At 39.4% G+C, this 252,752-nt stretch overlaps 8 protein-coding genes, 2 long non-coding RNA genes, 1 other non-coding gene and 1 pseudogene across 11 annotated transcripts; 7 read left to right on the forward strand and 5 right to left on the reverse strand.

The window, feature by feature from the left end:
- Nucleotides 1-23,916: 23,916 nt before the first annotated feature.
- Nucleotides 23,917-49,815, reverse strand: sf3b3 (splicing factor 3b, subunit 3). The gene is made up of 27 exons (XM_018703529.2): nucleotides 49,676-49,815; nucleotides 48,844-48,977; nucleotides 48,073-48,228; nucleotides 47,603-47,773; nucleotides 47,111-47,283; nucleotides 46,659-46,800; nucleotides 46,114-46,226; nucleotides 45,602-45,739; nucleotides 45,271-45,374; nucleotides 44,929-45,094; nucleotides 44,684-44,779; nucleotides 43,346-43,418; nucleotides 41,311-41,462; nucleotides 40,648-40,803; nucleotides 39,921-40,076; nucleotides 38,753-38,896; nucleotides 38,225-38,347; nucleotides 37,774-37,928; nucleotides 37,379-37,553; nucleotides 35,727-35,932; nucleotides 34,846-35,002; nucleotides 32,805-32,930; nucleotides 30,886-31,098; nucleotides 30,483-30,581; nucleotides 25,719-25,862; nucleotides 25,420-25,524; nucleotides 23,917-25,328 (listed from the first exon to the last, which is right to left on the reverse strand). The coding sequence occupies exons 3-27, from the start codon at nucleotides 48,218-48,220 to the stop codon at nucleotides 25,188-25,190; spliced, it is 3,576 nt and encodes a 1,191-aa protein (XP_018559045.1). The 5' UTR covers nucleotides 48,221-48,228; nucleotides 48,844-48,977; nucleotides 49,676-49,815; the 3' UTR covers nucleotides 23,917-25,187.
- Nucleotides 49,816-75,412: 25,597 nt separating this feature from the next.
- Nucleotides 75,413-80,728, reverse strand: LOC127142892 (uncharacterized). The gene is made up of 3 exons (XR_007814000.1): nucleotides 80,630-80,728; nucleotides 79,830-79,887; nucleotides 75,413-75,968 (listed from the first exon to the last, which is right to left on the reverse strand). It is a non-coding gene; the product is annotated as an uncharacterized LOC127142892 (long non-coding RNA).
- Nucleotides 80,729-81,769: 1,041 nt separating this feature from the next.
- On the forward strand, nucleotides 81,770-104,148 carry st3gal2 (ST3 beta-galactoside alpha-2,3-sialyltransferase 2). Its single transcript, XM_018703498.1, has 9 exons — nucleotides 81,770-81,808; nucleotides 81,961-82,011; nucleotides 84,050-84,730; nucleotides 91,245-91,304; nucleotides 91,756-91,889; nucleotides 94,892-95,071; nucleotides 95,454-95,499; nucleotides 96,338-96,457; nucleotides 96,569-104,148. Exons 1-9 carry the CDS (start codon nucleotides 81,770-81,772, stop codon nucleotides 96,740-96,742), a joined length of 1,485 nt encoding a protein of 494 aa, XP_018559014.1. The 3' UTR covers nucleotides 96,743-104,148.
- A 1,240-nt stretch (nucleotides 104,149-105,388) lies between these two features.
- Nucleotides 105,389-124,554, reverse strand: aars1 (alanyl-tRNA synthetase 1). The gene is made up of 20 exons (XM_018703562.2): nucleotides 124,400-124,554; nucleotides 120,456-120,611; nucleotides 120,099-120,287; nucleotides 119,515-119,660; nucleotides 118,532-118,723; nucleotides 116,795-116,939; nucleotides 115,748-115,893; nucleotides 115,259-115,367; nucleotides 114,256-114,406; nucleotides 113,310-113,434; nucleotides 112,497-112,641; nucleotides 112,214-112,392; nucleotides 111,420-111,533; nucleotides 111,128-111,334; nucleotides 110,668-110,852; nucleotides 108,243-108,351; nucleotides 107,600-107,713; nucleotides 107,289-107,495; nucleotides 106,790-106,903; nucleotides 105,389-106,683 (listed from the first exon to the last, which is right to left on the reverse strand). Exons 2-20 carry the CDS (start codon nucleotides 120,597-120,599, stop codon nucleotides 106,504-106,506), a joined length of 2,901 nt encoding a protein of 966 aa, XP_018559078.1. The 5' UTR covers nucleotides 120,600-120,611; nucleotides 124,400-124,554; the 3' UTR covers nucleotides 105,389-106,503.
- A 91-nt stretch (nucleotides 124,555-124,645) lies between these two features.
- Nucleotides 124,646-126,871, forward strand: exosc6 (exosome component 6). The gene is given in 3 exon segments (XM_018703564.2): nucleotides 124,646-125,159; nucleotides 125,161-125,343; nucleotides 125,976-126,871. Coding segments are annotated over 3 exon segments (825 nt in total). The 5' UTR covers nucleotides 124,646-125,064; the 3' UTR covers nucleotides 126,523-126,871.
- A 1,587-nt stretch (nucleotides 126,872-128,458) lies between these two features.
- Nucleotides 128,459-128,530, forward strand: trnap-agg (transfer RNA proline (anticodon AGG)). The gene has a single exon. It is a non-coding gene; the product is annotated as a tRNA-Pro (tRNA).
- Nucleotides 128,531-130,058: 1,528 nt separating this feature from the next.
- On the forward strand, nucleotides 130,059-140,046 carry psme3ip1 (proteasome activator subunit 3 interacting protein 1). Its single transcript, XM_018703608.2, has 7 exons — nucleotides 130,059-130,128; nucleotides 131,647-131,778; nucleotides 131,875-131,973; nucleotides 133,766-133,887; nucleotides 136,620-136,759; nucleotides 137,265-137,341; nucleotides 138,859-140,046. The coding sequence occupies exons 2-7, from the start codon at nucleotides 131,652-131,654 to the stop codon at nucleotides 139,119-139,121; spliced, it is 828 nt and encodes a 275-aa protein (XP_018559124.1). The 5' UTR covers nucleotides 130,059-130,128; nucleotides 131,647-131,651; the 3' UTR covers nucleotides 139,122-140,046.
- A 3,403-nt stretch (nucleotides 140,047-143,449) lies between these two features.
- Nucleotides 143,450-187,239, reverse strand: cpne2 (copine II). Its single transcript, XM_051073574.1, has 16 exons — nucleotides 186,966-187,239; nucleotides 183,515-183,715; nucleotides 176,533-176,712; nucleotides 176,171-176,245; nucleotides 175,794-175,865; nucleotides 173,548-173,631; nucleotides 173,257-173,346; nucleotides 172,732-172,830; nucleotides 170,991-171,077; nucleotides 169,255-169,316; nucleotides 160,953-161,084; nucleotides 160,128-160,182; nucleotides 159,604-159,655; nucleotides 156,685-156,818; nucleotides 148,960-149,196; nucleotides 143,450-144,849 (listed from the first exon to the last, which is right to left on the reverse strand). The coding sequence occupies exons 2-16, from the start codon at nucleotides 183,689-183,691 to the stop codon at nucleotides 144,742-144,744; spliced, it is 1,644 nt and encodes a 547-aa protein (XP_050929531.1). The 5' UTR covers nucleotides 183,692-183,715; nucleotides 186,966-187,239; the 3' UTR covers nucleotides 143,450-144,741.
- A 1,402-nt stretch (nucleotides 187,240-188,641) lies between these two features.
- nlrc5 (NLR family, CARD domain containing 5) lies at nucleotides 188,642-218,445 on the reverse strand. Its single transcript, XM_018703509.2, is given in 56 exon segments — nucleotides 188,642-190,335; nucleotides 190,473-190,556; nucleotides 190,859-190,942; nucleotides 191,292-191,369; nucleotides 191,465-191,548; nucleotides 191,645-191,728; nucleotides 192,099-192,182; nucleotides 192,955-193,038; nucleotides 193,148-193,246; nucleotides 193,939-194,022; nucleotides 194,166-194,252; nucleotides 194,404-194,478; nucleotides 195,031-195,114; nucleotides 195,199-195,282; nucleotides 195,408-195,491; nucleotides 195,979-196,038; nucleotides 196,169-196,255; nucleotides 196,574-196,657; nucleotides 197,006-197,089; nucleotides 197,631-197,680; nucleotides 197,682-197,697; nucleotides 197,800-197,889; nucleotides 198,413-198,496; nucleotides 198,628-198,711; nucleotides 199,321-199,380; nucleotides 199,564-199,653; nucleotides 200,182-200,265; nucleotides 200,346-200,429; nucleotides 200,699-200,728; nucleotides 200,835-200,882; nucleotides 201,119-201,208; nucleotides 201,374-201,457; nucleotides 201,903-201,986; nucleotides 202,398-202,487; nucleotides 202,810-202,899; nucleotides 203,069-203,152; nucleotides 203,355-203,438; nucleotides 203,759-203,788; nucleotides 203,894-203,944; nucleotides 204,166-204,255; nucleotides 204,390-204,473; nucleotides 204,601-204,684; nucleotides 204,797-204,880; nucleotides 205,618-205,859; nucleotides 205,966-206,197; nucleotides 207,597-207,727; nucleotides 208,284-208,446; nucleotides 208,752-209,178; nucleotides 209,440-209,755; nucleotides 210,472-210,603; nucleotides 211,454-211,608; nucleotides 211,835-212,020; nucleotides 213,338-213,386; nucleotides 214,573-214,601; nucleotides 216,465-216,814; nucleotides 218,312-218,445. Coding segments are annotated over 55 exon segments (5,721 nt in total). The 5' UTR covers nucleotides 216,799-216,814; nucleotides 218,312-218,445; the 3' UTR covers nucleotides 188,642-190,253.
- LOC127142893 (uncharacterized) lies at nucleotides 201,433-202,053 on the forward strand. The gene is made up of 3 exons (XR_007814001.1): nucleotides 201,433-201,530; nucleotides 201,620-201,672; nucleotides 201,908-202,053. It is a non-coding gene; the product is annotated as an uncharacterized LOC127142893 (long non-coding RNA).
- Nucleotides 218,446-222,302: 3,857 nt separating the features above from the next.
- On the forward strand, nucleotides 222,303-233,951 carry LOC108901852 (myosin heavy chain, fast skeletal muscle). Its single transcript, XM_018703505.2, has 41 exons — nucleotides 222,303-222,404; nucleotides 222,687-222,730; nucleotides 223,009-223,230; nucleotides 223,306-223,449; nucleotides 223,548-223,704; nucleotides 223,799-223,826; nucleotides 223,907-224,018; nucleotides 224,110-224,202; nucleotides 224,287-224,350; nucleotides 224,432-224,530; nucleotides 224,631-224,734; nucleotides 224,837-224,975; nucleotides 225,125-225,243; nucleotides 226,119-226,268; nucleotides 226,351-226,521; nucleotides 226,618-226,921; nucleotides 227,027-227,097; nucleotides 227,201-227,288; nucleotides 227,425-227,542; nucleotides 227,633-227,756; nucleotides 228,024-228,160; nucleotides 228,251-228,506; nucleotides 228,597-228,839; nucleotides 228,923-229,099; nucleotides 229,180-229,325; nucleotides 229,431-229,521; nucleotides 229,625-230,014; nucleotides 230,121-230,247; nucleotides 230,341-230,459; nucleotides 230,552-230,748; nucleotides 231,058-231,241; nucleotides 231,375-231,540; nucleotides 231,677-231,801; nucleotides 231,905-232,213; nucleotides 232,307-232,510; nucleotides 232,640-232,765; nucleotides 232,867-233,037; nucleotides 233,122-233,226; nucleotides 233,320-233,415; nucleotides 233,533-233,664; nucleotides 233,845-233,951. Exons 3-41 carry the CDS (start codon nucleotides 223,024-223,026, stop codon nucleotides 233,863-233,865), a joined length of 5,814 nt encoding a protein of 1,937 aa, XP_018559021.1. The 5' UTR covers nucleotides 222,303-222,404; nucleotides 222,687-222,730; nucleotides 223,009-223,023; the 3' UTR covers nucleotides 233,866-233,951.
- Nucleotides 233,952-237,222: 3,271 nt separating this feature from the next.
- Nucleotides 237,223-249,749, forward strand: LOC108901854 (myosin heavy chain, fast skeletal muscle-like; annotated as a pseudogene).
- Nucleotides 249,750-252,752: the final 3,003 nt, after the last annotated feature.

Raw genomic sequence — 252,752 nt, forward strand, 5'->3', positions numbered from 1 at the left:
TTTAGTATATAGTAACATGTGTGTCATATGTATCTTTTCAAAGTGCATCCTGTACATTCATTATGAGGAAATCACCATGCAGGTCTTATTACCTTTTAAAATTCAGGTCGTGCAGCAGCTTCAGCTCAGCCTTGTGAGTTGGTGAGTTTTCCCCAACAAAACATCCAGGTGTTTACAGTGAGCATTTTGATAAAGTAATGAACTAATAAACCAAGCAAGCAAATTTGGTTGTATCTTGTTTGATATACCTATTAATTCAAATAAGTGTTTGGACTTGAGATCTTTTCATTTTCTATTCTATACTATTAGTATTTTAGTGGTAAATGGTAAATAACATTATGTTAATTCCTTGAAATAAAGAGGTGATTACTGCAGACATCTGCACAGCAGCAGCAGACATGCAACTATCGCAGCACTAAAAAGAGTGTTCATGTGCGCCGGACATGATCTACCTATGATGGATCCACTGACATTTATTTTTATTTTATTTTGTTTTATTTTATTTTATTTTGGAGGGGGGAGGGATGTTTGTTTATTTGTTTGTTTGTTTTTTTATGTTAGTATCTATAAATAACATTTCACTTTCGTGATCATTCCACCCACCTCAAAGAACAAGATATTTGTTTAATTTACCATCTGCTTAACTTACCATATCATACAGTTAATTATTATGTGTCATATTCGTAACTTTTTTAAACAAATAATATGAAATGAGAGGGAGAGAAATTCAGCTCAGACATCTACGTGTAGGAGCTACCAGTTGTAAACATATTTCACAAGTGTGACAATGTGCCATAAAATGGACATAAAAAGGCTACTTCTAGTTGCAAGTAACAGCAATCAGTAACGTCCGTGACACTCACGCTGGTCAGGATTTCTTAAGTGATGGTGTCGTTTAGACAAAGATCCCTGCTCACTAAATACAGGCGTGTTGGAGGGGTTAGCGTTAAGATTGTATAATGATAACATGATGACAATAATGCAATATTTGTTTATTGAGGCAATTTTGGCCTGGGACGTCCCACCAGTATCAAGGAAATAATAATGATAATGTCTGCCACAATTTTTGTAATATTTTAGTGAAGTTACAATCCAGACTATAAAATGTGGACCATTACACATTTTTCTTCTTCTTCCTCCTCTGCTCCTCAGCTCATTCAATTAACGTGTCAACTTTAATTAGAGTAGGTTTACATCAATGATGAAATAACTATGAGTGCAATATAGCTCTTTTAATACACATTGCCAAAATTACAGGGGTTCATCATCTGTCAAACATGGTGCTGGTTCAGTTTTGGCTTGGGCATGTATGGCTGCCATTGGAACTTAGATTTATTGATAATTGTACTGTTGATAGAAGCATGCAAGTATCCAAGCATTCTGTGTGTTCAATCAAATGCATCATAACATTTCATCATTCAGCAGGACAACCATCCTAAACAAACTGCCAAAGCAACTAACAAGCTTTTCAGAGTCAAGGGGTGGAATATCCTTCCCTGGCAAAGTCAGTTAATGGGTCTCAATCCAATTGAACTGCTGGAGACCCAATTAAAGGCAGATAGGTCCCACAACAATCAAGAAGCTGTAGTAAAGGTGTGGGAGAGTATCAGCAGGGAAGATACTAAGTATCCGGGGATGCCTACGAATTAGAGAATTCAGGCAGTCATTGACAAAGATTTTTTAATGATGATTTTGTTCGCTTCATGTGCATCTGTCCAATTACTTTTGAATCGCTAAACTGTGGTAAATAGGTTATATCTCCCACACATTTCATTCATTATTAATGTACCTGCTCAAATTAAAGCTTAGACTAGGCACTCGATGTAAAGTAAGTAAAACTTTATTTATTGTTTAAATAAAATACAACAATTTTACAATAATACAACAAATACAATACAAAAATAATTGAAATTGTTACTAAGAGTATACTCAGTTTAACAAGGTAGCATTTTATTGACTGAATTCATTCATAAGAATCTGTTCATATTATACAAAATACATAGTCATTCTTTAAAGCAACTTTTTAACAAATGACTATATCTATTTATTTATTTTTATTTCAAAAAATGACGTAATGTGCATCATATAATGTAATGTGGCTTTAATATGAGTACAGCTACAGTACATTTCCTCACAGAGCTGCAGTGCCTTTTTGGACAGTTTGGTCATAATACATAATATGCACTTGTTCTTTAGGACTAGCGCCAAAATTAGTTACCAATTTACATATTACATATTAAGTGACCAACGTTTCACACTGCTGCATCTTCGAAAGCATCATAAAAATAAATAAATGACAACTAGAGCTGTGACAAAAACAATCTTAAGATATTTCTGTTCACAAATGGACTGAAATGAAGTCAGGCAGTGAGCTCATGTGTGGAACTGAATGAAGGCAACTTATTGAATCACTGCATCATAAAGCTTTCAAAGCTAAGAGGAAAATCCAATGAGGAACCTAAATGTAACGGGAATTTCCTCTGAGAAAGTGCTCCAATGACGAGAGGTAAGAGTTCCTCGTGTCTTTAACTGTCCTCTCTTCAGAGTGTTAAGAAGACATGATAAGAGAATAAGAGAGCTAGAAAAAAAATGTTTGCCTGAACTGTTGTAATAAAACAATTTACAGATGAGCATATGAGGTGTTTAATTATGTCAACCTGTTTGGATTTTAGTCCATAAAACAGAATGGGACCTCCCAAATTTAGATTGTCCTCTTTAATGGGCATCCATTAAGTTTTATAGCTGTCCACTTAACTTTAATGAGGGAACACAACGGCATGCAGTTTTCTGTCAGTGTGAACCCATTCCTGATTTGAAAACTGGGTGATTGCTTGAATGAAAATCCTGCTCTACTGATGAAACATGTGTTTCGGGGGTTGAGTTTCTGGGACTCTCATGTGTGAAATTAAGTTTATGGCATCTTAGGAGGTATGGTAACTTCAAAGCTGAGATGGAACATATTTGAGATGCCAGTCTCATTTGTTTTCTCCGTGATACTTTGTGTCTCACCATTTGGGATTATTCTGTGTGAACAGTGTGCCAGAACTAAAGGTGATTCTGCAGGATACATACTGATATACATTCTGACTTTCCCTCAAGTTTTTGTGTAAGAAGTTTCCTTTGTTTTATTTTCCAATGACAGAGCAAGAGAATCCTTAATTACCATTAAAAGTATATTTTCCTCACAGAGCTGCTGTGACTTTTTGGACATTTTGGTCACCTTAAGAAAAGATAAGAAAAGATAATCCTTTGTTAGTCCCACAGTGGGGAAATATACACTTCTTCAGTAGGATTGGCACCTAAATGAGTTACCAATTCACATATTAAATGATCAGCTGCTCTCACAGCTACATCTTTGTATGCACTGAAAAATAAATGACTGCCAGAGCTGTGATAAAAATGATTGTAAGATATTTCTGTTTACACATGGACTATAATTAAGTCAGGCAGTGAGAAAGAAGAACTGAATGAAAGCAACTTATTGAATCACACCATCATAAAACCTTTGAAGCTAAGAGAAAAAATCCAATGAGGAACTTAGAGGGAGGGAGGGAGAGATTTTTAAAAACTGATGTTAAAATTGAAGATGAAACGGCTGAGATGTAATGACTTTTTTTTGCATTTTAATTATACCCCTCTAAAGACCCCATACCTCCAGTTTGTAAAGCAACCATCATTTTTGCGGGTCTGAAAAGACATTATATAGCTGTTTTCACTGGGTAACTTGCAAACCTTTTGACAAATAAACCCTTTAATAAAGAAATGGGTTCAAAGTGACCTTTTCGAGAGCATTTTTGGTGTGCTTATTTGCTTCACATGGTCAGGGTTCATCTTCAGTTAAGTGTTGGGGTTTGAGGCAAACAGCTATGGCTGGGTCTGTAACTGTCAGTCCTCTGTGCTGTATCGCTGCCATCATATTAGAAACTCCAATTCACAGATGGTCTATTTAATATTCTGGCTTGCAGTTAACGTCTACAGAGCCCTCCTTTTTCTTTGCTGTCATCACAGTATAGTTTTGCATTCCGCAGCTCTGAAGCAGAGCCAAAACTCACAGCAAGTTTGAAACCTGCCCGTCTATAATTTTGTATTTTGCTCTTATTGTTATTTTATATTCACTGGCACAGTGAGGAGGAAACAAAGCTTGTCTGCAGAGCAGCTGGGCTCACTGTCAGTGATAAATTCAGAAGTTTGGTGATTCTAGGAGCTGAAACTCTGCTCCCCTGCTCTGAAAAGAAACATGCCACCTAGCAGGAGGCTGTGTGTAGAGCCTGAACTCTCTGGAAAGGCTACCCATCCACTTCACCCCACACATTGGACCTAACCCAGACTCATCTGGGTTAGGTTTTTGTTTTTTTCCTGGGCCCCTGCTTTAAATGTGGTCTATGCCCCCCTACTTCTTTGTCTAAATATCTCAAGGCCAATACTTTTTAAAAAATCTATGATTTCTTCATTAAATGAAGACTCAACAAATCAGATGGGTTTTCTTAGCAATGGTTTCTTCCCGGTTTTTATTTAGTAATTTATTACCCAGTAATTCAATATTTTTGTTTTTCCTCATGTTAGGCAAATTTAGGTCAGTTAGTCCAGAGTCACTTGAGTCTTTTGTATTGGTACAATAACAAACTTGATTGTCATTTGAAGAACTTAAAGCTGATAATCTTTAATCTTTAATATATTTATTTGAATAATTCATCAGTTCATCATCATTGTTTTCGTAGGCAGCTGTTTCCAATGAAAAAGTTCTGATAAATCCACTGAACAGTACCTGCCTGGCACCAGACTGCAGACAGACACAGTTAACTACACAGTTAACATAGTGGAGAATTTAGCAGCTCAAGGGTCAGATATTCTTCTCAGGATTGGTGGAGACCAAAAGTGAGCTACAAGGAGAGCCAATTTTGGACTTAAATTTGTCAGATTACATGAAACACCAAATGAATGCTAAAACAGAGCTGCAGTGTAAAACGAGTGGGCATTTGTCCATTTCGAAATATGTACACTAAAGTGCACATACTGTGTGTACAGACACGGTTAAATAAGGCTCCTACTCTCTGATATAAAGGTTTACAAAAATATAAAGGTTTATCTCTTACAGCATAATAACAATCTGAGCCTGTTAGTGGCAAAAACAAGCACTTTATTTAGTGGATGCATTCTAACATGGGCCAATGCCTACAACAGTTGCAGATTTTTGTCCCTATCAATCATTTACATCCAAATATATGGGAAAATAAGGCAGAGGAGTTATCCTTTAATTCTGTGGAACTTTTGCACCCATGAAACTTAAGTTAAGCTGCAGGATGAACTGAACAACTAATGTGGTGAATACATAAGAAAAGTTGCTATGTCTAGCGCTCAGTCACTGACTATCTCAGTGACTGAGTGCTAAGTTGAAATTCAGGGTACCTCAGTGTTTTTTGTCTGTTGCCTATAAGTCAGTGTTCACTCTGTACAGACATCCTACTGATACTGAAGACATAGTCTGAATCTGTTAATTATCTGATTATCTGTATCTATTATCTGTACATGTCCCTATAATGTGTTATACATCTGTATATACATCTCTAGTTTCTACATATTTGTTAGATGTGTAAATAGGTAACTGTGTACTAATATATTCACTGTAACAACCTAATAAGATAATAAATATGTCAATGTTGTGTTTACAGCTTGTCCAGCTGTGCCAACTTTTTATTTTTATTGTGAGAATGTTTTATGTGGAAAAAATGTGGTTCTATTTATGAACTGATGAGGACACAACAGGCTTTGATAGGAAGTGAATCACTCCTGTTTTTCTGGAATATTCCAGTGTCGTCATTAAGTGCATTACAGTTAATGTTCACCACAACCACAGTGACATGAGCGTGATTCATTCATTTTATAAGGCAATACCCCCAGACATGCCCATAGTGATCAACCACATTGTCCTGAGAGACTTCCTGGATCACTGCTTGACGTAGAGGTAAGCAGGGCACTAACGGCAAGAAGGGGAGAGGTGGGACAGATAGAGCAGCATCTGCACATAATTAGCAGTGTTCATAACCCACACTGATGTAGCAATGTAGTCTCCAACCAAGTGATCAATTACAGGAACCTGTTTGGAAATGACCTCTGATTTTTTTTTTTTTTTTTTTTGTGACTTTTGTGACTTTTGTGTCAAAATCTGTTGTGCATCAAGTGCTCCACCAGGGAGGCTGAGAGACAGTCCAGAGATGCAGAGTTGGGCTGTGGGCGAGCAGAGGTGAAGAAATGGATGGGAACCAGTAGTAAAGCTCACAGCTCAAAAATATACAGGCAGCCTGTAAAGATCTCTCCCAGCTCTACAACAGCTGCTGTTGATAAAGTCAGAATAGTTGAAAAACACCATTTGAGGTGTCATCATACTGTATAATGTGAAACATGATAGGGTTTGTCTTCTAGCAGGCATTTTCTCTTCATTCTTTATCCTCCAATCCTCATCTTGTTGGCTCTCCACTTTGTTTTTCACTCATCTCGTCTTTCTTTTTTTTTTCTGCTCCCTCTACACTTCTTTCACTCTCCTGCCCTTTCATCTCACCTCCTCCTCTGGGTAACTATACATCACTGCCCTGTAGGGATGTATCATAATGTAGTTCACTTGTCTGTGTTACCTTGAAAAGAAGAAAAATAAAAGTTTGCCACTTGCCAAAGATGCACTTAGGAAGAAGATAGGTTCCTGATTGTTCAGGTCAGTCATCTTCATCATCTGCACCTGTCACCTGTCTGTTTGTCCCAACAACAGTCAGGCTTTGACTTCTGCTGCCTCTGGGTCAGTGACATCACAGAATCATCTCTTTGTTGATCCTTTTTGCCAACTAAAAGTACTAAAGCTTATCTTGCAATGGCAATGGCTTTTATGACAGGAGAAAGTGTTCCTGCTTGTAAACACCATTTTCATTCAGTTCATCAGTAAATCTTCAAGAACACCAGGAATTTGCAGATTCTTACTAACCAGATTAGAAACAGCAGTTGTGTGTGTGTGTTCATTTGATAGTACTTTGTGTGATAGCGATCAGTGGTTTAAAAATGTAGCCATCCTATAAACCATGTACATAATGGAGAAATCACGCCACACAGTGCAAGTCCAGGTGGTGTTGGTTCAGAACCACAAATTTCAACCTCATGGTAGCACTAGAGGAGAATCCAGGGCAACACCAAATTGAAAAGGGATGTAGTCTCTGGTAAATATGAGGGATTTCATGCTTTGGTTGAAAATGGGCAATATCATACACTGTATGCCATGTCTCATTTATGCATGGATGTATCCTTGCATCGTAGTGTTTTAGGCATCAGATTATTTATTTACGCTTTAGTGTGGAGGTTGGACAATGGGCCTTAGTCAGTCCCACTTCACCACTGATTCATTCCATGTAGGAGCAGTCACCTCAGACAGTTACTGCCACATGTGACTCAACTGTTTTCAGTGTCAGCGGGAGCTAGACTAGTGACAAATCAGCCAAGCCAAGCACAGTTTGCTTTATCCTCTACTGCTGCAGTTGTGTTAACTCTAAATCTCCATGTAATGTGTCACTGGATCTTAATTGTTCTGGCCCTTGACTTATAGTATCCATGCTCACACATACCTCCCCTGAGACATCTGGGGGGCATTTTTTCTTTATACTTCAGTAATCAAACAATTAAAAAGACATAAAACTCTACACTGGAGGGAAAGTGCTGACCGGAGTCTGGAACTTTGCCAAGAGCAATAGAGTTAGAGTTTCTGCAGAAGTGTTACATATTCAGATGATCTGCCCTTCAGTAGATCAAAGAATTTTATAGAAAACAGATTCTGAAACCCTATGATGTGTTTTCACTAATTTTCACTAATTTCTGTGATAAGATCACCAAACATTTTTGAGGAAAAGGAGACAGGTGATGTCCTGTTGGAGTCAAGGGAAAACTAAATACAAGAAGAGAAATGTCACAAAAAAAAATCTCAGGATGCTGAATAATCCTGAGACAGACAGACAGAAAGCTGCAGGAATCCCCAGCACACGAAGTAGCAGTCTAATCACTGCCTGAGTCAAGCTGTGGTCGTGAGGAAGCGTTAAGTGTAATCTAGTGAAATGGATATTTCCTCTGGAGAGTCATTGTTTTCAAATCCCTTCAGCAGCTGGGGAAAATCTGGCCTTGTCAGTGTCGTAACAACGATTGAAAGAAAACGAAAGAACGTCAACCACATAAAAGCAAAGCCCAGACTCAGACCAGGCTCTTCCTGAGTCAAGCTGTGCCTGCAGGGAGTCCCAGGCTTCACTGTCACCACATTTTCAGGCAGTATAGATGACAGACAGATTTAAAGCATCCTTATATGTCATTACGGGTGAGGCTGCTTTTCCCTGTACCCAATGCCAGTCCAGTGTCTGTGAGTTCATACTTTTTATTATAACATTTTATCTCAGTTGTCTCTGCATAAAAATGGATTTGCAAATACACATGTATCTAGTCAAACTGCAGCACATGCTCACTTGCATTTCTCAGAAAAGAACAAACTAATTCACTTCTGGAAAAAAAGACTAAAAAAAACTAAAAACATTTCATGCATCAACAAGTTTGATTTTTAGACTTTGGTTTAGAAAAAAAGTCGGTGCCCACAAGTCCATGCAGATCAGCAAATACTGGTGGTCAACGTTTCATTCCTTCAACCAAAGCAAGTGAACAAAATATTGTGCCATTCTTTCTTCAAAGGATGATCTGTTTCAGACCACTAATTACCTGGTTAGTAGTTACTGCTGAAGCACACTGAATTATTTAAAAAAAAAAATCAGATTCTTTTGCAGCTATTTTGGGTAACTCTCCAGAATGAAGTTAAAAATAAATTTTATTAGCCAGTCCATGCAATTAGATGCAGTCAGAGCATATTTCAAGGAACTAAAGAACCCACACACGCAGTACATCACCTAATTTCCTTGCATGTACATGTGCTCGTGACCCTGAGCACACAGGTCCATGCGCAACACATTAGAGAGGTCCAAAACACAAGGATGATTGATTTCTGTAGGCTGCAGCCATCTGTGAAAATATGATTTGTCAAACAGCAATGGCTCTGCCTGCCTTGGATCCGTCCAGGAGCTTTTGATCTGAGCGATGCATGGACAATTTCCAGTGACAGTCTGAAAATCAAAAAAAGTCTGGGAAGTGCTGCACTGTGACTGGAAACTGTAATGATGAAAATGGATTTAATTTTGGGTTCCCTCAGCTCTTGTTTTTCCACTTCAGCAGTTACCGCTCTGTAGTTTCTCAGCACGAAAACCAACACGTTTTTTAAAATTTACACATTCCTGCAGACTTTGTCCGAGTTTAAGTTATCACCATCATCCGCAGACTGTACGCATCACTTCTAGATTGTTTTGTTTTTTTTTATCATGCTGAAATATTTTATCATGGTTTTGTTTTCAGTCGCTACTGGTTTTTAAAAAGAGTAAATAAATGTGTTTTTGGCCATCAGTACAATGTCCCTGGTAGCTATGGAAGCTCAGTGCAAGTGGCAAAAAAAAAAAAAAAAAAAAGCAAAAGCAGAGACTTATCTAAACCCATAAATGATTGCACAAAAAGGAAAACATGGAAAAATTTAACTGAATAAAAGACATCAAAATGTTCTTTGTAATGTGTTGTACGACAATCATGTTCAAGCTCTTCCTCAGACTTTTTGCCCTCTCCACACACCCTGCACGGACATTAAGTTGTGCCAGAAATCCAAACCTCAAAGATACCCACCATCTTTCAAATTCTTTAATCTAATTGGATATTGATGATGTCACTATCAGATAGGGAGGTAAAGGGTTAAGCCGTGCTTGTTTTCATGTGTGTGGATCTCTGTCAGTTTCTTTCGATGCAAATTCTTCTCTCTAATCTCTGTCTTAGTGTGCCTTGTCTATGTCTGAGCAGGGTTCAGTCAACTGTGGACACAGCTCCCTCTTAATCTGTTTGTTATCAGATTGCCAGTTCTAGGTTTGCAGTGGTTTGTTTTTCCTATTTTCTTTCTTAAGGTGAGGTAATAAAATTCCAGATGAAATTTGACCCATGTGACCCAAACACACGTTCCAGACTCAGATCTTATCACTTATCTCCCTTTTTTACTGATCAAGTTCCACTGCCTTACCCCTTGGCCCCACAGTTGACTGCAGGAAAATAAACATTTAAAAAGTAATTGCTGTGAAATTTCCTTTGTTTTGAATTGAAATTGAATATTTGCTTTTGATTAGGAATAGCTAGATGAAGGGTGTGGCAGTCTGTAAACCCAGAACAGCTGCTAGAAACTCCTTCATTTATGCTGAATGAGGAGTGCTACTGTTGGAGCTGACAGTGACCTGGTTTTGTATTTCCAACACTGTAACATCATAGGATTGTATGGTGATAGTTCTTGTCTAATGTCACTGTTTGTTTTTCCTTGTGGCAGCTCAATAAAGACACATCTTTCTCTCTTTCTCTAGGAAAAACTGCAAAAAAGCTGAAACACATGAAAGGACAATGCTTTGTCTTTTTCCATGCTGAGATCCTGGGGTTGTGGTGATTTTTCCGATGACGTGCATGTTAAAAATAAGTTGCAAGTGAACTCTCTTTGTTGCTAAGTGTGTTGGTATGATGATTGCCAATCCCTCTACTAGTTAGCTGTCCCTTTTCTTTACATCTGTGCTCAACAAGCATTTTAATTTGGTCACAATAACATCTTTCATCTAATACAGAAGGTGGAACCTCTGTGGATTCTTTGGAGTTGTCTAAAGTATCCTTTGATGGAACAGGACTGAGTGATGAAAGTGGAGTGATGTAACTTATCACTTTTGTTGCTCCAAATTAGTAAAATAATGTGATTACATTTTAATAACTAATTGACAATCTTAAAAAAAATACTGTATCAAGGAGACTGCCAAAACAATTAGATAACATATGGAGAGAGAATTAACATAAAACATAGTCATTGACTGAAAACCACCACACTGCACCCTGCTGCCTGTTTCCTGTGGCTTACTTGAAGTGAGGTCAACCACATCCTCTCAAAATGGAGGGAACCCAAATGAACCTCAAATAAACACAATCAGGTTTGAGGTCTGTCATTTAACACGAGAGTATCCTCAGAAAAACAAATAGATGCAATCAAAATAAATGGTTTGAGTCCACTGACAGCCCTCTAAAATGTGTTAAACAGCTCTCCAGGCGAGCAGGAGGAGGAGGGGATGGTATTAGGAGGTAAAACCATGGCAGCTCTCGTGTCTTACCCAGTCTCATCCATGGCATCTCAGGAGCCTCTGCTAAATATACATGACTTTTGTTTTTGCAAATAGACATATTCCATACTATAAAGCTTGTACTGAAGGAAGACTGGACCATGTCGTCTTGTGCCTACGCTGACCCTTGTCCACTGCCGAAAGCACCTACAATGGGCACATGGGCATCAGAACTGAACCATGGAGCAATAGAAGGATGTGGCCTGGTCTAGTTTCTTTTACATCATGAGGATGGCCAGGTGTGTGCATCATTTACCTGGGGAAGAGATGGCACCAGGGTGCACTATGGGAAGAAGGCAAGCCGGCAGAAGCAGTGTGATACTCTGAGCAATGCTCTGCTGGAAAACTTGGGTTCTGGCATTCTTGATTCTATTTTGACACGTACCACCCACCTAAACTTTGTTGCAGACCATGTGCAACCCTTCATTGTCCAGGAGTGGTTTGAGGAGCATAAGTTCAAGATGTTACCTTGGCCAGGATCTCCATCTGATCAAGAAGAAATAAGTCCTATGACTCATATGCCTGCTGCTAATGTCTCACAGCCTGATATCAGAGGACATCATCAGAGGTCTTGCAGTGTCCATGCCTTTGATGGGTCAGAGCTGTTTTGGCAGCATGGGGATGACCTACGCACTATTAGGCAGGTGGTTTTAACGTTGTGGCTGATTAATCAGAAATAAGAAAAAATTGGCACAAATACATTAATTAATGGTTCACTCAAGCCCATCAAGCCCACTACTAGCCTTCTAACAAACAGATTAAAAGAAATTGAATTACTCTCCAGAGGAGCAGTACAATGTTACAGTCATGAGGAGTAACAATCATTGCAGCTCTCTCTCAGCCAGACAGCTGCAGCATCTCAAGAGCTTTTTTCATCACTGAAAAGTTTATCAGGAAGTAAAGAATGAAGAAATGTGCACTAATTTGCCATGTGTCTGTTTTCTGGCCCATTTAGACTAGTGAAGCAAGACCAGGGCCACCTGTTATATCAAAATTCATTTCACCAGTGGTTTGATATGGTGTGGAGAAATAGCTGTAAGGCAGCCAAGTTAGAAAGTTCTGCTAAAATAATATGACATATATACATTATATGCCCTATGTTGTTACACTGGAATGTAACAAACCATGGAAGAATCAATTATAAGTAACCACAGGACGACACATAAGCAACAGATTTACATACAATTCAATTCAAAATGAAACAGAACACATATGGTCAGTACATGACTTAGACTTTGCTACAGTATAAAAATAAACCTCAGACTGAAACTTGCTTGAGAGATCATCCTAAAAATATTATGATGGATTACATGTTACAAACAAGTTTCACGCTCTGCAAGTTGATTTTCATGGCTGCCCACAACATATTAGACATCTGAAACACTATAGTACGCTTTGCAGAATGGTTGTCAGCAATGTAATTTATATACTGTATGTGTGAACATTGGTAAATTAGCTGAGGGACACAAAAGCAATGTTCTCAACAGGCAGACTCACATGTGCTTATCTAAAGGAGAAATAATTGTTTGGATGTCATCTTTAAAATCTGGTGCTGCACCTCTGCATCTCATTGTAAATTGTAGAGAGGTAAATGGCTGCAGCTATGATTGCTTTGGTGAACCTTGAGCTGTGCAAATTTGTGGTCTGTCTTTGCCATCTGGCATCTGCTCATGTAATTAAGATCCTACAGGATTTACAGAGGTGCTTGTTGAACTTTGCATTTCTACAATGCCTGCACAGGAAAGCCAGATCACCTCTGGAATGTATAGTTGAAGAAAAATTGGTGTTTTTAAAGTGCAACCTTTAAGTATTTTGATTGGGGTATATTTCCACTCTGTATTTCAGCACAGTGAATTTGAAATGACAGATGATAATAACTAGGAGGTTAAAGTGTTTGACTTTTGACATGAATGATGGTGTTTACATCCACATTCACTGAGCTGTGTGGGAACTCTAGCACTTTACATACAAACGTCTCTTGAGGTTTAAAAGAGCTGTGAACTTTACACTGTTAATATTCATGGGAACACACTTATAACTGAGAATGATTTAATTGCTGAAGAGCACTTAACCTCACAGTCTCTGTTTCTGTTTGCTGAGGTAGAGCAAAAACAATGAAAAATATATGACTGTCTTTTTTTCTTGTGTTATTGAGATATTTGAAAAGAATCACTGATTATAATGGGGCTTGTTTTATTCTCACTGAGCACTATAGTAAGTCCAGTTGGCTCAGCAAATCTGATGACAGTCAATGGAGATGTGAGCTAAAATGTCTGCAGATAATTAGAAAAACAGCACAAGTTTTCATATATTTTTGAGTGCAAACATGCTGCACATGGGTGGCATTAATGTGTAACGTGGGGTTGCAACCTTGCAACCAGCTGTGAATGATAAATCTGTCCTGAGAAGAGGAACATGAGCCGAGGTAGCTCATCGCTTGAGACAGACGGAGACAGAGACACATAGACCTAGAGCCTGAGAGAGGCGTAACAGAATGCACAGGCGTACTGAGAAAAGGTCTTAGAAAATTTGTTCTAGATTTAAACCCTTTAGTTTAAATTCAATTTGACCACCTGCATGACACAAAATCTAATTTTTTCATTGCCATTTCAACATGGAAATGTCTCACATCGAGCTGCCTTCAGTGTTTTGTAGGACTTAGGTGTTGTATGTGTGACTGTATCTGCTTGTATAACTAGAGGCAAATCCCGAAGAGCTACTTGAAGTTTAACTCAGAATCATTGCTATTTTTCTATCTGGCACTAATGTGAAAAAGATCCTCTTCCACATGCTGTGTGTCATGTGGGTGGAAGAGAGTGTTTTAGGCCCCATGTGCCTGCTATGTATTGAAACAGAGTCGTTCATCATACTCATCAGTGGCATGGTGGGAAACAAGAAAGAATCAAGAAGAGGGACTGAACAAACTTTGGTGTGTTTGCTTAAATGTGCTATGAGCTGTTTGGTTATTTTCTATTCAACACTTTAGTAGCTAGTTCAAAGTATGGAGGTGACATAAAATACAGCTAACAACTAAAGTTACATTGTATTTATATAGGTGAGGTGTATATGGTTAAACTTCTCCATATCAAAAACATAGTTTACAGAGTGCACAGCTGCAAGCTTTCTGTAAATTCATTATGAACATTATTTAATAAAGAAAAGGATGACCCAAAATTAGTATTGATGTGTTGTGTATTACCTTGCACTGGTCTGAAAACTGTAAATAAGAAAGTATAATGAAATATGATGAAAGTGAGCCTGTGACAGCAGCAGGTTTATGAGTTAATTCTTTGACTTATAGGAAGTCAGAAAATTAATCCAACGTTGCAAATCAACGAATCCCTACCAGACCTAACAACTCAAAGTTTTTCTGAACTGTGGCAATTTGGCCTCCTGGATCTGTTATATTTTCTTACCTCTTATTAAACAGATGTTTGGTTTAGCTAGGGGAAACTCTACCCAACTCTAGCGTTTATTAAAAAGATACAAGGTGAGCACCCTGGTGGCTCAGTTGGCTATTGTACATGGTATGTGTCTTTGATGTCCTGAGTTTGAAGAGTTTGTGGTTCTTTGTTACATGTTGAATGTCTCTCTACTGGTCGTTGTTACACAGGGAAGCTATCCAAAAAGTACAAAAAGCTAAAAGCAATAAGATAAGCTTGATAAGGATACAAGGAAAAGTGTGAAGATGCTTCACAGAAAGGTCGAACCAGGACAGGGTGTAATTTCTTGTAGAAAAATTCACCTTAAAGCATTTTGTTTTCTTTGGATGAGGGTTGGAGCCATTCCCAGCATGCACAGGGCAGAGGGCAAGGCAACATCCCTGGCAGTTTACCAGTCTATTCCAGTCAGCTTTGATATGAGTTGTTAAGAGTATCCAATTCACCTGACTCGAAAGTCCCTAGGTCTGTGGGAGAACGACCCAGCAGGCAAACATGAGGAGATCATGAAAATTCCTCACAGGAAGGGTCTATGGACATCTTTCAGAGACAGATTCTAACAGGGGAAGCTGTTTAAAGCATCTTGGTACAGTGGCCCATCATGTTCAAATGAGATGCTCAAATAAATAAATAAAGGGATAATGAAATAAATAATCATATGAATAAAATGGATTTTATTTTGATTTCACTGCCGGAGGTGACGCATTTGAAGCACTGCGCAATTTACTGACGTGTTTGTAGTTCTTTTCACCAAGTAGGAGATTTTGTTGAAATTAATGGTGTCAATTAAATCAAATGAACTAGTGAGTGGTATGCATCAAGATACTTAGTGTTAGAAGAAACACAAGAGACCAGTGACAAGTAATTATATATAAAGATGGACGACATATCCACGCTTCCTTTATCTGTCCAAAAATGAAGCCAAAATATTCTGGGCACTGCCATCCTGCACTGGTGACATCATGTGAAGCCAGAGTCTGTACAGTAGTTATTGAGGAGTGGAGTCACAACCTCATACACCTGGTTGACCAATTGCAAGTCAATTACAGCTGTCAATAATGATGTTACACCCCCTTTTTATAGCATCAAATACCTAATCAGGGCCAAACTTATCAGAAAAATGAACACTTGAACACACATCAGTGTGATAACAACTACCCAACCACCTCTGTTTGGCCTTCCTCATACTTCCATCATTGGCAAAAATGGTCAAATTCTCCTTGGTCTGGCTTCTCTTGATGCCCTGTAAGGCTTTTCAACCTCCTGCAGAGCTCCGTCTTACCTCAGATGCCACTCCCTCTGTCAGAAGACTACATGAACATGAATACCCTGTGAGCAGCCAAAAATGGAAAAATTCCCACATGACAACAACTGTCCGTGTGATATGCCAACTCAGCAGCACGCACATTATTTCATGCTGGATTGTATTGGCAGATTTTCTCAGATAGGTGTAGCATGGCAGGACTTCATGTGGAGTCCATCTGGAAGAGTTTATGATGGAATGTCAACAAGCTCTTCTGAAAATGAAGAGTACCACTGAGACATTTGGTTAGAGTAATAAAAACATGAAAATAAGAAGATGTAAACTATTCATATTCTGATTTCCAAAGCTCACTTGCTTTTATCACCCCTTACATGTAACAGCAACATGTCTTTGTTTATATACATTTATAGTGTGTCAAAGTTTCTCATTTTTCTTTATAGAACTATTTAAAAAGAAAATAGCATAAAGCTTCACACAGTGTCATGTATCTCTAAAATTCATATTGTCAAAATATTAGGAAATCCCCTCAGGTCATTTTTCTGCCAAAATTTATTTTCAAGGTTACTACTACACTGTGAATTTTGGCAGGCGTCCAGTGAACAACAAAAGGATTCTGTGCTGTCCTTTACTACCAGTTTACCACTAATCAACATGCTGATGACTTTACCACACTCCTGGCGATTTGAAATTTAAGTAATTTGAAAACAACTGCACCCTTTAAGAGATATTAAATTCAAAAACCATTAGACTCAGAGTGGCCCCTAACTCAGTTTGCAAATTTTCATTGGCAGAGATGTGGGCCGAATAAATAAATACAGTAACTGGATTTCTCCTGACTGAAACTTTAATAAAGCCAAATTTAATAGCATATCAGTGTGAAGACAGTTAACTGTTCTTAACTGTGATAGTGTCATTTAAATACAATCACTGGGCACAAATTTAAGTAAAATTTTCCAACCACAACCACAGAGTCCAAATAAATGTCAAAATAAGGCTGATTTTATTTTTTGTAAAATGGTACAAATGCTGTTTCCTTCCCCAGGTAACATAAGTCCAGTGCTGAACCTCCTCCCTCCAGGCTGTCTTGTCGTTGTTTGATACCAGTCCTACTACAGTGGTATCATCAGCAGATTTGACAAAGGTTTTGGTGGGTTGAAAGGAAGAGCAGTCATTGGTAAAGAATGAGTAGAGGAGGGAGCTGAGGACACACCCCTGTGGTGTGCCAGTGTTCAGAATGAGGGTGGATGAGGTGTGATGTCCCAACCTGATGTTCTGGGGTCTGTAGCTCAGGAATTCCAGTACCCATGTGAACAATGACCTGCCTAAGCCCAGGTTGCTCAGTTTCTGAACCAGTCTACGGGGGGTAGTTGTATTAAAAGCTAAGCTGAGGTCCACAAACAGCATCCTTACATAGGTGTTTTCCTGGTCCAGGTGTGTAAGGGTCTGTGTGGAGCACTGTGATGACTGCATCTTCTGTCGATCTGTTTTCTCAGTGTGCAAACTGGTGTTGGTCCAGGTCGGCAGGGATAGCAGAGTAACGAGATAGTAACGAGAGGTTAAATATGGTGGTGAATACTTCTGTTAGCTGATCTACACACTCTTTTATGATTCTTCGTGTGAGTCCATCTGGACCAGCTGCTTTCCTCATGTTGACTCTGCACAGGGTGGATCTGACCTGGTGTTGATGCAGCTGTATGGGGTCGTCCTTCCCTGGTAGTGCAGGGAGAAGCGAGAAAATAAGTGGTTCAGACTGTCTGGCAGTGTGCTGTTTGTGGAGTTTGTGGTTGTGTTGCTGTCCTTGTAGCCAGTGAGAGTCTTTTGCCATGTCTGTGTTGCTGTGTTAAAGTGTTCATCTATACGCTGCTTGTACCTGCGCTTGGCTTCTCTGATGCCCCTTCTCAGCCATCTTTGTGCCTCTTTGTAGGCCTGCAGGTCCCCAGATCTGAACGCAACGTCCCGTGTTCTGAGGAGGGACCTGACCTTGCTGGTGAACCAAGATTTTGTATCAGACTTACTAGAGCTCAGTTACTGTTACCTTCTTCAGTATAAATGTAGTTGATGGGAACACACACTGATTCATCCATCCATCCATCATCTGTTATCTATACCGTTTATCTATTAAGGGTTGCAGGGGGGCTGGAGCCTATCTCAGCTATCATTGGGCGAGAGGCGGGGTACACCCTGTACAGTTTGCCAGTGCATCGCAGGGCCAACACATATAGACAAACAACCATTCACACTCACATTCACATCTACAGACAATTTAGAGTCACCAATTAACCTAACGTGCATGTCTTTGGACTCTGGGAAGAAGAGAAGTCCTGGGCAAACCAGGGCTTAAACCCAAAACCTGCTTACTGTGAGGCAACAGTGCTAACCACTGCAACACTGTGCCGCCCACACTGATTCATTGCACATTATATTTCGCAGAAATTTCAGTAGTGCAATGAAAATCGTATCTATTCACTCCCTCGCTATGGCGTCCAAACCCAACACTGGCTCCATCTCATTCTGTTCACATGTGGTCTTGAGCTTTCCAACTGTTGGACAGAGTAAACTTGATCATATAATGTGACACTTTCATGCATATTGAAGCCTATGGGCTGTCATTTGTTGAATTATAATTACCTTGAAAGTCAGTGATATAAAAAAGCAGCACATGATGAGGTCACTTGGCAAAGAGTGTGTGAATTAAAGCCAAACCAGGAAAAGACAAATGGGAGATGCTGTCCCAACACAGAGTGTCACTGTAAAGTTTTAGGTGAGGTAAATTTATGGTCAAGGGTCATGTCCTGAAAGCATGAGTCACAACCTGGGCATGTAGAGGTCCAGACATAGCAGGGAGTCTCTGTGGGAGATGTGCAAAAGTGCTGGGTAGTATAAAAAATGCAAGTGCTCCCTTAAAGCAGATTCATCAAGTTGTATCAGAGTGAAAATGTCTTGCTGAATGATTTGGTGAGTTGTAACCGTGTCATTTTAAAACTGACTTAACAAAACCTTGAATACCAGTGCCTGTATAGATCTAATGTTATTTCTTGCATCATGTGTCAGCACTCCATTTCATCACTTTCTTTCTAACCAAACAGCTGTTAGTTTCTTTTTCAACTTCATATGAGACACTTACTGCTCATGTAAATGGTTTCTGTTAATGCTTACAGAAACAGATGAATATGAAAGGGCCAATATAAATAAAAGCCGATAAAAGACATGATGAAAAGATACTGATTAAATTGTGGATTTTGAATGCCTGAGAACTTAATACTTTGTGTTTTTTTAAACTTAGCTTCTACGTGTAGGTATAATGTATACCATGTTTACCATCTTAGTTTAGCATATCAACATGCTAAAATTTGCTAATTACCAAGCTGAGGCTGATAGGAATGCCATTAGTTTTGCATTAGTTTGATCATAAAAAAAGACAAATATGCTGCTAGCATGGCTAAAAAAATGCTTACATAAATAAATACAACAGCCCAATTTGTGATATTTGTAATGTGAGCAACAATACTGGCCACTTTAACTGATATTTTGGTGCATCTTGGTGTATCTTGATGCTATTGGTGACCAATGAAAATCATGTGTCTTTACAGATTCAGACTTGTTTTAATCTTGAATTTGACAATATTTTTTTTAGATTTTAAATTGGTTTCTGTGGGGATTTCAGCATAAGATACGAGAGAATTTCCTTGACCAAAAATTTGCATTTAATTTAAACTTAAAATGAGCAGACACACACTGCAATTTAGGAACCACAAAAACCTGCAACATGCAGTGCAACTAAAACAGAGACCAAAGTCAAATCAAGCTTTCACAAGGACTGTGAGAAAGTGTCGACAAGAAGTACAAAGTTCAGACACTGTCTCAACTTTAAAGCCACAGTGAACCTTACATGCTTTGAGCATCTTTAAAGAAGAGTCATGTCAAAGTGGCAGTGGAATGCAGCGTGATAAATGAACCACTATTTTCCTAGTCGTGACCCCCCAAGCATCACCCAGAAACACCTTTCTCAGACTGGTATATACTGTACCAATGCCTGGCAGAGCATGCCTTTGCTGAGGCAACAGCTGCACTTTTACTCTTCAACGAGCTAATGAGTTTTGTTTAGCACAGTTGCCAGACTGGGATTACCAGTTAGCTAGCATTAGCCACTATAAACTCATGGTCATACCAGACCAAGTAAGCCTCTGTATCGATGAAACCCCAGTGTATTTCATTTAGCAAAGATTCATTTTCAAAAAACTTGATTGTGTTACTTCTTCTTTAAAATATTAAAATAATAAATGCTAAAGGGTCTTAGGCAGATTAATTAGTAAAGATACTGGCTAATTAGCTTTACAAGACATGAGCTAAACAACTTTGCTCCGTGTTTATCATTAAGTCATTTACACCTGTATTGCACCAATATTTGGCATTTTTATGCATTTTGGGATCAGCCTTTTTTTTTAATCCGACAGCCAATAAGAGATCAATTTAAAACTGGGTTATTTTGGCTCTGATGCAGCCACACCTCTCTGTCTGCAGTCACTACTCTGTCTCCAGCATTGTCCCACCCACAGCACCATCTGATTGGTTACACACAGAGCCACGGCACAGGTAACAGCCAATCAGCAGTGAAAGCTGTGCATGCACAGTGCTCACACACAGGACGGAGAGGAGAAAAAGTTTTGCTGGGTGGAGAAGCTCCAAGCTAAGAGATGCTGCTGACCCTGGGAACTCTCTGCACTTTTTTGTTTTTGTTTGAACTTAAAACAAAGATAAGTGAAAGATAAAATAACATTTCAGTTATTTTGAAATTTTGGAAAAAAAAATTTTTTTGGAGCTATTTATTTGTTTAAGTTTTCATTAAACTTTATAAGACATGCTTCTGAGCCTGGGAGCTCCCGGCACTTTTTGTTTTAAAAACAAAGATGTCTATTGTCTAAGATAAAAAACCTTTAACATGTTGTGAATCTGAAATAGCTGTTAAAAAAAACATATGCTTAAAGGCATTTAAACAAAGTTAAATGTTGGAGTTTGTATTATTCAAAATTTTGACTCCAATATTTTCACTTTTACTGCAAATGAATATCGGCTCCAAATATCGGTAATCAGCCTCTTTGACTACTAATAATCGGTATTTGTATTGGCCCTGAAAAAACCATATCGGTCTATCTCTAATATATATAACATTCTTTTAGCTGCCTAGAAAAACATCAATAAACTGTGTTTCATAAAGCATGTACAGGGTCTAGTAGTGGCCAAATGCAGACCAAAAGAGAAGTGGGAGCTGTGTTACTGAACTGTGCCATCTGGTAAGCTGAAGGTTTCTAACAGTACTGACATCTATAATATTCCCCTAGAAATATAGAAATTAACTGTCAGCCACTGTGTCATGAAACGTGCTCTTAGCACACATGTATCATCTATTGACATTATCCCTTTTACGTGGTGTTAAAACATAAAAGCTGGCTGTGTTGCTGTGGTTATCAGGCTCTCTCCACTGTCTGCCACTGACAAATGCTGACCGGGTCAGCAAGCAGACGGTGTTTGTTATTCTTCAGTGTGACGAAACTGTTAATCACTGAAGTGTTACTTAACTCTGCTCAGAGGCCAAACAGAGGCTGCAGAAAGGAAGTAACACCATTAACTCAGAGTGTAATCAGTTTAGTGACAGGGCAATAATGCTATTTCTTATCACTACTGGTGTATATATATGGCATTTTTGGTTAATTAGCTGAGTTTTAAATTGTTGCATTTGTGGTTTCATTCATATCATATCTAATAATTTAATATGCAATGATGTTTATTATTAAAATTGGCTGTTATTTTAAATGTACCACTACTGTCTTGTCTACTAAAGTTTACTTTTCAAAATATCCTGTCTTATTAAATATGTTGCACATTAATGACCAGATTTGAAAGGATCATGTCCAAAAGTGTTTACATAAGTTTTGTTAGGTTTGTTGTTATCATATGTTTTTTTTTTACCATTAGCTGGGTCGATTCAGGACACAGGTTATGTTTAATTTTTCATGCATATATGTTTTCAAGCATAGTGTTAGCTGGCTTAGTTTTGCAATGGAAAAAATAACATGGAATAAAAGTAAATATAAGCTAGACAACAATTCACATCATATCAAGTACTTGTGACAGAAACATGCACAGTGAAAAGTACAGCTTAATGAAATCAAATCACTGAGCAGCTAAACATGCAGAGGAGAGTTGAAGCACTGAAATGCAATGTCTTGTTTCTTCTTATTTTAGCGAGAAAGTGTTTTTATCACTAACATCAGCAGTGTACATCATAAGGATGTATGTACATCATAAGGATGTACACTGCTGCCATTTTAAAGGCTATCATACTGTCCAGAATAAAGTCATTTTGAAATCAAGTGGTAAAGGATCTTCTGAAACCAGTGATTTGCATTAAGATGGGCAATCTCATAGATTCAGAAGTTTCTTTACTGTGCCAGTGCACTTTTCTCCTCTAATTAGGAGTGCATGTTTTCTGGATGAAATTCACCACAGGGCACAACTTTTTTGTCCTTTACATATTTTTAAAAAACCTGCCTGTGTGGTTATACTTCCACGAAACTCTGCAATGCCATTGTTCTGAGTGGGAAAGTTTAGTCTGGCCAAGTTCTTAGCTTTTCTCCCACAGAGGCCAATCTACATCACATGTGCAGAAGCACTGGACCAGATGTGAGGAGTTGTTGTGTTTGTTATTCTTCTGTGTGACAAATCATTATTGTCTTGTTGTTACGCAAGTTAAACAGGCCGATCGCCAACAACGGACCAGCGAGGCCACCACATGTAAAACACTACAGATGGAGGTTAAGAGCTGACATGTGGAACTATACTGTGTATGGATGAGGGGGGGGCATACATGTGTTTATTGTGTAAGAGGCTAAGTTTATCTGCTCTTAATAAATGAATTCACATGTAAGTTATCATTTCACAAGACACGTGTGAGGTGATGGATTTCAGAGCCCAGAAATTACTATTGTCAAATGAGAAGATAATTATGTCACTGAATTTGTGTAACAAGAACTGCTGACTAAGTGAAGTGCCCTCTGACCAACACTGCACATCAGTGACAGAAGACGTTTACCTAACTTCTAACTAAGCACATTTTAATCAAATATGAGAGAAGTTTAAATCTTAAATAAAAAAGTATTAAAAGGTCTTGAAGTATTGATTGTGAATAATGTATAGTAAAATCCTGCTTACTCAGCACTATTTTTAAAGGGTTTGCCTCCAGTCCTGGTGCTAAAAACCTGGCTGTAGTGTTAGATTTATTGTGCAGATATCAGTGTTACCGATCTTATGATATAAACCAAAAATGTTGAACTGTTGGGTGTCTTTAATTAAAATCACAGAGGTAAAAAAGTTGCCACTGTAACAAGGGTGTACAGCATACTTAGGTCCTGAAGGACAGTTCCTGTCAGTTGTAGTACATTAAGATCCCACTATAGTTCACAAGGAGAAGGACACTATTAACATTCCCCCAAGCTAAAAAAAAAAAAAAAAAAAGCTAAAATATATCCCTTTATTGTTTATAGCAAACAGCTATCCAAGCTCTGTCAAAAGATAAACTCTGCCTACTGGCACCTCTAAAGGTCTTTGACACATTATATTCGTTTGCCACATTAACTCAAATGAGTGCATGATAATTGAACTTGACTGGCTCACCTGCTGTAAATTAAATGTTTCCCACATTTAAACTGTTGATCTTGTGCTCAACTGATTTAACACCAGAAGCTGGTGTCAGCCAGTCAGAGCACACATCTGTTCTGCCTGCAGTCGAAATCAAATTCATTACATGAAAAACACACACATATTAATCTAATCCTGACACGTGAAAATTAAAAAAAAAAAAATCAAAATCAAAATACTGGACCTCGAATGTGTTAATGTAGTCATGAAGCCTTTGGCTGAGTGACAGTCCTCCACACACATACAGTGGCATGAAATGATACACAAACACATTGCATTATAAAGTACAAAAAAACATCTTTATTTACAAAACAGACCACTGCCCCTGTCCCACAAACCCCTAAATTCAGTGACTACTGTGGAATGCTATGTCTGTGCCTGTGGCTGAGGTTGGGAATTTACAGGACTGAGAAGAACAACACCCAGTGCAAACCTTCAGTATTCTTCCACCCACTTATTTAGTCTGGGTTCACCCGTCGTCTAATGCCACAGTATGGCAACATGTCCTCCGTGGCCTGAGACTTAGACTTTGTTAGGTCGGCTTCTGTTGGGTTCTCAGTTATGGGCAACCAATATGCTTTAATCAGCATGGTGACAACGTGTTTCTGACCAGACACTGGTAGGGTCAGGGGCGGAGACAGATTAAATAATACCGTTTGGTACTATGGTAAATGCATCATAACAGATTATTCAAATCAATACACATTAATAACCACACCATACAAAAACAGGTTTTGCTGAAATCAAAGATGGAGGACATAAAATGATAATCACCTTCTTGCTAAATAACCTGTTACAGACACTAAATTCTTCTGTGCAAGCAGTGTAAAATCCAATCACTACACTGCGTCCGTAGGGAATAACTTTTCTACTTGGCGTGAGCTAAAACACCTTTAAATAAAACAGATTCACTTGCTCACACATGATGACAGATGATCTGGGTTCAGTATGTATGTACTCAAAATGTGCAGATGACAGTGAAGGTTGCTCATGCAATCGTGTGAACTCGTGTTCACACAGCTGTGTGTGCATGTGTTTGACGTTCACGGCTGAGTATGTGAAGTCTGTTCACATAGCTATATGTGTGAATAGAGGTAACTGTATTCTATTAATGTTGAGAGAGCTACTGACCGAGGCTTCCTGTCATGTTTCCATGTAACTTTGTGTTGCGGCATGTTGTGTAGTTTGTGTTAACAACAGCACAGGGGAGGTGAGAAAAACTGACATAAAATTTTCAGTAACTGGGTCTGAATGACGGAAATTCACTGCTCACACTGCTGTGTGGGTGACTGTTAATGTGTTTTTAGTTGTGAATGCAAGTACTTGCGCTGGCAAGGAAAAGGTGCATGTGACTTGCATCATAATTGAGCAATGTACAGGAATTGTTACATCTTGTATGAGATGTGTGTGAACCATAGCGCAATCTGTAAGTCTATCAATCTGTGTCCTTAAGGGGGAATTCTGTGGCACGGCTGCAGGTGTAATGGTCAGAAAAACAAAGGTGTATTCGTCCATCCCTTCTGGGCGAAGGTGAGACAGTGTGTGCGATTAGAAGGCGTAGCGAGTGCGAATATCCTCCAGTTTTTTAGAGACCTCTGGTGGCGTTCTGTCCAGCTCCTCTGCCACACTCTTCTGCTTGTGAGGGTCCATACTGTTAAACTGCTCGCACAGATCTCCATCAATCACATTCTGCAGAAAAGAAAGACCATATTTGTTTCTCATGGTCCATTATGTGCAAATGCATATGACACTGTTAAAAACAGTACCAACAGATACAAACCTTGACTGGGAAGTAATAGGATCTGAAGCTGAGATGGTCTCTACCGCACAGTGGAGGGAACTCAGAGCGCATATGCATCTCTAAATGTTGGAAAAAGTCATGATCCTAGGGAAAAAGAGCAACAGAAGAGGTATAATAAAAACAAGAGTAAGAGAAGTGGAACAAAATTAGAATATCAAGGTAATTAGATAAATCATCCATTGTCTTTTGAGGGCCAAAACAATGCTTTAGTGCCATGTATGTGTGTGTAAGAAATGAATCCATACTAGATGTGTATACAGTGTGTGTGCGGTTTTTACCTCATGTGAGGTGAATGGGACAAGTATGCCGATGCCTCCAGACAGCGTGGTGTAGACCAGGGACTCTGAACCTCCGGGAATCAGAGTGGTTTTCTGGAGAGATAACACCGTCTCTCCTACGTGGTAGTTCACTATCACCTCAGCCTGCAGAGAGACGGCAGGGGGAGAAAAAACAGTCATGTGTTTTTGTCATTGGGGAGGATTTAGCCCCATTTCATTCCCTGAGCCCTTGTGGCTCTTCACTAAATGATGCGTCTGAAATGTATTGTTAAATTTAAAAAAAAAAAAAAAAAAAAAAGACTCTTCAAATTTGCACCTGTACAACTCATGAATCGACCCAGCTTTTGATTCCCCAGTGCACTTAAGATTTAAATGTACTGAGCAGAGTGAGTCAGACAAAACCAGGATGTGTGGAGCAGGACAGGACCGTGAACTGAAAAGCACTGGCACTCATTCACTGACATATGGTTTGAGTGACATGCAGGTCTTGCATAAGATGGTTACGTGTTATTTATGTGCTCCTGACATGAAGCCAATTCCCAACACATGATCAGTCTGCATATGTGACTGCAAACAGTACCTATAAAAATGATTTGCCTGCACCCTTTTAAAGGTTTTACTGTCTACCACAGTGACTCACAGGGGATGTAATGGGGATTTTTTGACATTGACTTAAAAAACTGCAGAAAAGTACAGGGTTTGCTCAGTTAAGACATGACAAATCAGATCATATCATTACATACGTCAGATGTGTCACTTGAAGCCATTTCAGGTCCCAAGATCACACATCCTGACAGCTGCACATACATATGAAATACACAAATAGTTGACTTTGTGCCACAGTCAGAAGGAAGACACACACTGTCATCCTCTGCTAAGAGGAAATTGGTTTGGATGGTCAGGTCTAATCCATAACATAGCATTGGTGCATTAACCTCAGTCCATGAACTGCATGAACATACTGTACAGACACTGTACATGAACAAAACACAGTTAGGTTAATCTAATCATTTCAGACAGTTGAGAACACAGCTGTCGTGGACAGAGCAGCTCCAGATAAGATCCATAACCACATAAGATAAGCCATGACACAGAAGTCAGAGGATTCATCTCTGGCTGCATGTAGCTGATTCAAACATCAATGTGAGTTATTTCAGAATGAAGTGTGACAGCATCCATCATGAGCATCAAAGTCATCTTGCTCATGTAGCTAAATAATACTATCATTACAAAAATGTTCTTTTGGTGTGCAGCCTAACCCTCTCTTACCCTTTGATTCTTTTCTATGGCCCATGATCAGAACTCCATTGGATTGTACTGCTGTGTGGGGTCTCTGATTTATCCATTTCAGAACAATCAAGCACAAGAAAAACCCTTCCCCCTTTACTGGCTACAGTAAAAAAAAAAAAAACTGCAGTGGTGTTGTGTCTGACTGAAACTGCCCTAATGTTATTTCCCCCGCTGGTCACAAACAGCAGCCGCTTGCCATCATGTTGAGAATACATGAGGCATATCTCACTTACACGCTGTTCTGGGGGATTCCAACGCAGTGGAAATGTTACATCTGGCCAACAAGGGCTGAGCAGTTCAACGCAAGATTCACACAATGTTTTTGTTTCTTACATGTTGAAGAGCTCAGGAAAGGAGTGAGCACAGATCATTGCAGCCTTAGGGAAGGGAAGGACTCCCAAGGTGTTGGTCAAACACTTAGGCCTGGCAGCCGTGTAACCAAAGAGCACCAAAATAGTAATTTGGTCTCAGCGACCAGTGATTATGTCTACAGGGGAGAAGGGTCAGGAATGCAACCTTAAGAAGACTGTAACTGCTGTCTAATATGACAGCAGTAGTCATTCTTTAGCCTTTGTTTTGTGCTAGTGGAAACTGGTTATTACAGAACATGGGACAGTTAATAAAAATACTAAGTGTGAAAAATGTAAATATTAGCCAACAGGTTTACTCCTGTTTTCTGAAAACATGCATTCAACTTTTAAGAGAGGCCAAATTGGTAAGTATTTTTTGTGAAGTATTTTCTCTTCCTACAGTCACAGAAAAAAACCTGCAGTAATTAAAATTTAATTTAAATCCAAATCCTGCCCCGTGTGTGTATCCTTGTGTATCCTCGTGTGGTTCATGTAAATGTTTGGCCTCTAGTGAACATGTTTTAATTGCAAATTTTATGAATACAATAATTGTATGTGTTCTGATAATTAGTGCGGGAATTTTGACATGCCGATGAAATTTCTACACTGAATGAAACTGAAAGAGACCTCACACACTACATGACATTTGGACAATCAGTTCTTTCATTTTGCAGAACTGGCAGCTGTGCCTCCCTGACCTTGATCTTTTGAGATACATTAATCAAATAAAAGTGGAATGCATCTAATTTAATGTAAGACAGCATTAGCCATGTATGGGTAATTAAGTTCAACCAGTCAGATGTGAACACAAGCCCACACACACACACACAGTCTCATCTCCATGACTTCAGAGGACATTACTTTGACTTATTTAACCATAGTTACTACTTTCGTAACCCTAACTCTTAACCTGGACTTAACCTAAGTGTAAACTTACCCTAACCTTAAAACATTTTGTCTCCATAATTTGACTGCATGAACAGATTTAGGTCCCCACAACATGAGTAATAACTGGTGCACACACACACACACACACACACACACACACACACACACACACACACACACACACACACACACACACACACACACACCCTGGATAAGGACAAATCCAGGCATCCACACCCACATCTAAAAACAGACACAGAACATTTCAACATTCAAACGAAATTGTCTATCAATGTGCACTAAGGCAGAAATAGCGGACAAACACTGTGTGACAAAGACAACCGGGACCAACTCATAATGTCTAAATTGGAGGGACTTTCCCAGTCTATCTGCTACCTAAACAGTTTTTGACCAGAATTTAAATGTGGGATGAGTGATGCTGTGTGAGCGAGTTGTGTTACATTTGTGAGTAGGGTAAACTTGTGGTTGACAGTGTTGTGGAGTTTGTGTGAGTGTGTGTGTGTGTGTGTGTGTGTGTGTGTGTGTGTGTGTGTGTGTGTGTGTGTGTTGGCAGTTGGAGGTTTAAGCAGCGGAGGAGGCAGATTAGTGTATCAGGCCAGAGTCTTGCACCGGATTGACATTTCAGCTGTAGCAGAGGCCAGACTCTGACATTTAATATGCCGACCCTGGGCTCAACAGCAAATTAAGTGTTTCCTCCTGATATGTCTCCAAGCCTGAGGTGGTCTCTTTATATACAGTTGCTTCAGAGCATATTCAGATACGATCACTATGCATTGTAGATTTAATTTTAAAATAGATTAAATTGTCATTTTTACCCATAAATCTACACTCAATCTTTTTGTGGTCAGGTACATCCTATCTGCTTTAATTATTCTTGAGATATGTGGTCCACCTATGGCAAACTGGTCAGACATAGTTCAGAAACTCACACACCTGTATATATTAAGTTCCACATTTCACACTACATGTCAGAGCAATAGATAAACCATCACGTTGAAGGAACTCTCTCCAGACTCCCCCAGTGAAAATGTGGTGAGGCATAGATGAATATGAGGATATAAAAGCATTTCTAAAGCTCTGAGTATTTCCCAGGAGCATGGTGGTCTCAATCATTATGAAAAAGGTGACTGGGCGAGAAGAAAGATTGACCAGGAGCCCAACAATCACTATGACAGAACCTAAGAACTCCTCTGCAGAGATGGGACAACCTGTCTGAAGGACAACTGTCTCAGCAACGCTTCATCAATCATGCCTTTGTGGTGAAGTGGCTACATTGGAACTACTTTGAGTAAAAGGTTCTCTGGTCTGATCAGACAATAATTTAATCTTTTGAGTAGAACTCAAAGCACAAGGCAAACAACAGCCACTGGTCATCACCTGGCTAATACCAACCTTACAGTGAAGCATAGTAGTGGCAGCATCATGCGATGGTGGGTGCTTTTCAGTGGCAAGGACATGGAGGCTAATCAGAATTGACAGGATGAATGCTACCAAATCCAGAGATCTATGAAGAAAACCTGCACCAAAGTATAGGCAACCTGAGACTGGGGGAGTGGTTCACCTTTGGCACTGACTTTAAATCCTGTTATTGCTGACTGCCTTTAGCAAATGCCCAAAACCGGGTCAGTTTCTACAAAATCAAAGGGTTGCAGAAACTTACCCAAGAAGACTAGAAGCTATAATTGCTGCAAATATGGACTTCCGCAAAGCACACGACTTCACTTCGCTATTATGGATGTATCACAAACAGGCTATTGAGTGCAGACTGATACTGAGGCAAAAAAATTCAGATACTGGACAATTTTAATCAATTTAAAATCAAATCAACAACAACAAAGTGTATAAAACTGAGGGTTTTGTATAATTTCTGAAGCTACTGTAAAAGACTGCTTTGACTCTACAGAATGCACACATTAAAGTTCAGCTGCGTTATAAAGACTGATGGCCTAGTCTGATACTTTACAGGCTTTTCAATCATGTTTAGGTGCAGAATTGCAACACTGCAACTACATCTGCTGGCATGACCATTGAAATCAAGAACGAAAAACTTGCATATACATTTCATTCAGGGCACACACTTGTATCTACAACACATGCCAGCGATTGAATACACTGAAAAAATGAAAGGCAAACAAAAAATGCGACAAATGGGAGAGTAACCTCACAGTTAACATTCACAGGACCTGTACAAGAAGGATGGTTTAGTGAGTTTTACCTTCTGTGATGCTCCATTAAGGAGGCCTCTGTCCCATAAAGCTTTGTTCCCTGTGGGGTCTTCATCCACATCATCACTGGTGTTGGGGGGAAGACGTACCTGGGTAAACCAAACACAAAATGAAGAGATGTGTTTTCCTCTCATCTTGTCGGTCCCACAGGACTCCATGAGTTTTAGAATAAAGTATCCCTCAGTCACATGCGAGTGTCACATGAAGGATACTTTTGTTTTGGACTTATGTTTTCAATGTCTTTGGCAAAAAGAGAAGTGTTACTTATTCTGCTGCCACCATTAAATTTTCCATATTGTGTTTTGCATCTCAATTAAAGATGGTATTTTTAAATTATTCTACCAATACAAGTTAAATACACATACACCCAACCCCCCTCATCCCTGTACTTACAATGCTGATGTTGCCAAACTTGTCGGCGGAGGCCATGGTGTCATAGTCAAGGAGACAGGCTGTCGTCACCCAGCGGGGATATGTGTCGTCAGCAAAGATGATAAGCTGGTTCTCGTTTCGTCGATAACGAACCCAGAACAGACTCTCTTGGACGTCTGTCACGATAACACGCTGGCCAATGGTATGGATGCCAGTCACCAGGTTGGGCACATGCTAGAAAGGAGGAAGTAGTGAAATACAAGTAGTAACGTTGACTTTAAAGACACCACACATGTACACCGTGCAGGAAAGCTCCTCTTTTGCACTAGGGAAATATGTAGCCCTGTTCTACAAGCTGCCTGATGTGCAGCAATGGCAATCGTGACTTTGTTCAACATTTATTGTTTTAGTCTGTTCTTCATGTGTATTTAGTCTTTTTTCAAATGTGAACCACAAATCTTGTCTGAAATTGGCAAACAAACACCAACTGTGCATCAACGTTGGCCTTTAGTGCAGTTTTCACTGTAAACGATAGCCGTGTTGTTTGTATCATCAAGGCCTCACAAAGCATGGCAAGTGCTTTTCTTGCCTCATAAAATTTTTGCAAATTTGCAATTTAAAAAAAAAAAAGAACTATGGACTATAAACAGGCCCTAAAACCAGCAGTCTTAAGATATCACACCAGCCACTTAGTCACATTGACATTTGGACAAATGAAAGTGGTTTATTCTTTGCGAAAAGATGAAAAGAAAGAACTTTGACAGATAAGTAATTGCTGTCCTTAGAAAACTGTGCATCTTTGCTGTCATTAATTTAAAGTTAATGCTTCAGAATTATATTTAATCTACAAAGGAAGAGGTGGAAGAGCAGCAGACTATCGATTATTGAATTTAACAATTCAACTCATTTGAACTGAGGCTGTCACGCACTGAAAAAAAAACATCTTTGTCTTCATGGAGAAAAAAAAAACCAACAACACAGTTACAAGTTCATTTCTAATTAAGTCAAGCAAGTAAAGTCAAGTTACCCTCAGACACTAGTTCAATCGTTTATTTAGTTTATAAAAGGTGAAGATAGTAGACCTTTAATCTTATAAACTGCATTTTAAGTTATTAAGAAAAAAATGTAAATAGGCAGATTTGCAATTGACAGTTTATTATTTCACCATAATGACCTTTAACTAGGTTTCTTAAACTTTTTCTTCCTGAAGTATGTGGTTTTATGTAACAAGCACAGAAGTATCACTGTGGTAGTAGTATGTTCTGGGGAGCGGCGTAGAAAACCCATGTGTAATTTGGAGTCAGACTATTAAGACCATGTAAATGTTATTGAATTTCTTGCTAAAACTTGATTTGTCTGGATGCTAGTGTGCATGTGAATTTATTTCTACAATGACCAATCTCGTAAACGTGTGTAGTTTTTATCAAATTATGCCTGAGATGTGACAGAAATAAAGATTGCCTGGGCTATGTGGTCCATTATTATTAGCTTACTCATCTTGCACTACATGGCTTTAAAAGTTGTAGATAATAGTGAAAATATTTTGTTATAGACATGAATTACTCACACTTTAATGCATGCTTTAATAATAGCAAGACTGTTTCTTTAGCTGCTGTGGTGCCAATTTAAAGGACAGACTGAGGCTAAGCTCATTATATAGTAGGATATGAACATTTTCCTTGACCAATCAATTAGTCAGGGGTCAGATCAAAGATGAACTGTGTCTCTAATGACAGACAGCCTTTTTGAAAGGCTCCACTCATATTTAACATTATTAATGAGCTAAAATCAAAACAAAGTGAGAAAGATCTGCATTATTGTGGATGAAGCTGAATGTGGATGAATGCCAAATACAGTTCTTAAAAAACTATAAGTAGTAGAAATATCAAAATTTGTTGCCAGAATTATTAGTAACCATTACTGAATTGCCTTGGCCTTACTTTGTTTTCACACTTGCGAAGCAGCTTCTTTTTGCCCAGGTCATAGATTCTTAGCAGTTTCCCAACTCCAACCAGGACTCGTCCCTGGAATGGTGCAATGGCCAAAGGGACGTCCTCTACTGGGGTCTGCAAATCAAAATCAAATAATCACAAAGAATTAGCAAGCCACAGCTAATCCGATTTCAGCTCATATTTCTTAAGAAACAGAAAAGCCCCTTTTTGAAGAAGGGTCCAGTGTCTCACTAAACACAGCTTTAGACATAAGCTCCAGATCCCCCTTGGGTTGTAACAGTGATACAAGAAGGTGTGAAGGAAAAGAATGGCCAAGGTTCTCTGTAGTAGGATTTGCATACTAATAAGTGTTTCCCCTAGGATTTTTCTCAGCAGCAGTGATAGTAATTAAAGTGAAATGTGCAGGTATTACGGCAGCATACAGAACAGGCTGCACACAGTGTTAATGCATAACAGTATTAACTAGAATTTAGTCTTTTGCTCCGATACCTGTTAAAAAGATTAGATATCATGACTTTAAAATGACTACAAACTTCAGCACATTCAGCAATTTTTAACGTATGACTCGCTTAAAATACAGTGGTTCTAAAAAAAAAAAAAAAAAAAAAAAAAAAAAAAAAAAAATCAAAAAGTCATTACTTACCGAAAACACTGGGAAATTGTTTGGCAAATTATATTTGTCAAACAAGATTACACTGGTCACAAGTCAAACATTTTCAATACTTTCCATGTGCAAGATGTGCTTTAGTCACAGCTACAACACAATCTGAGAATTCAAATTATTCCATTGCCTTTCTGAGAATCACAAGTGTCTTGTGATGTTACAGTGCATTTTGTCTTTTTCCTGATACTTTCCAGTGTTTGACAGATGATGAGGTCTGGTGAGCAGAGAAAACACTCTTTCCTTTTTCAGCTGCCTTCAACAGGCCAGTCATTGCTTTGATGCATGTTTAATATTAATTGCCCTGCTGAAACATAAATGTTACCACTCATGCTGAAGGATGGCATGTCTACATACACTGTATATACAGAGCTTCATTATCACTCATACACTCATTTACACACAATTTTGTGCTCTATTTGGGTATCCACATGCATGTGTATGTGCATGAGTGAAAAATGTCTGTTTACAACAGATAGACTCATCTAAAATATCAGATCTGGTTAAGTGGTTGGGAAATTCCTCTAATGTGAAAAGAAGTGGCTGACACCACTATGCAGTACAACACTTATGACTCACTTCCCAGTTAATCCACATCAGGTAACAAAGGCATGCGGCTGATTCACCCTGATGGCCTCCACCCTGCTTGAATTTCTGGGGAATTGCCCAGGGAGAAGTGAACGGCGCCAGGAGCAGTAACATCTGTGTTTGGTGTCATTTAAACTTAACCCAAGGCTGTCTTGCCCTAATGCACTCTGGACACCATTCTCTCCTGTCAAGCACCTATCTCAAATGGTAACCTGGTAATACACATTTGAGAAATAGAACAATTCTACACCCTCTGCCTTAAATTGAATGGTCATAGTTTGTGACCACTTCCTACAAGGAAAAATGCATGTACAGGTTGCTAACATCAGTGTGACACCAGTAATATTGGCCACATTTTATTTTCATCCCCTTGCATTGTGATATATATATATTTTTTGCTTAGTCAGACCATCATCATATAACTGTAACTTCAGCCAAAATCTGCAGATCTGTAGTCTCTGAATTTGCAGGTCCAGGCCAAAATAAGAAATTGCAGCAGTTTAGACATGCACAATATGTAAACAAGGTAGAGGTTGCCACCTACAGGCAAGGCAAAAACAGCTGCATTTTTGGGACTTGCACCATCTGCAGTCAATAACTGTCAGTTCTTTCTTTTCAGTTGCCTGCTTTAAGTGAATGAATGAGTTTGTGAATAACTTTGTGACTAAGTTGCAATCCAGTACATTGCATTTAAAAATAAATATTAAAAGAGAAAGAAAGAAAATTCAGCAAAAAAGATTTATCTCTCAGCAGGAAGGCTGGATCAGTTAGTCAACCCACCTTGTGCACAAACTCCAGCTTCTCCCCTCCACCAATGAGCCTGTAGGTGTAGATAAAGCCACCGGCCACTGATCTGGGGTTAAGAATCATGTCTCTTGCAACACCAACCAGAACATACCAATCATCTCCTGTGTTGGTGAAACGACACACTGCAACACTGAAAAATATCACATGGAAATGGGAGTAAGGAGGAGTGAGAAATGGGCTTGTGCAACATTTTTCATCCAAGAATTTAACAAAACAGAGAATTAGTAACAAATGATAAACAATGGCTATGATAAAACACAGCAACATTTCCTAAGAACATCACCACTAAACATTATTACTGTGTATTTGAGGGTAAGCAAATCCTACAGGGTAAGCAAAAGTATATGCCACCATAATATATCTACATGTAATCTGCTTACTAACTATGCATAGACCACAATGAGACTGCAATACTAAAAAAACAGTCTGATGAAATTTTAAAAACTGGCAACTGCATTTGTGTCATTTTTGAGTTTGCTGTTGACCATAAATGTATCTGTGGAAGAGTTTGACTTCCACTTACCCTCTCTGATCTCTCCTCATTCCTCCACCCACTTCAATTCCCTTCCTTCCCGTTTAAGAATAATTTCCCAACACTTGCAGCTTCACTACATCCTTCCATAAACAAACATCCCCACCTATAACAGAAGACTGAACTGTGACTCAGTGTGACCAGCTCTCTTCTTTTTCCTCCCATCGTGATCACAAATGTTCCGCTTGATTAATCATGACCTTGTATTCTCTACACACTATGGCACTGAACCTTGTTTTTGTTTTGATTCCCACCCTGTTCATCCTCTTCAAATGAATCAACTTATCCACTTGTGTCAAGCTGTGGCTTGGACCTAGCTCACCTGAATGCAGCTTCGTTCTGTTCCAGCTGCACTTGGTCCAATGTTGAACCCTGTATGGGGTTGACCAGTCGCACAAGTGAGGCCCACTGCCCAGCTCCAGCTTTAGGCGCACCAAAGATGGCTTCTGGGAGATTCTCATTGAGGAAGGCAGCAGCCATCTCAGCAGCCAGTTCTCTTTCATCCTCGCCAGCAGCCTCCACCATCTCCTGCGGGGGTGACACAGAACAAGAGAGGTCAGCTGAAAGGAGGATACTACTGACATTTTTAAAATGACTGAGCTACCTCCTCTCCATTACTAGGTGACAGTAGGATATATCAAACCAAAGCCCACTGCCACCTCCACAGCCACCTCACTACAAAGAGTGGTTTCAGAGCTCCATGGAGTTAATCATTTTGTCAATGTATGTTTAATGTTTTTATCAACATAAGATACACAAATTATCACTTGATTCCACCTCATTCACACCATTTCATTTGGAAGAATATGGAGAGAGTGGAAAGAGTAGATTTTTCGCTATTATATATAATTTTAAAATTTAGAATATCTTTGGGTTTTTGACTGTCGGTTGAAGATGACATGCAGGACTGTGAGAAACTGTAATGGGCATTAGATTAATTCATTATTTTAGATATACAAAGATGACCTGCTGCTGTGATGTCAATTAAATAAATGGATGTTGCTTCTGAAAAGATCATGTTTGGCTTGTTTTTGTTTTTTTATATAGGGGTGGGTGGTGCAAAAAGTTACAAATGATGGAAAGAGGAAGTGCTAGGGGGCGGGGAGAGCAAGAAGTAGAGAAACAGATGCCGGCAATAAAACAAATTAACTCCAGCTCCCAAAGCTGGAGTTAATTTTTCTATACACAACATTATTACAGATTGTTTTCTTTAATTTACCAATAAATAAGAAAATATATAATTCACTCCCCTATGCAGTCAGCATCGTGTTGCACTGCCTCATGCTGCTTAGCGTGATGTTGCTCCATGTTTTGGTCACCGGTCTCTACTTCCATCTGTTATCCATGAGTTATTCAGTCATTTTGAGACACAGCTTCATTAAGTTTACAGTCTGCTGTGTTGTTGCTCCTGCAACACGTATTTCAAGCATAAAATTATGCAGCTTAAAACTCAACGGACGAAAGGCAAGTCAGCCAGACACCTTCTCAACTGATGACTGACGTCTTACAACTTTCAGGTGGAAGCCCTATTTATTTTTCATACAAATCAAAGACCCAAAACAAATCAAAACATGATTCACATCTTCACTGCTTCTGTGAACTTGTGTTAACACTGCAATAACCAGTATTGAAAAAAAATTGAGAACTGATCTTTGGCCATACCTAACTGCCGACCCCCACACAATCAATCTCCATAACGGAGACACGAAGCTACATTTAGGTCGTGGCTTAAAATGTATGATCTGTCAAAAAAGATGCTCAACGTGGGTGGTGTCTAAATGGCAGGAAACATCATAGCTCTAGAAAATTACATCATGCCAGAGACATCATTTCATATTTATACCTATTATACTGACTGTTACAGGAGTGTTTTCGGGCACAAGGTCAGTGTGAGCTCCTACACAGGAAGGAGCCAATTTTAGCATTGCCTGTGGGATCATGGGACCATCATCTCATTGATAATGCACTTCATACCTCAGCCATCTGTTGCTTTCGCTGGGCTTTGGTTGCCTCGGTGTAGGCATTATGATCCGTCTCAATCAAAATGAGGTTGTTGGTCTCCGGGTGGATTACAAATTTCCTAGGAGTGCACTGCAGAGGAAAGGCCACCTGGTTGAAGACAGCTCCTAACTTCTCCAAAGCCAAGATTCTGTCAGACAGATAATTAGAGGAGAAACAAGGAGGAGGGTTGAACAGACATTCACAAATAATTTTTAACTGAGGGGCAGAGCAAATATCTGAAATAGACTGAGGTTTCTCCACTGAGCTGCTCTCTGTCCTGCCACAGACACTTCAGACATTCAAATTAACAATGCAGGGCTGCCTAAGTTATATACATACATGTCAACTGCTTAAGTGTCTAGCCATACCTCAGTGTGTTAGTGGAGATGGCCACTATACCTTCTGGGCATTGCTCGGAGGCAAAGCCAGAGGCGTACTCCAGAGTCTCGTAAGACAGAGGGGTAAGGTGGAAGCGAGACTGGTAGGAATAGCTGAGCCAGGAGCGACTGGACATTGCCAGCACCTGTTATTAAGAGGAAAGAGCTTATGCATTACGGCTGCAACAAATAATTATTTTCGCAACAATTCATCTACTGGTTTCATTTCTGATCACATGGTTACTTGGTCTTTCAAATGACAAAAACTGTAAATTCCTGCAGGTTCTTAGAGCTAAATGTGTTATGTTAAGACCACTTGGTGTGATCAGAAGACAAAACAATGAGAGCAAAAAATCTACAGTTTTGTAATTAAGTTGAAGTTCAATGAGCATGCAGCCTTTTTTCTGTGTGCTGATTATATATAAATGTCTGATTCACATACAGCTTCCTGTCCCTGCATCCGGACTCTGAAGAGTTTGACAGGTCGTGACCCCAGGTAACGTGTTCTGGTATCCGACAGGTCACCGGTTACTGGGTCCAAAACAGTCCTCAGCAGCACACCATTCTAAGAAAGGGTATAAAACACGCACACACAGATGAAATGAAATGATGTAAAACCTACACCACAAGAAAATGTCACAAATTGTCACTTGAATGATACATGTAAGTAACTGCTTGGCTGAGCTTCTGGTCAGACGACATAGGCTGTTGGAGATGTTCTTAGATTCAGAATATTGTCCGGTCATAATGTTCTTCCTGGATGACCCACAAGACGCATGTGCTTCTGCACTGACGTGACCGAGTGTGGCTGTGTTATACATGCCTACATGAAGTGTGCAAAATGTGTCACTCTGAGTTCAAATGAGTTCAATCTGAGCCATTGCTAATAATAACACTGTAAACATTACTGTCTTATGGGGTGGGGTGTAATTTAATAGCTACATTTCTAGAATGAAGTGAGAAACAATACCTGAAGCCCTATGTTGAGGTAGAGGAATCCAATGGTTCCCTTTTCTCCAAGTTCATCCTGTTTCTCAACCCCTCCCATCTCTACGATACACAGACTCTCTGGCTGGGCTGGTAGGGCCTGCATACTCAGCGGCTGCAGGCAGTCCTGAACATGATAAAGTTTAGAGGGTTAAAATTATAGCAACATACAGAAGGTTCCCTAGAATCAGAATCAGACTTTATTGCCAAGTAAGTTTGCACATACAAGGAATTTGTCTTGGTATATCAGTGCTAAAAAACAGGGATAGTAAACAAAGACAGATAGAAAGTAGAAGTAAGAGTAAGGAGTAAAGAGCAAAAAGTAAATACTATACTTACAAGGAACATAAATATATTATATAATTTAACTGTAAAGTGTTAAGTGCAAAAGTGTGAGGGTGGCAGTGAATGTCCGGAGAGATGTGCGTTAATGTAACACATTTCATCATTCAGAAGGTTTTCACTGGGAGTCAACTATCAAAAGAGGTCTCCTCTCCAAAACAAAAAGAACAAGTAATTAAAATCTGTTAAACACTGAATAAAGCTGTTTAACGTTAGAAATCAGTTTTTCTCTGACACTGTTGGGTGGACAGGATGACGAGAGGAGTAATTTTCTTGTAGGGATTTGGATTTCTCATTTAAAAAATAAATAAATGAGGAAAAAAAGAAACAAGGAAAAAACAGTGCATTTGGAGGTTAGAGTTTGTTTTGCTTGATATGTTAATATATATCAGTATAATTCACTTAAAGTTATTATTTTGGCTGTGCCTCAGCCTTAAGTAGTGCTCTCAGTGAACCTAAAAATAAATATTTTAAGGTCCAAGGTCCCTCACTGGTCATCGCTGACAGCAGTAAAAGCAAGGAGTCAAATTTCATGTTGCATCAAGTTTTCCCCACGGCATGGCAGGGTGTAACTGTTATTTAAGGGTGGATATTACTTGTTACTGCACTGAGAAGAAACTTAACAACTTAGCTTTGGCTGTGGTTTCAAACCAGTTCTTGGAGTGTTAAGATAACATTTATTTAGGTGCTAAATCTGAGGAAATAGTGCAACATAACAATACTCACAATTGCATTTTTTTCTGAATACTAGGTGTTGTTCTTTGTGCTAAGGAACTATTTCATTTAAAAAGTCATGTTTCTGTTCATACCGAAGGGTCGAGGGAGATGATTCGGACAGTGTTGTCAACCAGTCCAACAGCCAGGAATCGAGAACGTTGCTCACCAGGTGGGACGTTAGCCAGGCTCATGCAAACCACATCTGCAGACATTTCTTTCCGCTCTGTGTACTCATTCAGCTGGCCAGACTAGACAAAGGAGGTGGAGGGGGACAAAGAGAGCAATTCTGTTACTACACATTATAGTCATTTCACTTCTCTGCTGTGTTTATTATGGTACCTATACACACAGTATTATTAATATTTAAGCTACATTTAAGTGATCTGGTTGTCACATTCTCTTTACAAAAATGAATTATTATATTAACTTAGCGCAGGTAATGATCTTTGATTTTTGCAGAGCCTGACCTGTCTGTCATGTCAACATTCTGTTGAGGTCAATTTGGTAAAAAATTATTAATGTTCAAAACCTAAGATATGAACTACGAAATTCTGAACATATCTGCATGAGAAAAATAAACTGCATACGTAGTCATCTACTTATACACACACTAGTTCTCCATTGTTTGCATTACATTACCTCCAAAAAACTGAATTTTTACTTTACTTAAATGTGATGCGGTTCCTGCAGCAATATTGAATTTGAGCATTAAAAAAGGGCCAAGTAGTCTTTGCCATTCTGACTATGTGAGTCTATCAAGTATATAAAGTATGTAAGTGCAAAAAAATAAATAAATAAATAAAACATGTACTTTCTTACCGGGTCCATCTCAAAGTACACCAGCTCCCCTCCAGTGAGGGCAATAACCACCTGCCGCTGGTTCACAGCACAACGGACAATGGTTTTTTTACCAGGAGTCTTCCACTCATTCACACGCTTGTCTGCTCGGATGTGACGGATGCCGTCTGGGTATACCTGTGTGGAGAAACAGAGCACGAGAAAAAAGATTTAAAAAAAAACAAAATAATATTCTTATTCCAACATTAATTCCTGTATCTAACAGTTAAAAATACATCAAGACAATAATCTGATGTTAGATGACAGTCATCTGTGTCCAATTCTAAATAATCTGCATGAAATTACCAAATATTTATGAGTTTCCAGGTGTTAACATTCCTTGTCAAACATCTTACAAATTAATATCTGCCTCATAAGACAAATACATATTTTTTATTTGAACAAACTCTCTCAGCTCTAGTACCCAAAACCTATTGAATATTAAGTGATGACCAAATCAGTCAGACATCAAAATTTTTTTAGAACTCATTCTTGTGAGGGAAGTTTTTAACTGTTAATTGTGAAATTTGTGAAGTAGCAATAAAATAAAATGGTCACAACAGCTTGTTATGAAAAAGTGTTACCTGCTGCAATCTTCAGGTGGATCAGCACACGTAAAAAATGTTAAAGGTAAAGCTTGCTCACCTGCACCAAGGCATCTTCACCCAGCAGTGAGCAGGAGAGAGTGGGCGTTGTTCCCAGAAATCCAGAATCTGTCACTTCTTCTACAGTCTCCCCAATAGATAGAACCAGAGTAGCGTTGACGAAAGATACAATGATATAGGCATCAAACTCGTCTAATGATAAAAGGAAAAAAGAAAAACCAAAGACAAATGAGTAACGATTAGAAAAATAATGCTGAAGGCGCTGTGCTGAGGCTACACACCATGAATAAATGACAGAAAGCGGACACAAGAAAGAAATGGCAGCATAGAAAGATGTTGCTGGGTAATTAAAGCTGGCCATTACAAGCATGTTTCATATTAATTATTAATAAAGACCTGTAATATGCATCTACTTTGAGTGACATTTATAAAAAAAAATTCAAACGTTTCTTCTAATGCATTTCCCTCAGGCAGTTGAGACGGATGGGGCCTTTCACATCTGCTTAAGACCTTGCATGTGTTTCAGTGTATTCGTAAGGTGCAGTGGGTCAAGGCTGGGATTGACCTGCCTCATTTAGAGCTACAGAAACCCCCCAAAGTCCATGGCTGAAACAACCCCCTCATTTCCTTTACTTTGAGGTGTGGGTGGGTCAAATTGCAAGTTAGAAAACAAACTGAGAATGTTTTCACACCAGAGGAGAGTTAAGCCGCACTGTTTAATTACAAATCTTGGTACTACATTTCATTTTACAGTTTAAATTGACACCTCTCTACACTCATTCATATGCCTGTTCTTTATCACTTCTGATAATGTGCCAGTGCTGCACACTTGATAGGCCAGAAGGTAGTCAGTGAAGGTGCTACTAAAAACAGAAAGAGTAAGTCACGCACGTGAAAAGCGACCACCCGGTATAAAGAGCTACATATGTAACTACTGTTCTATGCATTATCAATGACCATTAGATGTGTAGTCATTTAAAAGGCTGAAACATGCCAGTTTAGACAGGGGAGAAATGGGTGTGGGGGCAACCCTTACAATTTGATGACAACCTGTTTGCATAAAACAAAGCAAACCCATATACCTGACATTTGACATTTTTCAATGAACAATCACATTTAGACAGAATAAAGTCACACACGGATGTGAAGGTTTTTGTTCAAGAGAGCCTCCAGACAAACTGTCAAGGTCATGAACGTCATCCTGAAATTACACATATGCACTCTCTCTCACTCACAAACACACGCACACCTAATGATTTCTACCAGCTGTTGTGAAACATTGTGTCAGACTGTAAGAACCATGTGACTTCTGGGAAATGCACTGTGCAAAATAATTTCAACTCAAAAGAAAGCACAAGAGAAAACACAAACATGCAGGCAAACACCCAACATCTGCACTCACATATCCAGGCTTTTCATTTCTATGTACAAATCAAAGTGCTAGATCAAAACAGTAATGTGCATGTAAAATGCTCTTCAAGAAGGAACTTGCTGTAAAACCAAAGAATAAGGAAACAGGGAACTGTTATTCACATCAAAAGAAATTTGTCCTATTGAAGAGAAAATGTCAAACATTTTGAGGGAGTTACGAATTACCTTACTGGATGCACACTATATAATCCAAATGTAAACAGAAGGGCTAACCCACCAACAAAATAAAACGCATTGTCACAAACCTATGTTGATTGACAGATAAATACACAGAATAACTTTATTAGCTAACTTAATTAGCCTTAAGATTTAGGATGAAGTCAAAACTTGTCACTTTAATCCCATTGCTGTGTCTTCGCATGGAATGAAAAAATAACTAAAATGGTATGCAATGACTGGCAGCTGTAAAGCAACCAAGCAACACAGAATACAACATGACAATTATGTAAGAAATCGACAGTTTACATTAGTAGTAGTTTGTAAATAGAACAGTAAAAAAAAAGGTTAAAATAAAAAAGATGGTGACAAGTGAACTGAATCAGAAAGCCAATAAGACTCAACAACCATGTCAGTCAAATTCAGGAAAAAACTGGCACAAATTTGGTTTGTTGGGGAAAGAAATACCCAAAAAGGAATGTCATTACCTTCCACATGTCTGCGTACCGTCCACACAGCGTTAGGGTTACCGGGCAGCTCAGACACAGCCATCTCTGAGACCTAATAGAGAAGGAACAGGAGAGGACAACTTTATCAGTATTTTAACATGATACAGCAACTACTTGATCCAAGGATGTTATTAACCTCTCATCTTTGTTTATAAGACAATTTCAAAAGTCATGTTGAGTTTGAATCAAAACTCAACTGCTTTATGCAAACTTCAACAATATGGATAATGTTATCTGTCATATACAGTGCAGTATCCACTTTGTCACAAAAGTGGTTTGGCTGTTCATGTACCACTGGAAGAATACAGCCACAGAAAAAATATGGGTACCTTCACTCTACAGCTGAATATTATTCATTTCACATTTACTGTCCTGAGAATTATAATAGAGACAAACAACTACAGCGCCAACTATCAAATTCAAGTGTGGATGCAGTTTACTGACACAAAACACAGCAAAATCATTATGAACTACTTATAAACAGATATATACATTTAACGCTCCTTGGGTCTTATTCCTTCCCTCATAAAATGTAGTGACATATTGACAACAGCAATGATTCATCCTCTCTGAAGGCCTGCAGCAGGAACTTGTGTGAATACTCACAGGAATGATCTGGGCTCCCCATGAGACTAACTATGTTAACACATACAGAAGCAGAAAGGCCTGCCAACGACGTACAACCAGTGAATGTTTTGGGCTATATTTACAAGTAGCAAGTGACAAAATCTTGGAGTGGTAATGCAGTATATTGTTGATTTAACAAGACTAGGTCAAAACCTAGTATATAGCTAGATTTCCCTTTATCTGTTTGCTTGTCTCCTACTCTCTGTGCTCACATATAGTATATTAAGTCGAATCTTGCGCTTGTGGGGCAATACTGGTGACTCTCTTCTACAGAAAGTAGCAGACGTTTGGCCAAGAGGTTGCTAGATTTGTCACTACGGTGCCTCTTTGAAAAACCGTTGCTAAAGGGGTTTGAAAAGTTCAAAATGTAGCGACAGAAACGCTAAGATAGCAGCCCTGCCTGAAAATGCCCCCCGTTCACACCAGTTTGTTTTGAAAGAACAACAGTCTATGGTGTAACTTCATCACTCGCTCAGTCAGTCAGTCAGTCAGTCAATCACGGACAGTCATGTTTCTAGGCAGTTTCTGTGTTAGTGCTGAGATCAGAGAGATTTACAGACTCTTCAGTTTTTACTCAGAGAAGAGACATGAAAAAACTCATCACTTGCACAGCCAGTAGTGTGTGTGTGTGTGCCAGTCCTTGCACCTGCATGTATGTTACAAACTGTGTGTGTGTGTGTGTGTGTATACCTCCAGTCCGTGCCGAAGGACCCTTAGAGTGGACCTGGGTCCACGTCCACAGGCCACATACAGCTGTGGTGTGTCTTCATTGGCCAAATCAGCAATCTGTCAAAAAACAGAAGAGAGCAGACAGAGAGTCAGTAAACAACTACACCTTTCAACTCAAAATAAAATGAGAGCTGCCAGCCAGCTGTTCCTGCTTTTCTCTATCTTTCTTTCCTGTTGCTAAATACGTATTCTAATGATCCACTCACCTGACAGGACATGATGGGTGATAAGTTCTCCTGTTCGTCCACCAGCACTAGGTTTTTGAGGGGGCGAGGCTGGAAGAAGAAGGTGTCTCCTTCTTCCAATGGCATTGCAGATGAGAACTCAGGTTCCTCATCATCGTCACCCAAATGAGCGATTTGGTAAAGATAACTAAAGGAAACACAGGAAGAACAAAATGAGCAAAAGAGGTCTGAGAAAAAGACATCAGAAATGTTTAACCTGTGGAAAAGAAACGTAAAAAAGGGTAAAAGGAATCACATTCTTTCAGAGGCAAGGAGAACAAGGCAATAAATAATGCCACAGTTGATGTACAGCCTGAGACTTACTGGTTCCCAAACTCTGAAGCCACAAACAGGAAGCCAGTCTTCAGAACACACATGGCTGCTGCCACAGGGATCGTGTCAAAGTACTTCAGCCTGATCTCTGTGACCTACAAAACAACACAGACTTATTCATAATATATTTTTTCAGCTAGAACTTGAAAAGGAAATGTACTTTGAAATGGCTTATACCAACTGAAACACAGATGAACTGTGAGGCCCAGTTTAATTTATTAAATAGTTGACAGATAAAAATTCTAACTCTAGTGGTCCAGAAGAATGTGATAGAAATGTTGTAGGTCAACATTTCAATCATTTCAATTCCATTTATGCTCACCATTTCCTCATCTGTTTCCAGAGTAACCTTAAAGATGTCTCCCTGCTCAGTCTGCGCCAGAAAGAAGAACATGGACTTGGTCTTGTGGGTGGCTGAGCAGACAAATATCATGCCACGCTCTGGGTCGTCCAGGTCATTCTGTAGGATGGGAAAGATGAGAAACAGAGGAAGGGGAAAAAATAGCAGAATGAAAATAAATATGCATACAGAGACCAAAAACAACCTGACACATTTTTAAAGTGGAGGGGGGTGTAATTACATTACTCAAAACACAACTTCCACATAAATGGGGGAAAAAACATCCTTCCAACTGAAATCATTGTAGAGGCTTACAACATTACTACTCATTACTAAGTTATAGTTTAAATCCTTTAAGTCAAGAAAAGTGTCACATTTTGATGTCATGCTCGTAGAAAAGAAAAAAGAGCATAGGAAATGTGTGGTAGAGCTGACTGTATTCATTAAGTATAAAGCTTTGTTTTCCATTATGTATTTCTGTAGTAAGGACTCACCCTGCGTCGTGGGATGGGACAGCGAATGTCGGGCTGGTCTCCAAAATTCTTGTAAGTGATGTAGTTTTCGGAGCAGATTAGAACTCCACTGGGCCCATCTGAACCACCAGGGACTGGACAAAGAGAAGCATTTAGTGGGGTGTGCTTCTTTTTAAAATCATGATAATTGTAAAAACAGCTGGAATCCAAAAGCAGTATGAGCTGTTTCATTCAGAGGTATTCCCTTGCTACTCTATGCTGCACTTTAATGTGTTACTGTCTCGGTAAACTTGTGCTGAGATCAGAGATGTTGAATCTTTCCCCACTGTTGATCAGAGAAGAGACATGACAAACTCATCATATCTACATCACTTTGATTTGCATAATAGTACACAGGTTCTCAGTGTATTTTGACAGACTTGTCTCTTTTTTGCTCCACTTTTGACAATCTCCAACAGCTGTGTGTATGCTGTTTTTGTTTTTGGCCAGATATTGCAGCAGCTGACAAGTGATGCAACTATTGTTTCTGCTCTAATGTGTGGATCCACTAGTGCCCAAATGCTTACCTGTGATGAGGAAATTTCCATGCTCTTCCAGAGCCTCGCTGTACTTGCGGACCACATGATTCAGGCCGAGGTCCAGCTCATAAAAGGTGAGCGTCTGTTGTGTGTTGGCAGCAGCTTCTCCTGTTGGGTCATTGTCAGCCTCCTGGAAACATCAAATAAATATCAGGACAGGATCAGAGACTGGCAAAGTGTCCCCATTACTAGGCTCATAAATAGAGGAAGACACAGTAGGGATGGCATCAACTTTGAGTTGCTAGAAAATCCTTAAAAAGTTTAAAAAATTCTTTACTTAAATTAACTCATGCTGAGATCAGAGGTGTTAAATCTTTCTCCAGTGATAGTCAGAGAAGAGACATGACAAACTCATCACATCTAGAGCAGTGTCATATGGGTAATAATACTCTGTAATCTTACAGGTCTCTGAATGTTTTCTTGACTTTTCATGATCTCACCTCATAGTCCATTTCTAAGCAGGCAAACATGGGATTTTCAAAGCCAACATCGACTCCGACTACATGGTAGACCAGTGTGTTGGCTTTATGGGCTTCCAGTGGAGAGGAGATGGTCAGTCTCGCAGCTGCATCTCTGTTCAGAATATAAACCAGCTTCTGTTTCTCAATGGCTCCTAGACAGGGGAAGGAAAACACATGTCCAAAATGCTTACTTTCATTTAACTTGCAGTAATGTAATTCTCTCCTTTAGTATTAAGACAGCACAACTTCGGCATACAAAATAGATAATATTTTAGTATTACGCTTTGAAAACTGCACAGTCCAAGGTTTTGTACTACATACATATAGGAATTGATTTGAATTCATTCAAGTTTGATTGTACTGCTTTAAATTGTTATGCAAACAATATAAACATTTGTGCGCTGTCTGCCATGAGGATTGTCATCTGCTCATTACATACAAATATCCAATCTCTTTGATATTTGTTCATACCTATCATAACAGCTCTGCCCTTTGGGTCGACAGCCAGGAACTGTCCGGGAACAATGCGCCGACAGCCGCTCTTCCCAAATGTTTCCTGGTGGATCTTCTCAAACATGTTTTTCGATGGATGATATTCCAGGATGACAATTCGACCACTGTCACTTCCCACAACTATATAATCTACAAATAAACACATAAATACAAATGTAAAACTTGCAAAGATGGTAGTAAGAGATACTTTTCCCTTAAAATTCTGCAGTTGAGCAGTAATTTTTGTGAGGTCACAAAATCAGTTAAATCTTCCCTCTTAAAAAAGTACATTTCAAAAACAGAGACTAACTATAGATGTGCATCAGTCTTTGTCATGAAAATTAATAATCTAGGGAAAACCTATACTTTTGATGAATGGCTTTTAAATATGTGGTCTATGTTTATAATTAAACACATGCATATATGTGTGTGTAACCTTGGTTACATACCTTTGGTTCCTCCAGTGAGTCTGAATGCCATTAGGGACCTTATGATGCCAAACACCTCCACTGTGAGCAAAGTGTGCACCTTTCCTGTGTTGGCATCTGGTCGCAATAATTCCAAGATCTTTCCCCTGGAAACAACAATCTCCTGCATCTTGGTTCCTACAAAAACACACACAACTCATTTCAGTATTCAGAATATCTTTGGTGTCAGATAGGGGGGTAGTTTTCTTACTAAACTCCACTTTCTATCGCATGCTGATGGCTACTTGTGTAATGAAATAAAGCCACGCTCTCTAAACTGCACAAGCTCCAAACCACAAACATCATAAATAATACAACCTTGCAATGCAATATTAAAAATTTCTCAATCTAACAACATGTAGCGGTTTCTTCCATAAAATCTAACAAATGCTGTATCAAAATCTAAAGCTTCCAAAGAACAGAGGTGATTTTTCCAGCAAAAATCATTTTGAAGCCAAGAGAGAATTGTAGTATACGTGTGTTTTGGTACTACAATAAAGAGTGTTGCAACTCTTTCTATTAACATGCAATCAGAGAAAAGCCATGGCAAAGTGGAAACTTATATCATTACTTAAGAGGAACAAGCCTGTGCAACAAACAACAACACTGGCCAAAAACCTGCAAAGTGAACACAAAAACATACATTGGGAAAGCAAATAAACATAAGGATAGTCAGACAAACAACAAACCTTAACAAACCAGAAAAGAGAATGTGCACCAAAGGGAAGACAGTGGTATCTTGCACTAACTCACCGGAGAAGTTTCCATGGATGGCGTGGGTGATGCCAGTGGCACGCTGCAGGGTGAGGTTGTAAGAGAAACATGGCTCCCTTTCAGTGGCTTCCCCACAGGGTTCTTTGGGGGCAGCAACTTAGCCGAGCTCAAAACTGTAGTGAAAGAAAGGGAATCCAATAGTGTGTGGATAAAAAAAAACCGAATCAAAGCAAATGTTGACTTGCAGTGAAAGCACACAATTCAAAATGCTGTGAGCAGGTTCACCGGTGGCAAACTTTTCATGGTCTCACTGTTGACAAATGAGGCGCTTACAAAGGAGGGATAATCAAACTGAGCTAAGTTACACTACAAAGGAAGTAGTACTGTGGAACAGACAACGGCTTACCAAACTACAGCAAAGCCATAATAAGTATGGGGTAGGGGGTTAAAATCCGTGCCGGACACGACACAAAACGTTAGTGTTTACATGCCAGCAAATGCTCTGCATCGCTACGTTAGCTAGTTGGCATTACTAAACGTTAGCTTAGCAAGTAGTAAACGAACTTTTCATCGGTGACCTCTGTTACGTTAAATGTCTGGTTATAAGTCTAGCGGGATAGCGCCGTCCATTTCTTTCAACCTGAAAACACTGGTTAGGATAAAAGTACGCACACATTTAGCCTGTACGGCTAGAATGTTAACTTGTATTCAGCGGGCTTAGAGGAGCCCATTCATACAAAGCGCCACTTTTGCCGGATGCATCCTCCGTTTTCTGTCTTGCTATATTACTTAAGAGCGTGCACACTTTAAATGAATACAGTGTCCATTTAATTGCAGTTAAGCTGTAGATTTGCTAAAATAAAATATTTACCGGCGTGTTATATGAGATGATTCTGATTTCAGATGGATAAAGTTTCATTTACATGAACAGTCTCTGCAACTTCGGGAAACCAACGTCAAGCTGCCGTTTGTGGGTCCTTCGTCAACCAAACCGCCGTCATGAGAGGCGGCTCACGCAGTGCCTGACCGAAATCACAGATACGCTGCAATAGCGAAGTCTGTCCAGCAGATGTCGACAAATAGTAATGAATTAAAGTACAGGGAGACACAAGGAATCCGCATATCTTCCGTTCTTTATCAGAAATCGGATAACGAAAAACAACTTTGTTTTCTAATTTTCATTTTAGAATAAATAATTGTCTTTTTGACTTTATTTAACCATGGCACTTGACAAATATGTTTATCCTTTTTAAAAACTATAATCAATGAGAGTTTACATGATGTAACACTGCAGTGGGCAGCATTACACTGATATGCCTTTTATCTTACCTCTTGCCTAAGGTCATGCTTCCCAGTGCCTGCTGTGTCACCGCTGGGCAGTAACAGCGTTTCAACATACATGTTACCACCACTGTATAGATTCCAGCTCTGTCAGCGGGGACAAAGGTGTGCCACCTACAGCAGACATCATTTGATCTGACAGAGGCATGAGGAAGAGGTATAGAACATACATTGATTTAACAAGGGTTATCAGCAGTCTCTCAATGAATAGTGGGCTTATGGTTTCCCACCAGTGCATCACATCACCCAAAGTCCGAGTGAGGTACAGGTCCTGTGACAGAGGGTGTCTGACAGGAAGTGTCTTTCAAAATACAAATACAGCAACATCCAGGAGGTATGTATGAGGAGGTGGGATGCCTTGAGGAGACAGCAGTTACAAGGTGTAAACCTCCAGCATCCATACTGTCATCTGTCAGCACACCTGGCCCAGCAAGTCAAGTCAGTTTTACTGATATAGTGCCAAATCACAACAGAAGAATACTCTTTATAATATTATTTACAGAGTATATTTACTATACCTGTCTTGGAGAAAGTAAATTCTAAAACTTCTTCAAATGCTCCTTGAAAAGCTTCTTTACATACAATGAATCACCACACGGATGGGTGGGATCAGCTGTACGTGCTGTGCTTCGAAGATCATGTTAAATTTATATGATCTGCTAAATTGCTTTAATTAGATGTTTTCACTGTAGCCCGTGGCTTTTTCAAAGTTCTGTACACAACAAGAATATTTTGGTGCAGTACATCAATCAGCAAATTAAATATTTTTGACTTGATGTGCTGGATTGGTTCTCTCACATATAAACAAAATGACATAACAAAAGTGGTAAGCATGGGGTACCACTTTACTATAAGTCCCCCTATTTAGCATGTATAATCAGTAGATAAACATTTATATTCTTAATTTATCACAGTACAGTACCTTATATTGCACCAGCAGCTGACCATCTCAACAACATTTTTTGTCTTGGAACTAAATTCCTGCATGTTATAAGGAGGGCTTGTCTTCCTTGAAGCAAATGGTACCTGCAGAGTGTAAAGTCAAATTAGAAAATAGAGCTGTTTTTTTTTTTTTTTTTAAATCTGGACAGATACAGAGGGCACATGGATTCACAAGGAGAGGCTGGAGGGTAGGTCATGTCTTTGAAAGTGATTTATTATTAAAGTATTTTTTTTTGATATTGTTTTTTTTTATTCTATACATGTTATCAATTTGCAATATAGTGAGCCGTTCTTTTTTATTATCAGTAGCTTTTATTGTTTTACCTTTTAAACAGGGCAGAACAATACATCAGACAGATCACATGGCAGTGTATCAGCCTGAGTTTGTGGTTTGTGCTTATATGACAAAAGAAAATTCAAATTAATGGAAAATAATAACTAAGTTACAAACCATGAAGAGGCTGCTGTTGAGAGAGGCTGAAGCGCTGTACTACAGATGTGAATGATTTCAGTGTGCTGCCATCATATAAATGGCAGCACACTTAGTAGAATGTTTTTATATCTGCTAACAAGTGGGGATTGAATTTAAGCTTGATTGAAATTCTTTTCCAAATCCATTGTATGTTTGTGAGTGTAAGGTGTGTCTGAGCCTCTTTTGACAGCACTGCTGCAATAAAATCAAGGGGAGGGAGAGAATCACAGACTGTGCTTTCAGTGCAGAACCAGGGGGTTAGAAGGCATAGGTGTGTAGGTGTGTGTGTGTGTGTGTGTGTGTGTGTGTGTGTCTGTCTGCTGGTCTATGATCCAACTGAAAAGTGGACTCCTTTTAGTTTTTATTTCTATTCTGGCCTTGGTTATGTTTGGTACTTTAAGAAGGCCACCAGTCTTTTTGACAATGTTCAATATCATCCTGATGGATTCTCAGTTTCACAGTCCATTTAATGTGCTGAGTGAACTAGAAAATGAAAACTGAGCAGAATTGTTTTTGCAGGAAACCTGGTGAGTGATAGTGTTTCACAGTTCAGTTCAAAACATTACACTGAAAAATCACCAAAGCACAATCTGCTCTTTTCAGTAAATGTTTGGGTGAAAAACTCTGATATTTGATGAGCTTTTTAAGATATCATAGATGATGCAGCAACCTAGGTGTAAACACCTATTTTCCCAAACACTTTGCATGCATCAGGAATACAGAGAGTTTGGTGAACTCTGTCATGAAAATACAGTGAGGATAATGTGAGCTCATATGGGTTCAGCATTGCTTTTTCAGCCTTGTCAGTGCGAATCACAATTAAATAGAGCTCACCTGTGTATGGGAAAACAATAAATAGAAATGTTTTTAATCAATGGTGAGTTTGCAGCCACTTTGCGAAGCCATGACCGTCATATTAAAGGACAGATTTGTAGGATTTAGTGAAATTGCAGATGGAACCAACTGAAAACCCCTAATCCCGCCCTTTCCAAGTAGGAGAGGCAGCTCTGGCCTTCAGGTAATGTAAAAACACAAAAATCCCTCTCTAGAGCCAGTGTTTGATTTGTCCGCTCTTGGCCATTGTAGAAACATAGTGGTGCAACATAGCGGACTCTGTGGAAGAGGACCTGCTCTCTATGGAAATATGAAGGGGTCATTCTAAGCTGATGAAAAAAAATATAATTACAGGTGATTAATGAATTCTACTTTCCATTTATGAAAACAAATTCCCCTAAATCCTACACACTGGCCCTTTAAACGACCATCACCCAAGAGCTCTGTAACAGTAGTGGTTTTTCATCTCTGAATACTGTATCTTCCCCCATTGTTCATTTAAAGCTCGTGAGTGAACTTTTTTTAGAGGGCTGCTTCTGAGTAAAGCAGCAAAACTGTGGGAAAAAAGGGTAATCATGACATGATAACAGATTATGCTACATTAGATTAGAATATAAGATTACATTAGATTATTAGCTAGACTAACTCGATTGAGTTTAAGATTCTAAATCTAAATCCCATATTGTGGCAAAATGTGGATGCAGATTGTTTGAAATGTCACTCCGTGTGTGTGTATTATTTTTATTTTGTCTGTGTATGGTCTGTATGATTTGCACATCAGAGAACGTTCGTACTGGTTTATTTAGAAAAACGGATCCAATGTGAAAATTTAAAGTAAAGGTAAAAGAGACCAAAAAAAAAAGTAACACACCAAAAAACACACTGACAAAATGTCATTCTCCACAGGTCTATATGGCTCTTACTTTCATAACTGACATTATTTTGTAATTTCAACATGCACAAAGTATTTTTAATTGTGAAAAGGTATAACAGGAAGTTGTAGATTTATGCTAGTTAGCATGACAGCGGTGGTCGCCGGGGTCTGCGAGGAACGTCCCTCCCAGGAAGACACCAGCCGACGCCGCCTCTTGCTCCTCCTGCCTCGTTGTTGAGGGCCGTCCCGGGGAACAGTCCACGGTTTTCTTCTCGTATTGGACATTGCCTCATCACTCATTTTTTTTTTTCGGCGAGCGGGTTAGCTGGTTTTAGCCCCTCAACATCTGGTACCCATTGCTTTTGCTAGGCTGAAACCGCTAACGTTTTTCTTCGGATTTCTTTTTCCCCTTTTTTTTTCCTTTTTTATGCAGTCGAGGTTCATTTAAATTCCGTTGCTCGCTTGGCTTCGTATCCAGAAAGAGTAGGGGAAAACACACACACACATTTAGATTCAGACAACGTGACTACATGCCATGAGCGACTAGATCCGCTAGATGCCTGAAATAAGAAGCAGCAGTGAGCAAGCCTGAAAAGGACCGGTTGTCTAAACCAACGCTGATTTGGGATTTCATCCAGAAATACAAGTGGCGAGGTAAGCCTTTGAAGACACGATATTTATGCAGCTAAATTATCTGTACTGGGTGAGCTTTGGGGTGCACATAAACACAGATTGGTTACACAGTACTGTTGTTGATGGTGATGATGTAGAGGCAGGCATCATTCTCCTCCTCCACTGTCTGCTGCTGGTGTCGGAGGCCATCGGCTCTTTGCATCTCCTTCTGTCCGACAAGAGATCCATTGTAGTCATTGACCTGCCTGACAATGTCCGCGTTCTGTGATGTCTTTCCCTATGGGCATCAGTTGAGTAGAGCAAAGTGTGTGTACTTGACCAAAGTGCTTAGCACTTGTCTTTTTTAAGCCTTAATTTATTTCCACATTAACCTGGCATGTTTTTCATAATTTCGAGGAAGTCAGATCTTGTTGGGGGAGCAACTGAAGTTTCTGTATATTGTGTAACAAAGTTATAATGAAATGTTCCCCTAGAAATGTAGCCAGTGTACAGACAACATGTGCCAGTACCCCTCAAAATTAAGTCTATTTTGTCACTTTGACATTTTGATCCCAAATGACAGCGACTTAGCAAGAGCTTGACATTTAAACATCCCCTCCCTGGTTTCTTTCCCGCTGTTTCCTCCTCTTTCTCCTTCCTCTGTTCCCCGTCTCTCTTTTCTTTCCCCTATCTTCTTCGAGTCACCTTCCTCCCTCTCCTCCCTCCCTATGTCTCCCTTTCACCCCCCTACACTCCACACCCATCTTCTCCTTTTCTCTATTCTACTCACTAGACACCCATCTGCTCTTCTCCCCACTTCTCTCCACTTCTTCCCTCCCTTTTGTCCTCTCACCCCCCTCATTCATCTCTCCGTCTCTCTCTTTTCCCCTCCATCGATTTGCCTGCTGGCGTTGCTAAGAGACAACAGCAGTCGGAGTGCTGTGAAGGATAGAGTAGATGGAAGGGTAGGTTTGCCTGCTCAGGGAAAGAGGTGAAGATTTTAAGGGAAGATTCTTCTCTTCTCTTCTCTTCTCTTCTCTTCTCTTCTCTTCTCTTCTCTTCTCTTCTCTGTGTTTTGATTATAAACACTAGATAAGATCAGTGGTCCCCAAACATTTTAATGTCAGTCGTAATAGATGCAATTTAGTTTACATTAGGGGTGTAATGATACATTGATGTACATCGATACATCAATTCAATAATCAACGATCCTATAGCATCGGTTGAAGATGAAAAAAACAAAATACGAGTGGTGATTAGATGAGGAAAAATGTAGCCTATATCTGAAGGTGTAGTGTGTAGCTATGACACAGAAAGACTGTACTACCTTGGTTATTATTACTAAGTTAAAGTTTACACAATATCCCGCTTTAATGTCTACAAACCTGAGAATGTAGCACTTTATAGTGAGTAGGATGTCTGTTTTTTAAAAATGTTTTTCATTCAAATGTTAAATGTAATATCGTATATGATGAAACTTGTGATTCACACCCCTAGTTTACATCTTGCCATCTGATTTGGTAGAGAAGTCAGAAATTGTCTTTACTAGACTGTGGACAGGCACTGTTGGAACATCATTCTTCAAAACACACACAGATGACTTTGGTATGCATGTATGCAGTGATGGGGTTTCTTGGTAACTGTAGCTCATAAATAACTTGTTGCACATGTCCCCAGAATGTTGTGCCCATGCCTGGTCCTATATGTCAAGCAATACTGTTTGGCTGTGCATAGAAGTTGGACCGATACCAATATAAACCCAATACGATTATGATATGGTTTAAGTCTACTTTTCTGTATTGTTAAATATGGCTGCAAATGACATAATTAATCATAACCGATTAATCTGATATTGATTAGTTATGAATAACTGTTAACCTTTTTAGTATGGAAAAGTGAGTCTAAGCTGTCATCTTCAGATGTGTTGTTTTTGTCTGAAAAACAGTACAAAACCCAAAAATATGCAATTTCCAATGAGATAGAACAGAGAAAGGCAAGAAAGTGCAAATATGAAATATTGTCCTTGAAAAATTACTTTAAATTGTTAATCCATTATCACAATTATTGTCCATTTATTTTCTGTTGATTAACAACAGCCCCATTGTTAAGCCACAGCATGGAAGATGCAGATCTCATGCACTTACTGTAGATATAGTAATCAGACACTGAACATTAATGCTAAGCCATTTGTGCCAAGTACAAAGGTATATCTTTAACACAATATGTCCTGAACTGCTATTAAAGCCATCAATTATTTTGACCATCAAACAATTTTATGATTTCAGTTTCTTTGTAAGAGGCTAAAACATAAACACATAAAAAAAGTCTTTTATTCAGATAACCTGATGAGAAACAGTGACAGTGAATTAGAATGGTCATGTGCACATTCAAAAAACCTCAGTGGCATAGGTGTTGAAATCAGCTTCAATAAAAGTTACAAAAACAAAAAACAAAAAAAACACTGTGTGCACTTTGATGACTTAACAAAACCACCAGCTGCCTTCAGATTCTGATTCAAATTTTGCTTAACCCTGATTAGTGGATGGAAAAATGCAGCATCAGGTTTCTCTAAATGAAGCCATGTCCATTTTCAACTTGTGAGAGAAGCACAGAGAAAAATACAGCAACGTATCACGTCAAATACACAAAACCCTGCAAACTTAATTTTAAAAAGCCACCTTACATCACATGTCAGTACTGATATTAGCAAACTTTCCTCTCTCAACTTCCCCTCTCTCTCACCCTGTGTGAACATATTTTTCAGAGAGCATAACAACACTTTATCTCCTACGAAAACCCAGGGGCTTAAATGTAAGCAGGGACATTCTCACACTAGCTTAGCAATCCAAGGTGAGAAGTGTCATAACCTTCAACCTGGCCTCCTGGTGTAATCATCTAACTGTTAAAAATAAACAGAAACGTCAGCAGACTGCCACCCAAGTCAAATCAAGGACAAGAACAACCATCAGTATCTCTACACTTCAGTATGTTACTGTGGTTTGTCACAGGTTTTAAGTCCCACAAACTAAAACTGCTTGTATGTTGTGGTATATGATTACATTTTTAGGACCCAGCTTTTAAAGGTGTTTTATTAAACCGTATATTTTTGAATAAGTCCTGTGGTAATGAATGTGTAAGTTGCCACACACCATGTGTATCCAACACATTGAGCACAGTACACAAATTCCCATTCTGGATTTTTTCAGGCTTTAAAAGAGGCTCAACAAAGCGGGCCTGGCTTTGTAATCATGGCCAGTTAAACACCTAAACCCCCCTCTATTCTAATTTTATGCTTGTATTGACACTGTATTTTGGCATAGGCTCACATAACACTGTCCTAGTTGAGGCAGTCTTCAATTTACAAATCCAGTTTATGTTACAATTTTTGTTATTAAGAGTATGGGAGCAGACCTGTCAATTTGTCAGAATTAATCACTAGAAATCAATTCTTTCTAAATTTCAAACAGCCCAAAATCTCCCCTTCAATCTGCCTGTAATGTGCCTGAAGCACTTTATCGACCTCTAACTTCTCTTTTTCTCCCTGCTCATTTTAATATTCTCATCAGTAAACCCAGAAAGCAGGGTTTAATTTGTTTAGTTACACACTATTTACAGCTACCTAGTAGCTATGGGACCAGTAAAAAAGGCGTTCCCCTCTGTCCATTCAACTTAAATTCTTCCCAAGCATTAAATCTCTGCAGATGAGGTATACAGAATTGTATAAATCAGCAAAATATGATATGCAAACAATTAAAAAATAAAAATACAAAATCAGACTGTAAACAACTGATGTGCCAAGTAGACTCATTTAGAATTCTTTATGTTTAATATTTAATGTTAAAGAAAACATATTGCCAACCACAAACACAGTAAGAATTTGTGCCCACAAATGTGTATGTGTGAAATTCCTGTTTGAGCATAAAAATGCAGAAAAAAGAAACCACAAGTAAAATAAATGAGAAATTCTGGATACATTTGTCCTCCAGACTCTGCTATTCCAAAAGGTGCAGTATATGATCATTACATTTTTGCATTTGCAACACCTTTTTCATTCGTCTTATGATCTGACTTACACCTGTTTAATATATGAAATAAAATGTCAAATGTTATTTATGAGCTACAGTTACCAAGAAACCCCATCACTGCATACATGCATACCAAAGTCATCTGTGTGTGTTTTGAAGAATGATGTTCCAACAGTGCCTGTCCACAGTCTAGTAAAGACAATTTCTGACTTCTCTACCAAATCAGATGGCAAGATGTAAACTAGGGGTGTGAATCACAAGTTACATCATATACGATATTATAAAACACAAAAAAAGCAGCAATAACCTTGGACACCTGAGAAAGTGACATTTAATGAAACATGTATGAGACAAAAACCACTTCATGAGCTTCAGACATGTTGCATGTCCTTTCTGACTAAGCTTCAAAAAGAGTTCTGTTCAGACTTTGCAATTTAGCGTCACACCATATGATTATCAGACAAAATCTATTTTATCTGAGCAAACCCTGGTGCAGAATTATGCAAGCACTTTAGTCTACTCCATATTAAATAAAAAAGGATTTGAGTTAAAACAAGTGGTGGTCAAATAATATTTGAGGAGTAAATATATAAATGTTCTTAATGTAGCCAGACTAACAGGTATTTTTTTATTTAACAAATGGATCACTGCCTATATGTGTACAATGTAATCTAAAACATTAATATATACTTGTTCAGCAGTTTAAAACAAGCCTGCAAATCTGTACATACCGCAGGAACATTAGATGTCAGTGGACAAACAAAGCACAAGGCCAAGAGGTTGCTAATAAGATTCTTACCTTTAAACCATGTGTATACACACACACACACACACACACACACACACACACACTCCCCTCATTATACTCCTCCTACATCCTGAGAATACTGAGAACAGATTTGAAATGTAAATCCCTTCTGTCGAATGCCACAAGTCGTCTCAGGGTCTGTGACCAGCCAACCACAGCAATGCCCACAGAGTTAGAACACAACAAACAAACTGTTAATGTGTTGACTATTAACATAAATGTTTCACTACTGATCGCAAATTCACACATCTATGGTGCAGTGTCTTTCAAAATAAAGATTTTTTTTGCAGTGAAAAACCAGTCACATTCCCATGTTGCAAGAAATGTGTCATTAACATTCTCTGCAAATACTTTGGTTGCGATGAAGTTTGATTCGGTAGCGAAACACTGTGGCTGGCCATCCAAGTGTTAAGTCCTCAGCTCAGCACAACAATCTACAATCATGGTTAGAAGTTTAAAATCAGAAACAGGTTTTCAAATTTACAAACTTCATGAAAGCTTTCTCAGGTCAAAGTGTGTCTGGCTGTGACAGCAAATTTAGTGCTTAATGAGCTGAAGAAATTGCATGATGTGCATCCAGTTTAAACACTGCCTTGAGGTAAAAGGCCCTCAGTGAAGTTACATTTAATGGGTCTTCATGAAAGGCTTGTGATACCAAAAGGCACCAGGCCCTCCAGCAAACCCCTCCAGCCTGGAAAACCATATGCAGTAAAACAGAAAGAATGGATGTGATGCTGCTGAATGGTGAAAGAAAAAAATATTTTTCTCCTGCCACATTAGCTCACATACATGCATAAGGACACACTCACATAATCCTATCATTTTAAACTCCTTACAGTAACTGCATTTTTCCTCTCTCACACACACATATGAGTACACACTCAATCCTGTCATTGTAAACCACTTAACTTTCTCGCACATATTTATCTCCTGTTTTCACACAGGTATTTGGATCAATGCTAGAAGATCACTTAGTGTAAAACCAAAGAAAACCTTGTACTTTGCAGTGTACTGTACCATTGTTTGTATAAATTACTGGGAATCAATTCAGTCTGACTTTTGTTTGTATTAATCTTCATTTGTTTGCCACATCATTGATGGTTATCTGGTATTGCTGTTTATCTCTAATTATTTCTCCAATAGAAATCACGTAGCTATTCAAACCATCAGATGCTAACAAAACCACTGTCAGTACATTTATTTCCACTCTGTCTAGCTACTAATCGATGGCTTCTGTAAAAGCACACACAATCATCTGATGGATGTAAGGGAAATTTTGTATCAGTTTGTACTCATGGAGCAGAAAGCAGAAAATTGAATAATTACTGTTATTGTGTTAATTCAAACAAACCCATTGTTTCATACAAATACAGTTTTCAGTGCTTCAGTGCTCTTGAGCTGAATAAAGCTCAAGCTAATACCTTCCAGCAGAGTTAGATGAGAAAATTGATACCACTCACATCCATTCAATTTGAAACTGGAGCTAAGAGACAGTTAGTTTAGCGTAGCATAAAGGCTTGAAAGAGGGGTAAACAGTGACCCTTCTTTTTTTGAAGATAGAAGAGATCTGCCTACCAGCACCTCCAAAGCTCACTAGTTTTCATTTCATATCCCGTTTGTTTAAACCGGATTTTGCTAGATGTTACCCCTTGCTTCAGTCATTAAACTAAGCTTAGCTAACCACTTGATGTAGCCTTATGTTTAATGGACAGATATGCGAGTGGTATTGATTTTCTCATCTCAATCTCAGCAAGGAAGCATTTCCCAATATGGCAAACTTCCTCTAATCCAAAAAAGTAATGATCATTCATTTTAGAGTATTTTTATCCTGCATGTTACAACATGTACTGTGATTCAACTAGAGAAAGTAGGCAAGAGTAAACAAGCCACCATAACCACAACTGACATGTCATGTTGTGCTTCAAGTCAACAATGACTTTTTAAATATTTTAACAAGACCACAATCTAGCCCTAACCATAACCTTGAACAAGTGGTATAGTTGCCTCACATTAACCAACCATTCCTAAGCTATGCTGTACTTAACCAAAACGATCAGTGCTTTGTGTTTCCCACACTCGTTAAAATATCAATCAAGCTTTAGTTGACAGTTGGTGTTGTGGGGAATTGTAGTTTTTTGACTGTCTGTTTTCATCTTCTGTTTCTTTTTCTGTGCTTTTTAAAAACAGATTGGAGCCAAGTGAAATAATGGTTATGCTCTTATGTATGATGTGAAGGCGTCAAGGAAGTTAGTTATTGGCTGTCCACCAAGACTAAACAACACTGAAACACTCAGCAAAACTCAATGAGCATTCCAGCATTTCCGCCTGATGAAATCAATACCCAAATCCAAATATTAGATCAAATTTCCCAGCAGTCACAGTCTGCTCTGCAGAGAAAACTGAGCCAGATAACATAATTATAGATCACCATCGTGCTCATGCGCCCAGTTCTGAAGGTGGAGCTGTTGATGTTCATCTTATCATTAAAAATCTGCAGTGGCAGGACTCAGAAGCTCTTACCAATCTTGTCTAATTAACTTATCAGGAAAAGCCTCAACTAGGTTAATCTGATACCTAGGGACAGAGTTTTAATAGATCCACACAAATCTAACTAGGTTAGCGTCTTTGCTCTTCTCTTCTCTTCTCTTTTCTGTACTTTTCTTCTCTCTCTTTTTTGTTTTGTTTTGATGACACCAGTCAGTTTTGGTCCAGAAGGACTTCAAACTGGGTGAACAACCTATTGATACACCCCCAAAAGGGTTACTTTCTCTCTTGACTGCCTCTCTTCACATGCATTACTCACAATGGGAGGTAACTCAATTGCACAGTTGCACACTCACAAGCAACATTCACAGAATAAATAAGCAGACACACAGTGTCGAGGTGTCAAACTGATGTTCTTTTTACTGAAAGGAGAGCTTTGGTGACAGACATACTGAGTGTAAGACAGATGGGCTTGGTAACAGATGCACTTGCTTCCGATCCAGAGAACAGTGTGTTCACGGATGGGAATAGATGCACAAAACATTGAATTTGTGGAGGAATAAACAGGTGTGGCCTGCCAGGTGTATTGTGACCTGTGTGAACAGAAACATCTGGACAGATGGATCCAAAAAGTACACAATGTGAGACTGTCTCAACATTTGCTTTGTCCACATGCAGGTGTCATTTGTATTTTATGCAAATATGTACACCACTCAATCATTATGACATTAATGTCATAATATGACATTATGTTAAGTTTGTGCCATGTATTTGTAATTGAATCAGACAGAATCTATACTAGAATCATACGTATGTTGTCTTTGTCAGTATGATTGTTACTGATCCTTATCAGCCAAAAAACACATCAGGTAACTACAGAGGCAAAATTATGTTTTTTATATGTGATTATAATGTAGATATAGCACTTCAGATGTATCTTATTTTCTGTCGAGGTGAAGAGTTTTAAGCATCATTAAATTTATATGTGCACCATTTTCTGTGAATCCCATAAATTGTATCAAAAATGCAATCTAAAATAATGAAAATCTTAAAGATTATAACTTTCAGGTATTTCAACAATAAAGGGACTTGTAGCATGACCATGTATGCAGTCTTTTTCTGTAGCGATGTCATGGGTCTCAGATAATGAAGAACTTGGTTGACTTGTCACAGCCACAAATTCATGATGGCATTTGTACGCTGACGTGTCATGTATTTTTTTGTCTCTCTCTGATCATACCTCTGTAGAGTTTGAGCAGCTGGTGTGGCATCATAGAAAGAGGAAAATTCCTCTTGTCAGCATGATTAGGAGGACTGTCTGCAGGTAGCTGTTTAAATCACTTGTGGTGACAATCCCAGGTTCCCCCAAGTAACCCCTAAGCAAGAGCAACTACCCATTGTGTACCAATTGTGCACCTGCTACAAAGAATCTTTTTTTTTATGTAATACAGTGCAATATCAGACAGGCACCTGCAATATGTCACCGTTGTTGTGTAAGAAGGGAATTCTGGCATTAGTCTGAGAGATGATGTGTGACAGGGACCACTCTGTCTGTCCAGTGTGAGAGGTAGTGCCAGCAGTAAAATATGACTTGCTTGGAAATGGTACATCTTTGTGACACATTTTGAGAGTTCTTTGCTTTCTAAGTAGTGTTTGTGTGTGTGTGTGTTATATCACATAATACACAGTAGTAGCATTTACATGTATTTTAGTACCTGTCTCCAATTTGAAGTCAGCCCATGTGTGTCTGTATGTTGCACCTGTTATAGCCTCCTGTTTGACAGAACCATCCATCACATCAGCATACTGCTCATCTGAGGGCTTTGTTCTCTCAGGATTATCTGTCTTTAAATGGCCTGCCCTCACCTGGGAACACATGTATAGACCACCATCATTCACTTCACTGATGATCAGCTCTGAAAGCACCCCATTCTGGAGCTCTAGATAGTGAGCAGTTGACGTAGCCATTGCTATTTTGGTAACAGCTCTGAAGTTGCAATCATTACTGGTACCTTGAAACTGACTGATCTGAGTCTTATGACCAGATGACTTATGACTATATTCTCCTCAGAAATGCTCATGTCACCGATTTTCACAGCTTCCTCTACAGTATTTCCCAGTTAATCCAGCTCATGAAGAATAAGCTGCCGGCTCTGTTCCTAAAGTTTAAAAAAGTGAGTTTCTTTTCTTTCTGTCTGTCTCTCTGTTGTATGGGAACACAGACAGGAGCAGCTCCCAAGGCTGCTGTCTGTCAAATGTTCACTTCATCTCATCTGTCTCCCAGAAAACTTCTCATCCCTTTGTCTCTTCACACCAACTCATCTCTCTTTGGAGCACGAAAGAGCACCCAAGGGAGAGCAGGGGGAAGAGCAAAAGATCCATGCCTGCTCTCTTTTCAAGAAATGTGTAGGGTCGAAGCCCAGTTCATCAACTTCCTCCTAAAATCAGAGAGACTCGACTTGCTCTGAACTGCCACCTGACTTGAATTTAAGATGTTCACATTAGTTTAATTTGGTTGAATATGCGTGACATGAAAGATGTGAGAATTCAGCCATGTTCTGTGTAAATGAAACAGTTGGTTTTACAGTTACAACCTCTACTTCACATAACTGGATGTGTCCACCAATGATAACACTCTTAACACTCTAGTGTCAGTATAACTGCTGAACACTTTGAATCTTGCAGCATTGCTTCAACCAGGTTGCCTCCTCTAAAAGTGTGCAACACTGACAAATTCTGACTAGAAAAATTTAATATATTTGAATTTAACACAAGAAATATCCAAAGCGACTCAGTTATTTCAGCTCAGAAGAGGTGTTAAATTAAAGCAGCACTTTGTTATACAGTAAAAACTAATGCTGATAGCAAAGTATTTTATTGTATCTATTGGGAATATACAGCTTTCATATGTTAAACCTCTATAATGTACTAACTGGGAGTTACTTTCTGTGCTCCTAATTGTTAATCCAAACACAATTGTCAATAGAAATCTTTTGCCCTTTGGGACATAATGGTCTCTTTTCTTTGACTTATGGTATACTACTGCACTTGTCATGGCTAAAGTTACTTTAGCTCCGTTCACTGGCCTTTGAAAACTCCTCTATTGTTCAGTCTCTCTGTCCACACCACAAAATATCAACTATTCTCCCTCAACTTCCGTTGAAGTACATTATCTCACTACCTGACAGTGCTTCTGGCTCACAGAGCTTATACTAGGTAATTACAGCTGTTAATCTAAAGCTGTTTTCTCTTCCTCTATCAGTTTACTTTAGATTGAACTGATACAGCAGTTTTCTGTTAACAGGTGCAGCTTCTCTGTTGTGGCAGATAGAAAAGCTGATTGATGACAGATGGCTCATAAAATAAAAGAATGTCAGATATGCACTATTTCATTGTTGTTTGATCAAGATTTGCTATGTTGTCTCTGTTGTAGACACATTTTTGCACATTTAGAGGAGATGTGTTGCTGACTCAATTGTATTGTTGTAGCAGAGTGACAAGAATTACTGTGGACTCCTAATATAGTGCTGAACAAAATGTTTTGTGGCTGCCTACATGGAAGCATGTTATACTGAGAACAGCATCAGCTAAAAGCAGGGGCCTGAGTCAATTCTGAATATGAATGTTACAAAGTTGGACCAGGTCTCTTCTTGTTTGGGTCAGCTGGTGCTGACATTTGGCAAATAAAATCCTATTGTGTGTGAAATGTTAAATTTTCAGATTAAGTCAAGGTCAGGTAGGGTCAAGTGTGTGTATTCTTTGTGTGTATGGTCCTTCCTGATAGTCAAAGACTAAAAAGATCTGTGTTTTATTTGTGATTTGGCCAGTCTTTGCAGGTTTCAGCTAGTCTTCAGTTTTGTTCCTATCTTAAGACTAGGTTTGGAGACTACAAAATTATAACAATACCCCTGTGTTACAGACTGGAGGTATGAAATTTGAAAGATGTGGATCTATACCAGACAAAAATACACTGTATGAACCAGCTTTTTTGGAGCTTGACTCATATGAGGAATTAAAAATATGGATATCTTGTATCCAAGAATAACATTGTGTGAGGTAAGCACAGGTTTTAAATTTGATCTGCTATATTCTAGCTTATTCTTATTTTAACTGACTTGGAAGAGTAATGACATCATTATAAAATATATCAGTTACTGTAGAAATGACACCAATAAACTCATTCACCCTGAACTTTTTGGAATTGCTCATTTTCCACAACAGGTTTGACGACCTCCATCATCTTTATGGGTATCCCTTGTGTGTTTTTGCTTTTCTTTCATCTTCTATTGTCATTTTGCATATAGCTTACAGTCCATAGTAATTTGTCATTAAATGAATGGTATTTGTTGTTGGTATATGTGTGTTATGTCTTAGAGGATCTGTGTACGTGACAGATAAGGGATGGGTACACTTGTAATGATAACCTTGTGTACACAGTGTAGACTTGGATGACTTATGTTATCACCATTAGGGTGTCACATAATACCGAGACAGCCCAGGGATCCATGGAGGAAGAGTTACTCACGGAGTTTGCATCAAGAGCTGAATTCCTAAGCAGTGTCATTCCTGTCTGCCTGTGTTTGGATGGATAGTCTCTGCAGCAGTAGCAGCTGGCACTGGGGCTCAGAACGAATGACTCTCCTCCTGGTCTTCCCTTTTGTATGCCTCTCGTCTCTCTCTCTCTTTAAGACTGAAGACTAATGGAAAGAAAACGAAGGGAGGGGAGCGGAGGAAAAGCCCAGAGACACTAGCAGGGTTAGCAGGGAAAACGAGAGGGAAGAGAGACAAGTGGTTGGTTCATGCTCACTGTGTGGCTAAAAATGAAGGAGCACTGGATGAATGCAGACATGCCATCTGTCCACTATTGCAGTCGTTTTTCTTGCACCTCCCACGATGATTGGGTACCTGAAACGTTGAGTGCATAGGTTGCTTTAAAAAGCAATCCCGTTTGCCTGCTTAGATTACATGTTCAGTGGCCATTGAATTAACTATACCTTTGCAGTCGTATAGTAGTTCAGTCCAACAAGTTTAGAATGTTTAGTTTTTGTTCACATTGTCAGAAATGTGTTCAGTTATACTTTAATTTTTGAAGTCATACTTTAAAGGATATGTTGTACTGCAATGCATTATAATATGAGGTGTTTCAAATTTTTTGACCTCCCTGTTTCAGTGTAGTTCAGTACAACAGTAACTCAGTGCTACAACATAGAATTAGATATAAAATAATAATAATAATAATTTCATATCAAAAAAGTAGCTCAGCAGTTGTTTTGGATTGTGTTTGATTGTAGATTTTATTGAAGATTGTACACAGTGGACAGTGGACAGGGATTTTTTTTTTCCCCCCACAAACATGCACACTGCTTCAGTATGCTGAAATCCAGTCCTAAGCTGCTTTCACACATGCACTGCCAACCCGAAATTTTCTAGACGTCACCCCTTGGAGCTGTCTGTGTGAACACAAATGTCCCAGTCAGTTAGACACGACATTGAATGGACTTTATCCTGCCGGCTTCCTAGCATAAAATCTGTAATGTTTGAGGGAGCCCACATGTAAATAACGCAGGTAATTGTCTGGATAATTCACAGCAGAGGAGTGGGTGTGTTGATGCCGTTCTCTCCTGTAGCGCTGATCTCCATGCATTCTGTACCTGCAGGCACCACCTCTCGCCTAAACCAAACAGAATATTTACAGTAGGTGAGAATGCATCTCACATGGACATTCTCCAACTGTGTCTGACTGCGTGCCGACAGCGGAGAATGCCTGGACCCAATACTCTGGACATTGTCTTGATTTCATATGTGAAGAGGACGCTAGACCTGTGATTGGACAGTTGGGGAGGACAGTTGTGACTGGTGATTACAGGTTCAGACAATACTCTACTGTTACACCTCACAAGATGACAACAATGATGTGTTTTCCTTCTAAACAGAAATTTCTGTTGGGCATCAGGGATGTTAAGCACTAAATGTCCCAGTTGCTTAACAGTCACATAATATCACCTCAGGGATTTTACACTCACTGTGAAATATAGATTCTGCCAGTGTAGCAGAACCGGTCCTTGACAGTATGAAAGTTGGGGAACAGGTCCGTTTGAAAGCAATAGAAATGATCAGTCTTGTAGTAAGGTGCATATAGGTCACACAGCACTCACCTAAATGCAAATGACAGAGAGAAATACAGCACGGAGCAGGCAGGGAATGTGAGAGAATCTGTGTGTGACTGCAGGGATGCGAACGATAAGCGTCTCAAAGAAAAAATCTGAGGTAAAAAATGAAGTGGAGGCATTGAGATGTAGGGAGTAATACAAGGCTTAAATGTAAGGCAGTATGGCAGAAACGATGAACAGACACATGACAGAGAGTGATAGCAGGGTGTGAATGTAAGCAGTGCAGTTTGCAAATAATTGACATCTGAAGAAACTTGTGACAGACGTGAAAGAGAGGTGCCAGCATGAATCCCTTCTAAAACTGAAGAGAAGAAAGGGAGGAGGAGAAAGGTATAATTAAGTATAGATTTTTTTGTGATTGATACTGTTAATTTGTGTACTTTACAAAAATAATGCATTTTAAAGTTGCATGTGTCAGTATAAAGTGATGCCTGGCTGAGTGGGATTTCAATACAATTCATGTGAATTCCTTTTTTTTTTAACAAATCTTTATATAAAACACTTGCACATGGGGTATCTGTAAAATGAAAGACAATAAAAGAGATTATGAGAAAACAGAAAGAGGGCAAAAGGGCAAAGTAGGGAACGATGATAAAGGGTGGATGAAGAAAAAGACGAGGGATAAAAAATGGTGCAGGGATACGAAAGCGGGAGACAGGGGTGATTGTTTCCAGTGATAGGCCACTTCACCGGTGCCTTTATTCAGCTTTCAGGGGAAGAAATACTGTAAGTACTCTTTAAGTGCGCCCATTTTTTTTAGTCATTGGACAAATGCGATACTATCCAATTCAGATACAGGCTGTAACGACTCATAAATCCAAAAAAAAAGAAAGTTGAGTGAACAACTGAGATGAGAAAGCCATGTCCTTTTACTTTAGAGTAATGACTCGATGGTCGAGTGTATACTGAATCTGTCCAATCAGATTTAAGACTGCAAAGAAGCATTGAGAGGGAGGAAGGAAGGATAAAAATGAATCAAAGGACAAATACAGGATGATGATTGATTAAATTGTATGACTGTTATCCCATGGAAAGGAATTAACAAATAATAGGATTTCCATTCATTTGGCTGTGGCTGAATTCTGTCTCTGTCACATTTCTCTGTTTCCCCTCTTTGTTTCATTAGCAGCTCTGCCTTACACTCCCATTATTCAGAGGTTGGAGTAGTTTTACAAGGAGAGCACACAGATTTGCAGTGGATTAATCAGTTAGCCGGTGAACTCTGCTTAATACCAAAAGTTGAAGGCTGCAGATCAGATGCTGTCAGAGAATGGACAACAACCTTTTTAACCTTTCAACCGTTTTATGCACAAACAAACACACAACAAATGAAGTTGTTTCTCCTTCGTTGTGCTTTGTATTTGTTGTTGTGCTTGACTGTAGATTCACTGCTTGGTTTTTAATTTCTACAAATGGACACCTCACATTTTAGCAACATTGCTTGGTAAAGTCAGTTAAATAAAATTTGATACGTCTAATTTGATAATTAGATATGATGCATTCACATTAGCAGATAAAGGTGTTAATCTAGCTTTCAAGTCATTTCTAGTTTTGACTAGGAAGACAGGAATAGTCATGCAGTCCTTTTTATGGTTTAAAGGTACCTTGTGGGGTTTTTGACCAACAGTAGCATTTAATGTTTTTTCAAGATAGCCCCCATTTTGATTGCACTGTGCACAAGAGCAAGAGTGTTTGAGTTACATGACACATTCCTGCCACTAGTCTCAGGCTGTGCTGCGTTTTGGCAATAATAGCAGTAAAGCTTGAAGAACAACAACAACAATGCAGGATTTGAAATATCCCACCACTGTGGTACATGTGAGGGACATCATGACGTCATGGTGTGGTCTGTGACTCTTGTGAACATGATAACACAAGAATGATACATAGTAGAGATTCATACTGACACAAGAGGTGCTTCACTTAGAGTAGCTAGTCTGAGTAGATTTGGTAGCACCTTTCAAACATTTGCATTTTAATCATGATAATTCATGATAATAACAGATACTTAGCATGCAATATACTGGTGTGAAAACCTTGGTAATTTATAAGCTATTTGGCTTAATTAAGAGTAAACTGATCTGTAATCAGTAATCTGATCAGACTTGGTGTGTCTTTCTGCATATATTTGCATATTAATGAGGTAAAACTACTAGTGCTGTGAGTGCACATGTTGTTTTCTCATGAAGGTCACGGTGGGACATAAGCCAGTCCAAGTTCCTCTTGTTTAAATTAACATTATCCTCCCTTCATGCTTAAATGCGATGGTTTGTCTATTGCTTAATGTACTATGCTTTGTAAGGTTTTAGATTCACTGTTTTCTATGCCTTTTCTCCTCTTTGTTTGAAGTGAGCACTGTTTCAAAGCAAAGGTTTGACAACTGTTGAAACAGCAGTCCTCCATAGTCCTGCTCTGACACAAACATCTAGTAACCATTTTCAAAAAGAAGGCAAAAAGGCTTTTTGCCTGCTAATCAGCAGAAAAATTCCCACTGGGTTCAGAGGAAATTGCCATACAAACGAGGGGGTTATGGAATATAAAGACACGGTTAAGCCTGTTTACGCCTGCTCCCAGTGTCACTACCCTTCAGTTATACAGCAGAGCAATGCATCATGTGTCAAGTAAGGAACATGGAACCGCAAATTCTTACATGGAATTTCTCACTGGTTCACACTCAACTTCAACTGCATCTACTGCACATGACTGATGGGTTATACTCTTTGTACTGTAAGTGTTTATTTGCCACCAAGTTGCTGCTTTGTTTGATCACACAGACTTTGTAATGGGTTGACAAATCACTGACGACAGGGTACTTGCTGTGAGTTGTTGGAATTACTTTCAGTAGTGTGAAATTTTTCTAAAAGTACACAATAGCCAATTACGGAGCAAAATTATTGATTAACACACAGATGCATGAATTTACACCATGTACTGTATATTATAACATTCTGCCAGTGTTGGGAAGTTGGCCAACGCTACATCTCATCACTGTTTTGCATAAAGTCGAAAGCTTGCATGTATTGCAGCTTTAATCCACCTTCAAAATGGGCTATTAAACCCATGTTTTCAAGCATTTAGCATACCACCTGCGAAATAAGCTGGTAATACACTTATATACAAACAGAAAGAGAGAGATGATGAAGGCAGGGTGTGTAGACCTTTTAAACATTATATACTCTGTTTTCTTTCCTGTGTAGAGATGCCCCAGTAGTTACGTTAGTCATTCACTATTATTTTAATAATGGTGTAATTCAACTGTATAATATGTCCTGGGTTGCAAAAACAAGGAGAAGGCCATTAGTGGCTTGTTTGGTTCTCATTAGGTTAATTTATTGTTTGCTGTTTTGTTACCTTTGATGAGTCATAATGCAACCATTTATAACACCCCAACAACAAACATTTTTAAAGCAGTACCTCACTCTGTAAAGCATCAGTATCGTTATGTTATTGTTCTTTAATCAGTAGTCTATTTAAACCTATTCAATTGAATAAAAGTTGTAAAAGACATGAAGCCGCTGTGGGACATACACAAATCACCACTGCTGGCTTAGTGCATGTGTCCGTTCACAGAGAGGAGTTGTGGCGTGACAGGGTCCTGGGGTGCAGTATGATGTGGTGGTATGTTGTTTTGTATGCACTGTAAAATTAGAGAGGCCTGAAGCAAAACATTCATGTTTTTCGAATGAAAATGTTTACCTGCAAACAAAGTGCATCTTCAAATGTGTTATCCTGTGATATGAACTAATTTTACAGTGTTCCCACTGTTCTTGCATCAAGGTGTAAATTATGTTTGCTAAATGAAACGTGGCCTCAGACAAAACATCTCTCTGTCAGTGTGAGGCATTATTGTGGTCTAAATTAAAGCTTTGTGAGTAAATGGCCTATGTTTTTCAGTATTTTCAGTGTAGGTGGGTGTGTGTGTCTGTGAACTGGCTTCAGGCAGGCAGCCACCAGCTAATTTCTGCATAACATATTTCCTTGCTGAAACAATAGTGCAGATGCATAAAAGAACATTAGGTTGATAGTTTAGTCATGGTCCTACATTTGACCTGTGCAAAGAGGTGCCTTAAGCAACAGTAACGACCTTTTTGTCACTGGGGGGGCAGCCTAAGAAACTGTAACAACACTGTCATCACATTGATATTAATATTAGCAGTCATTTTAAGTCGTTTTTCACACACTCGACACATCAATAGTGTAAGTTTAATATTTACTCTCATTTTAGCTCTGTTTTGGTCTCCATCAAGACTAGCTACTTTGGCTGCTAAATTCTCCACTATGTTCACTAGCTAGTTTAGCTTTGTCTGCTGTTTGATGCTGGGCATGGGTGTATTTTGCCACTGCAAATGTGTTTAATGAGAGTAGGGAGACTGAAACAAAATGTAAAGTTGTGGGCTGTAAATCCAAAACAATGAGCTGAAAAACGCTAAAACACACTGCAGAGCTGTGAGAACTGAGAGGATCTCCTGCTGTGTGTTCATTACAATACACAAAGTCAGTTGACCCATTGTATAGAAATATTGATCAGTGCAGATTTAAAGAATGCAGTAATGAACACATTTATTGGCTGCAACTTGCACATCACCCTTAACACTCAGCATACACACACTCACACTACCTATATAGTCACTATAGTCTATATCGTCAGTGCGGAAGCAGTGGTTTAAGTTGACTAATGTGGTGACAGACTAGTAGCACGAAAATATTAATTTAAAAAGTCAACATTATATTTTGACAGTAATGACAGTGGCCTATTAATGTTACCCAGATCACATTATATGAATATGACTATTTAGACAACACAGCTAGGACTTGCTCATCCTGAATTCTGTGTACTGATCTAGATGCTTTCTTTGAGATGCTTAGGTAAGTCCGCTGTGTTTCCTCCTTATGTTTGAAATTCTTTGTGACCCTGTCTGAGTGGTGGACGTGCTGCTGCACCTGCTCTTGCCGCTGCCATTCCTCATGTCATTGTTATTGTGTATACCTTCCTCCTTCTTCTTCTTCTTCTTACCTTTTCATTTCACATCAGACTAGAACACTTGTAGGGTTATTATGCTGCACTCATCAGTCCTGGAAGAAGCACATCTAAAGTACCCACAGCATTTATAGTACCTTTGGTGCCCTCAGCACTGTAGAAAAACTAATAGTCATGTTCTCAGAATTTTGGCACTGAAGAATGGGTTCCCACAACATCCCTACTTGTGAGTTGATTTGCCTGACCTAGTGCTGAGTGAGCAAGACAAAATCCACCTTGTTCTTATTAGCACTAACACTTTGAGAATGTACTTTTTTAGCAGTCTATCATCTTCTTATATTGATATTCAACTTGTTAATGATTTATTTCATTATTTTGCTCAGTCTGGCTATAATCCCTATCCTAACATCTCCCCAGCATTAATGTCACAGATTCCTATGTATAATGAAATAATGGCAGAGGAAAGCTGAGTCTTGTAGCAGTAAAGATGCACAGACCAGATCATGGTTTGATTGAAGAATCTGTTGCCATTTGAAAAAACATATTTGTGACTTCTCTGGCACCTCCTAGCAGCACAGTAGGGGGGGTGAATGTTCATCACTTCATATAGTCTCTTCAACAGTTAGATCACACATTTATTCTCACTTTCTCGTCTCCTCTGTCTGTCTCACTCTGGCAAAATTACAGCTGAAGCGTGCTTACAGTATATGGCACACAAACACCCTCACACATATTAGAAACTCATGCACACAAACAGTCAAGTATTACTCATTTGAATTCCTCTAGCAGAAAGATGTCTGATGTGTTTAATTGGCCACTCGGGAGCTATTGGATGGATCTTTCTTTTCCTCTCCCTCTCTCTCTCTCTCTCTTTCTCTCTCCCTCCATCTTTTTTCTGTCTATCCCTCTGTTTGTTTCATACTTTTCTTCTCTCTGCCTCTGACACTTGCTTGCCTGTGGGCGTGACATGCCCTTTTTTGTGATGCTTCCAGAAACCATATGGATAATAATAAGCAAATAATACTTCTCAGCCAAATAATAACAGCCATTAATTGATGTCAACAGTTTAAAGGGCAGCCCAATTTTAGCTGTTGACTTAAAACTTGGAGAACAAACTGATGAACCATAGTGAATGTCCCCTTGACCCCTGTTAGAGGATGTCATTGATGATGTTACTGAATGTGCTTGCTACTTTTTAATTTCCCATGCTGGGTACACGCTGCTCTTATGGACCTTCCGAGTTATTCCTCAGTATGCAAATTCCCATCTGGTGTGATTATCTGTGACTCTTTGTCATTGTCTGAGACCTCTGGGAAAATTAGCGTTTCATCCCCAATGCAAAAAAAAAGTTTCCTCCTACCTTGTTAACCTCTAAAAACCTGAGTGTCCATAACTGCAAGTGCATTATGTGTCACTAAACTTAATTATAAATTTTAATTATAGAAAGTATCCCCAAAGCTCTCAGTCTCAGGAAATGTGCATAAAGTGATGCAAAAGACATGCAGAATATTCATTAAATTTAATGTACTAGCATAGCCATAAAAAACACTGTGTCTAGTGTTTCAGTAATGTAAGCATCGTATACAGCAGCCTCATTAAAGTGTTTAGATATGTGATATTATCATACAGTGTGGGGAGAAATTAAAAATTAAAAGAATAATCAAGGTTCAAGAGGTTTCTGGGCAATTTAGCATTTAAAATTAAAAAGCTACAGAAAATATACAGTATCAGTTGACCACTTTATTAGGTATTTATTAGGTATAGGCCATAACATCAATTTTTATGAAGCTTGTAATGATCAGTTTTTATTACATTCAGTTATATGTTTTTTGTTGAAGTCATGGTTACAGGTAGTGTTTTGCTGGATCACATTATATTGAGAGGTTTTCTATTTTTTTGGCTACCATATTTATATACATGAGGTAGGCAAAATATTAAAAACGCCTTTCAGTAAAATGCAAAATGCAATCTATGACCTCCGTGCTAAAACATAAAATTGAATTAACACCTTAATGTACTGCATGAACAAAATCTGAACATTAAAGGGATATTAAAGTACACTTTATGGGGTTTTGTTGTATTGGCTTGTATTACATTGTGCAGCTGTACAAACATTAACAGAACATATGACATTGTTGTCTGCATGGTGTGCATTCAGTCTTACAGCAGCGCTGTGTCCTTTTTTCAGGTCAGGACTTTATTCTGAAGTGATCTTTTGCCATAGGACCTAGGCTCTTCTAATTATAGTCATGCTGACAGTACTAAACCAGGAACTTGCAGAGTTTCGAATTATTCAAAATGCTGCTGCCAGGGTCTTGGGCAAAGATAGAAATGAGGGACCACATAACACACATCCTATTTATACCCCTACTTATAGTGGCTTCTTTTGTCAGCTAGAATTTATGTGAAAGCTCTTTGAGTTATCCGTAAAGATTTTAATGGATTAGTTTGCTCAAAGATGATGCCTGTGATTTTACACCACAGCTCTCCTTCTGATTGTACTTCACGCTAAGAATAACACATGCAATCATCTCTGTTTTAGGTATTATGGCACAAAACTAAGAAACACAGTTTGTATTTTTAACAGGAAATTAAAGAGGGACCCTGCCCCGTTATTTTACTTGGATTCCAGATGTTATTTATCTGTTTCTTTCCTTTTTATTTTTCACCGTTTCTACTTATTATTACAACATTAAGTGCAATCGGTGCCATTTTGCATGGTTAAGAAATTTCCCCCTAAACAAACAAACTGTTAAATAGCCTTGATATTTTTAGATTCCATCATGTGCTATTGAACCCCAAACATATTTGAGCTATACATATAGCTGATCCATAATTGTGGTCTTTTTTACAAAAAGCTGTTAAATTCCATGCCAAAAATCCTTTGACTCTTTGTATGAGGAATAGTTACCATCAACTGTGCAATAAAATGCTATATAACTGCCTTTGCAAAAGTCAACATGCAAAATTTCCTTTATTTTCATTGCACATTGTGTCACATATGAGCGCATCAGTTCTAAGTAAAAACACTGCTAGAGTGGGATCAGTATGATGAAGTCACAATAAGTCATTGCCCTTTAATGAAAATGTTGTACTCACAGAACACTTGGAGACATATGGATAGACACATAGAAAGAATGTGCGTGGTGAAATTGTATTATACAGCTGTTAATGCTAATTAAACTTTAATGACTAGATTTCTACAGCAATTTTGTGTAATCAGAATGGCTGTATGACACAATTAACTGAAGGCAAAAATGAAAGAATAATCTCTTTCCATAGGATACAGATAGTGGGTTTCCATGGCTACAGCCCAGTTGCAGAGCAAGGCTTTCTGCTTGCAATTTATAAAAATGGAGACACTTGAATTTGGTGATAAATAACCTATTATCTTCTTTTCAAACTGGCTGCTCATTGTGTCTGGTATTACTTCCTCATCTTTTCTACATTTCATTCCACGTTTTCATTTTTTGCCTTTACTGTGTCACTTGAGGCTGGTCATGGCTTTCTGTTTGTGTCTTGAGATGGTGAGTGCCATCAAAGTCAAGGATGTTTGTCTCAAATACATCGAAGCACAGACACGTGACTCAAGTCGCTGTGGAAGTTGTTTCTTGAAGTGGTTCTCTATAAAACGAAAGAGGAGACTTCTTGAAGGCAAAGCTCAGTCATCAGCTGTGCACCTTCCATTTGAAATATCCCCACAACACCTTTAAAAAAAGCATTAGCAAATGATGTGTGATCTCAAACACCACCATGTTGTAATTAGTCTTTATGTGTCATGAAATATTTCCTTTTTCTCTGAGGTAAGTTTGTGTTTTGTAATGAACTTGATGACTAACTTAGACTAACTCAGGCCAGGTAGAATGAGAGAATGTGGTTTGCATAAGTGCAGGCAGGGTGAAGAAGGGAGGATTGCATCAGAAAAAAAATACACTGCATTAAACTAAGACTGTCCATTGATGCCTACATCTATAATTTATGCTGATGGAGATCGTGGCCTCTCTGGTTTGAAATTGCAGTGAAGCATTGCTATTGCCAAATGCCATTAGGTACATGAAAACCAAAGACAAATGACAGTGAGCTAAGGAGAATGAATTCAAAGAAAGCAAGGAGGCGAGAAATGAAAGAAAATTATTAAAACCTGTTTGAACCTTTAGAAAGTCAATAATAAACAGCTACTGAAAGATGCATCTGCTGTGAATGACACCAGAGAGGAAACAAGATAGGAATCATGCAGATGATGTGTGTGGAGGGCGATGTGTCACACACACACGGGCGTTATGCACCTGTAGTTACGGCAACAATCTTTCATCTTTCATCTTTCATCTTTCATCGTCATAAACACAACTCTTGTTCTAGTGAGTGGTGGGTGAATGGGTGAATGAGGGGACTTGGAAATAATCAGAAACAAATATGTAAAAAAAAAAAATGTAAAAAGTGAGTGGTGGAGGAATAGATTATGAGAGGGTGATTGCAAAAACTAATTGAAAATGGTCAGTATTATAATAGCAGCTGATAATAACAGAGGTTTCTACAGCAGGATTCTGCTGATGCCATGTTTAAAACTATGATGGTGAGAGAAAGTGGGGGAAAAGAAGATAGGTACAACAGGTTAATGGCAGGTTGGCGGCAATGTGCTCACTGATGCAGTATATACATGCAGATCTATAGGCTGACTAAAGCATGTAATTGATCCAGTGACATAGTGACTGTAATGTCAGTGCCAGTTGTCATTTACCTAGTTATACCTACTCAGGGTCATGGTGGAGTGGAACCTATCCCAGCATGTATTGAGTGGAAGGCAGGGAAATACACACCAGCCCAGTGCAGATAAAACAATGTTTCCCTGCTTCATATGAAAGCTCCACAGTCACTCACACTCTGTTTCATTTCTTAAGAATCAACAGTTCACATTTTGTTGCCTGAAGCTTAGTTGGCTGCTGTGTGGCTCAGCAAATACTTCACAGTATTTTGCTGATGGTATTTGTTAGTTAACAGCTTCATGCATCATGTATAAGGCTATGTATCTTTGGATATTCTGGGGAGAGTTCAACAAAGTACAAATAAGAGATGAGTTGATCAGGTAATAATAAAAGACAGTAAAATCAAATTTAAAGAGTAGTGAAGCTGATTTTCTATACTTTCCCATTAAGAAGATAAGAAAAAAAAAACACCCAAAACTGACAATGCGTATACTTTTTGATTTCCCTGCTGTGTCAGTGGCACTCTGCCCTAAGCCCATTTACTTCCACTGAAAAATGTTTCCTTTTTCCTCCCTTATTTTCCTTTTTAAAAACTGCCTCATAATTTTCTAAAATGATAATTTGTCAGTATTTGTAGGTGACTATTTTCATAATGATACCCATTTGGTGTTAAGTGAGTATTTATGGAAGCAGGACGCTGTATGTGGGACCACAGTGCCCATGATTATCTTGTCATGATCAAAAAAGGATCCTGTCACCCAGTGATCCAACAGTAGGGTTCACTGATTAGTCAGCTCAACATCTTTTGGATGGATTGCTATGAAATTTCATACAGACATTTATGGTTCACAGAGGATGGATCCTACAGACATTTATGATCCTCCTGACTTTTTTATCTAGTGCTAGCAGTGCCAGTATGAGGTTGACATTTGTGGTTTTCATTGAAATGTCTTTACAGCAGTTTATCCCTCAGTCAGAGCTTTATTTTTGGTGGCTAATCAGCAAATGTTAGCATTATATTATGATATGGTGAACATGGTAAACACGTTAGCATTGTCACTGTGAGCATGATAACATGCATTTAACCCAAGTGCAGCCTAGCATAGACTTTCAGGTACCAAAACACTGCACAGAAATTTCTAATACATAGAGACAGGATTTCATAAAGTAATCACAGCGGCAGCTATTTTATCAATTGCTAGGCAAACTAACTATTTTTTTTCTCTTTTCACATTACAAAGTAATCAACCAGAAATTTGCAGTTTTTTGGCTGGTCAACACAGTGCCAGATGACACTGCATTGTGCTGCAGCAAAAGTTGAGCCTGGTTCAACTTTTTTTGCCACAGCCCCCTGCATTGGCACCCCCTCTGTGCTACTGGACTGGCCTCATTCAAATGAATGAGAGGCCTGCATTTTTTCCTGCAGGGCTAAAGTTGATCTGAACAAGTCCTTTGTCTTGTCAGACAACAATGGAGCTTTATGGCACAGAGAAATAATCTGTATCAAGTAGGACATACTCTACATTGATATATACACAATTTGAGGATGCTGCATCCCTCTTTAAAATGATTGTTATTACATCCACAATTAGGATAAAACTGCTGCCAAGACTGCCAGAACTATCTACCACATCTGTAATCTGTGGAGCATGTGGCCTGGGCTTTGGACCAGTGAGTGCATGAAGGCCGCTTGCATGGGGATAGATTTGCACTTCACTTAGTCATTGTTTTGTTCAGTCATTGGACACCCTCACCCACAGAACAGAGAGAGGAGGTAAGACTGAGTAGACTGAGGGCGTCATAGACCAGAATACTCAACGGGAGACAGAGTGAGTGAAAAGACTGAAATTTTCCAGCACCCGTTAAGAGCCATTGTTACAGAAAGGAGCCTGGCAGGAAGGGTACTGGGTTATAATTGCTAGTTGCTAAAATGTGATTGCATCAAACTTGTAGGAATATGACAAAATGACAATAGGTATGCCTAAAGCAGAAAGTGGAGTCAGCGAAGGTAGGAAATGTGGGGGAAGTGACTGACAGTTTAAAGTGGTATGATCTGGTTAAAGTTGGACTGAAATCAATTCAAGGGAAATGTTACCATTCAGAAGGCAGAGCAGTGTACAAAAACTGGACAGAATACAAACCTCACATACTGAAAGCTGCTCTCAAGGCGTATAAATGTATCAGCACCTAGACAAGTGATGTCTCTGGGGTGATGAAAAACATGTTGTATTTGAGCTGCAGTATGTGTAGGACTCTGCTAACATCAGTGCTTTATAGAATAACTGTGCAGAAATAAGCTTTTCCTCAGTGAAAACATGATAAGATGAATCATTTAACCAAAAGATTCCCTTGACAGCTGTGTGAACTGGGAAATACAGTGGAAAATACTAACAGCCGTTTCCATTAACAGCTGCCATCGTCAACAATCATCTGCATTTGTCCCTTGCTTTCTCAAAAAATGAATAATGAACACAATAAAGAATGCCCTCAGTTGTATTGGGAGTATTTCTTATTAAACCAAAGGGGCAGAGGCGAGCTTCATGCTCAAATTAATTGTTTGTCTTGGCTTCAGTGACAAATGGAAGGAATGCTAACAAGCCATTATACAGAATCTGAAAAATGAACAGTTTTCCTCAAGTGTAACTGGTGTAGAAACCTGCAGTGCTTTAACACTTGGAAGACAGCAGTAGTAACGTCACCAGCTCTCTTTATATTTGTGTTTGTGTCCATCTTGGTGAGCAAAAGGATATCTAGTGACAATGGTAAAGTTATGAAAACCCACCTGGACAGGTAGGACATTGGTTCCAGGTGTAAATATGCACAACTCGTGTCATGGAAATCTTGATATAAAAAGCAAACATAGAAACAGAACATTAAAAAGAAAGAAATATGTCAACTGCAGGAAAGCAAAGTTTGTCCCAGTTCTCTAGCATTGATTAGATGGGTCAAGGTTGGGGACTCTAGTTTGTGTTGCCGTAACAACCCTGCTTCACTTGCTGGCTGCCATGGCAATGCATCAGAAATAGAGTGGTGGAAAATAATCGTTCATTGCTGGGTGGATGGGTAGGTTGGTAGTGAGAAAGGGAGGGAGATTGTCTTTGCAGTGTAATTAGTCATTACATCCTGGGGGCAAAGAGCAGGACATTCTTGTATACAACAAAATAATAGGATATTTACTATTTTGGGCAAATTAGTTTGTCCTTATTTACCACAGGACTGCACCAGTGTTTTTACTGTTAAAATGAAGGAAAGGTGGATATGGTGGTACAATGCTGTAAAAGTAGGGTTGCATCTAACAGTTATTTTTAGTAGCAATTAACCTGCTGATTATTTTATTTTGATTAACTAACAACTCAGTCTGTTAAATCTTAGAAAATACCACGGAAGTGTTCTTTCCTAAAATTTCCTAAAATTTATTTTTTTCTCAGGTTATAGCACAAAAACCAATAAAAATATAAATTTACTACCAGATAAGACAAAGAAATCGGCATATGCACACAATTAAGACATTTGAATTAGGATTTATTTGGCAATTTAGAGCAGCACTGCATTGCTGGTTATTTTAATCGTGATTTTGAGTACCTTTCTGTTTTCTTCAGTTGCTCCCTCTTCAAATTGGAATTTTTCCTGACTGATGAGTCACATGTGGGTCCTGTCCAGTGTGCAATGATTGGATCAGCTAGTAGTGAGTAAATAAATAAAGATTTTAAGTCAGGCCCTGGGAACATCCAAAAGGCAGTGGTCAGCTGATTGAAGAGACAGGAGGTTCTATTATGGACACAACAATTCAGAGATGTACTCAAAGGCCACCATGTAGAGCCTGATAGGTAATAACTAAGGTTTTATATTTGACTCTAAATTCTACTGGCAGCCAATGGAGAGAGGCCAACACTGGAGGAATATACTCCCTGTGCTTTGTCTTAGTAAAAAGTCAGGCTACAGCATTTTGAAACATCTGCAGATGGGCTATAGCTCTTTGACTGAAGAATTTAGAATCAAAAGTGACATTTACATTTTTACTGTTGTTTGATATTTGTGGTCAAAGGTCCCAGGGTTTGTTGTAAGGTCTTTGGAGTGCTCTTAGGGCCTACAGTGAGGATCTCTGTTTAATCCCCTGTTCAATTTTTTAAAATGATGAGACATCCAGCATCTCAGCTCTTGGGCAGTCATTTTGGTTGGTTAAATTACTGAGAGTAGAACTGAGTATCATCTGCATAAAAATCTAAAAACGGTAAAAACGGTAAGAACCCAGTGGTAACATCTAGGTAGAAAATAAAATTGACCCTTGTGGCACTCCAAAGTCCAAAGCAGCAGTGTCAGACATCTCACTACTACTGAAAAAAATAGGTAGATAGAATCTGAACCAACAAAGTGCTGGTCCAGATTAATAGCTCTGTTCTACCATCTCTATCTATCTTCTTGTGTGCTGAATACACACATTTTTTTTCTTCAAACAATATTCCAAGTTCTTTTTAAAAAAAAAAAAAATCTGACATGTTTCTTGCTTATACATCATATACGCAGGACTCATTTACATTTGTAGCCTCTAACCCCTCTAAACTGAAGCATTTCAATGACACAAAATTAAGCAACTTGATACTGATACTGATGTTGTTCCTGCCTCTGTTCCTCATGATTTACAGTCTGAAAGACAAACTTAACAAATGAGGATGAAAAGATGTGAAATGTTTCAAATGAACTGATGCAAAGTGAAGGGCTGAAATGAAAACAGGAAAAGAGAGTCAGTTTGTGGTGAGCTGGGTAAGACTTATGAAAGCGGAAATGCAAATTAAAAAGGGAAGAGGATCAAAGTGGAAAAGGAGAAGTGGATTAAAGTGATCAATGTAGTCAATGAGGCTAATGGCAGCAAATGACAATCTGTCTTTTATCTCTTTCTCTCTGTTTCTCTGCAGGTTTTCTACAGAAGCCAGACCTCAGGCAAGACAAAGCAATCAGAAATCCCTGTGGGACACAAAAACGCAGACATGGACTTTTGATGATGACATAATCAATTTCCTAACTTTACTGGGAGCAGTGGTTTGTGCTTTAGAGCTCGAGAAACACATACAAAACAAAAACTAGTTGTTATTGCAGTAGAGAGACAGCAGTATAACTTGGATCAGTGTGTGTGCAGGTGAGTTAAGCAGGTGTTTATGGGGCATCAGATGAACATGGGCAAGGCAGACAGCTGGCATAAAGTGGGCACTGCAGGGGTCCTACCCTCAGATTATAGTTTAGCAGATTAGAGCTAAGCAGCAGTCACCTCAAGCTCACCAGCCCTATGAAACTTACACTGCCAGTCAATAGGTCATTCACAAACACACACACACACACACACACTGGCACAGCTGTAGGAAACAATTAAATTAGTGCAACTGGCAGATGTGTACAACCCTAGTTTAACTCACTACACACATTACATCAGAGACATAAAGACGTGCACGTACACACACACACACACACTCACACACACACACTCTGGGCAGCAGGACAGATGCTGCCCCCACCCTTCCTCCCATCATCCCCTCAAAGCCAGCTGGTAAGAAGATGAGATTTGGGGTTGATTGGTTTTGTCTTTTTTTCCATTGCACCCTCTGCACATCACTCCATCCACTACTCTCAACTTTCCTTGGTGCAGACTCAACCCTGGATTATCCATCTTCATAAAAATCTTTCCATAAGAGGAATATCAACCAATCCGCTTGTGATGCTTTGATTACTTCTCCCCAACATTTTTTTTTTACATGTATCTTTGTCCTCTGTTTATTTTTTCATTTCTATGGGCACACAGCTGAACCTGTTGATTAGTCGTTGGACTTGTGGACATCGTATCAGTCAGAACATCTCAACTGCAGCACTGACATCAAGAAGGTGATGCGGGAAATCCTGTATTTTCATTGAGAAACCATAATGAAACTGCTGCAATCTTAGCAGGAGATTTTCATTTTCATTAAGATTTCATGATTCACCACAAAGAACTAAAACTTTTTATCACAACTTTTAAAATCTTGTGTTGGAAGAAAGCATGAAGAGGAGCAACAGAGGAGTGTTTTAAACTCAACACACCAAATAACTCACGAGACTCAGTGAAACAGACAGACTCAGACAATGGACTGAGAGGGGTGAAGGAGGAAAGGCGAGACCATAAGACAGAGAAGGACGAGGCAAGGTGAACCTCGAGGGAAAGGTAAGAAGAGGAGTACAAAAGAATACTGAGAAAACAACAGATAACAGAGGAACCAAGCAGAGAGGAAAGTAAACCAAACGAAAAGGGAAAAGGAAAGAGAGGGTTTTTTTTTTTTTTTTTTTTTGAGGATGGCTAGAGACGTGATGGAACATCCTTCAGGCCAAACCTCCTCCCTTGTTCTGCTCCTCCTCCCTCTCCTCCTCCTCCCTTCTTCCCTCCCTCTCTCCGCTGCTCTCAACTAGTCTGCCAGCTTTCTTTGGCTACGTCGCTTCAGTGCAACGAGAGCGACAGAAAAGAGAGAAAGCAGAGCGCTGGAGCCAAGCTTCCCATTCACACAGATGGCAAAGAGAACGAGAGGGACCTGCTGCATCCATCCACTGGATTTCTCTGAAGATGGATACTGCAGTTAATGAAAAACCAGAGGGAGGAAAAAGAGAGAGGTGGACATAAAAACAGTAAAAGCCAGGGAAAGTTAGAAAGTGAAAAAGGGAGGGAATTAACAAATGATACAAAGGCAGTAAAAGCTGAGAGTGTGCTCGAAGCTGAAGGAGAGATCACCTCACATTGAAAGCAGAGGACTTCCAAAGCAGTCAGGCTACAGCTGTGTGTTGTTCAGCTGCGACTACTGTGTGTGTGTGTGTCAAGACATTGCTGTGTGTGAGACGAGCACATAGCTGTGGAGGAGAGGGAGGGAGAGGATCCAGCGGGAGACAGAGAGAAGGCGTTGGAGCATCGCTGAGTGCACAGCTTGACTGTGAGACAAATTGACTCTGACACATTGTCTTCCGTCAGTGTGCGAGTGTGTGTTTCACTAGTCTGATATAGTGGGTGATCTTGTGGTTCAGAGTCATAGTCAGGGGGTTGTCCCAGTCACGCTGACCAAGCCTTTGTGGTCGTCGCACAGAGGCGGAGGAGGTGGTGGGCTGGGGACAGTGGCAGGCCCAGGGGTGGGGGCATGGCCATGGGGGGGCCGCATCCCGTCCTCCACCCTACACCGGGACAGGCGCTGGGGCTGGGGGTCCTGGGGCGGGGGTTCATCCAGGGGAGCTTCCAGACTCTCCGAGCTCAGGCCCTGGTTGAGCGGAGGGGTGGCTGGGGCAACCAGAGGTGGAGGTAGTACAGGTGGAGGAGGTGGAGCGGAGAAAGGAGGCAGGGTGAGATGTTCCCGCAGGATCTGGGTTCTCCTCGGGTCGCTGGTTCTCGTCTTTCTCACCTCACTCTTCTTCTCCGTCTCACTCCGCGGAGGCGTCAGCTTCAACTACCTGGAGCCGCCTGGGTGGGAGGAGTCAAGGCGAGTGAAACTAGTGCCCAGCTACGTGGGTGCACACCGCCTGTCACCGCCTGACACACAGCAGCAGAAGACATGTGCCTGCCCACGCTGTGTCGGGGACCCTGGTGTTTCCGATTGGTTCGATGAGAACTATGACCCAGATATCTCACCTGTTTGGACCAGAGAAAACATCCAGCTGCCCTCTGATGTCTACTACTGGTGGGTGGTAAGTAACAAAATGATATACCTTTACCTGCAGCCAATACAAATGTGTAGTGAGAGAAGCTGTGTTTTTCCCTATTTAAATTTTTTCGTTGAATGTAATCCTCAGTGTTACTGAACACAGAGACACAGGACTCTCCTACAGGTTTATGTTATTTACAACAGTTGTAATTATCTCATCTTTGTCTGAGAAATCATGTTTTGTTCGTCCCTTATACCCATGAGCCTTGGTTACTGTTGCTATAGAGAAGAAGCCAGTCAGAGGCACGAATCAGAGCTGGAGTGAAATCAAAATGTTTTGTTGTTAAATTTGTGAACTAAACATAGTACCAGGGTAGCTGAATTCATCCAAAATGGATTTGAACTGATTTTAAGCTACAAATTGTGTTTCCTTAACATCATAATATTCAGCTCCGGTCCACTGTTATTGGTGAAAAATAAAAGAATTTTAAAACAACCCTCTGAAAGAGAGGAAATGCATGCGTTTTCCAAAATGTCGACCTGTTCCTCAAAGGATAGTGTGATCTGTCTGAATTTACTGTTCCAGTGTCACAAACACAAAGTGTACAAGCCAAAAGTTTGATTCCAAGCACTTTGTCCATGAATGTTTGAGAAAATGTATTGTTATATTGTCATTGACATGTGTGTAAGTAGTTCTAGGAGGATAAAAGTGTGTTCACTCCGTCAACTCAGGGCCTTTCAGTGTGAGTATTTAAATCAATTAAATTCACTATGTCTGGAATCTGAAAGCATTCTGATGACATACGTTTTTATTTGTAGAAAAATCCTGGAAACCAGCGCAGTGATTTGATATTGCTACAGTCAATGTGACTGTTCTGATTCTTTGATTGGAGGGGGGGTCAGTGTGCACTGCTGTTTGCCACAGTGTTTTTTTGATACTACAACTAGGTGTCACCATAATCAGATATTTACTGATAGGGGCTTTAATTTAAGATTTTTTAATAAGTCACTTAATTACTCTTTATTATGCTAATGTTCCAAAGCTGAAAATTATTACAAACCTGCAGACAATGTTTTTCTGATTTAATACCCCTACTAAAATCAACTCAATAAAACAACCCTGGATTGAACACAGTCTCCTATGTACCTGAACAGATCTATGGAAACACATTTTTAGCATTTTTTAACCGTGTCTGCAGCACCATCAAACTCTTTCCACTTGTGTGTATGGCACAGTGGGGGACAGTCGGTTACATGGAAGATGTAAGTTTACTAGGGCACCAGCGTCGTGGAAGTAATACATCATAATCACATATCTCTCACCACCCTCCCCATCTTCCCTCATCGTTGAGCCAACCAATCCCTTCTTACAAGTACTACATGCTCCTCATGTATCCCTGCCAGTCATATGTCATGGTGTTAGTGGAGAAGTGGAACATTACAGGGTTGGCCACTGGGCTTTTCTTAAACCACAAACTGAATAATGATTAAAAACTGAAATTAATACATGTCTCACAGTTCACTTGAAAGTATAAATGTGTTTGTGTGTGTTTCCAGTATTTTCTCATGTGTTGCATGGCGTCCCTCAGTGGATGGTTTAGAGTCCTGTTTCGGAGCAGTATCCTCAACCCAGCTCTGAAATGGCAGAAAACTGCAAACACAGGCCAACAGCTGCCAAGTCATTAGGTCACACTGCAACAGGGAGGTGATGAACTGGGAGAGAGGGAAGAGAGAAAGAAGGAGAAATAAACGAGATGAAAAGAAGGTGAATGGATAGGGAAGGAATAGGGGTGATCAAGTATAGAAAACTATAGAACAAAGACAAAAAAGTACAAGGCTATGCCAACCATGATTAACCTGCCAGTCTCTGCAGACCTATTAGATCAGTCTCTCTCTCTCTGTGGACCTTTCAGGGGTGTCCTTTTGATCACATTATAATAAATTGCATTACTTACCTGCAAATATAATGTACACAAATCTTTCTGTTCTGTTCCTCCATAGAAATGCTGGCCATGAATACGTGTGTCACTCCAGAGTTTCTAGTGACGTAAACCCAAGGATTTTAACAACTTTTGGTCCCACTAGTGTGATGACTTAAAGTTTTCATGGCTTTCAACCGGAAATTTGGAAAAAAAATCTGGGAAAGGTCTTGAACAAATGGACAACCCTTCTGCAACCTGCATTTGTGAAAGAACATCAAGAGAACTCTAGAAATGCCTGTTTTTAGGAAGACCAATAAGCCATTAGGGATGGTACCTGTTGACTTTAAAATGAAACTTAACTGACCTTAGTAGCAGAGAGATCCAGGCCTTTATTTCTAATGTCCCTTATTCTCAATTTAATACAAATGCCATCTTCCCCATGTTTATCTGTTGTTTGATCAATTCAGTATAATTTGATTTTCACAAGACTAATGCCATCAGCACAAGGCCTCTATATGTGTTTCTAGCCACAGTTTGCTTTTTGGGCTCCATAATGGAAAGGTGAGGGGAAGTTCAAGCTTTTGTTGTTGGGAATAAGAAGCCAGAATAAGTGGTTAGAACAAGTGGTTGTTGGTAACGCTGATGCACTGTGAGAGGTATCTGTGTAAGTACTCCCCAGTCAATTATTCACTTTTCTTTCTAGCTTCTCTGCTTTGTCTTTCTTTATCCCCCATCCCAATGACTTGCTTTTAGTACTGAGTCCAATCAACCAATGTTAGCAAAGAATGAAAACAAATGATGTGTATGCATGATTGAGCATATGCTCTTCAATCAAACCTAATGTGTTATTGTGCACTCCTGCCTCAGGAGAGGAAGGAATCAAGCATTAAATGAAAGAAACATGTGATGAATGAGTTGCTTATTCCAGCACATAATTTGGTGTTTGGTGAAACATTTTCACACTCAAGATTTTAAACCACCAATTTTCATTGATTAAGGGACCCAGTCATTTTACTGATCACTGTAGGTAATTTTCAGTTTTTCATGTTTGTAATTCGCATGATTTTGAGAGTTGAGACATTAAAAAATGCTTGAATTGAGGTTTTGGCATTTGCCTCCAAAGATAGCTGATGTTAGAGCTGTTGCGCCAGCTATTTTTGAGTCCTTTACCAAGTTTGTGTGTTAGATCCTTTAAGTAACTATTAGCTATTTTCAAAACCAGTTAATTTACTAAATCAGGTTGTACCATTAAAAACATAAAGATTTTCTCAGCTAATAAATACTGAAAAATACTCAATAGTAATATTTAAATCAGTTTATTCAATTTATTCAGTTTTAAGGGTCCAAAGGATATATTAAATATACCAGGCAATCCTATGTAAATGTGTATGAATCATTTCTGAAGGGAAACAAATCCATACTAGCCTCTGTTCCACTAGCTTCTGTAACTCAGAGCTATTAGCCATCCTGGATTTTTTAGTAGGTCTTTCTGAAAAAATGAATCATTTTTAAAGGCAGCTAAAATACATAAGTAAATATTGAATAAACCAAACCAACAATATGAGATTGTTTTCCATATAACTTCCATCCTTATTTAGACATATGAAGTGAGCCACTTGACATACTGTTCAGAAATAAGGCTTAATGTGGCTTAAAATGGTTTTATTTATTGTGGAACAGAACCCATAATGTCTGGTTTCACTTCAGCTCTCTAAATGCACACATGTTGAAATGTGTCTGTTAGTTGGTTCGTGTATTTTTTAATGACAAGTGAAATATCTGATTTAGCTAACATTAACCCAACAAACACTATTTGGTCAGTTAATGCTATTTTGTACCTTGAGGTATATTGTATCACTTTTGTTAAATGGTATTATACGAAACTTGCATCATTGTTAAACAGCATTTTGATCATCAGGTCAGGTACGTGGACCATATTATTCGCTTTACTCTTTACTCTAAAGGCCTCATATATTAAGTGGCACCTAAGTGCCAGCTGTAAATGGGTGACATAACAGTTACTGAGTGTTAATATTTAGTAACAACTAATCTCAACACAAGAAATATTTATGTGGTGCAATGCTTTTTAATTTAGTGTTGCGTAAATCTCCACTCAGTGAACACTTTATAACTAGGCTAAATTTAAGGTCACGAAAAGCTGGTGCAGCCGGCTCCTGAAATAGCAGTGTTCTGTGTGAAATATTGGTTTAAATGAAAAAGGAGAGTTGTATTTACTTGAAAGTAGGTGTCAGAAAGTTTATACTTTAAGAGCCAGAGGACAGCTGAGAGGAAGGAAGCAAGACGGCATTGGCATGGCTGCCAGAAAACATCTGCCAAAAATTAGTAGCCCCTGAACAACAGTGGGACAGCATGCCAAGCTGGCTCTGGCATCATGCAGGGAGTCAGAGACAGAAGGAGGCAAAGGATGGAGGGAGAAAGATGGAAAAACAGAGAGAATGGGGAAAAAAAAGGAGAGAGGTGACGGCATGAGAAACAAAGGTAGAGAGAGAGTGAAGGGAAGTAATAGAAAGATATAGTGGTCTCAAATCAGCGCTGATGAGCTGCGTGGTGCACGGGTGTTCCAGAGAGACGAAGAGATGAAGAAAGACAAGACAAGGAGAAACAAAGAGGGGAGCAAGGGAAATTAAAGAGGAGGAATTAGACATGAGAGCAAGGAGACTGCTGGAGAGGACGTGTGAACGAAAATGCAAGCAAATGAGATCTGTGTTGGGAAAAGCGAATTAAGGCCGATGGTGGGTGAAAAGGAAGTGGTTATAAAGGAGTGCGCAAATGAAGATTGCTGTGTGGGAGAGAGGGAGAACGACAGAAAGGAAAATATGGTTATAGAGAGGGACAGCTGTGTAGTGGCTGCCAATATCCTGGTGAAACTTTTGTGTGTGTGCATTTTTGTTTTGGGGGATTTTTTTTTTTAAATGTGTGTGTAGGTGCTGTTTTTCTCTTTAAATGCACATTCGCCTGTGTGGTTTGGCAGATTCTCAAATTGGAACAATTTTTTTTTTTTTTTTTTTTTTTTTTTGGTTAAAATTGGACTACTTTTTACTTTGTCAGCCACCACTGGTATGTGTCACTATTCTCTTTACATCCCACAATGAGGCAGTTCAAAACCATAAACCAAAAAAAAAAAAAAAGAAAAGCACTCACTAGATGAAGCAGAAATGTGTTTTTACTCAATCACTCTGTCAGCCTAAAGTGACTCACCCAAGTCTGTCTTTAAAAAAGACAAGAGAGAAACCTGGTTTATGGCTGGACCATATATGGGTGTGCAAAATTAGGAAATCCTACTGTGGAGTGTCTCTCCTGCCGGGCTGCTGACAGCGTTGTCAGCCAGTGTTAACTACACTGGTACAACACCAGTAGTTTCTGCCTTAGCAGTACACATTCCAGCAAAGGGCATACAGTTCTTGGCAGGAAGGCAGAACTCAGCAAACACCTGACACAGGAGCTGAGTGTATTGCAGTGGGAAAACAGAAACAAGCACTCCCTTATGATGCAATAGAAACTGTTGGTGCCAAGTTATTTTGTGAGCGAGATGGACAGTGTTTTCCTGTTGATCAACAACTGGCCAATCAATGGTGAAATTTCATCACGGCTGATTTACCAGTGGTGTAACTTTAAATTTTCCTAAAGAATCGTCTACAATTTTGTTTTATTTAGACACCTCAGGCAGATTTTTTTCTTTATTTTCTTTCATAAATGTGTTAATGAAGTGACCTTTCAAGTTAAAACAGTTAAATAGTTTTTAATGTTTTCATACAAGATTTTCAGCAGGGCATTAAAGCCATTTTTACAGCTGTCAAAGAGAAAATCTGAATCTGAAGATATCTTGAGCAGAACATTAATAGCTGCACATTCATGGTGTTATGTATCCATTAAACCTTTCTCAGTCGGGTACCCACAGTATTGTCTTCCTCCTCTCTTTGTTCTTTCAACTTCATTTACATCTTCTGTTCTTTCATATTTCCTACTTTATTTTCAACACATAGCTTTTTCTTTTGTTGTCCACCCTCTATTTATTCTGGTCGTTTTCGACTCATTCAGACAGGAGAGCCTTGTTGTCATTTCTGCCGTCACTTTTGTTTATCCCTCCCAGTAGAACAGAAGGTCCTTTGGACATCTCACTGTTTTTGTTGATGGACGGTGTAAAGGAAAACCTGAAAAGACACAAAAAAACCGTAAGCACTCTTTTTTCAGGCATAATTTGAAGAGTTTATGTGCAGACAACCAAGTAGTCATGTGGTCTGAAAAAAGCATAAACAAGCACCTCTTGCTTTACTTTTGACATTTTTTCATCCTTTCTTTCACTATCATCCTTTTTTTTTTTTTAAATTCAGCTTGTTTTTGACAAGTGGACAGAAATGCCTCTGCTCCTCTGACCACAGCTCACCCAGTCTGACTGCATCCTGTCAGTCTGACACATGGCTGTTACCTAAACACACAGATGCACACACACACACACAGGCTCAAGCACCTGCTTATTTGCACATGAATGCAGGCAAATGCATGCATACACACGTACATGGGCACACAGAAAGTAACTAAATTTAAAGTCTGTTGTCAGATCCAATTTGTCTGCAGAGGATCTTAACCATACTTTCTCTCTCTCTCTCTGTCTAGATGTTACAGCCCCAGTTTAAGCCCCACAGCATCCAGCAGGTGCTGCTGAGGTTGTTCCAGGTATTTTATATTGTTAATTCATCTTTCCATTACCATGGTACTTTCAAATCAGCCGAGTCATTACTTCACACTCCTGGGCAAAGGCAGAGGGGAACAGATTGTCTTTATTAGACATCAGGTTTATCAGTGACCCAGCTCATTCCTTTTTAATTAATCTGTATATCTCTTTTTCCATTCTGACTCTCAGCACAGCACCATGTTTTCACATTAGGCCGTATGTTTAAATATCTCAGTCTGGCTCCCATAGGACAGAAGGGGCTTATGTATTTTTCATGCAGGGTCTCATGAAGAATTCACCCCAATATTGAGAGCAGGATGTATTTTCACAATCAGAGTCTGAGCTGCAGGTTAGGTGATTTTATGTCTTTTGCTGCCAGTGCCAGTGTCCTATTTCATTTCCTGTGTAGCTTAAATCTAGTTTGCTTTACTCCATCATGGCTGTCTACTGCAGGTGATTCCCGGAAGGTCGCCGTACGGCTCGTGGGATCCGGGGCGCTGCCTGCGCTGTGCTGTGGTGGGGAACTCCGGAAACCTCCGCGGGGCCGGATATGGGGCTACCATTGATGGACACAACTACATTATGAGGTGAGAGGGATAGCTGTAATGGATAGATGAGCAAAATGATAGAAGGCAAAGTGCATGCATTAGATAAAGCATGATGAGATGCGAGGACAAAGTCTGAAACTGAGAGACAAAGAGAAGGATGAGGAGGAGGAAGGAGAAAAGGAGGGAGGAAATTTCATGTGAGGAGAGCAGTGTCACTGCACGGTATGTGCTATTAAAGTTACATCATCATCATCATCAAGTCTGTGTGTATGCGAGGGGGAGATGGACTTATAAGATAGACGGTAGATAGAGTACTCTATTAATCTGAAAGGGAAATTGCAGAATAAAGAAGCAGGCAGCTGATGTGTGTGTCTTTACTATATTTAATCTCTGTAAGTCAGCTCTCCTATTGGCTAACAGAGAGGTCACCTGACTCGAGTGAGCTCACCACAGAGAGCTTTATGTCCAAGGAAGCCGACACATATAGATTGTGTCTCCCACATACACACCCATGCACACACAAAGGCATATAAATCCTTTCAGTCTCTTCCCTCTGGCAGCAGTGATGGATCACAGAGTGTGATTGTTGCCAGTTGGCACTAACATACAGCTATACTGTGTTGTTTCCTGCAGTGTTTGTATGTGTATGTTTAGGGCACGTGCTTGTGCTATGAAAGCCACAGCAGCGATGACTAGTATTTTGTGTGCTAAAGACGTTAGCATTCATTAGCGTTGCACCCTCAGCACACCCGCGTGGGCAGTCTCCAACTTTCAATCTCCTGTGATGCTTACTCATTGCTATGGTTTTAAAATCAGCTTGATCCACTGAACAGTCCCACTCACCACCACCACCCACACCCTGTCTGTGTCTGCCTTTTCACTCCCGCTATCTGAACAAACATCTGTTTTGTTCACCGACATATGGGTAGGCGCACTCAGCGGCCATTTTTTCAGGTGCACCTTCCTGTTTACATAAACAACTCACTCCTCCAGACAGTGAATCACATCCACTGTACATACAGCAAAAGTCAAAAGCGCACAAAGAGCTGAGTGGTTTGGTTACTGTCTGTTTGGTTACATTGGACAAAATATTCTTATTGTATTATATGATAATATCTGCTGCTGGAAAGCCCTTTTTATGAGACCTGTTAAAACTATGGTTTGAACTACAAGTATACACACAAAGACTTAGAGTAATATCATGTACGTATGAATATACTTCACCAACCCTGAAGCAGAGAGTTTAAACGGCACAAGAAGAAGAAAGTAAAGAGGAAACTTGACCATCTGGATAACTGTTTTCTCTTTTTTTTTCTTTAATAACATGTAGAAAGCAATTACTCATCCTCTTAGCCTTCTATCCTAAAGCTCAAAGGGCAGAGAAAAACAGCTAGAAACACGTTCATCATGTCTTTATGCTAAGCTAAGCTGCACCAGCTTCGTACTTAAAGCTGCAGTAATACTGTATTTTTACATTAATGATTACTCAAATGTCTATGTGGAGTGTGAAGGATATTGTTTGTAGTGACCCACATAATGTTTAGTTAAAGAGCCAGATATTTCCCCCAGAGACCAAAAACAGCTGCAAGAAGAGTCAGAAACACTAATACATATCTGCAAGATGTTTGAATAGGCAACTTTTTGCTAACAAGTTTGCCTTACCAACTCAAGAGGTAATGCTATATAAGTATTGATCAAGATTTTTTCTATCAGGAGTACAGAGCTACAAGGAGAATGGACATTGGGCTCATATTCATCAAGTGGCCAGAAATGAAATGAATTCAAATAAATGTTACTTACGTACTGTAAGCTTTTTGGTATATCAACTGTATAAGGTGATAATGTCAGTTTTGTGTTCATAGCTTGCTGTATTGTTTCCAAATGATTGAAAAATCAGTAAATGCAGGTTCTCATCCTGCAGAATGTAACGTACTCTTAAAAGCCTGCGTGATAAAGGCACAAGTCGGTTCCACAAACATTACAGGAACTACTTTTTTTTTCATATTGATCAGTATGAGTAATTATCAATATATACATTTAATACCATTAAGTGCATTAGGTACATTCAGTTTCAGGAGTGAGTCTTAAATAATTCTAATAAAGGTTTATTATGCTCTTAAACTATAATTTTAATTTTAATTTTAATTTTCGATAATTGGTTTAACATTTGTGCCTTTAAAAGGCAACAGCAACCAAATAAACATCACACAAAGATTAACATGTTATGCTACACATATTCAGTATTGCACACTGGTACAGGTTTTATTTTAGAGCCACATAATAATAAAAATGAAAATATTTAAATTAGATACATGCAACTTACAAAGTGACAAACAGCTACTGGTCTGGTTCCTGTCACAGAAGAGACAAATGACTGCTGTCGGGGTTTGAACTAACATTAACACATGAGGCTAATGCACGAGCTAGCTACTGCCAGCAGTTTGGAAGCGCAGACTTTGGCTTTTACCAGACCTGGTGGGATGGCACTTGATGGAGAGGGTTGGTTGTGTGTCCTGCCTTCGTCAACACAGGTCGCCTCTATATCTTGCAAAAGATATGGCTCTGCTGTTTATCCAGCTTAAAAAATACAAACCATTTCTGAATCACTGATGTTGTGTAACCTCTCTTTGAAGCAGTTCCCTGTTTTGTGCCAATGCCTGGCTCTCAACGCAGTCATTCATTTTTATGTTTCTAACATGTTTTTTTTCTCCTGTGTTTTGACCCTACATGTGTCAGTTATGTGAGTCCCTTGCTCAGATATTGTGCAGATGAGGGTTGACCCAAATGCAGATGCATTTAGCAAAAGTTACTCATTACTCATATCACCATTATTTCGACTTCTTTTCGTGATAATTATCAAGATCATGTTGTGCCTAGTCCACAGGCATCACACTTCGACAGATAACAATGTGTGACCTGAGGACGTACTGTACATGCATTAGAGTTAGTCTCATGCTGTTTTCTCTCACTTTCTTTGTCTAGGATAATCTGCATTAGAGTTAGTCTCATGCTGTTTTCTCTCACTCTTCTCTTTGTCCTAGGATAAATCTGGCCCCCACAGTGGGCTATGAGGAAGACGCAGGCAGCCACACCACTCACCACTTCATGTACCCGGAAAGTGCCAAAAACCTGGCGGCCAATGTTAGCTTCGTCCTGGTTCCCTTTAAAACACTGGATCTCGTTTGGATTACCAGTGCTCTGTCCACGGGCCAGATTCGATTGTAAGAAGATGTACACACACACACACACACACACACACACACACACAAATATGCATAAGCATGGATTAACACATATGTGAATGAACATGCGTGTGCACAAAAACATATAAACTCCGGGCATAAAATGTTATTGTCGTAAAAAAATGTTGGCATCCACCATTTGACTTCAGGGCACATAGACACACATAAGTGTGGTTTGAGGGTATAAATACATTTTGCTTTATATACACACACACACACACACACACATACACAGCCAGAGAGTCACTGGGTTGGAACAATGTGTCAGCCGTCAATCATCCAGAATTCATAGCTGCAGCAATCACTTAAAGTGCTGATTGAATGTGTTTAATCAATTTCTCCCTCTCTCCCTCTCTCTCAGTACCTACGCTCCAGTGAAGCAGTTCCTCCGTGTAGATAAAGACAAGGTGTGAATTTTCAACATTCACCACAATTACTTTTGGCCATTCTCACACACTCTCACAGTAATCTGCAAACACACACACACACACACACACACACACACACACACTGACCCCCACTTTGCTGCAATTACACCATCCCCTCCCCATTGTTGATGAAGGATTACAGTTAGATTATAAACCTTCCCTTTGTTTTAAATAATCTTCTGCTTGCTCTTTAATCCATGAAAATAAATAAACTCAAACTAATCCCTGCCCTGTGAAGACTTTGTGAATATCTTCGCCTGGTCAGAGACGCAGTTTTTACAGTGTGTTTGGAGCCGACCCAAAAATATAGATTTACAAGATTTCCTCCTCCACTGCAGAGCTCTAAGCAGCCTAAAGCCCTGTTTGTTGGGACTGAACATCACCTGGAGGTAGATGATAAATTTGTAATTACTATTCATTTGGTTAACAGTGCTTTTGATCTTTCACAGCAAACAAAACCTCAGAGAGTATTAAAATTTAACCTGGCAAAATCTTTTCATCTTCTTTTGAAAATGCAGCAGATACATTGCATAAGGTTATTTCCCTTAATTACTGTATAAATCATCTGGGTTTTAAATCTGAATTCAGAGCAACTTTGAGTAACTTTTCATAAAGAAGGAATATTTATAAAAACAAATCTGCATTTTGTAGCTATGTCATGTATATCCTTCTGAATATGAGGCTGTGGGACAATGTTTCCCTTTAGGAAAATACACTGTTCTCTCCTCCTTCTTTCCATGCAGGAGTTAAGGTTTGTCAGCAAGTAAACAGCATTTTACAGTATTTTCTTTTCTCTGGGTCTCTGTCCACCACTCAGGTCCAGATCTTTAACCCAGCATTCTTTAAATACATCCACGACCACTGGACCCGACATCATGGGCGCTACCCCTCCACTGGCATGCTTGTGCTTTTCTTTGCCCTTCACGTCTGTGATGAGGTCAGTGTTTCTCTTACTGTCTCTCTACTTTCACAGTTATTACCACGTATTGTAAATCCTTGCGCACGTGTAAGCTCGCTTTCCAATACTCTATTGTTGACTCTGCTCCAGGTGAATGTGTTTGGCTTCGGGGCGGACAGCCGGGGAAACTGGCACCACTACTGGGAGCAGAACCGCTACTCTGGAGAGTTCAGGAAGACTGGCGTTCACGATGCCGACTACGAAGCCCAGATCATTCAGCGGCTGGCTAAGGCGGGCAAGATCACTGTATTCCCTGGGAAATAACCAACAGTTCACCCTGTGTATATCTAAGGTTTCATGTTAGAAAACTGGTTCTGCAACAGACACTAGAGAGGCTTCTTGGAATGTGTTATATATTCTCGCTTTAACCTACCTGCACCAGTTTGGGTTTCCAGTTGAAGTAAACCAAATGCTTACTGAGGGCAAGAGGAAATGGTCATAGATGTGACTCATCACATCAAGTGAACTGGCACCAAAAAGTGCTAATTTACTTAATAACCTTTCACTTTCCCTCATATGTGGGAAATAACCCACCAGTCTTGGCTCTAAGTGGAGAACATGGTGTAGACTCGTAGGAGCCAGGAACAGGGAACATGTAGATCCACATGTAGTTCTTCTCACTTAAGTCTGAAGTGGGATTTGAGCCTTAAATTAGACTGTGAAGCAACTGGTTCAAAATTTCACCTCTAATGGCCAGCGTTAGAAGCGAAAGACAAAAATCACTGATCTCTTTGCCAGTGCAGCTTTACCACAAATACCGACTTTGACTGTGTAGAGCGCCAAGGCAGCTGGGGAAGGGAAGGATCTCACATACATTATGTCCCACTTCTGGACTCAATCCAGTGGAAATGTTCAGCTTGGATGAGTATTTAATCATTTCTTAACAAAAATGAAGTATACTACATACAGAAAACACACACACAGAAACAGCAGCATCAGCATTTAAGGGGCCATGTGGTGTCTGATAGCAAACTTAAAGTTCATCTTCTCCTTATAATCTGTGGATGTTGACAAACGTCAGGACCTGCAGGCCCTCAGAGAAGATTGAAGATACGGGCACAAACCGTGGCGCCATCAGAAGTCATTGCACTGTCAAACGTTTTTTGGGCACCGGGACTGCTTTTGCAGCTACAACGGAAACCCTGGGCCATGCTTTGATTTGCCCTCACTCGAGAAAGAATTGTTCCTCGCAAGTCATAAATGAGGCAAAACACCTCTTTCCACTTTTCACTGTCATAACTCTACTTTATGTTGAGTTCTGCATCAGAAGACAGGGTTACAAGGATTGTGTCTGGCTGTGATGGGCTGTAAAACAGACGATAGGTGACTCCTGTGGGTTTATAGTGTATTACTGTCCTCTAAACCCCCCCCAAGTCCTTATCAGGCTTAGCAAGGCTTCAGCATCTTGCAGTAGATCCACAGAAACACAGTCTTTTGCCTTTCAGCCATTCTGACTCTGAAAGATCACTGCAGCACTAGCATGAGCTTCAGCTTCTGTAGCCCGATTTTAAATGTCACAGCAACCACAGGCCCAGCTACAGTCTTTACTCACATCCAGACACAAGGAGAAATGTTCTGGGAGAATGTTTGGTTTGACTGTGTGAGACTCTAATGAGGCCAAAAGTCCATCTCCTGGGATTTCATGTTTGGATGGAGGCATGCTGGTTTCTGGACCTGGAGTTTAATCCCCATGTGGTCTGCCGGGGTCTAATTTGGGAGAAGAGGACTAGAGACAGAGAGCTGGGGTATGGAGAACCAGTCTGACAAAGCCAGCCTGAGAAACACATCATTTTTGTTCCAGTGTTTTAAAGGATGAAAATAAAAAGACTTTGGTTAGGTGTTGTTTATCTGCACCAACTTCACACAACAACTGCACTGGGTTCACCACTTTAGTTTTGAAATTACTGAGACAAAAAAAAAAAAAAAAAACTTTTCACCTTTTCCCTTTCACAAACTTAACACTCCACCCTGACTCCTGTAACCCAGTGAAGTTAGAGACTGTCTGGAGCATTTCGTTCCAGATTAAGGCCCATATGAGGTAAAAGGAAACCCCACAGGATCTGGGAACTGCTTAACTTGTCAGCAGCTCGGCTTCATTAACCACTGGCTCTGGTCCCTGCTCAGCCAATTAAAACTTCAGCTATGTCTGGAGGGGGTGTAGCCACCAGACGCCTTAGACTTCACCTCCATACAGCATAAACTGCACTTCCAGTTCTGATTTTCATGATGATGGCAAATCCTTCTGCAGACTGCAGATTTCATTTGTTAGTTTTGTACTGTTTAGTGTTGAGTTTACACTGTGGCTGGATTTATGCTATTGGCTCAGATTAGATTTTCTTTCCCATTCAGGTGGCACATTTAGTGGTTTCTATTATCATTTGGCATCATCAACTAATACTCATTTACACATTTATAGCCTCCATGATTAGTAATTTACATCTTTAACGAGGAGACGTAAACAGATATTAGTTAAGAAAGTGTTGCTAGACAGTAATGAAAATCAGACATAAATGGAAAAAGAGACTGTCCCCCACAGAGTTAGGAAAATGAAAGTAATTGGTTTGAGCTGAGACTGTAAATCTATCTAAAGATGGCATGACAGAGATGTATTTATCAAGGAACAGCTGCTGCCTGCCAAGGAAAAGTACTCAGGGTTCCTATACAGGTCCTATTTAGGTTTGGAAAAGAATCATTGTCTTTCAAGGTGTAATGAGTAATGTTTTTACTGCCACTTTACAGTAAAGATATGTATCCGTTTGAATGATTGTTGGTCAGTATTAATGATTTAGCTGTTACATCATGTTGTGCTTAGAACTCTGGCTTTTATTTATCTGGCTTCCTTTATTTCAGTTACTTTATAAGAGCTATTTGTAAGCTTTATTATCGCCACATAACCAACGTTAGCATTATCAGCTTTTTCCTTACCAGTCTAGAAGAAACTTTGCAAGTTAAGCAACAAACATTTTCCCTTTACTTGCCAAGAGCTGTCTCCAGTTGTGAAAGCAACGGCAGTGTTTTGCTTCTAGTTCTATCACTTCTTCTCCTCTGCTGGAGTTATCGTGCTAACCAGCTATCCCTGTCTGGCCTGTCTCATCACTTTCCGATAGCGACTCACTGTAGGGCCCAGACTGAACAAATAGTGCTGCTTAGAGGCTGTATTCTAACCTCTTGTATTGTAAATGCAACAATGGCTGAAGCTCTTGGCAAGTAACTGTCACCACCACCCACTCCCAGCAAGAATCCACAGCCACAGCTGCAGAGAAAACTTACAAATAGCCCCTTAAAGTCAGTCAAGGTTTACGTAAAGCCCCAGAAAACCTGGATTCAAATAATATAAGATAATATAATATGACAGTTTTAACTATTTATGATTAAATAAGAACCATTAAAAGTGGGTGTGACTTGACTGACAGTGGCCTGGTTACACAATAAAACAACTCACCAAATGTTACCAGATTTTGATTAGAATATTGCACAACTCTCATTGGTGCATGGAAATAATTACCCACATCTAACCAGTGCAAAAGACAATGACAAAATAAATAAATAAAACGAAAAATTAGAAATCTCTTAACTGGAATACCCAAAACTGTTGAAAACTGACCAACAATAGAAAGCCTTTAAGACTATTTCATACAATTGATTTACCAGAATTTCACCAATATTTTTATCATTGCTTGGACTCAGTGTTTTGCTGTAATGACACATAATACGAGCTAAGAAGAAAACAAGTCTGCCACCTGCAAAATGCTCAGAAAAATAGTTAAATCTGTGAATAGAAGCTGTGTAGGAACACAGAGTTTCAACCACTGTAGCAGATGGTACATCGTGAAATAACACCTGTGTATGTGTGAGAGCAGAGCACATAGTTGAGTCTGTTGTTAAAAGTTAATGGATATAACTATGTGACATTATTCTTCTCTTCTTATTCTTATTAAGTGTTTTAAGTTTTACGTCACTTTTGCTGAGAAAGTTTTAAGTTAGAAGAGCGCAGACACATGCTCAGTCATACTGCCCCCAGCAGGCGATGGGAAGGACTGTGCCTCCTATGCTTGTATCAGTTCTGTTGCTGTATTACTGTATTATCTTTGATGATGACATTGTGTAACTACATAATGACTCTCACGTATCACCATTGTATTTTCTGCTTACAGTGTTTTTATCCTACTTTGCACAGAACAGAGATTCTAGGATGCTTTAGTGTTGAGCTGGGCTCATTTTAAGAGTCAGTGTGGCTGAATCTGGACGTTATTGTTTGTTGTGTTCTCTCTCTGTGTCTCACACATGCTCACGCACACACACACATATTCATGCTTCTGTGCCTTGTCCTGCTGCTGGACGTCACTCGCCTACAGCTGCTCTATTGGCAACAGACACCTGCTACCTTTGCTTGTTTTTTTTGTTGTTGTTTTTGTTTCATACACACACACACACACACACACACACATCTTCTGGCTGAGAGCTGTGCCTTCTGAGCTGTATACACACATACATGCGCACACACACCTATATGAAAACACACGCTGCCTTCTGCTCGGGGTACAGGCACCTCCCGCTCTTCACTTGTTACTGCTTTGTACACTAACATTGTTTTTTAAAGACCACTGTAGGCTAAAGGATAGGATGTGCTGTGAATTCATATTAGGTCATTTGCTACTTTTCTGAACATATAATGGATGCTTTTGAGGCATTTCTGCTTTTCTAGACACAGACACAGACACAGAGGGTCATCTGCTAGATTAAAGCCCAAAATAGTGTAGATACCTTTCCTGTCTTTCCATATCTGTTTTATAGAACTACTCAGTGACTGTAGAACAACAGATGGTAAAGATGACAACACATCTAAAGGTTTAGACATATCAGTGTACCCACTGCTGTCATGAACTTGCACCTAGTTCAATGTTTTCTTGGAGTTGTCAGCCATCATGGTCCTGTGTTTTCGATGTTTGTTTCCCAAGATGCTCCTTCCAGCTTCAGTATGAATGTGTAAATTGCTTTGGAGATAGCATGGTTGACGTCTGGACATTTTCGGGGCTCTCTGGCAGACGAGTAACACATTCCTATCACATTCGCTGCCTGCAGTGGGTAGAAAAGTCTTAATAGTCGACTCTGCCCCCAAACAAGGCGAGACCCTGCGATGGCATCGGAACTGTTATCAGCTTCTTCAATTTGTCACAGTTGTAGGCCAGAACATTGTGATCAGATAGACGGGGGGTGGGTGGGAGCAGGGTGATCCCTCTCTGCTGTGCTAGCCTAAATTAGAGTGGTTTTTTTTTTCCATCTACAGCACATGACACAGATTTGAGAGTGTTCCCTGTAGCATTTATAACCTAAAGTAGGTCTTTTCCTCTGCCGCTGACCTAATACACTGATTTTTTTTTCTCCTCCACAGTTGATTCTTAAAATAATTTCTGAAAAAGTGTGGAGCACCACTTTTCCAGGTTAAGTTTTTGTGTTGTAGCTGTGTAAGGGACAACAATCCAGAAATATAGAGCTGCAGAGGTTGAGAGCATTTTGGGAAATGTGGACCGTGATTGTGATCTTTTCATTTTTTTTGATTTTCTCCAAACAGGTGACTGTCACATGTCCAGGGAGCAGCATGTTTTCTCAGGTGAAATCAGAATGTGTGGTTCAGTCCTCTGATAACAGTGACAGAAGTGTAGCTGACTTAGTCACAACTTAAACTGGACTGATTTTCCTTTAAAAAGATGCATTGTTATTTTTATTTTCTAATTTCAGGCCTAAAACATCTCCACACTGGAATCATCCTTGTTCTACTTCACTATCAGTGGAATCCACATTCCTTTTGCATCTATTACTATTTATTACACTGTCATGTCTCAGACATTATGTGCTGAGGCACATTTCAGCAAAGCCACAAACATCACCCAATTACTTACCGCCTGAAAGTATGTTATCAAGTTTTGCACAGCTGCACATAACAACTGGAATACACCACAATTTCAGTTTTCCTGGAATAAAGAAAAGCTCATTAAACTAATTAAATGTATTTTTATGGGGTAATTAAACAGAATGAGTATGGAAATGAGCACAGTCTGAAAGCACACCTGTTCAGCTCGGAGAAAGTGGATGCTTTTATGTCAAAGGGAGAATGTGCGTGTATAGCATCTAAATCCTTACATGCATCTGCTTGTAAGAGAATGGTTTGACATTTTGGAAAAGACATTTAGCCCATTGCTTTTTGTAAGAAAGATGAACACAATTCTCACCTCTGGCCATTTAGTATTGTGTAAGGCAGAGTCATTGGTTAAATGTATTGAAATATTTGAATTTAAAATGGCTCAAATTTGACCCAAATACATAGGAGGGATAATGTATGTGAACTAGGGAGCTTAGGACCCTGGGAACAGAGAGAGCTCCCATGTAAGGCTACAGCCAGTTAGCTTAGCTTAGCATAAAGACTGGGGTACGGGTCTGTCCGACAGTAAATGCTCCTCGCCATGAAATAGTCTGGCACATACCACAAATTGTCATGTTTAAACTTTGATTTTTGTACAGATTAAATAAACTGTGTGTTTATCAGTGAGCTGTAGAGGCACTAGCAGATGGATTCTGTTACCTCTGTCAGTCAGGCTAGCTAAGCTAACCTTCTCCTGGTGGTAGCTTCATATTCAGCACACAGGCAGAGGAGTAGTATCAGTCTAGATCTCTGCAAGAAAGTGAATAAGCATATTTTCCAAAATGGCAAACTATATCCTGTAGCTACAATGCTGAGAGCAAATTGGGTAGTTTTTTCTTGATGTTCTTTAGTATTCTAAACTATTTGCCAGAGTCTCATTACTGTGTTCAAGTTAACAAGAAATCAGAAAGGTTGTCTGGCAGGGGAGAAACAACCAAGGCAAAGTCTGCGACAAAATAGAATCCACACCAGAGAAAAGGAAATCACGGCTCTTGTGTCTTGAAAAGTACTTTAATAGCACTCCCATCTCCTCAGCCCGTGTCTCTCCAGCTCTCTGAGGTAATGGAGAATAGCTGTCTGCAGCAGGGACAGAAATTTCACTGACTGTTAGAGCAAGAGCTTAAAGGAACAAATACATCATGATCAAAACACTGCTGGGCCAGGCTGTTGGTGGTATGACATCGCATGCGACTGTTGCCAACATGCTGTGGTGTTTGAGGCTGAGGTGAGAACAGCCACAAGCAGCTCTTTCCTCATCAGTTCACTGGTCTGCATTGAACAGAAACACCTCTTTAGCAGCAGTCAGTGTGCTGCAGACCGCACATGTCAGACTGTCTCTGTGGATTTTAACACTCATACCTGTCTGTCTGTCGGCTATTGTGCTAGTCCCCTACAATCACTAGGACAAAATACTGGACTTACCAAGTAGGATAAAAAAGCTGCTTAGTGAACAACAAATTTACAAGCAGCTCTGATGAATCAGACTGTGGAGGAAAAAAAAAAAAAAAGAATTCAAGGAATTTAGAGAGTTTATTGGCTCAGTTTGTGTAGGTGAAATCTTTTCATGTGGGTGGTTTCCTGCTGTCTGGATCTGTCATTGTCTAGTCCTGGCTTTAATGTCTCATTATTCAGTAGGACTACCTTTTGGACAAGGCAGCACATGTATTTACTACATTGTAACATCTGTATGATACGTGATCAGACTCTTTGTATCTTATGCTACTGTAAATAAAAGCTTCATGAAACGTGAGGTTAAAGTCTGGTGTTGTCTTCCATTAACACTGAGCTGCTGAAATAGTTTTAATTTACTGCAAAGAAAAATCTACATAAAAATCATTAAACTAGATTCAAGTTGCCACTAGTGTTAAAATATTGCACTTCAGTGTAATTTTTAGGTAATGGAGTATTCCAATTTTATGTGATTTAATATTTCTAATACACTCTCTCTTTCATATAGAAATATTGTTCTTTTTACTCTAGTACAGTACTAGTTTCAGTGTTACTTTTCCTATTAATACTTTATACATGTCATTCTTTAACATATGTATAAACTACCCAACAGTATATTTTGTCATTAAAATTAAAAAATCCTGAATCATTATTATATATCCAAAAATATACTGCATATAAATGTTAACACTGATGAGCACTTTTACCTCTGAGGGCAGGGCTTGTACTTACAGTGCACTCTGAAAGTATTCAGACCTGAAAAAATGAATTGAATACTTTCTGGCTGCTCTGTATAATGGTGTATTTTTTGTGGCACACCTATTTTTGGGACATTTACTTGTTCTCCTCCAATACTTCCACCACAGCTTTAATCTACACACACACACACACACACACACACATATATATATATATATAAAATATATTTAACAATTAGCAATGGATTACCTGTGTGACTGGGGTCAGTCATAGGGATGAACCCAGCAATCATTACTTAACTGCACCTCAGTTCCACGAGGCTTTGAGGCTTGTCTCTGCTCCTGTTTTGGATTTTTGGCCCACAGCTCTACTGCTTCACTCTCTGGGCTCTCATTAGCATAGTTTTCAAAGCAAAAAGCTAGAAAATCCCCACCATATGCTTCCTGCTCAGCACCAAATGGCTGATAAATGAACTGGTGAACATAATAAAGCATTTAAGCCAGATATTCATCAAATTCATCAGGTGACTCCAAACCAGTGATAATGTTACTTTTGTGTGTGCTGGATGTGCAAAGAAGCAAAAGGTTGTAATGTGAGCTAATGAACCATTACTGTCAGGTCTGAGCAAAGTACACAATATTTCCTCATTAAACTTGGGATTTAGAGCTTTCCAGTGAATATACTGTATATCTCAGTGAACCAGATCTTCTCAGCTCAGTCCAGAGATCTGAACTGACACTGACATCTGACACTTGATGTTTGGCTGTAGTCTATACACCTGCCTCCCTGACATTAATCACAGACACAAATACATCACACGTCTGCAAAGATCGATACAGGCATTAGCCATTTACCAGTTGCATTTATTCCATTCCTATAACATGACATTTCTCTGACATGAAACAGCTACAATGATAACATTCTGCATTGAATCAATATTAAATGTCAGGGAAATTAAGTTACACAGATTCATTATTGGACACATTTATGATCAGTTTATACAGACAATGAATTATTAATAAACTAAATGAAACCTGTTATTACACATGTCAGATAATGGCTTGTTATTTGAAAAGCAAGACTATGATACAGCTACTGCCGGTAAAAGTCCAACCAATCACAAGAGAGAACTCAGGGTTTTGCTCACACAGATGGACGGAGACACTGTCCAGAGATCAGATCAAAAGGCTTCAGTTAACAAAGGACATACTGCGAATACAGTACATAAACCATTTAAGACCTGGGCTGACTTTTCACTTTTCTTCCCGAGGCTGAGCTTTAGTGGTACAGGAAGCCAAAAGTTACTGCAGCCCTGAGCAAGCGGGAAAGAAAAAAGTGCTTTGGGGGTTGTTTCTAAATGAACAGAGCTCCGCTGAGATGAAACACAAACGCAGAGGCAGGATCAAAGTTCTAGAGTTTATCACGAGCCGACTTCGTGCTCACAGGTCTGAGTTTTTGTTGCTTCATCTGAGCTGCACAGTACTCACAGGAGGCTAAACTGATATCAGGTATGTCCCTTTTCTTTTCCTCTGTACACAGGCATGCAATGTGGACAGGCTCAAATCAGTTTCTCTAATCATCCACCACCCTTTCATTTAACTGCATGAAAAGTCCTTCTGATATACTCAAGCAAATTCCACAGAGATTAAATTTTCTTTTTTTCGGGGGGGGGGGGGGCAGTCAGCAAGTCATACTACCAATAAATCTACAAGTGGCTCATTTACTGCTGGCTGAGTGTCAGTGGTCATATGTCAAATGGCCAGAGCGAAAAGCCCAGAGGTTGTTTGTTTTCTAAATCTTTTCTAAGCCAAAAGGAGAAGAGGAGAGGAAGACGGAGGAAAGAAAGACGTATGTTTGATGACTTCAAACTCAGTTAAGACCCAGGATTTCCACTTCATTCCTCAACCACCATCATTTTCTCCTCTCTCCACCTCCTACACCGGTTCCCTCTCTTAACTTAGTTCTCTCCCAGTTTGAGTCGTGCAAATTCATTGGCCATCTGTAGAGCCTCCTGCAGGCACTGTGTGTTCCTTCCTGTGGCCTGGGCAGACATGTCTTTGCCGCCTCCTTTGCCGTCCAGCAGGGGGCACAATTCCTGAACCCACTCGCTGGCCTTCAGACCACGGTTGGCCAGGTCCTGGGGGGGGGGGGGGGGGGGATACAGGAGGTTAAAGACACGGCTGCTGAGAGAAGGCAAGGCTTCCTGCGCACTGTGCGGCTGGAGGAATGAGTGGGTGTGTTACCTGAGGGACTTGACACAGACAGGTGATCTTGCCAGCGTCGGGGTCTACGGTGAAGAGCATCGCAGCGGTCTGAGGGGACTGCGACTTCAGCAGCTTCAGTGACTCATTCAGAGCCTGACCGGGGGTGGATGTAAAGGACCAAAAAAAAATGGAGGGAGAAGGAGGGAAACAGTAGAAACAAGGAGGGAAGAAAGAAAAACAAGTCTCCTAATCAGCACTATTGATGTCTCAAGGTCAGAACTAATGAGCCGCAGAGCTGACTTGGTCCCGTGGCAATAACACAGTGAGATAAGCTATGAGACTGCCTGAGAAAATGTACAATACTGCAAAGATAAAGTGAATTTTAATTCTGTTTGCACTTTGCATTTGTGGTTTTTACAGGAAGCTAATGAAGTCTTAAGAGTTTGTATTATGGATTTACTCTGTGTCTATTTAGGATCCTCTTCCTTTTCAATACATTTAAATACACTAGATAGAACAACCCTGTCCCGACTCTCACCTTAGCTGAGGCTCCTGTCTCCATCTCCATGATGAGCAGGGTTTGGTTGGGGCTGCTTTCGATCACCTCCTTAGTCTTTTCCAGGACTCTCTTCTGGATATCAGCCTTGTAGTTGCGGTCCAGGTCGTCCATGGTCTTCTTCAGGCCCTTCAGAGTTTCCCTCATCTCGTCCTTCTGCCACTGGGAGATCACTGCTGTGCCTATCGACTGCAGAGGGGACAGACGTGTTGATACCACAGCACACTGCTGTTCTGCTATCAAGTTTTACTGGAACAAAAAAATAAATTTAAAAAAAAAAAAAAGTCTTTTACCTCAGTCATGTCAGCGATCTCTTTCTGTATGTCCTTGTTTGGGGCTGTCTGCTGCTTCACCTTGTCTCCTAGTGCAGCCAGAGACTGGAGCAGGGCATCTGCTTTCCTCTGGGCCTGGTGAGTATAACCGACAGGAGTGTGAGGGAGAAGAGAAAAAGAAAATAAAAATGCAGGGATAGATGAAGATAGATGAAGAAAGAAAAAGAAGAAGAAGAAGAGTGGTGGGAGTGAGAAGGAAGAGGAAAAGGCAAAAAGACAAAGAGGAGGATCAAACGGCAATTGTTGTCTAAAAATAGTGAAGATTAATTTGTCCTCGGGGCCTGGAGAGAGAGGAGAGAAATGCAAAAATGCTCCTCTCTGGATCCAAGTTCACCACAAGTCAAAAACAAGCTTAATTAAAGTTTCATCACTGGGTTTCTTTTTTGCACCAGGGACCAAAATAAGGCACACAGTCCCTCAGTCTAGGACTCATTTTCATTAAGTTAGTCGGTTATAGCACACCGTAACAAGCAATAATTTCATATTAGATCAACAAATACATGGTGGGAAAATAAATAAGTCTACTAAATATTAGCTTATCTCTTTTGTAGTGTAGGTGGATGTGTGTGAATGAGCATAATGCTGGAAGCGCGTGTGTCCTAACCTTCTGGGCTTCTGTTCCTGTCACAGCAACAATGCGGCGGATGCCCTTAGCGATGGCCTCCTCCGAGACGATGACAAATGGCGCAGCGTGACCTGAGTTCTGCAGATGGCTGTAGATAACAGAAACCAACAGCACAATACCAACAGTGTTACACAAGTGTGGGAGGCAGATGAGAAGGAGAGCGGAGAGGAGGAGAGGAAGAAGAGGAGGAGGAGGAGGAGCGGCAGAGAAAACATTACAAAAACAACAGCAGCAGGAACTCGGGATTCTTTGAAGTGGCTGCTGCATTAAAAACAACATCAAAGACAACATCAGGAAGCACAACAACAGTTTACTGAAATCTGAAGTGGCAAAAAAATGGCGGCGATGGTGGGACTTGCAATTAAAAAACAAACTTCATGCAAATGTCTCCTCCAGTGCTTAAATCCAAACCAGCTCTACTCTTACATATACAAAATACAGCCTGGAAATCATTTGAACTCCCTCAGTGACAAATGAAAGTCTTGCTATAATCTATGTCAGAGCGGGGGACGTCTAGGCATTCAGGTGGATTTTACAGCCAGGAGCAGAAACTGTTAAAGTCAGCAGAGCAAGTCTAATCGCTAGATTGAGCTCTACAAAATATTCAAGGCCTCATCTGCACAGAGACACGATCGTCTCACTGCCACAAATCCAATTAATGGGTTCCACTTTACACACCACCACTGGGCAGGTCTGACGCTTCTGGAAGCTGTTGGCTTCATGCAGATGCAGACATTTACTCAGAGACTACTCATATTCTTCATGTTCATCTGAGTTATGTGGCACACTTGACTCCAGTCAGAACATACACAGTAACTACCTGTAGGACATGAGATGTAATGGTGAACACACGCTTAAATCAAAGCGAGAGCTCAGGTGAGGAAAGTGTTTACTTGTACACAAGCACACTTTTGACTGACTGCAACACACACGGTCATTATGTGTAATGACAGGCGGTTATGGAGCACGGTCTGAGATTTCTGGGTATAAAATAATGAATATAAAATGATTTGAAGCTAGGTTAGCCAAGAATTACACTTGAGTCAACAGCTGAGATGGCAGTTAGCACTAATGTTCTACGCTAGTTATGTTACCTTTAGCAACAGTTTTGCTATGTTTTTTCTGGAGGATTTAGCTATGGCATCATGTACTTATGACTTACACTGGAATAACACACCAGGTTACAAAGATGTCGGTGCATCAAAATGGCTGTTTTTCAGTTTAAGATAACAGCAAAGTAAGAATCAGTTTGACAGTTTGCTTTCACTTTAGTGAAGGCTAACTATAGCTGTCTCACCAGCTAGCTTTCAAATGATAATTAGCTCTCTGTATGAAAAATTAAATAATCACAGAAATTAAACAGTCATCATTTCCACAGGGTTTATTCAATTTCAGTTCAATTCAGTTTTATTTATATAGCACTGAGTCACAGCAAAAGTCATCTCAAGGCACTTTTCATATAGAGCAGGTCTAGACCGTACTCTTTGGATTATTGTAATTAGGGGAGAGACCCAACAAATCCCACCATGAGCAAGCACTAGGCAATGTGTGATTTATTTATTTTATGGTTTTTAATCTAATCTTATTGTATTTTCAAAAGGTCAGGCTCCATTCTAAACTTAATTTGACTAAGTTATTTCACTTTCTGCCTGTAAGGCACTACAAGTCTGCTACTGTATTTTGTTATAGCTGCATCAAAAACCCCACAGAAAGGATGCATGTGTAACAGTGCAAGGAATGCAACCCAAGGCAAATAAGATCTAGTTTATAATTCTCTAATTTCTATTTTACTTTACCCATGATGCACCAACCATGGTCGGTGGAATACATTTGCAGAACAGTATGGTTATGAGGCTCAGTTTACCGTCAGTAGCACTTTGAAACAACATGAAAAGAAAAAAAAAAAATCAGGCTAAGGTTAAATATCACACAACTAAACATCAATGGCCAAACAGTGATATACTCACACTATACTGTTTTTTAGTCATTCTATAGTCTTTTATCAAGTATGGATCATCTGCACTTTTGACTGATACATAACCTGGAAACAGGAAATAGGAATTTCACAGTTGTGTTTCTACTTCCCTTTGTTGTCTCTGCGTTTGTGAACATATACACAACATGTATTTGACAATTTATGATCTAAATTTCTAGGGGAAAAACAGAGAGGTGAGAAACTAAATTTGGGATGAAAAATCTGACATTTATAAACCAGAGGGACTTGAGAACAAGCCGCAGACATCTTATCCACATGAGTTATGCTGTCATGCTTGTTTTTCAGTACTAACGTAGTGAAGTAAAGTGAACTAAGATGCTGACTGTATTTGCACTGACAGGTTGGTTAACATCCCCTGTCATGAATGAGCAGGAATGAATGAGAAAAGAAATAAAGCATTATACTCACGTTCCACCACAAAACTCAATGGAGGTGAGGGAGCCAGCAGCACTGCTGGGGTCATCCAGCAGGTCCTGAACGGGGATGCCAATAGATACGACTCGGACAGGGTCGGGGTAGGTCTCATCAAACACGGCGCGCAGACCCTGAATGGCCTTGGCTTCTGCTAGGGGGGCTTCCATGGCGTACACGGGCTGGACATGAAACATGAAACTAATCAAGATTGAAGGTTGGTACAAACACTTCATTGTCTCCTAAAGAGACAACCATTTACCTTCTTTACTTTCCCTTTACTTACTAAATTTCAGGAGGGTTTTTTAGCACCAATGTTAACAGTTGAGCTAGATCTGTCAAGTACATCAACATTATTCAGAGTAAAGAGATGTGTAAATCTTTTATTTGCAAGTTCAGTTAAGCTTAAATTCTGCTATCTGACAAGTGATTATTTTGTATGTATTCCCAAACTGACCTTAGCATCTCTTATCATGGCACAAGCGATCTCTTCAGTTCGGCGGATCTCCCCAGTGCTAAGGGCACCTTTAGCAGTAAAGTCAAAGCGAAGGCGGTCGGGAGCGACCAGGGAACCCCTCTGGTCCGCCTCTCCCAAAACTCCTCGCAGGGCAAAGTTCAAGATGTGCGTGGCAGTGTGGTTGCTCATGATAGGCCTACGCCGAGCCTGGAAAGAGAACGTGGATGGTTATTTGTCAGATAAAGAGCTCTATAAAACAGTAAGAGATGTCAAATCCTGTGTATGCTCTCACCTCATCTACATGTAAGGTAACACGGTCTCCAACCTTCAGCGTTCCGTAGACAGTCCCCACATGGAGAACATAACCTCCTCGAACCTGTGTATTCTTCACCGTGAACTCCATCCGCTGCAAACAGAAATACAGACAGAGAGACAGCATGGTAAGACATTTTTATGTCTGGCAGAAAAAAAGGAAAACATGCAATAAATGTAAAATCCTGTCAGTTTAGTTAGAAAGCTGGCTGATGCTTTGTAAATGTTCTGTTCCAACATTTGGAGATTAAATATACAATATTTAAAACTAACACCCGAGGGTTTTTGAAAAGTTGTAAGAACTTGTGTCAGATGTGGAGAACAAAGACTTATCAAGTTAGACAAGGTCTAGCAAGTCTTCACATCCACAGAATTGTTCGAAGAAAATATTGAGACGCAGAAAAGAAACAAAGTACTGATATTTGAATGGATTTGTTTTTTTGACAGACAGCCTTCTGCAAACTGCGATATGAATGTGTTCTCACACCATTCAAGCTCTCACTCATGGGACGAAGACAAGAACAATTTATCATCTTTTACCTTTTTCTTCTGTCAAAACTGTGATATTGTATTTGGCAGCCTTTGTTGCCTTGAAGAGGGTCTATTTGCCTGCAGGCATGTTTTCCACCAGCTATCAGACCCAGCAGGCCTATATAACCAAATGTTCAACACCAACTAAGTGTCAGCTCTGTAGATGAGATAGTGTGATTATCTTTTCTCCCCAATTTCCTTATTGGGGAGAAAAGATATTTTCTTTATTTCTGCTGCGCTTACATCCTCCGTGGTGTCATCCTCTCGAAGCATGTAGCCCTCGTCAAACGTCTGTCCACCCTGCTCAGCATAGAAGGAAGTCTGGTCAAGTAGCACCCCGCACTCCTGACCTGTGGTCACTTCATCGCAGAAGGCGCGGTCACGGCGCAGGGCCAGCACTGTAGCCGAGGCCTGCTGAAACTCTACACACACACACAGACAGGATGAGGCTCAGTATATTAATGTCCTGAATATACAGACATCCCACTGAACTGAGGTCTGTGGGTGAAAATGCCTTATCACTAACCATAGTTGCCGTTTTCTTCCGAGGTGTATTTGTATTTGGGAGAGTCATCTGTGGCAGGTATCTGCTTGTTTCTCAGCTCCTCGATGGCATAGATGTCCAACATGATGTGGTCCTCATCGCCTGCGCCCTTACCCTGGGACTTCAACTATAAACACAAACTTGTATAACTTATCCAGAGAAATTACTGCAACATTAATTGAAAAAGTGACATAATTAGAGCATTTCTGGTAACTGGTACTAAACTTAAACTAAACTTAGACTTGAATCCATGTCTCTCTGACAATGCTGACAAAAAACAGACACTACAAGCTTCACAAAGTTAGGATTTACGTAAGTTATTAGTATTTAATGCCCTTATATTATATAGGTGGACTTCATATGCTGGTAAATCAGTCTACTTGACAGGAGAAAAAAATCAGTGCTTAGTTTATCAAACTCCCCATCTGGCAGGGAGCAGAACTGCAGTGCCAGTATGCAGAGTACACACACTGGTTCACTGGGATGTGTTGGAAGGCAGTATGAGGCTGCAGTATTACAGAAAAGAAATCAATCTTTCTGCTAAATCAAACAACAAGGGATTATAGCTGGGCTGTAAAGTAAATGAGGGTTTATTTAAACAGCAGGTGCATGGCCTCTGATTCTGACTTACAGTGCAATACTGAAGAACGCTGAGACACAGCAAAATAGTTTACCCATGGGAATGGACACAAAACACTGCGCAGTGGAGTTTCCCCTCACACGGCATTCAAGGCCAAATTCAAACAATCAGTGGATATCAGAAGGTTTCCTTCATCGCTCTCCACCCTTCCTCACCTGTGCTGCCTTTTTCTCCTCCTCAAAGGCAGCCATGTCCACCCCCATGCCTTTCTCCTCGGCGATGAGGGAGGTCAGGTCCAGAGGGAAGCCGTATGTGTCATACAACAGCCATGCTGTGTCACCTGGACACACAGAGAGAAACATGCTGTTTGAAATGCAGGAGAGGTGTCAGTCTGAAGCAACAATGCTTGAAGACTCAAGCAAACAGTAAACATATTACTGATACAAAACAATGCAGGCATCATCTCTGTCAATCAGTGAGAAGTTACATGTGAAAATCACAAAGTTTCAGGTGTGTGCTATTATTGTATTTCCAACAATGAAAATGCATTCTGCAAGGGCACAGTCTGTCAGGCTTGTATTTTGGCATCTGTAGTGTTTCATTTTGGCTGAGCGCACAAACGATGCCATCACCCCTTAGGAACACAGAAGAAATTAATTAGAGGTAGGTGACAGTCTGTCAGAGAAATCCAGTACAGTGTACACCCACAACCCTGGAGAACATTTTCAAGAGAAGTTGGATGTACAGCAATTTTTTATGTCGTGAATTTATGGTGGGGGGAAAAAAAAAATCAACTATTAGGATTTTAGCTTTTCTAATTGCAGTCTACAGAGTATTTTTAAGTACTGAATGAGAAACATTTGAGATATCAAGCATGACGGTCAGACAGATGGATGAAGGAAGAGACCGATCCATGTTGTCAACAAAAAGAAAAAAAGAGAAATGACAATAGGAGGAGGGAAGGAGTGATAGAGAGAAGTGCAGAGAGAAAGTAATGTGGGTGGTCAGTTGAGATCAAAGGCAGAGAGAGGAGGGAGAAGATATTTTTTTTGAAGCAGATTCAAAAAACATGACGATGTTAAAATAAACCTAAGCTCTTGCCACTAATATCAGGTAGGACATGTCATGCGTACACATACAAGCAATAACACTGTGTCTTACCAGGGATGGTCTTGCTGTCTCCTAGACTCATGATCTTCCTATCAAGGATACGGCGTCCCCTGCTGAGTGTTTTGAGGAACTGCGTCTCCTCCTCATTAATAATGTCCTTCACCATTTCTGGGTCTTTCTTCAGCTCTGGGAAAGCATCACCCTGAAGAAGAGTGACGCCATATGGGGATTGATGGCATGATGGAGGAGGATTGGAGAGGGAGAAGCAGAGAGATGAGATGGAAGAACAGAAATATGCACCTTTTACAGTGACTGAAAGAGAGTACAGGGCGTCTGCACAGTTTATGAGGTTCTTTTTAAAGATCTTAACAAAGAAATTTGAATACAGAGTCTGTTCCAATACCCACACTTGAGGGCTTGAGCACTCAAGTGCACATTCATGCAATGCCAGGTAGTGGGCAAAAGCGTCCAGTGCTGGCAAAAGCCAATTCGCAGTACACGCAACCCACACTGGATACATAATGCTACACTAATACCACTCTAAAGTGGTATCAGAGCCAAGTGTATCCTACAATTTAATTCCATCTGCTGTGCTATTTCTATGCAGTTGTTGGCAGTAATGTGGCTGTAGGCTGATTTTGGGACAGTAGGACAGACCATAATCAATAGACATAAGGAAAGTGAAGTGCTGAAATGCTGGATTCAGCAGTTCTCTGGTTCCTCCCACAGTTCAAAGACATGCAGGTTAGATTAATTTGTGACTATAAATTTCTAGGTGGGAGTGGTTGTCTGTCTATGTCAGCCCTGTGACAGACTGGCCATCTGTCCAGGGTATAAGGGATGGATGGATAATAATGTAATACAACATTACTGCCCAGCAATTCCCACTGCAGTCTAAGACACTAAGCACAGCACACAGGACTTTTTGAACATGACATAATTTTAAAAATCACCTGAGACAGAAAAAGAAAAAATATTTGGCTCGGTCAAGACCAAAATAAAACAGGAGATACAGTGAAATAAAAACAAGGAAGGTGGAAAAAGAAAATCTCACCAGGGAATCCACCACCACATCCACCAGGGAGGCAAAAAAGCCTCTCTGAGCTCCCAGCTTCTCATGGGAATAACGGACTGCACGACGCAGGATCCTCCTCAACACGTACCTAACATGATGAAAACAACAAAAGACTAGTGAAGTAGTACTAGTGAAGCAGTGACATATTAAAAATTATCTATAAAACTTTGTATTCACTGCCACTCTGTCTGAAACCTAGTGCAGTTTTACAATATTCTTCAAACTCTGTGGTGTGTTTGTCAGTACTGAAACATCAAATCACAGCAGAAATTTGTAAATATAATACCTATAGTACCTCAAGGACTAGCACACTAGTTTATGCCAGCATGTAAAGACATTTGTTGTTGTTGTCCATTAACAAACTACAGTATACTGTGCTTGACTTTCTACAGATGCTGTATATGCTTAAGATATTTCTTAAGTGTTCCAATTCCCTCCATTTTTTGCTTGGAAATGTTCATGTCTCACCCTCTTCCTGTGTTGTCAGGCCGGCCACCGTCAGACAAGGCGATGGTGATGGTGCGGGCGTGGTCAGCCAGGACACGGTAGGCCATGTCGATACCATCAGCATCCTCAGCACCTACTTTACCAGTGTAAGGTCGAGCACCTGTACCCTGAAACAAACACAAATTATGTTTTGACTGTGTACTAGATCAGTGGTTTCCAACTTTTTCCAACTTCCAATATTTTTTTTGCAGTTTCCTTTTTTCCAGTAGTTTTGGTGAGGTATGCAGTCATACTACCACTTAAACTATGTATCCATTATTTTGACATCTCTGCTCAACAGTTTGCTGCAAACACTGTTACTGTATACTAGAGATCAGTCTCACAAATCTATTTTTGTGTTTATATTAAATCTGAATACAAATAGTTGGATATATTTCTTTTATTGATCATATTATTTATTTCTTCACATCTTTTTACACAGAATCTGGTTAGGAATCACTGTATTAGATTACTGTGTTTTTTTACATCACCTCAGGTAGGGAGGATTTGGGGCACACTGCATGCCAAATTTAACTCTGGTACGAATATTGCTTTTGTCAACGTAGCAGTTTACAAGTGTGCCACGTGTGCTCTGTGCTGGTACTTGTACTTGTGTATACCTTGAACCATGCAATAAAACAGCAAATGAATGAAATATTGTTATGCAGCGGACTGTGTTCAATTTCTCCATGACTATGTGAACACTGCAAAATAATTACAGCTAAAACAATGTTAACTGTTTTAATGGCATAAATGAGAGATTAGCCAAAATCAACACCAAATGTATTTTTCAGGTTCTTGGGCAAGATCAAATTTCATGTAACATTGATGTTTAAGGTGGCATTTGCAGTTGCTAAGATCCCATGCTGAGGAACCAGCAGCCTTGAGGTTTAGATAGAGTAGACAGATGTGACCATTAATTCTGTATTAAAAAGTATACCAGCAGATTTTCCTAACACATGTATACTTCTATTCATTTACACAAATTTGTAAATGAATAGAAGTATTTGTATTTGGGCATTTCAGTACCTTCTGAATGGCTTCAAAGTATGGGATGAAGAGATCAGTGTCGTAATTGGACATTTTGTTCTGCAGTACAGACACCAGGCGCTCCAGACCCATCCCTGTGTCAATGCTCTTCTTGGGCAGCGGCTTCAGCTCTGTCTCTGACTCTCTAAAGGGGGTGGAGAGGGAAACAAATTAATGACACTCACTCACTGATCAGTAAATTAGTATATGACAAAGCAATCTTGTAATGGGACACATGTTTTTCCTGTTGTGAGCATGTGTAAGAATTTTACCAACCCACTGTTCTACAGTGGAATCTGATTTATTTGGAAGTTCTACTTTCCAGTTTGTTAAAAGGAGGATCATACAGTTCTGTTCAGTTTACGTCAAACTTTGTATTATTTGTAATACAAGCGATTATTCACCTTTTCAATACCCACAACATTTCTGTTATGAGTCTTCTCTATCAGAAACCAGATGAATAGTCTTAATTCCCTGACATGAAATAGGTCTACTGTTGAGATGGACACTTATAGAATCAGATTACTTGTAAATACCAGGTAAACAACTACAATTGTCTTTGGACTGCTCAAACAATAGAATGAACTTGTATGGAAAAAGGGTGTGTACATTTGATTCAGTATCTGCACTGCATACTGTACAAAACAGATGATGATAAAGGTGTGTCCAAATTCCAACTTCCATCACTTGATGTTAATGGAGTTTGGTTTATGTTAAGGTGTGTTACTGTCACAAAGCTTGTGATCGTTTTAATGTTCTTTACACAACCCACTGAACTGGTTACAGGGCTAAACTGAGTTGAGAGCCACAGTCATATACAGAGTTTTGCAGATCTGTTGTAGGTTTTGTTTTGTTCACCCTATCACCAGACTAGTTTGTTGGAAATATACAAAAAAAAATCAGATGCATGACAATCAGCTGAAAAAATCTTAATAATCATCTGCCTGGAGACTGATATCAACACTGCACTCACTGTACTCTCTGACACAGAAGTGAAAATTAGCTTGGCTAGCTAGCTTAGCAGATATCAGTAAAAGCCATCTCATTTTTTTTTGACTGATGAATTTCTGTTGACTTTGTGGTTTGGTGGTCTTTAAATCACATACTTAAATGTATTAAATTATAAACTAATGTATTATACTGATTTCAATATAAATATAAATGTAAATAAAATAAAGCTAATTTTCTTAAACAAACTAGTTCAAATGGACGAGACAGCTGAGAGTACACATTTTGTTGATAGATACTGCAGTTTCTCTCTGCTTAACAGTTTACCTCTGAAAACTAACTTTTAAGGATAGTAATGGTGTGAAAGTGATCAGGGAACAACAGATGACAAAGCAACACTCAGGATTAGTGCAGTCACACGGCCATGACTACACTAATCCTGACATGAAGCAAGAATATGTAAACAAATGCAATGAGCCAGAAAGATTTAACATTTATTCCAAATGCATTGCCAACAATGTTTTATTTTAGAATACCTGTAAGTAAGCGCCAGTGTGTGAATAATTGCGCCAGTTTGACCAGAAAGTCTTAAAACAATGGGAACTGAAAAATGAATGAGCTGCTTTTTTATTCTGCAAAAGCATAACTGTGGTTCATAAATCATTAGAAATGAAGGGGCTGTCCTACAGTATATGACTGAACTGACATTTGATTTGTGAGGTAAATATACCGCCCGTTAAGACCTTTTAATGTAATCTCATCAGTCACCTCTGTGTGTGAGACTGTTACCTGTTGAACTGGATGAACACCAGGTTCCAGATCTCCAGGACGTTGGGGTCATCCATGTTCACCAGATGAGCGGCGTCTCTCCCTCCGATGCGGTCGAAGTGGATCTCACTGCAGGGCCCGCAGGGACCAGTGTCTCCCATCTCCCAGAAGTTATCTTTCATGCTGCCAGGCAGGATGCGAGCCTCATCCATCCTGAGATAAACAAAGCAAACACAGACAGAGATTTCATTGTATCAGTATCAGTATCAGTATTATTAAAAATGAAGTTGTTCGTTGTGATGTGTGAATATTAGTATAATAATTAGTGTAATTTATTTGATTCATATGTAACTATTTACCTTATATCTATATGATTGTTTTATAATTGCCTGATTATTTAAAGAGAGATTGAGAGAAGATTTGAGAATAAAGAGAAGACATCTGTGTGACTGTGAAGACACGTCTGAGGACCAATATTCACAACATAATCTTAGAAATCAGAACAACAGACACATGGTTAACAAAAGAACAGTAGTCTATTACTTAAATAAATAGTAAATAACTGCACCAAGGTTGACTCACCAGGGGGAAAATGCTTCATGTAAAGATAAAATGATGAGACAGGGAGTTAAAGAAATGGATTGAGAGAATCTTCTAGGCTATTGTTGTGAGAAGTATGGTGGTTCACTGGGACTTGGAGAGGGGAAGAAAGACAGTTCCCCAGGGAAAGATCACAGATTATGCAATTACTTTAAATAGAGGAAGATACATGGTAGCTGTTGTGAGGCACTCATGCGCTACTCATTCGAGTACAATACATGATTTGTAAAAAGAGTTGGAAATTATTCGTAGGGGGGCCATCAGGTACTCCCAGGCGATAATGCAGAGCATGAAAAATAAGTCACAGTGGGCCGTGATTTTAAACAGTAACTCAAATAAGCCCAACAGCAAATGCCTTTATCTGACACATTTACAAATACATCTCATTAACAAGCTAGTCTTACCCTAAGTCGATCCAGATCTGTTTGCACTCCAGGTCAGGCTCCAGGCCTGCGTCAGCATTACCCCCAAAGTAGGTGACATACAGACGGTCTATGGAAATACCAAACTCCTCGGTCAGCAGCTCCAAGGCCATCTTACAGGCCAGTTGCTGCAGAGGAAGGTGGGAAGATGCAGAATGAGCAGAGAAAAGAATGAGAGGAGACAGGAGACAATGAGACAGAAGCATCAAGCACAAACACTCACACACACATAAAAACTGATTCACATAGGAATATAATAATAATAATAATAATAATAATAATACTTTATTGATCCTTGACAGGAAATTGCTTTGTTACAGGAGCAGCACACCACCATCACCAAATATAAGTTAAGATCAAATTAAAAGAGACAAGTGTAATCACGAAGGAAGAAAAACAAAGAAAAACAAGAGCAAAACAAGAGCCATACAAAATATACAGAAAATTACACTATTAACATTGTATTGCAGTGTCTAGCAATACACAGCATATTGCACGTAAATGGATATTTAAAGTTGTTACTGTTTAGGCTTTTAAATTAATTCACAAATTTGGTGACATAATACCTTAAAGTAGTCCCCAAAGGACCAGGACCCCAGCATCTCGAAGAAGGTGTGATGGTAGACATCTTTACCCACATCATCCAAGTCATTGTGTTTGCCTCCTGCACGGATACACTTTTGGGTGTTGGCAGCACGACGCAGCCTGGCCATAGGGTGGGATGGATCAATGGTGTTGAGGAAGATGGGCTTAAACTATGAGAAAAGGGTACAAAAAGAAATTTTTTGAGTTGTGTTCTATTTAAAGTTTGCTACAAGAACCTTAGAAATCAAATAATTGTAAATCAGTATAGAAAAATGAGAAAGCATGAAAAAGAGAGGGACAGATATTTGGGAAAGACGTGGAGCCATAGAATAGTGTACCTGGTTCATGCCAGCATTGGCGAAAAGCAGCGTGGGGTCGTCCAGTGGGATGGTGGATGATGAGTGGACGTACTGGTGCTCATGGCGACGGAAGAAGTCAATGAACTTCTCACGGATTTGAGCTGCACTCAAAGAGGAGTCCATTCTGAATCAACTCTGTATAAAAATACACAAAAAAGGAAATAAATACTGTAGCCTTCAAGCATGTTTAAATGGATGGTTCTCAAGGACATTAGCAATTTTTAATTTAGCTCCATGTCCAAATTAAATTGTTCTAGGTCCCTGACTGTGTTTCACAACATGAAGATTTAATTATGTATTATGCGTTACTAGAACAGCTAACAGCATGGTGCAAAAACAGAAACTGGTTTGAATATGACACTCCAAGGAGCTGGACCTAGTTAAATGGAAACAAAGGAAGATAAATCATTTGGTCTCATGAAAACCAACATTTGTTGTTTAATTGAATAAAAAGTCAAAATGTTACAGTTCAGTTCCCTGTGAATTACAACAGGAAAAGGCAAAAGGTCTGCAGGCAGCAGTCATCAAAGGTGGGCTCTCACTACTCCTGCAACCACTCTGGACTGGACTGCCAACTTGGCAGTTAACACTGACCCTGTGTCTGCAGAGTGCAGACTAGCAACTGGCCATAACTAACAACAGCTCTTACTGTATATGTGGACAAACATGGATGAACTCTTCCAGTGTGATACTGGCAACAATAATAACATGGACAGGAACTGAGTTGGTGAGATGGGGCTGATAAACACTGCATACCATGGCATCTGGACATTGCAAGACGTGACTGTTCATTGTCAACACTAGAAATAAATTTATGTGGAGAGGGTTTTTTGTAAAATATGTGATTCATCCCCTAGGCTCTCAAACAGGGATAACAGAGACACTACCACATTGCTACACTCCCATTTCGGTCAAACATTTTTTCTGTTAATTTTTGTGAAGGGCGTTTGGCTTAAAGGCACCAAAGAACCTTAAAGCAATTACACCAGTTACAAACCAGTTTAACCAGCTTGGCCTTTACTGCAAATCAGCCATTTGCCCCCAGGTCTTAGTTGTCTCAACACATATTATTTAAGATATGGGAAGGATTTTTATTTAGGCCTGTAATAACATGGGTGATATGATAGTACATAATTTGATAGAATATAAATTTGCCAACTGTCAGAGATTTTGCCCTACTGTTTATCATAGTAGCCATAGCCTCAATATCTGTGGCTGTATTAAAACATTTTGGACAATGTTGCCAATTACTGAGCAGGACTGCTTTATTGTAATGCTGACTTTTTTTTATAGGAATTTCTGCATTAATGTCATGAAGATACTTGATAAGCCAGGTATTTAATTTTCCAGATAAGGCACAAACATACCATCGATACATCAAACAAGTGGTTTTTAACACCCTATCATGTAGACCATTTAATAAATGTATACTTCTTATACTGCATAAGTGCTAAACAGAGGGTAAAGCATGAATAATTTATCACATCACACCATATACAGGAATGTGAATTTTTGTTAATTACATATTTTGACCCATAGCCTATCATCAAGACAGTTTTACGCTATGTGTCCTGACAGGCTGTCTTAACAGAGATATTCTACTCTACATTTTCCTCCAACCTTTCTCTCCTCCTCTCATAAACCAACTGCAGCTAAGGAATCCTGTGAGGTAGGTGAGGCTTTTCATGCTGCAGTGCACTGTAATCAAACTGACAATATGTTTGTACCAGTCAGTTTTAGATCTGAATGTGTGACAGCATAGCGTTGTCATATTACTGCAGTATTGCATCACTCAATTGCTCATCTTACTGATGATTTGGCTTTTCTAAGGTTCTTTGAGCTTTTTAAAATCTAAATTCCATACAGACAACAGCCTCAAGGCTTGAATGCATTCATGGTAAACTTTGCAACCATGGGTGCTCACAAAGGATATAGTTTGGTGAGATAAAACTTTTGTAGTGTTTAGGATTTGCAGCTGCCATGAAGTACCTAGGAAGGCCTATGGGAGCAGCCATGAGGGAAGGCAGGAAAAAATGTATAAGCGGTTGAGAGGTTTTGATGGTATTGCTAACAATAACATAACAATTGTGATAGTCAATTAATAATTCAACTCATTTATCATTTAAAATGCCAAACATTGCTGGATCCAGGTTACCAAGTGTGGGGATTTGCTGCTTTCCTGTTGACATTATAGTAAATTTGACACCTTTTCAATTTGAAGACACACCTATTTTTAATATATTTTCTAATGTTTTATAGGTCCTATTAATAATATCTTTATCTAAAAGGTTGACAGAGATCATCATTAGGTATAGCCACACTCCTCATTCAGTAATATATTGTGTTGTGAAAGCAATATATAAATATCACTCCTATAAAAAAAATAAATAAAATAAATATCCATAACGCTTGTGAAGGACAATGCATTATTTTGATAGGTCACAACTAAGTCAAAACTAACTAACTCAAAACTTGCTTTTCCCTCTTGCCTGTGATTCCATTACTGGCCACAAATTCCACTTTTTAGCTCCTCAAATAGTTACTTCAGTGAAGACACCGGATCGTGTCGTGTCTTTGATTGTTCTGTGTTTCTTTCATTTTTCTTGTGTGTCATAAGTTAGGGATGTTTTTCCACATCTCCTCAGAGACCTAAGTCTGGACGAAAAGCTCACTGAGCCACTGCATATGATACTGGTGTGCAAATATTGACTAGATTATTGAAACATCATTTTATGACAGTTTGTTATACTAAGTGTTAAGTTAGAGAAAGATACAAAATTTTGTAGCGTAACATGAATCTGCAATCACACAAGAAAAGACAATTTCTGTAAGACACTAGCTAGCTAAATCCAAGCCTTGAAATACATCTGTAGGATTTGAACTCAGTTCAAATGTTTCTCTTATAACCAAGCACCACAACCACAATATCACAATGATCAGTATGGTGCCTATAATTAACAGCAGAATTTAATTCCCCTTGGTGGACCCAATTGTAAACTAGCTGGCAAAGGAAATCACACAGCTGGTGCATTCTGCTCCCTAGGGTCAGCAAGTGACAAGTAAACAACTACCGTCCCCATCCTGACTACAAAACCACCTTGCTGGCAACCAGACAAAGTTGACACATTGGAGTGATGGGATGGAAATTTCAGCCTCTATGAAGAACAGACTGCTTGAAAGTAGTGTGTTGTAAAAGGGCTTATTGCAAGGCAGATGAGACTCAGGGATGCAGGAAATAAGATCCAATAACTGATAATAGAAGATTACATTAATAAGAGCGAAAATTGTGCAGTTTTAAACAAGCAAAATGCAAATTAGGACCAATAACAATTCGTGTTTGTATTTGCAGTCACCGCTCTGACAGAGACCTAAATACTGAAACTAATATCATTGTGTCCACAGAGTCAAAATCCAGATTAGTCAGTGGAGCAGCCCTGTGCTGACCACCTCAAACATACCAGAATTTATCTTAATGACATCCACCAAGGCTGGTGGAGGGCTACAAAAAATGACTAAAACGAGTTATATCTATTATGAAGCAGAAGGTTACATTCTCTTTCTCTTGCTGACTAAAAGCAGTTCACTTAAGCTACCTTTGCAACTCTGTTATAAATAACCGCGCTGGTGTCACTGAATATAAAATAATGCCTGTCGTGTGAGACAACATCATTACTCTCAGGCTACTTCTAAAGACCAAAATGCTGCATTATAAGATCAGCTGATTGCAAACTGCTGTGTTGGACAGAGGAAGAAGCTTGACAAGCTGTCGTTAGCAAGCTAAATGTTAGCCAGACAAGCTACCCCTTTACATTTAGCCTTTGAGAGAGATTTCAACACAAAACTGTAACAGAACCCCCACTTTACTGAATGGTAAGGTGGATTTTATCTATTTCAACGGCGCTTTAGCAAAGAACAATACTCACAGAAGTCGCTATTCTCGCAGAATGAATCCGGTACAGTTCCCAAACACACTGCTTTAGCCCACGCTGCTCGACCAGAAGGAAAGGACCGAGTCAGTGAACACGCCCAAGGCAGCCGTCTATTGGTCCGGCGCACCGGCACCTCGGAATACTTCAATCTCTATTGGACCAGTACACTGTCAATCTTAGCCGAGCCCGCCACATCAGTGGTACGAACTTCCCTGCTTTGGCTGATGCAATGTAAAGTCACCTGTGTCAATAGACATTTAGGATCTCTTTGGTAAAGAGAGGTGGCTGTGCACATATTCGTGACTACAAAGTTCAGTTATAAAGTTTTGTCAGTGTTCATTTTTAATTGTTACAGTTATTCGTGTAGGTGTTTGTGTTTTGGCTTTGTCATCACGAAATGTGTCGCCAATTTTCTAATAATTTGTGATTTTGTGACATAATAATGTTAAAGATTAGTGCTCATTACTCCAGTCGTACATGCTTAAGAGTTATTTTTAATTATTTTAAGTTATTTTTGAGACTGATGTAGTTTCATTCAATTTCCACGGATTGGCGGAATCAGTTCTCTGTCTGCAGTGTTTCCGGGGGGACAAATTTCGTGCAGGACCTGGTCACACGCTGCTATTGCCGCCGTCAGGCTTCTTTCGTTAAACAGGACCATGCCGACTGACACCAAACGTGTTCGCGGGCCAGAGGTATCCCAAAGTCCATCTCTGTTTTTGTGCAAAGCTGCGGCCGCTCTCCCGTCGCGCGGCCCCCAGACCGGACGGTCGGCAGCGGGATCAAGTGGACGTCCGGCCCGTTTTTGTCCGGTGCGGGCTGGTTAGCCAGGCTAAAGGGTCCGCGTACATCGAAGCTGGCAACACCAAGTTGATGTGCTGCGTGTATGGCCCCAAAGAGACCGAGCGGAAAGATGAGACCGACATGAAATGTGGAAGGTCTGTGGTGATTTATTTATTATATCTTATTTATCGGTCTGTAACACAGGGGACACACATTTAAAGACACTGAATTCATAAGCAGTAAAACGCAGTCTTCGTTTTGTATTCATGTCAGACTAAAGTGTAGCATAAAACTAAACAACAGGAGCTTTAAGGTCAAATGGTATCATTGCAAACTGGACCAAGTAAAAGTTATCAGCATCAATATCTCTAAATGCAACAAAGTTCTAATCATGTGTGTATCATTGTGATCTGAGAAACGAATGTTTATGAACATGCCCACTGATGATAAATGTGCACCAGTGGCCATATCACTGTGATTAAGAGGTGGTGCAGTATTAATATGCCATGCTGTACTGTTAAAAATGAAACACTAGATAGAGTCAACTCTACTAAGAAAATTTGTTTTGAAAATATATATTAAAAATTAAAAATCCTTGTAACTTGTATCATATTTTCTGTTTTTAATATCACTTTGAAACATGTTAGTCAGCTGAGCTTAGCTGGGTTTGCCTCCCAGCATCCCCATTAATTTTAATATTAATATGTATTTGCTTGTGTGCCTGTGGTATCCACTGTAGGAAGAGTTTATCAAGACAACAAAACCCTCTCTTTCTCTCTGTATCTAGATTGACAACTGACATGCGTTTCGCCCCGTTTTCCTGCCCGGAGAGGGGCTCCTGGATCCAAGGGAGTCAGGACAAGGACTTCTCCCTAATGCTACAGGAGAGCCTACAGCCAGCAGTGTGCCTCCACAAATACCCCCGCTCTCAGATTGAGGTCAATGTGATGGTTCTTGAGAACAGCGGTTCAGTTCTGGCCCATGCAGTCACATGCGCTTCTCTTGCTCTTGCAGATGCAGGGATTGAAATGTATGATCTGGTGCTTGGTTGTTCCATACGCCAGGATGGCGCCTCTTACGTGGTTGATCCTACTTACACAGAGCAAAACAGCTGCAGCTCAGTCAGCAGCGAGAACCAGGGAGGTCTGACTGTTGCTTTCCTCCCCAGCCTGAACCAGATTTCTGGGCTGCAATCAGATGGAGAAATGACTGAAGAGACTCTGACAGCCGGGGTTCGGACCTGCATTGAGGGATGCTATAAACTGTACCCAGTCGTCCAACAAGCTCTCACCAAAGCTGTGCGCAGGGCTGCTCTCCCGCCACCAGAGAGCTGAGAGACTCATTAACCAGTAGCTGCCTTATTCGTAGTTTTTCTAATTTACAATATCAGCAAAAGGGCTCCAACACAGTAGGGCTGTTGCTCTGTCATTAGGTTGGCAGAGCCATGTGGCTGTGTCCTGAAGCATTGCGATTGTGTTTTCACCTGAACTCAGTTCCTGTGTCACCCTATCTAAGTTTTTATTTAAAGCTTTTATGAGTTTCTGCTGAAAATACTCTAAATAAAAGTGTCCCAGTCTTAAACTATGTGTGAAATTAAATATTCTTGTATTATATTTTTAAGACATTGCTTTGTCAGTCAGTTCTAAAATGTAACAATTAAATAAAACATTTTTGTGTTCAGTATGTCATCTTTTAATTTGTGTCCATCAAAAACCTACTGAAAAAAAAAACTCCCTGCATAAGTGAAACAATTACTAAAAGATACAATGTTGTTTTCTAGTGTCATCACTTGATGGCACTGTTGACTTTTTTTTTATTGCATTATTCCAGCAATAACATTTACTTAAAAACAAAAACTCTGAGTGCGGAGCTTGTCCATGTTTCAGATAGCTGGGCCACTAAATGCTGATTCCTTGTAAATCTGCTGGTAAAATGCCAATAATTAAAAAATTAAAAACTTCTCATAATAAGAAAAACTCATAATGAATAGCATTTACTTAGCTGGAGATTTTACCCTGAACTGCTCCTTTAAAATAAATTTTTTGAAAAAAAAAATCAATGTTACCTAAAACTTAAACTTAGAACTTAATTCCAAGTTAAATATTTTAAGTGGTCCTCCTTATTTGTTTACATCCAACTACAATATTGAGAAAGTATTATTATGACTAGAAACACATTAGCTTGCTCTGTTATTACCAAGCACAGTTTCCCTCATCTCATCTGGAATAACTGTGACATATTTACAAAAATAAATCTATATTTTCTTGAAATAGTTCAGCCATAATATTTTTGTCAAACCTGTATTTAATTCTGACAGTTGTCTATTATTAGGGTTTTTTTTTTGTTGTTGTTGTTTTGTCTTTTTTTGCCTGTCATCCCAATAGAATTTATTATTGTAATGGATGCCATTACTCTGTTACTTAAGGTGTGATGATGTTATTTTACACTGAACCACCTCTTTTTGCTTTATCTTTGAATAACACTATAGCTATATTTTTATCCTCAACTCTTTAACACAGAACAGAAGGATCAGATCAGGTTTGGCTCAAATATCCAGTGGAAAAAAAATTGGGCCCCATCTTCAAGATCACAAATAAACCTAGAGATGTCTGTGCCTAATTTTTCCATCAGTGTCAAGTAAATAAGAAATAACACAACATAACTTATATTGATAGCTGTTTCTGTGGATTTGATTATGAAACAAACTTATTTTGGAGTTTTCCTAATACTGTTTTTATCTGTTGTGAATTTTTTTCATCTTTCTGCAGTTCAGCAGAAAATCATTTTCATAAATGCACTGCAGCAGTGCATATAGGGTGCTTATTACCAGCACTCTACTAACCCTGAAGCCCTAAAGAAATTCAGTGTATTTAATTTATTTAACACGTTGTCCTCCTCTATACTGTTCGCATCTTAATACATTACCAAAATAGGTTTAGTTTTAACCTTTGTTGATTTTTAATAGCAAAATTTTATATAGTTCATGTATCCCCAGCAAAATATCCTTCCATTTCAAAATCCAGTCATTATCGGTATTATATAATTAATCTACGCTAATGCCTATCATTCTCAAATTAAATCCTGGTGTACTGGCCTGTGGGACATGCCGGTCATGCACAGTAAGAAAAAAAACATAAATAAGACCAGCAGGGGGCGCTGTTGGATCAGACGAAATAATTTCGACCCCCAAGCTGCCACATCAACAGTCTGAAGAGTTCAATTACAGGTCTCAGCAGCAAAGAAACACAGATGTGATCAGCTGTACATGTCGGCTCGTTGGTCTAGGGGTATGATTCTCGCTTAGGGTGCGAGAGGTCCCGGGTTCAAATCCCGGACGAGCCCTACTTTTGACCCTTGGGAGTCACACACAGCTGAGAAATAATTGTACAGTTTATCTCTAAGGCAAAAGAGAAAAAAAAAAACAAGACTTCAGCCTATGACTTTCAAGTTCAGTCAATGTTGTGTACATACAGCTGAATATATGCAGATGAAAGAAGTGCACAAACAAACAGAAATTATCACTACCTGGAAAGTACTGGTACTCCAAATCTCTACATGAGTAAAGTGTTCATTCGATTATGAGGAATTTTATCCAGTCCTTCCATGATAGAAGAACCTCCAGATTCTTGAGTAATCCTGCCACTATAACTACATGACAGTGAATCATGTTGTGGGTTGCTGTTAAAATCTATGAGATGACTGCCTTGAGAAAACTGGCTCGTTGGTCTAGGGATATGATTCTTGCTTTGGGCGGAAAGAGGTCTTGGATTCAAATCCTGAATGAGCCCTGCAGAAACTGAATAGCCTCTAAGAAAACACAATGATGAAGTCTGTCAGTTTAACCTTCAGCCTGACGTGTTTGCACTGATACTGTAAATGAAAACAGAAGGAAAACACGAGGAGGATGAGAAATAACCCAGAGAGTGGAGAAAATAATATTATTGATAAAAAGGATGCAAATTAAGAGATGAGAGTTTCTCTTATTGTACTTACCCCCCTTCATGTTAAAATCGAGTGCTCTGGCCTCATGTACTGAACCTCCACTGTCTATGATAAACAAGATTTTTAAAAAGCACATGTACAAATAATTAGCATGTAAGCAAGAAATAATGCAGACAGCAAGTAACTGACAAAAAGCTGAGAAAGCTGGGAATTCCTTTCCCTTCTCTCTTTCACTCTCTCTCTCTGCCTTTCTCTTATATGTTACTTTCTGGTTATAATAATCAAACCACTGATCAGTTTTGAGTTGGTAAGGTCAAAACAAAAAACATACATACACTCTCAAATACATACAGTTAGGATGATACAACAGCTTCATGTGTTGTGAGTTAATTATCCCTGTCTCTTATTGGCCACTGGTGCTACAGATAGTGACACAGTTGAACTTGAGCTTAACAGTCAGCTGTTTTTCTTTACACACCTATAGTCCAGTATACATATAAACTTAAATTGGCTAAACTTCGGACTTACTTAAGACCCTGTATGATTATATGTATGTTAATTACCAGGACTGTTCTTTGCACGTTGTTTAGACTAGAGATTAATACAGCAGACAGCGGGAATAGACTGGATTATGAAAAGTTCATTCACCAATTTGTAAAAGATTAAAAATAATGTTCAGTCATTGGCCAAGGACTCAATCTTCAGACTAACATTTCCATAGTTTTCTATATTTTGCTAAATAAATAATATACATACGGTATACATAGGCAGTTTCTTTCTTTTTTTCAAAACAAGTGCACAAACATGAATAATATGTGTAAAGAGAACTGGTCATAACAGGTATGTTTAATAAGTGTTTGGTACCGCGCTCTTTTCTCATGAAGAAAAAAAGAAATAAAGGCGAGTCGGAACTAAGTCGCACGTCGAAATTTCTGACGAACCACTTTTACAGTGACTCAAAACGTCATTGATTTGGAGCAGTAAACCAACATTGACTGGTAAGTTTACGGGGTTACTGACATAATTCGACGTGATATAAAACAACTCTAAACCGAAACCCAAGTATGTGCGGTTGTGCATCTGAAAATACGGATTTCCCAACATGACACTATGTTCTTTTACTTACAATGGTGACAACAGTTTGCTTGAATGCTAATGAAGCTAACATTAGCTGGGGTTGCAGACAGCACACAAGGCATCTGCGTGTTCACAGAATTACCGCTCGACCATCTAAACCACAGCGACAGACAGACAGTCTGGCTGTTGTACACCAGATTGGCAGCAGTATTGGTTAACTGCTGTATCGTGGGACAAATGTGCTGCGTGGCTTGAAAGGCTAACCACTAGTGTCTAACGTTGTTACCGCTGCCCTGGGTAACGTTGAGTGAATGAGCAGGGCCGAATAAACGAGAGGCTTAGGTCCATTAAGCAGACCGCGTATTTAACTCAGTCACCTCGTCGTGCAGCGGTTGCACTATCCTATCGTTAAAGACAAGTTCGTCAGATTGCTAGAATGTTAATGTAATCGTACTTGTGACGATTGAAGATGACCACAAGGGAGAGCCAAAACCTCACAGGTTGAGTAGAGTTTAGTCCTCAGCTTTTAAAATAACTTTATTACAACATCAGTTTACATACAAACAAACAAATAACTTCACACAGCTAGTTGATTTGGTTTGCACTTGTTGGCTCTTTGGTTATCTCACTGAAGTGATAAAACATAAACAATAACATCATACGGTGTGCTGCATCTGCTGTAACAGTGACTTGCATTTCATTGCGAACATCATTCCACCAAAGATATGTTAAAGTGAATCTCGCCGACCTATTTGACACATTTGTGTGTCATCTTAGGGATGTGACTTTTTGAGTGTGACTTTAGTTCAACTTTTGCCATTGATCTCAGCCAGCAGATATGGAGGAATATGATGAAAATACATGCATCTGGATTAATCAAGGATGTGTTTTGCAGTAATGTGGAAAAAGCTCTTAACTGTGGGAGCATTAAAAGATGTACAGTATATGTATTCTGATATCATAGCATCAATGTAATTTTTTTTGAGGCACTGTTATTTATTTTTTGTGCTCTGATGATGCCATAATGTTCACATACAAACAGATTCATACATTATTGGTTGCATGAGAAGTAGTTAATGTTGCATTTATTAAACAGGTGCATCTATGCATTGTAGTCTCAGGTTGTTTTGATCAGTTAACACTGACAGCTAAGTAATGGTTTTGGGCAGTAGTTGTCAGAAGTGGTTGTACAGGCTTTTGCTCAGGAGACAAAAGCTGAGTTTTAATGGATTAGGTTTATTGATGATTATCATTTGCTTGGATTACACAGAAAAAGAATAGGTCAATTGGATCCACACATTTTCTGCACGGGGTCCCAGAGGAAACCCATTGACAACCAATGTTACAGACCTCTTCACCTCTTAGTCTATAAGGGTCCAGCAGAAATAGACTTTGCCCAGCTTTGGATAAAAATAACATGTTGGTTGTGTGTTTGGCAGTTGTAATGGCAGGGGGAGGGGCAGCAGGTGTGGACCTCAGCAGGAAGTTTGTGTCGGAGGCAGAACTCGATGAGAAGAGAAAGAAGAGACAGGAGGAGTGGGAGAAAGTCAGGAAACCTGATGACCCAGAGGGTAAGCACACATACATTTGTTCACAGATCCAAAATGCACCAAACCTCTAACATACATACAACTGTGCAATCATCCATTTGTTTGTGTGCTTTTCAGAGGCCCCAGAAGAGGAGTACGACCCACGTTCCCTTTTTGAGCGACTGCAGGAGCAGAAAGACAAGAAGCAAGAGGAATATGAGGAGCAATTCAAATTCAGTGGGTTCTTGTCTCTCTGTTTCTCTGCTGTTACTAAGACTTTTACCTTCATTCATTCCTCCCTGCCAGTCATCTAGGTTTAAACACTTTTCCTTGAATACTGTACCAAGACACAGACCCAGTAGCTGTGTGTTATAAACAGGCATGGCAAACAGTTCACTCTAACACTCAATTTCTAAATTGTAGTTTTCACAGTTTTAATGTGTACGTACCTAGACGATGTAAGTTGACATTGTGTGCAAATGAGTGGGAAAAATAATTCAACCGCACGCTTTCTTTAAATGCTGTTGCACTGATCAAATTCAGGGGGTGACTGATTAAATGAGGGGTGATACTCAAAAAATGTGCTTATGTATTCTTTAAGCTTGAGCAATACTGGGGAGTAAAACTCAGGATATCTCGGCCTGTGTTGCATCAATCTTTTTTAATCTGTCTCTCACAAGTCCCCCAACATCATGGAAGTGACAAATCACTGTAGCACCTCTTTAATTGTGTTATTGGTAACAGCTGAGATGTTATAACGGCTTGCAACAGGCAGACCTCATGATTTCACTCTTACTGCCTAATCTCTTTGAAATGTTATTAGGGATGCACCAATAACGATACCAGCATCGGGTATCTGTCCGATACCCTGTTCCTGTACTCGTACTCGTATTCATAAAAGTGCCACAAAAAGTGCCAGTACCACAGCACCTGACACCACTTTATGGCAGTGTGACGTTCAGTTGGGTGGTCAGGTGCTAATTGAGAGCAAGGAGGAGCAATGTCGGCGGTGTGGAGGTATTTCAAAGTGGATGATGGTGACAAAAATAAAGCGGACTGCAAATTATGCTCTGCAAAGTTGTCAAGAGGAGGGACGAAGGCGAGTACTTTCAACACAAGCAATCTGATAAAACATCTAAAAAACCAACACGAAGTGTTCAAAGAGGGTTAGGGTCAGTCACAGCAATTTCTTACAGCCAAAGAATGAAGCAATATTTGATGAAAATAAAACACGTTTTAAAGTAAATGTATGAAGTGTAATGGCATTAATAAATACTCATATTGATACTCGGTATCGGCAAGTACTCAAAAGTAAGTACTTGTACTTGTAATTGGATTGAAAAAAATGTGATATTGGTGCATCCCTAATTGTTATGCCAAAGCACTATGTTAACAAGTTGTCTGTCCATACATTCAGCACTGTTTTGTGAATGTGATATCTCAGGAATTCCTTGAGGGAATTTCTTCAGATTTGGTACAAATGTTCTCTTGGACTGAACGAACGAAACGAACTGAAAAGATCTTGGTGGTCAAAGGTCAAGGTCACTGTGACCTCACAAAACACATTTTTGACCACAGCTCAAAGATTGATATGCTAATTAGGACTAAATACACACTTCATGATAGTCTGGACAGACATGGATGTAAAGTGGAACTTGACTGGTTGGCAGAGATATACAACTGTGAGGCGGTGATTTTAGTTTTCTAGATGTAAAGCATTTAAATGTCAGTTTACTAATCTCTTCACTGTATTTAGAGCAATATTAGATGGAGCGTTTTGTCATGTTTAAAAGTGTTTCATATGAAGATATTTTTAGTGAAGAGATTTCATTTTGACAGATCACACAGTTGAAAACATTTGACAGTGTCAGTCATTCAAGATCCACAGTAAATGTCACACATCTTCCCAACGTTGCGCTTTTACATGAAGGTCACTTGTGTATGGATTTAAAGCAGTCTATTAGTTTGTTTTCTGAAAAATTCACTCTCCTGCCATGTGCTGAGAGCATGTTTGTTTCCATGGTGACAGGGAACATGGTGAGGGGATTGGATGAGGATGAGACCAGCTTCCTGGACGAGGTCTCCCGGCAACAGAGCCTGGTAGAGAAGCAACGCAGGGACGAGGAGAAGCAGGAACTGTTGGAATACAGAATATCCTTTACAAAGTGTTTGTTTATATAAAAAATGTCATTAACCAGTGTCATTCCGAGCTTATTTGCTTAAATATTTTAATCTGTTATTCCCCATTTTAGTCAGCTACAACAGATTTAGTGCATTTTAAATAAACACTGAGATGTAGGTGATCCCACAGCAGTTGCAGAAAATAATTTGTCTTGATTATTTAGATGTTTATGAAATGACAAGTGGAAGAGAGTAGTCATGGAATTCACCATGGAAACCTGAAGTTGTGGATTAAGGCTACAGCCTTAGAGCCTTAATATATCAAGCCCATTTCAGATTCAGGACAGTGTCCACACATTAACACATTTCAGTACAAATCTAAATGAAAATAGACTTACCAATTCATGTAAACCTCTGTGTGACGAGCACCAGTGGACTTCACTGCCTCCAGAACAGAATAATCTAAGATACTTTTCTCTGACTTTATCCCTTTAAAAATTAAGCAAACCCTTTCACTAACCTAATCCACACATCATAAATCTAATGCAAAAAAGAACCTGCTGAGGCAAGATGTGTAATTTGTCAGGCAAATAACAAGAAATATCCATAATATGCATGCAGACCAGACAGCAATTTCTTTGCCATGTGCTGAAAGGTTTTTTTTTTTTTTCAAAACTCAAAACTTTTTTTTATACTCAAGCTGACAAAGCAGTATTATTATTATTATTAGTGTTTTGCATTGTGGTATAGTACCTCTTTAGTAGACGTTCCCGTTTGCTTCATTTTTCCGGCTCACTTGATATCAGATGTGAAAATGTGACTTTATTGTTTGTGTCAGTCACAGGCTCCTGTGTGTGTAAGGGTGGGCGGTATCAGCTGTGCCAGAAATCTGTTAGTGTTAATGCACTTACTACTTCCTACTGATAGAGGTTGATAGAAGTCATAAGTCGATAGAAGTCATAGGTGTCATAAGTTGCAGTCTTGCAGTCTCTTGAAGAAAGTGCCATTTCAATGGATAATTGCGCATTAATGCATCCAAGATTATTTATTTTAAAGTATTACAGCAGGAGTTAAGAGTTAAACTGTTACTTGTGACAAGTGTGATTGTGATGTTCTCTCAGTTCTCAGAGTTTCTTATTTAGTGTTTCAGTCTGCCTTAGTTAAAGCTGTGAGGCTGTTTTCAGGTAATTCTGTGTGCTTTGTGCTGCTTTCAACAGTTGAAAGGCATGCATGCTGTTGATATGGGAGTCTCTTAGTTCATGTATGATAAGCAGCTTGTGTGTTGGCAGCATCAGGCAATTCACCACAGTCAAGCTCCTGCTGGGACTGCATCATGCTAACATTACACACACACACCTTCTAAACTATAATCCATGCTTATGTATGAGAGCAGCATTATGCTGTACACACATTGTTCTGTCTATAAACAGTAAAGGTATCTCTGTGTGTTGTCTGAAGTGATTTAGGTTTTTTTTCTTGTTGTAGTTTAATGATCAGATTGAAAGTTTTGTTTGACGTCATACATGTAGCTAGACATTGTGTTCATGTTGTGGTGTTTTTTTTTTTTTTTTTTGGTTAAGTTTTGCACTAACCAGTCAGTAGCAGGTAACTGTATCTGTCCTGCTGACATCTGTGGTAAGAGTTGCTAGAAACAGCCAGGAAACTAAACTATTTTTCACACAGATCAAAGATATATGTCAATATATTTGTGGGGTCTTTAAAAAGATCCAGTAGGAATATGTCAATCATCAGACCCAGACTGTGCTCTCTGGTTCTGTTCTACGTTATAGACATGTTTTATAGACATAATCGATACATTTATAATTCAGGTGAAAGACACTTTGTCTTTCACTGGTCTGTCTCCATGATTTCTGTTGTTTCTGTTTCTTCTATTTCTGTTGTCAGCTGCCTCTCAGCTCTTATTTGGAATTTGCCTCCATGAAAATGAAATGTGAATTAGATTAGAAGAATTCATGCATTAAGGGAAAATGACCAACTCATAAACAGTTGTAATATGTAATTCATACAGTACATACAGCTACTGGTCGTTAGATCAAAGCATATATATTGCACCCTATGAAATCCCTGCATGTTCACTCTGCACATTTCACTCTATGTCCAGTAGTTCTGCTTGTGCTTTTCCTCTGTTCTCCTCTGTCATTTTGTCTTTGCAGACAGGTTTCTAACAGACAGGTTTGTCTGCAGATGAAGAGAATGGGTTGTCGTGGAAACTGTATCATAGCCTGGTAACTACGGTGACGATTTAAAGCAGTCATTTGCTGCTGTGAACACAAAGTTCATGCACACACACAGGTGTAGACCTCAGTTAATACGTAAAAACATTAGGACTGCTTATCTTGTGTCTGCTGGTCCCCATCCATCTTTCCCTTTTGTCTTCCACCTTGTGTGTTTTGTCTTCTCACGTGTCTATGCTCCTCTGTCTCTAGATCTCAACCCTATTTCATGTCTCCTGAGCTCTGTCTATCTCCTTGTTTTAGCCTCTTTATCTGTGTCACTCGTCCCTCTTCCCTTCGCTCTGCCTCTTTGCCTGACCGCTTTTCTTAGCCTCTCAGAACTGTGTCAATCTTTCCAGCGCACCGATGGAGAGATGTAGTGGCTCCCCCCTGAAGGGAGGACAGAATGTTACTTGCTGAATTGACTGTGGCTGAATGGGTTGTATGTGTCTACCTGCCCCTGAGCCCCCCACTCTGTCCCCTTTCCGAGGCTCCATTAGTCTATTAATCTTAACTCCATACTGTCACAGCGCTCTAGTGAAGCAAGCATCCACTGAAAGCCGCAAAGAGCCTGAAAAGAAGACAGCACCTAAACATTCAGGGTCAGAGCAAAGGACCAGCCACCTGTCCCAGGCCCATTTATTGGCTGGGGCTGTAAAGAGACGCAGGTAGGCACACAGAAAACCTGCATACATTTTTTTTGGTACTTAAGGGAAGCAGAACAAGCTATAGATGCAACACAAGGTTGATATGGCAATTTTGTTAGCATTTACATATCCATTAGATATGAAGCAACATCAGTATTCATCTGGAGAGTTTTTTTTCCACCTGATGAAATGTGAATCCAATTTTCACTCACCTTTTTAGCTCTACTTTGGTCTCCACCAACTGCTCAGGGAAGTTAGCTGCTCAGTGCTTCACTGTTTTCACCAGCTAGTTGCTAGTCCCAATATTAAAGTTGTCGGCCTTAAAACAAAAACTGTGAGCTCAAAGACACTAAAACACTCCATAGGGCTGAGGGTAATTGCAGAGTTGAGTGGTGATTCTCTGTGGGTTTGTTACTTAGAGCAACCCATGTGACATTAGACCTAATCTTTCGAGCTATTGTCAAAATGAGACCTTGATTAAAAGGGCTTTAAAATGTTTTCAGAATCTCTTTGTTCTCTCACCCAGTTCCTCCCAGTCATCAGACAGCAGTAAGAAACAGAAGGTGGAAATCACAACGACAGGAAATGGAGACAGACACACAGGTGGGCTGCAGCCTGAGGCCTATAAGGAGGAATATCTACTTGAAGCAGACAGAAACTGAGTTGTACACCTCTTTTACAATGTGCAATCATTTACACAAACTCCTATACAGCTCAGTGCTCTGCTGAATGATGATGCATAGATGGAGTCTGTGCTCTCTTCCATACGCAGAGCTAAAACTGCCCTAAACTAGAAATGGCAACTGACCCTCTTTGATGTAGATTCGATCTGACCCTGTTTACTCAGATTTTAGGCAGGCGTGACTCACAGTGAAAATACAAGAAAAACTCACACAAAGGCCAACCTAAACCTGAGGGGGCTAGTTTGACCTTAGCTCACACTTGAGGTAATTACTGAGTGCTACCAGTGGGCGCTGCATCAAGAATTCACTGTTGAGCAATAGAATCCAGAGCAGCTCCTTTTTTACTCTCTGACAACACTGGGTGCTAGTTCATTAGCTAGTAGCTATCTTTGTTTGATGGCAGTTTGGAGCTGATCAGGTAAAGCTGTTTCACTGAAAACAACTGCCTTTTGCCTACTGGAAACCAGGCTGATTACAGCAGAGAGTGAATCAAAGCAATAAAGTTTTGAGCTGTAAAATGAAAACAATGAGCTCTGTAAAGCTCTGGTGATAATTATCTGGGTTTTGGCACTATGAAATACACCTTTCATATTATACATAATTATTTAACCCATTGTTAATAAAAAAAAATGTAATAGTACAGCTTTACATTAAGAGGTGTATTATTTTAATGTATCTTTAAGTGGCCTTTTAGTCATTGTCTAAATTGCATGCAAAGTGGTTTTGGGAAATTTGGTTATATAGCTCAGTTTGTATTATTTAGAGTGTACAGGCACACTTACTTTTTTTAATAGGGGCTACTTGACTTGGCATTATCACAACATTAGCACAACACTGAAAACACAGTGCTGACATTACTACAAAAACCTATTCCCCAGCTACACTGGTATTTTTTTTTTTTTAAACATAGCTTTTCTGTGCATTTTTCCCCAACTGTGTTTTACGTCACTGAAAATGGACCTATTGCAGAACCATTCTAGTATAAACATTTTCAGAAATTCAGTGTTTAGTGTTGATGTGTAGACAAACTGAGGTTTTAGCTTTGTTGCCCCATTGTTATTAACCTATTTGAACTGGTGCTACCCTTTTTCAGGCTTCTGATTGGCCCACATGGTTCTCTGTTATATAGTTATATCACCAGCTGTCTGTAATACTCTTGGCAGTGTGTTTTTGCATGTTCATGTAGACTGGGATAGTGTTATAAGAGGGAAGGAGGAAAATCCCATGATAATAAATACCTGTGGACTAGGCAAAAGTTGGCATAGCACGTGTATTGGCAGCTTACCTTCTCACACATCCAGCAGAGCACAGAGTAACCTTAGCATTCACTTGTCCAACATTCACTCTCCATTTGGCTCATTTTTTTGCTCATTTTTTCTATCATCTGCCTGTGTGAATGTATAGTCTCTGAATCTGACAGTGTGTTGTGCTGTTCAGAACAGGAGGGAGGAGCAGGAGGAGGAGCAGGGGGAGCTGAAGATCAACAGACAGTCCCCGGCCTGACGGCAAAGAGCCCCTCAGCTCCCCTGAGCTCCAGTCAAGGTGTGTTACACCTGCCGTCGGCAGCCGTGTGCGTCGGCGTTTTACCGGGACTGTGGGTTTATTCTGGCAGCAGCGACTCTGACAGCAGCTCGGACAGCGAAGGTAGCGTGGATACAATCATGTTGCCGTACCCCCGGCACAGCAGGGCTTACAGATAGACACACAACAGCACCCACACATATACACACACACGTCTTCAGCATGTTTGCCTGCCTTTAGAATGGTTTGCAAACAGTCAGAAAAGGTAAACTCACAAAAGACATGCACTCACACAGACAGATTAAAGGTCATAAAGACACACACACACACACACCACACACACACACACATACACACAAAACAGAGCTTACAGAAATGGACCTACAGGCCACACAAGTACATATCATGTCCATACACTGACAACACAAGCAAACATTTTCAGTATTCCTGTTGATTTCACAGCTGTGAGTTGAACTGTTGCTCTTTGTCACCAGACAAAGATCAGCCCAGTAATATAATCCTAGCAGTAACATTCAAACCAATTTAAACTCTATTCTGAACTAAATCTGTGTATCTATTTGTGATTTTTTTTTTTGCTATTGTGGCACTTAAACATGACACCTCCACCCTTCCTTCCCTTAATCACATCTCACGCAGTTTAAGCCGAGCCACCAATCCCGCAATGCCTACCCTGATGACATCCTGCCCCCCCCCCCCCCTCACACCCCACTCCCAACCCAAGCCACAGCGACTGCAAGCTGTGCTATTGGCTGAGGGAACAGTGATTGACAGCTGTGGAGCAAGGAAGAGACTGCTTTAGACTGTGTCACATGACTCACACCTTTTTAGCTATCAGCAGCAGAGGAGAGAGAGAGTACCGGGGCAGGACACGCTTCTTTCTCTCTTTGGGTTCAATGCAAAGTTTGAGTGGTTTGAAAAATAATGTTTTTAATTTGTGTGACGTAATGTGTTTTCTCATCAGTAGTTTGTTTCAAAGTGACATCATGCTGGAAAGATGCTGGACTGTTTGCTGCTGTCTCAGGCGTTGGAGCTTTATTTTGTTGGTGAAAGTCTGAGCAGAGAAATAAAGAGCTTTCCCTTGTACTGCATGTTTACTCTGTGTGTGTGTGTGTGTGTGTGTGTGTGCTTGTTTGTTTTCTAGAGATTTTGGGGAAAAATTACGTGGGAGGACTGTGTGTCACACCTTCAACAGGATAATGTGATCACTCCTTTGCCTTAAACTAGTAGCAGGTGGGAGGACAACCTGAAGAGGTAGCCTCAGATAACACACAGTGGCATATTTAGTCACTTTCTTGATCACATGTGATGAAAAATTAGAAAAGCTCTCAGGCATCACTTACATGTGGTTATTTTTTTATTAAAGTACATGGAACAGAATCTTGTCCAAGTCAGCTGAGCTAACGTCATTTGTCACTATCCTTTGCTGTCACACTTAAAGCTCAGATTCCTCTGTTACTCTGGATCATCTTTGATATGTTTCTACAGCTTGATTGGCTTTTGAAGTAACTGCCTACAGAGCGGAGAGACAAGATTGTGTCGAGGTACAGATCTGGGCAAGGCTACAAAAACCTTTCTGCTACATTGAAGGTTCCCAAGAGCACAGTGGGCTGGAAGAAACCTGGAACAATCAGGACTCTTCCTGAAGCTGGCTGCCCAGCATATCTGAGTAATCAGGGTAGAATGGCCTTGGTAAGAGATGTGACCAGAACTATCCTATGTGGAGAGGGGAGAAGGTTCTTCCATTCTTGAAGAGGCCTACGAAAGTAAAAGTATCGTGTATCTGACGAGGTTAGAGATCCATCCATCCATTATCTTTATCGCTTATCCGTTAAGGGTCACATGGGGCTGGAGCCTATTATAGCTGATATTGGGTGAGAGGCAGGTTACACCCTTGACAGATCATCGCAGGGCCAACATAGACAAACAGCCATTCACACCCACATTCACACCTACGGGCAATTTAGAGTCACCAATTAACCTAAACTGCATGTGTTTGGGAGGAAGCTGGAGTACCTGGAGAGAACCCACACAGGCGATAAGAACATGCAAACTCCACACGCAAAAGGGGCTTGAACCTGGAACCTTGTTGGCGTAAGGCAACAGTGCTAACGACTGCACCTTCATGCTGCCCAGTTAAAGAATAATAAGAAATCTAAATCCCACTCATGCTTCTCTAGGGACTTATTATAGGGTCCCAACCCCCAGATCGGAGCCAGTAGATTTTTTTTTCATTTTCAGACTTGTAGTCATCAGCCCCAAACAGCGCTAACTGCGACATTCCTTGAGGCCATTGATCAGGCTTCATACTGCTCCCTTTGGAGCCATAAAAGGGTTTATACAACTTAATCCCCAAGACACGTTAGCACACTTGTATATGTATAAAATCGGTGGAGTGAGTGCATAATGACGGCATCACTGGTTCTGCAACAAGCCCTCTTCTGACCTTTGACCTCTGAAGACAAATTATTCTTAATGTTTTCCCTCTAGAGGCCTATTTTCCAAACACAACCTACACACAAAAAAGGACCTTAAAGCAACAATCAATGTTAATGCAGTGTTGTTTTTTTTTTTTTTTTTTTTTTTTTACAAGACAAAAGACTCTACAGCCATGCTAGCAGCTCTGTGAGACTGTACTTCGGCAGGGGCTTAGAGCTAAATGCTACCATCAGCATGCTAACACTGTCACAATGACAATATACTGAGGAATGAACACTGAGGGTATGTTTACTACTCTGGGTTTAGCGTGTTATAATGCTAAAACGCACCAATTAGCACTAAACAGAGGACTATATGAGATTGATGGGAATGTCATTAGTTTTGTATGTTTTTGCTAATAGACCCAAAAGTAATGACCTTGTTAAGATTTTGGACTCTGGACTGAAGTGACGGTCTGACTTTTCATTGCCATACCTGGAGTGCCTCTGATATGGCTAAAAGTTATATGACTTGTACCTCTGGACGCGCAATTGGGCACTGATTAATGCAAATGAACATTTGAATTTGCAAAGCAAGTCACAATATAAACATTCTTTTCATAGCACCATCATCTTGTTCTGTATAATTTTCCTGCCTGTGCATAGATGGATATCTAAGACCTACACAAACAATGAAGAAGAAACCAAGCAAAAATAATATTCCAGCCCAGCTGGCTTACTCTACTGAAGTATAAAATACATCATACAAAGTCTTTCTTTAAAAGTTGTTTTAATGGGTTTGAAAGATTGGATGATGAATGATCAGTACTGTAAAAACAATAAACACAAAAAATACTGTCACTCTTCATAAAGACTCAACCAGTTTGTTAGGGGTTAAAAGATCTGAGACGTGGCTCAGAGCCAGACCTACACGGGCCATAAAATTAATGTGTAAAATTGTGCTAGATCAAAATTAATTTGGGTAATTGGATTCTAGGATGTGTATTCAGTCCTCATTAAAACCTTGGCAGGAGCCTTGTGCATGTGGAGCTGAGCTCAGCTTGCTGACTAAAACTGGGTGGCAGTCAAAGTGAGATAATTTCAAAATATAAAAACTCTCAGTGGCATCAAACAGACCCAACAGTCCAATGTTTGTATTTGGTGGATAAAATGTCTCAAGTTATGTGCATCGCCATATGAGTGTATGAGAGGAAGCAAACACAGGGCGATGATGAAGATGATGACTGAAGTTAATTTTATCTTGCGTCCACGGCCAGTAACAAGCATTTCAGTTTGTCTGAGGACAGTTCACTGACATCATTAAGGCAGCCGTGGGTTTCTCGGTTGAACCTACAGATGAAGCTCAGTACCTCTAGTGTAGCTGTGAAAGGAGTTGCTATGACAACAAATAATAAAACCAACATACACAACAAAAATATCAGCTCAGGATTTGAGCTTTGAGTTGTACCAAACACAAGCCATCTAGATGAAAAGAAATCGCTAGCAACCACGTTCTTCCATGTGGCAATTATTACAGTTTGTTCAAGGTGGTTTGTGCTAAATGCAGCAGCACCAAACCACACAACAAACAAAACCACATACTGCCTTAAAAGGTTGTGGGATAAAAGTGCTATTTTGATGAGAATTATTATACATGTTTCTCTGATGCCACATTTTGTTTACTGAATCCACTCTGTTCAGTCTGTTTAACTGGTACAATCAGTCTGTAAGTCACTATGTGTTCAGTCCAAGAAAACCAACAGAAAAAAATCATGGCTGAGTCATGTGGAGTTAAACACAGATCTAGTGTGAGTGATTTTTGTCACACCTGTTAGTAACGGGGCGTGGGGTGGGGGTGTCTCTGTGGTTGATTTGCACCTATTAGTAGTTTTTTTAAAAAAAAATATCATTTTGTGGTTGTTCTTTCTTTGTAATCATTTCACAGCAATTCCAGGTCATTTCATATCTGTGGTTGCCCTACATGTCTTTGCAGTTGTTTTGCCTCTCTTTGTTTTGTGTCTCTGTCATCATTTTGTGTTCTTCCATGTGTGCTTTATCCACCGAAACACAGAGAACATGCACCATTTTCTTCAGTTTATTAACCTGAGTGTGGACATAGACACAACTTTATAAAATGAATATCACATTTAGTACAAAGATGCACAGTAATACACATAGTAGCAGTTTACACAATTCAGCACTGCATAAAAAGTACATTAAAAACATGTCAGAAACATTGGCTTATCAGAACGTAAACAGCATCATATAAATATACATTCAAATATATATATATATATATATATATATATGCATATCAGAAAGTTCTCATCTGCTTCCACTCATGAAAACTCTGACAGTAACAGCCTTCTCACATCGTTCTTTGCCATGTAACACCTTCGCTTTCAACATAATCTCATTAAAATATTTACAAAATCTGGTAAATACAAACTGAAAAAAAAAAAAAAAATCATGCATTTCTGATCATCAGTATCATTTTGTAAACAGTGAGTAGATATTGGCAACATGCAGAATGAATCAAAGTCATAAGAAATACAAGAATTTTGCAAAAGCCCCATATTTAACAGCCAAATGAGTTTGCACAGTATCCCACACCTATCCTGTGTTTGTGCTACAGCTACCACTACAGCTTCATTCTCTGATTCTGTCCTCTTGAATCGAATAAACACAGTGGAGCGTTAAACCTGCCTCTCAGACAACAGGTGATCAAAACTTCTAAATGGAGCAGGGGTTAAGACATCGTGTTCTGTTCAGGCTCAGTCTGCGAGTCCACATCATGTGAGCATAAAAGCAGCCTTCATCTGATCTGCTACCTGAAAATCATCCGTACGACAACAGGAGAGGATTCAATCACTGGTATAGTTCAGCTTTAGAAGGGACTTTACACCAAGGAGTTGTATGTATCACATGGTATAAGTCACAAGACACACATGCAAAAAGAAAAAAACCCACATCCTGATGAATCAAGATATTTTTCATTCCTCTAAAAACGGCCAATGTTTTACCTGAATATTCATAAACTCACTTGGAGACACCTGCCATCACATCCTTTACATGTTATCATCATAGACCTGTGTGCTGGAAAGCTTTAACAGAGCAGAGAATATCACTTCTGATGGATTCACACTGGACCAAACTTTCTTTAACCAGTACAACTTTGCAAATATAATGGCAGGGATGTCTTCAATATTTTATTTTTTATTTTTTATTTATTTTTTGTCCACAACTCATTTTTGTTCACAGCTAATATACACACTTTCATTCTGTATTGTTTGCCGTTGATGAGAAGAGAGGTTTTGTTGGGCTATTGTACAAAGTGTGAGCTCTCGTCTTCGGTGGGGGTGTCTCACTCCGGTGCTGGGTTGATGGGGGGGAGATTCCGCTGTTTAAAATACTGGGTGACCTGCTGAGGCAGCTCGGCCAGGACCGACTTGGCAAGAGTCTCCTTAGGTGCCTGAAAGAGAGAGGGAGAGGAAAAAAAAAAGAGCATGACGCACATTAAAGGATAATTCCAGGCTTATTTTCCCATGTTTTTGTGCATTAACGATCACCAAGGACAAAAATCTTTGGAATTGCTGGTGTTGTTGAGCAAGAACTGTGAACCAGACCACTGCAAACAGCTGCTGCAATGCAATCTAATGGGCAACTGTCCATGTCAAAGTACGTCCACTAAACTTCTTGTTTTAGCCACTGATAGGCTCAGATTGTTATTCAACATTATTGATGGGAGTCCTACTGAGACAGACCTTCTCTTTAGAGAGTTTTTGTTTAACCAGAAACTTTGGGCTAAATATCACAATCAGACTCCAGTGACAAAAACAATACTTTTACCTCACAGACCATGGGAATTTCTGGAATACCGCTGCCTCAATCAGTTAGTTTATTTGTGTTATTATGTGGCACTTGTAAAGGATCTGAATACTTGTTCCCCCACTGAAAGTCACACAGGATGCTTTAAAAAGCACTGGTAGCTGCAGATCAGATGTATCAACATTCAGGAGGAATTTTGGACCATTCTTCTGACAGAAATGCTTCAGCACAGACATATTCTTAGGATGTCTGGTGTGTGGTGTCTCTTAAAGTCATTCCACAGGATTTCTATTGGACTCATGCTCTTTGGTTGGAAATCATTCTGTAGCAGATTTACTTCCAGTGTTTAAGGTCATTATCCTGCCACATCAACCAGCTTCTCTTGAGCTTCAGCTGGTGGAAAGCCATCCTGACATTATCCTGCAAGATACCTTGATAAACTTGGGAATTAATTTTCCCTCCATTATAGCAAGCTGTCTAGAGCCAGAGGCAGCAAAGCAGCCCCAACTCATGACTGTGCTTCACCAAAGGGGTTGTTTTCATGTTGGTATGCAGTTTTTTTTAAACAATACATAGCGCTGCATGTTCTTCCCAAACAATTCAACCTTAGCTTCACCAGTCCATAAAACATTTTCACAGTAGCGTTGTGGGGGTCTTTGCCAAACTTCAGGCATATGATGATGTTTCTTTTGGAGAGCAGAAGCATTCTCTGTGGTATCCTACCATGGACTCCATGCAGCCATGCACCATGATTTGCATATGGACTCGTGAACAGAGATGTTAACCATTTCCAATGATTTCTTTAAGTTGTTTTTTGTTTGCTTTGTTTTGTTTTGTCTTTTTTTTTTCCACCTCATTGAGCATTCAGCATTGCGCCTTTCAAGTCATCTTAGCTAGGCACCCACTTTTAGAGAACGCGCCTCCTTCAATTCCAATGACTTGTGTATTTTTTAGTTAAAATAGATTGTGCTTTTTTATAATTGTATCTTAGATTAATATCTGACCAGATTTTAAGACAAAAATATACATAAATGCAAATAATTACAAAGGGCTTACTTACTTACTTTTTCTTGCTACTGTAAATTGTTTTACCGTGCTTGGTCTTGTTAATTAGATTTTGAAGCAGATTCTGACTACAGTAGATACAGAATAACACAACACATAAATTCTATTACTACAATAGCTGCTAACTTCCAACTTCATAAGGATAATTTCTTGTAAAAGTTGGTCTGCCAACACAGCTCATCATTTCAGGTCACTCTCATTAATGTTTCCTCTGTCTCAGCTTCGTTTCTCCCTCTTTCTCTGTATCCTGTCTGTTGCTGTCTCTCACCCTCCCACCAACAAACTGGAATGAAGCCAGCAAACACTGTCTGTTCCTCCCACAACAAAGGAAGTCAGCTCACCCACTACCAGCCTACACACACACACACACACACACACACACACACACACACAAAAAAAAACATACAAAAATGACAAAAACAAAAATGCACTAAATTAGGCCTCCTGTGTACAGCCTGTAAATGTGCACACAGTAATTAACCCGTGTGCTAGCCAATATCACACATGTATGAGCACTCATAAACATTAACGCTTTCCAGTGTATGTGCGCTCATCAACAGAACACATAACTCACTCATACACACACACACACACACACACACACACACACACACACACACACACACACTGACAGTGTCTCTGTTGAGTATGAGATAACCAGGCAGCTACCCTCATCTAGCAGACTCTGTGTGTGAGCAGCTACAATCTGAGTAGCAACAGGCTGCCATTTGGTAACACATCCACACTCAGACAGCATGACATCATGTCATTAGGTAAAGCCTCTACTGCAGCACTAAAATGGAGTCAAAGTGACACTGCAAAACACATCAGTGAGTCAAAACAGCTACAACTCTGCTAGAAGATGCCAAACTTCACTGAGACCAGTTTAGTTGTTAAACTTTGTGGATGATTCACCAGAAACTATTTTCTATATAAACAGGTGGTTGTATGTGTCCTAAATATTCATGTTCCACACAGTTCCACCGAGGACATTGTAGCGCCTAGTCCATTTAATCGTGTATTTGGGGGGAAATAAATAAATAAATAAAAATACCCATTCTTTACTTACACACCCTGCAGATACAGACAGGTTTAAGAAGAGCATAAAATGTCAGGCATTTTGATGGTCGAGGGCTTCTTAGGCAATTTCCTGGGAGCAATTGTGTTTGTTTGAGATTTGTTTGACACTGCCTTTGCTTGACTTTACACCTATAACTACTCAGAAACTACTTTCCAATGTAGATTTATCGTCATTCATATCTCATGAACGCTTTTAATCTTTTAATGAACATACTTTTCTGTTTGCTCACACTGGATGAATTTCTTTGTTGGATTGCTATGATTTTAACAATGTAATCTGGTGGCAGACATTTAATGTGATATTTTACCTTTTCTTATTGCATTCTAATTGATTTGAGATTGCTTTCCAAACCAATGTAAAAACACTGACTGCTATCTTGATTATTTCTTTGATTATTTTTCACTTGTCATTTGAAGCGTTTTTACTATTCTTATAGTTCATTTAGGCTTCAGTTGATTGCTTTGGTTTTTTAATCTGAGTATGATTGAATGCTTTGAATTATTTAGCCTCATCATGACTGATTGATGATTGTTCATTTTGATGAATGATGATAATTCCTCAATGATCGACTGGTTGTTGTTTGTTGGTGATTTTAACTTCCTCAGCTGGTTATTCAGCCCATGGATGACGAATTATGTCTGAATCAGAATCTCATGACAGTTGTTGGTTTTTCAAGTTTTCAACTGTCAATCAAATCTGATCAAACAACACCCACAATCCTGATAAAGCAGACTGGCCTTTCGTTCACAAAGGGCCTTTCGTTCTGAACAAACAAACTTTTGAAATCGGGTTCCAGACTGTAACCTTTTGAAAGCGCCACCATTTCTGTCGCTGTGTAAACTGGAAATATGCAGTTCTTGTGAAAACTGTGGCAACACTGCCGCTTCTCAGGCATGGCTATTATGTTTTCAGCCTAGTAGCCATGCACAAATAAGAGGACAACAACAACAATAGACTGATGCAAGGATGACATATTTTTGTAGGCCCATTATGACATAGTCATGACCTCTGTAGTCTCATTTAGCCACTTGTTATCAACCATCTTTTTTAGGACGCGTAAAAACTTTAAAAATCACAAGTGGGATATTTTCTGATGTTTTTTTATGTTGTAGAACAAAATGTGAAAATGTCCTGAGCATGTGCTAACTATATACCTTTTTTCAAGCATTTAACCAAAAAACCCATTGAATTTTGGGAGACGGAATCAATAACTTATTTCCAGGTTTTAGGACTCATTCCTGCACCACTACTGAGTTGCATTTCTGTCGCAAGCTCATCAGGTTACATCGCCATCTACTGGCCTGACATGCATGCATCTGTGTTTTCAATCGTTTTTGCAGATCAGTGTGCATGAAGATTGTTTTCGCAACGTTGTTGTGTGAATGCAGAATTCTTTATAACGCAAAGGAAAAACGTTTCCATTTTAAGTAAAACTGTTGTCATGTAAACAGGGCCTTTATGACACTTTAAGATGTTTTTTTTAAACTTATACTTTGTTTAAAAAGTTATTTGGAGGTCAACGTCAAACTTGACAACCAGTTAACCTCAACCACTCACTCTGTGATCCCCCTGGTTTTCATGTTTTAAAAGGCTGAGACCAATACTCACGTTACGGAAATCCCTGAAAGGGACAAATTGCACAATGTCCCGAACAGCCTCCTCTCCTGTGTTGGACCTCAAAACACTGGCATCTCCGTCTAGGAACTCCATGGCAGCAAAGTCTGCATTGCCCACACCGATGATAATAATGGACATGGGTAGCTTAGACGCCTGTACGATGGCATGGCGTGTCTCGTCCATGTCGCTGATGACGCCATCTGTTATAATGAGGAGAGTGAAGTACTGCTGCAGAGGGGAAGAGGGATGATGGAGGGGAAGAGATGAAGAGAGAATGAGAAAAGGAAGGAGAAAAGACAGAAAGGGAAATGAGAGAAAATGTGACTTTTAGTTGAACTTTCATTGCTAAATGTGAAACAGATCCCAATGCACTCCCAAGAGGAATCCGCAGTGTGACAAAATATGAGAAAATCAGTTACATTCATGGTTTCGCCGTCAATAACGGTAAGCAAAGGGACAAAGTGCGAAAAAAAAAAAAATAGAAACCAGAATGAAAGCTTTTCTGCATTACATCGAGTTGAGCTCCATTCATATTACCCAGCACACCATCTGTTCCTGAGGGGAAAAATGAGGGGAAAAAAGAAAAAAAAAAACTGACTTAAACAGAACAGGAGGAAGGGAAGTGAATCATGAATGGCTAAATGAGAAATTATGAGAAAAGAACAAATACCAAATAATTTTCAATGAATCAAGAGAGAAAGAGGCTTCAGGATAAGACTGAATCATCCTTTAGTCTGGTATACATGTTTATCATATCTATACATTTCCATGCAAATTAAAGGACAAACCTGAATAAAAGAGTGGGGGAACATGATGAATGCACAAAGGGCACAAAATGTGTATCTGTATACTGCATGAGAAAGGGGGAACGTGTCATGGCCAAGTCTGGAGATGGACTGAGTGGACAGATGGCACTCATTCTGTCATTTTTGTTTACAAGAAACAAACATACACTAATGATGACTAAACCACCTCCAGGGGACCATGCTTTGTTGGTGAAATACACTTACATAGAGTAAATACTCATGTAAAAGACAGAGTTCTATTACTTATTTGTTTATTTGGCTATTATCATTATTGTACTGCATTCTGACAATATATCAATAAATACACAGGTAGCATCAAACTTATTTTAGGTGGAAATCAAGAAAATACACTAATGCTGAATATGTATTATATAGCAGGGAATTAGTAATACTACCTGGTAGCTGTAAATAGTATCTGTTCCCTGACGGAGTGTTTTTGGATTTTAAATTGCACTGATTGAATTTCTGGCCACTTGGGGGCAGTGCAACAATATTAACACAATATTAACATTAAAAGTCACCTAAAAGTTGCTTTCACGTTGTTTTCATTTTATGTCTTAATACATTGTTATAAAAATATCGATTCTAGCTGCCTTAAGGCTAATGTAACAGCAAATACTGGCTTATTTTCACATCCAATAGACACTGACCAACATAAGCATTAGTCTGGAGTCATGTTTTTAGCCACCTGAAAATGCAAGCAACATCACTTGAAGCAATTTATCAAACTTCACACAACTCCCTCTGTAACCACAAAAGCTCCAAAAGTACTCCCCATATTCTGTAAACAGACTTGATGTGTACAATTGGTGGAGTTCTCCTGTCAGTATTTCACTCATGATGCTGGTGATAAGCCAAAAATAAGTGCAAAGCATTTAGTTTTGGACGCACACTGTGGGCGTCTCCAAGTGCACTTGTATGCAAAGTGCAAAAAGTTGGCTGGGTGAAGTGGAATGTAGAGGGTGTGGTGATTAATAAATATACTCTGAACCAATCACATCAGTGGTCTTATTGCTCTGTAAAAGCTATGCAACTCACAATGACAAAAACAGCTCAACAAATAAGAGAGAGGCTTCTCCAGGAAATTATATTATTGTCTCGATGGAGCAGAGTAACACAATCATGAGAAATATAAATAATAAAAACACATTGACAAAGCCATTTATATGACATTTTCAGTCCAATGCTATTTCAGTTTTAATTCCACTGTATCTCAATACTATTGTGTCACATATTGTAAAATGTGACACAGCGGTTTATGCTTTCTAATACATTTCAAGAATAAGGCAGTGACACACAGGATTGATACGCTGCTGTAATCCAATGTCTCCCATATAAACTAGCAGAATACTGAGCTACAACCAACTGGACTGATGTGTGCAAAGGTGTGTGTTGTTATTCTGTAGCAGCTTGGTGTTGTGATAATGAAGGTAAGCACTGTGCCCTGGCGTGATGCTTCTCAAATCTGAGGCTGCACAGTTATCACCACAGTGTCCTGCTGCGTTCACACGGCTGCAGAGATTTAATGAACAGAAGGAGAAACTTTTTATACAATATAAAGCAGCAGTGGACAACAGATAATGTCAGAATCACATTAATTAATATATGTGTGCACACAGATTTACATAGATTCCTGCGTCATCCACAAAACATTTATTTTGTTGCTGATTTTAAAGCATCTACTGGTTGCTTTTATTTAGTTTGCTCTTGTTGATGAAGGGATAGAAGGGACGTTACGCCAGAAACAGACATCTATCCTCAGCGTAACATGTATAAAAATACCAACAACTTCCTCCTGCCTAATTTGAATGAACTGCCTCTCTTCCCAAGTGCGCACCAATGCACTGTATTGGGCGCTAAAATAGCACACAGATGCACAAAGTGAATTTCAAGGTCAGTAAAACAACAGCCAGATCGCCACTTGTGTTGGTTGTTACACTGCCATTAAAAATAGGGCCCTTTGACTCTTCTGTGAAAACCCTGACTTAACTGAGCCAACTAATAACCAGCTTTCTGATACTGAGTATCCAGGATGGACAATATTAGACTCAGTGGAGCCTTGTAACCCACAAAAATCCAGAATAAGTTGAACTGGCTTTGTGATAGAGGCCCCTCGCTTACAGATTAAAAATGTTATCTGACATAAAACAGACTACATATGAGCGTATGCACAGAAAAAACAATCTACATACTAGAATATAAATGGTTATCCTATGATTAGACAAGGTGAAGACACACACTGACTTTTCTTCAGCGCTTACTTCAAAAATCCCACTTCCACAATACACACACACAAAGAAACACACACACAGGGAGGGCTCTGAAGCCTGTCTCTTTAATGTGCTAACAGCAGCGCTCATTAGAGAATCATTATCACACAGACAGGCAGGGTCGCTCACACACTGGGACACATGTAGACTGCACTGGCCTGCAGCCTGTGTGTGTGTGTGTGTGTGTGTGTGAGTGGCAGGAGTGTGTTCGTACACAGTCTGCAGTCACAGGTTCTCTCATTATCAGAACCAGGAACAGGAACACTGGGGCAGAGCAGCAGTCCGATTTGTGCAGCCTACTACCTACCCACCCTCCTACCCCAACACACACACATACACGCCAGTCACCAGCCACTACCCCAGTATGTGGTCCACACACGCTTCTGCTGTGGCTGTCACATCTTATTGTCTTCCCATGGTCTACCCATGTTTGAACTCACTATAATAAAAAACAAGAAAAGGGTCTGCAATCATTTCCTTACAGAAACAAAAGGATTCTGGGACACGACACATAGACGAGTATAACCCTTTGTGTATTTTGCTCATGTATTTGTTCTGCACAGGGTGACAGGGTACAATTACGGACAAAAAGCACTGTGGGAGCATAATGATACCCAGCTACTGCACTCTCTTCAGATTTAGGCAGGAGGATAACGTACAAGAGGGGAACATGTGCAATTTGATGGAAGTTTGTAGATCCGAAGCTCAAAGCTTTTAATTTTTTTTTTTTTTTTGTATGACTGACCACACTGAGAACATCATACTGAGCCTTACAGGTAATGTAATTCCTAACCCAAGTTTCCCAAGGCTCTTTGTCGTCTCTGACGTCAGCACCATGTGTGAGACCTCAGTTTGCGCCCGCTGTTGTGGCGTTTTAGCTGCAGTGTAGTCACGCACTCAGAAACATGAACTCAAGGACAAAACAAAAAAAGTGCACAAGCATGGACTGAAACACACTGAATCATGGATGGGGCAGGCTTCCTCCAGCTGCACAGCCTGCTATTTATTAAAGGATCCTTTCTTTTTGTTATGTAATGACTACTTCCATTCATTCTACACTGGTTAAATGTGAAAAACATTCAATTAGAAATTAAAATAGATACATGGGCTTGACATGATTCTGCTGCTGCACCACTAGGCCTCACTGGGGTTTCAGTCTTTGCCAGTGCTAAATACTGCTGTCTCATGGTAAGCAAGTCTGTGGCTAGCAGGCAAATACTCTTATTTGGGTCCCCAAGTGGCAGATTTAGAAGCTAAAGCAGCAGCAGTGATTGCACATTCAGCTGTGATTTGAATAGACTCTAGGCAGCCAAGCCAAATAATGCTCATTTGAGACTTCTGTATAGCCAAAGAACAAACAAAATACTGTGTTATTTAAAGAAATAAATGAAATAATAAAATTCTGATGACGTGATGACACTCATCTATGTATCGCCTGTTATTTCAGTGAGTTCTTTATCTGACCGAAGATTAAGTTTGCACGCTTTAGTTGGTGTGTCAGTCGCGATATATATTAGGACATGGTTTTTCTGTCTTTACTGGAGTACACAATTAAAACGAACCGTGAGTTGGCCAAAATAGATCAAACATGTAATGTGACGTACACAGTACACAGGAGTTGATCAGCATTATGAGTAGTGTTGTCAATGATGTCGTAATCAACAAGTCTCGGTATATGATAAAAGTGGCACAGAGAATCTATTGGTAGTTTGTTTTATATTTTCATCTTATTTTATTTTATTGTTGTAGCTACACAAATGTTTGATAAATGCTAGACAAGACTATTTTGGAAAACTAGCTGCCATAATGGGCAATAGATGACTAATAATGCCTACATTCACACTGTATGGTTGGATGAATGGATTACTGTTGTAGAGTTGACGTGGTTTAAGTGTTTTCATGTACTTATGGGTTGTATTTTATATTTCATTCAGTGGTCATTTGAGTTTACTGAACAACAGTGCTATTCCTGCAGTGCTGCAAACGTTTGTGCTCATGTGGCAGTTGCCTGTGCATAAAACTGTCCTGCATACAAACAACATCCTGTGCTCTTTCCTGTTGCATAAAGTAGCTGTGTTTAAATATACTTGCTGTAAAGTGAAAATACTGTGGGTTTCATTGATACTGTAGTTACATATCACACCTATCATCAGTATGTGTAGCAACACAACTACAACACGACAGTTGTGTTTTTTTACACTGTGTTACTGTCAATTTAAACGCAGCCTAAAAGGAATTTCTTTTGAGTCCTACAGCTCATGCCTCTGACCAAGAAATGCTACCAAAATAGAAAGTCTTCTTGGGTGTGAGACAGAGCCTTAGGCTTGTTCTTAATTTGGATTTCATGTGTTACTACCTCAGATACATGATCCAGTTGTTCATCAGTTGGAAGTACAGCATGCTGCAATTCACTAGTTTGGACTAAAACTGAACTCAAACAAGCTCAGCTGGAAATGGCTCCTCTACATACTGTTATGTATGAAGCTAATACATATTTTAAGACAACTGTGCAGTGCAATGGCTACAAGAGTCAAAGTATATATGAAAAGTAGCTTCAGGTTGTCTTTTAGGAGACCAACACGAGTCCTAATGCTGGTATATGTTTGTGCTGTAACATTTACAGGTCAGATTAACCTTATTAGTAGATGATCTACTATATATTTGATAGCAGGTCATCTACAAACAAAGAGTCTACAGGCATGCCAGGGGTTCTCTGAGGCTGTGCTTAAATGTCAGCATGCTAACATACTCATATATTATGGTGTATATTATACATGGTAAAATATTTACCATGTTTACCATCTGTTAACATTTTCTAATTATCATTAAACAGAAAGTTTAGCTGAGGCTGATGGGAATAGGATTAGTTTGGCAGGCATCTGATCACAAACCAACAGGCAAAGAATCTGATAATGGACCTAGACAAAATGTCAGGGAACACAATTCATGCTGAGGCACAGGAATGTGTATACAAAATTTTATGGCAATTCATCTGACAGTTGAGATATTTTAGTCTCAGCCAAAGTAGTGGACTGGCAAACCTACAGACACTGCCATCCCCTTGAGCCATGCCACTAGCATGAAAAGGAGAAAATGAGATGGACGATGCCTCCCTATCATGCTGTTATGCCCGGAAATGTGTGAAATGCCTGGTCAGTGTCTCAGCTGCAAAGTGGTGTAAGGACAGAAGTTGTCACTCCAGTCTGTCACCCTCCTCCCTGGCACTGTGGTCAACATGCCAGGGAGTCCGTGCCAACAGATGCACACACTTGTTTGTCCTGTCAGCCATCAAGCTGCTAAACAGAGTAGCTAAATTATGAGAACAAACTGCCCCGACAGGTATTCACTACTGACTGCTGTTCTACTACTGGTGAGGAAACAACAGTATGTAGTGGTATACCTTTCTTTCTTTGATGTGACTTGCCCTATGAGATGGACCAATATGATCAGTGAATTAGAGGGAAAGGTAAGAACAAAGTAAGTGAGGTACAACAGAGAGGCTTGCATTGTACAAATAAATTCAAAACACCATCTCAGAAGACCACCTTTAGGGCAAGAGAGCACTCAACTCAAAAAATAGCACTGAGAAGGGTAGAACATCTTGTGAAGAGATGAAATGAGAGAGTGAACTCAAGCATTACTCACAGTTTGTGAGCTATCAAATCACTGCTCAAGGAGAAGAGCAGTGTTTTAGCCACAAAAGCAGATCTATAATATAATTTTGAGAAACACAAGTCAAGAAATATAGATACTGAAATAAAATGTGATTACACTATTTTCCCACGTAACACAGTTAGACCAACACATTGTTGTCTTTTCCTGTTTATCTGTGTGCACTTATAAGCATTAATTAATGTCTGCATGTAAACGGGAAGTAGCTGCTACACTCAAAAGTAGGCAAGTATACATTTCATTTTATTCAGACCTGAGACTTAAGATTGTTAAATCATGAATAAAAAAACAGTGAGACTATATCAAACTGAATACTCTAATTTATTGGCACACACAGCCAAAGTGTCAGAGTAAATAAGTAAGGATATATTCATTTTTGTAAAAACTTGTTTGAACCGTACTCAGTTCTTTGGCTTTTGTATGTACTTGTTGATTATAGGCCAATCAAAAAAAAGTGCTAAAGCCCTCACCACTGAAGATGTGTGTCCTACTTTTGAGTTGAGATGCTACTTGAACCCATAAATCCATAATTTCTCAAAATATATCTTCAAACCCCACGCACAGAACTGCATGTGCTGTGGCTAAATGCTAACAAGCGCTTGCCGATGTTTAGCAGGTATAATTTTTTACCATGTTCACCATCTTAGTTTGACATGTTAGCATGTATTCAGTATTCAATTCAGTATTTAACAGCATTTAATTAGGGGATTACATGGCCTTTCCTCCAGTTACTCTCAAACTCCCTTAACAAGCCTATGGGTATCATCACACTTTCACAGTCTATTTCTGGATCATCATGGGCTGTGTTTTGGCATGTCTTTGTAGTGGTTATGTGTTGGGTAACATGCAACTACCTGGTAATAAATGACAACTCCCTGTCTCATCTTTCTTGTTTTCATTTTACGGGTTCAAGAGAAGAGTAATTAAAATGTGGAAGGGCAGATAAGCAGTTAGTTATTGTCACCTACCGCTGCTTTCTCCTGTTGAAGGGCCTGAGCAGCAAAACGCGCTACATGGCTGATGATTGGAGCAAAGTTAGTCGGGCCATAGAAACGAATGTGAGGGAGACAGGCAGAGTAGGCCTGGGCAATACCCTCCACACCTAGAGACAGAGAGAGAAAGAAGTTAGATTTAAGATGGAAAGAGGAACCAGAGGAAGATGAGAGGTTTGTGAAGAGAATGAAAAAAAAAAAGAGTTGCCTATGAAAATATTGATTTTAGATATATTTCCCAGCTCCAATCATTATTGCTTCCCATCAGTATTGCTATGATAGACTCAAATAAGCTTAAACAAGCAACTCACTTTGTGACTGCCTTCCCAAAGGGTTAAACCTGATTCTTTTTTATTTTAGTGCCCTGGAAGCTGCACTGGCCTTCAAATAAAAGAATTGTACAAGTTATACATCTGCACTTATTTAGCATAACCTCCTGCCTCTGTCAGGCTAAAATATGTGTTACACAATTTCATTCTGGGTCTCACAGTTGTGCTCCCAGCAGTTGGTACTCCAAGTCATTTGCATTTGTCAATAAACACATTCGCATCCTACACATTTCAAAGGCTAATGGTGCATTAACTGATGCCAATGCATTATATTAAAAAGGGGCTCTGCCTTTGTTGTCCATCAAAATAGGGGCAGAATACTGAGGGTTTACAAATCTTTACACTGAGTTAAATTAACCAGATGTGAAGGTGAAGAAATGTTAGTTATACTATGCATTTATGTTGAGTAACCTTTTACTACTACTTCTATTTGAACAAGAGTGAGAGTCCACGGTCATGTGTGCAGCTTTACGAGGTTTGGCACAGCAGTGCTTTTAGCTAAATGTTAATGTCAGCATTGATTACTGTATACAACACATTTCCACTTCCTACCACTGTACCAAAATGAAGCCAAACAGCAGCTGCCATCTTGGTAATGTCATATGGAGTCTGAACGGCAGAGAGAGCCGGGGTATTGAAGTCCCACTGATACACCTCTCTGACCAATCACAAGTCAACCACAGCTATCAATCCTGATGTCAAAACCTGCATTTATGAATTTAAGAATGACAGGAATCATCTTTGGGAAAAATTCATTTGACGTGAACTTTGATTTTTTAGTTTGGCCCATGTCCCATCCACTAACATAGAGGGGGTGGGGATTATTATGACCTGTACTGCAGCCAGCCACCAGCTGTTTTGGCTTCACTTCTCTGGAGCTGTTACGTCATCCATCTTTACATACAGTCATTGGTCAGTGTCCTAGCATTCTCACAACAATGCTGATATTGATCAAATGTAATGTTTACCATGTTCAACAATTTAATTTGCTAATTGGCACAAAACACAAAGTACACGTGGGACTGATGAGGATGCTATTGATTTTCAGGTCATAATCATAAGACCAGGTGATGGCACAAGAGGAAAAAAAGCTAGGGGAACCATGAATGTCTGTACCAAACCTGGTGACAATCCATCTTGTAGATGTGACGTGATTTCATTAGTGGTCATGTAAAAACAAAAATCCACACGCAAACCTCATGGTGGTTCTAGAGGATGGTTTGGGGAATGAATTAAGTAATTCAGATTCATTTACTGGATACCACGTATATTTGTACTAAATTTCATGTCATTCCAGCTGATAGTTGTCAAGATATTTCACGAAAAGACAAAAGTCTTGCTGGGGCTACTGAAAACATCAGGGGATCACACAGGATTCATCCTACAGGGACTATGAATATCTGCACAAAATTTCATCCAATAGTGAACAAAGTGGTGGACTTACCAACCGACTGACTACGCCATCCCTAGAGCCATGTCGCTAGTATGGCTAAAAGTGCTAACTTGTAAGTCACTTTGGGTAAAAGCGTCTGCCAAATGAGTGACTGTAATCTAACATAAATGTAAATTTTATCAGATGTACGTTGCTAGCATGCAGCATGCTGAGCTGGCTTAATATTAGCCTGATGCTATTTGACTATATGCAGTGAAACTCTTCTTCCTCTTTATCTTCAGCAAGCATCTGCTTTCACTTTCTGTAGATACTTGAAGACATTCTGCTTCTCATCCAAAAAGTTTCTTCAGTTGTGACAGACTGGTGGGGAGGTGCCAGGCATTTAACTTCTTTAGAATTGAACACTGTCAATAATTAAATGTGAAAGCACTCATCTAGACCTTTCACTGGTCTGAACTGTCAGGAGCAACTGTTTGTGCACTGACGTTCATAATGCCAACTCAGACAAATTTCTTAAGTAAAGAGTGTAGGTGAAGTGTGAATGTGTTATTTACTCAGACTCAGCAAGACACTCACAGAGAAGTGCGGCACCTGCTGCTGTCACACGATCTGGAGATGGCATGATGTCTTTTTCTTTTTTGTCTAACTGTGTGTCCGGCACTCATAATGTAGTGGCACAATGTTTTTCCGTCCCCAAAATTAACTTTTTTTCTTTTTTCTGTTGTTAACACTAATCTTTTTAACATGGGTCTGTATCCTTTTTTACTTGCAATATCATTGTTTTACATCTCCATTGCTAACACCTATCTGTTCATACAGCTTGCTGGAAGAAGATGTGGGTCCAAGCCACAAAGAAGACAACAAGCTATAAGCATAGATGAGCTATCACCAGCTGAAAAGTTTCAGCTCATGTTACTATGACTGGACTGGAGTTGTAAACAGAAAACGAGTCAGTATGTTAGTTAGCTGGTTAGTTTTAAGTAATGTCAAGTTTGTTTGTATCAATATAAGTCACAATGAGCTTTACAGGATCATATGAGTGTCCTTATCAAATACTGTTAAAATGATGTGTTTATTTTGGAAAACCAATATCAGCTCATTCATCGTTTTATTTTTGCAGTTTAAGACATCAATATCCATTATTGCCATTGTAACTACTGCACAGTATCTCACCTGAACAGAAGGGGTTGGTGGGGTTGAAGTTGATTGCAAATTCGTGTGACACCTGAGGAGACAAAAACAAGACAATAAATTTGATATTCATTCTTCACCATAGTGTAAAATATTGTTGAGAAATACTGGCCATTTCTCCCACACCTTCTCCCTCCTACCCTCTCTCCATCTCTCTGTGTACTCTCTCTCTCTCCTTTGTCCTTTTCATCAGCTCAGTGCCATGGCAACACAGATGGGTTGACAGTTACGTAATCATGTGAATATGCATGTATAATGCTTACAGTCTGTCTGTGTGTGTGTGTGTGTGTGTCTGTAAAATGTATGTATATACTGGCTTGCTTTAAGTTTGAACCTGTAAGTTTGCATGGCACCAGCCCTCTTTTCTCTCTGTCACACACACACACACACCTACATTCAGTACATATATCACAGGCACGCACGCACACACACAAACACAAACACAAACACACACAAAACAACAACAACAACAACAACAACAACATCGCCAACAAACACACGCATACCTTCCAGTCTGGTGGGAGTTGGGCTCCAAATCCCAGAGCAGGAAACATTTTGTCGCTGAGGAAGAAACCATGACAACAGATTGGAATGTAAGTTAAACATTTTTTTTTTCATCTAATTTCAACAAACTGGATTTAGACAGCAGAGGAAATCCTGTTACCTTGTTCACAAAGACACACATTCAAGTCATTTGCAGAGAAACAAACAGAGACCTGGTAGAAAAATCAAGTGATACTATAAAATGGCTTCTTGTTAAGAAAGGAGACGCAGAAACTCTGATGGATTATCTTTCTTTTAAAAAAGGTTGATGTAGAGGAATTATTGTAAAAAAATCTGTAGAAATGTATGTATTACTGATGGTCTCGGGATGTTTTCAGTGTCACAACCCTAGGTCTTGATGGTTGTGAGTATTGTGTGCACCACTGACGCCCATGCTAAAGCTCTGTACAGTGGTGCCTGGGTAGGTGATGGGATTAAGATGGATATCAGGGAACTGATAAACCAGTTTAATTTAAAACCCCACAGTGACATACATGGAAATCACAGAGGGGGAAACTTTTATTTTTCAATTTTTGAATATATTTAAATTTACAAACTTCAGTACTGATACATCTGAGCTGGTGTTTGTGGAGATACTCTGAGACCAATTGATCAGTGTCTTTCTCATGTGGTCCCAGGTGCAGTCCGTGCTGTCAGTCCTTGACTAGTCAAACCGCAATTGTGATCACTTTGAGGAACAAACATTACAAGAGCACTTAACCTCATCAGCCTAGTCTCAACTGATTAAAAGCAATGTAACAACCAAGAAGGCTGCATTAGATACTCACGTATCATAGTCCTGTATGATTTGTCCTACAGCTAAGATGGCAGCGAGATACTCATTGCTGCCCAGTGGGTTGATGTAATGGAGGGAGGACGGCTCTCGAGGGTTTCCATTGGACGCTGTGAAGTCTATACCGAACCTGTGGAAATACAGAGAAAAGATGCATTAAAGGTCATCTTAGAAACCTGCAGTGTGGTTAGAGTGTAATGTTATAGTGATGGTTTTAATGGTCTCAACATACTGTAACTATTGTGTGGAATAACAGGTGACTGTAGGCAACAGCAGCAAAACAGCATGAAACTGGAATGGTTGAATCACTTTTGACATAAAATAAAATTGTAGGAGCCTAGTTTTATTATTTTCTCGCTGTGTAACAGTTTACTTTGATAGGAGTCCAGAGGGTAGAATGATTCATCTGCCATCTATACAAGCTGTGGCTTTTAACGTTATCCAGCTCAACTTGAGTGTATACCAAACAGAATTCAATGTTAGCTCACGATTTGACATATGCTGCTCTCATTAATGCCTCAGTCACTCAGCTGGAGCCACTGATGGTTTGGTAGGTTTAGCTTTGTTTCTCTATTAAAAATGCAGTATCTAAGAAGATTGTGTAAAACTACATAATGCTTTCATTTTCAAAAAGAACACCATGATAACTCAGAAGTGGATGAAAACAAACACAATACTCACACAGCTAATATTTTGAATAAAATGACAGTGGTATTATATGATGTAAAGTGAAGGAAAAAAGAAACTAGAGTTGTTGGTAAGTTTTGAAAACAGTGTCTAAGCTCAGGACCGTGTCTATCTCGTGAAAGACGAAGACCTGCTTCATTCAACTTCACACCACTCACGAATTGATATGATTTAGTTGATATTGTGATTCATTTTCTTTAGCTCTACAATTCATGTTGTTGCTTTATTGTAACACACAATGTTCCTTGATATAGTGTTACAGCTGCAATTAAAAAATGCACATGGTCATTTGTCTATTGCACTATTATTAGCAATTTTCCTGATTCATCAATCATATATAAAATCATATTTAAAACTTCAAGACCCTTAAGCAAAGGATTGTTCAGTTTTTCTTAATTCTTGAACAAACAAGGCTTTCATCTGAGGACAAATAAAAGAAATACTGTAGTGCAGCCGTATCAAAAAAAATAAAAAATAAAATAAGGCCCTGAAATCACACAGAGGAATATTTTTAACACCACAGGGTGACACCGTGTGAACATACAGTATATACAAATATGAGTACACACACAGGCAGTTTCAACACATGCACCCAAAACACAAAGGCACACACACACACAGGGACACACAGCCAAACATAATATGAGATTAAGAGTGACAAGCTTTTTCCTCAGGTGCCAAATAGCAGTTTGAGTGCTGACAAGAACCCGACCCAGAAACTCCACCTCCCTCCTATCAGCTTAAAGATAGTCTAAACCATCTCCCTCTTTCTCGCTTTGTTTGGAGCCACTACGAGTGTTATAAAATAACAATGTTCTGTTTAATATGAGCAACGACTGAGGAGAGAGAAAATGGAGAAGAAGTAAGAGAAGAGAGAAAGTGGTAGATGTGTGAGTACAAGAGACAGAATTGGGCAAAAAATGGGAGGGGAGAGAGAGAGAGAGAGAGAGAGAGAGAGAGAGAGGGCAGAGTATAAAGAGCAGCAGGAGCAGCAGGAGTGACGGACACCAAGATCTAGGGTGACAGAATTAGGGTGCTGTTGTGTATTTTGTATATGTGTGTGTATGTGTGTTAGTCCTGGAATGACATATGTGTGAAAAGAGACCCATATTGCACGCTACTCTTGGTTCAGGGTGCTAAGTGGACAAATAGTTTTTTCCTGTAATTACAGATAGTGTCTGGAAATGAAACAACATTATAGCATTAAGAGGTGATGTGTATTTTGGGATTTTTGTCAACCAAAGAAAAAAAATTGACAAATAAAGCTTACAGTAGAAATACAAAATATACCAATGATTGTTCTTTGTTGTTTCCCTGTTTGGCTTGAGAACAGGTTTTAATATTGGTTACTCAGTACTGGTACATGGTCTGTAAACAGCAACTTTATCCTTTTGCCGAGGGAGCTCACTACCATGTGTACTTAAAAACCTCCATGTGTTCAATTTGCATTTGCTATGTACTAGCCATACAACAGGATACTAGGCTAAGGGATATCACCCAAGACTAATAAAAATGCATACTGTCTGCACAGCTTAACTGCAAACCATCTTGGCAGTGCTCACCTCTCAGGGAATGCAAAGAAAAAAAAAAAGCTATCATTAACTGTGTTGCACCATCCACTTTCAAAGAAATGCTGCTTTTGATGAATAAGAAGCAACATCAATAGAGGTTTCTCTAAATGTCCATTTTTCTGGCCACTGCACAACACACAAGTTGTCAGTACATCACGTCTGGTTTTCTTCCTTTTCATCAAGACGCCTGGTTCTGTAGTCGTGGCGGTGCTCCCTCACATCAACCATGGCTTCCTTTGCCCAGAAACAGGTTATACTAAATGAGACCCAAATGCATTTTCATCTTGTGCACGGCCGAGTTACTTTAATCGCCCTGCCAATAGGCTCTTAACCTCAGACAGCACTCCCAGGTCTGGCTTCAGAAAACAGGCCCACTGGTATTTATAATACATGGAGTATTATAGAGACTACTGTAACAGAGAGCTGGAATTTCCTTTTTTTTTTTTTTTTTTTTTTTTTTACAATACCGTACCATACTATTTGGCCTGCTGACAATGATGATGTTTTTACAGTATTTTATTACAACTGAATGGATTGTAGCCTTTACACAAATAGCTACACTAATGACACACGGTTACAGGTATACTGTGTATCTGTCTTTCTATATTTAAACCTATATCCATTTAAAATAAGAATAGCTATATAACTATACTTTTACACAATTTGATCCATCAAATAAACTTCACGACAAAATTTAAGACCAGTAAACACATTTTTGTCCCTGCCTGCATGCTGTACATTCATGAATGTGTACACTGCTATGGAAGACATGACTGTACTTTCCATTTTTTTTTAACAAAAGTATATACAGTATATGAAGTTATCACAGCATTTTCCTTCAGTGCCCTCTCCAGTGACAGACATTATTAGTTTGATGGCTGTGAATTCGATGACAGTGGGAGACAACACCATTCTGTTTCCAACTTATTCCTCGCCTCAAGCTATTAGTAATTTCTAACACACAAATAGACTAAGCACAACATGACAAACACACAGAGTATAAATGAACAGGGGGTGACAGAGCAGCATCCCATTACTGTATATTTCAGAGCAGCAATGTGGCAGAAAACGTCTGTGAGTGCAGCAAATTAGAGGGATTCCACTGCTGCGAAATTACTGTCAAATAATTGACACACTGACATTTACATTGCAGTTCTCTCAGCTGTCTTGTCAAGTATCCCAGTAGCATGAAGCATACAATGGTGGATGGCTCACAGTAGCTGTAGGGATATGTCATATTAATTTAGTAATGTGGTTAAATCTTATATTGCCTCTGATATATGTATCATATATTCACAAATTGTAGCCTTTAGTAACATCAGCTGTAGAAGCTGAAACATTGTCATATTGGACACAGGCCTTTATTACACACAGCACAAATTCCATCAGTACAACAACACAGCCTGAAATCTAACAATTCCTACCTTTTGGTAGGTCAAAGGGTATAATCCCACCTTTACATGGTAGGCTTTTAATGTGAAACACTTACAGGAAATGAGTTTGATGTTTACAATTACAGTGTGAGCCATGATAGTACAGGTAATTTCAACTCCCATCACTGTCACATTCACTGTGTTTTTCATTAGCAGTGTTTTTTTTTCACTATTATTATTCCTAACTCCTTATCCTTATCTATCTGTCAGGCTTGATTATTTGTGACCTGGCCCCATTTTTAATAGTGTTGGTCATGAAAAGAATTGGTCATGATAACCAAATGTGAATAGTTTCTATCTGAATTAAAATTTCAGAATAACAATTGTATTCCACCTCAAGACCTCACTAAAACACCACATTAGTGTTATTTTAACTGCAAAGTAATGTACCATCTGGTCTGGTACAGACTTTGGGAATTAAGCAGTATAATGGAGCTGCAATTATTTGTTGAATAAGCAATTAGCAGTAAGACAATTTAAAACTATTTGATAATTGGTATTGGTATTATTTCAATCATTCTCTAAGCAAAAATGCCAAAACATTTAAGGGTAGATCTTCTCAAATGTGGGATTTGTGGTGCTTGTCTTGGTCATCTCTTAAAAGTAAACCAGACTGATGGTTGAATATAAGAAGCAGTCTGAATATACTCCCTTGGGCTGAAGGAAATTATAACATACATATTAATCCATACTGGTGATCCATCCAGGGTGTACCCCGCCTCTCACCCAACATCAGCTGGGATTGGCTCCAACCCTCCCACGACCCTTACAGATAAGTGGTATAGATAATGGATGGATGGATATTAATTTGTAATGACTGACTGAAAAAAACTCAGCTCTGACTCTTAGCTGATGCTGACTTTACTAATATCTTGAGCTGTGAAGGTGCTTGACTCCATGAATCCACAGGGTCAGAGTACTCTGTTGGGTTTTATTCAAGATGAGTTAAAATGCTGTAGACTTACTACATTTCATGTAATTGTTTTCACCCCTTTGGTAATGATGGATATGACAGTTTACAGCAGATGCTCTCCTTTGCTACTGCGGAGGAGTACAAGGAGATGAGGACCTTGTGCCGTCAGAGCCAGAGGCAGAGGGCTATGATAAGCTCGTACTCCGGGAGGTGGTTTCTTCCACTGTGTGATACATATACTGTAGCTTCTGTATGTCTTCTATATCTCTTACACTCTGCTCTCCACTGACGAGAATCCCTTACAACCAGTTATGCTCTACACAGCTCTGCATGATATCAAACATAAGATATGAATAACAGTATAATTCAGCTGAAGTGAGTCTTTCACAAACAGCCCATCAGCAGTAACAGGCTGTCTTTTTGTGTTGGAGTGTGTAACAGAGAAATGTTGCTCTCTCCTTCAGCTCCCACAGCCCTGAGGAGAGACTTTCCTTTCCTGGAGATTAGGATTAGAGCCATGCTAAGTCTGATTGAACACCGCAGAACAGCTCTTTCTGCATGCGTGTGTGACTGTGCTGGTGTGTTTTTGTACATGCCTGCTTTTTGCTGTATATGTATGTATGTAAAATCTATGCATATAAGTGGCAGTGTGTATGTGAGAAGACGATGTTATCAATGATATAGTCACTGTATGAGATTATATGTGATGTGAGCATGTCTGAATCAGTCAGTGCAAATAAGAAGGGAAAGTGCATGTTTGAAGATATTGTATGTGTATGTGCACACATACAGTATGGCTCGTGTGCCAAAGTATGTGTGATATAATGTCTGTATGAAGAAGACACTGTGTGTGGATTTGTGTGTGTGTGTGTGCCAAAGTCATGGTTTGGGAGTTTGCGTGTAAATCAGTCATTGTGTGAAGTGTGAAAGCAGGAGAGAAGGTGTGAAAAGGATATTATATGTTTGTGCTCACATGTGTGTATGTAAATGAGTCTGTAAGCAGGAGAGGAAGTATCTGTGTTAAGACAGTATTAGGTATGTGTGTGTGTGTGTGTGTGTGTGTGTGTGTGTGTGTGTGCATCAGTGAAAGAGCTGCAGGTCTGTGACAAAAGGCAAAAGATTAGGAGGGAGCAGTGAGGATTTAAGAGTTCCCATCCTGCCGTAAATTTGCTCATCTCATCACCACTAGAACAGGCAAATGTTCCAATTGCACTGAAATTCTGCTCATTACAAATAAGCAAGGCCTGGAGTGAGGAGATGATTAAAATATTTGCATCAGTCTCTTAGTCAATAACTGCAAGCAGCCATTTGCAAATTCTGCAGCTTGTGACATATCTATTTAACACATTACGTTGGATGTTGGCATTTTTAGCAACATCCTTACATGTACACACTCAACAGTGAAAGAGCTCCACGTCTGAGAGCCGCCCAACACTGTCCAACCTTTTACTGAGTCACTCGATTGCTGGCTGATGACAGAGGGGAGAGTGCTTCTCATTCACCTCAGTCATCCAAAAGAGAGCAGGCTGAATGCAGAGAGTCCTAATGGCTTGAAATTTCAAAGCTTGTCACCACTGGTCAAGTCAAAACTCTCCATTCTGGATTTAACTGGTCATCAAGAGCTGACCACAGCACATACGAAAGGAATTACCCACTCTTATTACAACTGTTTTATCATCCAGTAACTAATAGAATCAATTATAAGCAAATAAGCAATTAAGTGGGGACTACATTACAGCACATAGAGGGTATGATGTGTCATCTAGACAAAACTTAGGTTGAAATTTGGCTGCAGTAGTTAATTAATTAATTGGTTTATTGGTTTATACCTGAAAAGTTGGTTCCCAGCTGGAACCAAAAGACAGATAACAGGTTTTCAAGCTTGAACGCTGACAACATCAGTAGGTGTGTCATATTCTTCAAGTTGGAGAGAGTTCTGTTGTACAATGGGCAAAGCCCCTGCAGCGATGACACATGATTACAATGGTTTCGCCCAGAACTGGTGGAAATGCGGTCGGGTTGATTTGATAGCACCACACTTCCAAGAATCCTGAATGGAACCAGTTCAAGAACCAGAGCTCATTTGGTGGAAAAGAGCCAACAGAGAAACATATATTATACCTTTCTGCTTTTATGTTCTTCTTCTCTCATGTACATATTTTTCTCCCTTTTATTCATCTTGGTGCATACATTGCCATCAACAGCACAAAGTGTCACTATGGCAACAATAACCATGGTATTTGAATTAAAGCCTCATTTCCAACAATAAGACAAGGTGAAAATAACAGGCTGAAAATGAAGGTTGTCATCGTCTGTGTTTGTGTGAATGCGCTCCTCAACAATGCAACATGGAATCTAGCCGCTTTCTGTCCCAGAAGACATATAGAACACATCCTCTAACACTGACAGCATCTCTGACAAAACCAAAGAAGTAAAGTCACCTCTACACAACAGCTCTTTTGTCCTTGACCTTGATCCCAAAAAAAATGCTCCATGTAATCACAGCATTACCTTCAAAGGAACAAGAGGGATACAGATACAGCTAGTGCTACAATATGGTACAGGACACGTCAGTGGAGTCATGTTTTGAGATGTTCAGAAAATTAATGACATTATTATAAAACAGAACAGCAGAATGGTGAGTATAACATGGCTCTGTTGTTGTATATGTTGCTGAATGAATTAGTGCTGTGGAAAAGGGCATAATACTGAATTTCCCATTTGAGAATTATTGTTGGTTGCAGGTAATTTCAGCCTCCACAATATGTTTGCACACAGGTGTCTAATCTCAGAACATACTTTTAGAAAAATGCCACAAAATCAGGCAAACTACATTATCTGTGTCCTGCTCCATCTGAAGCCTGGTTTTACCTCTCAAAGTTGGGGGAGAAAAGGGACAGTGGGACATATATATTTGGCACAGTGTGCGTGCTCTCATTGTAGATGTGCTGTGTGTCTTTTCTTAGTATGCCTGTGGTTTCAGAATTTGTGTGCATTAGCGTGAGTAACAGTGAGCCAGTCTGAATAGTTCTGAGAGGGAGTTGTATTTATTGAACAAAAAAACACCCTGGATAATAATAAAACTACTCAATGACTGTGAGTTTGTGTGTGTGTTTGTTGTGCGTGTGCATGTGTATGTGTATATGTGTCTATGGATGTGTGTGTGATTGGCTACTATAAAAGCATTTCTACCACACTTACTCAGTTACACACAAAGGTGTGACATCACCAGGGACATAAATGAGTTTCTCCTAACAAGAGACCAAAATAGACCATGACGCTTCTCTGTCTCTCTCCCTTCCTATGTCCTGTTCCTTTTCTATCCCTATGTCTTAACCTCACACTGTTTTCACCATTTCAAGTCATTTTCTTGCATCCATCTGTGATTTTTTTCCCCCCTCTGTTCTATCGACCCTCCTGTTTTCACAATTCAAGTGGCCACAATTCAGTGTTTCACAATACCCCATTACTCTTCTCTACTCTGCTCATTTTCTCTGTCTCCGGGTAACATCTTCTTGTGTCTCACACTTTTCCTCTCTGTATGTAAATGATCATCCAGCTGTAACCCCAGGAGATGAAAACAGAAAATGTGAATGTTTTCCATCCATTTTCGAGAGTAAAGCATGCGGAAACATGTATCTCATTATCACATCATTTCAGAGGCAGAAAAACAGGCATGCTAATATAATACTCACAGTAAACATGAGCTGGCACCCTCCCAATATGTAATCCAGAAAAGTGTAGTCCCTCGTAATCTAGAGACACAAGAGTCAGTGGGCAAATTAAGAAAACAAGGAAAATAACAACAGCCACAAAAGAGGAGATAATCTGTTGCGAGTCAGAGCGTTAAAATACTGTTGTAAATCTCACCACATTATACGCAGTAACAAATAAAAGCACAGACTCTCCACTTCTTTACTTTAGGTACAATGTCTGATCCAGTTTTTCCTCTGAAAGCTTTTTTTGACTTATTGATTGTAACAGCACAGACCAGACTCAGGCTTAGTACAAAACAACCCAACTAAACACAGCACATTAAAAAAATAAACTCTTTTCATGAGCAGAACCATAAAATTAGATTTACAGTCCATGTTTTTCTGATGTAAGGTACCACCAATGGAGAACCAATTATTATCTTGTTTTAACACAATTTCCACCCCAATTTCAATGAATATTTAGCATGGATTTTACTGTCATTAGTCTAATCCCTGCCGGCAGCCAACAAATATAATTACTGTATTAGCAGTTTTGTGCATGTGCAGTATGTGTATGTGTGTGTCTGTACAAAGGCATGTTCATGATTGTGCATCATGAAAAAAAAGCGGAAGGAAAAGAATCAATTATGAAAGCTTGTCATCACACGCACACAGCTTTAATGTCACTCCAATAGGCATCTAAAGACTCGGTATTCCAGCTTAATGTGTCCTCTGTGGGGCTCAAAGCTCCCACACTAATTAGTTATTCAGAGGGAGTTATGAACGCCCAGTTAGAAGTGTGTCAGCTGATCAAAACCATAATGGTTTAATCAAATGTTTCACTGAGTCGAGTGTAAGACAGGTCATTATGAAGTGACAAGACATGAGAAAAAACTGAATGGCTTGTTTGATATCTTAAGTTAGTTTTTCTTCCATCTCAGAATTTTAATGGCTATAACTTTTTGTAATGATATTTTTAATGAAAATGTACCTGTTCCAGGCAGCTTAAATCCTGCATTACATGATACTTTTGATATTAATTAAAATTAATATTAAATCAAAATGTCATATGCAGAGCTGAACTTATAGAGAAGACTACCCAACTGTTTAACAGCGTGCAGCTTTTTAGCCTCTTTTATCTCAGGTCTCATGGTTTTCATCAAAATTTATTAGTCACGAGTGGAGTCACAATAGGTCTCAGTGCTCAACAGCTATTACAGACAAATGATGACAGTGTGAAAGTAAAAGTGAAAGCTTGGATGTGACTATTTATATATATATGTACACGTGTGTGTGTGGGTGTGTAGTGAGAGAGAGAGAAGAGTACCAGGATCATATTGATCATATTGAAAATATCATAGGATCTCTACTTTACAGTAATTACTGCAATACCACAACTGTGGACTCACTGTAACTGTGTTAAAGTTCTACTAAGTTTTCCCAGAGGAAGATGCAAAATACTCTACGGGGAGACATGTGAAGAGATGCAAAAATTGATTTGGGATGTGGGAGACATTACCTCCACAGTGTGTAATGTGCCAAGCTAATTATATCCTAACAGAGAGAAAATAACCATCAGTCGTATTATCTACACAATCTGCCCCAAATAGTAATACCAGTAGTCATAATTTTGATACAACCAAGGATTACAATTATAAAGCAAACACTGATTCTGGTAAAACATGATTAGACCATAGCTCCATCCATCTGTCCATCCATACCATCCATCCTCACCTTACATGACTTCACAATGATAATCCCAGAGTTTTTGTAATTCTTCTTCTTCTTCTGTTTCTTGGGGTTGATGCAATCGAACTCCACCTGAATAGACAGAAACACAGGAGAGGCAAGAAAGATGAGAAGTATAGGAATCAGAAGAGGGGAAATTTCGAAAAAAAAAAGTTATAAGGCGGGGGAAAACGAGAGGAAATGTAGAGATGACAGCAGAGCTGGAAAGAGGTGCTGGGAAGAGATGAACAGACGACTGAGAGACGTGACTTGGATCTGCATGTTTTCCACACGCCGCCTACAGTAACTTCAACTTGACAGTCAAACTTGGTGATGTATTACAAGCTAACCAAATTATAGTGGTGTGACAATACTGTTAATTAAAAACACAAAATTGATTTTAATTGATAAAGATGAAAGTAAACGGAAGATTAGGCCTGTCTTTGATTCTGTACGTCTCACACATACACACTTTAGATAGCAATGTGTTTGATCCACAGAGGCATTTGAGACTTGCACACACACACACACACACACACACACACACACACACACACACAAACACACTGCACAGACTCACATGCCTTAAGTCAGTTGGTGATTCATATGACAGGTAGCTCTAAATGCCTTGTCGTGTTACTAGGGCTCAGCTAAAGGCTGTTTTACATCTCAAAAGCACCTCTCATTTTCTCATCCCTCTTTTCACACCCTCTGTCTCTCGCTCTCTATCCTCCATCTCTCCATCCTGATGCTGTCTTTTTTGCTTGTTATTTTGTGTTACCCCTAACATCATTACCACACATGAAGAGACTCAGTGGGAGAACAAGCCATGAGGCTGCTTTGGCATATGCACACATGCAGTTTCACAAATGAACACACACACACACACACGGATGAACATGCAAGCACGCACAGGGCTGCTAATGAATGAACTGTATTCTGATCCCTGCATCTTTACATCTTTAGTAGAACAGAAATGCAAAAGTGAAAAGACTAAATCTCAACAGTATTTAGTTATTAGCAGCTCAGACTTCAGGCCCGACCGGTCTTCAGATGCCACGATGTGCGAAAAATGCAGCAATGCAAATCTGTGCGTTATTATTCCAGCTTCATTGTTGAATGCATTTAAACTGCAAATTAGCCAGTACAGGGAAGTGTTGTGGCTTGCTAAAACAGTTTTCAAAAACCTGCTATCCACCGGCTGATGACAGAGCATGATTTTAAGTTATTTTCTGCAACTGATTCAGATTCATTCTGTTTAGATATGTAAAAATATTTTAGTGTTTCAAAATCAAACCATTATCTCATGTTCCAAAAGGATTCAGGAACTTAGCTGTAGCATAACAAACTGGATGATGTGTGGGTTTAAATCAAGTTTATATCATCTATAACCACATTAGCAGTCCAGTGAGGCCATAATAGTCATTATACACATACAGTACATGTAAGCATAGTCATAGTTAGCTTGCTAGCTTGTGTGCATCTAGCATGTTAGTGTAATATACTACTGTTGGGCAAGTTATGTGTGTGCTGCTTCAAAGAAGATTTGGGTCTGATGGGAAATGGGTTGTAAGCTCTTTTTTGAACCACATCTGTAGGTACGTCCCATAGTATGACACATTACTGTAAACTCACAGAACTGTAATTACACTGTAGCCAAATATCTTACAGGGTAAACAAAGCTGGATAACTGACAATGTACAGTTCTAAGCTGTACTCATTAGCAATAATGTCAAACATTTTTTACCTCTACTGAGTTCTGGGCCTCACTCATCTTGGAAACCGTGGTTTGAAACTCTCCTATGAAGTCATGGCCTCCATCATTATCATAGTCATAACACAGAACCTGTCATTGAGTAGAGCACATCACATCATACCATCATCTTTTCCATCACATGGTTAGCTTGCCTTGTTTCCTTTTTGAGACTCAAGTGGCCATCTCTCCTCTATTTTTGCCCTCTTTACATTTCTCCTTAAGTGTCACACTACTACATACACAACAAAATTAATCAGTGCTTAATTTAATTATGACATTTACATGGATGTCAATCTGGATTTATGAAATGCTTTTTTGAAATTGATTTTTTGTAAAAGAATAATGATATTTATAGTCACAACACAGGAGCTGATTACAGTACACAATAAAATGACTGATGCTAAGCTAACCAATTCCCGTCCTTCCCTCCATCATCAGTCTGTAACATCTAATAAAGAAGAGATTTCCCACCACAGCGGTTTTCTAACAGGATAAGTACAAGCTCAAATCACTAACCTTGATGTTTCTATCCACGTCTCCATTGCACAGAGAAATGAGAGGCACAGTGAAAGGTTTCCATACTGGGTCTAAAGTGTTCTTTATGACCTGACATTACAGACAGAGAAATAGACAAGTTAACATTAAATTACAGCAGATATATGATGCAGTAGAATTACCTAAGTATCCCATAATCGCTTTCTACACTTACTGTTAAAGTTGCAGTGTATGACCCTCTGGTTTAACTGACAATGACAGTTCATGACAGTGACAGCTGACATGTGCTTTTAATCCCCACCCATGACTCACCTCTGTCCTGTGCACCAGCATCCATTTGCCATCTTCTCCCTGCTTGTGAAACTCCAGGTAGGGGTCTGACTTCCCAAAGAAGTCCTGCACAGAATAGACACAGTTTGTTGAGTCAAACAGTAACACTTGTATCACAATTTGCCAACTGCACTGCTAATAGTATATCATGTCATTCTACTTCACTAACAAGTCTTTTCTGTTGATTAATGTTGTCATGATGCTAATCTGAACCCTCTTGAGAGCGGGTTGGACATTGGCCAAATCACACACTAGTTCCTCCAATTATATCATTTTATTCCAGCAAAACAGAGTTTTTGTTCTAGTTGTGTATGTAAGGCTAAATTATCATACAATACTCACTCTCATACTCTCATATTTCACAAGTTGTTAGTAGGTCTGTGTGATATAGTACATGGGTTTTGCATAGTAACCATGCTAAGATTGAATTATTTTGGGTGCAGTCATTTCAGTACTCCTTCAGACATATTTTACACATACGAGGTATGGCTATTAAATAACGAGACTGCAATTATAAGGATAAAACCATGTGGTTCACAGTCAGTGTTATATATTAAAGGTTGGGTATTCACTCACAACTGCTGTAAGTTTCCAATAAGTGATGTTTTTAGTTCACTGCTAGCTACTGATTGAAGTGCACATGATTTTGCGAAGGCGTTGGAAAATGATTAGCTTAAAAGTTAAGCAACGCATTAACTTGACATTTTTGGTGAAATTGAACAAAACAGCAGCTGAATCTTTTTGTACATTGTATGGGGAACACTGTCACATGCACATGTTTGAATAGCACAAAAGATTTTGTGAAGGCAGAGAGGTTGTCCAAGACGATGAACGTTCTGGGTGCCCATGAACATCAAAAACTTCTGAAAACATTCAACAAATTGAACAAATCATTTGAAATGATCAGCGACTCAGTATAAGAATGATAGCAGAAATGGTCTCCATTGATAAAGAGACACTTTGGCAAATTTTGCATGAAAATTTGAACACGACAAAAGTGTGTGCCAAAGTTGTCCCAAAACTTCTGACTCCTGATCAAAAGGAAAAGCAGTTTCTGGCCCCAAAACAAATCACAGTGGTTCATCACCCTCCCTATTCACCTGATCTAGCACTGTGTGACTTTTTCCTTTTTCCTAAGATCAAATCTGTGCTCAAAGAAACACGTTTTGAGCCAGAAGTTAAGAAAAGAACAGAAGTGTCCAAAGAAGACCTACTGCACTGCTTTGATTAGGGGAAGACCTGAAAAATTATGATTGTTTATGTTCAATAACATTGTATTACAGCATCAGTCTCGTTATTTAATAACTATATCTCGTACATGCACATACATGTACAGACATATATTTGAATTAATTTAGTCACTCTAAATTCATGTGTTTGTTATAATTCAGTTTACTATATGTACTCCACTCCATCTTACGTCCTTGTTAAAGGTCCAGATTGTCACAAAGGAAGTGGGAGATTCAGTGGCTCTGTTGTAAAGGTATATCTGACTGCACCATGTTGAGCAAGGTAGACAGGGAAACTTTGTTTTGTAATAAAACCTATATTGTTAATATTTCTATGTTGGGTGGTTAGAGTAATAGTAATTAACAGTAACAGTAATTATTCACATTGTTTTAACACAGAAGTGTTAACTAAAATCTTTTTTTGTTTGTTTGTTTTTGTTTTTCTATTTCTATTCACTAAAACCATCATGAACTTTTTTTTTTTTGTTTGGTATAAATTGCAAATAAACCATACAATGGGTGAGGATTATTCCTGCCTCCATGTGTGCTCTGCCAATTAGCCAATCCTTACAAACATTTTTATTAAACACTCTGAGCTCCTGAAATGACTGTGCTTTGTGTGTATTCTGGTAGTTTAACCAGAGGGAGCACAGCATGCATTAGCATTAGTTCAAATCACAATTCAGCTGTGCTGTTTCTGACCCACTGTCTTCCCTTCAAAATATACCAGCAGCTACTTCATAGGTCCAAGTTTGAAAATAAACTGTTTTAAAAATAAGTACAGATCTTACATGGTTTCCACTTCCAACTATCAGTGCACCTGACAGCCCATTAGTTGGTGGACAAAGGTGAAGAGTGTGAAAACATTTACAGTGAATGTTGTCTGTGTGGGCTTAGCAGTAGTACGTAATGCCTGAATCTATTCAGAGTATGTGTGTGTGTATGTGTGTTTGCATTTGCATCCTGAGTGTGTGTGTGTGTGTGGGTCTAACAGCCTACCTTCTTATCCAGTTTACGCCCACTCAGGGTCAAAGTGATGATTCTGTTGTCAGACAGCTCCTGAGCTGTTATCTAAAGTAACATTTACAGCACAGTATTAGCTGCTACAAAAATACTGGTAACTATTAACATTCACATCAACATCAGCAGCAACAACAACACTTATCAACAACAGTAATGGCAGCAACCTCAGTAACATCTTCACTGTCATCATCATCAACCCTTGCAACCATGCTATTATAGTAAACAGTGGTGACTGCATTCACTTGGCCAACTGCCTTTTATGATGTGGTACAGTGTGTATTCAGTGTGTCAACAGGAGAGACAGAAAGAAAGAGACATCAGGATATACAGAAAGTACCTACAATAATACTTACCGTGATGGATCCTTTGCCAGCTGGTTTCCCATTGGCCAGGATCAATGGTCTGTGAAGTTTCTTATTTGACACAATCTAGTGAACAAAGTGAATAACAGAGAGACAAACAGGACAGGACAAAATTTAGAAATAAAAAATATGGGTTTGAACTACAGAGGTTTGAACCACGGGTTTTGAACTAAACTATAGTTTGAACCCAATTACCTTAATCAGTTCACTCTAGTTCAATTTCTTAGTTGCCCAGTTCCCACATTAGGTCATTCTGTTAAACTGTACCTCTTATGGCAACTAATCTGTACTCATCTGTCATCCTGTTTCATACAAAACCAATTTTGGACTGGAAAGGAGAAATCATCCCATACCACTCCCAGCGTACAAATGAATTCTCCCAAGAAGTCGTGTTCGTAGAGCTGTGTGGCACACTTGTCTTCATCAAACATGGCAAAGCGAAGTTTCTGGATCTCCTCAAAGTGGTAGTCCACCTGAAACTTCACTCCAAACACTGGATTCAAGTTGTTTACAGCAGTTTCAGTGCGACCCAGCTAAACAACAAAGAAACAAGGAGAGGGACAGATGCTTAAGAAAAAAAATCACTTAAGCAAATGCAGTTTAATTGGACTGTGACTGGACCTGTGTATTCAGTGGGATAATAATAAGGTCTTATAGGATAAGCCAGTTTTACATTAACCTTGCCAGGGAGTGTGGAGCTCAGAGTCCTTGTATTTAAGTGGACAATATTTTGTGACTTTGTATTTTGGTCACTTTATTTAGTGGAGGCAAACAAAAAATAGAGCCCCATTATGTTTATGAGTAACATGGTTATATCATTACATTAAAATATTAGACAGTTTTCTTGTGTCAGTGAAAAGTGAAAACTTTAAGCTGATGGCATCAGGGGATCACCAAACTAATAAGGCTTCACGCTCTGGGAACCATGAATGTCTGTAATCCTAACCCTTCACAGGCGGGTCCAGATTTGAAGTATTACAAGTGATGAGTTCTCATGGCTCAAAAAATAGTCTGGACAGTGCACAGACAAATCAGAGTGTGTGGGTGTCTGTAAGAGAACTGTGAGAGCCATGCTATTTGCTCCGGGTCCACTAAACCAGGTGGTTGGATGACTAATACTTACTGGCCATGTTACTCTCCACTCTGACTCACCCAGGACACACTGCATAGTGTGTTTATACGGCATTTGACAAGGTCAATATACATTTAGCCTGTCACTACTTCTGAATATAAAACACATATTTGGAATAGTCATTGAACTGACAGCCATGAAACATCAACACCCTGGAACTGAATTACATCAGTCCTTCTGCTAATTTACATTGTTTGTTGTCAGATTTACATTGTTCAGTGATGTAGTTTTGCAGTGTTTGGAGGTAAATTTACTGGGTTGACCTGAACTAGTTCACACACACAAAAAAAAAAACACTAAATGTTAATGCCATTAGTATAAAAGTTAGTACTGGTGTTTCTAATACACACACCTATTGGTCCTTTTTAGTAATGCTAGGGGCAGGAGCCTGCATCACACATGGCCTGCACACACTTTACAGGAATCACGTAGTAAACAGAGGTTAAATTAACTATGATGATGAGTAGAACAATACATAAAATAGTAACACCTGCATATGATTTATATTGATTTAATTTTGTAATGTTATAGTCTGTCATTGAAACAATTCAATTACTGATTCTATGATGTTTTTTGAAAGACACCTGTGAGTAAAACTGTAAGAAAAATTAGATCAGAAATACCTTTTCATATTACACTCCACAACTACAACAAGTAACTGTAGTCTCAAAAACAACCTTATTACTGAGTCAACACACTAACAAGTATCAACAAAAGCTGAACATTAATAAGTGGGGTAGCTGGTATTCACTGCTGTTCAGTTTGCAGTGTTTGGTTAGCAATTACAGTCTAATCTTTCATTCAAATTCAAAGAATATCTCCACAAAGTCCACTAGCTGTTCCTTCTGTGGTGTGCTGGAAGGTGCTTCTTCACAGCCCTGGCTCTAAGTGGATCAGCGCAATCCATTCAAGCCAATCATGGCGCTCATACTCATGCATATGAGGTGGTGCATGTTAGCTTTACTGCAGCTAATCACTCAGCAACACAAACTAAGCACTCTGTCGTTGTTTGACCTGTATTGTGATATTTGTCTTTGCAATGTTTGTGAAGGCTTTTAAAGACACAAAGACCTGAAAACAAAAGTTGCAAGCACAGTGGAATTAATGTATAATTTGAAATATTATGTCAGGTGAAGTTACCTTCCTTATTAGCTGAGCTACACATTTAGCAGGCCTGTCTTCGGCAGATACTGGATGGATGGATGGACTTACCACAGTCTGTAAACATTATAACATTATATATATTATAAGGTAATGAAAATTGTCATTGTGAGCATGGCCTCATGCTGATGTTAGCTGCTAGCATGGCTGTAGACTCTTACACTGTGTTACCTTTTTTCATGCATTGTCTCTTTATTTTTCTCATTTCAACAGGTAGACTGTGCATGGTGTCACAATGGAAAATGTACTTTGTGTTGATTAATGTGTGTGAATTTCCACTGTTGTCGGACATGATACAGTCTTTTCATTTTGAGTACAATATCAAATAACTATATAAATGTAAGGTACCTTTAATACAAAATATCTTACATTTCTGGAGATATTGTTATCACTGATGAATTGAGAAGAGAGAGATTGCAGATTGCCTACTTCAGAGAGAAGGGGGATTTAACTTCAGCCTACTAACGGTGCTTACAGCACTTACCCATCTGTCTGACGCATGGGAAGAGAGCACAAGAGAGTGGCTGCACTTTGTGGCTTAAAAACTGATATTACTTGGGCATCATGGAAGGCTGGCAGGCTGAAATGCATGTCTTACATTTGTGTCACTGTGGATTTAGACCTGGTTCATCGTGCTATGGCAATGAATCAGACCCTTGTAGCACTTTATCCTCTTTCTGCCCCCCACTATTATTATCTATCTGTGTTTACTATCAGATAAATGAGACTAAAAAGAAACTGACAAAACAGCCAACTAAAAAAAGGCCTTGTTGGCTGTGGTACAAATGGTACAATAACAACAATACAAAAAGCAGGATGCAATAATAGCTTACTAACAAGAATGTCCTGAGACTGTAGTCAAACATACAGACTATGCTATACTATAAGCTTCAGTAACATCCCGCTGTTTGTCTTTTTTTCTGCCTGACTTGCTGGTCTGTGTTCTGCCATCTCCTTTACGAGTAGCACAATTTCCCAGTGTTTAAAAGTTGGTGGGCAATTGTTTGAGTAGCTGGTGGTCACTGAAAGTTGTTTGTCTATTCATGGAGCTACTCAAAACTACTCAAAACTGTTTAAAGTAAGCCACATCAGAGTGTCTTGGATGTGATTTTTACAGTCCCACAGCTTAATTTACAAGCTTCACCTATAAGTAAAACCTTGACTATCCATGGTAAATGTATGCCTGCTTTGGAGCGAGACTGTACACTTAGGAATTTAAAAAACTGTTGATGACCCATCTGAGTAAAATGAGGGTGAGTAAATGGTTTCAAACACTCAAACACAGGCATTAGAGAAGTTGTTGCTAAAAAGGAAGCACTTGAACAAATCTGCAGCACCAAAACACACACAACATTACACACAATTACACTCATTTATATATTTTTACCTTTAAAAAGTTGATGTTGTGGACATTGCTTATTTACACTACCAGGGGGTACAGAGCAACATTAGAATTATTTTGGAATCCTGTTTGTGTCTATTTGATGAATCAAGTCTGCTGCTGAACATGATGCCGATGAGAGCTGTGAGAGTGAACCAAACCATTAAAGCTGTGTGCTGTAAAATGGAAACAATGAGCTCAAAGATGCTAAAACGCTCTGCAAACCCAGTTGTGTGATATTTCACTGTGGGTTTGTAACTATTAGTGTCACATTACACATGGTGTAATATATACAGTGGGATATTTCCCATCCACTTAACTATTATAACCCTGAATGTATACAGTGTTGGTAACAAGTCTCGTAAAGGGCCAAGAAGTGTAGCTTAGCTAACAAGGAAGGTAACTTGACCTGGCATAGCATTTCAAATTATATGTCAGTCCCACTGTGCTCGCAAACTTTTGTTTTTAGGTCTTTGTGTCTTTAAAAGCCTTTGCAAATGTTGTAAGGACAAATATATATGTAATACACAGTGGACACCGATGGAGTACTTAGGTTGTGTGTTACATTATCTGCAGCAAAGCTATCATGCAGAGTGGGCGAGACGGTCTCTCAGAGCTAGCACAATAGCTTCAGACAGCGACTCACAACTCGCTTCCTAATCTAACTAACATCACACCAAGAACGGGACAAAACAATACAGCCCTCCTGGCTCTGTCATAGCCTTATTTTTTAAATGCATATTCCTCTGTCCATTTCCTCTTAGGCTGTTTGTCTGCCATTACTCCATCTCTGTTCTGTAGTGTTAGAATCTACAGGAATTTCCGTTTTTCTCACTCCCACTGACCCCTTTATACCCTCCCATCTCCTTTGCACGAGAATGAATGCCATGATTGGCTGGAATGGATTGAGCTGATCTACTTCATTTATATCCCAATTCTAGAGCCAGGGCTGTGTAGAAACACCAGATTTTTTTAAAACACACACACAGAAAGGGCAACTTGCGAGCTATGAGGAGATATAGAATACAAAATTAGACTGCCATTGTTAACCCTACCTTTAAGTGTATGATGAGGCAGGAATGTAACAGGAAAACATAGTTCATTATCTAAATAACTGAATAACTGATCAAGCAAGTGACATTATGGCTACATAAGGCTGCACTTTACAGAAGAACCCTGCTAAAGATCTGATTTTAAACCCCCCTAATTTTAGCATCCCTACTGTATGTGGTAAAACATCACACTGCATGTGAGTTCTCACTTGCAGTGTTACAGGCGTATATCTGTGTCCATAACACGTGTTGAGATTAGCATTAGGGTTTCGAGTTTGGAGAGAAAAAAAATCAGAGGATTTAGAAAATAGCCCAAGTAGTCTGCTAAACGGGTGCCACGTCATTAGCACTTCTGAAATCTGCATTTCTACAGGCCTCTCATGTAGGCCTCCCTAACACAGCCTCTCTACCACCAGTTTTAGTTGCTATCATATTTTTCCATCATGGTTTCCTTTGTTTACCACTTTCTTTCATCCTCACTTCTTTTTCTATTTATCGTTTGTTCACATTCTCACCTCTTTGTTTTTCTTATTCTTCTCCAGCCGCTCTTTCCCTTTCTCTTGCTAATTTTCCCCTCACCCTGTATTCCCCTCCACCCTTTTGGCATCTCCCTCTCTCACACCTCCTCGCTCTCACACTCTTACCCTCTCTTACCCTCTCTCTTTCCCCCCGATGGACCCAGCTGCTTCTCACACCTCTATCTCACAAGACAGACGAAGATAGACAGGAAGTGAGACAGAGAGAGGAAGATGGGTGACAGAAATGAGAAAGACAATCAGAGAAAGATGGAGAGAGAAAACAAAGCTAACAGGAGGGGATCGGAGAAAGTGAGAACGCTGCAATGTGAGAGAAATAGCAAGCTGTGGATAATATCCAAGAAAAGGTTTGGGCCTCATTTCGCCTCCTCCATCGCTCCCTCACTCCAGGAGCACTAAGCTTTTGTTTCCCTTCCCGTTGCCATAGTAACAATTGGCAATTTCACATCAGAGCCACATGCCCTGCTGACCGACAGCTAGCTACAACCCGAGGCTCTTGCCTACACACACACATAGACACACATACACAAAACCCAGCTTGCCCTGTTGACCAGCTGTTCGCTTCAGAAAATCCTTGCGGCAGCAACCTACACACACCAAAACTTCATCACCACGTTCCTCTTCAGCATCTTCAACTTATTGCTCATGTTTTTCTCTTCCTACACCATGGAAATATATCATACATTAACGTCATCTGATGTTTATTGAATTCTGCCTGCTGATTGATGCCGGAACACTATAAGTATTGTATAATCTATAAAGTATGTAATGTATAAAGTCTATAGTTAGGTATAACTTAAATGTCAATGTCAATGAAGACTATATAATATCACTGAACTCCATGTAGCAATGAGAATGGTGTAGTTTGCCCTGTCCTAATAAGTGCCACAATGCTAACAGCAGAGTGAGGGGAGGTGTTGCCTGTATACACACACACACACACACAGTTGTGAGAGGAGGTCTGATAATCAAAATGACTTGAGTAGATTAACCATTGGTGTGCACTTTTGATTGCTAGCCCTGGTCCACCATGTTACTGTAATTACCAGTTTCCACTTGTAAACACCATTCATGTCAACATCCAGGTCATAATTACAACCAGGAATCTGGATATAGAGCTATATTGTATCACATGACTAGGTATTAGATTTTTCTAAATTAAACTTTGGCAAGTTCTAAATTATCTTTCCAAAATGTTGACTATTTATGTTCTTCTAAGTTTCATCTGTTTTCTTTTTTGTTTTGTTTTTTATGAATTTTCATTTATTTTCAACTTACCCAACCAAATGCAAATCCATTGCAAAAGAGAGAACAGTATAATGGAAAAGTGACTTTCTATACTGTTAATTACAATTCATTTACCAGTAATACATAAATTAAATAGCAGTTGAAACTTGTATCTATAAATTTTGCCAAATCGAAGGTTGTAAGTGAGGAGACAAACTATGTAATGTGGACGGATTCTAAAATAGCTCTTATCTAGTTTGGCATTTCTGTCATCAGAAGAGAGCTGCACTTGTGGGATCTTATATTATTAATTTAAAGTGCCTTTAACCAGGTCTACAGTATCAGGCTAACGCTGGACCAACGATAACAAATCTTGCAACATCCCACTGGGCTCAGCGTGCCAGGGCTCATGCCAGATGGTCAAGACATCATGAGTTTGGATCTGGCTCACAATATATACAGCCTACAAAGTAACATAGACAACAAACAAAATCCTCTTATCTTTTCCTTTGCTGGAAGACCCAGCATGGTGAACATAACCTTGAAAGCACTTCTAACACTTATTCAAATCTTCCGTCCTCCCTGCAATCTTCTCTTTATTTCTGCCTCGCTTTTATCCTCCTCTCTCGACCTCCCTGGAGTTGAAACACAGCATGGAGAAGCACCAGAAAAAGGTCTGATCCAAACACTAATATTTTAACTCTCTGTTTTGCCTTTTCTCCTCAATCTGCCATTCTCTTCTTCCCCTGATTTTTCTCCAGTTTTCAACTCATTTTTTCACAATAAAACATGTCTCTTCATTCTTGTCCCCTCTCCCCCTCTACCTCCCACTCATCTATCAGTTACCTCCACCCAGTTTCCATCCACTTCATGGAAGAGAACACAGAAAGGGTCCGACTTGGAGGCTACATCTCGGTCCAGCAGGCTGGTTGCAGTGACGGACAGCTCCACCCGTGTGATGCAATGCTGAGGTCCGACACTGCGCGTCTGGCCCTCGGTGGTTGAGCCTAGAGTGTAGGCCATCGTCTGAGGTCACAACTATTCACCCTGGAAGAAAAGAAACAGAGAAATTTAAGTTTGATACACACCCACACGCCATCCCACACTGGCAGTTTCTTGGCTGACCAGGGGTGCCCCTTGAAATCTTAAGCAGTATTATATAAAGTTTTGAAAATGTGGACTAAAGCTCAGTGATGGTTTTTGAATCTAGAGTGTGGAATAAAAACTCCCTGGAGAGAAAGATGTAGTTTTGAGCCAAACAGATTCTCAATAATGCAAATATGATCAATACAGGAATGCAGATATTTAAAAATAAAAAGACAAAGTTTCTACAGCCATTCTAGCACCTCTGTGAGGCTGTACCCTGTTAGCATTCTAATGTCAGCATGCTAACATGCTAATGATTTGCACACACACTGTTCACTATTGTAACCGTGGTGATGTCAGCAATATCAGAAGACCCTAAGAAAGGTTGAGATTATTAAATGCCTTGTTTTGAATGTCCAAAACCTCAAAATACTAAATTTACTATTACTTTACACCAAGAACAGCACAGCAGATTGTCACAACACAGAACAATGAAATTGTTTTCCTTTTTGCTTAAAAAACCGTATTAAAGATTAATCAGCTATCAGAATACTTGGCAATTAATTTTATTTCCCTCAACTAAATTGATTAATTGAAGAATCAATGCAGCTCTATATGGCTCTAGATTAGAAGTTAAGGGATCGCAAACATTTCTGCAATTCATCATGAGGGAAACATGACTGTCTGTACCAAATCTGAGTAGTTGAGACTTTTCTCTCAGCATCAAAAATATCAACCTGACAATTTTCCCAGAGGAAAACTAAGGGGATCACCAACCTCAGTAGGATGTTGTTACACACATAGCATACATATACATACTGATGGCTGGTGTGCAGGAAAACATGAAGTTACTCATTAGGATTCTTATGTAACACACTACAGGTGCATGTGTGTGTTATGTGTATCTTGCATTGACAGTTGTCAAAATCAAAAATTAGTGGAAACACCATCATAGAGAGAAAATAATGCTAACAGCACACTGCCTGTCCGCAGCTGTTGCTACGGAGACTGTGCATTTCTCTAGAGAAATCAGTGCTTGACAGAGGTAGATCATCATATAATAATGTTGCAAAATAATTTGAAATACGTTGAATTTAGGTAACACTTCAGTGTTTGCCTCTTTTTAGAGTCAGAATAATATTTTCAAGAAATAAGGAAAAAAAACTACACTTCAATAAATCACAGTTATAATACATCACCTGTGGTTTTACAGCCCTCAGCAGAATAATGACTCTGTAATAACCACTGAGTAAAAAAATCAACATAGCTGTAAACACACACTCAAAATGTGAGGCTTTGGCCATGCAGGATGGCCCTGGTGTGGGTCATAGCTGCCCTCTGGAAACACCAGCAATGTAGAACATCACGAGCACACACACACACACACACACACACACACACATACAAAACAACAACAACAACAACAACCACACAGTGCCCAGAGCCTGAGTGTCGTGAGCCCAGATCAAAAAGCCATAGCAAAACCTTGAAAATGGAGAAGCCTCAGCCAAGGAGTGGAAAAGACATAAAGACAGAACAAGCACATGTATCTTGAAACACTCTTTTACTGTGATAAAAACGTGTCCTTCTCAGTAATAACTCATATTTGAAATCATTTTTTACAAGCTTTAGGGACGAATAAACCACACAGCACCTTGTGTCCATACAGGTGGTTTTGTTCTCCAAGCGGCATGCTAAAACGATGCTGTCTGTTGCTAAGATACTAATGTGTCATAACTGGCATGCTCCTCCCGTTCTGCTCCCGTGATGTCACACTGATAGTGGTGAGGTACTGAAAATACCAGTGCAATATTTTCATTCATTTACTCAGCCATTCATATGTGCTGAAAAGCTTGTTTTGACTGAGTGAAACACTTTTACTCATTCATTCATTGTTCACAGACTCATTCATTATCATTTACTCCAGTATTCACTAATCATATCAACAATGTCAGTCCATCAAGTAGCTGGTTTCAGTGGAGTCCTGAACAGACGGTGAGATAAACCCAGCCCTCAGAAGGTTCGATTGATTAAACTGCTCATCATGACATGATAAAGGATCCTAAAATTAAAAAGGCAGCGCAGCTTAGAAAAATGAATAAATATAATGAAATGAATGAATGAATTAAAAAAGATTTTTCCAAGATGAGCTCATAATATTAAAAGACACAAAAATGTCTGTTTGCGCCTCACATTAACAGACATCAAACATGATGTTACACTGGGCCAGAGGTTAAAGCTGGACATCCTGTAAAATCTACCTATCACTATCAAGACTGATAATCAGAGAAACAAACACAAGGAGTAGCAGCTACCCAACTTTTGACACAGCAGGTAGAAAACACACAATTTGAACATCCTCCTTTAATTCAAAAGCAAAAGCTGATACCATATCCACCAGAAATGATTTACTGCAGCTGTAAACAACCTGGACCTGCAGTTAAGACCGTATCACCTCGTTGTTGGATGCCAGTATATAAAGACCATTTTCACTTAGTACGGCAGTACAGTGAAGCAGCACAGCAATGTATGTTTGAGTGCCTTTACACGTTAGCTTATACAACACCGTAAGGCAGCTTTGTTCAGGTCTGTGGTTGTACTGACCCTGCTGAAGACATTCACACCCCTGTCACACTGCACATCCACGCCTGAGTCACCCCTCTGCGGGAGGGCAGAGCAGGTAAACCTGACAGAGAGGGCAGGTTAAGTGTGACTGAGTGGCTGACTGACTGGCTGACTGACTGACTGGAGAGCAAAACAGCATGGAAGCTGTTTCATAGCGTGTTAATAGCAGAGTGAACTCTGCACACAGTCATTAAGTCTAATTACATGTCCTGTCTGCCACATTCGAGCCAAAGGAGCTAATAGAAATGAAGCGCAGACTGTAAACAGCAATCACCGAGAGACCTGTCAACTAAAACTGAACACGAAATAGGTCAAAGTAAAACAGCAACACTCGCTTTCATAAACATACACGGTGTTCACCCTGCAAGCAAGGTGCTCAGCAAAATATTACATTCTTCCCACATCCTTCCTTTTTTAACCTCTCTAACCAGCACACTGACACAATGTGGCTGGAGTGTCATTATGACAACTGAGCGCGTCCGTCAGTATCCCTTTTAACAGCCAGCAGCACTCACAAGCTAATTGTTAAACCATTACAAATGAATATCAAAGACGAACAAAATGTGAAAACTAATGTCACACTCACCTCAGCAAATGACGTCCAACTTCTTTGCCGCTCTTCAGTTGACAATTTCTTTTATCTCTGCGCACAGTCAGGAGTTAAATAAAAATAACAAGCCTCAAAGCCACTTTTTCTACAAGAGAGTGAAAGTTGCCGTTTCCATTTTCATCCTGAGTATCCTGAAGGGCGCAACAGTGTGTGAGCGTAAATCATTCTCGCCGCTTGGACTACGTTGTACCCAGCGCCGCTGATGGACGAGGCTCAATCAAGCTAACAGGACAAGCATCAGACCGGAAGCATGGCGAGTTCACGTACAAAATAAAAGTGTTACTGTCAAAGCAGCGCTGAAGTGCTTCCGTCTGAAAGGGTTTCATTTATTTATTTACCTTGTATGCATGGCTAGGTATTGTTTTTGGGTTTTGTAACACTGGTAGACTTTATAATTATATGTATGTGTGACTGACGTATCTCGCGGTGTCCTTTTGATTAGTATACTCATAATAATAGCCTTCTGACTCTGTAATACTAATATACAGCAGTATTTTTCATTTTATTAAGGAAAATGTATTGTTCCACTGGCACTCTCTTGTGGTTAATTCAGGAACCTCTGTCACTTTTTAAAGCATATTGCAGCTACATTACCAGCGCTGGAGAGAAACCAAGTGCATTTATTCAAGGACTATAAGTGAGTTCATCACTGAGGTACTTTACTTGACCAGTAATTTTAATCCAATAATATACAGTAATAATGTAAGAGAGGTAATTTTGCTGGCATAGGGAGCATGATATGTTTTTATACTGTATATCATACTTACAGTATTTTTACATCATAGTATTATTATTTTTACTAAAGAAAAGCATCTGAATACATCTTCCACCACTGCACATTACCCACAGCAATAAGAGGTTTTCCTTGTGGACAATGATAAACAGATTTATTTTGAAATGGTTTTTCACAGCAGACGTTTTGACATTTCAGAGCAGGAAAAACACAGGTGTTGGTAACAATACTAATGGCTCTGTTGTTTTTTAGTGTCCCAGTGAACCACGACAGTGTGACTGTGAACATGCACAAAAATAGAACACTGAAACCTAGGCAGCTAACTGGAATTTGGCTATTATAAATTTGATTATCTACACCTACTGTGACATTCAGGATGTCTGCCATAAAAAGGGCCTGGGGTTTAGGTGTTTCATTGTTGTACATTTATAATTCTAGAACTGTTGTTGCCATTATTCACAAAAATGTTCATAGGATCTAAGATTAAATGTTGAAAGTGTAAGATTGCTGTTGGTAGTATGTTATTTATTTCTTTATTTATTTGTTTGTTTTTGTTTTGTTGGTTTATATACACCTATGGATCCTTGACACAGGAAAGCAAGAGAAGAAACTGCACCATATTTGCAGTACCAGTCATAACCACAAGAGAGAGAAAAAAAAGCAACAGTGAGAACACTGACAGCTTCATATTTTGTTATTAGATTCTATTCACTTTTTTTTTTTTTTTTTTTTTACTTTTTTTTTTTTGCATACAGAAGAAAGAAATGAAACACGATGTTGAAAGATTCAGTATCAGTTATAACTCACAACTCAATTTAATGAGTAAAGTACACAAAGATCAAACTGAAGAAGCCAGATGAGAGGTAACATCAAGATAGCAAGCATGCCTTTGTATACCACTTAGAAAAAAATCAAACCGTTGAAGATGTATTTTTTATTTCTCAATTGATGTATCAGTGCAAGTCAGAATGAATGAATGTCAGGGATATAGGCCATTTCTCACATGAACCTGAAACAAACCTTAAAAACAAAATACACACAAAAAGAAATGAGAAAGGGAACAAGGTTCACTAGTTTCAGAACTGAGCACCCAAGCATTACGTTATCAGCACACTTAGAAACTAAAGGAATATCAGTAGTAAGACACCGTTTGTAATTGTTACAGTGTGTTGCATCTCCTTTAGGCCATTAAATATAAACAGCACTTTACACAGCAATTCAATTATGTACAATTTACTTGTGTAAAAAATTAAACTCTGTTTGAATTACAGCTATAAAATAAAATAAATAACTTACATACTACACCTTACTCCACTAACAAACCTTTCAAATCCTTTCTATAATAACAGCAGAAATAAATACGCAAATATGATAGAGACCACAACCTAAAATGAGCATAAGAGCAGATAACAGAGAGGGTCCTCCCTTTAGCTCTTTCTTCACTGTGAGTTCATGTATTTACTGTGTTTTCACCAATGTGGCCTCTAATTATTGCAAATGCCATTATAGTGCAAAGTGACTCAATGTATGAGAGTCTGCTTGTGGTATTATATCCTTTACATCATGGCCTCTAGTTTTCACAGCAGTGTGAGTTTCCAACAGCTCCCGGACAGAGAAATGTATTAAGCCCATGATTGTAATAAGAAAATGTCTCTCATATCAAATTCTCGTATCTTCCTTCTTAAGTGGCCTGTTAACTAAAAACAATCAGCCAAAACATGCAGTTTTCACAAAAACACCAAAAATACACTCGATGAACTTTATAGCCTGCTGGTTCACTTTTTGTATGTTAAATGTTGGTTACAGGCAAGCAGTATGTTGCCAGGAAAAAACTCTTAACAAGTACTTCATTTTAGTTTTAGGTTCAATTATCATTTTAAGCCTTATATAATAAAACTCAACTATCTCTATGCACTAGTTAAACACACCCAAGTCATGGTGATACCAAGTATGGACCATCCAAAAAAAACCAACAAAAAACTGTGTCACCACCAGAGTGAAGGAACATCACTGTGTCAGTTTACTGCTGTGAAACTAGAGGCCAATAAGTGCATAGTCATACATTTAATCAGTCCCAAAAATAGGTAATTCATCCTTTAAAGACATTCAAGTGTACATCTGTACTTCGACACAATGTTTTCTACAGCAGTTATAAAGATAAAAAATTAAGACATTTTAGAGAAATACCAAAACAGAACTCTTTTCTAATAGAGTATATCTCTAGTAGAGTATATCTAAATGGGTTCTCTCCCATTATAAACCACACAGTGGTCTTTTCATTCATACTATTAGAGACACCAGCTGCTGCCTTTATCACATACACAACTGATGAAGGTTAGAGCAAAAACTTTGCATGGAGATCGTCATCATTTTTTGCATGACAGTCATTCATTATGATGAATATTCTACGAAGAAAACAATTTCAAAGTCCATTTGTGGAAAGAGTAATAATACACTATAGCAGTGATTCACCTCTGCAGACATTGATGAAGTGCTACTTCAGAGATCCACCGCCAGCAACACAGACTGTATTAAGTGGATGAGAAATTCAGCCTCCTGTCCTTCAGACTCAGCCTGTGGGCTTCATTGGGATGCACTTTGTTCCTCCACAGCCTGAAAAGCACAATGTTGGAAAATATTGTGTTCAAAAATATTTTTTAAAAATCCAAATGTAGCTGACATGGGGTAAATAACAGATATTAACAAGTTTATTATGTCATTATAAGTTGTGGTTGTTGTGGAATATTTACTTGATGAGCTGAACAGCAGGGCATGACTGTAAGGCTCTAACCAGGGCATCCACTCCAAAAACAGTCACAATGTTGGCCTCCAGACTAAGAGAAATAAACACTTGTGTTATGTCTTTGTATTAGTATGTAGGGCAAGCATCTCAAGGGAGGAAGTAAAATTCAAGTAAATCTAAACAAACAGTAACATACTGTATTTTACAGCAATAAAAACCCAAAGTAAAAAGGACTTGGCTGAGCACACCCACATGAACTTGAGCCTTAAAAGAAAAACTCAAAAAATAAAAACACCATTTGGAATCTCACTCAAGTAAACTGCGACAAAGAACATCAAGTTGTAAAATGTTTGCAAAAAATCACACTGGTTAAGTGTGTTTTAATAAACTCACTCTATTCTGTTCAGCTTCTGACAGAAAGGCAACACTCTGGCCAGCTCCAGCGCCACTTCATCACCACAATTATTCCATCCCAGACTAGAGAGAGAGAGAGTTAAACAAATATTAAGCCTTAAACCAGGTGTGAAAGATGTCCTATTCAAACTCTTAACATATTAGGTAAGCTGCAGATGTTTTTAGGCTCAGTCACACCAAGAAGTACAAATGCTTTCTGTCTTTCTTTGTTGTGTGAATCTGCAGACTAGAACAATTTTATTCAATTCAGCTTTAATTGAAATTGAAAATTTGAATGTCAGCACCTTGAACTCATATAACTTGATGCTAATTTATATGATCTATCTGTGAAATTTTCAAGCCAGTAAAGTAACAAGCCCCTCAACTATTATTTATGTATGCTCTACTACTAATTTATTATATGACATCTTACCCCACATCCTGTATGAGAGGGCAATGAGCCAGACTGGAAGCTACAGCACACAGCTCTGAAGTCCCAACAGAGGTCAATCTAAAAGAGCATACAGGAGAAAAAAGCAATCAGTGAATCAAGTATCCATTAGTGTTGTGATTCCAAAAACAACCATCAGAAATAATGAGTCTTACTGAATCTTGGTGAGGTTCTTCATGCAGATTATTGCTTTGGACAGACTCACTGACCCTTCACATCCAATAGTGTTCTCTGAAATACTACAAAAAACACATATGGATATTAAGGACACAAAACTCAGGGTAACTCTAATATGATAAATGTCAGTGAGTAATCTGAACATGTGTGTGACTTACTCTAACACAGTCAGGTGTGTCATTGATGGTAGGACAAGAGCCATCCTGGCAGCAGTGAGATCACCAAGACCATTGCCACACAGACTGGAAGACAGCACCAAAAGATGTTTAATTCTTTACTAGAAACATGCAATATGTTAAAAGATTTTCCACATGTATTTGTGTTTTTAATCAAAATACATCTGACAAAATTAACAAAAGAAAAAAATATACTACACACTATGCACAATTTGGAAGTGTTCACATATGTGATGTACTGTATGTGTAATAGAAAAGCAGGGTAGAAAGATCTGAGTGTGTATATAACCAAAATGTGATACACCTTCTTTAGCTGTGTGTACAAAAAGTGCACATGTAGCAAAACACTACACTTCATAAAATGTGTCATTTCTTTTCCAAAACAGCATTTACAGCAACGTGCCACATAAATGAAAATGTCCTATCATGTTCTTACTAGAGCTCCTCCAGATGACTACAGCTGATCAAAGCCCCCAGTAGCTTGTCTCCTGATTGGTCGCCATTAAGGGTCTTTGAAAGACTGGAGGATGGACATACACAGACATACATAATGTTAAGTAGACCATAAGTAGTTTGATACTCTTTTCTGGAAGCCTTAGTATTTGAAAGTGGCATTATAGCCAGTGTGTGCTACTAATGTCTTCTTTGAGACTACCACTGGGTGGCACCAAACTGCACTGGGTGCAGCAATGGTATTACTCAGTGAGGCCTCTCATGGCTGTCAGTCGTCCTCTTAGAGAGGAAGAACCTGCTGCCAAATGGGAGCAGCTGGTCCCCATAAAAAAGGTGGTGACTGTCCAATAAAGCCGCCAATATGTTCTGAATGACACACCTGTACAAGGTCGAACCTATGATTTATAGGGACCACCAGTAAGCAATTTGATGGGGGGTGAGTGGGGATGCCACCGCCTTTACAAGCAAAATTATCTAAATACATCCCCTGGTTAACCTTCCAGGAATTTGCATAAAAAATCCAAGGTGTCATGTGGGTCATGTAACTTAAACTGGCCCTGCTTGTACTGCAGTGTGACAAACACCTAACTGAATAAACCCAGTCCACTGCATACGATTTATGCAATCGTTTTTTACTTGGGAATATGTTACTTTTACTTCTTGCACCAATATCAAGCAAGTGTAAGAAAGATTGCTCAGGATTGCTCAGATTCTAAAGAATCCAAGGCTCTGCTTGTAATCAAGAACAACAAAATACTGATCTGCAGGCTTATAATACCATGGAAGATGTGCATATGTGAAGAAAATAAAGTGGAGAGACATACGACCTTCCTGCTTACCTGATCTTCCTGAGCTCTGTCCAGACAGGAAACAGTCTGGTCATCTGCTCTACAGCTCTATCAGCCAACCTCCAGCCCTTCAACCTGAAACCACAAGAGGTCCAATGACAACTTTTCTATTATGACAAACTTAAAAGAGGTTAATCACATTGGTTATTGTGCAGAGGACTTTCTGTATGTGTGAAAAACTCACTCTATCTCCTGCATTTGTTTCAGTCCCTCCATAGCATGGAGGAGATCCAACACACTGTTTGCTTCTGGTGGTTCCATCACTGTGCCAATCTTATTCAGCCTGGCACGCACACGCACACACGCACACACACACACACACACAATCCACATTAAAATCGCCAAATGTACTGTTCAACTGAGCAATTATTCTGTGAAAATGTTATGTTGTTCCAAACAGGGAGTGGATACCCTTATAGTTAATAGTCAGGGCAAAATTTTATGAAGGATTTATATCCATGCAAATATGATATGCAAATATGATATGTACTGAAGAGTACTTGACAGCTTAGCACTATGAGAGAACAGGGAAAGATAAAAATACCCGGGGGGGGGGATCATCTGATCAGAGCCTACTCATTTATGATGAGATTCATGTCGAGCTGATGACATGCTGGTATGACAAGCGGCAGCAACAGTGGCTGCAATGTGAGAAACGAAGCCGTGGTTTTGCCAGTGACACTGTGAGTAAACGCATGGCATCATAAACAGACCAGAATATTAGAGTGGCGCTAGATACAGTATGTGTGCATAAAATGCATCAGTGTTAATGCAGCAGTGAAAGTAAAGACATCTGCCTGAAATACCTTCACAGGTTTTTAAGTTACTATATTGAATAAATATTTACAACTATGTACAAATCTTTTTGAAAGGTCAGCTTTTGGATGCTGAGTGTAATCTTCTTCTTCTACTTCTGCCAATAACTTTTACATGATTGTGGATACATCAAGTTCTAATGGGACTTGTGCTTCTTACTTGAGACGGCGTATCGAGTGGATATTCATCAGTGCTTGTGCCAGACACACCCTGCTGTTTTCATCCAGGTGCACAGAGTCCAGACTTGGGGTGGACACACAAAGAGAGAAAAAGAGAGAGAGAAAGACAGAGACAAAGAGATGCTTCATGACATAGAAGCCACTCTTGCTGTATTCAGACATTTTTACACATGTTCACTAATATGCACGTGTGTGTGCGTATTTTACCAAAGGCCTTCCAAACTAACACACTGTCTCAGCGCTGCTGTGACGAGCTGCAGCCCTTCAGCCGGTGACCATGAACAGTGAGACAGACTAGAGAAGACAACTCAGATGTTAACACTGTCAAATGTTCATCTACTCTACAGAACCTCATCTTATTATATGGTGACAACTATGTATGTGAACTAACTACGACAACTTCCAATACTGTATGCAACAATTGCACTGAATGTTAAATGCTTACTTGAGTGATCGTAAACGGGGAAACATCCTTGTCATAGTCTGAGCTGCTGTGTCACTTATCACATGACCTGATAAACTATGAGAAAGAGAGAAGAATACAATGATTATGTTGTACAGGAATGGCGTGAAAAATATTCAACTTTTGTGACCTGGGGAGAAGAAAAAATGAAATGGAAAAAAAATAGTTTAAAAGTAGTTTTTTTCTTGCAAATTAAATATAACAATCATTTAGGTTATTATATTAAAAAATAAAAGAAGGAAGATATAGATTTATTTACACTTTGCCAGAAATAACTTTCTTTGTGCATATGGATACAATCATTAAACCTGGCTGCCAGATGTTTTGTGGAATTATAAAAGTTAAAAATTCCCCCACTGTGCTGCAAAACAATTATATCATACTTATAATTTCTCTATTTGATCATTTCTTACACATAAAGATTTCAAGATGTTTTACATTTTATTTCTGTTTTTTGGACTCTGCTATATCGAATGCTCTAAGGCCTGCTGTGCTAACCCTGGTGCATTATGTACATAGACAATTATAATAAGACATAACAAGAAGATGGAATGAAATGACAATGCTCTAGACAGTCATAAAATGTATTTGTGTGTGTGTGTTGCTCACTTAAGGCACTGAACAGTTGTAGACTGCAGCAAGGCCTCAGACAGCTTCTCAGCCACAGCCTTACATGTCTCTTTAGAAACAATACTGTAAAAGACAAGTGCAGATAGTTGTCATGCTAGAACTTTAAACTGGCAACAGGAAGTGCCAAATGTGACAAAAATCTCTTACCTGAGAGAGGTGAGATTTGGCAGCGATGGCAGAACAGAACTAAGAGACTCCGCCCCCTCTATGCCCAGGCTGTTGATGGAAAAACTGCAAAGAGAACAAATGATTGTTTTGTGTGTTTTCATTTAGTTTTTTCCATGATTTACAAATATGTCTCCCTTGCATACTGTTGTGTGCAAATTACATTCAAATAGAAAATAGAGAGTACTAACTCCAGCTCTGTCAGTGAGGGACACCTCTGGATGATGGTCCACATAGATGCAAGCTGGTGCCCCTCTAGTGCACAGTCCACAAGGCTGAAGGGGAGGGGAGGGGAGAGAAAGGGAAGGGAGGGGAGATTAACATCTGCTTCTTGCAGGACATGTGCAACTGCCGACAAGATGTGCTGCTATCTTATTCCTGCTGTTTCAGCTATGTAGACACATAACGTTTGGCCCCTTTTTTTATTTCCTGACATTTTTTCAGGGTTTTAAAGTGAACACATGAGCCTACATGTAGCATTTGAGTTTGTAAGATAAGATAATATGTAGTGATGCTTTTGGAAGCCAATTTAAAGGGGAAAAGTGCCCTATTTTATCTGTAGCCACTGATAAAGCAGGACCAGCAAAGTTACTGAAAGACAAAATCACAACGAGAAAATTCAATTCTGCTGAATTATGACTACAGATGTTGGATTCATATTTTACATTTCATTTTACATGTTTATAATTTCTGTGTTTTGCAATTACATGTTTATAATAATCCATTCAAATATGCAGCTTAAAATTTCAAGTAAATTGTTACCTGACTGACATAAGTTCAGTGGGTTTCATCAGAGACAGGTGTAGTGTGGTTTGGTCCACCCTGTAAAATAAATGTGTGTTCACTGTATTGTTAATGACAACATGCATACTGTATACCTTGATTTGCAAAATTCCACAGTGACTTTGAATATGCTTGTACTAATTTGCTTGTGTGCATTTGCATATCTTACTTGATAGTTTGAATGTTGCTGCTGAGCTCGAGACAGCGACTCACTAAATGAATAGCTTTTTCAGCTCTGATCCAACACTCCTCAATACTAACAAAGAGGACAGAATGTTATGATAGAGTTCAGTATTTTAACACCATTCAACAGCATTCAGCTATTTGGACAGAAACACAGAGGAACGTTCATCCATGATCAAAAATGAGATTGTATTAACAAAAGCAAAAAATTAAGAACAAAGGCAAAACCCCTTCACATATCACAGCTAACACAGAGCACACTGAAGTAACTTAATTTACCCTGTTTAGTGTTTGACTAGTGTTATTGTTTCTACTTAGACTACCTGCTTGTGACCTTGGTTTGGCATTTCACTTCAGGAGTAAACAGCACATCTACTGCACTCCTTCTTACCTGACACTGCATCCTCTCTGACCAATGTTCAACTCTTTCACAAAGTCTTCGATCCACTCCGAATGCAGTAAATTGTTCTTGAACCTGAGATTATAATAAACAGAGGATAACCTGGGATACTTAGAATAATGAGTCAGGTCTTTAATCTTACCAATTTTTTCGAGCTCAGTATTCACATAAAATTTGCCATGAAAAATATAAAAAAATATAAGAATAATATAATATATAAGCAAAAATATATACTACCTTCACTTCACAGGTTAAAACCTTGTTTAAAATGGTAATTCTTTGAGAAGTAAGAAATACAGTATAGCTTTGTTTTTGTCTCAACTCTTTTTAATTCATCCAGTGGGTATTGGCAAGCTGAAGCTACAGAGAGGCTTTTCATATGGCAAGAGCTACAGAATGGTCTAAACATGGAGGGGTACTTACTCCAGTTTGGTCAAATTGGGACAGTTTGACGAGATCTCTGCTAATCTGACCAGATGTTCACGTTCCAGTCTACTCTCTCTGATACTGGTGAACAGGCAGAATAACAGGAGAGAGCAAACAGAGAATTACATAATTACATGACTTTATTTTGTGAAGTCACAGCCAACACATTTATGTTGCAGTATGAAGATTAAGCAGACAACTATTACAAGATTGTCAGCAATCATTTTTCCATTGAAAACAGTCAAATCTAGGTTGACTTAAATGTTAAAATAATTTCAGAAACAAAGAAATACAACATGAGAAGCTAGGCTACATTTAATTCTAATTTCACTGTACATATGTGGCATTTAATGGCAGATTGAAAACTATTTACATCGCAGACAAGATTACATTTCTGCGGGAAAACTCTACAACACTCCCAAACTGGGAAAACATGGAAGTAGTGAATGTGATTGATCATAATTGTCACAACCTCAAACCTGCCCACCCATGCTGCTGGGTTTACAAAAATAGAGGCCATAAAAATGAGGGGCACAAGATTAGGAACACTTCAGACCTGTGCCTCACACATCAAAGCAGCACAGTGGTAATGTGTCATCTGATTTACTTATTCTAGGCTTACCTCAGAGTCTTTTCACTGTCTCTGTGGTGTCTGAACCAAATAAGACACCTCTTCCTCTGCTCCCATACTACCAAACAAAGAGGACAGACAGACATGACAGACTTTTCTTTTTTATGCATCCAGCAATTCACATCATTTGTTGACTCATTTGTACAGTGCACAGACTCACCTGACTTCTACACCAGAGATGTTATCACAGGTGCACAGTGTGCTGGCCACATACAACAGCCCCTGCTGGGTCAGGCTGTTGTTGCTCAGACTGTAAATGAGGACATGTTAATTTTAGTTAAACACTTAATGCAAAAATGGCCAATAATATTTGAGAAATATAAAATACATGAAATGTCATCTTTAAAAAAAAATCATATCCTGCATTTTCTATTTATATTTTTGCTAATGGTTTGGCTGAAAGGACTGATAATATGTTGGCTCTTTGCACTATGTGTCTCAGTACATGTGTCAGATAGTTGTCATATAACTGGCTGCTTCTGTGTCTGTGCACTTCATAAATGCCTTACACCTGTTGTTTTGTATTAAACATAATTTACGCTGTGTTATTTTGTAGTATTTCACGCCACAGCCTATAGCCTATGGTGTGGAAGACCACTCCCAAGAAATCAAAAGGCTTATTGGTAGTAGAGATTAACTACATTTCCAGTTTTTTCTATTTTTAATAAACTCTTCATTAAAACTGTATTTTTGACATTTTGTATTCTTTGTTCTTTACAGAACTAAATTAAGATGCAGCTGAAAATACTAAACATCAATATTTCTTATCTTACTTGACAAAGCTGGTGATTTTTAGCCTTGGCAGAGAATCCATGAGACACTTCACTCCTTCATCTTTCAGTTGGTTACTTGATAAACTGCAGTCAGAGGAGAGAGATGCTCATTATCCATATCAATAGTTCAGTAAGAAAACACTGGTTTGTACATGGATACATGGTTGTATGCCAACGTGTGTCAGTGAGTGTGTGTGTGTGTGTCTGGCACATACTCCAGGTCAAACAGCGGAGGACCCTGCTCCAGAATCTCAGTCAGTCTCTCCAAGTTGTTGCAGTCAAGGCTAAAATGAGTTAACCTGTGCACACACAGTCAGATACAAAATACATTAGTCACTCGCATTAAAGTCACAAGAGGCCACAGCCAGTTGTGGAGCTTTTTGTCACACATAAACACAATAAACTGCACTGAACCCGATGCATCTCATCTTCTTCCTGTCCTCTTTGCATGATCAGAAAACTGCTACTTATGTGTCATAAAATCTTCTTTTTGCTACTCTCAGTGGTTGACATTATGAGGGTTGCTCTAAAATACTGTATATTCTTTCAGTTTAGCAGTTTAGACAGCAAAGACTGTAAAAAAAAAAAAAAAAAAACTTGGCTGGACATGTTTTTCTAAATAAAAATACAGATGAAGAATGTTCTCAGTCTGTTTACTGTTACTGAATTATAAATTTTCTGCCAAGTTCCGCTAATGCCAGCATATGCCAGAGTTCAAACCCAACCACATACACTGGCAGTCAAGCTGAAAGAGAAAGTAGGAGAGGCTAGATCTGATATCCTTTACGTAGAATGGGTTCTTGGAAGAGTGACAAACTCGGAAAACTGAAAACCAAACACCAGCCAAGTTGTTTGGTTATATCAGTGGACACTGCACTAAACAATTTTGTCAGTAGCTGATCACAGACCTGCAGCTGGCATGTTCTGTTTTCACTCTGTCAAAATGGATGAAGCCTTCACTCTGAGGCCTGAGGAGGAATTCAAAGCACCAATTAACTAACAAAGACATGATTCATGGTGGACAAAATGATGAGACATAAATAGAATTACTGCATGGATTATATAATCACTACTTAGAACTGTACCCACAATTTTCAAATTTGGCATTGGTTGTTTTTTCTTGATAGATGTGACACAGATTAGTATCATACCTGAGCTCTACTGATGTGACTCGCTGACTGACGGTCAAACAGCTGACCAAAATCAGTGCTCCAGTTATGGATGAGATACTGTTGCCGACACTGGAGGAAGAGAACATGGGGTTGATTAAAATTAAGAAGGCATTGAGAAGGCAATGAAATAACTGATGAAAACAAATGTATACTAATAATAGTCACTGTTGTAAATGAACTATTGTAACTTCTTATAATGAAGCTGCCAGTAGATTCAGCTCAAAACAACATTTCTCATTAAAAGGCTCAGCACACAAGAGGCACTGGCAGAGTTTTTCTTAATGCTTCATGTTCTGTTAAAATAACATATTATGCTCACCATTTCACACTAGTACTACTAGATTACTTAAGTGTGAATAACCCAATAGTAAGGCTATTTAACTTAAAAACAATAGCTTAAATCAATAACATATATCTTGTGACCCCAATACTGTACATCAGAGCCTGATATGATTGTCCTACAGAAGTATTTATTTCATAACCCATAACATTTAATGACACAAAATAAACTGAATACAACAACAGAAATGTTAAATCACTCTCACACTCAAAACCATCCGCCCTAATTAAATCTTACACTGCATATGAACATCTTACTTGAGTCTCTGCAGTGACACCATCTCTGGCAGGACTTTGAGCAGATTCTTGATGGCCTCATCTTCCAATGAGCTGTGAGACAAACTGACATGACATAAAAGTATATTAATGTTTAGTTTAATATCACGACATAATAACATGTGGATAAACAATAATTAACTTACTCTAACTCCAAATGGGAGCGACACTCGACCAATCTCCTACACAATGTGGTTACATCAGATGGCAGGAGGATGCTGTTGTTTAACCTACAAAATAAAGGAGGATCACCTGTATTTCAGTTCTAGGGTAACGACATGTGTTACTGTAAAGAGTAGGGCAGCAACTAACAATTAACAATTAATCTTACACTTTACACTTACAACAATGTATGACCAAGAAGAGCTACATCTGAAAGCCTGAAACCAGCAATTTTGTGTATTTTGTGGAATTAATTAATCAACTAATGCAGCTCTACTACAGTGTTCATGTCAAATGCTTCTGTTTTTTCCTCGAACTCTTTATCAGCTTACTGTACCTGAACATCCTGAGCTGCTGTTTGTCATCGCTGAAAAATAAGACGAACACAGAATAAACGTATTAATACACAAATGAATGAAGGTAGACAGTGGTGTTCAGATGCATGAAAGTTTTCATAAATGCAGCTTTTCTACCTTTTGTCAGAGCAGAACTTCAGGATCACCTGCTCTCTGCCTCCATTACTGTAAAACCAAGAGGACACCATCAGATTAACATTCTGCACGTTAATGCCAGCTTATAGTTGACAATTGTAATCGGTTAATCTTCTTATGCATATATAAACTTTTATGAGCTGTTTAACAGCGTTTGTCAGTTGTTACAGTTCTGACTGGCAGCTTGCCATGTTGCTTAAACAGGTGCTCACTCTGTTGGTGTTCTAACAGAGTCATTAAATGCCAAAACGTAGAACAAAGAGTACCTGATGTGAATTTCTCTTAAGCTGTTAGACGAGCCCAAAGTACCAGCCAACATCACCACTCCCTCCATGCTGACGCCATTGTTACTGGCACTGAAAAACACACACAAACACAATGAGCAAATAGGAAGCACATCGTTTTACTTTTATATTAGCTATTTAAACTAAATACACCCCCTATTTTTAAAAAAATTGTTCACCGCTTTTTTCCTCCTTTTTTATTTGAAATTTTGTAATCATGTTGTGCGTGAGCCTTACTTGATTTCCTGGATGTTGCTAAGATGAGGCAAGACATCCAACAACTTCCTCAGGCCTTTGTTGCCTAAACGGTTACTGGACAAACTGATGATAAAGAAAGTGAAATTATTGTCAGAAGCGAGAAACAGTGCAGCTTTGAAGATCTGACAAAATTCAGGTAACACTTAAGTAATCTAAAATATAAGCAATCTAAAATATAAACACAGTACACAAGATCTAATGAAAAACTCTGAATTATTACTTAAGGTTATGTCTGAATTGACCACGGAGACACATGATGACAGCTACACCAAAAAGAGGTACATGAGTTTGTTTTGTTCTAAGGAGATTTGAACATAGGGTGTACATACATCTATACATCTATGCTGATGATGAAATGCTTTAGGATGCCACTGCTAATCAGCATGGCCACCAGATTACAACAAAAAGCAGTAGAAGGTTTAGGGATCACAGTCACATGTATCAGTGTTTTAATGTGTACACGTTTTTTGACTGTGTGTGCTCCACCATGTCTTTATGTGTCTCTTACTCCAGCACAGTGAGGTCACAGGACGTCCCCAGACTCCTCCACACTCGCTCCAGATCAATGTGCAGCAGACCACAGCAGCTGAGACTGACAGAGGCAACGCTTCATGATCACCATCACAATCATCATAAGTAGTAATGATGAGTAATATCAGTAATCACAGTCCCATGTTTCACACCATTAAATGTGAATCAAATTAACCACTATTTCTTCTTCATTATATGCAACTCAACATCCTGTTGCAACAGGATGCTCTAAAATGCTGAATTCATTATTGCTGCCATAGTGACACTGTGGCAATTATTCATCATTACCCAACTTTAATTGTAAAGTGCCTTCCATGAAATCCAAAAACTTTACAGGTACTAAAGTAGCTGATAATAAGACAACACAAATGTGAACAATTTCAGAGGAATGCATGAGAAATAAAATAAATAAAAATAATTAAACCAATAATATCCAAATAGATTAAAAAAGTAAAGATAACTTAATACATACCAGAGTGTTTTAGATGTTTGACCTGCAGGCTTTTCTCTCCCTCCAGAGAACACTATGGACACCTGAACAGGTTCTGGACTTGACTGAAGACTAAAATATAAAAAACCATGCAGTTACATAGCAGTGATGAACCCACCCCCAAACCCCACAACCAAATTAACATTATTACTGAATAATGTGTGAGCATGTTGAATGTTCCCAGTGCTTCACAACAAAGATGAATGACTGCAAAACACTGGAGGCTAACCTCATACAATTTAAATATATGCTGACTGTCTTTACACAGGAGTGCAGGAGTGTTGCAAAAGAACAGCATCATGGACATGCCTGATATGAGTTATTTTACATTTGTTAATGCTGCATGTGTGAACGCTGCAATGCTATGCAACGCACATTACGGGTGAGTTTGTACCTGATATGAAGCTCCACCACAGCAGGACAGTTAGACAACAGACCAGTCAGAACCACCAAACCCTCCACTGAAGAGCAGCTGTCGTTCAGACTGAGAGAAAACATCAACAACAAAGGCAACTTCACATCAACAAACTGCTACTGTTCATTTATTTATGGATGCTGTACACATGGATGCTCTGCATGTTGTGTTGCAAACACTGTAATAAACATTATAGGCAGAATACATGCAGCTTAGTTTGGCACAAATCCAGTCTTACATGATCTTGTTGGTGACGCTGAACTTTGGCAAAAACTGAGTCAGTGTCCTCAGAATTTCCACATTCCACTGGCCTCCAGACATGCTAGGATGCACACACACACACACACACACACACACACACACACAAATTTACAATAGGTTTGATGCGAGACACACTATGTGGTACTAATTAGTAGAAATCAAAAATAAAATAGTAAGTTAATAGCTGACTGTTTTTATTGCATTTCATCATGCATTGCTATGTTTCAATATGTTAGATCATTAGTGTATTTCAGGTCACTCACTCCAGGACAGATAGGGTGGGGCAACATGCCAATGATTTAGCAACTTTTTGCATCTCAGGCTTGCTCCATTTCTGGTTCAACAAGCTGGGGGAAAAGGGCACCAAAAGATAAAAACTCAAAACAACAAAGCAATAATAGAGACATCAACAATAAAGAGGAGATTCATATCAAATTTGAAAACCTCCATTTGAAGGTTTTGAATTTAAATCAAATTTCAATCAATCTGTACAGAAACTAAGATGAAATAATTAAATGAAGTCCATGTCTCATAGTAATAATAACAGCAGTGGTACTGAGGTCATTTATATTAATATGAATTGTTCCCTAAAAAAAACAAGGTACATGCACTTTGCTCAAAAGCAAAGTTCTCCAAGGAAACTGGCTATAAAAGTGTAATATCTCACCTGATTGTTGGTTCAGACTTAGTTTTATAGCTGCACAGGGGAATAAATAAGAAGAAGGGAATACATGAGACAGAATTACAGTATGGTGAGAATTTGTTTTATGGTTTTATAAGTTTATCTGACCATAAAACTCACCTGCTCATATCTGAGAGTTGGGAGAAATTTACTATTACTTCCTTCATTGCACTGCAAAAGGACAAAAATATCTATATTGGATAACAGGTGGATAACAATTTTTACTTGATTCACTTTGCAGTCAAATGTGTGGTGGAGTTGAAAGTGTGTTGTGCTAAAAGGCAGCCTGTGTGGTTGTAATGTTAACTTCTGTAATACATCATACATCATGCAAAAATAATGACACCTGTAGCTGTGTGTGTGTGTGTATGTGAATGTGTGTGTAATCATACTCTGCATGAAGATGTTGGATGTTCAAACATGAGGACATTTTCCCAATGAGATAGTCCACTGCTTTCAGGGAGCTGTTGTTTCGACTCAACCTGTAAGTTGCACAGACACACACACATTAACATCCACGCTTGCAAGAAATTTGTGGCTAAAAAGCAGCAAAATCTTGATATATTGTGTTGTAGTGATTAAAAAGTAGCAGTCTCATCCAGAAGCGTGAACTTACATTACAGAGGCCAGTCTCGGTAGTTTGGTAAAGATATCAGCTATGTGTTGCATCCCTTCGTCTTTCAGACTGTTGTCACTGAGACTTCAACAAAAAACACAAAAACAAAGGCTTGATATCAAATGTTAGACCTGCATCAGAGGACATGTTTAAATCCACAATTTACTTTAGCAGTGAAATGAATGTTGTACATGAAAAACAGAAAATATACTTGATTTCATTGATGTCTGGACACTTCTCTAGAGCAGAAGCCAAACTAGCTGCTCCTGTGGCTGTCAGACTGGCACCACAAAACCTTGAGAGGATACAGACAATCAGTCAAACACTGTAATAATAATATATGTAATTCATGTTCCACATAGTAGAGCTAAGGGTAGGACATAAAAGGGGAAAAAAAAGAATCTCACTCTAGTTTTCTCAGGGTTGTCAACTCGGGCAAAATGGAGGACAACTTCTCAGCAAACTTGTCGCCATACTTGCGGCTCCGAAAACTGAAGACACACAAATTGTGATAAAGGACATGTATCAGACACAATGAAACCAGCCTTAATGTTGCTACACAACTTTGCATGTTGCTGCTGCTGAGTCTACTTTGTAGAACTAGTCTGTGTCCTGATCAGTTTCCATATGCTTTCATTGTTTTTTGTTTTGTTTGGTCCTACTAAGTTACATGTAAATGTACACAGAGTGTGGTAGTTCATCCTCTTTTGACTTGGCCTGATAAAATACCCTGTAAAGGAGTGAGTTGCCACCTTATGGCACTTTATGGCATGTCCACCTGTTTACGAAAAGACTCAGCTAACCACAGGGACACAGCAGGAAATAAAGAGCTCCGGGCGGTGTGACAGTACGCAACAGGTGGTCAATCAGCTGCGGAATGTCAAAGGCAGTGCAGCAGATTCTCCGGAGCCTTTGTGCAACTGCTGCTTCTACATTTATAAGCTAAGAGCAGGTTTTCAGATTCCTGACAGCTTAACACCATCCACTTAAATATTCCGATGTGTTGCAACTGTGGCTTCATTTGCACCATGCCTAAAAATAGTTCTTTGCCTCACATTTCCTGTTCACTTAACAGTTTTGAGTATGCATTCAGCTTAGTATTAAGCAGTCATGTACATATTATAAATTGCTCCAGTGGAGAGAAAATGGTGATTATCAGACAGTGTGTGTGCGCACGCATGTCCATGTATAGATCATTTTGCTCGTTTGAGTGTTTGTGTCCACCTACCTGAGGTAGTGAATGTACTGACACCTAGGCAGGACATCTAAACACTCCAGCTCCATTGAGCATGCTCCAAAGTCCAAACCGATGCCATTATCACCCACTGAGTTAACTACAAAAGCCAGAGCATCTATATCATTGGGTAAGAGGCGGATGTTGCGCAGCTCTAGGGTGGGTCTCGTACCCACAACCTCCTTGGCCAGTTGGTGGTCCTGGCTCTCCTGGACACAGTGGCAAAGCTCCAGTATCTGGGAAGTTGTAAGAAGGAAGGATCAGTGAGGAAAGAGACAGAGAATGAAAGGTAGCCTGAACATTTTGATGACAGTATTACAGTTTTACTTCTGTTCACTCTACCTTGGGCCCAGTCAGTGTGTTGCTGTGGCACAGGTTCTTTAGCAGTTTGAGAACAAGAGCTTGTCGTTTCTGGACCCAAGTTTGGACTCCTGTTCCACCAGAAGCCCTGGCCATTTGAAGTAAGGCTGCAGTGCAGTGTTGGGAAGCCAGACCACATACAAATGTGTGTAAAGAGTCAGTAAAGACTGTCCTCTGGTCTGACTTGGTCATCCAGCGAGTTTTCAGACTGAATCTAAGGGAGCAAAGTCAGTGTTTCCATTAGACTACAGTACACATCTACATTATATTGCTGTATAAAAAACTAGTTTCTAGCTTTTCTAGCCAGATAAAAACTCACATGATGCGAGAGAAATACTTTTCTCTATTTCTTTTGGGGGTTTTTTTAGTGTACAAAAAAAAAGGTACAAATTTTACACTGAAATCTGAAGGATATTGGTGTCTGTTTGGATATTGTAATAGCTGTAAAAAATGACCCCCTACAGAAACTAATTTACTGGACAAGAACACATTTTTTTTGCCATTTTTGTTGGTACAGATTACCATGAAGGTACACATAGAAAACATGAGGAGGGGGTATGACATGCAACAAACTTCCAGAGTCTCAACTTAGAATATTCAACATGTGTATTCAAAGGGGTTTAAACAAAGTCTTTTACTGTAAACACCCCTTTATTCAAGTGCAGACATTCAGTTGGTCAGTCAGTCTTGCTGAGTTGTCTTTCTCATTAGATTATCTTGTCATTTGAGCAGCAGGAGTACACTCTCTCTAACCAGTATCAGATATATATATGTAGCCACACACACAAGAAGGATTTCGTTGAGTGACATATAGTCTGCAGGCGTCATATATCACTTTCAATGCCCCCGATGTCTGCTGACCTTTGGGCCTCCACTGCTGATTGGATCATCTGCTTTGTGCCTACATCAGTGTTTTTCTGCATTCCTTTTAGGGAGAAAGGTCACATATGTCCCATGGTATACTCAACTTACACAGCTCACATTGCACTTCTGGCTATGTTATTCCTGGTGTACAGTGTGATCTTATATGGTCAAAATCTGTAGCACTATTCTGCTTGTGTCAGCATTCACATAATTCAAAAATACCTCCGCATACCAATGAAATTTAGTAGATATAAACTCTGAGCATGATTCACTCTTGAATAGAATTCTAATTGTTAATTTGTTATTTATGTTTATGTTATTTAAGATTGTTTTTCAACCTTAAGTTACAAGACTCTATTTTGGTGGCAATGCAAAGGCTGGTGCAAGCAGCACAACAACAGGTTGGTATTTTCCTGACCTGAAACTTGCTTTACTCATCCATTTGGAATATTGTGTCCAGTAAAGATCTGATTAAAGTCTGTACTGTTAAATCGATTTGTGAATCCAATGATTTATTTCTCTTTATTTTTAAACTGCATTATCAAAGAGATTTTTTAATTCCATGATTTATCTATAAGTTCATTAAGTTTATTTTTAAGTGATGCACTTATAGACTGTTTTATGTTGTTTTTGTAAACCCCTTTTAAATTTGAACCACTTATTGATGGATTAATATTTCATTTGTGAATTCTTTGCTGTGGTCTCAAATAAAATAAAACTGTTTGGCTTCCTTGAATTCATTTCTTTACCTCTTTCTGAGCTGTGCGTCACTAACATCATTGCTGGTCATGATTCTGAGTGCAGCCAAAAATTCCTGTATTGTCAGATGAATGAAGCAGTAGGCATTGACAAGAATCCCATCCTCAAGTCTGAGCTCCACCTTCCAGGAAGACAGAGAAAACCGCAGTATTTATTATGACATGTGCTCTGTGAAGCTGTAATACTCACTGTAGAGAAAACCATACTGGACAATAGGTAAAGATCTAATGTTTGTTTTACATCTTTAGCAGTTATGGTGAAGTTAATAACAGGGCAGAGAGTGATGTCAAAGTTGGGGTATTTGGAAACATACCCATGTTAGGAGTGTTAAAAGATGTGTCCACATGCTTTGATTGTGGTTGTTCATACTACAACAGTGATCAGATTTTCTAGCATTTTTTTGTTTTGGTCAGAAGCGGGTTGTTACAGTGTTATTAAACTATTTTGGCCACCATACAAATGCATTCCCAATGCTCTTGCCCAGGTTTAGTAATTAAATTGTAAACGCTAAACAAATAAAGCAAAGCAAGTGTTCTAAATTATTAATTTTGCTCATGCCAATAAGCAAACCACACACAGGCCCACTGGTACCCACTATTAACAGCATCTAATTTTAGAGGAAACCCTGCACATCCACAATGATGAAGAAAACATTAACATGTACAAACATGTCTGACCTGTGAAAGGAGCCCTGTGGTGACTGAAAACTCCAAAACATCCTGAGGAATATCTTCTTTCAAGAAGAGGACCTTGTTTTCCTCTAAACCTCGCCAAGCCAGTTGACTTAGCTCACATAACTCAGACTGATACTGACTCTGAGCGATCAGTCTACAGACAGTGCTGCACAAAGAGACAGAAAACAAGTGAATTAGCATTTATCTGACTACAACATTTATGCAGTGATATATTATGTAATCAAAGAACATACTAAAGTGAAAACTGAATTTAAACTGAAAAGTAACTGAGTGCAACATTAAAATGTTATACTTCTTCATTACTACTACTTCCATGTTGACATTACAATATGGTCTCTTTTGTACTTTTTTCTCATTTGTTTTAAGACTTCCTGGAATTTAATGTTATGTGTTACATGTTGATGGTAAGACACAGTATTAATACATTTAGTGCTCTATTGTTGTCTGTACCTCTGTGGAGGTTTTGTGGTCTTTGCCTTGTCACTGTTTCCTTTTTTACCAGAATGATGGCTCAGAAATGCACCGAGAACAGTGAGGTAGACCTGTGTAAGGGTGGAGGGTATCTGGGCAGGTGTGGGAGGTAGCTGGGCTCTGCCATTTGTCCCATCCCTCGTTATGTCTTGACTCCCTCCTCTTCTTTCCCCTGCAATCTGTCCTTCTTTTAGTTCCTTTTCTGTGGCTTTTTTCCTCGTCTCATTTCCTCTTTCTTCCTCTCTGTCTCCTGGTTGTAATTTTGTTTCAGCCTCTAGCAGTAGATGCTTAAGACAGATGCAGCAGATGTTGCAGAGGGCAGGGAGATATGACATGGCGAGGAGGTGTCGACTGGAAAGAAGGAGATCTGCTGCCTGCACCCCGAGAGCTCTGTTTGCTGAGTCACCTTCGGAGATGAGATATAAATTAGTTTGAACCCAGACTCACCCGCAGAGGTGTTTTCACTGTTACGATTCTTATTATATGTGAAATGTTATGTCCACTTGACAGACGGTTTAAATGATATTGTGTAACAGGATAAGTTCATGAATTGAGAGCATCTTTCTCTCCCTGTTTCAAAACTTGTCAGGATTGTTTAACCCAGAGCACAGCCTTGTCAACCATCAACCATTTTACTTCATAAATATAAAAACATGCAAGCTTTTACCTTTTACCCCAAAGAAGTTGACCACATACTCCTTGATCTCATAGCGGTCCCACCCGAGTAACTGCCCCACTTTATCTGATATGCCCTCCAAATCTCTGACGTCACGTACACGAGAGGTGACCAGCACAGTGCATCCTGGAAGAAGCTGACGATTTAATAACCCTGAGATAAGGTCTGCAACAGGTAGAGCTTTTTCTGGGTCCAGTGGTTTTCTCTGCACCTCTTGTCTGGTGAGTTTGCTGTTAAACTCATCATAGCCATCCAGCACCCAACAGCTTTGCTCTGGATTGGAAAGGAGGTAATCCACAATGGCTCTCTAGTCAAACACAGAATATATGCAGAATGTAAGAACAAGGCAACAGGCCAACATAAAAAGACAGACAACCGTTCACACTCACAGTCACACCTACAGGTAATTTTGAACCACAAGTTAACCTAACTTGCGTGTCTTTGGACTGTGGGAGGAAGCCAGAGTTCCCCTAGAGAACTCATGCAGGCACAGGAAGAACATGCAAACTCCACACAGAAAAGCCCCGGGCAACCAGATTAGAACCTGGAACCTTTTTGCTGTGAAGCGACAGTGCTAACCACTGTGATCTGTTTGTTATAGTTGTTTAAGTACATGTTAGCGTAGTTTAGTGGTAATACCAAAGAGAATTCCGATTTTTACCATTTGGACCAACTCTTGGCACCAAACAGCTTAATGAATATGGTCCATTATGACATGCCAATCCACCTGAGAGCAGTGTGAACACTGATTTCAGAACAGGACTGCTGCAGGTGTTACACTACAAGTAATCTGCTAACCTACTTTCACAGGCCACCCTGGTAAATAGTTAGGGCATACAGTATACCACAAAACCACAGCAGACTCTCAGGGGAACTTTGTTGCACATCACACCCATTTTTCTCCCCATGTTTCCTGTGTCTTTAGACTAACTGTGAAATAAAAGCAAAATTCTAAAAAGCTACTTTCACTTTTAACAGCAGAAAAATTTTAAATGTACTGTTCTAGTGTTGCAAACTGCATACCTTTTCATTGTCACCCCTTTTTGGGGGGAGGTAGTATCGCAATAGTAGCTCGGACAAGGAGAGAGGGCTGGATATTAAATTGAGCTGACGAAACTCTAGCAGGACAAACAGGTAGGATGAAGGGATGGGGCCCTAGATGATGAGAGAGTGAGGAGAACAGATTTAGAGCCAATGCAGAGAGTAGGGGAGAGAATAAAATACAGACAAAAAACAAGGAGAAAAAACCCTGATGCTGATCCAGGACAACAAATACTGAGCAGAGCTGATATTGCTGATAGTTATCAAAGCCTCCCTTTAGTGGTTTTCCTATGTATTTTGTGTATTGTCTTAAATTTTTAGTATGGCATGAGGCTTTGGACCGGACTTGGCCTGCCAGTATGTACAAAACACAAAAGTTCCAATGTTGCAGTACTTTAGAGGAGCAATGAACCTGGATGATGTTACAGGAGGCTCTGGTGACTTTGCTTCTGATGTACACAGTCAGTGTGTTAAAAGCTAAAAGAGTACTCCACCAATTTAGCTTTGAACTCCACACATACTGTCTTTTTAGTCCACATTCTTCTCCTTCATCAAAACCTGCCATCCACATTACCCAAAAATGCAACTGGACCACAGACAGTTACTCAGGTGTGTAATGCAGGTAGTATGGTGGTAGAGCCTCTAGCCGCCATGTATTTGTTTGTGCTGGTCCATGGTTCACTTTTGCACAGTGCTGTGTGTTAGAAAATAGTTTCCAGGTAACAGGTAACTAATGTGTTTCTTTACTCAACAAGTTGGTTCTCACAAATAAAGAGGCACAGTTCATATATACTTTTGTTACATTTCCCAAAAATCTGATTTATCCAAAAAAAAAAAAAGCTTTAAAAACCTTGATGATCTGATCAGCCTGAACACCAATCCAACATATCAGCACAGAATATTCCTAAAAATGCAGATATTACCTAAAAATACTGTTGAATGATAATAAAGGATGTGAACTTACAAGACCATGTGCCCACTGCTGTCCTAAACAAGACATCAGCAGAGTTTTTCCTGATCCAGGCTGGCCAGCGACCACTGTCACCTTTCCTGCACATCCTTGGAGGAAGGTCTCCAGTGTCACTTTAGACTCCAAAGACCCAAAATCCCCATCAGGCTCTGAGTTTGGTGAAGAAACCATGTTTATTTATTCATTCTGTATGGCCATGCCACATCACATAAAATACATTTTCTCCTTGCTTGAATGCTTTTTCACCCATTTAATACTTTTTTTTATATTTCAATGAACTTTAAAACTTCCCAATTTTATTGAAAATTAGATGATAATCAAATTAATTTTGCAGATTCTTCTAATACAATAAGAAGAAGAGGAAGTCACACTGACCTGGTGTTCTGCTCCCTCTGTCTGCTGGTCCAGGAGTTTGATCAGGTCTGTCCCTGCCTCTGTTTGTCGTCCTTAGGCTGACCCACACATTCTCCAGCTGGACCTCCCTCACCAAGCCCTCACTCAGTCGCTCCCACTTCCTCAACATTAAACTCACCACTGAGGCGATGTACTGCTCCCAGTGGTCTGTAGATACAGCACATTGTAAAACACACAATAGGTAAGGCAGTTTCTTTAAGAAGAGAATCATTCCTCTAGAGTAGGGTGCAAATTGAACAAACAAAAAGCAGCGTTATTTTTAACAAAACCTTTTCTAAAAAATGTACTTGCAGTTTCAAATCCTGACAAACAGACAAATCCTGATTCACGCGTAATAATGTATGTGCAGTTGCGTAAGCCAGAAGACAAGAAACAGTTTTGTTTCATTTGGAAATGTCTGTGTGTTTGTGCATCTGATAAATAAAATGACTCATAAAATCCAAAACACTTACAAGCACACAAACACAATCCAACCACCCAACAGAGAACTAAATTAGGTGCTGGGCATTTATAGTAAATGTAAATGGAGTTGTTTGTTGTCATTCACAAGTTAAGTGGTTTTGGTTCACACCCCTCTAAACATAACTGGGATAACCCTTCCTGGTAATGTAATACTCAGTAAAAGCAATAGTTAAAGTGTCTGCTTTACTTCTATAATTAACACACTACTGTGGAATGAAAACATCCCATACCTCTCTCTTTTGGTATTTACTGTTGGCAAAACCTCAGTGTGGTTACATCTTGCTGATGGCAGCCAACATCACTTACTAATGTTGTTGATAGAACCACCTACCTCTGCTCTGTCAAGGAAGAGCAAGTGCTTTATTTCCACACATCAGGGACAGTTAGAGGGTATGAAATGTACTGGTGAGATGATTAACCAGTGAGATGAGTGGTGAATACAAAGTTTCAAGACTGAACTTAACTCAGAGTTATACTACTAAGAGTTACTAAGAGTTATTTCAGTGAAAATTGTTCACCCAGTGCAAAACGCTGAAAAGGTTAGATTGCAGCTTGTTACAAATACAACTTTGTGTCTCTGTCTCTGACTCTGCTTAAGTATTCCATAGACTTTACAATGAGATGTCAAAGACAAAAAAAGGTTTTCTACAGCTTTAAGAAAGTTTAAAGTTTAAAAAGTAACAAACAAGGGGAAATGAGGTCCTGGTGTTACACTGACTTTGCTTAGTTAATAGTTATACAGACATGTCCCTGGGACAGATGCCTTTTAGTGTTTAGAGGATTTTTTGATTGCCACTCTGACAAATAGGCAGCAAGGCTGATTCTGCAACACTATATCCAATTCACTATTAAAGCCATGAATTTAGGTCAGTGGCTATTTGCTGTGGTAGTTTTGGAATGTAATTGTGGCTGCAATGACACAGGGTTGAAGCATTGTGTGTGTGTGTGTGTGTGTGTGTGTGTGTGTGTGTGCGTGTGTGTGTGTGTGCGTGTGGGCTCTACCAATCCGTGGGCGTTTGATAAGCTGCTGCTCTGAAGGTGACAATGGTGACTCTTCATTCAGTGCACTGCTGGAATCAGGTATTTTCACAGCCATCTACAGTGCAGAAAAACACACACATGCAAGATATACAGAATGTAAAGATTCTACTACTAGAAAAGTCAAAAAACAGACTAATGCTAATAAATGCAATGCATGAGTTTTAGATATTTTTTAACTGCTATTCATAGGCCCTGACTTTCACTTTCTGAATCAGAGATGAAAAGAAAGAATCAAGGGGAATGTTGGGGAATCCCAAAGTGAAAGAACAGACACAAGTCATAAGGTTCATTTGCTGATTGTTGATGGGCAAAATACTGCTTCTCCCCACAGCTACTTTTAATTTCATTTTTCCATTTTACACAAATGGTGGTGAATTTCTATCTGAATATATCTATATCTATCTAAAGATTTTAACTGCAGATGATGAGGAACAAATGTATGGTGAAGCCACATTTTATTTAGAGAACTGTTGCACGCTCGTGCCGCTGCATTTTCCTCAGGGAATGCAGAGGATTTACAAGAGGGCCAAATACGACCCATGTAAATCAATCAAAGGCCAAGAGGCAGCACAGAGGAATAGTACACCACCGCAGACTCTTGGCATATGTGACAGGGCCTTCAACATGTCACAGATCACCAGCGGAGAGGAAGGGGAGTCACAAACAGTAGTACCCCGTTGCCAGACGAGCTTAATGACTTTTATGCTCGCTTTGAGGCCCTCAGTACCAGCCAACAGGGAGGGTCTGCAACCACAGGGGCCACGCAGGACTCACCACTCCCTGTGTCCACTGTGGATGTGTGGAATGCTCTGAGAGGAATAAACCCCAGGAAGGCAGCTGGCCCAAATAACAATCCCAGGGTTTGCTCATCAGAACTAACTGATCTGTTCAGTGACATGTTCAATCTGTCCCTCCTGTAAGTCCACCACCATTGCCCCTGTCCCTGAGAAAAACACAGTGGTCTGTTTAAATGACTGTTGCTCTCACTCCAATCATGATGAAGTGTTTTGAAAATATAGTGAAGACCCACATACAAAAGAGCGCACCAGGCACCTTGGAGGTGTGAGCATGTGAGAATGCTGTTCATTGATTAAAGCTTTGCATCTAATAGAGCCATTCCACATAAGCTCTCCGAAAAGCTCCTCACCCTCGGTCTGACATCATCCTTCTGCAACTGGGTTATGAACAGACAGAACACAGTCGGTCAGAGTGGGAAACCTGACATCTAAATAAGCACAGGGACCCCCCAGGGCTGTGTGCAACTTCTACAGGAGTACAACCGAGAGCATCCTGACCAGTTTCATCAGTGTGGTATGGGAACTGCACTGTCAAGGACAGGAGGGCTCTCCAATGTGTGATCAAGACTGCACAGTCCATCTCTAGATCTGCTTTCCCCTCACTACAGGACATTTACCAGACCAGAGACATCAGGAGAGCCCACAACATCATCAGAGACAGTACACATCCGCAACACACAATCTTCATCCATCCACAATCTTCTACCATCAGGAAAACATTAAGGAATGTGAAATCATCAGACAACAAGACTTACAACAGTTTCTTTCCACAAGCAATCAGGCTTGTGAACAACTCTCTCACACGCACTAAACTGACTGAGCCTCGGATAGCACATGTACATGACCGCACACACATGCACACACACACACACACGTACTTCCTGCTGCTATTTTTCATTTTCACTTTTATACATATGTTGTGTATATTTAGTTTTTATTATTTTAGCATTTTAGTATTTTAGCACTTTTGTAACATAGGACATGCAAAAGTAAGAATTTCATTTTCCAGTGATTATCTTTAACTGTACTGATTCTGCTCTCTGTGTGTGTGCAATATGCAAATACACAGCAGCAGCACAAATTCAACAAAACGTGTGTGTGGTAGAAGAGAGCTGTAGGTAGCCTAAAGTTTAGAGAGCTGAAGAAATGTTGCCAGTTTTAATCACTGGATGTATAGCAAGCATGCAAGTGAATAAAACACATAATCTATGGAAAATGTATATATGTATATTTACACCAGTACAGCCAGACAGACTACATTTATAATTCTCTTTGCACAATGACACATGCACACAGGAAAGGAAGGCAGACAGGAAAGACATTATCAAGTCCGCCTTTTTTCACCTATGCAGTATAGCTAGAATTCAGTCTACAAATGGTTCAGAATGCTGCAGCTAGAATGCTAAGTTAGTTTAGAAAGTTTGACCATATTACTCCAATTTTAGCCTCCCTTCATTAGCTGCTGTCTGTCCCCAGAGTTAAAAAGAAGTCAGCAGGCTGCAGGGTCTTCTCCTATCGGACCCCCTTCCTCTGGAACAACCTCCCTATTGATATTAGACAGGCTGACTCAGTTGAGGCCTTTAAAACCAAACTAAAAACTCATCTTTATGCCTTAACTTTCAGTTAGCACGCTCCCACGATCCAGCCCAATGGATGTTGTTACATTTAAAATGTATTATTGTTTATGGTAGTGTTATTGCTATTAATGTTTTACTGTTCTGTCATTATTCATATAGCTATCATTACAATTATTATTATTACTTACATGTTGACATAGACTGTGTATTTTGCAATGTTGTGGTTACCCCCCCCCCCCAGATTTACTGGTTCTGTGGCTAGACATTGCTGTCACCAGCTGAACAGTCAAACAGAAAGTCAAACTGATAGCCAAGCCATGAAGACGGATAAATTTGTGGCGAGCATTATGTAAGTAAGGACTGAAAATAAGAGGCTATATTTTGGCTTTATTGTACTCTTATTTTGTAGGGTTGCACTTCTTATAGGCCACACCCAATGAGAGCTGCAATAAGAGGTGCTTACCGCAAGAAAAAAGACAGAAAGAAACACTTTCGTTTCAACTCACTGAAAGAGATGCAGCCACAGTTTTTGCCTTATGTGTAATTAGTCTTTACAATGCATAAACATTACAAAAAAGCCAATTCAGTACAGTATATTTTCACCTTATCACTGACTGATGTTCTCACTTAACAAATGGTGCAAACTCTGTGTAAATGTCCTCCACCAAAGACTAATATCACTTGTCAACATTTATAGCTACATTTCATACTCACTGTTTGCATATCCGGCCACTGACATAAGCCTTGACTCCAGGCGCATGGGGATATTCTCACACAAGATACACATGCTTTGAAGGAAGTTGCGGCAGTCTGCAGCGCTTGCCACCCTGAAGTACTCCAGCATGGCTTTGATGCGTTCTGTTACGGCTGCTGAAGAGCTAGTGGGGGCCAGATGGCCCATGTTCCATCCAGCACCACTGGGCATCATTTGGCACAATCTCATTATGACTGTGGGTGACTGACAGCTAAGGACATCGAACAGTTCTGAAGATTCCTGAGCCAAGACGGAGTTCACATTTTCATCGCCAGGGTCAACCTCCTCATCCATGGTCAGACTCCATCAGCTGATAGACAAAGAAGCAAACATGAACACAACCACCAACAAATTCAAACACACTCACTCTGATGTCATCATCATCATCATCATCATCATCATCACACTGGAAGCCACAGGTTGTAAAATGGATGCAGGGGGAGTAGACATCATGCTTCTCTTTTATTGTTACAGAGTTTCTAAGTTGTTGAGGGACCTCATTATAGTCTATATGTTGCCTCCTTGAACAAGTTAATCCACATTTGCTTTCATTTATAACATCCTAATATGTTGATCTTTTTTAAACCTCCTGAGACCCTGCGTTCTCATATGTGAACATTACATTTTGGGTTTGCTGCACCTTATACTTCTGCTAAACTAAGACCTGTTGCCCTCATTAGCTGACACTTTTTTGTGCAGTCTTTAACAAAATCACAATGCAATAAACGGTGAAAAAACAAGGTGTCTTCTGGTTGAAACGTGTTTATTTCTGTGCAGTAACATTTGTTTTTTTGATATGGCATATACATTTGACAAGAATGAAGATAACAACAGCACATCACCATTCATATTTGATTTTTCAGCTCTCTGGATGCTTACTCATCATTTCAATGAGAGACAAAGACAGTGAGTGCTGCTGTTCGTCAAATGTTTCAAATGATTCACACAGGCCAAGAGGTGTGACAGACTGTTCCTCCACACAAAACGGACACAAGCTCAAGGCTTGTAGATGCACTGCATTGTTTGCTATTGTTTTTGCACAACGAATGTTTAGGCATTGAAATAAACAGCTACTTTGTCGCGTACTGGTGACTTTATTTTGTTATACAGTAAAATAAATCGATTGTCCCCATATTTAGACTTTTTTTCCCCCCCAAAACTACTTCCAGTTCTCAGATATGGTTCGGTTTTTATATCCATCAGGTCCTACTAATTCCAAAAACTTAGGGAGAAATTAAAAAAAAGAAATTACGGCCACCTGGCTTACTCGGGCAGCGCAAGTGCATGCAACAAACTTCCTACTATTCTGTGTATCTACTGGCTTTTGGAATACGTTTTGTTACATTTTAGTAAAGACCCCTGTTATTTTAAGCCTGATTCAGACGGATTTAGTGGAATATCAGTGAGAAACAGAGAAGTGATAGTAGTATGCTTACGCGTGTATTGTTAAGAGTTTATTTCTAACGTCAGTAAAGGAGCGCGTGCGTTGCGCAGTACTTTTTAACGCCTGTTTTTTTTTTTTTAATTTAGATAGTCCCTGAGCGCGCGTTATACTTCATTACTTTGCTTTGGATTGTAAACTTCTCAGGTCCGCAATGCAAAGGATTATAAAGACCAAACGTGAGTGTTTTTTCTCCTGGTACCCCTGCTTGTCCTGAAATGTCCTAGAGCCGGGGTCATTTAAGGTAACGACAGTTGCAGTGTGCGGAGTCTTTGTTTGTAGCCCTACAGAAACACGTATTCAGCTATACTAATATATACTAAGATGCTGAGTTAGCAAACATTAGAAATTAAAATAGGCACTCACCAGCATCTGTTTTCTCAGACTGCATCTCTCTGGATCTCCCTGGATTTCTATGCTTTTATTTTAAAACGAAACCAAAGGCTGGGACTTAAGTTTTGGTTTCGTTTTTGCGCAGCAACCCAGCACCCAGCCAGGTGGTCCTGAGGGACGTAGACAGACGAGGTGGACCGTCTGTTTAATTAACTGCCTAGGTAATTATTTAAGTGAAAAATAAAATAGTGGATTTGTCGGAGAGTGACATTTCGTTAGACCTGTTAACAAATAATAACCTTGTACCGGGCAGTACTGAGGTCTAATGTGTTTGCATGACACAAACACACCGTGTCATTAACGCTGCCTAGCTGCTACATCTATGTTGTGGCTCCTGTTTCACAGAGGGCAAGAACACGAGCCTGGCTCAAACAATGATTCCTGTCCTATAACACTGTGTAATAATCGTTAAGGGGCAGACAGCCAGTCAGTGAGTGAGGTGACTGTGCGGACTGGATGTGAGCTAAATCTGGTTTCATTTAATTCTATAATTTAACTACACTATAACTATACACCTCCTCCAGTATCCACTGCAGGAGGTGTAGGAGTCTATTGAGCCATTGCTTGCATCGTGTAGCTATGCAATTTCACTTTATCCTTTATCCATGTTAATTCACACTATGATCCGATTTTGAGCAGTCTGAGATTCTGAGTGGAGTTGATCACTATTATTGTGATCCGTATGGGCGCCCCATAAAAGTCTGGCTGTAAACTTAGCGAACCAAGTCTGGTCTTAAAATGACAAATGAAGTGTGATGGAAGTAGAGACGTGTAGGAAACGAAGGGCAGACACCCCTCAGCGCGAGGCACTGCAGCGCGACTCGTTTCTGTGGGTTTCTCCGATACACGTTCAACTCTGCTTTTGTAATTAAACGACTCACCATGGGCTTTTAATTTGAAACAGGAAGTGGACACGGCAGCGACACCCGTTTGAGTGGAGAGGCAGGGAGAGAAAGAGGAAAGATAGAGAGGAGAGTTAGACTATTGATTAATGGTATTCACTCTACTGGGATAACCGGACCAGTTTTTTATTTTTTTTATTTTTTTTTTGTTTTGTTTTATCGGCTGTACCTTTGTCTTTACTTTATCCATTTATTTTGCTACTATGCAGAGGCTGGTGCCTGCTGTAATGAATAATCAATATCAAATATTTGAATTTAAGTCAAAAGCTCTCCTGATCTGTGCTCCCTGCCTCTCAGTGAAAATAGATCATCATGAGCAAAGTCTAATGCTCAAAGCTGATTTGAGCGCGAACAAGCAAGATGTCCCATCTGTCTGCCCATTCCCCCTCCACCCTCAGTGGGCTGCAGTCCCTTTTATCCTCACTTTTTTTTTTAGACACAAATAGCTCATACCATGAGTGGGAAAAGTGTTTCTCTTCTATACTATTTCACTTGAACTAGTCTTCTGATTGGCTCTTTCCAGAGGCTTCAAAGTGAAAGCCTTGTGCCTGAAAACTCCCACCCTACCCTGCCCCACCCCTCCACCTGACCCTTGACCCTCTGTCATTCTTAGGTGTCAGACACTTATCCCATTACAGTGAACAAGCACAATTAGATAGATGCAGCACCAAATGAAAGGCAAGCCTGCAAGAAAACATGAACACACAACTTCAACAGACAGATTGTTGTACAAATGGCTGATGCCCATTCCTTTTATTTTAGCTCCCTGTGGGACATTGCTAAGGGGTAATATAATAATAATAATAATAATAATAATAACAATACATTTTATATATAAGTGCCTTTCTGGCCACTCAAAGACACTGTACAATAAGCAATAAAACAACAATGTATAAAATTAACACACAATGACATAACATAACAATGGATACAATTAACATAAAAGAAAATAAATCTTAAGAAAATCTCCTAAATTCATTGAACCAAACTAAAAAACTGTCATAGATTGATGACACTGATTTTCTCAGTGACAACTGGGTTTTCAAAGTTGACTTCTTGTTTGAATTCATGTTTAGTGGGCAAAAATGAAGGAGAAAATTTATCAGAAAGTTAACCATACAGAGAGTGGCTTTCTTTTTCTTCTCAAAGTAGCCTTAATGGTACAGCTCTAGCACATGACCAAGGTAAACTGTGGGAGAGCTTTACTGTGAATCATCAGTCAGCTGCATGCTCACTGCTCCTGTCACTGCTCCATCAATTCATTTTAAGCAGAATTAGCTGAAAAGCAGGACTAACAATCTTTGCATTCTGCATTCTTCAATCTGGAGTCTTGTGCACAGGATGCACTGAGAGAGACATTTTTTTTTCATAATTTTCTCAATGAAGTATATTGAGCATTGAGCTGAACAGGCATATGAGCCTGACTAGCCAAGACCGCAATGTATACATGTCATCAATAATGAAGAGTTACACTGCAGCTTGTAAATATCTTATTGTGACATTAAGAACTAACTCACACATGTTACAAGTTAGAACTCCTGTGTCTGTCTGCTGCTTGTAGATATTTATATTCACATACTGAGTAAATTAACATTAGATGATGTGTTAATTTTCTCAATTGCCAGAAACTAACAAATAGTTAGCATCCTTGCTATTTAAGGAGATCCTAACAGGAAAAGACATGACATATTTTCTTTGACTCTCACAGTTGGCACACAAATGCGACCTAACTATTTACTATATACACTTTTTTTTTTGGTCAGTACATTGCATTTGTGTGTAAACATCACATATTGAAAATCCATGCATTTGGATTATTAGCTACATAGACATCATATCAACATCATTATCATATTTTCAGTCAGTTCAGTGAAACTATGCATCGTTACACTGATAAAAGTCATTTTCTGGCATCCAAGTGAGTAAATGCAGTGTCATGGCAACACGTTTCTCACAGTAAAACTCCCAACAATAATCATGTCATGTAGCAAACAGTCATGTTTGCTCCAAACAGGCTCTTTGTTCAATCAGTGTGCAGTCAACCAATCCAGGGCGAGCTTTGTACCCTCCTACTCTCTGATGACATGCCCATTTCCTCCTCTTCTGTACAGTAGCATATTCAACTACTCAGATTACATGCTGGAGTACGACAGAGGGCCCCTAACAAATGTGGCTCAAAGTACCATGTGTTCTACACTGCACCCCAAGTTAGTTGACACCTGGCACACTATGTCTAAATCAAATCTACCCTATACTGTAGACAGAACCTTAAAATTGATAACTGGGACTCAATATGTAATCACTGCACCTGGTCAAAGGTGATTACTGATGTGTATCAATAGGAATAAAAAGAGGAATGTGTCTGAAAAAATGATTCCAACTTTATGGGCAACAGTGCATATTTAATTCTATGTGACTCAGTGCTGAATCAAAGAATGCCTGCTTATTAATTAACTGCTTTACTCCCATAACCTTAAAATAAGCAGAGAAGTGTCAAACAAGCAAGAGCATGGGAAAACTACATGCCCCCACTTGTCAGATTCTCAAGCATAAAGCTGTCGTCCACCTCCACCATGTATTTTTGTACTGACTGCCGGCTATTAAATTTACAACAAGTTTGCATTCCTTAAAATCTCAAAACATAAATCGAAACTTAAAGCAAGGAACATCCTACTCAGCCAATTAAAAGCTTAACGACATTCCAAGATTTCATTACAGTGCCAAATACTGCAAAAATTTTAATGTTCTGAAAATTTGCAGTGATTTTTCAAAATATCACTAGTGAACTAAGAGTTATTCGGTTATATAAGACACTCATGATAGAAATCTTAAAGGTGTTAGTACCTTAAGATGTGGGGTTTTATATGAAACTGTTAATTCATCTAATGTCTTTGCACTAACCACACACACACACACACACACACACACACACACACATCTGAGAGTTTCAGTAGATCTCAAAAGTCACTTTAGATAGGTATTCTCCAAATCTTAGTGCAAGCAAATGCTATTTCAAATGCTTCAAGACTCAGAGGCCATCCTAACTATATTTGGCATGTTAGCATGCCTTAACCTCTGCTTTGTAAGCAAACCAGACTGAATATAAGGGGTCCAAGAGGAGCCTCAGAGTGTGTGGTGGAAGACCGGTGAAGCTACAGTTTGTGGTGAGATGATCCACTATTGAGCATTATGCCATTTACATTTAATCTTCATTTTAAACATTTGTCAACAAATTCTTCTTCTTCTGCTTCTTCTTCTTCTTACTATTATTATTATCATTTAGTGCACACTGTGCTGTCCCTGAGATAAAATTACACTTGTGTTTCATCTTTTGTTTCTTTGTTTCTTACTTCTTAATTTAAATAATATGTGTGTGCTTAAATTAAATCTTAACAATTAATCTTTGGTCATTTCCTGTACTTACTGAAACATATTGTTTTCAACAGGATTCTGGAACATAACTGAACTTTTCACAAAGGGAGAGGGTAAGGTATGTACACTATGTAGAGGGTAAGGTTTTACCACTGATTACTTTTTTAAATGTATGTTTGAGTATAGATTAATAGGTTTATCTGTGACCTCAGGTTCATACAGTTGTTATAAAACTTAAACACTGGTTAGTATTAACAGGTGTGAAAAGCTCAGGGCCACCTGTACTAATTCAGACATTATTTGCATTTAAGGAAAACACAATACACTTAGCTACAGCACAGTCACATTAAGAGAGAACATCAGTCTAAGAATGCTATTGTTTGACTTGCTACACAGACATAAGCCGCCACCATGAGTACGGACGCAGAGATGGCCATTTATGGCAAAGCTGCCATTTACCTCCGTAAGCCAGAGAAGGAGAGAATTGAGGCTCAAAACAAACCATTTGATGCCAAGGCTGCCTGCTATGTGGCCGATGCCAAAGAGCTGTACTTGAAGGCAACAATCATCAAGAAAGATAGTGGCAAAGTCACCGTCAAAGTCCTTGACACTCAGGAGGTTTGTATCTTAAAGTAAGACTCAACTGGGAGGTAAATGTGATCAGCTCTCATTGTGACCAATGTCCTGTTGCAGGAGAGGACAGTTAAAGAAGATGACGTCTCTCCAATGAATCCTCCCAAGTTTGACAAAATTGAGGACATGGCCATGATGACCCATCTCAATGAAGCCTCTGTCCTGTATAATCTCAAAGAGCGTTATGCAGCATGGATGATCTACGTAAGACAGTCTCTCTATTGAGCAAAGAGAAATACTGAAATTCAATGTATTTGTAGGAAACATGGAGTTAACTGTTCTATCTCTATGATCACTTTCAGACCTACTCTGGGTTGTTCTGTGCCACCGTGAACCCCTACAAGTGGCTCCCGGTGTACGATGCTGAAGTTGTGAGTGCCTATAGAGGCAAGAAGCGTATGGAGGCTCCACCCCACATCTTCTCTGTCTCTGACAACGCTTATCAGTTCATGCTTACTGGTATGTCCTCAACTTGACAATGTAGAATTTGTTATTATATAAGGTTTCTGCTGCAGAAATGTATGAATAAATCCTGTGTTTTTTATTTTAACAGATAGGGAGAACCAGTCTGTCTTGATCACGTAAGTTTCACATTTGTAAACATTTTCTAACATAATCAAACATCTTGATCAAATTCTTATAAGTCTGTGTTTATACCCAGTGGAGAATCTGGTGCTGGAAAGACTGTGAACACCAAGCGTGTCATCCAGTACTTTGCAACTATCTCAGTTGGCGGAGACAAGAAGAAGGACGCAGCACCAGGCAAGATGCAGGTATGTCATGATGACAAGATCTTTGAAGGTAAAGAATATACTTCAAGAAGAAAAGTCCTTGTCTGATGTCATTTCTAAAACTGGATTATAGGGGTCACTGGAGGATCAGATCATTGCAGCTAATCCCCTGCTGGAGGCCTATGGTAATGCCAAAACTGTGAGGAATGACAACTCTTCTCGTTTTGTAAGTATAGAGTTCTACAAGAGAAAATTCTTGTTATGTATTTCTCATGTGGAGAGACTTAAACAATTCCTCTGTTCCAAACAGGGTAAATTCATCAGAATCCATTTCGGCACAACTGGCAAACTGGCTAGTGCTGATATTGAGACATGTAAGTAACAATCTTCACAGCAAATACAAATGACTGGAATTGAGAATTGGCCATGTTGTGACTTACGAACAACATTTGTAGATCTGCTGGAGAAGTCAAGAGTGTCATTCCAGCTTCCTGATGAGAGAGGCTACCACATCTTCTACCAGATGATGACAAACCACAAACCTGAGCTGATTGGTATGCAGATTCAGTTGTTGCACAATGTTAAATGTACTTATAAATTCTTGTTAAAAAAAAAACAGACTACTGATTTTTTTCACTTTCTTTTGATCTCCAGAAATGGCACTCATCACAACCAACCCCTACGACTTCCCCATGTGCAGCCAGGGTCAGATCACTGTGGCCAGCATTGATGACAAAGTTGAGCTGGAAGCCACTGATGTGAGTGTTCTTCATATTTGAAATATTTCAAATATACTGCATGATATGTGAAAAGTGATATAATAAATGTAAATATTTTGTGGAAAACTCTTTTGAACACAGAATGCTATTGATATCCTGGGCTTCAGTGGTGAGGAGAAGCTCAGCATCTACAAAATGACTGGTGCTGTGCTCCACCATGGTAACATGAAATTCAAGCAGAAGCAGCGTGAGGAGCAGGCTGAGCCTGATGGCACAGAGGGTGAGTATAAAGTGTCATATCAAAGGAGTCAAGTTATATTGATTCATATTGATTTCTGTTATATCTTGAACAGTCACCGTCACATACTGTATATATTTACACTATGTATTATTGTATGTATTAACTGTAAATGACTGAACTATTTTCAGATGCTGACAAGGTTGCTTACTTGTTGGGTCTGAACTCTGCTGACATGCTGAAGGCTCTGTGCTATCCCAGAGTGAAGGTCGGAAATGAGTATGTCACCAAGGGACAGACTGTTCCTCAGGTAAACAAGATATACTAGTGTAATTTTTTTTTGTTTCAATTAACATTTATATTTGTGTTGAAAGAAAATCGCTATTTTCACGTTTGCACTACTAATTACTAGTTAACTACTACTACTAACTACTAGTTATTCACAATAGAGACACAATTACGAAAAATCATCCTGGCTGGGTTTGTTACATCATGTTTAATGTAAAAAATTAGTAATGCATTTGATATGCTCTTTGTATTATCAAAGGGACACATGCAGAATGAAAATGACAACTTATAATAAGTTAATTTCAATTATTTTGCCTCATTCATCGCATCAAAAAAAAATTGAGTCCACCAAAAATACACAAGAGTGGATTGACTTTAAACCAACACCAGCACAAATAACTATATTTAATGTGAAAGCGGTCCCTGTAATGACAAATCCACAGAGAACTCTCACTATACAGATGACGCCAGAATTTGCATTTTCCCTCATGTTAACAAAGCGTCTGTCAGTTCTTCTCTCCTCAACTGATTTTACAGCTACAGCAGGAAACTTTTAACAGGAAAAAATCTGTCAACTCTGTGTATACAACCTGCCCATCAGCAAATGGAAGAGAGAGTTAGCAACTAGCTGGTGAAAATAATATCCCTCAAGAGCCAGCCATTCTCATCTAACATTGCTTGAGATCAAAATAAAGAAAAAAACAGAAACAGAACTGCAACTGATGTATAGTATTTGTGTTAACAGGCATTTTTTTTTCTAACATATTGACATGACAACTGTATAAGGTGATAATATGTCTATGATTTGTTTAAAGATTGTTCTGGTACCTGTAAGTGGCCAAAAATGTCAATGAATGCAGCTTTACTCAAATCAGTCTATTCTTTGTTTTATTTCAGGTGCTGAACTCAGTGACTGCCCTGGCCAAGTCTATCTATGAGAGGATGTTCTTGTGGATGGTCATCCGTATCAACCAGATGTTGGACACTAAGCAGCAAAGGAATTTCTTCATTGGTGTCCTGGATATTGCCGGCTTTGAAATCTTTGATGTAAGCCTCATTCCCCACAATTCAGCATCTAATACCTTTGATGGCCTGTGAGAGATTAGGCTGATTATATGTCTCCACACAGTTCAACAGCATGGAGCAGCTGTGCATCAACTTCACCAATGAGAAACTGCAACAGTTCTTCAACCACCACATGTTCGTCCTGGAGCAAGAGGAGTACAAGAAGGAGGGTATTATCTGGGAGTTCATTGACTTTGGCATGGACTTGGCTGCCTGCATTGAGCTGATTGAAAAGGTACACATTCACTTTGTGATTCTGATGTATGTTATTGTTCTTAGTGTGCAAGAACACTGTCACTTCATGACAAACTGATTTCCTTTGTCCATCAAGCCCATGGGAATCTTCTCCATCCTTGAAGAGGAGTGCATGTTCCCCAAGGCCACTGACACTTCCTTCAAGAATAAGCTGTATGACCAGCATCTTGGCAAAAACAGAGCATTTGAGAAGCCCAAGCCCGCCAAGGGCAAGGCTGAGGCCCACTTCTCCCTGGTGCATTATGCTGGTACTGTGGACTACAATATCTCTGGCTGGCTGGACAAGAACAAGGATCCACTGAACGAGTCTGTCGTGCAGTTGTACCAGAAGTCCTCTGTTAAACTGCTGGTCCATCTCTATCCTCCTGCTGCTCCTGAGGGTATGATACAGAATTAACAACAGTTAGCTACAACAGATTTTAAGAATGAGAGTTCTCCCCATAAATACTTTCTTCTAAAAAATGTCTAATTAATATTATCAACAGAGGCTGGTGGTGGCAAGAAGGGAGGCAAGAAGAAGGGTGGCTCTATGCAGACTGTGTCTTCACAGTTTAGGGTAAGCTTTGATATAGAAAACTGAGGAATAACATCACATCTTAGTTTACATACAAACCAATGTGAAAGATTTCATGATGAGATTTACAATTTTGTATCTACAGGAGAACTTGGGCAAGCTGATGACTAACTTGAGGAGCACTCATCCTCACTTTGTGCGTTGTCTGATTCCCAATGAGTCAAAGACTCCAGGTACATATATAACATAATTCCAAGTGAGTCAGTCAAGAGTGGTTTGGTTTTGTTGGTAAAGTTCAATTTTGTGCTGGTCCAAGTGGGTTGATGACTGTTCATTCACAAAATTAATTGTGAAATGTCTTGACCACAGGTCTGATGGAGAACTTCCTGGTCATCCACCAGCTCAGGTGTAATGGTGTACTGGAGGGTATCAGAATCTGCAGAAAAGGTTTTCCCAGCAGAATCCTCTACGGTGACTTCAAACAGAGGTATCAGTGAATATATTTTGAATGTTTTCTAATGTTTGACTGAAACTACAAAACAAATGCTGACACAGACCTTTAATTGTCTTATAAAAGGTACAAGGTACTGAATGCCAGTGTCATCCCTGAGGGTCAGTTCATTGACAACAAGAAGGCTTCAGAGAAGCTGCTTGGATCAATTGACGTTGATCATGACCAGTACAGATTTGGACACACAAAGGTAAGCACCATGCTTTCTCTGTTTTAGCTTAGGATAATTACCAAGAACATTTAGTTTTTTTCTGTCATGTTTGTTTTTTTTCTGTTAAGTGGTAATATATCTCAAAAATACTTACCTAAATTTGACCATGGAACAAGGGAGAAGTGATTAATAAATGTTAGAAATGCAGGGCAGTCATCATGTAGCCAGTTATACAACAACTTTTCCATAGAACGCTTGTACCATGTGGAGTACCTACAAGTCCATTTTCATTATCTGTTTGTTCAGGTGTTCTTCAAGGCCGGTCTGCTGGGTACCCTTGAGGAGATGAGAGATGAAAAGCTGGCCGCTCTGGTCACCATGACTCAGGCTCTCTGCCGTGCTTACCTCATGAGAAAGGAGTTTGTGAAGATGATGGAGAGGAGGCATGTAGAAAACAGATCATTCTGGACACACAGTCATGGCATGAAAAATCCCCAACCACAATTTCTATAACAACAATTTCTTGTCCATAGGGAAGCCATCTATACCATCCAGTACAACGTCCGCTCATTCATGAATGTGAAACACTGGCCATGGATGAAGGTGTACTACAAGATCAAGCCTCTGCTGAAGAGTGCTGAAACTGAGAAGGAGCTGGCTCAGATGAAGGAGAACTATGAGAAGATGACAAGCGACTTGGCTGCTGCCCTGGCCAAGAAGAAGGAACTGGAGGAGAAGATGGTATCTCTTCTGCAGGAGAAGAATGACCTGCAGCTCCAAGTGGCATCCGTAAGTATACATGAAAAGACAGTTGTACTTTTTCATGGTTTGTCAGTCAAATGTTGATGTACTAAGACCTATATTCATACAATGTACTAGGAAGCAGAGAATCTGTCAGATGCTGAGGAGAGATGTGAGGGACTCATCAAGAGCAAGATTCAGCTGGAGGCCAAACTCAAAGAGACAACTGAGAGACTGGAGGATGAGGAGGAAATCAATGCTGAGCTTACTGCTAAGAAGAGAAAACTGGAGGATGAATGCTCTGAGCTCAAGAAGGATATTGATGACCTGGAGCTTACCTTGGCCAAAGTGGAAAAGGAGAAACATGCCACAGAGAACAAGGTTTGTAAATATTCATATATAAAGTGGCTCAAGTGAAGTCAAAATTATTACCTGTAATAACAACATCTTTCTTGCAAATGTAGGTGAAGAACCTGACAGAGGAGATGGCCTCTCAGGATGAGAGCATTGCTAAGCTGACCAAGGAGAAGAAAGCCCTCCAGGAGGCTCATCAGCAGACTCTTGATGACCTGCAGGCTGAGGAGGACAAAGTCAACACTCTGACCAAGGCCAAGACCAAGCTTGAGCAGCAAGTCGATGATGTAAGTTTACAAAGTCACTTGGATTGGCAAAACAAGGTTTTCCTTAAATGTGATACTTACAAACTCATACCAATTTGCAGCTTGAGGGTTCTTTGGAGCAAGAGAAGAAGCTGCGTATGGACCTTGAGAGAGCCAAGAGGAAGCTTGAGGGTGATCTGAAACTGGCCCAGGAATCCATCATGGATCTTGAGAATGACAAGCAGCAGTCTGAGGAAAAACTGAAAAAGTAACACAATTTAGTTTTCATTTCTATTTTAAAACAATCCATATGTTTCTAGACTTGTTCAATAACATGGATGAACTCTTACTATGCACTTTATTATTCTCACAGGAAGGACTTTGAAATCAGTCAGCTCCTTAGCAAGATTGAGGATGAGCAGTCAATGGGTGCTCAGCTTCAGAAGAAGATCAAGGAGCTTCAGGTAACTGATATATTGTGTTATATATAATGTTAATACACACATTTCTTACTTTGTGTTTGAAAAGTTAAAAGTTACTGAGAGACCACACACCTACATTCAACAGGCCCGTATTGAAGAACTGGAGGAGGAGATTGAGGCTGAGCGTGCTGCTCGTGCCAAGGTTGAGAAGCAGAGGGCTGACCTCTCCAGGGAACTTGAGGAGATCAGTGAGAGGCTGGAGGAGGCCGGTGGTGCCACTGCTGCTCAGATTGAGATGAACAAGAAGCGTGAGGCTGAGTTCCAGAAGCTCCGTCGTGATCTTGAGGAGTCCACTCTGCAGCATGAAGCCACTGCTGCTGCTCTTCGCAAGAAGCAGGCTGACAGCGTTGCTGAGCTGGGAGAACAGATCGACAACCTCCAGCGTGTCAAGCAGAAGCTTGAAAAGGAAAAGAGTGAATACAAGATGGAGATTGATGACCTCTCCAGCAACATGGAGGCTGTTGCCAAAGCAAAGGTACACAGTGCATCAAATTGTATTTTTGATACCAATATAATAGATGCAATAATTGATATCATAAACAATATCTGATCACTGATCTGACCTATTTTTCTCTTATTAGGGAAATCTTGAAAAGATGTGCCGTACTCTTGAAGACCAACTTAGTGAACTGAAGACCAAGAATGATGAAAACATTCGTCAACTTAATGACATGGGTGCACAGAAGGCACGTCTCCTTACAGAAAATGGTATGTATAAGACAGCATTCAACTACAGTGATCTTCAGTGTATGACTGAGAAGCTGAACACAAACTAATGTTTGATGATATTTTTCACACAAGGTGAGTTCAGCCGTCAGATTGAAGAGAAAGAAGCTCTTGTCTCCCAGCTGACCAGAGGCAAACAGGCCTTCACACAACAGATTGAGGAGCTGAAGAGACAGATTGAAGAGGAGGTCAAGGTGAGAAAATTTGAAAAATGTGCACTGTTAAAAAATTATGTGATTGATTTAGATATTTTGCGCACTGAACATATATATAAATATTTTGGTAGGCCAAGAATGCTCTTGCTCATGGACTGCAATCAGCCCGCCATGACTGTGACCTGCTGAGGGAACAGTTTGAGGAGGAGCAGGAGGCCAAGGCTGAGCTGCAGCGTGGAATGTCCAAGGCCAACAGTGAGGTGGCTCAGTGGAGAACCAAGTATGAAACTGATGCTATCCAGCGCACTGAGGAGCTTGAGGAGGCCAAGTGAGTAACATTCAAACAACTAAATGGTTACTTCAGAAGTGTAGTATTATAGTGTCGCTCAACTGACAATGGTATCACTGGTATAAGTACTTGCATTCAAGCAAATTTATCCAAACATTAAGATGTTTTTCTTTGCATTTATTGAGTACCATTGAATATGTTGCACTGTGGCACCACTTTTGTGTTTTCAGATTTTTAAAAATATGCAATTACAGGAATTCATACAGATAAAAATGTGTTGCACATGGTTATAGGTATTTGTAATTTGAAGGTTTTCAATGAGAAACAAATTGCACCTTTTCCAAACAGGAAAAAGCTGGCACAGCGTCTTCAGGAGGCTGAGGAGCAGATTGAGGCTGTGAATTCCAAGTGTGCTTCTCTGGAGAAAACCAAACAGAGGCTCCAGAGTGAGGTGGAGGACCTCATGATTGATGTGGAGAGGGCTAATGGACTGGCTGCTAACCTGGACAAGAAGCAGAGGAACTTTGACAAGGTAACAATGTTTACTTTGTGTAGTCAAGTCATACAAACAATGAAAATATTTTTTTTATTATTTGTTTATTTTATTTGTTTGTTTATTTATGTCTCTACATACCTAACTGAACAATATTAACTGTGTCATACAGGTGCTGGCTGAGTGGAAACAGAAGTACGAGGAGGGTCAGGCAGAGCTTGAAGGAGCTCAGAAGGAGGCTCGTTCTCTCGGCACTGAGCTGTTCAAGATGAAGAACTCCTATGAGGAAGCTCTGGATCAGCTGGAGACCATGAAGCGTGAAAACAAGAACTTGCAACGTGAGTTCCTACCTGACTGAGTTGGCAACTAAGCTGTAGTTAGATTACACAACACATAAGTGTATGTGTTTGAAATAAGTATTCATATTTTACATTTTAAGGATTGTCAATATTAAACACATGAGTCTCTCTGCAGAGGAGATCTCAGATCTGACTGAACAGATTGGTGAGACTGGCAAGAGCATCCATGAACTGGAGAAGGCCAAAAAGCAGGTGGAGACTGAGAAGGCTGAGATCCAGACAGCTCTTGAAGAGGCTGAGGTAAGAATTCTTCACTGGAGAAGTTCTAAAAAGAAATTCAACATGAAGAATGAATGAAAAGTCTGAAGGATGAGATGAATCTTTCATTCTTGCACATCATTAGGGAACTCTGGAACATGAAGAGTCAAAGATCCTGCGTGTCCAGCTGGAGCTCAACCAGATTAAGGGTGAGGTGGACAGGAAGCTGGCAGAGAAAGATGAGGAGATGGAGCAGATCAAGAGGAACAGCCAGAGGGTGATTGACTCCATGCAGAGCACTCTGGATTCTGAGGTCAGGAGCAGGAACGATGCCCTGAGAATCAAGAAGAAGATGGAGGGTGACCTGAATGAGATGGAGATTCAGCTGAGCCATGCCAATCGCCAGGCTGCTGAGTCCCAGAAGCAGCTGAGGAATGTGCAGGCACAGCTGAAGGTATTGTTAGACATAGTGATGTTGTACAAACTACATTATAGTGAGTGTACCTCCATGGTGTTCATGTGAACATTTTCCTGATATTTTTTTTAGGATGCTCAACTGCACCTTGATGATGCTGTGAGAGCTCAGGATGACCTCAAGGAACAAGCTGCTATGGTGGAACGCAGGAACGGTCTCATGGTGGCTGAAATTGAGGAACTTAGAGCTGCTCTGGAACAGACAGAGAGAGGTCGCAAAATCGCTGAACAGGAGCTGGTGGATGCCAGTGAGCGTGTTGGACTTCTGCACTCTCAGGTGAACAGATACAATAATTTCTTCAATGATTCAAAATTTGAGGGAGTTTTGAAATAACGCCTAAATCTTAATGTCCAAAAAAATTAGGCATGTGATAAATTAAGTGACTAATTTTTACAAACCTTTTAGAACACAAGCCTTCTGAACACCAAGAAGAAGCTTGAGGCTGACCTGGTCCAGATCCAGAGTGAAGTTGATGACACTGTTCAGGAAGCAAGAAATGCAGAGGAGAAGGCAAAGAAGGCCATCACTGATGTAAGTTTAAATTTTATTTGTTCTTCATTTTACTGTGGTTGAAATGTGTGTTATTTCTCTCCATTATATTGCTAATAAACATTTAATGCTGTCTCCTCTAGGCTGCAATGATGGCTGAGGAGCTGAAGAAGGAACAGGACACTAGCGCTCACCTGGAGAGGATGAAGAAGAACCTGGAGGTCGCTGTTAAGGACCTGCAGCACCGCCTGGATGAGGCTGAGAACCTGGCCATGAAGGGTGGCAAGAAGCAGCTCCAGAAACTGGAGTCTAGGGTAAGACTGTCATGTTAGGAATTACAGGGTTGAAGCAAGACATTCATATGATATGAATACTTGATAACTTATTACTTTCTGAAGGTACGTGAGCTGGAGGCAGAGGTTGAGGCTGAGCAGAGACGTGGAGCAGATGCTGTTAAGGGTGTCCGCAAATATGAGAGGAGGGTGAAGGAGCTGACCTATCAGGTATAGTCACCTTGACTTTCAACATGTATAATGCAAATCAATCTAATACTATACTTCCCATTAAAATATGGAAATGTATATTTTCTATTACAGACTGAGGAGGACAAGAAGAACGTCACCAGGCTGCAGGATCTGGTTGACAAGTTGCAGCTCAAGGTGAAGGCCTACAAGAGGCAGGCTGAGGAAGCGGTAAGGGCAAAACCTTTATTTTAAATCATGAAAACTTGATACTGTGTCATATTTCATGCACAGTATATCTGCTGACCTTTTTGCACATGTAAACATTTTTATTGTGTTGTATTCCAGGAGGAGCAGGCCAACGTTCATCTGTCCAAGTGCAGGAAGATCCAGCATGAGCTGGAGGAGGCTGAGGAGCGTGCTGACATCGCAGAGTCCCAGGTCAACAAGCTGAGAGCCAAGAGCCGTGACTCCGGCAAGGTAAAAATATGTCATTTTGGTGAAAAAGTTGTTATAATCATTCTTCATTTTATACATGTCAATGTATTAGAGTAGATACATAACAGTGTTATATACTGTAGACAGAATAAATAATATAAATATTATGAATAGATTGTCACCTCAAGCTTGACTCACAAAAAACATGTTTTGCTTTTACAGGGAAAAGAGGCAGCTGAGTGAAGTTCACTGAGTGTTTTGCAATGTTAAATCATATAATATGATGTAATTTATGCTGACACAATAAATATTAAGCTTATGTTCTTAAATTTCTGTCTATTACTGTCATTTCTTTGCTTCCAATGAAAGTAGTTATATGAGATTTTAAAAATTTGTAATATTGAAATGAAAACTGTCAAAAAAAAAGCTACCACTGTAATCACATCATTTTTCCAATCATGAATTAATGCACATTATTTTTCCTAGACTGTGTTCACTGTCAGATTCATATATTACAATGTTTTCAATCATACAACCAACATGTGAGAACAGTCTTTTAACATTTGAGGTGAAAGTTGTAGGAGCAACTTGTTCCATGTGTGTAGTTTGTATCCCTCAGGAAAAAATAGGGAAACAGACTAGGTAGAACCAGACTAAATAATTGAATTGACAAATGTGAGTCACTTTAATTCTAACCTGAAAAATGGACATGTAAACAGATTATTTAACTAATGCAAAAAACATTTCTGGTCACAGCATATATTTGGCTTTGACCAGAAATGTTCCAGAAAATGTCACACTTGACTCTACACAAAATCTCAATATATTAAATCATAATCATAAAATAAAAAATGCAAATACATAGACAATGAATAAAATAGTCACAAGGTAAAATAGCCAGTTTATATGAGATAATATGAATAGTTATATAAATCAGGCACATCAGACAGTAAGACATGAACAAGTTTGACTTGATACTTGACCTTGAGAATGGTAAAGGAGCTAATCAAATATGACACTGCCTCAACTGTCCTATAATAGCTGTTTTAAAGTGTCCTGACCATTCATAAAAGAAAATACATACACATACAGTACTGTGCAAAAGTCTTAGGCACTTTAGATGTTTTCACTCTTATCCTTCATCAGTACCGTCAGGGAGGTGTCTGATGAGTCCCAGATTAATTCCGCAGCAGGACAATGAGTCCATCACCAAGAACTATCCTCAGAGACCAGAAGAAGTCCTGCAACAGATCCCCCCACTGAGCCCTGATCTCAATATCACAGAATTTGTCTGAGATTACATGAAGAGAGAGCAGACACTGAGACAGCTTGAATCCACAGAGGAACTGAGGCGACCTCTCCAAAATGCTGGATCAAACTACCAGTGTAAAGGTGTACTGACGAGAACTGGAGCTATTTTAAACGCAAAGTGAGGGGAGGAGGAGGGGTCATAGGAAATACTGATCTGATTTAGGTTTTTTCCGTCTACTGCACTTTACATGAGGTTAAATGATAATTAATCATGACGATAATTTTTGACAGCATCCTCACTTCACCATTAGTGCCTAAAACTGCCTAAAACTTTTGCAGGAGTTGACTTTGGAGATTATCTGACAGAGTCATATATATATATATATATATATATATATATATATATATATAGTTGAAATATATTGCTCAACTACCAGAGTGGGGTTGACCTTCACATGCCAGTGATGTGAGTGAGCCAGAAATGGACTTGAAGCTGTCTGCAGAGTCAGTTAAAAGTGTTAATAGCTTGGCATATGAGTGTGAATACCGCAGACATATCTCTTACACTTAATCATGTATCAAGTAGTAGTTCTATATTTTTCATTATTTATTCCTTAATTATTTCTTGTGAAACTATTACATTGATAATTTTATCATTAACTTAATTCAAATTATTATCATCATATTATCATACATTTAATTTAAATGTTTTAAGTGTCCAATTAGTACAAATAATTAAAATGTATATTATTTTAATCAAACTTAAAATTCAATAATCTGTGAGAATGATTAGAATACATATGCTTTTTTCTGTAATTGGTGTACTTAAATAAATCACCCAAATAATTAAATTAACAATTTGTCAGAAGACCTAAAATTAAAGTTACCCTTTTAAGTACAGATTATCACAAATTCAGGATCTGCCTTGCTAATGGAAACCTGAAACAGTAGATGAATGTATCAGCAACAAATGTTGAACTCATGTAATCATCAGCTGTCATCCAAATATGGCACATGTCCTGGTTTTAACTTCTGCTTTGTAAGCCAAGCACATTCAATGCAAGGATTCCACTTCAAGTCTGTGGGTATGGTAGAAGATCTATAAAGTTGAATTCATTAATTAATGAATTAATGAATTCATTAATTAATGAATTTGTTAATTAATGAATTAATGAATTCATAATTAAACATTCTTATCTTATTATTATTAACAATGATTAAAAATAAATATGCACTTCCACTTTGAACTAATTTCACACGATGAAATTGACTAATGTTGAATAAATATTTAAGTTATTATTAACTATTTTACTAGCTCAGTCTGAAAAGCCTTCAAAAGCCTTGAAATTATTGTTTTGTGAATCTGTCTCCTGTTTAGAGGAATTAAATTAACTAAGGATACTAGTGGAATAAACACACATAAGTAATTCCCCACTAAAAGTGGGGTCAGTCAGTAGGTGGAAGATATTGAGGATCTAAGGGATTCTCTGAAATAGACTGACAGAGAGTGCAATGTGTTTGAGCAGCTGGTGATGCTAATGACTGTGATGGACTCCTGAACTCATCCTTTCACAAAACAAACTGTATTTTTGCAGCTGTTCTCTATTTGACATAAAGGCTATCTTCAGACAGTAAAGAAGTACCTAGAGGTTTCCTGATGAGGACCAGCAATGCATGTATGATGCTGAGGAGTGAAGAGTGGCAAGAAAAACACTGAGAAACTATAGAGGTTTTATGAGATTTGAAACAGTTAAAGGTGGCTGCAAATATGAGAGGAAGTTACAATAACACACACACACACACACACACACACACACACACACACACACACACACACACGCACACAAATCAAAGGTTGACAAATCCTTGTCTAACAGCTTATTGAAATGAACTATTATTTTGAAAAATCTATGCACAGTATGCATACTGTACTTGTAAAGTATAAATAATAGTAATAAGCAGCCTGTTCCAAAGGTAAACTAAAAGTGACAGCATAGTTCAGATAAACAATAATGTGCAGTAAAATCCTAATAAGGGATATATAGCAGGTGTTTAGGCAGTCCTCCCCCATTGTACCCCTTGCTTTTATGTTGATATAATACCTCCAATTGTCATGATATGGAAGAAACATTTGTGTCAAAGGAAAGAAAATTGTATTTCATCAAAAATTGTTTAGAAGGGGAAAACAGGAATTGGGCTTTGTGAAATCTAAAACATAACCTATATGTACTAGCACTATAACTTTCATTGGATGTCTGCCTTAACTGCTATCCAAACCTGATTTGGCATGTGTGCCATATTTAACTGCTGCTGCGTAAGTAATCCACATTCAATATAAGGAGTCCAAGACGACACATCAGTGTGTGGTGGAAGAACCTTGGAAGACCCCAGCTTGTGGTAGGCTTGTCTACTGTCTGCTTTGGAGCATATCAACATATTCATAGTTTGAGAAATGTCATTAAAATATTAATTAATTAGCAATATTTCTGTTGAAAGACATTTGCTTTAAAACTTTCTTCAGTAACTGAAAATATGTTGTATGATTTCAGCAGGACTGTGGGATATAACAGACTTTTGACAGAGGTAGGGTCAGGTAAGGACAACTTTCAGCTTTTTAAAAAAATATATATTCATTTTATATGAAACATTTCATTCTATTGCAAAGTTATTCTTCTCACAATTTTGACAAAACTCAGGTTAGTGTTAATTAGTCATCACTAATAACTCACCAAAAGTCGAGTCACATGTAATGATGTACAGACATCAGTTGAAAAGAGATATATCAAAATATATCAGATGCATGATCTGAAGTCAGTAGCTTTAACCCAGTTGAATAACATTACTTACATTTACATTTATTACTACTTCACAGAAGTAAATTGCCACCATGAGTACAGACGCAGAGATGGCCATTTATGGCAAAGCTGCCGTTTACCTCCGTAAGCCAGAGAAGGAGAGAATTGAGGCTCAAAGCAAACCATTTGATGCCAAGGCTGCCTGCTATGTGACCGATGTCAAAGAGCTGTACTTGAAGGCAACAATCATCAAGAAAGATGGTGACAAAGTCACCGTCAAAGTCCTTGACACTCAGGAGGTTTGTATCTTAAAGTAAGACTCAACTGGGAGGTAAATGTGATCAGCTCTCATTAGTGACCAATGTCCTGTTGCAGGAGAGGACAGTTAAAGAAGCTGATGTCTCTCCAATGAATCCTCCCAAGTTTGACAAAATTGAGGACATGGCCATGATGACCCATCTCAATGAAGCCTCTGTCCTGTATAATCTCAAAGAGCGTTATGCAGCATGGATGATCTACGTAAGACAGTCTCTCTATTGAGCAAAGAGAAATACTGAAATTCAATGTATTTGTAGGAAACATGGAGTTAACTGTTCTATCTCTATGATCACTTTCAGACCTACTTCTGGGTTGTTCTGTGCCACCGTGAACCCCTACAAGTGGCTCCCAGTGTACGATGCTGAAGTTGTGAGTGCCTATAGAGGCAAGAAGCGTATGGAGGCTCCACCCCACATCTTCTCTGTCTCTGACAACGCTTATCAGTTCATGCTTACTGGTATGTCCTCAACTTGACAATGTAGAATTTGTTATTATATAAGGTTTCTGCTGCAGAAATATATGAATAAATCCCTGTGTTTTTATTTCAACAGACTAGGGAGAACCAGTCTGTCTTGATCACGTAAGTTTCACCATTTGTAAACATTGTTCTAACATAATCAAACATCTTGATCAAATTCTTATAAGTCTGTGTTTATACCCAGTGGAGAATCTGGTGCTGGAAAGACTGTGAACACCAAGCGTGTCATCCAGTACTTTGCAACTATCTCAGTTGGCGGAGACAAGAAGAAGGACGCAGCACCAGGCAAGATGCAGGTATGTCATGATGACAAGATCTTTGAAGGTAAAGAATATACTTCAAGAAGAAAAGTCCTTGTCTGATGTCATTTCTAAAACTGGATTATAGGGGTCACTGGAGGATCAGATCATTGCTGCCAATCCCCTGCTGGAGGCCTATGGTAATGCCAAAACTGTGAGGAATGACAACTCTTCTCGTTTTGTAAGTATGGAGTGATTTCTACAAGAGAAAATTCTTGTCATGGCATTGTTCATTTGGATAGACTTACACAATTCCTCTGTTCCAAACAGGGTAAATTCATCAGAATCCATTTCGGCACAACTGGCAAACTGGCTAGTGCTGATATTGAGACATGTAAGTAACAATCTTCACAGCAAATACAAATGACTGGAATTGAGAATTGTCCATGTTGTGACTTATGAACAACATTTGTAGATCTGCTGGAGAAGTCAAGAGTGTCATTCCAGCTTCCTGATGAGAGAGGCTACCACATCTTCTACCAGATGATGACAAACCACAAACCTGAGCTGATTGGTATGCAGATTCAGTTGTTGCACAATGTTAAATGTACTTATAAGTACTTATAAAAAAGCAGACTACTGATATTTTCACTTTCTTTTGATCTCCAGAAATGTCACTCATCACAACCAACCCCTACGACTTCCCCATGTGCAGCCAGGGTCAGATCACTGTGGCCAGCATTGATGACAAAGTTGAGCTAGAAGCCACTGATGTGAGTGTTCTTCATGTTTGAAATATTTCAAATATACTGCATGATATGTGAAAAGTGATATAATAAATGTAAATATTTTGTGGAAAACTCTTTTGAACACAGAATGCTATTGATATCCTGGGCTTCACTGGTGAGGAGAAGATCAGCATCTACAAAATGACTGGTGCTGTGCTCCACCATGGTAACATGAAGTTCAAGCAGAAGCAGCGTGAGGAGCAGGCTGAGCCTGATGGCACAGAGGGTGAGTATAAAGTGTCATATCAAAGGAGTCAAGTTATTAATCATATTGATTTCTGTTATATCTTGATGAACAGTCACCGTCACATACTGTATGTATTTACACTATGTATTATTGTATGTATTAACTGTAAATGACTGAACTATTTTCAGATGCTGACAAGGTTGCTTACTTGTTGGGTCTGAACTCTGCTGACATGCTGAAGGCTCTGTGCTATCCCAGAGTGAAGGTCGGAAATGAGTATGTCACCAAGGGACAGACTGTTCCTCAGGTAAATGAAATATACTCTCATCAGTTTAAAAAAAAAAAAAAAAAAAAAAAAAAAAAAAATATATATATATATATATATATATATATATATATATGAATTAATATTGGAGACGCAATTACAAAAAAAAAAACAAATTGTATAATATCAAATTCTGTATGAACATTATTCATACATTTGATTTTTATCATGTATCATCAGAAGCAGAAATATAGAATGAGAGTGACATTTTAATATGAAGTTAATTTCTCGTTTATCTCAGGTTATCTAAGTTCAGACCATAATAATAATAATAATAATAATAATAATAATAATAAAATAATAATAATAATAAATAATAATAATAATAACAGTTATAATAATAATGTACAAAATAGCATATGTTAAAGTATCACTAATTATCATAACATTAAATATGATACTCCTACTGACAAACCCACCCAGAATTTTCATTCTGCCATTAACCCCAGAATAGACTCTTTCATTTGAACAGAGAGTCTTTCAGTTCACATGTCTGCAATTGATTTTCCAGCTGTAGCAGGGAACTTTTAACAACAAAAAAACACTATCAAACCTGTGTATGCTGCCTGCCCAGTGCCAGTGGTAGCAGGTGCTGGTCACAATCACTGAACAATATTTTTACATATGTTTTTTTCCATTAATATTATATGGTATTAAATTGTTCCCAATAGTCTATTCTCCTCATCTCATTGCTTTCCTCTTGGTTGCACTGCTTCCAATATAGTCTGTTTATGTCAGAGCTTTTATTCAATCAGATTTCAGCCCTGTGTTTTTACAGTCTATAAAATCAGCAGTGCATTCCCTGTGATTTAAGATAAATGGCAATGAAACTGTTGCCTCGCAGACCCTTTCACCAATCAGATTTCAGGTTGGCAAGACCAGGGGCCATCTAGCAGGCCTACCATGACGTCTGCATTTCCATGTCATTTGATTGGATGGTCAGAAAGTGTACTGGACAGAGATAGCTGAACTGCATCTATAGCTACTAGCGCAAGCTAAAACATGTCACTATAGCTGTTTTTTCAACCCACGATGGCTGAAGGAGGAGGAAGAGTTCAATGACTCTGTTGTAGAGGTTATCTGTGCGTCTCAGTCCCGACAATAAGTCCTTTTCTATCGTCATGGACGGCTAATGCTTAAAGTCGAGTCTGCCCAGTCGTATTTCATATTTAATTCACTTTAGAGTTGAGAATGTCCGCTCAGCAGTTTTTATTTGTTTACAAATAATCAACAGTTTCTATGAGTAAAATGCTTTCTACCTTTATTTTATTGTTTGCCTTTGTCATTTTATGAGTTAATATTGACGCTTCTGTTGGAGATGATGTCTGTAGCTCAGCTGTGGCTGCAGTGTTTGGAGACCTATAGAATTGTGTTAATTGGGTTTTTATAGCATTGCTTTAGTAATGGCCTGTCATGCCTGACATGCCTGTCTGTTATACTGCGTTTCTGTACTTTGTTGATGGTTTCTATAGCAGTGACATCACAATGACGGTAAGAAGAGGTGGGTTAATTCAGGTAGGACACCAGTGAAGGCCTAAGTGTGAAATGCGCCGCCCACCTCTGTCCAGTGAGATATGGCAGACAAAGTTAGCAACTAACTCGTTAACAAGGCACTGTGCTGTATCTAATCAGCTAAAGACCATATGTTGGAAGAAATTAAAACTAAGCAAAAACAAGTCACAAAACTCCCCTGAAGTTCAAGTGTGTCTCCGTACCTGCTGGTTTCTTGAACAGGAAAGCATCTTGTTAACATATTTTCCAGAACAAATGTATAAGCTGATAATACGTCAATATTTAGTTTAGAGCTTCTTATGCTGTTTGGGAGTGAACAGCAAATGTTAATTGATGTAGCTTTAGTCAAATCAGTGTTCCCTTTTCCCTTTTATTTCAGGTGCTGAACTCAGTGACTGCCCTGGCCAAGTCTATCTATGAGAGGATGTTCTTGTGGATGGTCATCCGTATCAACCAGATGTTGGACACTAAGCAGCAAAGGAATTTCTTCATTGGTGTCCTGGATATTGCCGGCTTTGAAATCTTTGATGTAAGCCCCGTTCCCCACAATTCAGCATCTAATACCTTTGATGACCTGTGAGAGATTAGGCTGATTATATGTCTCCACACAGTTCAACAGCATGGAGCAGCTGTGCATCAACTTCACCAATGAGAAACTGCAACAGTTCTTCAACCACCACATGTTCGTCCTGGAGCAAGAGGAGTACAAGAAGGAGGGTATTATCTGGGAGTTCATTGACTTTGGCATGGACTTGGCTGCCTGCATTGAGCTGATTGAAAAGGTACACATTCACTTTGTGATTCTGATGTATGTTATTGTTCTTAGTGTGCAAGAACACTGTCACTTCATGACAAACTGATTTCCTTTATCCATCAAGCCCATGGGAATCTTCTCCATCCTTGAAGAGGAGTGCATGTTCCCCAAGGCCACTGACACTTCCTTCAAGAATAAGCTGTATGACCAGCATCTTGGCAAAAACAGAGCATTTGAGAAGCCAAAGCCCGCCAAGGGCAAGGCTGAGGCCCACTTCTCCCTGGTGCATTATGCTGGTACTGTGGACTACAATATCTCTGGCTGGCTGGACAAGAACAAGGATCCACTGAACGAGTCTGTCGTGCAGTTGTACCAGAAGTCCTCTGTTAAACTGCTGGTCCATCTCTATCCTCCTGCTGCTCCTGAGGGTATGATACAGAATTAACAAAAGTTAACTACAACAAATTTTAAGAATGTTATATATTGTATATTTTTTAAGTAATTGTAAGAGTTCTCCCCATAAATACTTTCTTCTAAAAAATGTCTAATTAATATTATTAACAGAGGCTGGTGGTGGCAAGAAGGGAGGCAAGAAGAAGGGTGGCTCTATGCAGACTGTGTCCTCACAGTTTAGGGTAAGCTTTGACATAGAAAACTGAGGAATAATATCACATCTTAGTTTACATACAAACCAATGTGAAAGATTTCATGATGAGATTTACAATTTTGTATCTACAGGAGAACTTGGGCAAGCTGATGACTAACTTGAGGAGCACTCATCCTCACTTTGTGCGTTGTCTGATTCCCAATGAGTCAAAGACTCCAGGTACATATATAACATAATTCCAAGTGAGTCAGTCAAGAGTGGTTTGGTTTTGTTGGTAAAGTTCAATTTTGTGCTGGTCCAAGTGGGTTGATGACTGTTCATTCACAAAATTAATTGTGAAATGTCTTGACCACAGGTCTGATGGAGAACTTCCTGGTCATCCACCAGCTCAGGTGTAATGGTGTACTGGAGGGTATCAGAATCTGCAGAAAAGGTTTTCCCAGCAGAATCCTCTACGGTGACTTCAAACAGAGGTATCAGTGAATATATTTTGAATGTTTTCTAATGTTTGACTGAAACTACAAAACAAATGCTGACACAGACCTTTAATTGTCTTATAAAAGGTACAAGGTACTGAATGCCAGTGTCATCCCTGAGGGTCAGTTCATTGACAACAAGAAGGCTTCAGAGAAGCTGCTTGGATCAATTGACGTTGATCATGACCAGTACAGATTTGGACACACAAAGGTAAGCACCATGCTTTCTCTGTTTTAACGTAGTATAATTAGAACAGACTTTTAGTTTTTTTCTGTCATGTTTGTTTTTTTCTGTTAATTGGTAATATATCTCAAAAATACTTACCTAAATTTGACCATGGACCAAGGGAGAAGTGATTAATAAATGTTAGAAATGCAGGGCAGTCATCATGTAGCCAGTTATACAACAACTTTTCCATAGAACTCTTGTACCATGTGGAGTACCTACAAGTCCATTTTCATTATCTGTTTGTTCAGGTGTTCTTCAAGGCTGGTCTGCTGGGTACCCTTGAGGAGATGAGAGATGAAAAGTTGGCAACTCTGGTCACCATGACTCAGGCTCTCTGCCGTGCTTACCTCATGAGAAAGGAGTTTGTGAAGATGATGGAGAGGAGGCATGTAGAAAACAGATCATTCTGGACACACAGTCATGGCATGAAAAATCCCCAACCACAATTTCTATAACAACAATTTCTTGTCCACAGGGAAGCTATCTATACCATCCAGTACAACGTTCGCTCATTCATGAATGTGAAACACTGGCCATGGATGAAGGTGTACTACAAGATCAAGCCTCTGCTGAAGAGTGCTGAAACTGAGAAGGAGCTGGCTCAGATGAAGGAGAACTATGAGAAGATGACAAGCGACTTGGCTGCTGCCCTGGCCAAGAAGAAGGAACTGGAGGAGAAGATGGTGTCTCTTCTGCAGGAGAAGAACGACCTGCAGCTCCAAGTGGCATCCGTGAGTATACATGAAAAGACAGTTGTACTTTTTCATGGTTTGTCAGTCAAATGTTGATGTACTAAGACCTATATTCATACAATGATCTAGGAAGCAGAGAATCTGTCAGATGCTGAGGAGAGATGTGAGGGACTCATCAAGAGCAAGATTCAGCTGGAGGCCAAACTCAAAGAGACAACTGAGAGACTGGAGGATGAGGAGGAAATCAATGCTGAGCTTACTGCTAAGAAGAGAAAACTGGAGGATGAATGCTCTGAGCTCAAGAAGGATATTGATGACCTGGAGCTTACCTTGGCCAAAGTGGAAAAGGAGAAACATGCCACAGAGAACAAGGTTTGTAAATATTAGTATATAAAATGGGTCAAGTGAAGTCAAAATTATTACCTGTAATAACAACATCTTTCTTGCAAATGTAGGTGAAGAACCTGACAGAGGAGATGGCCTCTCAGGATGAGAGTATTGCTAAGCTGACCAAGGAGAAGAAAGCCCTTCAGGAGGCTCATCAGCAGACTCTTGATGACCTGCAGGCTGAGGAGGACAAAGTCAACACTCTGACCAAGGCCAAGACCAAGCTTGAGCAGCAAGTTGATGATGTAAGTTTACAAAGTCACTTGGATTGGCAGAACAATGGTTTTCTTCAACGTGATAATTACAAACTCATACCAATGTGCAGCTTGAGGGTTCTTTGGAGCAAGAGAAGAAGCTGCGTATGGACCTTGAGAGAGCCAAGAGGAAGCTTGAGGGTGATCTGAAACTGGCCCAGGAATCCATCATGGATCTTGAGAATGACAAGCAGCAGTCTGAGGAAAAACTGAAAAAGTAACACAATTTAGTTTTCATTTCTATTTTAAAACAATCCATATGTTTCTAGACTTGTTCAATAGCATGGATGAACTCTTACTATGCACTTTATTATTCTCACAGGAAGGACTTTGAAATCAGTCAGCTCCTTAGCAAGATTGAGGATGAGCAGTCAATGGGCGCTCAGCTTCAGAAGAAGATCAAGGAGCTTCAGGTAACTGATATATTGTGTTATATATAATGTTAATACACACATTTCTTACTTTGTGTTTGAAAAGTTAAAAGTTACTGAGAGACCACACACCTACATTCAACAGGCCCGTATTGAGGAACTGGAGGAGGAGATTGAGGCTGAGCGTGCTGCTCGTGCCAAGGTTGAGAAGCAGAGGGCTGACCTCTCCAGGGAACTTGAGGAGATCAGTGAGAGGCTGGAGGAGGCCGGTGGTGCCACTGCTGCTCAGATTGAGATGAACAAGAAGCGTGAGGCTGAGTTCCAGAAGCTCCGTCGTGATCTTGAGGAGTCCACTCTGCAGCATCGAAGCCACTGCTGCTGCTCTTCGCAAGAAGCAGGCTGACAGCGTTGCTGAGCTGGGAGAACAGATCGACAACCTCCAGCGTGTCAAGCAGAAGCTTGAAAAGGAAAAGAGTGAATACAAGATGGAGATTGATGACCTCTCCAGCAACATGGAGGCTGTTGCCAAAGCAAAGGTACGCAGTGCATCAAATTGTATTTTTGATACCAGTGTAATAGATGCAATAATTGATATCATAAAGAATATCTGATGACTGATCTGACCTATTTTTCTCTTATTAGGGAAATCTTGAAAAGATGTGCCGTACTCTTGAAGACCAACTTAGTGAACTGAAGACCAAGAATGATGAAAACATCCGTCAACTTAATGACATGGGTGCACAGAAGGCACGTCTCCTTACAGAAAATGGTATGTATAAGACAGCATTCAACTACAGTGATCTTCAGTGTATGACTGAGAAGCTGAACACAAACTAATGTTTGATGATATTTTTCACACAAGGTGAGTTCAGCCGTCAGATTGAAGAGAAAGAAGCTCTCGTCTCCCAGCTGACCAGAGGCAAACAGGCCTTCACACAGCAGATTGAGGAGCTGAAGAGACAGATTGAAGAGGAGGTCAAGGTGAGAAAATCTGAAGATGTGCACTGCTGAAAAAAAATTATGTGATTTGATTTAGATATTTTGCGCACTGAACATACATATAAATATTTTGGTAGGCCAAGAATGCTCTTGCTCATGGACTGCAATCAGCCCGCCATGACTGTGACCTGCTGAGGGAACAGTTTGAGGAGGAGCAGGAGGCCAAGGCTGAGCTGCAGCGTGGAATGTCCAAGGCCAACAGTGAGGTGGCTCAGTGGAGAACCAAGTATGAAACTGATGCTATCCAGCGCACTGAGGAGCTTGAGGAGGCCAAGTGAGTAACATTCAAATAATTAAATGGTTACTTCAGAAGTGTTGTATCATAGCATCGTTCAGCTGACAATGGTATCACTGGTATCAAGTACTTGCATTCAAACAAAGTTATCCAAACATTAAGATGTTTTTCTTTGCATTTATTGAGTACCACTGAACACTTTACACTGTGGCACCACTTTTGTGTGTTTATATTTTTAAAAATATGCAATTACAGGAATTCATACATCTAAAAATGTGTTGCACATGGTCATAGGTATTTGTAATTTTAAAGTTTTCAATGAGAGACAAATTGCACCTTTTCCAAACAGGAAAAAGCTGGCACAGCGTCTTCAGGAGGCTGAGGAGCAGATTGAGGCTGTGAATTCCAAGTGTGCTTCTCTGGAGAAAACCAAACAGAGGCTCCAGAGTGAGGTGGAGGACCTCATGATTGATGTGGAGAGGGCTAATGGACTGGCTGCTAACCTGGACAAGAAGCAGAGGAACTTTGACAAGGTAACAATGTTTACTTTGTGTAGTCAAGTCATACAAACAATGAAAATATTTTTTATTATTTGTTTATTTTATTTGTTTGTTTATTTATGTCTCTACATACCTAACTGAACAATATTAACTGTGTCATACAGGTGCTGGCTGAGTGGAAACAGAAGTATGAGGAGGGTCAGGCAGAGCTTGAAGGAGCTCAGAAGGAGGCTCGTTCTCTCGGCACTGAGCTGTTCAAGATGAAGAACTCCTATGAGGAAGCTCTGGATCAGCTGGAGACCATGAAGCGTGAAAACAAGAACTTGCAACGTGAGTTCCTACCTGACTGAGTTGGCAACTAAGCTGTAGTTAGATTACACTCAACACATAAGTGTATGTGTTTGAAATCAAGTATTCATATTTTACATTTTAAGGATTTTCAATATTAAACACATGAGTCTCTCTGCAGAGGAGATCTCAGATCTGACTGAACAGATTGGTGAAACTGGCAAGAGCATCCATGAGCTGGAGAAGGCCAAGAAGCAGGTGGAGACTGAGAAGGCTGAGATCCAGACAGCTCTTGAAGAGGCTGAGGTAAGAATTCTTCACTGGAGAAGTTCTAAAAAGAAATTCAACATGAAGAATGAATGAAAAGTCTGAAGGATGAGATGAATCTTTTATTCTTGCACATTATTAGGGAACTCTGGAACATGAAGAGTCAAAGATTCTGCGTGTCCAGCTGGAGCTCAACCAGATTAAGGGTGAGGTGGACAGGAAGCTGGCAGAGAAAGATGAGGAGATTGGAGCAGATCAAGAGGAACAGCCAGAGGGTGATTGACTCCATGCAGAGCACTCTGGATTCTGAGGTCAGGAGCAGGAACGATGCCCTGAGAATCAAGAAGAAGATGGAGGGTGACCTGAAATGAGATGGAGATTCAGCTGAGCCATGCCAATCGCCAGGCTGCTGAGTCCCAGAAGCAGCTGAGGAATGTGCAGGCACAGCTGAAGGTATTGTTAAACATAGTGATGTTGTACAAACTACATTATAGTGAGTGCACCTCAGATTGGTGTTCATGTGAACATATTTTTTTAGGATGCTCAACTGCACCTTGATGATGCTGTGAGAGCTCAGGATGACCTCAAGGAACAAGCTGCTATGGTGGAACGCAGGAACGGTCTCATGGTGGCTGAAATTGAGGAACTTAGAACTGCTCTGGAACAGACAGAGAGAGGTCGCAAAATCGCTGAACAGGAGCTGGTGGATGCCAGTGAGCGTGTTGGACTTCTGCACTCTCAGGTGAACAAATACAATATTTCTTCAATGATTCAAAATTTGAGGAGTTTTGAAATAACGCCTAAATCTTAATGTCCTAAAAAAATTAGACATGTGATAACTTAAGTGACTAATTTTTACAAACCTTTTAGAACACAAGCCTTCTGAACACCAAGAAGAAGCTTGAGGCTGACCTGGTCCAGATCCAGAGTGAAGTTGATGACACTGTTCAGGAAGCAAGAAATGCAGAGGAGAAGGCAAAGAAGGCCATCACTGATGTAAGTTTAAATTTTATTTGTTCTTCATTTTACTGTGGTTGAAATGTGTGTTATTTCTCTCCATTATATTGCTAATAAACATTTAATGCTGTCTCCTCTAGGCTGCAATGATGGCTGAGGAGCTGAAGAAGGAACAGGACACTAGCGCTCACCTGGAGAGGATGAAGAAGAACCTGGAGGTCGCTGTTAAGGACCTGCAGCACCGCCTGGATGAGGCTGAGAACCTGGCCATGAAGGGTGGCAAGAAGCAGCTCCAGAAACTGGAGTCTAGGGTAAGACTGTCATGTTAGGAATTAGAGGTTGAAGCAAGACATTCATATGATATGAATACTTAATATCTTATCGCTTTCTGAAGGTACGTGAGCTGGAGGCAGAGGTTGAGGCTGAGCAGAGACGTGGAGCAGATGCTGTTAAGGGTGTCCGCAAATATGAGAGGAGGGTGAAGGAGCTGACCTATCAGGTATAGTCACTTTGACTTTTAACATGTATAATGCAAATCAATCTAATACTATACTTCCCATTAAAATATGGAAATGTATATTTTCTATTACAGACTGAGGAGGACAAGAAGAACATCACCAGGCTGCAGGATCTGGTTGACAAGTTGCAGCTCAAGGTGAAGGCCTACAAGAGGCAGGCTGAGGAAGCGGTAAGGGCAAAACCTTTATTTTAAATCATGAAATCTTGATACACTGTCATATTCATGTACAGTATATCTGCTGACCTTTTTGCACATGTAAACATTTTTATTGTGTTGTATTCCAGGAGGAGCAGGCCAACGTTCATCTGTCCAAGTGCAGGAAAGATCCAGCATGAGCTGGAGGAGGCTGAGGAGCGTGCTGACATCGCAGAGTCCCAGGTCAACAAGCTGAGAGCCAAGAGCCGTGACTCTGGCAAGGTAAAGAAGTACACATTTAAGTTTCATGAAAAAATATGACAAATTAAATTCCTGTCATAAATATCAAAATAAAATTATCATAAAAATCATTATTACATTAAGAAAATTAATAACAGCAAAACCTTTTCCACAGAGTGTGATGTGTATGTATGTAATCATCAATTCATTTTTTTTTCCACAGGGAAAAGAGGCAGCTGAGTAAAGCACTCCAGTTGATGGCTTGTTTCTAATCATATAATATGATGTGAAATATACCACAATAAAATCATTTTTATCTTTAACTGCTGTCTGTCTTATTCTGATCTCATTGTGTCCTCAGAGTAAATGTGAGATTTGGATCATTTGTGATACAGCTGGACAACATTCTGAAATCTTTATTGGAATGTTTGACTACAAAATATAGAACACATTTTTTTTAGGTATAGGTAAGAGTTGTTTTAATTATCAAGAAGCTCTAAGAGCACTTTTGGAATCACTTTTGTTCAATGAGAAAGGAAAAGGCTGTTCACAAATGTCACTGCAATCGACAGGCTATGCCTTGACATAAATATGTATGACTAGGTAAATTCAAGATGAATTCTCTTGGAGGCAATAAGCAACACTTAAATATTTAAGTATTTAAGTAATTAAACAGCTCAGTTAACTCATACCTTGAACACCTCAACAAAACTTGAAGTACGCTTATTATTAGAATGAACCAAAGCTGTCAAAAAGATGCCAACATTTCTACAATAGGTTGAAGAAGGTATTCCAAAGGAATTCCAAAGTTAAATACATCGGGGAGTAAAAGATGTCATTTTTTTTACCTTCAGATTTAATATTCCCTGGTTAGACATAAGCATACATTTAATTTAATTACATCTAAGGCAATTAACAAACAAAGAAATAGTCTTACATGACTGTCTGCTTGAGGGTCGCCATTTTGTTTTTCCTGACAAAACAGAACATTTGAATCAGAGCAATATGAAACTCAACAAACTAAGTTTTACATACAACACGACTAGGTAAAGCATAGCTTATGGCTGGACCACGTATGGGTGTGTAAAATGGTGGTCAGCTTGTAAGAGGATATTCTGTTCAGCATGCAGTAAATTTGGAAAGAGTTGCACTTTTTGCGCCAATTCATTTTGAAACAGTAACGGCCAGTGGGGACCAATGGTTTAATAGTTGGTTATACTGTGTCACAGTGATGACAGTGTGCAGAGGACACTGTTGTCAGTGTGACACATTTAATCAGCAAGCACCTTGAAGATACAAAAAGGCCTAGGTCTGTTTTATTCAAGGATTTTAGTCCAGCTTCTAATACACTTCCACCCTCACCTACCTGTACAGAAGGCAAATGGAATGCAGCTCATACAGATATTTGAGAGTAATCGACAATTAGGCAATTTAAAATGGAGTTATCATGTAGACCTTCTGTGCTCATAACTGGCTCAAAGAATCCACTTTCTTTGTAGAGTAAATTCGGAGATCATGTTGATTTTTGGAAAAAGTCAATATGATTTTTCATGTTGATCAATATCAATATATATAGTGATATAAATCAAATCACTATTTCTGTCAAACTTATTTACTATTTCTGTTTCTTTATACTCCTAAGTGAGATGCAAAGATTTTAGAGCTGCCTCCTGAACATTGACTTGATGCATCAGTCTGGAAGACCCTGATTCAGCTCACAGAATGTCAGTCAACAAGTTGTTACACTTTTTTTTTCAGCAACAGGCTGAAAACTTTACAATCAAAGACCTTGATGGAAAACATCACGAGGTCAAGGAAAGACTCAAAGGAGAATTGATAAGGTAATAAGAAAAGAGAACCGCTGTATTTAGAGAATCTGAGTACACTTACACTAGGCGTTTTTTTAAAAAACCAACTTTATTTATAACACATGGAAGACGCACAGTGAGAGACAGAGTGCTGCAGGTTACAATTCAATAAGGTTTCCTGTCCAACACTAATAATATAATAACATAAAAGGAATATAAAAGTTAAGAAAGTTGAGCGATTAAAATAGCAATAAAAAAGCAATTATGCAACAAGTCCAGAGTAAATTATCTTCAAACAGACATGTATAGTTTCCTGTTATAGGCCGCTTTGATGTGTTTAGTATGTTTGTTAAGTAGAGAAAATGAATCTTGTTTTAAGAGAGGGGAAGGATTTTCAGATGTTTTTGATTGTGTCACAAACATAAAACAGGTGCTCTGTTGTGTCTACATGTGCATGGTCATTTCACTCATTTAGGAATGTTCCTAAGCAAAAAGGACTACTTGACCGCAGCTCTGGTCTTAAAATGACAAAACCACAAAATTAATCGTGGAGTTAGATAAACGGATGGCAGAGTGACACCGTGATGCAGGCAGTGTGAGTCGCTCTGATTCTCTCTGCTCCAGTGTCAGGTAAGTTACAGCTAAAGTGGAAACTACCATTGATATGACAAGTTAAAAGTGTGAGATAACTGAGCTATGACCATGACGCCAACTTTATGTCTGCAGTGTCTCCACTATATACATTTTCAAGTAGCGGGCTGTCGCGGGAAAATGATTGCCATTGCTGCATTATCATGAATTTGCAAAATATCCTGTTGGGGAGAGAGAGAAAGATGAGAAAAGAGAGAGAAGAAGAAGAAGAAGAAGAAGAAGAGAAAATGGTAGACTGAACTAGCTTTCATTAAATCAGATTTGTATTTTGCATTTTCTACTGGGACAAATCCCAGTCCCCTAGTTTTTAAATCAGCTGTGTCTATCTCTACTGGCTCTTACCCATCAATCTCCTCTCTTTTGAGGCTGTGTCCGTTGGAGCATCATCTTTGGTAACGCTGTTGTTCGGGTTTTCGTCAATATTTTTTGTCATCGCTCTCTCTTTTTTCTTGTATCTACTCCTGACATACAGGTGTGCACAGTTGCAGCAGCTCAAAACATTAGCACATGTACTACTCGTGCTCTGTGCGTCAACCTAGCTGAACGTGATTGGTTCGGTGCGGCACTATTCTCATCATTGGTTTTTCGCAGAGCCGGCCTGTGGCATAGGCAGTATAGGCAAATAGTAAGGGCGCTGTCCATCAAGGGGGCGCCACAAATGGGGGAAGAAAAAAAAAGTGTAACTTTCACTATTATCACTTTCACTATTTTATACTAAAACTGGTTAGTACTATTATTTCTTAATATGAAAAAATAAGCCCATATTAATTTAACTGCATAGCAAAGCCTATTAAATAATAATAATAAAATACTTTCGTAAGTCTCCCCCTGCCCCCCTCCTGACTGTGGGATGGTCGAGTTTTCTGA

This window comes from Lates calcarifer, linkage group LG10 (genome assembly GCF_001640805.2).
Source record: "Lates calcarifer isolate ASB-BC8 linkage group LG10, TLL_Latcal_v3, whole genome shotgun sequence".
Classification (NCBI taxonomy): domain Eukaryota; kingdom Metazoa; phylum Chordata; class Actinopteri; family Centropomidae; genus Lates; species Lates calcarifer.

What these genes read in the sequence shown, in the direction of transcription:
- sf3b3 (XM_018703529.2), bottom strand. Translation starts at nt 48,220, where the DNA reads ATGCAGGAGATTGTTGTTTCCAGGGGAAAGATCTTGGAATTATTGCGA. An exon ending in GTCCCATCCCACGACGCAGG is followed by an intron (nt 45,740 to 46,113) that starts GTGAGTCCTTAC and finishes CCCATCCTACAG; the next exon opens with AATGACCTGGACGACCCAGA. An exon ending in CACCCATCATGTCCTGTCAG is followed by an intron (nt 44,780 to 44,928) that starts GTGAGTGGATCA and finishes GTTTTTTGACAG; the next exon opens with ATTGCTGATTTGGCCAATGA.
- st3gal2 (XM_018703498.1), top strand. Translation starts at nt 81,770, where the DNA reads ATGAAAACAGGAAAAGAGAGTCAGTTTGTGGTGAGCTGG. An exon ending in CAAAGCAATCAGAAATCCCT is followed by an intron (nt 82,012 to 84,049) that starts GTGGGACACAAA and finishes GTGTTTCACTAG; the next exon opens with TCTGATATAGTGGGTGATCT. An exon ending in TCCGTGTAGATAAAGACAAG is followed by an intron (nt 95,500 to 96,337) that starts GTGTGAATTTTC and finishes TCCACCACTCAG; the next exon opens with GTCCAGATCTTTAACCCAGC.
- aars1 (XM_018703562.2), bottom strand. Translation starts at nt 120,599, where the DNA reads ATGGACTCCTCTTTGAGTGCAGCTCAAATCCGTGAGAAGTTCATTGAC. An exon ending in ATTGAGTTTTGTGGTGGAAC is followed by an intron (nt 108,352 to 110,667) that starts GTGAGTATAATG and finishes TGTTATCTACAG; the next exon opens with CCATCTGCAGAACTCAGGTC. An exon ending in AGACAGGAGCCTCAGCTAAG is followed by an intron (nt 106,904 to 107,288) that starts GTGAGAGTCGGG and finishes ACCCCCGGTCAG; the next exon opens with GCTCTGAATGAGTCACTGAA.
- psme3ip1 (XM_018703608.2), top strand. Translation starts at nt 131,652, where the DNA reads ATGGCAGGGGGAGGGGCAGCAGGTGTGGACCTCAGCAGGAAGTTTGTG. An exon ending in GAAACCTGATGACCCAGAGG is followed by an intron (nt 131,779 to 131,874) that starts GTAAGCACACAT and finishes TGTGCTTTTCAG; the next exon opens with AGGCCCCAGAAGAGGAGTAC. An exon ending in TGAGGAGCAATTCAAATTCA is followed by an intron (nt 131,974 to 133,765) that starts GTGGGTTCTTGT and finishes CCATGGTGACAG; the next exon opens with GGAACATGGTGAGGGGATTG.
- cpne2 (XM_051073574.1), bottom strand. Translation starts at nt 183,691, where the DNA reads ATGGCCTACACTCTAGGCTCAACCACCGAGGGCCAGACGCGCAGTGTC. An exon ending in CACCAACCCCTTCTGTTCAG is followed by an intron (nt 156,819 to 159,603) that starts GTGAGATACTGT and finishes CTCTGTCTCTAG; the next exon opens with GTGTGGAGGGTATTGCCCAG. An exon ending in CTTTCAGGGATTTCCGTAAC is followed by an intron (nt 144,850 to 148,959) that starts GTGAGTATTGGT and finishes TCTCTCTTTCAG; the next exon opens with GCACCTAAGGAGACTCTTGC.
- LOC108901852 (XM_018703505.2), top strand. Translation starts at nt 223,024, where the DNA reads ATGAGTACGGACGCAGAGATGGCCATTTATGGCAAAGCTGCCATTTAC. An exon ending in TACGGTGACTTCAAACAGAG is followed by an intron (nt 227,543 to 227,632) that starts GTATCAGTGAAT and finishes GTCTTATAAAAG; the next exon opens with GTACAAGGTACTGAATGCCA. An exon ending in AGGCTGTTGCCAAAGCAAAG is followed by an intron (nt 230,015 to 230,120) that starts GTACACAGTGCA and finishes TTCTCTTATTAG; the next exon opens with GGAAATCTTGAAAAGATGTG.